This window comes from Trematomus bernacchii, unplaced genomic scaffold (genome assembly GCF_902827165.1).
Source record: "Trematomus bernacchii unplaced genomic scaffold, fTreBer1.1, whole genome shotgun sequence".
In the NCBI taxonomy this organism is placed as follows: Eukaryota; Metazoa; Chordata; class Actinopteri; order Perciformes; family Nototheniidae; genus Trematomus; species Trematomus bernacchii.
Window position 1 is genome coordinate 2,135,447 of NW_022987869.1, and position 218,601 is coordinate 2,354,047.

A 218,601-nucleotide genomic window follows, 5' to 3' on the forward strand; every position below is an offset into this window, starting at 1 on the left:
AAACAGACAAACTAATTAGGCTTTATTTAAACATTAAATAATACTTGAGGTTAAGGTCTTCTTTTAAATACATGTAAGCAAAAAGCTTTGGGGGTATCTACAGATAATTATTAAGCCTGACAAAGTACTTAACGTTTAATATATTGCATGGTTTGTTTTGGGACTTGACAATCAACTTTCCTGCAATGTTAACTATGTTGAAGCACTTATTTTAACCAATATTATACATATTTATTATACTCTTATAAGATGTATGTAGATAGAATAAGAAATGTGCAGAATATGACAGTTTAATGGTGGAGGTACACACATATTGATAGATCTCTTGTTGAGGAACCTATGACCCAAGTTTTTCATTCATTGCATAACTACACCGTAGTTGTGTATATGATATGTCAATAAACCTTTGAAAATCTTGAAATCTTGAAAGGGATGTGCAAAATAGCCATTATATACAGTTTTTGATGAACTATTAGTAGAGAATAACAAGTAATGAATATGCTTTATAGGGATCTGTAGATACATTTTTTGTCTTCTCAAGCACCCACTATCAAATATCTCGCCTGATTGTTTGCACTTGACAATCACCTTCAATGAATTTGACTTAGGTGCAACGGTGCGTCTACACAGCAGCGTTAAAAAAATCTTGAAACGCTTCTGCCCATTCACTTTGAATGGGGTGACGTCACTTTCCCTCACTTTTCGCCGAAATGCATTGTAGGCAGGCGAGCGGAGATTTTCAGGATTTTGAGGATTCAAAGTTGAACAATGTTCAACTTTTGAGGCTGAGGTGGAAGCGTCAGCCAATCAAATCCCGTGTACGCAAATCTGACAGTTCAAGCTCTAGCCAATCAAACGGCGTGTATGCTGGGAGAGACATACCGCAGGTCATTTCCTCATATTCCAAAAAATGGAGGAGAAATTAGCGGTAGCGAATCAATCACCCGGTGCTTTATAACCAGACCTACCGGGATATAAACCGGAGGAGCCAGGCATGGAGGGAGGTGGCAGAGACAGTGGTAGGTTTTCGCCTGTTTTGGGGAGTTTATATCCAGTTTACTTCGGGCTTTTTTGCTTCGTATGTCGCGGGCGGGAGATTCATGTGATTGGTTGCTCGCAAAAAATCCTCAAGCTTCAGATACGCCCACCTCCAAGATTTTTTTAACGCTGCTATGTAGACGTACCGTAACTAAAGTCTGATTTAAGGGTTGTTTATATTTCACATCATTAATCCAAATTTGTAAAGTAACTCAAATAAATGTAGTAAAAATACCAGGTTAACCTTAAAACTATCATGCAAAATGCACTTTTGTACGTCTTTTATACATGGATATGTGTCCCCGGTGTTCCAGGGAACTCACCAAGTGTCAGAAAACACAACCCTCTCTATTTTCCTCCATACCCAAATCTCTAAAAAAGGGGCTGCAACGGATCTGATAAAAACTGATCCAGATTTGAACACTGTTCTGACGTGGCACTACGGCTATTGGGCCAACTCCACCAATCAGGAGGAGACAGCCACGGCCATTGCCGTTCGAAAGCGCTGTAGTACATATGCCAGGCCTGTAGATGGTGCTGTTCTCACAGAATCAGCCCTTGCAAAAACAGAGCTAAAAAAATTCAAATTGAGCAAAATGAGGCATGGCTAAAATGCATGATCTGTTTGGTATTTTGAAAAAAAAAAGTATAAAAATGCCTTATATAGGTATGGTCCTACACTATATTATTCAAATTTAGCATGATAGGTCCACTTTGAAGAAAGCCCTCAGGATTATAAAAGACCCCCATCACCCCAGCCACAAACTGTTCTGTCTGCTGCCGTCTGGCAGGCGGTACCGCAGCATCCGGACTAAAACCACCAGACTCAGGGACAGCTTCATCCCACAGGCCATAAGACTATTAAACACCTGAACTTTGAAACAACATCCATAACATTCATCTGGCTGCTACTTAGAAATTATTTATCTAATATATCATATTCCAATCACTTGTAGACTCTTATTGCACTATTTTACTTTTTACTATTTTACTATTTTTCTTTTTGTATTTACTTGCACTATTGGGGGGTGGGGGGGGGGGGGGGGGCGTGTAGGACACGTTCGAGTCTTGATTTGGATAGTGTGCCGTCGGTTTCATTCTATGGAAAGCCCAAAGTGCCACTATTCGCCCGTTTATTTCGCCCGTTTTTTTGTAAAAACGCGCATTTTACGCCCGTTTTTCGCGCGTTTCTTGACGGGCGTAATATGATAATGAGCCCCTCCTTCTGATTTCCATAGCCACTAAGTTTAAAGTGTCTGTAACCAATCAGTGAAGAGTAAAGCCAGACCAAAGCAATCTGTAGATGAAAAGTTCCTGACATTTTTAGGCTTTGCTGTAAAGATTCAGGGGACCAAGTATTAATTTTCCTTTGAATATAATCAATAAATCAAACAATATATCAATATAAAATATATATATATATATATATATATATATATATATATATATATAAAATACAATTGCCTTACCCTTTTCCTTAACCCTCTGGAGTATAAGGATATTTTCTCGATATGTAGACGTCTCCTTAAATCACCTTTTAAATGTACTTCTTATAACATGGCACCCCATGTTACTTATCAAAATGTTCAGGACAGTTTCTGGTCTTGCTAGAAATGCAAGTCACTCACCTTAGAGCACTGTCTTATGAGATACTTAGCTGAAAATGAGAAATCCGATTTTTGGAAAACTTCAAAACTCTTGTGAAAACACATTTACTCATGTCATCTATTTTTTTGGGCGTTTTAGATTTGGTTTACAAAAGTAGTGAAATAATTATATGAATTACACTATACTGTAGGCCTATATAGATTAAATGAAATGTTATTCATGTCTAAAATGAAAATGTGTAAATTAGAATTTTGAGTAAAATAGTTCCATCCCTCTACTTTCACCACAGAAAAGTTACATCAGGACTGATTCATGACTTCATATTCCATACCAAGGTTCATGTGATGTGTACAAATACAAATTGAGCATTAGAATTTTTTTTTCAACCAACAATTTATGTTAACATCTATAAGAAACTGTAAAATCTCAATATTTACAATATCAGAACTTTTTCAACCAACTATTCATTATAAATGTAAAGACAGGGGGAGCAGTGTAATGGTCTTTGTCTGTCTTCCAAGACAGTGGGTCTGGCTGCTGTGTAGGTGGGGGTGATGGTGTATGGGCTGCTGGTGGCTGTGTTGGAGGGAGGTAGGTGTGATTGTCCCGGGTTGATGCTGGTGGCTGTGTCGGAGGTACGTGTGCTAGGCGAGACTTCTTTGCTGGCTGGGTTGATCGTGATGGCTGTGGTGGAGGCCTTTGTACCGAGGTGTATCTTAATCTTGTGGCAGGCACAGATGGAGATGGAGGCCGCTGTAGTGATGCTGGTCCTCTGGTCCTTGGTGGTGATGGCTCTGGTGAAGGCCCTTGAGCCACGGTAGATCTTGACCTGGGGGCAGGCACAGATGGAGGTTCTTGCTGCTAGGCCCAGGCAGCTGTGAAATCTGAAAAAAAATTAGGACAATAATTACTACTAAGTTTGTTAAAATAAAGTTCAAGTGGAATGTTTCTCAAGCACAAATAACAATGCACAACTCAAAATAAAATGGGGAGGTGGGACAGGAGTCTCTCTCTCTCACACACAGGTATTTTCCAGTTATTTTACATACAGTATAAAATCACAGACACAAATATAAATACATCTATATCAGGGTTTCCACTAGGATTTTTTCTTGCCGGTCAAATGTCCGGACAGAATTTATTTTACCAGACAAATTTGAAACTTACCGGTCATGTTTCAATAATAATAATAAGAATTGTGTAGCAGAGTTTCCGTTAGCAGGTAATTACCGGACTATGAGCAGATATGCTGATGTTTAAAACTCAGTTAATGGGGCTCATTTTTCAGGGTTCCTGCAGGTTTCGCCAACTCAAATGTAAGACTTTTTAAGACCTTTTTAAGACCACTTTGAATAGAATTTAAGACCTATTTCACGGCAAGAAAGTATGAAGGAAAATTGCTATGAAAGAAGAAATACGTCCCATAATTACTTACAGTAAATTAGTAAAGTAAATGTATTCATGTTCAACATAAGAACAATAGGCGCGTTCACACCGGAGTACTTTGGAGTACTTTTCCCACAATAGTTCATCAGAACAACGATATATTTGCGTTCACACCAAAAAGCCCCAGGAACTAAAGTAGTTCAAATTAGTTTGTCTGACCCGCTTTTCAGTCCCTGCTAGAGAGCAGGGACTGTTGTGGGAGAAAATAGTTCGTACGTCTGATTGGCTGTGCGGAATGCAAACCACGCCCGTTTGACTCTGAATTTTCTTTTGAAAGCGGCCATTGTATTTGTTCGCTTCGGGCCAGCGCACCCGAAGAGATTACTTTTGTGAAAGCAGTTATTATAGCAACACTAAATAAATCATCGGAGCGGTGGAGTGATGAGGATGTGTCGGCGCTTCTGGCGATTTACTCGGAGGACGCGAAGCGCCGCATTCAGAAGCTTCTACTGAATGCAGTTTCCGTGGCTCAGCAAAGTTAGCAGACCTGGCAAAGTCATGTCGGGACGACTACGAAGGTAAAATAAAATACATGCACTGCATTGTTTTAATCTGCACAATACTGGTCTTAGATGTACTTTTATTTGCTCAGTAGATCGAGCTAGCCATGCTAGAACTTGCTATCATAGGTCCAAGCTGGCTAACAACATCTAGCTAGCTAGCTATTCTCAGCCGTGCCCGCTATGAACACGTTTTGACTTGTGAATAAGTGTGCAATGTTCTGTAATTTGCTTCACTAACTCATGGCACTAATCGTGTGTTTCAGGCGAGGTGTTTCTCTCAGGATTAGAAACTAGTTTTCCCCTCCGGGATAAAACGATAATATAACGTTAGCAATTAGCATGCTAGCTGGACATAATGCTACCTCTAACAATACATTGTAGTTGCTATAATTTCAAGTAATTTGCAACATTCATTCTACATGTTAATGGCAAAAGCTTAAACAGTTGATTACCTGCATGCCACAAAGACTGATGTTCTAATATTTTTGCACATTTAAGTAGAAATGTAATTGAAATTCTATTTATTTTTCCTTTTTTTTATTGATTGTTATAATTGTACTCAGCCATGTTATGTTAGATGTCAATCCACTTACACTGTAACTACTCTGGCCTTGAAAGAAGGTTACACATCTAACTGATGTCCACTAATCCCTATAAAACAAAGTTCAAGCATACATTAAGCACAAAACAATAAATAAGGGCACTTTGATATTTATTTTTTATTTGATATTATTTGATCCTATCTATCTATCTATCTATCTTATCTTCTACTTTACACCTGCATTTTGTACACTGTCCCTGCCTGCACCATGTCCAATGTTGGACAATGTTGTCTCGTTGTTGCGATTAAACTGATCTTGTATCTTGCATATTTCACCTTAGGAAAGTGGGCACGCGATGACAGCTTCCTTGACACCATCATGGCGATGGACCGCCGTGCCATGGTCAGCAAGGAGAATGAGGACCTGCGTGCCAAGGAGATGCACGACGAACGGCTGCTGCATTCACACAAGGCCCAGGAATCGGACGACCAGCAACAAAATACCTTTCAGGCTGGGCTTCTGGCAGTGCTAAGCGAGCTGATTAAATCCAACAGGCCTTCAATACAAAAATTAAGAAAAAGTTGTCGTCATTGATAAACTGTACAATGACTTGTTGGGAGGCGTGTGGTGCAGTGGTCTGGTGCGTTGGTGTTCAGATCAGGGGAGCACAGGTTCAAACCCCACTGCAGTCAGGATGTCGTTGTGTCCCTGGGCAAGACACTTCAACCCAACTTGCCTACACCTGAGGCCTGTACTACGAAGCCGGATTTTCGCTTAGCCGGCTGACTTCAGGGAAAACTCGGGCTTTCCGGTCCTACGACGATGGTTCTCTTTTTAGCGGGCTAGATCTCCATGGTAACTTATGCTGAGCGGCTAACCTCCTCGGGAGGAGGTTAGGTTGCAGGCTAAGAGATCAACTCAGTGAAAGCACCGCCTGCTGACCAATCAGAGCTCTGTGTGCGGAGTTTAAAGCTATCAAGTCATATTACAGGATAGAGGGAATACAGAAAGACTGCCGTTGCAGGAAAGACGGCCGGCAAAAATCAACTGACTGTGTGAACGTGAAAATTAATAGAATATCCCCTCCCATCTTCAGAGCAATCTGACTATTATAACATTAGCGTTAAGAAAGCTTACTTAAATATCTGCCACGACATAAGTAACCGGATCAGAGTAACATTAAGTACAGTCCGCGGCACTGTGAGTGCAGACGTCGATGTGTCCCATTATCATTCATATCATATCACATCATAATGTATCATATATTTCCTTCTCTGAGTCAGCTTCTTGAGCCGTATCTGGCCGTGCGACACTCAGTGTCACATACTGTATGCAGAAGTATTATTTTAAGCAACACATTAAGTTGACGAAACACTCGAGTCAAATGTAATTAAAGTCAGATCCACTCGTGTCTTGGACGGGGCAGTGATTTCATAAACCTGTTAATGTACGCATTCAAACGCTTTTTCTTTTACCAGCTGTATTCACCTTGCAGGTGCAGCTATGTGGCTTTTATCCTGGATAAAGTGTTTAAGTCATGGGTGTTTAAAGTTTAACTTCATATTTGACTAATATTAAAGTTCACTTTTCATTCAGGAAGTATGACGCTGCGCTGTCAGTACGCTTGTCCATGTTTGAGATTGGTCGAATGCTCCAAATACCACCCCTTTCATGTGAACGCGCACCTAACTAGATAGGACACGGCTGGCTTGAGCGATCCACTTGATAACCAGCGTCGTAGTACAGCTTAGCGAGAGCGCGTATGTTTTGGATTGGGCCAACCGGCTAACTCAAACATATCCAGGTTAGGAAAATCCGGCTTCGTAGTACAGGCCTCTGGGACAGTTAATTTTGTATTATTGTGATTATATATATATGCCACTGTTATTAATACTGACACCTAACTTTGCACTAAGGTGTGGCTGCTGCTGAGCCTACCTATTATTATATATATATATATATATTGCCACTGACACTTATTGATCTGCTGCTGATAAATAAAAGAGAACCTACATGCACGGCACTAGCATCATGACTGTCTTTGTTTAAACCAGCAGCAGTGCAGCGGTACACAGACTAACCTGTGTGTGTGTAACGTAGTTCTTCAGGTGTGTATGCTTAACATGTATGTATTTATCACAGTAAAGATGGTATACAAAAGCTTTTTAAAGAGCTTTCAACCTCATCCCATTGTCTTTAACACATATTTAACATAATAATATACTCATATTAATATACAAATATACAGTATGAGTACTGTTTTGATACTGACATTTAATCTTTGCACTAAGGTGTGTCTGCACTATTGTAATTGTGTCTGTTGACTGTGGTAAATAAAAGAGAGAACCAAATGCACTGTACAAAAGATCAGCTTTATTGTCAATTTACAATTTCCATGCTGTTCAGATGCCTCATAAGGGCTGTGCGCGTGTCTTGCCCCGCGGCTATTTTCTTAGGTTGCGTCTCCCCAACGTTGCTTCCAGGCGAATACAGAGGAGTTGAAAAGAGCCCTTGGACATTCGGAAATCTTTGATCCACTGCACATTGGTGTACGTTGGCACCACCTTCTCCCACCAGGCCGATGTTCTATTGTTCACCCAGAGAGAGCGCGGGACACTACGCGTTCCGTAGTATTCGCATATCTGGAACACATACAAAGACACAAATTAGCCCTACATAACTCCATAAATCCTACATTATATAGTATTAATGTGATTTAATGAACGTACCATTGCTGTTCTTTGGGCGTGATAACGGTCATCATCCTCAGCTGTCCTACGGCGAAACATGTCCATAGCGTGTGCTTTCGTCGTCCAATCCTTTTGTTAAGGCTTCTTAACCGCCTTCGCCTTCGCCTCCGACTCAGCATTTCTATTGCATTTGAATGGTCGATCTGTATTTGTATTTGTGGCTGAGTTATTGGCTTAAATAACTCAGTTACGAAGCTGTATAACACGACCACCAAAACGTCAACTCCATACCGTGTCTGAGGTCGGAAGGTAAACAGAAGCATACAGCGGAAGCGGAAGTTTTTTTTCTTCTTCTTCTTCTCTCGGTTTTTTGGCGAATTGCAACTTTAAGTTGCATACCGCCACCTACTGTACTCGCCGTGAAGTTGTTTGCGGCCTGCCAGTAAACCCAAAGCAGAAGAAGAAGAAGTGACGTCAGCGGCTCATTTGCCTAATCCACCCCCAGGAACTCATTTTGGTGTGAACGCGATCTGCTTTAGTTCATCAGAACTAAAAGAGCTCTCATGAACTAAAGTTCTCATGAACTACTGTGGGAAAAGTACTTGGTGTGAACGCCCCTATTAGTGTACCCTTTCTGAGCCACAACTGACAACAACCTCTTATGGCGCAGTTCCACTGCAGCGCGGAGCTCGCTTTAAGCGTGCCGTGTCGTGCCGTCCCCTTTTTTGGTTGTGCTTCCACTAGGCCAATTACCGGCGCGGCACGGCGCGGGGCCACTTTTTCACCTCTTTTCTGGCCCTAGAAAATTGTGGTTCTATCGGGGCCAACAAACAGGGCTGAGTCGGGCTGAGTATGCTAAACTAGAGAGAGGAGCGCTGGCAAGAGGGCTAGAACTACAACAAGATGGACATATTTGACCGTGATTTAATTGTAATACACGTTTCAAAATGATGCCGAAGTAACAACATACTGATACCGGTTAGTAAAAACCATGAATTAATGCTTTGTCAAGTCTGCAGACAGACGGCAGGCGAAAAACCTTTTAAAATTCGTGTTTTTCTAGATGGAGATTGGCTAAGCTAACGCAGTATATGCCCCGACCGTCCACACTCACAACAACGGCCTATACAGACATAAATAAAGCAGCGACTGTATTCACCATGACACAGGCAGTCTGTGGTGTGTACTTGTTTAACTTTTGTCGAGTTTCTGAACATATATAAGGAGCTGTGAGCTCTGAGTGCTAACAGCTAACGGCTGTGTTGTGTTTCTGGATTTCTCATTGAAGATGACGTCACGGCTCCGCCTACACTGCGTTACTATAGTAACTACCCCAGTTCCTAAACTGTAATGGAAGCGCAGCATGAAGTGAGTCGGCCCTGTTAAGGCCCAACGCGGCCAAGCCGTACCGAGCCGTACCGAGTGTGGCCGAGGCCGACCGTGTAGTGGAAATGCGCCATTAGAGTAGTTCTTGACTAGGTTGGCACAGGTCTCTTGAGGGATTTTGGCCCATTCTTCCATTGCAAATTGTTCCAGCTGGTCCAAATTGCGTGGTTTCCGAGCATGGACATTCACTTTGAGCACCCGCCACAGATTCTCAATAGGATTCAGATCTTGGCTATGTGCGGGCCACTCCAGCACCTTGGTTTTGGTGTCCTTTAGGAACTGTTGGACCAAGTTTGATGTGTGCTTTGGGTCATTGTCTTGTTGGAAGACCCAGCGACGACCTAAGCGAAGACTAAGAGCAGATCTTTTCATATTATCCCTCAAAATGTCAACATAATTTTCTTTTTTCATGATGCCTTGCACCCGAACAAGGCTCCCTGTGCCTGAGGCTGCAAAACAGCCCAACAGCATGATGTGTTCTTAGGGTTGAAGGCCTCTCCCTTTCTTCACCAAACATAAGCAACATCCATGTGCCCAAACAGTTCCAGTTTAGTCTCATCAGACCAAAGCACAGACTTACAAAACTCATCTTTACCTCTCAAATGTTCACGGGCAAACCTCAGTCTGGCTCTGATGTGCCACTCTTTGAGTAAAGGGGTTCTTCTGGGACGATGGGCCTGAAGCCCACCACGATGAAGAGCCCTCACAACTGTGTTCCTTGAAACATCAACTCCAGAAGAGGCCAGGTCAGCAACAATCATCTTGGCAGATGTCCGGGGATGCTTGCTGACATCTCTGACTATTTTCCTCTCCAGAGTTCTTGAAATCTTGCGCTTTCGACCACGCCTAGGTTTGTTTCTTACAAAATGTGTCTCCTTGTACTTCGCAATGATGCAACGTACAGCAGTTCTAGACACTGTGAAGCGCTTGGACATAGCAGTATAGCCTTCCCCCTTATCATGAGCCTCCACTGTCTTCTTTCTGAGCTCAAGGCTGATTTCCTTTGTCTTTGGCATGGTGAGTAGGAGTAGTAGTATAGTCCCTCTCAATAAGGTATTCAAGTGCCTGTTTCTTGGAGTCCTTTTATGCTGATTGAATGCTCAGGTGTGACTTGAAAGCTGATTGGATAATTAGGTGTGGTTTGAAAGCTGATTGATTGATTAGGTGTGTTTTGAAAGCAACAATTCACATGAGGGCTAATATTTTTGACCAACCCATTTTTCACTATATTTGATATAAAGCAAGCCTAAAAAACAATTTTACGTTCCAAAATGTACCAAAAGCTACTAAATAGCACTGGTGAATGTTTGATTATATCAAGTTTTATCAATGCTGGAAACATTGGGAAGAATTTTATGAAAATGTTCCATAACTCCTGGGGGGCTAATAATTTAGGCCTCGACTGTATATGCTTCACCTGCGAGTACTTCACCTTTTTTTCTCTTGCCTTCTCAGCCCCACCTTTTTCTATTAGTTTTCTTTGATTTGTATCCATGTTTTTTCATTCTCCCTGTCTGCCGCGGCGTCTACCCTGCTGAAAAAACCAGCTTAGACCAACTGGTCAACTAGCCTGACCAGCTAAGTTGACCAGCCTGGCTGGTTTAGAGGGGTTTTGGACACTTTAGCTGCACCAGCTAAACCAACTAAACCAACTAAACCAGCCACCAGCTAAACCAGCCATCCTGGCCAGCTAAAAAATACAGCATACCAGCATATGCTGGTATGCTGTATGCTGGGCTGGTCACCGGCATCCATCTATCACCAGTTTATGTTTAATAATAGTATGAAATATACCATGCTGGAAGCTTACCAGGATTCCAGGTGACCAGCATGCATTGTTTAAATACTGGTATGATTATTTCAACCAGAGAACATAAATATATTACAAAGATTCATTGTGTCATGTATTCTGGTATCTACCAAAATAAAGACATTGTATAGTGTTCATAACAGTATTTTAATTGAATAAATAGCAATAAATAGCTAGTTAATATAATAAAATACACAGTAACAATACAAATAACAACCAACCTGCAAATCAACCTACACATCAAAATAAATATATTATCTAAAACAGGTGCATTTGATTTAAAATTAAAGTAATAAATATAATTCAATATTTAAATGGTAACAAAAACAGTAACACTATGTATGATAAGTAAAAAGGCAACAAAGAAAGTGTTTTTTGTTTGTCCTTGTTCATGTCCATAATGTTTCCCGCTGTGTAGCGTCCAGCCTTTCCCAATCTGGCCTGCGTTTCTGTCTGTTGAAGCCACTTCTTGAAGCAAACTGAAAAGAAATGTACAGATATAAGTACACTGTAAAATGAAAACTTGACATTTACGTTAACATTTGGGCTGCTGTGGTTGCCAGAACCGTTAAAGTATGGTAAAATACATTACAAATTACAGTTGGTTGGCATAGACGTTACAGTCAACAATTGCTTATGGTGAATTACAATGGCAAAAACAAATAGAGCTAGTGTAGTGTACACGGTGCAGCTGTATTATCTGGGAAATAGAAGAATTGGATCAGGATTCGGTATTGGCAGACAATCAATATCAAATGAATCGGATCATTATTAGCATCAGCATTTGATCACCTTTGTCGACTTGCTGCCTAAATACAAAGACAACTTCACTCCTCTCCTAACACTGCTTACCTCTAATGAGCCTTGGTAGAACTAGTGTCCGAGTCATAGGGTTCAGAACTGACTGAAGACATGTGGAACAGAGTCATAGGGTCCAGAACTCACTGAAGACATGTGGAACAGAGTCATAGGGTCCAGAACTGACTGAAGACATGTGGAACAGAGGACAGGCATGGTTGAATGTACAGGGAACTGGAACTTTGAACAGGTGTTTTCACCTTTTCTGCCTGAAGATTCACAAGTTCTTCATCAGGTGTTTGATGTGGGCTGGCATGATCCTTTCTGCAGCGATAAATAAAGTAAACAAATAAAACATTTGTAATAATAGTAATGATGGTAACAACAATAATATTAGTACAACTATTTATATAGCACTTACACAATTGCAAAGTGATTCTCACAACAAAAATAAAGAACAAAACAATACCAACAATAAAAAACAAATGATTATAGGAATGTTAAGAGACAAAGAAATTATAAACATTCTGAGAGGCAGACTACAAAAGGTAGACTCAATGGCTCTTGATGACATCAATGAGCAGTCCCAATACATGCTGTTGTATAAAAAGAAATAGAATAGGTCCAGATGTCTTCTATTTTGTGTTGGATGATTTGTTTTATTGATTGCTGATGGATGTTAAGATATGTTTTACAATTATAACAAAAAGATTATTGTAATTGGAATCAAAAAGGTTGCAAATCATAGTTTTAATAGAATCACTAGCAATATAGGGTTTATTCAACAGCAGTAAAGCATGAAGTTGCTAAATTAACGTACACTGAACTGTAAAACAACTTACCACTATTTAGGAAAGGCTCTGATCAGGAGGGTTGACTAGTAGGACTGTGAAGAGGTGGAGGAGGTATATGTCATGTACAACCATTGGTAGATGTTACACCTGAAAGAAAGATAAGGAAATAAGACAACACAGGGGGACAAACATTTTCTTAAGTAAAAGACCAAATCATGTCAAGCTTTAACCTGAGCCTGTTTTTTCAGTCTTTACAATGCACTGTTGGAAATTACATTCCGAAGGCTAAATTCAAACTCAATACCATAAATAACTGGGTACCAAAGTGCTTTACCTGACACGTTCCACACGGAGCAGCAACCATCCGGCTGGGCCTTTTGCTGCATATCATCTCCTCCCTCTCTCTCTCTGGTGTTCCAGTAGATCTCTACTATCCAATAAAACTGAAATTCCCCAAAAAAATCATATTAAAAAAAGTTAAAAGGCCAGGAAGTCGTTCCCTTCAAGTCCGCAACCAGTCATAGGAGTTCAAATGCAAAGCCTGACTGATGACAAGAGCGGGAGACTTACATTTTACAATTATATTTTAAATTAATACCAGAGCAGTGTGTACATAGGCCCTGTACGACATGCACTTTGGTGATGTCCTCATCTGATAATGTTTCATTTTTTAGCAGCAAAGCAACATTACTCAAAGTATATGTCGGACCCAACTCATTTACAGTATGTTGTTCATCTCCTCAACAATGGTCTGTATCATTGAGTAGAAAAAAACTGTCCCTACAATTTCAGGTAGATTAAAGGTGGGGCAGGTAAGTTTGGAGAAACCGGCTCGAGATCGCTAGAATTTGAAAATACACAGCCGGAAAAAATCTGCCACTTCCTTACAGAGCCCCTCCTCCAACACACACGAACGCGCACATGACCAATGAGGGCACAAGATAAGTTTGTGCACAGATGGAAGGCTGACAGGCAGGTAGGCCATCCAGTTATTTTAGCCGGGCCGGCTAAAATGATTGGTCGTGCTTTTTACAGTACTACGGCTTCCACAGATGAATCTTTTTTCTGATAACATTGTGTGTAAAATGTAAATGCTCAATATGTTGTGTAACAGTTGTACTAGGGTTTAAACTTTGTACAGGTATGAAGACTTCACAGACAGTAGTGGGGAGGGAGAGTTGCTTATGTGAAGGTGAGGTCGGACTCGTACACATTAGGAATATAGATAGCAACAGTTAAAACACATTTCTATAGCCTCATAGTAAACAAGTAAACTGTCCATCACGTAGTGATCAACTGTAGTCTTCTCCTATTGGCCGGCGTCGACGGGGGCGTGTCCAATGCAAATCCTGCCGTTTTCTGGTGTTAAATTACATCATTCTAATGTCTGTGGTTATTTAAACATTCCCTAATAACACTATTTCAGCGTCAATAAATTAGTGTTAAAAAACAGTGTGTTTAGGGTACAACATCACATGTCATTTCAGCTTCAATTCACGGTTTCAAAACGTTAGCCACATGCTAATGCTAACAGGAAATGAAGAATTTTCAGAATAAAAGTGTTAAGTTAAAAGTTAGTGTAAACTTCCTGATGAAGCCATATCTAGGAGCTTATATTATTTAATAGTTATCCATTTATTTTATTGTTCTTTTTTGTTTATAGTAAATCTTCCTTTTAATTCTTACTTAAAGGGGACCTATCATGCAAAATGCACTTTTGTACGTCTTTTATACATGAATATGTGTCCCCGGTGTTCCAGGGAACTCACCAAGTGTCAGAAAACACAACCATCTCTATTTTCCTCCATACCCAAATCTCTAAAAAAGGGGCTGCAACGGATCTGATCAAAACTGATCCAGATTTGAACACTGTCCTGACGCTACGGCTATTGGGCCAACTCCACCAATCAGGAGGAGACCGCCACGGCCATTGCCGTTCGAAAGCGCTGGAGACGCTGTAGTACATATGCCAGGCCAGTAGATGGTGCTGTTCTCACTGAATCTGCCCCTGCACAAACAGAGCTAGAAATTGTCAAATTAAGCAAAATGAGGCATGGCTAAAATGCATGATCTGTTTGGTATTTTGAAAAAAAAAAAGTATAAATATGCCTTATATAGGTATGGTCCTACACTATATTATTCAAATATAGCATGATAGGTCCACTTTAAGCTTATCAAATAAGTTGTACTATGCCTCTGTTTTGTAAAGGCAGACTTTGGGCACCGGGGGAGGGGAGACCTGCTCACTATAAATCTGGGAAACAGGCGGTAGTGCGGAGCGCACCCGGTAGGCCTATGGTTTTTTACCATCGGGTAAGAACGAAGAAAAGTGCTTGTATATGTGTATAATAAATTGCACTAAAACGACTTTTGCTCGGACCTTGATTTTTACTCATGCGTAAGATTAGCTGACGGGTGCCTCAGCAGCACTTTGCTTTGAGTTATATTTCTTTCTTATATTTTATTGATTTTAATTTCTTACAGTCGTCATCATTTCTCACACTTGTTGCTTTTCCCAGAATAGTTGTGACCACAGATCCAGTGAGCCTGGCAGGGAGCCTCCTCTCTCTGGTCCCCGCTATGATGTCCCAGCTCGTGATTCCATGTTTCTGCATAAGCTCTTTTGTTAGCTTCATCACTTGTTGAAAAGCACACTCTGGCTTGTCTCTATACTGTGCAAAACTGTCTTTTAGTCCCTCGATTAGGTCAATGCATTCAGAGACTGACAGTGTTGGGCTTTGTAATCCCTTTGTGGCAAAATCACTCGTTTCAAATAATTTACCAAATGTGACAATCAAAAATATGAACTTTTTGGTTTGTATCTGTTGGAGCAGGGACTGGGCTTCAAGTTTTGTTTGACCACTGCTTTCCGCATACTCATCAAGCACTTCAAGTATTACATCAAGTAATGTTAATATTTTGTCCACTGATCCAGCTTTGGAGCTCCAGCGCGTGTCCACAGACCGCTCAAGTTCTAGACAGGGGCGTCCTGGATGCAGCTCTTTCTGTACCTCTATAAAGCGTGCGTGTCTGCTACTGCCTGTCATGAAACTATGCAAACTGTTCACTGTTTCAAAGAATGTGCCAACGTGTCCAGACGCTTTTGATGCTGCACAGAGCACCAAATGTAATCTGTGTGAATTACAGTGCACGTAGACAGCATGAGGAAAAGTTTGTTTTAAAATCGTCTGCACACCTCCCTTTTTGCCCGACATAACCGAGGCCCCGTCAAAACTGAAGCCAGCGCACAGAGATGGGTCAAGTTGCCGTGGTTCGATGATCTGTAATATCTTGTCTGAAATTCCACTTGCACTCAGGTCACTTGTGTCCATGAAGCTGATTGCGCGTTCTTTTATTTTCCCCGTGTGAATGTATCTCACACAAACAGCAACGAGTTTGCGCTTGGAAGCATCCTTATACTCATCTGCCATGAGAGCATAATATGTACCCGGTGTCTCACAGACCTCCGCTTTTATTTTACGCAATAATAAGGAGGCGGCTGACTCCAGCAACTCGTTTTGCATTTCAGGGCTCAATAGGGTCGCATTTTTGGGCAACTCGTCGAGACGAGCTCTGATCTCCGGATCATATTTACACATTAATTCAAATAATTCTAGGAAGTTACCGTTATTAAGATCTTCCTTGGTTTCCCTGTGTCCACGTAGAGAGATGTCTTGTTTGGCACAGAACAGCGCAATATCAAGGACGACTTTAAGATGCTTCCGATTTCTTTCTATAAAGTCATGATCATGTGCCTCCTGGTTCATTTGGTCAACAACATTCCCCCTTCCTGACGTTTGGGTTCCCTTGTAGCATTCAAACCTGCTCATGGACTTGCAGTGGGCCTCGCTTTTATCATGTCTCTCCAACGACTTACGCAGGTGCTTCCAGTCTTCATAGCCATCCCTCGTAAATGCACCTTCAGCTCCTGGGCTGGGGAAATGTCTGCACATTTTGCAGAAAAGCGCGTCCCTACTTGCACTGTATTCCACCCAGGCAGTGGCGTTTTTATATGTTTTATATGTACAAAAAACTTAGATGTCTATATATAAGCTTCTGCAGTGATGTGCAGTGAGGTTCATGGGTGGTGAGGCACTGGCACTGACTCTTCAGGTTTATAAATATTATATTTTGACCTAAACCAAAATATAATATTATTTTCAAAAGCTTTTTTTGTCTGATGCTTCGATTAATTTTAAACAGACAGTTCAACAAAAGGATACCCAAAAAATGTAATTTTATCATTTAAATATTGAATTGTTCTCTCTTAGTAAGATCCCATTTTCAATAAAATTGCGGTCTTACCTTGACTTGAAGATGAAGTCCATTTGCCTATCTTTCTGGACAAAAATGTCTATTACTTTTTTGTAAAAGTCCTCCTTATCTTCTTGTAGTTTCAAAAGTCTATCATAAATCTAATCGATAGATTTATGATTACAAAATTATAAAAGTAGGGTAGACATGTGGATATTATCCGGCTGAACAAAATGTGCATTTATCTAACAGGTACGTTTCCCACAGATCTTATTTACAGCTATTTTCTAAAATCCTATGGAGAAATCTCCTTGCTTTTTTGTCGAGGGAAGCCATGCGCAGCTTACTTCCGGGTTTTAGGACGCGTCACTGCAGCTCTCTCGTCTCCTCTTCACACAGCACACTTTTCGCGGCACACGTACTTACAGCCAATCAGCTCTGAATTATGTGAGATGACGTATGGTGGGGATGGCAGCTCAGTGCCCCTATGGTCATTATTTTTTTGCCACACACATTAAATAGGAAAATACTCTGAGCATGCGCAGTGTAGTTTTTACAGTCACCGTTCACTTAGACAGTGAGAGGGAGGGGCATGATCAGGTTTTGTCCCACATGGCTCTAAACAGCTCAATAGGCACACACTGTAGACACGAATTAGAAGAACATAGACTAAAACAGCAATGTACAGACGAATCAGATGATTAACCATGATCTTAAAATATATTTTATATTTTTTTTTATTTTTTTTTTGCATTTTTTGTAATCATTATTTTTAATACTTTCTGCTGACACTAGGTGGGGCTGTGCCCCTAATGACCAGTCGCCACTGCACCCAGGGAAAATCTCCATACTGCCTCGATGAGAAGCACCTTGCTTTCCCATGATTTAGAGTGTAAGGGAACTTCTTCAATTTTGGCTGTGAAGGCGGTTCATCAATTGCAGACAGACCAGCGGGTACGCCTACACCTGCTTCATGCTGACGACCGGGAGCGGGAGGGAGCACTGCTAGCGCCGTGGAGCAAGCGGCCGTAACAGTCTCCGGACTAGTCGGAGAGCCTGGCCCTGGATCGCTGCTAGATGAGGGCAGTGGGGGCTCTTCTTGGAGTCTGGCTTTTAAAAAAAAAACAAAGTTCATTAGTGAACTTTGAGCCATCATTTGCAGGCAGCTCTTTGCCTCTCTCACGTTACTATGGCGCGCGCCGGAACCAACAACCAGTTTTTACCGTAAATGAGTTTGGTTCAGAGGATAAAACACATACAACATTAATTCAACTCGATATTTGTTCATTTGAATTTCACTTTGAATGCTTGGATATTCTCAATGGGTGAATACATTTTTTTATAATAATAATAAAAAAATTAATTAAAAAAGAATTACACCGAAGCTTTCTCAGGGTGGGCCAATGAGTAAACTGGGTGGGCCTGGGTTCAGGGACCTCATTAGAACACACTACACCTAGAGTAAAGACTCTGATTAATGCAGTTTACCGTAGTGGTAAAGACAGCATTATGGTGGAGCGCGCGCTCACACAAGAGCGACTGTGCATTCAGGGACCTCAGTAAATAATCGGCCCTTTCTGTGTCGACCCTCCATGGGCAAATCCTCCCTTCACGGGGGGTTTTGCGGCGGAATGGGTCACCAGAGAGTATCACAGCTTCATAGCTGCTGCCCCACAGCTGAGGGCTTGTCCATTAACACAATGTTATGGGGAATGGAAACTCAGCTGTGTGCTAACAAAGTGGATGGACAGGACGCTGAAACGGGGCTATTCACTCCAGTTTTGCAGCGTCCCACCTCCTTTTATGGGCATGCGAGAGGTGAATCTGTCCTCCCAGGAGGAGATGGGTTTCCTCTCAGCAGAGTTTCAGGCTCTGGTGCAGAAACAAGCTGTGTCTGTTGTGCACCCTCAGCACAGAGAAAAGGGTCTTTATTCCATGTAGTTCCTGGTTCTCAAGAAGACAGGGGAATTCAGACCTATTCTAGATCTCCGCGGCCTGAATCGCCACATTTCCTGCAGAAAATTCTGCATGTTAACTATGAAACAGTTACTGGGGCTTGTGCAGCCAGGCGATTGGTTCACCACCATCGACCTGAAGGACGCGTACTTTCATGTAGAAATTGCTCCAGAGCACAGAAAGTATCTGCGTTTTGCCTTCCAGGGGATAGCCTACGAGTACAACAGGCTGCCGTTCGGCTATTCCCTATCCCCACGCACATTCAGCAAATGTGTGGCCACAGCGCTCCAACCGCTGCGCGCCCGTGGCATGAGAGTTTTCTTTTACCTGGACGATCTCATAGTCATGGCTGGGTCCAGGGAACGGGCAATGTTTTGCACAGCCCAATTGATCCTACATCTGACCAAGTTAGGCTTTGCGATCAATTGGAAGAAGAGCTCCCCCATACCTCACCAGCAGGCGTTGTATTTGGGAGTGGTGCTCGATGCAGGTGCGCTCCGTGCCACCCTGTCAGAGAGCAGACGCGCGTCCCTGCTTCGGGCGGTTCGCAGGCTGCGACAGGGGGCAACAGTGACAGCTTTAACTGTCATGCAGACCCTGGGTCTCATGGCGGCTGCTCACGTTGTGGTCCCGCTCGGGTTACTGCATATGCGCCGCCTGCAGAGGTGGTTCTCCAGCCTGCGTTTGGGTCCCAAAGGACACAAACGGCGTCTGGTGACCATCCCCCCCTCAGTGGAGGGCAACCTCCGGTTCTGGGGGTCCCCAGATCACCTCCGGAGGGGGTCTCCACTGGGACGGGTGACCTCCTACATCACAGTGTTCACGGATGCGGACTGGTGAGGAGGGGGGGGGGGGGGGGGGGGGCTGTGGGTCAGTGGGCATCTGACCCCCTCCCCGGACCTAATGCGCCTTCGTTTTTCGATGGGCGTGGTGCGCACTGGCCCATTACGGGGCGGAAGGGCTCTCCTCCCCTGCCGAGAGGCAGGAGGGGGGAAGCCCTCCACACTATAGTCCACACACACTCTGCACGGGGTCAGTGTTTGAGTGTGGAACATGGGCACTTGCACTCTCCCTGTGATCCTTAGGGACTCGGAGAGGTGGTGCACAGTGAGCCCATGCAGGGCTGGGGATTCTCTCCATCTGCCCATCTGTGAGATGCGCGCGCATTCAGGTAGGCCCGCCCCAAGGCCGGCTACGTCAATAGAGTGGCGAAGTCACGCCCATCTACTTCCGCCCCATGGGACCTTATTTCGGAAAAATAATGTATTGAAGTCAATGGAGAGAGAAAACGTATCTTTCGATCCCGTTTGAATTGTGCCATGAATTACACATATGATGTTTGTCAATCTTAAAAAATCATTTCCATGTCAAAAAAGTCACAGTTTGTCGTAAAACTGTTGAAATATAAGACTATGAAAAATACGCAACTAGAAAGACTACAAATCCCAGAGTCACGTAAGTGATGTCACAATTGTTTTCCTCCACTAAGAGATAGCTAAGATCAGCGCCATATAGATAGAATCTATCTATATGGCGCTGGCTAAGATAAGATAACTTTAACAAGATGCCTGTGTGCTTAGTACCAGGTTGTTATTGTCACATATGCATACAATGCATACTGAGTTAAGGCTGTTACGGCAGTGTTGCGACATGCTTTATGGCACTGCGAAGTACTGCTTTACTTGAGAGTAAGCCCGCCAGTTGTCATGTTGCTGCCTACTGTAATGTCTTGACTTACTGTACAATAAACCTGAGTCGTGAAACATACTCGACCCTCGATCATTCTACATGGTGTCAGAAGTGACCGGTGAGTCACAGGAAATAAACAAGACAAAGTAAAGGAATATAGACGGCGGAATGGCGAAGTTTAATCCCCCAGCGAACTTTTCTTTTGATAAGCCGACTGAATGGCCAGAATGGAGGCAACGCTTTGAGCGGTACAGACTCGCTACTAAACTCGACAATGATGACGGGAGAGTGCAGGTGAGCTGCCTGATTTATGCCATGGGCAACGAGGCAGAAAACATATTCAAGTCGTTCACTTTTGCCGAAGAAGATGACGGCGATGACTTTGCCGTTGTGGTGGGAAAGTAACGAGTACTTTTTCCCGAGGAGAAACGTTATCCACGAGAGGGCATGTTTCCACCAGCGGGTCCAGCGGGCAGGGGAGAAGGCAGAGGGTTTCATCCGAGCCCTGTATGATCTATCAGAACACTGTGAGTTTGGCGCAAGCCGAGATGAGAATATCCGCGACCGAATTGTCGTCGGGATACGAGACAGAGAGCTCTCGCGCAGGCTGCAGCTAACGGCGGACCTAACACTAGCACTGACGATACGGACCGTCAGGCAGTCAGAGGAGGTCGCAGCACAAGTGAGTCTGCAGGAAGACACAGTGGGATCAGTACAGGAGGTGAGATTCAAAGAAAAAAATAACAAATGGAAACCTCAACAACATCAAGGCAAGTCAAAAGACAGAAAATGGGGGGGAAGTGAAAGGAAATGGGGGAAATCACAGCATAGCAAGGAAGAAGGGTGTCCTGCAGCTAAAGCTACATGCCACAAGTGCAATAAAACAGGACATTGGGCCAGAGTGTGCCGAAACAGCAATAGATCAGTGAATGAGGTCACAGGGACTGTACAGGCTGAGCAGACCCATTATTTATTAGGCTCAGTGTGCAGTGCAGAGGAGAAAGAGCAGTGGACAGTACAGCTCCAGGTGGATTCTACTCCAATGGAATTTAAAATTGACACAGGAGCTGATGTCAGCGTCTTATGTGAGGATGCATTTCACACACTCACTCTACCAAAAACACTGAAACCAGCTGACATCCCATTAGACAGCCCAGGAGGTGAACTGTTGTGTCTGGGACGCTTTAATGCTACTGTTAGTTACAAGGGAAATAACTACCTATTTGAAGCATATGTAGTCCGTGGCCAGAATGTCAATAACCTACTCAGCCGGGATCTGTCAGTGGAGATGAACCTGGTGAGGCGTGTTGATGAAGTGAAATTCACTACCAGTGAACACCTTCAAGCCTATGGTGAGCACGGCACACTAAAAACTGAACCTGTTAAAATCCAATTAAAGGATGGGGCTCAACCATATGCAGTGCATACAGCACGTCGTGTGCCCTTCCCAATGTTACAGATGGTAAAAGAGGAACTGCAGAGGATGGAGAAGAACGGTGTCATCGAGAAGGTAACACAGCCAACTGAATGGTGTGCTCCTATGGTGCCAGTTCTAAAGAAAACCACAGGCAAAGCCAGGATCTGTGTGGACCTGAAAAGACTAAATGAGTCAGTAAAAAGAGAGAGCTACATCTTACCTACCTCTGATGAAATAACTGCAAAGCTAAGTGGTGCAACTGTGTTTTCCTCTCTCGACGCTGCAAGTGGGTTCTGGCAAATCCCACTGCACCCAGTCAGCTGTAAATTAACAACCTTTATAACACCGTTTGGCAGGTACTGTTTCAAAAGGTTACCTTTCGGGATTTCCAGTGCGCCTGAGATCTTCCAGCGGAAAATGCTAGAGACTCTGCAGGGGCTGGAAGGCGTTGAAGTCTTCATGGACGATATCCTGGTCTATGGGACATCGACAGAACAGCACGACGCCAGACTCGAGAAGGTACTACAGCGTGTTGAGTCAGCAGGCTTAAAACTCAATAAAGATAAATGCTCCCTCAGGCAAAGCCAGCTACGCTTTCTGGGACATCTCATCGACCAGTCAGGAGTCAGGCCCGACCCTGATAAAGTTGAAGCCATACATCAGCTGGCTCCACCAGGAAACGTCCATGAGCTGAAAAGAGTCCTTGGCATGGTGAACTACCTGGGTAGGTACGTTCCAAACCTTTCCACAATAGGTCAACCACTGTACGAGCTTCTGAAGAGCAGGAACATCTGGACCTGGGGTCACTCACAGCAGTCAGCTTTTGAGAACATTAAGAAGATGCTGACCACGGCACCTGTTCTTGTCTTCTATGATGTGGCTAAAGCCACAGCGGTGTCTGCTGATGCCAGTAGCTATGGCCTGGGGGGGGTCCTCCTCCAGCTCCATGAAGAGGAGTGGAAGCCAGTAGCCTACTGTTCGAGGCGTCTCACAGAAGCGGAGACACGCTACGCCCAGATAGAAAAGGAGTGCTTGGCTAGCGTATGGGCCTGTGAGAAGTTCGACAAGTATCTATGTGGCTTGGATCAGTTCAGGCTGGAGACCGACCACAAGCCATTAGTGCCACTGATCAACAAACAAAGCCTAGACAACGTCCCCTTGAGATGTCAGCGTCTACTAATGAGGCTCATGAGGTACAAACCTTTAGCAGAGCATGTGCCTGGGAAGACCCTTGTTGTCGCCGACACACTGTCCCGAAGCCCACTGACACACACAAAGGAAGAGACTGATACTCAAGAAGATGTGGCATGCTATGTAGCCACAGTGATACAGGGCATTCCAGCATCCCCAACGAGAATGGAGAATATCAGAAAAGAGACAGCTGCCAACAGTGAGCTTCAGGCTGTCATCAAGCTGATTAGGGCAGGATGGCCTGAATACAGTAGTAATGTTCCACTGAACATCAGGGACTACACCAAAGTGAAAAATGAGCTATCGGAAGCTGATGGCTTAGTCATACGAGGAAACAGGATCGTGGTTCCGGGGTCACTGAGAGCAGACATTTTGCAGAAAATACATGAGGGACACCAGGGGCTCTCAAAATGCAGAGAAAGGGCGAATGCATCAGTTTGGTGGCCGGGGCTCTCTGTAGACATTAAGAACATTGTCAACATATGCAAGAGCTGCCAGGAGCAGAAGCGGGCTCAACAGAAGGAGCCGCTTATTTCCACACCACTGCCTGATCGTCCGTGGAAAAGAATCGCTCTCGACCTCTGCGAACATAACAAGCACAACTACCTTGTGATTTCAGACTACTATTCACGGTATCTGGAAATACTACAACTACCATCTACGACAAGTGCCCTTGTCATCCAGAGACTTAAAACGACCTTTGCTAGGTTCGGAATTCCTGAAGAGGTTGTGAGTGACAATGGTCCCCAATTCTCCAGTGCAGAATTCCGGGAGCTGGCACAGCGGTTGGACTTCAGACACATCACGTCTAGTCCTCACCATCCTCAAGGAAACGGTCATGCCGAAAGAGCAGTACAGACCGCTAAGAGAATCCTTCGTCAGGAAGATCCGCTGATAGCCCTTATGTGCTATAGATCCACTCCCTGTACTACCACAGGAGTCAGTCCAGCAGAACTGCTAATGGGGAGAAAGATCAGAACGACGCTCCCGACACTCGAGAAAAATCTACGGCCTAAATGGCCTAACAGACAGATTGTCAAACAAAAGGACACGAGTGAGAAAGCAAAACAAGCCTTTTATTACAACCGACGACATGGTGCCAGGCATCTACCAGCTCTACAGCCAGGAGACACAGTCTACACCAAGCTCGACAACGAGAAGTCCTGGAAGACACCAGCAATTGTCTCAAAAGAGTGTGTTACTCCGAGGTCTTACCTCATTAACACACAAGGAGGTGCAGTGCTGCGGCGGAACCGACTTCATCTCCGGGCAGAACCAACTTCCCGACCTGCACAGCACATCCCACTAACACCAGCAGAGAGTGCTGTGGCGATTTCCCAGCCTGTAAGCGCCAACACACCAGAGACTGTTACCCTGAAACCAAGTGAGGTGACAACCCATACAACAACACCAGGACGGGTTCAGACCAGGTCTGGCCGTGTCAGTAAGCCGGCCACTAGGTTGGACTTGTAGACAGGAGTGTTTTGGGTGTTTCACAATGACCTCTGGGGGTGAATAGAAAAAAAAACACCTATGGCCTTTGGGGGGGAGAAAATGAATAGGGAAACACAGGTGGACTCTGAGTCTGCTGAATTTTGAGTTCTGTTTATTGTGAATGTTATGTACAAATGTGATATTACTGCTGCAATGTTTAGAAAAGAAAACTTGCATCTTGAATTTTATTTTGTTACAGCACTACTGAAGGTATTGGTTACCCATCTTGATTAACATAATCTGTGAAGTTAACCTGTATTCATAGGACACTTTTGGTTGGTCAGTACGACTGAATGAACATTTGTTATCACAGTTTGACTGTTGTTTATTATTACAGGATGATGCTGTGACTAATCGGTCAAAACTCTTTACAGTTATTTAAAATTAAATAACTAGGAAAAAAGGGGAGATGTCACATATGCATACAATGCATACTGAGTTAAGGCTGTTACGGCAGTGTTGCGACATGCTTTATGGCACTGCGAAGTACTGCTTTACTTCAGAGTAAGCCCGCCAGTTGTAATGTTGCTGCCTACTGTAATGTCTTGACTTACTGTACAATAAACCTGAGTCGTGAAACATACTCGACCCTCGATCATTCTACAGTTATCATACCAGCAATGGGTCTTGCTCGTTCTTTCGCTTCCCGTCTGATGAAAGGACCAGGAGTGTCTGGATCAAGCTAGCTAGTAGCTAGCATGTTAGTTAGCATTACAGCCTTGTCATTTGTATTAGCCTTAACATGAAGTAACATTAAGTAACCCAAAATGTTAAACAGTAAGAGTAGTAGTCATATTTCGTGAACCCTTTGAAGAGTACTGTCACCGGTGTGATCATTCTATAATACACAATTTAAGCCTGGGGGAGAAATGCTAACGCTAACGCTAGCGATCTTCTCTACTTCATGCTATCTGCACAAATGGTTGACATTAAACATTAAAAAGACCAGGCAGTTCAGAGAGAATCAAAGGAAGGCAGGCAGGCAGCTTTGCATGACTTTCTTCAGGACGTGTTTCATTGTGGTGATAGTGAGGGTAGTCAATCGTTTTGTTGACAAGACAGTAGTGACGGCCATCTTGGTGACGTGTGTTGTTCTGGGGGCCGTTCTCATTTCATCAAATTCCCCTCCTCGACTCCCCTCCTCGACTCCTATCCTCAAGACTTAGTCCCGCCCACAGGAGATGCGACCGGAGGAACCGAGGAGGGGAAGCAGCAGGCGGTTAGAGAAATGAGAACTCCTCTCCTCTGAGCGGTCATTTTAAAGAGACGTCTATTAATGATGACAGGAGGCACAGCAGCCCTCTGTCTGATGGACAGATGTGTTCATGACGACTTATATATTTACTTTTAATTCATTGACAGTGCGGTATAATGAGACAATAACAGGCTACAGATGCGGACACACATACACACACACACACACACACACACACACACACACACACACACACACACACACACACACACACACACATATATATTTATATAAATATATACAATTTCAGAATCAAACAGAGCACTCTCATAATAACGTAACACTATCAGAGACTGTATACATCCCCCCCCCCTCTCCCCTCTCTGGTCGCTACAATGAGGAAAATAAATTACGGACCAAAAGTTTTATTTACAAGTATTAAAAGTAAGCAGAGGACACCAAACCAACTGAGACCTGTCTGTCCGCTGCATCTACGCACACACTGTACCACACACACCTACACCACACACACGCACCTACAGCTCCTAAAGCATATAGTCAGGATACAGTCGTTGTGTATTTTATTTTGTGAAGCACTAAATGGTTTTAGAAAAATATCGAGTCTTTGTTTGTAGATATCTACTAAACTAAAGCAAATAAAGAGAGTAGGCCTGTTATACTGAGTGATATATATTATACACACTGCTCTGCTTTCTGCACGGACCTCACAGCTGTTCTCACTGTAAACATCACGTCGCGATGAAAGCAGTTAATAAAATAATATCCAGGGGATGCATGCAGAGCTGTCATTGGCTGAGATAAGTCCGGCCGTGCGTCACGACTCTTTGAAACATCTCTGTTCCCGGAAATGCATCCACGAAGGAGCCGTGGAGGACCGTGGAGGACCCATCAGTGTATCCTCGGTTAGAGCTCCTCCAGAGAGCCTCCTCGACGCTCGATGCTCGGTCCTCGATGTGCATTTAGAGAAATTAGATGTCCTTCAACATGGCGCGCTAAAATTCATTTCCGGGTCACTACCGGAGGACCGAGGAGTCGAGGAGTCGAGGAGGGGGATTTGATGAAATGAGAACGGCCCTGGGAGACCAGAGAAGTAGTTCATTGAGCGTTTCACACAAACAAATGTGTTACTTTTTTTTTTGACTTGCAAAATTATCTTTTAAATTGACAAACATCATATGTGTAATTTGTGGCACAATTCAAACGGCATCGAAAGATAATCTTTCTCTCTCCATTGACTTCAATACATAATTTTTCCGAAATAAGGTCCCATGGAGGTCCACCGGAAGGGGAGGGACTTCGCCACTCTATAGAAATCTCAGTAGGTGAATGCTTGCATAGAGGGTAGTATCCATAGAGTCCAGTAGAGGGCTCCGCCTGTGCTTATATAACAAGGGTTACAATACGTAACCCGGCGTTATCAACCATGGTTTGACGATGAGAGAGGCTGGACAGAGGGTTCAGCCTAATCTAAGCCGATTTACTGTTGCCTCTGTAATCTGGACACTTACAGATATAGCACCTCATTTAGGACAGTTTGAAACGCGAGGGCCGTGGTCGGCACGGGGTCTGCCCTCGATCAAGAGACAACCTCCAGCTTGACTTGAGACCGCCCCCGTGATAAATACATTTAATTATAATAAAGCCAGCTGCAATGGATCATTGATCTACCAGGGGGTGCAGTGGGGTTCCACACTGGAGCTCATGTGAAATCAACTTTGATACAGTACGCTGGATGTACAGTATGTCTGGTACTACTGTATAGCGGATCTTTGTTAAGATCCATATGTCACAGATAGGATCATAGTCTGTGCTAAATAAGAGACATGTAATCATTTACAAAACATCACCATGTTGTTATTTAAGAAAATAATGTTGTTTTGTCGAAAAAAACGAACGAGAGGAAATGCAGCCGGCTCTCGATTTTTTATCTTAATTTAATCATCACCACGATCATTTATGTTTATGTTCGCCGAATTGACATGAAATCACTGACAAATATGAATATACTGTATTCAACTTCATTAAAACTTTATTAACGTGCCTAAACTCAGTAATTCACTAAAAATATTTATATTTGAATGGAGCCTCGTCAGGCAGATCAGGATCCCGACGGGTGTTATTTTCCCCATAATGACCAAGTCGCTGCAAATTATCCCGCTTATTACATGGCCACATTCTCAACAAAGTAACAACATGACTCCCAATATTAATTGAAATGCTTTTATGGATTTAGAAAATGTTTTTATTGATTTAAAAAGGGGGATCAGCTGCTGCATGAGACAGACACTGACGCTGTCAGAAGAGAGGGAGGAAAAAGAGAGGCCAGGCTCATGTATTTTATTATTATATTATTATATAGAGTCGTTATTCATTTGTTTTAAAGCTCAATAAATAACAAAGAAGACCTTTGACCGGCACTTTTATAATTTTGTCCGGAAGATTTAAACTTTAACACACGTTGACCGGCGAAAAACTCTGCCCGGTTCCCTCGGCCCCCACCACGGTGAATAAACAGAAGGCCAACCATGACAACCATGCTTCTTCGCTGCTTTGTGGAGGAAGTTACAGCGCTACGTACAGGCTCGGCATATGTACTGCAGCTTTGAGTGTTACTGACCTGAGATGTTTTTATTTCATGAATTAAGGTGACTGAGGCTTTTTAACATAGACGTTTCAGTGTCCCACATTTTGCACAGAACTGTCCCACATTAGGAAATGCAGATTGTCTGAGACAACTTGGCACTAAGAGTACTGATATGTCTACCATTTCTTTTCTGAGTGTAATATCTGCATTTTCTCTTTTGGTTTGATTAGGACACATCTTGGGGATTGTGTTTACAAACATTGACCATACCGATCACCATCCCCCACCCCCCCTACTGTATGTTGATTTTTGACTTTGTTTATAGCAGTGAATTCTCTTTCTCTCTTGTCTGAGACAATTTGGCACTAAGAGTACTGATATGTCTACCATTTCTTTTCTGAGTGTAATATCTGCATTTTCTCTTTTGAAAAACTAAGTCTTAGTTTGGCCACTCATTTTTAATCACACACGTCTCCCCATCCCATTCAAATTCAAATTCTTGACTGGAAGAGCAGTGTAGCCTACATGTAATGGGATGGCATAGTCTATATGCGTTTGAAAATAAATAGTACCCCCCTCTGAGTGACTATCTGTTGACTTCACATCTTGTCACAAACCAGGGGACTTTACTGTGATCTGCATGCACTTATCAAACATTTAATTAAAGAATGGTGATATACACAGTATATGCTGTGATGCAGCGGGAGGAGCAAAACACACACTTCAAGTCAGATCATCACCCTTAGCTATTTTAATTACCTCTCAAACTACCTAAACTAGTTATAAATGTTTATTTTTACTGTCAGCCGGGTCACTCATTACTGGATCAGCTGCTGCATGAGACAGACACTGAAAAGTATTATCATCTGAAATTAATCATGATGTTATTAGTATTAAATACATATAAGTATTTTTACAACTTGTATTTAGAAATACTCTGTTGTAATTATTGATGCATAAATGTGTTCATCCATTCAATGTGGCATCTGCTATAATGGGGTTAATGCATGATATTACTTAATAATACAATACACTATATAATATATGATATGATAATTACATTTTAATTTGATTCATTTCTTATTTCATAGTTTCTCATCATTATTATGAAAGCACCTATTGTTTTAAATAATGGTCGGAATGTGACCTGTGAGCCTTCTGAATTACCGTGGGATAGCACATTCTAAACTAAAATGTTCAATCAATAAAGTAACATCTTATCTTATCTTATCTTAATAATATCTTCATATTAATAATAATAATAAATCATACAGTATGTGTCCGAAAGGGAGCAGGAGGAAGCAAACACAAAAATATACAAAAAATATACTGCATATTAAAGCAAACGATTGTAAAGGTAAAAGTATGAGCATCAAATCAAATCAAATCAAGTTTTATTTATATAGCACATTTTTAAACGATTTTTGGTCGAGCCAAAGTGCTGTACATATAATAAAAATACCCTACAGTAAAGACACTTGACAGCTAATACAACAGCACAGTTTGTTCAGAATATCAGTATGAGAAAACGACACCCTCTGTCCTTAGACCCTCACATCGTACAAGGAAAAACTTCCAGAGAAAAACCCACATTTCAAAGGGAAAAATGGGAGAAACCTCGGGGAGAGCAACAGAGGAGGGATCCCTCTCCCAGGATGGACAGAAGTGCAATAGATGCCGTGTGTAAATCGAAGAGATAATACATTTTACAGCGTAGGTAGACCGCATGACAAATAAAGAAGTGTAATGTAAACATTTACATTATTATTATGATTATTTAATATATAAAGACTATATATTATTGAATTACAAGATTAGATATACTTTATTTGATCTAAAATATTGATGTGTTCAAATGCTCTTCTAAACACAACTGAAAGTCCATGAAAAGTTGTCTTTCTGTATTTGTGAATGAAGCGCCATCTCCTGGTTAAATCCTGAAATTGAAAATCTGGCAACGCCCTCTTGGAAAATAGTGGGAGGGCTTAACATTCCCAGATGCTGGTCTTAGGCAGGTCTTAGGCAGGAAGCTGTAAGCTGGAGTCCTATCTGGAGTGCTACATCTGTATGGCGCGTTTCCACTGCAGCACGGAGCTCGCTTTAAGCGTGCCGAACCGTGCGGGGCCCGTTTTTGGTTGCGTTTCCACTTGGCCTAGTACCGGCTAGCGGGTCCTAATTCACAGTTTTTTCTGGCCCCATAAAATCGTGGTTCTAGGGCCAGGAACAATCAGGCTGAGTCGGGCTGAGTATGCTAAACTAGAGAGAGAATCGCTGGCAAGCGGGCTACAACTACAACAAGATGAACATATTTGACCGTGATTTAATTGTAATACACGTTTCAAAATGATGCCGAAGTAACAACATACTGATACCGGTTAGTAAAAACCATGAATTAATGCTTTGACAAGTCTGCAGACAGACGGCAGGCGAAAAACCTTTTAAAATGCGTGTTGTCTAAATGGAGATCGGCTAAGCTAACGCAGTGTATGCTCCGACCGTCCACACTCACAACAACGGCCTATACAGACATAAATAAACCAGCGACTGTATTCTCCATGACACAGACAGTCTGTGGTTTGTACTTGTTTAACTTTTGTCTAGTTTCTGAACAGATATGAGGAGCTGTGAGCTCTGAGGGCTAACAGCTAACGGCTGATGTTGGTTTTGTGTTTCGCATTGAAGATGACGTCACAGTTCCTAAACTGTAATGGAAATGTGCCATAAAGTGAGCCAGTCCTAACAAGGCCTAACGAGGCCTAGCCATACCGAGCGAGGCCGTGTAGTGGAAATGCGCCATTAGACTTGAAAACAGGTTAGTTACCAGTTTTTAGCTCTGCATAATTCATGATATATCAGTGCTTATATCTGTTGTGTGAAACGTATTTACTTCATTACTGTAATTGAATTGTTGGCATGTTGCATACTATAACTGTACAAAAATCCTGCACAATTTACTGTGGTAAACTTACTTTTATGCAACACAGACACTGACTAACTACTATATCTTTGTTGTTTATCTGAAGGACTGAGAAAAAAAGACGTGCTGGTGGAAGGCTAAGGATTTTCTATGAGGCACAGGTAGCAGCAGTTACAAACTTGGTTTTGGCAAACAATGCCATCCCACTTAGAGAGATACGAAGCATAGTAACTATGCTGAGTTGCACAATGTTATTTTTGAATAAAATGTGATTTTTGTGAGGTGTTTTGCACTTTGGGTGTGTGGTTTTGTGAATTGTGTTTAGTGTTCTGAGAAACTGAGCAATTTAAAAAAAATGGTGTGTTAGCAATCGAGAAAAACTGTAAAGGTCTCTTATTATACTATTGTTAGGCATATATTATAGGTCTCAGATATTTAAAAAAACATGTCTATGAAGTGTTTTGCTCAAAATACCAAACAGATCATGCATTCTAGCCTCATCCCCCTCTATTTCAGCCTGTTACTAAAGTGCTGATTCTGAGTCAGTAGCTTCAAACATTCACACTTCAACATAAGGCATGTTATGAGTTAAGATTAAGCAATAAGGTTGAGGGAATATGATACAACCTTGAGAACAAAATACTGTGGTCACTACCGAAACAGTGGATGTTTTGTAAAAAATTAAGTATATTGAGTTATCAACTAAAATGATATGATACCGATTGGTTTAATGTATGTTCAATTTCAGAGAGAGAGAGAGAGAGAGAGAGAGAGAGAGAGAGAGAGAGAGAGAGAGAGAGAGAGAGAGAGAGAGAGAGAGAGAGAGAGAGAGAGAGAGAGAGAGAAACCCATGTGACTGAATTCCCACAGCCACCACTGAAACACACACACTCCTGTTAGGACTGGACGGGGGGTCGGGGGGCTCTCAGTGGCTCTGAAGCACAGAGGATTAATGCCACAGTGGCTTTTCATGATCTGCACAGAGGCTGGTGTGTGTGGTGTGTGTGTGTGTGTGTGTGTGTGTGTGTGTGTGTGTGTGTGTGTGTGTGTGTGTGTGTGTGTGTGTGTGTGTGTGTGTGTGTGTGTGTGTGTGTGTGTGTGTGTGTGTGTGTGTGTGTATGTGTTGGAAGGAATGTTTAACAAAAACACTTGAGCTTTGCTCATGTATGTCACATGGAAGAATGATAAATTAGCCCACTTTGAGTTGTATTGACATTAAAAACATTTTGACCTGTTCAACAATCAGATGATGAGGTTTATTCTAATTGTGAGGAATGTTAATATAAACTATCTATAAAAATCACCCTGAAGCTGAAATTCAATAACTAATTTTTTTTTTCTTTTTTCGTCCAGTATATTTAACAATATGTTAGGACAATTGTCGCAGCTGGGTTTCTTCAGCACGTGGTATCGATAAAACACACGTGAGTAGGTAATCACAACAAACGTTTTCTTTAAAACGATTTTTATCTAACAAGTGTTACTTTGGTCCCAACTTTTCACAGAGACCATAAAATCTGAAAGATTTTATGTGCATGTAAGAACTAATAGAAGGTATTGCTCTACTCACAGACCCAGAGATAGATTAACTCGTGTTTAAGATCTTAAACTGAAGATTTATTTCAAATTAGGAAAACAAAGGCTATTCAAATGAAGTTTTTGATATAAGATTACACTATTCCTATATTTATAATTCACAGTATGGAGCATTGATGCATCACACTATAAAACACAATAAAAGGAATACATGGAATAGATCTCAGTGCAGGTAGCCTATAGACAAGTTTGGGGAGTAACGGATTACACGTAAGTAGGATACAAAAAAAGTTACTTTCTTCCCACAGTTACATATAAAAAAAAGGATTCATCAAAGAGCATAGTGTTTGTTGTGAAAGGATCAGATATTATTTCTTAATTTCTTAAAGATTATCACCATAACCATGGCATAATCTGGTGGTCAAGTAGGGCAGGGTTTCCCAAACTTTTCAGCCCGCGACCCCGAAAATAACAGTGCCAGAGACTGGCGACCCCTGTCAGCGGGAATATCTCCGCAATGGAGCGAGTTTAAGTTTGAACCATTTTCTGGCGATTTCTAATCTGTTCTAGAAAAACAATGTGTTTTTTAGGATTTCAAGAAGCATATAGAACAAACAATGGATGTATTTTATGAACATTTATCCATTCTGAAAGTAGATTTAGATGTGTTAGGAGTGAAATAGAGATTATTATCTAATATATGCATCCGATGAAGCATTGCATGAAGTCTGTTGATGATCAGAGGCTGTTGTTGGGGCTGCATAAACGTTTTTTTATTTTTGTTTTGTAGGCAGACCATGCAGGCCAGCCCGATGGTCACCAAGGTTCATGTTTTAATAGCATTTTTACAAATAAAGCCCAGGCGAGCCTAACATGTGAAAAAATTGCTTAGACCTCAGAGAGTTAAATTTAGGACTGCAACCATAGTTTTACTGTATTTTGTTTTGAAAATCCACAGCGGAGGTTTGTGTCGTACTACATGCGGTGTATTTTGCATATCTCTCAGTAGCCAACGATCTGTGAGTCTGTTGGATAGGACATAAACTCCGTAATAAATTCTACATTTCATAAGAGGTGTAAAACCTGTGAGCATTTTAAATCGCATTTGAACTAAATGCTTATAATAATCTGTAGTTGTATTTGTATTGTTGATTTATTGTGTGAACGAGGCGATATAGAGAAGGTTAAGCTGTCATTATTAGGCTGTTATGTACTGTTGTAGTGGTAAGCAGGCCTATTGTTTTTGGATATTTGTGGAGTCAGGTGGTCCGTGAGTGTTTTTTATTGGTTAAGTGGTCCTTGGTATGAAAAAGTTTGAGAAACACTGCGCTAGTGGATTATCAACGGGGGGAGCCTCGCTACGGGGAAATTATACAGATGGCTAGTCCGCCCCTGAAAAATGTCTATGCACACATTATTATTAATAATAATTTTTTTTTTAAATGGATGATTTTCTTTTTAGATGAGTAGAAGACTATCTTTTCACAGATTTATCCAAGAATCAATGAATCCCTGTCTTTAGCGTAACCTGCATTACCGGGCCTGTTTATAACCTGTGAGCTACCAACAATATTATTTCCCCTTCACTCATTCACTCATAAAGCTTTATTATTACTTGTTATGTTAAACTGATTTAGATAAAATACTCTCCACTGTCCTGCTGTTATTACCTCAGCAACACACTCTCACTCCATAAACGTCCAGGAGCGACGCTTAGTCAGGGTCCCGAGGCGTGCAGTTGGGACGCTCCTAGGCTCCTTCAGCTTCATAAACAGACGCAGAGAGCTTTCAACTGATTGCAATGTATTCCCATCGTCGGCGGAAGCACCGCATCGGTCCATGTCGGCGGCAGTTAAAGGCAATGTGAGCGTCCATTCCCATTGGATAACGGAGGATTTTACACCCGGAAGTAAGTATTCTCTTTACTGTCGATTGATTTTACAGTGATATCTGCACTACTCATCAACTCAAAAACACCAGATTATCCTTGTTAATTACACAACATTGATTGGTTTAAATTGTGTACAATGCTTTTGTATTTTTCCCCTTCGATTCGGAGAAACAAATATTTTTTCGGAGTTTAGGATGGCAGAAGACACTACACTACCCAGAATCCTCAGCTATCGTTTGGGACTACACCATGTGCTTTGCTCGACAAACCCCGTGATTAGTCCTCAAGCTCTGTGATTGGTTGACCTCCAACTGCATTCCATATGAAAATTTTTTTTTTCGTAAAAGATCAAATCATACTTTATTCAGCAGTGCTTGCTTTACTCTTTGAAAGTCATCACATGAATGCATTGTAATAAATGGTTCGGCTGCATTAAATATTACACATCTGTCGTAGTTCTTTATTTATCTACAGAGATCGGGCTTCAGAATAGACCGGAAACTATTCTTTTACCGTTCTGTTTTAATTTCACAATAAAGTTAGTAGTAATATTTTGTTTTGATATTATTGTTTTTTATTAACTACTAGACCGCTGGGTCATGTTTTTTACATCGCTTTTGTGTTACAAATATCAAAACAATAACAAAATATATCCGTCGTAAACTAAACCAGAAACAGCAGTATATTTTATTTTGTTAACACTGTAAACTTGACAGCTTTTTAACCCAAACCACCTACTGGTTAAAGCACGTTATTACACGTTTAGAGTAATGCAATGCAGGTAGATCGCCGGAGCTGTTAGAACTGTTAGCACCGGAGCCTCGCAGCGGGGAAACTGACTTTTAAAGATGAAAAGAACATCTACACATGCTTGTAGTTGTAAGTCCAATGCCTTGCTGCCTGGAGCACCATCCTTGATGAGGACCAGGAAAGGAGTGAGCAGAGGGTAGAGTTGTCCATTCTTGTTCTGTGACTATCTTCCTCACCATGCTGAACACCCTCTCAGACTTTCAGTTGCGCGCGCTACTAAAGAGATGCGCTACCATGGAAACCAAACAATGGTGTAGCTGTATTAAAGTCCTCAGTGGAAACAGTCGTGAGTAAATCTGATTTTGTCAGAAATCGGGAGAAATGTGGGAGAAATATGACCCCGGGAGGAAACCGGGAGAGGGCAGTGAAATCGGGAGTCTCCCGCGAAAATCGGGAGGGTTGGCAAGTATGCCCGTCAGACACAATTTCTAACACAGGCACAACATTTTCTGTAAAAATCAGAAGTGAGTACCGGCCCAATTCAAGCACTGCTCCAACATCCAATCACAGAGCTTGAGGACTAATCACAGGGTTTGTCGAGCAAAGCACATGTAGTCCCAAACGATAGCTGAGGATTCTGGTAGTGTTGTGTCTTCTGCCATCCTAAACTCCGAACAAATATTTGTTTCTCCGAATCGAAGGGGAAAAATACAAAAGCATTGTACACAATTTAAACCAATCAATGTTGTGTAATTAACAAGGATAATCTGGTGTTTTTGAGTTGATGAGTAGTGCAGATATCACTGTAAAATCAATCGACAGTAAAGAGAATACTTACTTCCGGGTGTAAAATCCTCCGTTATCCAATGGGAATGGACGCTCACATTGCCTTTAACTGCCGCCGACATGGACCGATGCGGTGCTTCCCTGAGCGTCAAATACCGCCGCCGATGGGAATACATTGCAATCAGTTGAAAGCTCTTTGCGTCCGTTTATGAAGCTGAAGGAGACTCGGCGCGTCACAACTGCACGCCACGGGACCCTGACCAAGCATCGCTCCTGGACGTTCAGGGAGTGAGACTGTGTTGGCTTCATGAAAGGCATGCTTTCCTAAAAAACCCAACCCTTGATCAGAGGACATATTTTTAATTCTAAATATCTTGATTTCTTCTTTTCTAACCTGTTACGCACCGCCCCCGCGGTACCGGGCGGATAAACGCGTCATTTGCAGGAAACAACGTCTAAGGAATCTTAATATTTAATAAACTATGAATGTTTTATAAGAAACTCAGCTAACTGATCTTTTTAATTTTTTTTTCCAAAAAAACCCCACAATGCTAACACTCAGCCTCTGAATTAGCCACGAGCGAAAAATGTTAACCTATCACTGCACCTAAACTCACTCATAACTCCCTTATTACTTATCCTAGATGCACAGCTAACCCCTCGATTAGCATCTCCTGGAGACACAGAATCGTTTGGTGCCCACCTCAACACTCAGTGATACATTTTTTTGCGACGCTATAAACGAAAGCGTACATCAGAACATGTGGAGCTAGGTAGCTAGAAACGCTAACATGGCTTACCTTGGTCAAAACTGGTCTTCAATGGCATTAAAACGATAAAAAAAACGATGCTGCAGTTAATCCATAGGTTAATCCAATGTGTCTGTGTCCTCTTTGAAATGATTTCTGATAATCCATAAGCAATAAAACTGCTTTTTCGTTTCCAAATGTCAGAGCGAGAGATCGCTTCACTCTGGTGCAAACCTGCATGCGGGAAGCCCCCACCGTTTGTTTTCACAACGAGTGTGTGTGGGGGCCTCCCCCTTCGATTCTATTGGCTCTAACGGTCAGAAAGAGGTGTCAACCATCCAAATCGACCAAGGGGGGCCAGAGATATGGAAAAAAAAACATTTTCACCCAAATCACCTCAGAGGTGGGGTGGTTTTGGCTAAACCTCTCTAAAAAGGTCAAATGTCACTTGTTTTGCATCAATCTTGATACAGGGTACTTATTATATGTTGTACTTTGGATTCCTAAAGCTTTTAGTCTACTAACCCATCATCCAAGGGTAGTTTTCACTATAAGTAAAAAATAAATTTTGGACGGACACTATAATTTACAGTTTTTTACGATGTAAAATCTGAATTTTCTTTAAAATAAAAAACATCTATATTGATTCTGACACTTCTACATCCAACTCACAGATGTAACCTTGCTTTGATAAAATAAATTATTCATATAACCCTTTTAGAAGTTAAGTTGTAGTCATTTGTTTTGGGCATGTCATTTTCAAGCCTGAAACATGAAAAACAGGCTTGGTGCTTAACAGGCTAAGGTTACATTTTTCTGTTGTCATACTACACTTATTGATAGGCCTATCTTTTCTTTAAAAACATCTTATTGATATTTTTCTATCTTGTATTTATTTGCATTGCAATTCATAATGATGAACATTAATCAGGTTAAATTACTTTTATATTTTGATACTCAGTCAAATTACTCTTTTTTTAAAACTAGTAATTGTAACGGAAAACATTTTTGAAGGTATCCCTCCCCTCCAAACTTCTCGGACCATCTGACGCCCATGGAGGATCCAATTTGGGAGGGGGGGGGGTTGGGGGGGGATTAGACAGCAGAGGAAAGAGAAATCTGACGGAGCTCGGATATTTTCCAGGTGTTTCGCAGCTCCGCCCCCGTCCCCCGGGTCCTGCTGCGGGGCAGAGCCGCAGCGAGCAGGGGGCTGGGCCTCCGACACACCAAGCCTCCTGCAGTGTGCCCGGTCAGAGGAGCCCGGACCCCGCTCAGCATCACACAGCGCGGAACTCTTCCACGGAGGATACACGTTTTATTCTTCAGGTTTCTGCTCTGGCTCGGAGCGCCATCACGGAGCCGCAGTCAGCATGTCGGAACTCTCCGTGAACGACCACCTCGAAGGGATTTTATCAGATTTCGAAGGTATGTGTAATATTGAATGACTTTACTGCTGCCTCCAATAAACGCTGGCTCCAGGCCGTCCCTCTGCTCTGAGAGCGGGCTCCTTTCTGCATCAGCCCGCGGCCTGCAGCTACGCTTTCTCGGTTGTTACTTTACCTGAAAAATGTGACAAAAAAAAGTTAAATATATCCTACCATAGTTTTAAAAAGCAAATAATAGCCTATATTAACAGTGTGGCTGTATTCTTTGTTATAATGTTAATTAAAACCACAGCTGGAACTATTAGTGCCGTTTTTTATTAGTTAAAAACAACAGAACATGATGTGAAAATGTTCATATTTGTTTCTTTTTTTGGTAATGTGTCTAATATTAGGTTGGCTGTGATTGGTCATTTGAAGATGTCACTTTTTTTCTATGAACAATTTTCTGACATTTTATTTACCTAATGTATAGACCAAGCTATTACTGTAGATTAAACAATCAAAAATGATTAATAACACTAGTTCAAAACTATTTAGTGTACTTTATCTCTGACAACTATGGCTTACATTTACAGCTCTTCCATCCATACAGCTCATCTAAACTTTGCTGTCCCAGGTTCAATATAGTATTTTGGACATGTATAAAGAGGTTGAAGATACTTTTGTCTTTTTTTCATGGAAACATTGTTTGAATTACTTCATAATGTTTGCTTTTATGTGCCTTTGAGCGAGACTTACAGTATAATTATGGAGTCTGATTTAAAACGGCCTGGGCAGGTAAGAGAGGCGCACTAATAACACAGTGTAGGCAAAGCCTTGAGCTCTTGTTTGTGTGTGTGTGTGTGTGTGTGTGTGTGTGTGTGTGTGTGTGTGTGTAGCCCAAATGCAGACAATACTATCTTTTAGAAGCAGTAAACCCAGCTCTGTGAATGGGATGCCTGTTAGTCTCTGTTAAATCTCTGCTGCTCTTTTCTCTCTTCAAGTCCCCCCACTTAACATCAGCTCCATTCAACTGACACATTGCTAGCTCTCACTCTAACTGTTTTTATATAATTTGTATATGTATTTATCCAGTAGTCTAATGCAATGAATGAATATTTATAGGGGAGCGCAAGGGAATTCAACAAACAAGAATTAACGGAAAAAAACTACAACAAAAAACCAGAGACTTAAATATTACTGCTGTTTCACGTTTAAAGGAATGAGTAAACATTACACGATTAAAAGAGGCTCTTCAGGTTTCCAATTTGCTCCAATTAATATGTCCCATTATTAAATAATTTAGAGCCATTGCCCCAGGTGTTCTGAAGCCAATGCTTATGGTTTTGTCTCCTGTAATCAGTCATCGACCACACAAAACATTTTTATTTTAAGAACTCTTTCAATGAATTTTAGATGTTGAGAGCTGAACATTGAGTGATGTTATGGACTTCATTTCATTTTGTGTTGAAACAAAAAGATTAGAAAGACCTCCCTATGAACTTACAGTGTTATCCAAAAAACAACAACTATTCTTCTGACCACGAAAACATTGAAGTATAAGTTCAACTTGCAAAGCTTTTGGGATTACGTTACAGGAACAGCTTTTTGCAAATGCTCTCCAAAGTGAATATCATTGAACTCTGGTCTTAAATTTCAGTGTGGACATGCAAAAAAACATGACGTATGATCAGATTGTCATGTGACAGGACTTCCACAAAGTATACTTCCGCTTGCCAGCTATTTCTTTTTGTTGCCTCTGACAGTAGTTGATGCTACCTTTCTTTTTGGAAGACAGTTGTGTCGATTGGACAACAGTTGTGTAAAAGCAACTACAGTGGCGGTCCTCGGCCAAAGGCTACGCCAATTTGTTTAGAGGCACAGATTAACACCTGTCCAAACAGAAGAATGTGGAAAGAAAGTAAGAATGGGAGCAGGGGGGGCAGCTTTTGTTCTACTGTCCCTGCAGGGCCCCGGGACATGACAGATCACCCTGAGCAGGAACAGTGTCCGTCCCTCCTTCACTGTCTTTGGGTTCTCTTGTTTTTCACAGCCTTTACCTGATTTATAAATCAGGTACAGGGCACTTTCTTTCCACATTCTTTCCACATTCTTCTGCTTGGACAGGTGTTGATCTGTGCCTTGAAACAAATTGGTGTAGCCTTTGGCCTAGGACCGCCACTGTAGTTGCTTTTAAACAACTGTTGTCCAATCAACACAACTGTAGTCCTTCTCACACTTTAAAGGTCCCATGTCATGGCCATTTCTACTGATCATAATTCCATTGTTGAGGTATACTAGAATAGATTTATATTGTCCAAACTCACATTGGTTTCTCATACAGCATCTCTGTATAGTATGTGTATTCACTCTCTGTCCTAAACGGCCTATTGGAGCTCCTGCCCCCCCCTCCCTGTGAGCCCACTGTGCTCTGATTGGTCAGCTTGCCCACTCTGTTCTGATGAGATCACCACCGTTACAGCGGAACATCAGTGATTATGTGTTACAATGGCGTTAGCAACCAGAAAATGACACCAGTAATGACAAACAGATGAGAATGCTGCGTGGGGTCTGGGTGCCGTGTTGGCGGGACGTTGCTGCTGCGAGGAGCGGGTGAGCTGGGTTCATTTCCTGCTTGCCACGTGGGGTCTGCGAGACAGCGAGACATCACGAATGGACACGGGAAGGGGGGGGGGGGGTGCTGAGGGGGCTGCAGCACCACTAGCACCCGCACCCCCAAACGCGGCGCACCTACAGTGTAAGCGCGCCACTAGCACCCCCCCCCCCCCCCCCCCCCCCCCCCCCCCATCGCGTCACAGAGAGAGTGTGTGTGTGTGAGGAGCTCCACGGATTGGGACCAATGGGTCCATTTGGGTATGGGCACGTCACCATACCCAGGAAGAATAAAAAGGAAAAAGAAAAATCTCCGACGTGGCGTTCTGGGGCAGCATAGACAGGTATTTTCTGTGTTAGAGTTTTACTCGCTACAGGGTGTACTTTGAGGCTCTTTGTTTGTGACTCTGCAGACCGTTTACATGCATAAAAATAAAAAAAATAAAAAGGGGACGGGTAATAACCGGAAAAGCATGACATGGGACCTTTAAACTGATGCCCTTGGACAGTCACTGACTACACTTCAAGATGATTTGTTTGAAAATTAGTCATGTGAGTTTTTAAAGCAGTTCAAACACAATGAATGAATTAAATATAACCTGAATGATTGTACTTGTAGTTCTTGAAGAAACGATTTTTCCTGGATGCCTTGGTGAACAGGCGATAAAAAAATGGAATGGAAATTCATACAGAAGATTAGTTATGTGATTTAAAAGCTGTTTTAGGAAGACCACCTTAATACAAAAACACAATTAAATCAATGAAATACAACCTTAAGAATGATTATACTTGTAGTTCTTCAAGAAACGATTTATCTTGTGTGCCTCCACCGGGAACAAGCAATCGAAAATGGAAAGAGTAAATAGGGGCAGCGTTCAGCAACAGAAATATGTACTCTGTCCTCAACAATCATCGAGGCTCCAGACTTTCCTGTCAGACATGTGGTTACCACCCAGAGTTCAGGCCCTGACACACCGGGCCGATTTCGGCTGTCGATAGATGTCTGGCTGTCGATGAGCGTCCTGTCGCCCTACTCAGATTGGTCTGTCCAGCACCGTTGTGTCTTTTCGGCCGTCGGCCAAAGAAATCACTCTGATTGGCTGTTCAGCTTAGCGAATCAGTGCATGAGAAGCAAAACGGAAGTGAAGAAGGCACACACAGACGGCTATTATTTTTCATTTTCCAGTACCGCACTAAACATGTTTTTGATTATAAGTCGTTATGTGAAACAGTCTGTGAAACAGTCTGTGATGGACGAGAGTGAAAATGGAACGCACGCTATTTGTTGTTTGTATATATCACGCAGTCTGTCTTCCGGTTGCCTCTTTTGAATTAAGAATACACACTACCGCCGCTTGCTGGTAAGGAGAGTTATTGCCACTCACGCATGCGCAGTGTGTACGTGCTACTTGGCCGTCGGCCAAGTAGCAGTGTTCCAGTGCGACTTTTTGGCCAAGACGCAGCAGACGTGAGGCAACACAACAATCGGACGTGTTCTTTGGTGTCAGTTTGGTGTGTCAGGGCCTTTACCCTCACTTAAAGAAAATTACAGTGTGTCAGGCAGTGACCCCAGTTCCTTCAGGAACTCGGTAAGGTCCCGGAGCCCCTACGGTAGAAGGTGATGTGATGTGACGGATCTACATTTGATTTGGAAACAGGGGGACTGCTTGTTGATCCTGGGCCGGCCAGCGGCCTGTGGAATGCTGGGTAAAGCGTCCACTTTTATCAGATGGATAACTACTACTTAGTTAACTCAAAAGATACTGTAACATTGAAGGTTTTAAAAAGTAAATATAGTTGGTTTTACCTATGTAAATGTGATGACTGTAACTGTGTGAAAATGGCTGGTTTTATTAACCTTTATTTATTAACTTTGTGTTGACTTTCTGTCAACTGTGCAACTTTTGTTTTGGTTTGATATTTAGGTCAAATCATAGTATAAATCATCCTCCAAATATGGATTACACTCTTTAAGGCAACCTCATTCCAACAATTACAAAAAAAGGCAAAAAAATAATTAATTTCACTATAGTTAATGTCAATGTTAAGTCAGTATTCTATTTTTCGAATAACATGGTATGAAACCATCCATGTTATTTTGTTGGCAATTAGATGAAATAACCCCTTATTCCGACATCAAAACATTTAGACCTGAGGACAACAGGAAGGTTAATAAAAGCAATAGTTTGTCAGAGTCTTTGCTCTATACATTTAACTAGGTGTGCACCCTATTAGGTACAGCCTCATCAAATCCAAGTGTTAATCTGTTTGCACAACAGCTGAAAGGAGGGGAATGACAGCTGAGCACAGTTTGTTTTTAAATGTCCAACAGTGGCTGGGAAATATTTTATTCATATTTTATCTTGAACTGACAGTTTCATGAGTTAAAAACAATAAGATTCCTTTTTTGAGTTGTTCATTTGGGAATCCATCTTTAGAGGTGGGCACAAGTATAGGGTTCCCTTTTGAGAGTCAACGGGCAGAGTGAAGGCAGCGGAAGGTGTGGACTAGATTGGAGGGGGGGAGGGCAGGAGGGCGTTGGGGGCCTTTGGGGGAGACAGGAGATTAGAGAAGGACAGGGGGGCTAAGAGCTGCCCCCCCAGCACTGTCGCATCCTGGTACTGCACTGCAGGCCAGGAACCCTGCAAAGATCAGAGGGGGTCCCATGACTTACTGACCCAGTGACCACACACACACACATAGCTCGTTGTCTTTGCTCATGACAAGTGGGACATTCCAGCCTGCATTAACGCAGTGAAGCACACACAGACGTGAAAACACAGTTAGTGTGAGTTTTCTTTAGACATCATTTATCATTAATACAACATTGAAGTAATACTGAGGGATTTAGATTAAAGTGCAACCCCAACTCAGGTTGTCAGCATATTAACACGTATAAACTTACAAATTTTTCCGAATCTTACAGACAAGTGTGTCCACATAATTAGCTTACATTTTTCTCTGTCCTGAGCCCATGACCGCCCATGATCACACACACACACACACACACACACACACACACACACACACACACACACACACACACACACACACACACACACACACACACACACACACACACACACACGCACACACACACACACACACACACACACACACACACACACACACACACGTAGCACTTGATGTGTCTTTCTGCCAAGTCATTCTTCCATAATAGATGACAGTGGCGAGCCGTGAGCTTTATACCTAGGCCCTCTGACCCCCAACCCTTCCCTCGAAAAAAAAAAAAAAAAAAAGTTATTACGTCACAGCGTATACTTCAGCGGAATATCAAAACAACGGCCCGGGGTGCAAAACGCATCAATGACAGCGACCCTCTACCACACAAAACAACACCTGTGAACCCAATTTCTGTTCTTTGAAATTGAAAAGGATATTGCATTGTGTTTGTTACTTTCGTTGCAGTTGTATGTCTTAAGTGTAATTTGGAATGCTTTTATTTTGAAGGCGAGTTTACGCTGTTGACAGGAAGTTGTTGTTGCTGTGGAAACAAGAAAAGCTTCACAGCGGGCGGAACTTGTCATAAAGTCCGCGATAATAAAACCCACCCATTTAGAGGGAAGATATGATTGGTCAATTGTACTGTCATTTGACATTACTCTCTCGTTGAGTTACCCTAGCTGGCCCTCCGTGAATTTACAGCAGGACCACCAATCAGCTCCTCTCTTCACAGTAACTTGCAGAGACGGCTAAAGGAGCTTCTTTCATTTAATCCTTCACATTCAAACAGAAACTGAACAGGTAGATTCGAAGGATTTATTTATTTCGAAATGTTATTTTAAATACAATTAAATCAAGTTATTTTGGTAAAACTAATGAAAAATATAACTAAACAAATATTTTAAAAATATATATTAAAAAATATTTTCTTTTAAAAATGTTTTAAAATATTATTTTGTAGAATATCTTCGGCCCTCAGAGAGGGCCTAGAGGGCCCTGACGGCTCGACGTCAGTGCAGGCTGCTCCTCAGACATGTCTGGAGATGTCAGGCCCTGAAGACACTCTGGATCAGTTTTAATGAACCAATGAGACTGCACTGACAAAACCATTACTGCAGGGAGAGTATGAAGATTAAAAAAAAATCAGTAAGGTTCAAATCGAGTATCATCATCTAGGTTTATTTCCCTAAGTGACCTGTATTCGTTCAGCAAATATATCCATCTGATGGTACCTAATAAAACATGACTGCCATGAAATGTGTGAATGAGTTGAACACATGCACTCAAGTTATTGTGCACATTTTGAACAAATGCTTTGCTATCCAACAAACATGTAATCCATAGAAGTCTGTATAGCTGTTGCAGTTCTAATAATATATAGCATTTTAACAACAATTCTGGGATTCAATTCATTTACATTGCCATGAAAAATTAGACAAGAGGCTGCAAAGAAACCTGCGGAGCAAACCATGAAATCACACGATAAATGGTTGGTATGCTGAGGTTTATAAAAAGAAAAAAGCTAGGTAATGTTAAGCTTCTGTCATCAAAGGCTGGGGAGTGTGTGCAGGATTCAGAAAGGCTGTCAATCATCTTCCTTTAGATGTTCAGTAAAGACTGCAACCCTTGCATTGAGGATATCTGACGTTTTAGCTGCTTGAGTATGACACTCTGTATGTGAACCATTACAGGCTTACGCATTATCTGGTCACTTGCAACATTCTCTTGCACTATTTTTTTTTGTTAACTACACTGTAGCTACTGTGCATATGACAATAAAGCCTTTGAATATTTGAATCTTGAATTTGGTATAATATGCTCAATAGTGGCAACATGGTAACATGTACATACAAATGGCCACTGCTGTAGTCTCAGAGTGTTATTGATTTTATTTGTTATTATTGACTGATGTTATTTGTTATAAGATGTAGAACTTGATGTTATTTCAATACATTTGACAATTTTAAGCTTGGCCTACCATTTTATTGGAGCGATGAGGGACAGGTGGGGCTTGAAAAGGCCCACCTGTTCAAAGTGGGGAATGACAGAAAAAGTTTGAGAACCACTGGTGTAAGGGTCTTGAATTGCAAACGACTACTGTGCCATCACAGGAAGTAACAGTTGCTGCTGTTAGCTAGCTAGAAAAGACTGTTCCCAGTACCAAATCATAACAGATTGCTCAACGAACACAATTCATTTCACAGTTCTTTTCAACCAACACAGTCTCACTCCCTGAACGTCCAGGAGCGACGCTTGGTCAGGGTCCTATGGCGTGCAGTTGTGACGCGCCGAGTCTCCTTCAGCTTCATAAACGGACGCAAAGAGCTTTCAACTGATTGCAATGTATTCCCATCGGCGGCGGTATTTGACGCTCAGGGAAGCACCGCATCGGTCCATGTCGGCGGCACTTAAAGGCAATGTGAGCGTCCATTCCCATTGGATAACGGAGGATTTTACACCCGGAAGTAAGTATTCTCTTTACTGTCGATTGATTTTACAGTGATATCTGCACTACTCATCAACTCAAAAACACCAGATTATCCTTGTTAATTACACAACATTGATTGGTTTAAATTGTGTACAATGCTTTTGTATTTTTCCCCTTCGATTCGGAGAAACAAATATTTTTTCGGAGTTTAGGATGGCAGAAGACACTACACTACCCAGAATCCTCAGCTATCGTTTGGGACTACACCATGTGCTTTGCTCGACAAACCCCGTGATTAGTCCTCAAGCTCTGTGATTGGTTGACCTCCAACTGCATTCCATATGAAAAAAAAACGTTTCGTAAAAGATAAAATCATACTTTATTCAGCAGTGCTTGCTTTACTCTTTGAAAGTCATCACATGAATGCATTGTAATAAATGGTTCGGCTGCATTAAATATTACACATCTGTCGTAGTTCTTTCTTTATCTACAGAGATCGGGCCTCAGAATAGATCAGAAACTATTCTTTTACCGTTCTGTTTTAATTTCACAATAAAGTTAGTAGTAATAATTTGTTTTGATATTATTGTTTTTTATTAACTACTAGACCGCTGGGTCATGTTAAGACCATCTTTTCTGTGTTGCTGTGGGTTTTTTACATCGCTTTTGTGTTACAAATATCAAAACAATAACAAAATATATCCGTCGTAAACTAAACCGGAAACAGCAGTATATTTTATTTTGTTAACACTGTAAACTTGACAGCTTTTTAACCCAAACCACCTACTGGTTAAAGCACGTTATTACACGTTTAGAGTAATTGCAATGCAGGTAGATTGTGTTGCTTTTTAATGACTGTTTAAAATGCCTTTTTCTTAATGTCTTTCATTTTTGTAAAGCACTTTTGAATGTGTAATATTTGATGAAAACATTTAAATATTAAGAGTATATACAAAATAGGAGGAAAGTAGAAGGTCAATGATAGAAATATAGAATAGAAAATATCTAGAAGATACTGTAAATGGTATCTAGAATAAAACAGTTTAGTGCCGGATGTACAAAGATATTAATAGGAGGATGTGCAAAACAGACAAACTAATTAGGCTTTATTTAAACATTAAATGATACTTTAGGTTAAGGACTTCTTTTAAATACATGTAAGCAAAAAGCTTTGGGGGTATCTGTATTAAGCCTGACAAAGTACTTAACGTTTAATATATTGCATGGTTTGTTTTGGAACTTGACAATCAACTTTCCTGCAATGTTAACTATGTTGAAGCACTTATTTTAACCAATATTATACATATTTATTATACTCTTATAAGATGTATGTAGATAGTATAAGAAATGTGCAGAATATGACAGTTTAATGGTGGAGGTACACACATATTGATAGATCTCTTGTTGAGGAACCTATGACCCAAGTTTGTCATCATTGCATAACTACACCGTAGTTGTGTATATGATATTTCAATAAACCTTTGAAAATCTTGAAATCTTGAAAGGGATGTGCAAAATAGCCATTATATACAGTTTTTGATGAACGATTAGAGAATAACAAGTAATGAATATGCTTTATAGGGATCTGCAGATACATTTTTTGTCTTCTCAAGCACCCACTATCAAATATCTCGCCTGATTGTTTGCACTTGACAATCACCTTCACTGAATTTTACTCAGGTGTAACTAAAGTCTGATTTAAGGGTTGTTTATATTTCACATCATTAATCAGAATCTGTAAAGTAACTAAAATAAATGTAGTGGAGTAAAAATACCAGGTTAACCTTAAAGAAAGCCCTCAGGATTATAAAAGACCCCCATCACCCCAGCCACAAACTGTTCTGTCTGCTGCCGTCTGGCAGGCGGTACCGCAGCATCCGGACTAAAACCACCAGACTCAGGGACAGCTTCATCCCACAGGCCAGAAGACTATTAAACACCTGAACTTTGAAACAACATCCATAACATTCATCTGGCTGCTACTTAGAAATTATTTGTCTAATATTCCAATCACTTGTATATAGACTCTTATTGCACTATTTCACTTTTTACTATTTTACTATCTTTCTTTTTGTATTTACTTGCACAATTTTTTCTGTGTATCTGTTTTATTGTGTTGCACTGTTGGAGGAGCCTGTGACCTAAGGGGGGGGGGGGGGGTGGACACGTTCGATTCCTGTTCTGGCTTGTGCCGTCGATGGGTTTCATTCCATTTCAAAGTGCTGTTTGACGCTCGGTGTAAACTTTGCGCAATGCCACTCCAACATCCAATCACAGAGCTTGAGGACTAATCACGGGGTTTGTCAAGCAAAGCACATGGTGAGGATTCTGGTAGTGTATTGTCTTCTGCCATCCTAAACTCCGAAAAAATATTTGTTTCTCCGAATCGAAGGGGAAAAATACAAAAGCATTGTACACAATTTAAACCAATCAATGTTGTGTAATTAACAAGGACAATCTGGTGTTTTTGAGTTGATGAGTAGTGCAGATATCACGGTAAAATCAATCGACAGTAAAGAGAATACTTACTTCCGGGTGTAAAATCCTCCGTTATCCAATGGGAATGGACGCTCACATTGCCTTTAACTGCCGCCGACATGGACCGATGCGGTGCTTCCCTGAGCGTCAAATACCGCCGCCGATGGGAATACATTGCAATCAGTTGAAAGCTCTTTGCGTCCGTTTATGAAGCTGAAGGAGACTCGGCGCGTCACAACTACACGCCATAGGACCCTGACCAAGCATAGCTCCTGGACGTTCAGGGAGTGAGACTGTGTTGTTTCAACACCACTATAGTGCTACGTTACTTAAATAGTGAAAGGATCCCTCATCTACAACTTTTTTAACTAACGCAATCAAAATAGCAAGTGTAAGAGCATTAAAATGTTATTATAATTAATGAAAAACAAACTTGCAACAACCAATCCCAGCCCTGCAGGTTGGAAAGGTAGCTGTTAAAGAGGATCATCTTCTCATGGAACACTGAGTCTGTGGATCATTCTCAGCAACATTTTGTTTAGTGGAATGTTGTCATTCAGTTTTCCATGGTCCATTTCCTACTGCTTTGTGCACAACAAAAAATGCTGTATAGAATCTGTTATTTGGTGTGGAGGTGGGGGTTCATTACTAACATGGCTGGATAGGGGTGATTAAAAACTTTTATACAACATCTGCCTGCATCCGCTGTGCTGATCCTCGCTTCTCCCAACAGGCATGAAGCCCCGGCAGTTTGGACGCACTGTCCCTTTAATAGACTCCAGCTTCAGTCTAATACTTTTACCGCAACAGGTGCTTATGAGGCAAATAGCAGCAAGACATCAGTGTGTGTGTGTGTGTGTGTGTGTGTGTGTGTGTGTGTGTGTGTGTGTATGTATGAGTACTTTAGACACTGTTATTTTCAGTGTTACAACATTGCTAACGGCTGCTTGGAATGTGTCTTCCAGATGTGCTTTTAGAGAGTGGAAGTTGTTTTAATGTGTGTGTGTGTGTGTGTGTGTGTGTGTGTGTGTGTGTGTGTGTGTGTGTGTGTGGGTGTGTGGGTGTGAGAGTGACCGAGTGTCTTCTCTAGAGCTGCACCAATTAGTCAACTCATTGACTATAGTCCATAGACAGAAAAATAATAGGGAGCTATTTTGATAATAACGATAACTTGTTAAAATAATGTCCAATTTTATTTAGAATACTGTTTCTAGGCTCTTAAATAAATATCTAAATATTTCCTGCTTTTATCAGTTTTTTGTTCATGTGACTATCTTTATCACATCAACGTCAACTTGGACTATATGAACTTTTCCTGTTTCTTACATTTTATGGACCGAATGAGCACTGTTATCTCTAATGATAATTATTATCATTTACAGCCCTAGTCTGACACAGTGTTGTGTCTGCGATAGGTAGCAATCTGCATTTACTTAACATAACTGTGGGTTTGCGTGTGTGTGTCACACGTGTCAATGCACATGCTGGGTTGTCTGTCAGAGGGTTCTACCTGTATGGAATGTGCAGACAAGGGGTGGTTGGACATGGACAAGCCCAGACTCAGCGTCCCCTCATCGTATGTCCACAGGGCAGCCTCCTGTCCTCCCAGTGCTTACTGGTTCCCAAATCAACCCAAATCTCCCTGGCCTCAAGCCTGTTACTTACCACAGGGGTTAGTTTTGTTAGGAATCGAGAAAATGCTTTTCTTAATGCTTTTCCCCAGCCCTACAGAAAAACCCTTACACACGTTTGTTTTGTGGAGATCTGTCGGAAAAATCCCCAAAAAGGGTAATTGCAATTGTCAGAAGTAAACAGCTAACGAAATGCTATAAACAAACTACATGAAGGCTGATGACTGTGACCACCGCTAAGCTAAAGGTAGTTAATATTGGCATGCATACATCTAATGGTCTCATTTAGCAATTCCTTAGCAACAACCATGTTTAATACAATTCAAAGCTTCAGATGTTCCCGAGCGGTGTGTAACTGACAAATGTTATATCGTAGAGCAAAACATGAAAATCATGATAGCTTATATTAACCATATTATTTAGGGTATCTTACCATTCAAAAACCTGTCTATTACAGATAAATCACGTTAAAATATGTTCATTTTGTTGTAGTTGGTATAGTATCTACATGGAGATAAGCCCTGAATGTCATTTAAAGTACCTTAAATGACATGAGTAAACACAACTGACAGCCGCGGTGAAACTCTAGAGAGTAAAGCGATGTGAGTAAAGTGATCTGGTGTGAACGCACCATAAGTCTCAGACACTCTTATATTTTCTGTGAATTTGGGAATATTTTATTAATTTTTGTTTATATCCCAACACATCCTAACGCATTCCAGAAGACCCCTTCATTGTTGGTGTTTAAATGTGGCGGCAGAAGCTCTGTCCGGGGGGACATGGCTTGGAACCCTAGGGTCCCAGCATGAACCAAGTACGGAGACCACGTCTGGGACAAGGACTTAATTGAAACTCTGAAACCTTTTTTTTGTACTGACTTAGATCCCTTTCACAGTTAGAACTTACAACAGACAACAGACATGAATACAATTCAAAACAGATCCACAAGAAACTCTATATTTCCAAAAAGAATGCAAACCTACATAGTTCTGCAAAAATGGAATGTGAAGCCTGTGAGAGAACTCTGATAATTTAAGGAAAGCCAGCAGGACTTACTGGTTATCAATGAACTTCCAAAAACTGGTGGATTCTATGTCAAGACACTACACTACCCAGAATCCTCAACTATCGTTTGGGACTACACCATGTGCTGGTGGATTCTATGTCATTTATGAAAAACATGCTACAATGTACGTCTTTCTTTAAGCATAAGAAGAGAAAAATCCGGCTCCATGCATGGAAGATGATAGGACGGTGTTGTGTGGGCCTCTGATGAATAGTGAGCACTTTAAGTGAATGATCCTATAATTGATCTGTAAAATGCTATCCAGAAACGCCTCACTTTGGTAATGACTACAGGAATCAAGCAAGGTGGGAGTTGTGTAATATTTTTGTTCAGCGTATTCACTGTAACGTTTGAACACCCACAACTGTGATATAACACAGGGGTCTTGAACCCCTTGCTAAAAGAGAGAGACAAGCAGTGACCCACTACTACATGTGTATCGATAGTGCCATGTATAAACATACAGTTTCATGGTACATGCAATACGCAGCATTACAAATAACAATGATATGATAAGATGTTTTTCTGTGGAGAATTTCCCTCATGTCTCCCCAGTGTAGAAAGGACACTTGGTGTTTGTGTGGACAGCGTGCACGAACATAAAGAGCACAGGTTTCCTCTGGGAGGGAATGTGATTCCGACCAACTGAACTGGGGGCCAGTTGTTCCATGTTTTCATCCTTCTGGGGTTCTGGCCTTTTGCCAAAAGCTGCAACAACTGCAGCTCTTCACTTGCCAGTGTTTACAGACTTCAGAGCAGGAAGACACATTCGCCCTTTCCACTGGAGCACTTAATTTAGCAAAAGTCCCAAAAGCAATCCTAAGAAGACCGACCTGAAACGTTTCTTTTACACTCAAAGGATGGCTCGGAACAGATGGATAAAGAAAGCAATGTTGTATATCCCATGTTTAAAAGGACTATAAGTGGTAAGCTGGTCACCATGCACTTTAAATATAGAGGACAAACTGCTGTCTTTGTGTATGTGAAGTGACAACAACATGAAGCCCATGGAATACAATTTGGTTGTACCTTTGAGACTAGATATATCTGCTCTTTATAATAGTTCATTATTGCTTCTGCCTTCCAATTATTATTTGTTACATTAATAATTTAAAAAATAACTACCTCTGAAAGGAAAAGCCATTGTGCAAATTACTGAAAATATAATGCAAATATTTTTGCATTTATATAATATTTTTTAATTAATTTTAGACACAAAAATACTGTCTGTACGCACACACACTCACATTAATGTATGAGATTAATAGACACTCATCATAGCTTTATCATTCAAAGATCAACATTTTTAAGTAAGTTATTTTTGTACCATTGTATAAACTTTTTCAAGCATAATTTAACTGCTGTACTTATCATCTGAATTTGGCGACAATAATGTAGTAATCTGAACTTGAAAACTTTGTTTTAATAAAAAAATGAAAACCCAATATTCCTGGACCCTGCCGTGTTACTATCAGCATGTCATTCATAATATCAGGGGATTAGGGATGGGGGGGGGGGGCGCTATCATAATGAGAGGAGACGCTGATCATTGAAGTTTTCATCCTCATTTTTTAAAATCACATTACATTGCATTTAGCTGAGGCTTTTATCCAAAGCGACTTACAATAAGTGCATTCGACCAAGAAGATACAAACTTGAAGAAAACAGAATCATATAAGTACATTAGGTTTCATAGAGCCAAAACATTTCAAGTGCTACTCAACTGGCTTCAGATAAGCCAGTCCTTTATTAGTATATAAGTGCTTTCACAATTCCATGTTAATCGTGAAAAGCACCAGAGCGACATCTGACTGTTTTTTATCCTTTGACTGTTGTTTCTTGTCTTGGTGGCTAAGGTTAGCATACTTAGCTCCGTGTTTGGAGTCGATGTGCCATAAATGTCATCCTTTTGGCACTGCCTCGTAACACATAGCGACACACTGCTGCTAGGTGTCGCTACTAGAAAACGCCATCTAAGCTTCAGTGCACAAGTCACAAAACAAGATGCATCTTGGGACGTGTAGTTTATGGACACTGTACTTCTGTAAAGCAGCATATAATTGTTTGATGAGCAAACTATTTTTTGGCTACATAAAATGAGGTGGTGGACTTGATTTGGACCCAGGCCTTGAGTTGGACATGCCTGATTTAAACACAGAGTCTGCCTTCTCTTAGCTCAATGGAGTCCTGTGGTTCTCATTATGAGTGCAATAATTGGATCAGGATAACAAGATGGAGTCTCTAGAGAGAGTTGGGCTTAACATTCTCTGACAGCCGGAGTCTTATTTCATCCATCTTATATTGGTGAAACTGGGCATCAGCCAGGAGCAAGTTGGGTATTGGAATAGCTTTAGGTGCTAGCTGGGTTAGCTTAGCTCCCCTCTTCTCCTGGGACAAGCACTTTGCCCTCAGTTGGGTCTGGCAGGTCTGGCTGGATGGTCGGAAGATGCTGACATGCAGGGTTCGTCTCTGCTGCGCTTTATCCAATCCCCACAATTCATTCCTATTTTTTCTGCTCCAGTAATATAGACCATAAACCAACATTAAAAACATTTTTTATTTGAGGTACCAGCTGCTGCCGCCAGGGCCTGTTCAGTGGTGGAAAGTAACTAAGTACATTTGCTCAAGTATTGTACTTGCGTGTTTTTTTGACTTATTTGTATTTTATACAAACCTTCATTTTATGCTACTTTATACTTTTACTCCACTACATGTCAGAGACATTTATTTTTATACTCACACTGAATTTGTATATATGAAAAATCATGATATGCTGATATGGGATAATGCAGTACTTCATCTTCACAGTATCTATAATTGGTCCACAAAATACAACATCAAAATGCTCTTGTATGCATAAAGTGGTGCAGATGAGTGCCTCCTCACAGCGTGTCATCCAAGAAATCACCGCTGTTGTATGACAACGTATGATACATGGTCATGGTAGCTTGCACTGCCCCTTGCATTTTATTATCTGTCCGAGTTACTATATGTTTGTTTGTTATTTTTATCACAACCAACTGTAAAAATCTTCCTAATATACGGAGATAAAAGTACAACAGTCACCAGCAGCAACATCAGAGGGTTTACCCGCCGATCAGCTCAAAGAAACAGGCTTTCACACACACACACACACACACACACACACACACACACACACACTCACTCACTCACCCACACACACACACACACTCACCCCCACACACACACACACTCACTCACTCACTCACACACACACACGCACGCACGCACACACACACACACACACACACACACACACACACACACACACACACACACCACACACACACACACACACACACACACCCATACACTTTTGCCAGTGACCTGATCTGCAGTGGCCATGACAGGATGCCTCACACATCTACACACACACTTTCCCAGAAACCCTGTGAGTTAATTCAGCATGGTGTGTGTTAGTGTGTGGTTGTGTAAGAAAAATAGGGGGAAGGGGGGGGGAGAGAGAGCACGTTTGAGCATCTCTCTTTATCAGATTGACTTGGTATTGTGTAAGAGGAGAGGATTAGGGTCTGCACCCTACTGAACTGTGAGAATATAAGGAATGGAGCCAAACGTAGACAACACACAGACACACACAAGCACACACAAAAACCACCACACACACACGCACACGGCCACCGTAATTATTCCCCCTGTGTTTGACAGGTTGCCAGCAATTACCTGATACCAGAACTCCTTATCTGTTGAATGGAGGGCAGGTTCACACTTGTAGCCGAGTCCACACAGTCTACCGCCCCACCCCCCCCCCCCTCACATACCCCTCCCCAGCCTGCCTGGAGCCTTTAGGTAGGAACTGTTAGGTGTGTGAATGAAGGCTTGGTTGTTAAAAGGCTGTGCATTTTATCAGTTCATCCTTTATTCCTTAAAATGGGCGGTTGTGCAAAAAGTATTCAGATTCTTTACTTACGGTAAGTATAAATACTAATACCACACTGAACAAAATATTTATTTCAATTAAAAGTACTGCATCGAAAAGGGTTCTTAAGTAAAAGTATTTAAGTATGATTAGGAATATGTACTTAAAGTATTAGGAGTACCATTTTTTTTTAATATTTCAATATTTTAAAGCAAAATAAGTAAAGTAAATAATATAAGTTTTTCCTAAGTATTGTGTGTCAAAATCTGAATTTATAAAGTAACAAGTAAGTTAATCTTTAAAATAAATGTAGAGGAGTAAAAAGTACAAAAATGGCCACCAAAATGTGGTAGAATAGAAGTGTAAAGTAATATAAAACGAAAATATTATGGTAAAGTACCTTAAATATATACTTAAGTACAGTACTTGGGATAGGTTTGAAAGGTCTTGTCCATCCAAAAGTCTAAAAAACTAAAAGCACAGATATTCAGTTTACAATATTATAGAGACATGCTGAACATCCTTACATTCATTGAATATTGGAATTTAAAGCTGCTATTGGTGCATACTGAACCTCTTCAGCCCAGACCATGTAATACGTGGTTTTTGTGTACTATTTTTATAAGGATTTTCTTTACTTAGTCCAGGGACTCTTTGTAATGTCCCAGAGTCATGACTACTGAACACTGTTGCTATTGCTTGCCAAAGAAAAGCCAGTATTCAGATAATGGTTAATATAATCTAAGCCAAATATATAAAGCTCTGGTGAAATGACCTGTCCAATGATGTTCGCAAATTCAATATACAATTCTGTAGCACTAGTTCATTTAGTACGACTACAGAGTCAAGTCACTTCTGTCCCTGTACGTTGAAATTGTGAACATAAACATCCAGTAGTTACGGAGAACATTTATATTCATTTGGAGTCGTGTTTGTATCCACCCAGTGAATGGGAGTGTATAGTCCTTCTCTTTGAGCTCTGCTTTTGGTCTCCACCAGCAGCCCTTTGAGGGAGATATCTGTCTCTTTGGCTGCTAAATGCTTAACTGTGTTCACCAGCTAGTCTATAACAGTGTGTGTCTGCTGTGTGCCCTTTTAGAGCTTTTCTCCAAAAACTGAATACCTTCAGTTAGTGAACTGGGTGTTTGTCAAATCTGAAGTTAGAAACACAGACACTCCAGAAGACCAGCATAAGTGATCCCTGTTAAGGATCAGTGAATGCTGTGTGTGTGTGTGTGTGTGTGTGTGTGTGTGTGTGTGTGTGTGTGTGTGTGTGTGTGTGTGTGTGTGTGTGTGTGTGTATGTGTGTGTGTGTGTGTGTGTGTGTGTGTGAGTGTGTGTGTGCGAGTGTGTGTGCGTGTGCGTGTGTGTGTGTGGGAGGCGTGTTGCGCAGTGGATAGAGTCTTGGTGTTGGGATCAGGGAGCACAGGTTCAAACCCCACTGCAGTCAGCATTAGAGATGTCCCGATCCGATCACGTGATCGGGGATCGGAGCCGATCACGTGATTTTCAAAAGATCGGAATCGGGAGAAAAAAATCGGGGATCGGGATTTTTTTATTTATTTTTTTTATAAAATATTTTTATTATTTTATTTAATGTTACAAAACAAAAATGACCATGTTCACGTCTTAAAGTCATCCTGAGGCCTTAGTTTTGGTTTAAAATTACACAACATCATGTATGTGTTGCTTCTTTTGGGCTTGTTTTCATAGACCTGGTTGCTTATTTCTCTCAAATCTGGCAACAGATTGGGCGCAGTGTCTAATAGTAGCAGTAAGCTAACAAGAGGCTAAGTTCACCTGGTGCCTCGGGAGTCGGGACAGAGAAAATGTCAGGAGTTTGGAAGTATTATAAAATTGAAAGCGAAGGCAGTGTAACAGCCAGATGCAATGTTTGCAAGGCGGAGGTTCCGCGTGGTGGAAAGAACAGAGCTACGTTCAACACGACCAATCTAATACGCCACCTGAGAAACAAACACCAACAACAACACGACGAGTACACAGCGACCACTCAGGTAACGGCACTGAAACAACCGACACTTTCAGAGACTTTTAAAAGGAAAGAGAAACTGCCCCAGAACAGTGAAAAGGCCAAAAAAAGAACAGCCAAGATAGCTGAATTCATCGCGTTGGATGACCAGCCGTTATCTGTTACCTTTTTTTTCTCTTAATGCATTGCATAAAGATCGGATCGGGAAAAATCGGTATCGGCAGATTGTCAAAATCAAATGATCGGAATCGGATCGGGAGCAAAAAAAGGTGATCGGGACATCCCTAGTCAGCATGTCGTTGTGTCCCTGAGACACTTCACCCCAAATTGCTCCTGTGGGGATTGCCCACAGTATTGAGTATGTAAGTCGCTTTGGATAAAAGCGTCTAAAGGCCCCTACACACCAGGCAGTCACCAGAGAACTCGCCGACATCCGACACCGACAGATCCATCGACGAGTTCTCCTGCGTCTTGGCCGTGTGTACACCGCTTTACTTCAGCCGAGCACGTACGAACTGCGCATGCGTGAGTGGCAATAACTCTCCTTACCAGCAGGCGGCGGTAGTGTGTATTCGTCATTCAAAATAGGCAACAACCGGAAGACAGAGAAGAAGAACAGACTGATATAAACAAACAAATAGCATGTGCGTTCCATCGAAAACATGTTTTAGAATATAAAAATACATGAATGATGAAATGAGCACATAAAGTGCAGACATACTATAAAATCACAGTTAATAGACCTGCATCTGATGATCGCAGTGTTCTGGCGGGTGTGTAGTTTATTGAGTCAGCAATGTAATAATGGCCACTTCTTGCTAAATTTACGATGAGATGAAAAACCGGACTTGACCAAACAAATCACGGAGCTCTCAGCAGAGGACAGCCGGGGACGCTCCCGCCGATATCAGAGATGTCCCTGCTATGTGTGGGAGGTAAGAGAGGACATTTAAGGGCTATGTTTGATGTCTTTAAGCATCACCTGCTGGTGTTTAGCTGCTGTCTTGTGCCTTTTTAAATCGTTTGTTTACGTCCCTCACTTCCGTTTCGCTTCTCATTTGCTAGCTGAACAGCTGATCAGAGTGGTTTCTTGGCCCGATAGCTTGTGTCCGACACCCGGCCGATTCAACATGTTGAATCGGCCGGGTGTCGATCGTGAAAGGCCAAAAAGGCGTGTCACGGCCGAGGGTTCGGGACACACCAAATTGATTTTGGGCGACAAGGAACCCGTTTCCGCCCAACAACGCAAGGCGGCCGATATCGGCCTGGTGTGTAGGGGCCTTTACAAGTAAGATGTGAGTGTGTGTGTGTGTGACTGAGAGGTCATTGGTCTGGTCCTACAGAACAGAGACTGTGTTTGAGTTTTAATGACACGAGGAGTCCTGTAATTACACTTTAGCTCTTTAAGCTGAGCAGCATGGGTGCACACACTCACTTTCGCCTCATCTTAAGTGTGAAGGCCTTGCCATGTGTGTGTGTCGCTAAAATATAGGGTTTATCTTTGTGGCTCTGGCTTTTGGATCTCTTAGTTATGAGAACCTTATACTCATTAGCCGCTTTCACACCAAGTACTTAGCTGGTACTTGTCCCCGGTACTTGTTCCCCCGAACTCTTTAGTCCCTCAAACTGTCCTATAAAGGCCCGGACACACCGGGTCGATTTCGGCCGTCGATGAGCGCCCTACTCAGATTGGTGTGTCCAGCACCATCTTGTCTTTTCGGCCGTGCCGACACCTTCCGCTCCCGATTCAACATTGAATCGGGAGGCTGTCGGCAAAAGAAATCACTCTGATTGGCTGTTCAGTGCATGAGAAGCAAAACGGAAGCAAAACGGAAGTGAAGAAGGCACAGACGGCTATTATTTTTCATTTTCCAGTACCGCACTAAACATGTTTTCGATTATAAGTCGTTATGTGAAACAGTCTGTGAAACAGTCTGTGATGGACGAGAGTGCAACTGGAATGCACGCTATTTGTTGTTTGTATATATCGCAGTCTGTCTTCCGGTTGCCTCTTTTGAATTAAGAATACACACTACCGCCGCTTGCTGGTAAGGAGAGTTATTGCGACTCATGCATGCGCAGTGCGTACGTGCTACTTGGCCGTCGGCTGAAGTCTTTGCGGTGTGTTCCAGTGCGACTTTTTGGCCAAGACGCAGGAGACGTGAGGCAACACAACAATCGGGTCCGTCGGGACGTGTTCTTTGGTGCCAGTTTGGTGTGTCCGGGCCTTAAGATCGCCTTCTCACTGGAATGAGTCCCGAGAGAGGATTAGTCAAATGAAGTCGCATTTATCTGTGAGTGTGTGTGTGTGTGTGTGTGTGTGTGTGTGTGTGTGTGTGTGTGTGTGTGTGTGTGTGTGTGTGTGTGTGTGTGTGTGTGTGTGTGTGTGTGTGTGTGTGTGTGTGTGTGAGGGGGGGGTCAGTGGATCAGAGTGGCAGGTAACGCTCGCTGCCGTGATTAATCACCCGTCAAAATGCTTTTGACAAATGAAGCTGCCGGGTCGCGTCTTCCGAGTAAATCGCCAGAAGCACCGACACCTCCTCATCACTCCACCGCTCCCATCTTTTCTTTTGTGTTGCCGTAAGTTAGTCTCTCTCCGTTGGTGCGCTGGGCTAATGCGAGCAAATAAAATGGCGGCTTCACAAAACTTTTTGTTATTTACGGGGCGATATTGTGATATTGTTTTCCTTTCAGTAGTCAGTGTTGGAAGAAGTAATCATATCCTTCACTCAAGTAAAAGTACATTTTTGACCCGCTCTATCGAAATCAGTCGGAAGTCGCAACGGCTCATTTCAAAATAAACGTGGATTTGCGTAAAAAAATAGTTTTTCGGTGTTCAGGTGTTTTGTTTGATTTTAAATAAACAAAGTCTTGGCTTTCAGAATATGAAACTTTTATTTCCAAAATCACACGATAAATACATTTTTGAAGCTTGTAAAGGGAAGATGACAGCTCTCACTCGCACTCTGCTCTTCCCCCTCCCTCTCGCTGAAATTATGAATGTAAGGCGTATAGTAATCATAACACGGCAGGGTCCGTTACAGTTTGTTTTCATCTGATTTCAAATAAACAAAGTCTTGGCTTTCAGAATATTAAACTTGTTTCGGCAAATTCAGATGATAAATACAACTTTGAAGCTTGTAACGGCATAATTACAAGCGGAGAACGGAGTAACTTGACGTCACAGCAGGCATAACAACAGCCGGTGTTTCTCGTGAGTGCTTTGCAAAAATACACACACACACACACACACACACACACACACACACACACACACACACACACACACACACACACACACACACACACACACACACACACACACACACGTAAGCTTCCCACAGACCAGTAATCCAAGCGAAAATATCTTCCCTCCGTAGTATTTTGATCATTTGCTAATAATCAATCAGATCGATGGATTCCAGAGAAGAGGAAACTTTGAAGGCCTTTTTCTCAAAATGATGACTCGGTGACAGTCATTATATAATGTGACATATTTTGCTTAATATTTGGAGTACAAAAACAATCCTGATATCATTAGAAAGCTATGAATCTCCTCTTTCCAACAGTGTATACAACTCAAAATGTGTCTTTGGGTCAATGCGACTGATTTCGATAGAGCAAGTCACATATACTGTGATCTTAAAATACTCCACGACAAGTAAAAAGCCTGATTTAAAGGTTACTTTAACTATTTGCATGAAAATATATTTAAAGTACAAAAGTACTCATTCTGCACAATGACAAATTTCAGAATAATATAAAGTACAAAAGTATTGTCACGTACTTTAAGTATCAAAAGAAAAATTACTTGTTGTGCAGAAGGGATTATTTTTACAGTTTTTTATTATTATGGTTTTCATTTGATCCTGTTTCTTATATTTTAGTATTGTAGTTGGTCAATGTGGACCAAATGTAGATATGTGAAGTACTGTGTAGATTGGAGTACAGTACTATATTATACCATATTAGTGTATCATGTGTTTGTATATGTACAAAGTAACTATAACAATGAGTGTTAAAGTAATGTAGTGCAGTAAAAGTATGATATTTGCCTCTGAAATGTAGCAGAGTAGAAGTATAAAGTAGCATAAGATTAAAGTACTCCAGTAAAGTACAAATGTCCAAAAGAATACTGGAGTAAATATACTTTTTATATGTATTTTTGCTGCCCAAATGTGTGAATATTTGTATTTAAGAGTAAGTAAACACAGATAGATACGTAAATTAACCACATAGCAATCGGTCAGGCAAAAAATACAATAATATCACAAAAATCACACAATTTGTGAATATTAATAAATGTGGCACTTCAGAATCTAACGGACAAGTACTTGTCGGATTGAAGCATACAAAAGGTGACATAATGGCATATTATTTGACAAAATATCGGTATAGCAGCTGTGATGACTGGATGACGTCTCAGCTTTCACTTTGAACTATAATTATACATCCCTCCTCCTGAGACCCTCCCCCTGCTTCCTTCTCATGGTATTTCTCATCGCAGTGGTTGGTTTCTGTAACACTAAACCCCCTTGGATGCCCTGACTCCAGCACCGACCTGTATCCACCCTTTGTGCTTGGAGCTCGGAGGAAGTGTGTGTGTGTGTGTGTGTGTGTGTGTGTGTGTGTGTGTGTGTGTGTGTGTGTGTGTGTGTGTGTGTGTGTGTGTGTGTGTGTGTGTGTGTGTGTGTGTGTGTGTGTGTGTGTGTGTGTGTGTGTGTGTGTGTGTGTGTGTGTGTGTGTGTGTTCGACAAAGGAAGTGGACACTGTTCCCATACAAAGGCAAGTGGTTGAGATCAGGACCCAGAAACCAAAAGAGCGAGACAGATTTAATATGATCTCCTGAGCAGAGACACACACACACATACTGTAGAGGGCAAGTGTTCTAACACACAACATGCATTACACTCAGTCATTCCTGCCTTTACTCTCATAACTAGGGATGGGTATCGTTAGGATTTTATCGATACTGATGCCGATACCGATACTGCTTATCGATACCGGTATTTTTCTATACTCTTATCGATACTTTTCAATAATTTGGTGCTCAAAATTATAGGCATGATTACAAGATGTGAAGATTAAACAACAGTCATTTTATTGTAATTTATTTTTATTTAGTATTTCATGTAACTTTTTCAATGTCATACCAAGCAGGTATGAGTGTGTTTGACAGTGTGTCTCTGGAAGGGGGGGCGGTAATTAGGGGCAGTTCATAAATCCATGTAAACATGACCATTATTCAGTTAAAACGAGACGCTGCGTGCGCACCTCCTAAACCGGAAGACATAATTATCATCATGGCTACGTAAAGTGAAGTTGTTTTCTTGCTCTTTCCTGGCTGCTAGTTCAGTGAATTCTGGTCGTACAGTGATGAGACTTATACCAATGGAATCTGTGGAATCTCAGCTTTCATGTGATATGTCGTTTGTGCAGATAACATGACGTAGAAAAGATCGCTTTTGCCAGTTATGTGCTAAAGTAGCCGTTAGCCCCGTTAGCCCGTTTCGCTAAGTGTTGATTTTAGACTCTTGGTGTTGGACTTCTATTCCGTCTAGGTAAAATAGTTAATATCGTCTGTTAGCTGAGTTTCTTCCTGTTCAGTGGGTATGTATCATGAATAGGTTGTTAAATGTTAAGAAGCCTTGAGACGCTGTTTCTTGCAAGATGTTGCGGCCGTCTGCCCCCGGGAGTCTCACAATAATAAGAGCGCTGTTAGGAGTGATGACGAGTGGCATTCACAGTGGCCAATCAGAGTGGTACTCAAACCGGATATGTCACACGGGATGAGGGTTCCCAACCAACCAGAATTGTTTAAATTAAGGAAGTAGCGTAATTCATATACAGATAGCAGCACCGTTTGTCCAGCGGCTTAACGGTATACCGATACCGTCCAATCGGCTACCGGTACTGACTTAGTACCGGTTCTCGATACCCATCCCTACTCATAACTGTCATGAATGTTTAACACTTTAGATCTAATGGTTGTTAATGAAGTATAGCAGCTGGCAGCGCATACAAGCCGAAAGTTTCATTTTATTTATGATGGTTTATCATTTTGTCAGCTTAATTGTCATGTTGATGAAAGAGTTGTATTTAAAAGAAAATAGACGGATCAGACATTTTGGGCATAAAATGTATTGAGTCCATGTTGAAAGGTCACACTGCTGCACATGGAGATTGCTTGCAGGTAATCAAAGATTCTAGGGTTAGGGCAGGTCCACTGAACTAAGGGTTTAAAGGGGCCTTTTATGCTTTGGGGGTTTCCCCTCTCCTGTAGTGTGTTCTATAGGTGTTTGTGCATGTAAATGGTCTGCAAAGGCTAAAATCCCAGTGTTCCCTCCAGAGGGAGTTTCTCTCCCACACACTCCACCTGAGGTTATTTGCTTCCATTTGGTAAATTTGATGGCAGTCTTCATCACACCTTTTTTTAAACAAAGGCTGAAACAGGAATCTCTGAAGATGTTAAAATATGATGGATGATGAAGCATTTTATATGTCCATCACTTGTCTACTTGCTCTGGTCGGATACAGTACATTATCTTGTTATTAACAACTCATCTTCTTTCTTTCCCCCTGCAGCGCTAAAGAGATCCTTCGACATGGAAGATGTGGATGACATACCATCCTTCTCCCCAGCTTCTCCCATCTCCAACCCTGTGTCTCCATCTTCCTCTCACTTCTTCCTCCACCACAACAAGGCCAGTGAGGGGCGTGGAGGAGGGGGCCAGTCCCCTTCATTGGCCTTCAACAACAACAACAACTGCCTGGGCTCCACAGCCCACCACTCCCGCATCAGCCTGAGTTCCAGTCCCAGCCCGGTGCTCAAGTCCCGTAGTGTAGTCAACAGTATGTCCTTCAACCGAGGAACCACAAACAAGCCGGCCATCCACAACAACGGCTCCTCCGTGACTAGAGCTGCATCCTTTCAGAGCAGGTTGAACCCCAACGGGTACTCCATTCTGTCCGGGCCTGGCAGTGACAATGACAGCCTCCACAGCTCCACCTCCAGCCTGGAGTACTCTGGGGTTGGTGGAGGTGCCCTTCCTCTTACTAAACCAGGGTCATATCACAGCCCCCCGCCTCATGGGGAGTACCTCCGAACCCAGCTCGCACAACAGCACCGTGACGGAGGTGCCAACTTGGGAAGCCACCCCAACCTGAAGAACTTTCCCTCCCATGGAGGTGTCTTCCACCAGATGGAACAGGGGCCAAGGATGATGCTGGGAGCTCCAGAGCCTCGGGGGGTGAGCCATGGCTCCATGCCAAGCCTCAACCTCCACATTTGTGATGGAGGAGGAGGACTGGTGAGTATGCAAAGAAGCGTAGGTGGAGGCATGGTGTCTCCAGGGTTGAGGTATGCCAATGCCAACTGGAATGGCCGACTTCATAATGCCAGTTCCTTTGGGGAGGAGGTCTACTGTGGTCCAAAAAGTCCCTACCAGCAGCAAGGACCCCAGGTCCTGAGGTCCCCCCAGCCCAAGGCCAAGGAGGCTTCACGTCTCAACAAGTTTCCCTTGGATCTGGACAGCTTGGTTAACAGCTACTCAACAACTACTTACACTAAGTCTCCAGGAGGATCAATGAGCCCAAACCCCCCCAAGCCTCCACCAAGGAGCACAGGGAGCCTCCAACATTACACCAGCCCCCCATCCACCCCGGCCAGTCCCTCGGCCTCTCTGAGCAGCCTGGACAGTTCTTCTGACACTCCGTCCCTCCACCATCCCTTTTTGCCTCTCACACCACGTTCTCAAACCTTCTCCGAGGGTTTCATTCCTACTCCAGAGATAGGTTCCCCGGTGCCGCTTTCTCCAGGCTACAGCCCCAAGCTGGAGATTCTCTTACAACCCCAGGTTGTCCAGGTGGCTCCCAATGTGCCCAACCCTTCCAGCCCATCCCGCCCCAGAGCCGTTTGGTCTGTGGAGGAGGGCCCAGGTGATGCCAGAGATAGTGTTGGTTCAATCCTACAGAGGATCGCCTCCTTCTCCCAGAACATCACTACTGACACCACCCCGGCAGCTGTGACCCAGCCCCCCCCAGCCCAGAGCAATGGTGGGTTCTCATCTGAGTTTGGAAGTCCTGCTGAGACCACACTCATGCATCCATGGAAACAGGGGAAGAAGAATCTGAAAGGTAGGATGTTATTTTAAAGTCCTTCAACAGTTGCGTTTGCAGGAACAACACAATATTTCCCTAACCTTGGCTAAACTTAAACACCAACAGAACTCAGGATGCTGTTTCTGGCCTCTGGTGCCAACATCCTGAAGTTTGTACGGTAAAGAGTACTACAGTATATAGATGTTTTGAATTGAAACTGATATATATATATTATATTAATATATTACACACTGCACCTTTTTTGGTGCCTGGAAACTCTGAAAGATCCTTTAAAAGCTTGGGATAGCAAAACACTTGTAAACATACACTTGAATTTAAGTGTATCAGTGTACTGAAAACAATTTGAATTGTGTGTGTGTGTGTGTGTGTGTGTGTGTGTGTGTGTGTGTGTGTGTGTGTGTGTGTGTGTGTGTGTGTGTGTGTGTGTACACAAAGGTCTGTTTAACAAATGATGACAGGGAGCTTCTTTCTGTTTTCATGTCGGTGTAGGAAGACAAGTCAAGGTTAGCAGATGAGCTTGGCAGCCACACCCGCTGTAGTAGTTTCCTGTTGTATTGAGCCTCTTAACACACACACACACACACACCTACACTATTTTTCCTATTTTGATTTTGTTGGCCCTCATTCAGAAGTTATCCATGAACACAGTCACATGTTGCGTGTCTTTGTGTTGGCTGCTTGTCTGATATTTTAACAGGGGTTTCAAGCTATTTTTAGTCCACGTCCTGCTTCCTCTGATAACAAGTCAACTTTTCTGTGTCTCAGCAACACATTTACAAAAACCTATTTTTTTGAACACCTCTATATCAAGCAATAAAACCAAGACATTAGCAAAACAATTGTTCCCTATTCATTAGTTTATATGTTTTAATGGACAGATTATCGTTTGCATTGGCAGGTGAGATGGACATTCTAAAGATAGTTATATACTGTATATGTCAAACCCAACAGTAATACGAGGCAGTGTAATCTGAATGTATCCCACTTAACAGGAGAATGCTGTTAGTGTCCCATATAACATTACAGTTTTTTATTTGATGATTGAACAATTCAGATTTGTTGTTGTTGTAATATGTCAGTTAGATTGATTGATGCCCTATAAGACGCCTGGATGTTTTTTTTATTCGTTTATTTTTTTTAAAGGAACAATAAACAAGTGATTTTATACCTATATAACCTACAGGAAAGGGAAACCCCCCCCAAAAAGCATAAAAGGGCCCGTTTAAAGTATGAAGTTTAAATGTTTTGGCCAATTGTCTGAGGTGAAATCATACAGCTGTAAGATCAGCTTGATTAGAGTTCCCAGTCACACCCTGCCTGGATATAAACTCCAATCATTTACTCTTGGAATCTGTAGCTCGAGGAGGGGTCACACATTTCTACATATCGTTCAGAGTGGGGCTTCAGGCTGAGCTTTGTCAACAATTTCCTTAGAACATCCCCGCTGTCATCACTGTTCACGTTGTAATAAACATGTGCAGTAATGGGCGTTCACTGTGGAGTGGTTGTTTTGCTCTATTTAATGTTTTACTCGCATCATTTGTTTCCCATGGAAAGCTTGAAAACAAAAACGTGGCCCTGGGGCCCTTTCCTCTTCTCCCTTTCTCTGCTCTTAGAGAAATATACAGAGGAAAAGACAATTCTGACAGTGGAAGAAAGAAAGCAACACAGAAAAATTGTGGAAAGCCAACAAACAAAAAGACAGAAGCAGTTGGTCAAGATTGAACTCATGTTGAATAGTTCAGGAGCAGAAAATATTGTGTTATAACTATTTAGTAAAAAACACGCACATCTCAGAGTAAAAAAAGATAGGTTCTGGATCAAATAGAACATCAAATGAAAACTAGAGAATGCAATTCCTGAATAAATTGCTAGTGGGAATGCTTTATGCTGAAATGTAATGTGTAAGAAGAAAGTGAAGAATTTAGATTGAAATGATACATGAACACTGGAGGCTTGAATGTGTGATGAGAGAAGTAAAGAAAGTAAAAAGGCTTGGAAAAGCAGCAGAATATTTGAAATGCAAACTTTTGAACTAACTTGATGGCGAATGATCTGTCGCCATGCCAACGGCATTTGATGACATCCCATAATACGCTTAGATGCGTTGATGGCTGCATCATTACCAAACCTGTGAAGTTTTGGGCCATTTGGAGCATTTTACTGAAGTTATGAGAAAACCGTGTTTCATGGCGGGCATTGTGTTGCCATGGCAACAGCATGTCCCGTAGATGTCTTCACGGCTGGACTGTTAGCACACATGTGAAGTTTGAGCACTTTTTGAACATTTTCATAGGAGTTATAGCGACATCGTCTTTTATGGCGAGGGATGCGTTTCCATGGAAACGGCATATGGTGAGATCTCAGATTTGGCGTAGAGCTGTTGAGGCATGGACCGGTGATATACATGTGAAGATTGGGGGACGATCGGACCGTGTCCATTGGACTTACAGCGACATCGTGCTTCATGGCGAGTGGTCTGTCGCCATGGCAACGTCATTTGAAGACATTTGTGAGAGTTTGTGAGAGAGAGAGAGTGTGTGTGTGTGTGAGTATGAAATGAACAGTTAGAACTGACTGCTGTCAGTTGGAGTGATGACATCATCGTGTTCCATTACACAGGTGTTTATAGTTGAGCTAACGAGCTATGAAGAGATCAAAGGTTTGCATTGTTCTGAATGACAGATAAACCTCTTACATGTGAACGTTTTGTGGAAGAACGATAACAGATATCTGTGAAATTTCAAAACGTGAAGCATGTCAAGGAAGTTGAGTATCTGAAGTGTAATTTTTGTGTACTTTCGGGTTAATAATGTGGCCTTTTTGGCAGTTTAAGAAAGGTGTGCGGCTGCTGCTGTGAGGAAATATCTGCCTGAAATTACAATGGGCTTTAATGGAGACATGTTGAACGTTTTTGTCACTTCATGCCCTCAAGAGGCATTTTGTTTAATTATTTTTGCTTAATTATTTGTCATTTTTCAAGCTGCGAGATGTTTTCCTACGTTTATCATGAAAAATTATGTCTCAAGAATGTAGGGTTTGGGAATTATGGCAGTTTTAAAAAAAAATATGAAGGCACATTTCAAGATTTCTTACCCTCTAGCTGTGACATCACGCACTCTAGTTAATGTTCAAATCTGAAGTAAACCTCTTTAACAAGGTCTGAACAATGTTTAATATCTCTAAAAGTAAGAATCAGATTTAAAAGTTGTGTTACACGAATAATGTCGGAAAGATGTGTAACATTTTAAAGTTGGAATGAGGTTTCTGAGTGAAAGTATGAATGAACAGTTAGCAGTTGAAGTCGCATGAAGATTTGTTGAAGTCTGAAGAATTTCTCCATTGACTTCAATGGTTAAAAATTGGATGTATTATGGGATGTATCTCTGGAATTATGAAAGTTATGAATGATAAAAGTAATAGCAGTCGATTCCCGACCGAGCTGAACGTTTTGATGTTTGAACGGAGTTTCTGCGATGTTGAATGTGGGAGAAGAAGACGGACAAAATAATTGGACGGAATAATAAGCATAACACGTCCGTAGCATAACATATAGTTGGAATGTATCAGCATTCCCACTAAATTATGAAGAACTTAAACCAGATAAGAATACGTATGTCTAACAAATAATAATGGCTCTGAATGGATGTGAATGTCACATGTGCAGTTCTCCAGAATTTTCCTCAAACTCACATAATTTGTTCTCAGAGTCATAACTCACACTGATGTGAGCACAGACGTCACACACAGGCTGTAGCAATTAGTGAAACATACACATCGCTGCTTGGAAATCATCACAATGGCTTTCCCCTTTCCAACACACACACAGACACTTCAAACCAACTTTATTTTCATCTAGGTTTCCTTCCAATACAACCCACAGTTAGAAAGAGGAAACCCTGCAACATGCCTCTATTGGCCATTCTGAAGTACCATTAAAAGGCTTCATGTAGACTCAGGATTTCATTAATTAACGGATATAACATGTTTTTGGTTTTGTGGTTAAGACATGTTTTGTGTATTAGGAGATTTTAAACAGAATACAGGCAGTTTTTCTTGTATTTAGGAGCTGCTTATTTCTGCCAGACTGTGAATCCAAACAGACAGAAATACATTTTTTATAAATGAACACATGTGGAATACATTATGTTTGGTTGATTGGATGAATCTATTGACTACTAAGTTGACTACAAGGTGTTTTTATTGTCTTTTTATTTTGATAGAGAACATCTGTTTACACCTGCATGACAATTCAATGCTGTTGGGATTGACAGAAACACAGCGCACACCCTAACATACATTGCGGCTTTGCATTTGGGCTCGTTCACACACCTGGGCAGCACCAGGACTGGAGCTTGTTGGTGTGCAGATCCTTCTGTTGCCTGTTCTTAATCTTCTCAGTCGGTCATGAAAGCCGTAATCTAATGTGTTGTTTATCGCCATGAACTGAATAAAGTCCAGTATTGTTCACCCGTAGATTATCTCCCTGTTCATATCTCTCGCATCTCCTCCTCTCTGGGAAAGCATTCTTATCTCCCCTCCTCTCTCCACATCTCTTTGCTTCATCTCTTCTACATTCCTCTCTACCCCCCACATTTTTCTGCTGCATCCCCACCTCACCTGTACATTTATTTTATAGCCATGACTGCATCGACACACGGTCCAAACTTCATCGTCATGGTTTAGAAGAGGTTTTCGATCTTTCCTCTCTGCTCTTTGAATCAGTTTCTATTTTCTGGCCTGCTCTCTCTCTAAAGGCCCGGATACACCAAGCCGATTTCGGCCGTCGATAGATGTCTGGCCGTCGATGAGCGTCCTGTCGCCCTACTCAGATTGGTGTGTCTCGCCACGTCGTGTCTTTTCGGCCGTCCCGACACCTTCCGCCGCCGATTCAACATGTTGAATCGGTAGGCTGTATGTAAAAGGCCGTCGGCTAAAGAAATCACTCTGGTTGGCTGTTCAGCTTAGCGAATCAGTGCATGAGAAGCGAAACGGAAGTGAGGGACCCAAACAAATGTTTAAGAAGGCAAATCTGAGATTTCATTCACAGGGATGCAAACTCATCAGGTATGAAAAAGGTGACAAGGATCCGAGCCCCCCGACCCCACGGAATATCGGCTTTAAAATGAGGAATAACAGATGATTTTAGCAGTCAGAACAACTAAAGCAGTTAATAATAACAGAAACGCCAAAGAGTCACATCCAGGGGCGTCGCCTGGGCCTGAAAACATTCGGGGCTTAGCCCACAGTGGCGGCGGCACTAGTGGCATTTTTTACTGCAGCACACACACAGTACACCCGCGACTGTTACAATAAAGGCTCGATAATCAGCTCACGGCATATAGGCAGGGGTAAAGTGGTATTTTTTATGAGTGGGGGGCAGACCTCACCTCCTCTAGGGGGGTCCGGGGGGATGCTCCCCCGGGAAGATTTTTTTTTAAATATTGAAGTTAAAAGCATCAATCTGGTGCACTTTGAGAGCAAAATGAAGAGATCTATGGATACCTCTCTCAGCACCCATATGAAACAGAACTGTAAACAGATGTACTTTTTCTTTATGGATATTTTACTAATCACACCCCTTTTAAACTCTATTCTTGTTTTACTGCCATATAGTATTTCATAACTGTTTTTCCTTTATTCTCTTATTTTTTTTATAACTATAATGATCATATGAAGGTGTGCCGCGGAAATAATCTTTTGAATAATTTGTGACCAAACAGTTTGAGACCCACTGAGATAACTTAGACTAAAGTTAAGTATCTAAACACTCAGAGAGTCCTTTAGCTCACCTGAGTCTCTCAGTCTGAGAGGAGAGGACTCTCCTCCAGCTTGTTGTGGAACAAACAGCTCCTTATGTCCGTTAGTGCAGCTAGCTAACCAGATGCTAACAACAGGTCCCTGCTGGCAGCGGTCCCTCCCTCCCCCTCTCTCCCTCTCTCTCTCTCTATCACACTAAATGCGCTATTGCCACACACACACAGAGCCGAGCTTGAATGACACAAGCACACGTTTATTTCCATGCAACTCTCTGATTGGTCTGGTGTCATGCCTCTGTTGCATTCACTGAACACGGGAAATTACAGTGTTGCCGTCCTCTCTTGTGTCATGATGAGGTTCACGTAAAGCACGGTTAATGTATTATATTATTGAGGGAGAATTGTCCGGGGCTACAGAAAAAACATTCGGGGCTAAAGCCCCGGATGCCCAGGCCAGGCGACGCCACTGGTCACATCTAATAGAAATGTATAAAAGCATTTATTTTAATTGTGTAGCAGTCAGTTTATAATTTTGGCAGCACTGTTGAGCATTTAGAAAATGTATTTTCATGCCTCTGTGCAAGGCTTAGTCTTTCTATCTTTATAGCCATTGGTGTAAAGTAACTAAGTTCATAAACTCAAGTACTATACTTGGGAACAATTTTGAGATACTTGTACTTTATTTAAAGTGGACCTATCATGCTATATTTAAATGATATATTGTAGGGCCATACCTATATAAGGTATATGTATACGTTTCTGTTTTCAAAATACCAAACAGATCATGCATTTTAGCCATGCCTCATTTCGTTCTATTTGCTGTTCTCCAGCCCTGTTTTTGCACGGGGCTGATTCTGTGAGCTGCAGCTGACCACACTCCCTGCAGGAGAGGGGAGCGTTCTGATCAAGTCAGAAGAGGGGGAGAAAAATAGATCTCCGTCCTCCGTGTTTTATTATATTATTATAGGCCTATAGAGTCGTTATTCATTTGTTTTAAAGCTCAATAAATAACAAAGAAGACCTTTGACCGGCACTTTTCTAATTTTGTCCGGAAGATTTAAACTTTAACGGACATCTTGACCGGCGAAAGAAAACCTAACTGAAACTCTGCCGCACGGTCCCCTCGTTCCTTGGAAGAGGCGGAGAGGTGGGTGTTTGTCATCTGCTGGTGGACTAACCGGAGAGAATTACAGTGCTTGCCTCGACGGGCAGGGATTGCATTGAATTAAAGCAGCAGGAGCAAACGCTTGCCTCAGGGAGGGAGAAAAGGAGCCACAAACGACCTATTTTGGATTCAAAACGGTGAATTTCGCCGAAAGGTGACAAGTTTGCATCCCTGATTTAACTCCAGCTCTCGACACAGGTTCGGGAAAGCCCCATGAGCTTCTCGCTGTAGAGTGAAAATGGAACGCACACGCTATTTGTTTATATCACGCAGTCTATTCTTCTTCTCTCTGTGTATCACGCAAGCGGCAAACTCTGGGGAAGAGCCGGGACGCCAATACGGAAGTGCCACAAACTGCAGTTCATATATTGGCCGATAGGCGATGACTGCAGAAAGGAGCAATTTCCATAGACCCCAATGTTAAAATGCCCATTTTCACAGCAGAAAAAAAACGTTTCTAGCCCTGGCTCCAATACATTTTATTATGTATATAGTTAGATTCCACCTTCGTGATTATGAATCTGTGAGTGAATTGTTTTCTAACGCGACCCTTTTATTTATATTAGGTCTTAAAGTTTTTGCATAAATTAGGGCGTGGTCACATTGAGTGACAGCTCTGTCAGGTGACTGCTGCTGTTAGCTTTTTGTCTCTCTGCTAGCTGCTCCGTCCGTGAAGCTACAGGGACTCTGCCTGCTCAGTTCATCCAGGGAACACAACTTGATCCCGGCCGTGTTTGTTTGTTCTTCATGCTTATATATCGGACTATTGTGACTCGCTCTGCGGTTAAAACAGACGGTGCATGAATGCCGTTTTGCGGTAAGTGAAATTCGAGTACTTTATTTATGTGTTTATGATATGTAATGAATGTTAAGGCTTGGGTTTGCGTGTAAGCGAGTGGTAGCTATGCTCAAGTATGTAGACAAGCTAACGTCGAAGTAGTGTATGTGAAATCAACCTCACAATAAGATGTGTGTATATTACAATTATTAATGTCATATTTTCAAGATGATTACTTAGATATTACAATATGGTTGGTTGAGCTGGAGTTCATTATTGAGTTTACACGTTAACGTCACAGTCATCTGAAGAACGAACCCAAACGTTGTTGTTTTTATTAATTGCATTACCAAATTGGTATCAAATAAACAGTAACACAACAGCATTGGTAACACAACTTCCAAAGTTACAGTAAAATAAAAAGAACCCTGACTCGGACAATACACAATCCAACATGTTCAACAGAAGAGAATAAGTTATATTGTTTGTACACATGGTACTTTACATATATATCTGTTTGTTTAAAGTTTCCAGGTGATGCAGACAGGATGGACCAGAGAGTGAGAGACAGAACTGGACTCCTCACAGCAGTGAACTTCAGCACAGGTACAAATACTCTTTTTTCATACTGTACAAAGAATCAAGAAAGATATTGGTTTAAATAAATGAAGTATTGACTTTAATACACTGATATACATTCCATTAAACAATACTAAATACTAGATCACCTACACATCAGTGAAGTTGAGGGTTTTTTCCATGCAAAGGGTTACATTTAGATGTTAACAAGCAAGTCAGCTTTCTAATTTAAGGTATTGAAGGCAAAGCTATTAGTGAGAACTGCTACTATTTATCTCTCAATATTGTCTGTAAAAAACGTGGTAAAAGTTATGATTTCAGTGAGAGAACAGAGCAAGCTTCTACAGTTGCACTAAGTTTTGATAACAGTTCAATATTATTTTGATAATAAAATATATTTCAATGTTGATGAATTTCATACTGTTCATTCATAATCTGATTGTCTTTGTAGCTCACTGTTGAAATAAAATAAAACATTACAATTACAAAATAATTATATCTACAGCCCCTAAACACAAGCACACCTCTTTCATAAATAACACACTTGTTCTGCAATAATATGTTTTATGTTTCCTGTAATTTTTGTTAGGAAAGGACATGCCTGAAAGACACAACTCAGCATCTCCTCTTTCTCTGAGGGTCAAGAAGAACATCCAAGAGGAAAATTAAAAGCTGATGTTATGAGATTTTAAGACCAGTACAGGACATTCACTAAGAAACTACTTTTATTGTGAAGTCAGCTGATCGGATGCACCTATTTCCACATCTACACTCCATCAGCTGATTAATTCTATTTGCCTCACTTCATGAGCTTCACAACATGTACCTTGTACCGCAGAGTTTGCAACGCAAATAAATGGGGCCAATCTTCAGTCAGATGTGAATGTGTAATCTAACATTTTCAGTAAGAATAATGGACAAAAGAAGTGCAAATACAAATTCAATTTATTGAAATCTGAACCAAAAGTTAATCAAACATGTTTTAAATAAAAAAGCACATATGGACAGAAGGTGTAAACCTATTAAATGTATAAGTAAACACATTTAGTCAAATAAAGTGACAGACAAGGCCTGATCAGGTGGTATCAGCTATGCATGGGCTACTCCATCAGGTCTGATCCTCCTCACAGAGGAAAGACCCTCAGTCCTCTCCAAACCAACAGACTGGACGTCCATCACACGGAGGTTTCTCCCTGAAGTCTCTGCAGCTCTCTGGACACCACGCTGTCTCAATCCGTCCACACTGAATATGAGAGGGGAAAATGAAAATAATAAATGCTTTAGACAATAAGAAATATAAAGTTGACTGTTGAGTTGCTCAGTTTTTTTAGATTGTCAATACTATTACTGTATAACTAATATCCCAGGTTAAGAGGCACCTTCAAATAAAGATTGGTCTTTAAATACATTTTGTCTTTTGTATTGTTTGTCTAAAGTCAAGGATCTAGAACTGGTACTTATAGTTTTAATGATACAGTCTGGTTATAATGCTGTTTGGAGGAGGCCTCACAGGTAAGAGCACTAACTAGCTACCATCACATGCACCTTAGCTTAACTTAAATGTATTAAACGTATAATTAAGTGATAGCAAAATATAAATAACTAATGTCATGCAAACATATTAATATTTGCTTGATTCCAGTGTTGCATTTAGCACATTGCATACAAACGTTAAGGGATTTTAAGATTCTGAAGTATTATGCTAAAAACTCAATAACTTAGATTATTATTTATAGTTTTGCTGAATAGTCTCATGTCCGCTTACCTTAGAAACGTAAAATGTGACGGCAGTGTGCTGATGGGGAAGCATGTTAGCTTAGCTTCTTAGCTTGAGCTAGCTCTGTTACTTCCCAGCTGGAGGCAGAAGGTCCCGCCTCGGCTCCGCCTCTTTGCCCTTATTTGGAGCAGGCTGGAGCAGGCAGGAGTTAGACTCAGACGTCACTGTCGAGCCGTTAGTGGCCGACTCCGCCTACTAAGGGCTTCTCGGCAACTCTGCAGAATCCTATGGGTGACGTCACGGACCCTACGTCCATTTATATATACAGTCTATGGTATCACGCAGTCTGTCTTCCGGTTGTTGCCTCTTTTGAATGACGAATACACACTACCGCCACCTGCTGGTAAGGAGAGTTATTGCCACTCACGCATGAGCAGTTCGTACATGCTACTTGGCCGTCGGCTGAAGTATTTGCGGTGTGTTCCAGTGCGACTGTTGGCCAAGACGCAGGAGATGTGAGGCGAAACAACAGTCGGGTCCGTCGGGACGTGTTCTTTGGTGTCAGATTGGTGTGTAGGGGCCTTTAAGATATCATGCCCGGGCTTGTCTAAGCCTTCGTCCTGTTTCTCCTCACTTTATCTTCTCTGTGACAGAAAGAGTTTTTTGTGTGTTTGTAATGGGGAAAAGATTCTACCTCCTGTTTCCTCATCTCCTTTGATGACTCCTTACTCATCGCTCATCTGAAGCCTCCTCTCTCCTTGTCTCCATTGAATCCCTTCTCCCTCCTTGTCCTCTCTTAGTGTTCTACCCTCCAGTCTTGCTCTCTTACAGCTTTATTCACTGAAATGAGTTTCGTTTTAGTTCCGTGCTTGGGCTAATTTGGTTTGCAGTTGGTTCGACTTGTGAACCACTTAAGCACCCGTTTGTTTTCCCACCAACCAGAGCCCGGGCAGTAATTGACATTTTCAATTAATATTGAGAGTCAAGTCATTGGTTTTATTTAGTAAGTGGCGGTGTAAGAAGCCGGATTAATGTGTGGATAAGCGGAACTTAATTAAATCTTGGGGTGTATTTTTTTTTAAATTAATGACCGCCTCACTGCACACTATTCCCAGACTCAGTATCATTGATTTACGTACACGGTTAAAAACAAGTTTTGTGTAAAATGTTGACATTTATGGAGCGTAATCACAGAAATTAAGCAGTTCCAAAATCCTTGTATTTAGTTGCTGCTTACTGTGGATTCAAATACAGACAGCAATTAACTTTTGAGAAATTAACTCAACGACATATTTCAATGTGTGTACTCATTCTTCCATCAAACACGGCAAACAATACAAGCACCTTTAAAAAAAGGTTCACAATTGGGCATCGTCTACAAACAAAGTCTGAAACCTTGTTGGTGGAAAAGAGGTAACTGGGGATCTTGTCTTTAGATTACTAGCAGAGATCTTAGAGCAGGGGTGGGGAACCTCCGGCCCCCGGGCCGTATACGGCCCGCGAGACCATTTGGTACGGCCCTCGAGGTAATTTATAAACACACGCAAAAAATTAAAAAAATTAAGAAATCTAGACCGCAAAAAAATTAAACAAGCGAGTGCCTGTTTTTCCTGGGTCAGGGTCCTTGAACACAACACGAGCCTAACGTGTCATCACGTGGTCTATGTCCTGTCTGACAGGGGTGCAGTTCTGACGGAGAGCACCAGAACGCCGCTCCGGGCCGGGACTTCACAAATGTCAGTACCCATAAGGAGCCGTACACATGCCACAGTTTTTGTGTGGCTGTGTCTTTAGTTGTAAGCCCAGTGGCGATCTGTTCATCTGTCATACTGATCATACAGTCAATAACTTCTTTGTTATTAGCATCTGGCTAGCTAGCTATGCTAACGAATATAAGAAGCTTTTTCTCCAACCAGTGAGGTAAAACCACATCTTTATATGATCATTATAGTTATAAAAAAATAAGAGAATAAAGTAAACAGGTATAAAATACTATATGACAGTAAAAAAAAGTTATTAATAAACAAGAATACAGTTTGAAAGGGGAGTGATTTGTAAAATATCCATAAAGAAAATCTGCTTACAGTTCTGTTTCATATGGGTTTTGAGAGATGTATCCATAGATCTCCTAATGTTGCTCTCAAAGTGCACCAGATTGATGCTTTTAACTTCAACATTTAAAAACAAATCTTCCCAGGGGAGGTTAGGTCCCCCCCCACTTAAATCATGTTCACATGAATAAGAAACTAAACACATTTGCACATATCTTGTGTCCATATCTTTCTGTTTTGGTGGTCATGCCACAACCGTGCACGTGCATGCATGCGCGAGTCATGGTGAGATATCTGGATTAAGAGGTTGCTTTTTCTTTGCACAGCATGAAAGAAAGGCCAAATGAATGGGCTGTGATTTTAGTATTGTTAAGCAGAGGTCAATCATTTTTATAACTTTTTATCCTCGGAGGATGTTGAAAAAATTGAAATGGCCCTTGAGAGGAAAAAGGTCCCCCACCCCTGTCTTAGAGTGTTAGAGTATAGAGTACATCAGTCAAACAGTAAGGACCTATTGCAGGAGACTGAACCCCAGAAACAGAACATCAGCTGTCTGTGAACACCAGACCAAAACCACTCACAACAACCCGAGAGTCAGTGAGCGGTGGAAGAGATCAAGATGGAGTCAGCACTATCAGCCCTGATAAACACTCTGAAAGAGGAGTGATCCACTGACAGAAGGCTCATTCTCTTTTGATTTATTCCTTTTTCTTAAATCCACTTTATGAATCCACGACAGGAAGCAGAAGGAGAGTTTGTAAAGCACACTTTTATTGTGCTCGTCCTTAAGGTCAGGAGCGATACAGGACATAGGAATAGATGAAAGAAACGGCCAATCAGATGTTGTCGAAGGGGAACCTCCTCTCTGCTGCTGTTTGTTGCTGTTTCAGCCCCGTGGTTTGTCCTTCCCATCAGCTCAAATCAGACCCCCATTTCCTGGCCAGTTGTTTGGTTCAAGGCCCTGAAATGTGTTTCCTGCACCAAATAAGATTAGCTCACCCTGTCTGTGGAGGCTTTTGTTATGAACACCCACACACACACACGCACAAACTCACACACTCCACACACATAGAAAGTAATGAAGACACTGAGAAGCAAACATGAAAAGACTTCAATGACTGATTCAAACCAAAAACTAGTTTAAAGTAGTGAGGGTCAAAACGAGTCAAAATGACCTCACTTTTTAACCATGTCCTCAAAAGGACTCACACACGTTAAATCTTTCCATAATGGTAACTTCCACTTTAAATACAGGGATAGACAGTTTTAAAAAGGACAAGCAATCAGGAGGGATGACTGAGTGAGGCTCGTGGTTCAAAGGTGTGAGAGGCAGAGAGAGATAAAGGTAAAACTGAGTGCACAGTCACTCAAAAGCTCCGTAAATCAACTGATGCTGGATAAAAGGCTTGTAGAACTTCTGGAAAACACTGCTGAGTCACAAAGGTCTCTGAGCATGTGTCATGGTAGTATAACAGTCATCAATTTTGAGGGATATAGAGTGGTGCAGGGATGATTCCCATAACAAGGAAATGAGTTGGCATATTAACACTTCTGGTTCCCTTGTTTACAAGTGAATGGTTTTTTGAATGAGTTATTGGGTTAGAAGTCTGGAAAAAGATCTTTGGTTTAAACAAGCTGAAGAAATTTGAACTTTTTTCATCTACAACATAAAATACATCAGTAAATACCCCACAGGTAAATGTCTGAAGCTTCTCTGTGTCTCAAAAATGGCAGCTGGCTAAATGAGACTATTAAGAGTCATCACGCCGAACATTAGCCGCTAGGGGTGTAACGGTATCCGTATTCGTCCCGTACCGTCACGGTTCGGTGCATGCAGTCACAAGACGAATACGCCTTTTTTTTACAAATGTCTGTCATTCAGGGCAGTATCCACTACACTATAGATAATCCAGGGGGCGGTATTGCGCCTAAAAGCTGTTTGCCAGCCGCCCTTAAACAACAAATGAAGAAGAAGAAGAAAACACAACAAAACGAACAAAATACAAGAAGAAGAAAAGTTAGTATGGCGAGTTCAGATAACACACAGGAGCTAGAAGACCCACCTGCTTCTTTTAAATCAGCTGTGTGGGAACATTTCGGGTTCCCTGTGGACTACAATAACGATGGAGTGCGAGTGGTGGATCGGACGAGGACGGTGTGTCGGCGTTGTTCGACAGCGGTATGCTAATGGTAACACACGCCAAACATGCAATATCAGAAGGCATCACCCAGATTTGGCAATCACCGGAGCCCGGCAAAAGACAACAGCAGTTCAACAGCTTATCCCCGCTGTTTTTAAGAACCAATAGACATGAAAGCCGAGAGACTCAAATAAATAACAAACAAGTGTTTGCCACAGATCTTATGTTCTGCAATATTCCAAAATCCAATGGAAATATCCCATTGTTTTTGTCGAGGGAACCGTCACAATGCTAACTTCCTGGTCGGCATACAAAGATACATCATCACTGCACCACTCTAAAGCGGACACTTGGCGGACACACCAACACAGACAGTGTGAATTGGCTTTAATGCAAAGCTGCGATGGCAACAATCGCCATAACATGTTTTCACTGTTTATGTATGTGTTAGTTTTTTCAAAAATGTGTGTCTGTATTTGGATTCAAAGTATGGCATAAGCGTCACCTAAATACAAGGGTCTCACTCAGACTCATCTGCCTCATTTCTGTTAACTCTGCATGTTTGTAACGTTTGACACATGTTTTAACCATGTGAATTAATAATATACCTGCATAACAACAGTTAATGGTCCATTTGAATATGGGGAAGGGGCATGTTGTAGGATTGTTCCTCTTTATAACTGGAGGTTGTTATGGAAAGAGGCCCAGATGAAAACACAGTTAGTTTGAAGTGTCTGTTGAGATGATTTCCCAGCAGGCCTTAGGACATTGTGTATGTTTCACTAATTGCTGCAGCCTGTGTGTGACGTCTGTGCTCACATCAGTGTGAGTTATGAGAACAAGTGGTGTGTGTTTGAGAAGAAGTGTCTGTTGGGAAAACTGCACTGCTGTTTCACACTCATTCAGAGCAGATTATTATTTGTTTGTGGACAAATGTTTTCACATCTGGTTATGGATGTGTTGATGGTCAGTAAGTAAATGCATTTTCAGGGAGATGATCATTAAATGTTTATTTTTGCCTCTTACTGTCTGGTAACCGTATGAATGGTAGTCCTTTGCATTCTATCAGAGGTTCAGTGGTTTGATCCTGAGCCACTTCAGTCAAAAAAAGTGTCTTTGGGCAAGATACGTAACCCCAAATTGATATGTATACGGTATTGAAGTCTATTTAAGTCGCTTTTGATAAATACGTCTCAGTGTTTCCCCTAGGTTTACTGCTTTGGGGGGGTGCTGCCTGAGCGGGGGGGGGGTTTGCATTGGGATATATATTTTTTGAATACTCTGGAGCAGAGAGAGGAGCTGTGGATTATTGTTATTGCTTAATGCATCAGTGTTTCTTAGGGTCAAAAACACTACACTCACAACTTAAAATGAAAGCGTTTAGCTTATTTAATAAAAGAGCACATGTTCAATGTGAAAAGTGACAGTAGATATAGATTAGTTGCAATTTGGTGCTATATATATATATATATATATGTAAAAAAAATAAATTAATAAAAAAAAAAATAATAAAAATAAAAAATGTAAACACCTTGAATTTCAGGAGGGGCGCGGGGCTCCGTTGGCGGGGCGCAGCACCCCTCCAAGACAATGGTAGGGGAAACACTGCGTCTACTAAATAACATGTAATGTAAAACCAGTCCAATGGATGAGTTGGAATCATTTGCCATGGAATTATGTATTCTTGGCATATTAATCTCAATTAAAAAACCCTAATTCAATCCCTTTATTACAGCATCTGTGACAAAGATGGTTGGCTGTAGCCCAGGGGTGTCAATGGGCTTCTACCAATTGGAGTGTCAGTGGTTCGATACCCAGCCCAATGTCAATGTCGAAGTGTCCTTGGGCAAGATACTTAACCCTACATTGCTCCGATAGGCATGTCTACAGTATTGATGCGTATGTAAATGGCTTTGGAAAAAGCGTTAGCTAAATGACATTAAGCGTTATGTAAAAGATGACAAACGTCACACCTGTTGGCTGTTGCTCTGTCAGGCTGAGGAGAGGAAACCGCTTTGACAGTGGAGGACAGTTAGCAGTGACGCAGCGTCCACACGGTGGCGTGCGTTGAAGATTGCCGGTGGGCGTGTCTGAAACTCGACCAATCACATGAATCTCCCGCCCCGGACACACAAGCACGCGGTTTGATTGGCTAGAGCTTGTACTGGCATATGATTTGATTGGCTGACGCTTCCATCGAAGCTTCAAAAGTTGAGCAATGTTCAACTTTTGAAGCGAGCAACGCGAGCAAAGCGAAGCGACGGAACCACAATGCAGTTCGGTAAAGCGTGACGTCACCCCATTCAAAGTGAATGGGCAGAAGCGTTGAAGCTTCAACGCACGCCGCCGTGTGGACGGGCTGTGAGTTCACAGGAAATCCTTCTCCGGACGTCTTCCTCTCTAGTTTTATGAGCTGTTTGGAAAAAACTGTAAAGGGTTCTCATGTTTCACGCATACTTGCTGTTAGCTTGGTTAGAGACTGGTTAGTACATGTCCCAGTGGTAGCTCCAACCTTTCTGTGGAGAATGTTCCAGACTGAAGTGTCAGAAAAACACAGACCCTGTCCTGAATGTGTGTCTCTCACTCACTGCAGCCATGTGTGTGTGTGTGTGTGTGTGTGTGTGTGTGTGTGTGTGTGTGTGTGTGTGTGTGTGTGTGTGTGTGTGTGTGTGTGTGTGTGTGTGTGTGGTGTGTGTGTGTGTGTGTGTGTGTGTGTGTGTGTGTGTGTGTGTGTGTGTGTGTGTGTGTGTGTGTGTGTGGTGTGAGAAAGGAGGCGCCTGCAGCTGAGCTTGGTTGGATTTGTTTTCAATCTGTTTAGTTGTCCTAACATGGCTGCCCTTTGGCTTGTCCAATCAAAGAGCTGTGTTATCCAAGGGGGGTTTGGGGGGCGAGTCAGGGATATCGGGACTGACTGATTTGGGGTTCTATAAAATGTGACCCGCTCTATCGAAATCAGTCGGAAGTCGCAACGGCTCATTTCAAAATAAACGTGGATTTGCGTAAAAAAATAGTTTTTCGGGGTTCGGGTGTTTTGTTTGATTTTAAATAAACAAAGTATTGGCTTTCAGAATATGAAACTTTTATTTCCAAAATCACACGATAAATACATGCCTTTTTCTCAAAATGATGACTCTGTGATAGTCATTATATAATGTGACATATTTCGCTTAATATTTGGAGTACAACAACAATCCTGATATCGTTAGAAAGCTAGGAATCTCCTCTTTCCAACAGTGTATACAACTCAAAATGTGTCTTCGGGTCAATGCGACTGATTTCGATGGAGCAGGTCACAAATATCCATACAATTTTAATTGTTCAATTCCCTTGAAGCTGGTCCATAACAAATGCTCAATGCAGCCTGAACCTCATAATTTGAGTAATTTAGAGTTAACTGTTAGGATTAGGGCTGCACGATATTGGAAAAAACTGACATTGCGATTTTTTTCCCACCTGTGATATATATTGCGATATGAAAACATACAGGAATTGAAGAAAAGACCGTTTTTTTCCCCGCAAACCATCCTTTCTTGAACTTTAATGCTATACAATTGGTATTTTTTTAACTATATTTAACCGGATGAAGAATTTTAGTCACGGACGTCTGGATCTTAAGTTATCAGAGCAAAAAGCTGAGCTAGCTCGGTTAGCAGCGCCGAACTGCCCTGGAGAAACACATGAAACTACTTTATTCAGTGTTTTTACCTTTAATCACCGGGTCCGTTTGCTTTGGAGATTTGATTGTGATTGGTGGTTTGCTGTGCATGCAGAGCCTGCATGTCACTCCCTGACATGAGAGCCGCGCAAGTTTTCCTTTTGTAGCAAGCAGCAAAATAATTGTAACACGACATGTTTGAGTTAATTTGCCTACTTAATATCGCAAGTCCTAAAAAAAAAATGTAATTTCTTTTTTTTAAATCGCACGTCCACGCGTAACAGATTTGGGTTAGATTCTTCTTGCTGATTGGCTGGTCCACTTGAGCACTGACTCAAGTCTGTAGTCAGTAGTAGTCTTAAGGCCGCTACACACCAACCTGAGACCAAAGAACGCGTACCGAAGGCGTCCCGACTTTTACGTTCGCTACGTAGCCTGCGTCGGCTACGTCGCCCGCCTACGCCGCCCGCCTACGAACACACCGCAAAGACTTCAGTCGACGAGTGGTAATAACTCTCCTTACCAGCAGGCAGGTGTGGATTCGTCATTCAAAAGAGGCAACAACCGGAAGACAGACTGCGTTATACACCGAGAGAAGAAGAACAGACCGCGTGATATAAACAAACAACAAATAGCGTCTGGGTTCCATTTTCACTCTCTCGTCGATCGAAAACATGTATCGTACGGTACTGGCGTTATCAGCAATTGGAGTGTTGCTTGCGGCTGCAGAGATTAAGAAGCGGAAGCGAAAAATCAGGAGAAACCGCACTAAATGGGTGAAAACATGGATACTACAGCGAGAAGCTCAGGGGGCTTTCCCGAACCTGTGTCGAGAGCTGTCCCAGGAAGATGGAGACCCTGAACTACGGCAGGCCACCCTGCCACACGGCACCAATATTCCAGCTCGAGCCAAGCAGCATAGGGATGAACTATGCCAATATTTTAACGGTGTCGGTGCAATGCCTTTTCAGTGGGATAAGATATAGCAAATATGTCTAAAGAACTGTACAATGTAAACAATCGACAAAAATACAATACGATAAAAATAGTGTCTAATACAATAACAAAAAAGAGTTTGCCAAATATGTCTGGTGAGTAGAAAAGGTAGTTCTAATTCTACTTTATGAACAGGGTTGATAACAGGGGGCATTTAAATTGAGGAAGAAATGTAATCTCCCCGTTTTCTCTTTTAATTTGATTTGTGGAATCTGTTGGTCAGAGGACTTACATTTTAATTGATCAGAATCAGAATCACTAACAGGTTTATTGCCAGGTAGGTTCGCACATACTAGGAATTTGACTTGATGTCATGGTGCATACATAAAATATAAAAAACAAGAAATCTAATATAAAACACAGAATCTTTTACATCGTAATAAAATAAAATATAGTTAAATAGCAATAAAAATTAAATAAAGCAGTAATTTACATGGAAATAGAATGCTATGGATGAATTTTAGAATATAAACTATGAAATGTGAAATCAGAATACAGTGTTTCCCCTACCATTGTCTTGGAGGGGCGCTGCGCCCCGCCAACAGAGCCCCGCCAACGGAGCCCCGCCAACGGAGCCCCGCCAACGGAGCCCCGCCAACGGAGCCCCGCGCCCTCCCTGAAATTCAAGGTGTTTAAAAAAAAAGAAAGATTATAATTTTTTTTTTTTTAATTATTATTATTATTTTTATATATATATAGACCAAATTGCAACTAATCTATATCTACTGTCACTTTTCACATTGAACATGTGCTCTTTTATTAAATAAACTAAATGCTTTCATTTTAAGTTGTGAGTTTAGTGTTTTTGACCCTAAGAAACACTGATGCTGCTCTGCTCCAGAGGATTTAAAAAAATAATATCCCAATGCCACCCCCCCTTCCCCCCCGGATGGTGATGGAGGAGGTGAGGATGGACTCGATGATGGAGGTGTAGAAGTTCACCATCATCGTCTTTGGCAGGTTGAATTTCTTCAGCTGCCTCAGGAAGAACATCCTCTGCTGGGCTTTTTTGATGAGGGAGCCGATGTTCTGCTCCCATTTGAGGTCCTGGGCGATGATGGTGCCCAGGAAGCGGAAAGACTCCACAGCAGTGACTGGGGAGTCACACAGAGTGATGGGGGCGGGTGGGGCTGCGCTCTTCCTGAAGTCCACGACCATCTCCACTGTCTTGAGAGCGTTGAGCTCCAGGTGGTTTTTCCCACACCAGGTCACCAGATGGTCCATCTCCCACCTGTAGGCAGACTCGTCCCCACCAGAGATGAGCCCGATGAGCGTGGTGTCGTCTGTGAACTTCAGGAGCTTGACAGACTGGTGACTGGAGGTGCAGCTGTTGGTATACAGGGAGAAGAGCAGAGGTGCTGATGGTCCGGGGGTCAGAGACGTGTTTCCCCAGCCTCACGTGCTGCTTCCTGTCAGACAGGAAGTCTGTGATCCACCTGCAAGTGGAGTCGGGCACGTGCAGCTGGGAGAGCTTGTCCGGCATTCATAAAAAGTTGTGAATTTTAAGAGATGAGATTGTTTCATTTAATATTTTAAATGTTGTTTCCCGTGGGAACACCGTCCCGTTGCACGTCTTTTTTTACTTCCGGTATGTATTTTCCACCCTCCGCGGACTGGCCATCTGTAGAATCTGGAGAATCACAGAACAGCCGGTCGTCAAGGGCTGGCTCGATTCGCTGACGGCCGCCACCGCCCTGAATTTTTTATGTTTTTAAAAGGCATCATTGAAGTTGCACCGACAGAGGTCCGCCGTTTCCCCGCAGCGAGGCTCCCCCCCAGTTGACAGTTCGCTAGCACCCCAGCTTGGAATGAGCCGACCGTGTCCCGGAGGGCACCCACAGCAGTCTCAAGTGGCTTTAAAGACTCTTGGATCAGATGAGAGACATCGTCCTTCAGACCGCCTCTTTGCTTCGCCAGCTCGTCCACCAGTTGCTTCATGGAGATGGATTCAGTAGTAGCAGATAGGCTACCGTTAGCATCTTCGCCGCCATTAGATGTTGTCGCCCAGGTTGAGAGTTTGCTTGCTATGCTAGTGCTAGCACGAGTTGCAGCAGGGGTCTGCGCGCCGTGTTTCTTATTAAGTTTGGAGCTGCTCATTTTGATAAAAAAAAAAAGTTTGACACCGAAAGGTGCCAAACAAGTTCACAACGAGCTGTGATAGTTTTATAGAGGAAACTCCGATGTTTTAAATAGTAAAATTGACAATGTGATCGGCAGACCTGATGCCGACGTCTTTACTCTCACATCGTCAACCGGAAGTCCCTCTTACTCTTTCCTATTAGTAATAGAAAATGTTGTATAAATAAACGTCTTCACTTTCAGGAATATACCTTTTTTCTAATAAGCTAGCTATGCAGAGTATTCTTGAGTTTAATTCTCACAACTTTGATGCATACAGGTCCAGTTCAAATTCAGTGTAAACATTGTGGAATCAAAGTTCCACTCTCCGTGACCTGTTGACCTTCTTTACGCCCACCCCACCCTAACCTGCATAGCTGCCATTATCCCTAACGATTATCTCTTCTCCAATGAGATTCACTTAAGGGAATTCCCATGATGTGCATTGGCAGGCCCCTGTCCCGGGCCCTCGGCCTCGGGGGGCCAGCATTCATTGCTAATTCCTCTAAAGTAAGACAGACAGAAGGATAAAGCAAGAGCGGGGGGGAGGAACAGGAAGGGAAGGGTTATGAAAGAGAAAAAGTAAAACTTTGCTCTCTGTGCCATAATATTCTGTCAGCAGAATTACATAACTGGCCATAAATCCTTCATGTTTTAAAAGCTACAGCATGTGTGATTTAGTATCAAGTGGAAAGCCTGATGATTTATAATGTTCTCCAGAGAGATCCTATCAGTGACACCCGCCTAACGGGCTGCAGGGAACATCAACAACCTGTCCAGCTCTGACTAATTGCCTTCAGAACATCATAAAGAATAACTAATCTCTGGTTCATCCAATGGTTCTTCTTATTCATTAAAGGTCAGCTTAATCTGTTAAGCCATTAATAGCAAATGAATATTGAATAAACATCTTCTGTGGTTAAAATGTAGCTTCTTTTAAGGGGGGATTACCATTTAGCGATTTTTTGGCACTCAATTCTGTAGGTCTTTCAAGGGAACATTAAATGATTAAGAAATGATCTGGGAATTATGAACCTGTAAAATACTTGTGTGTCAACAGTGAACTCAGCTGACGATTACTTGGCTTATCTACTAAATTTCAGGCAGTAACATGTGAGACAGCTGAGGGTTACTTGCTGCCGGCACATGGTCCGGCTCCTCTCAACCTGGGGAATCCACTCCTGATTGACAGTCAGGTCCATGTCATCACTAGCTTTAGAATGTATAAAGAAAACATAAACTGTGTGAGGAAGCCGGAAACGGGAAGCTTAATTCTGATTTACAAGTAACAACAGCACAACACTGTGCCCTTAATCTTTCACAATAAAAGTGTCCGTATTCCCATAAAAAAGTTTCAAAAAAGTAGCGTGCCATAAACTTTACAGATATCTACAGATTACTTCATGTTTAACCCTGTTATTCAATACGTGCATTACTTCTTACATGAGGTTCACTGGCACCTCTGATTCTGGGACTTGAACCGGTGACCCTCCATTCCCCAAGCCAAGTCCCTACAGACTGAGCTACTGCCACCCAAATCTTTCTAAGTTAGGGCCTTTTTTTTTTGGTTATATAGATTGTTTTGTAAACTAAAACCACAGACCATCAACTACAAACCCTCCTGCAAAATGTATGGTAGTTTGCAGATAGGTGGCGCTACAGCAACCTACATTTCAATGGTCATAACTCAGTGGGCCCTTCTGTCAGGAGTGTGCATGTTCAGCCTGTTAGCATGGCTGTTTCCTGTCCTCTGTCCTCTGTCCTCTGTCACAGTTTGAGACAGGCATGTTAGGGTAATGCAGTGGTTCTCAAACTTGTTCTGTCATTCCCCGCTTTGAACAGGTGGGCCTTTTCAAGCCCCACCTGTTCCTCATCGCTCCAATAAAATGGTAGGCCAAGCTTAAAATGGTCAAATGTATCGTTCTATCACAGGGGTCTCCAACCTTTTTTAGGATGAGAGCTACTTTCAAAAAATAAAACAAGTCGTGAGTTACTTTTACTCCTCTTTTTTTTTTTTGCAGTGCATATATTTAGCACATATTAACATTATTATATGCTGACCTTTAACCTTTGTGTGCTGTTTGGGTCTGTGGGACCCGTTTTCAGTGTTTACTCAAAGAAAATGTATTCAATTCAATTATTTTAACCTGCTTTATTTGGGGATCACCTCCTCTAGGGGGGTCTGGGGGCATGCACCCCCGGGAAGATGTTTTTTTAAATGTTGAAGTTAAATGCATCAATCTGGTGCACTTTGAGAGCAACATGAATTGATGGATACAGCTCTCAACACTCAGATGAAAGAGAGCTGTATACTTTTCAATAATCCAAACATCTTTAGAATATGTGACATTTCGCCGACAACTGCGCCGAGCACTTTACTTTATGCAGGTAGCCAGACAGTGGGACATTGTACGAAAAGTCAGCACATGATTGCAGCGTCCAGGCAGCTCCCGTTGGAGCATATATGCCTTGAGCTGCACATAGCTCCAACGATCCATCACAGTGTCTCCACATTCACACACACACACACACACACACACACACACACACACACACACACACACACACACACACACACACACACACACACACACACACTTTGTATTGTATTATTGTATGAGAGAGGTTCCAGGTTGAATTGAGGTGAATATTTGTAATGTTCAGGTTGTTGTGTTTAATATTCATGAGAATATTTGTCATTGTTTAAATGATAATAAACAAACATATAAAGCATATTTGTCCACTCATATGTTGATAAGAGTATTCATATCCCTCTAAGGTACATTTAGAACAGATAAAAAAATGTGCGATTAATTTGCGATTAATCGCGATTAACTATGGACAATCATGCGATTAATCGTGATTAAATATTTTAATCGACTGACAGCCCTAGTATTTATGTTTAAAACAAACAAGGTATCTACCACAACTGTTTAAATGGGTAAACGTTTTTCGGGCTACTAAGTTGGGATGGCGGAGAAATGCTCTCCGCAGACCCATGCTCACAGCGTTATAAACCTTTTTCTTACTCAATATCAAGCCACACTTATTGTTTTTACTTCGGCTGTGAGTGTTTGTGTGTGCTCAGGATGAGTTTAGCTTGTTCTCGCTGTATCGCCAACATGGAAGCCTGTCCGCTCCTCGCAGCAGATCGCAGCAACGAGCCTCGCAAACGTCCCGACCAATCAGAGCACACTGGGCTCACAGGGAGGGGGGGGGGCAGGAGCTCCAACAAGCCGTTTAGGACAGAGAGTGAATACACATACTATACAGAGATGCTGTATGAGAAACCAATGTTAGTTTGGACAATTGCACAATTTAAATCTATTCTAGTAGACCTCAACAATGGAATTATGATCAGTAGTCATAGCCAATTGAAACATTCCTCTGTACCTGCCAGTTCTGTCCACTGAGCTCTGTCTGCATCTCTCCCTCAGGGCCATCACCATCAGCATCATCTGATAGTGGAACTGAATAAGGAGAACATGTAATCATTACATTAACAACTATTTATGAAATAACATTATTCAAGAACATATATTATGCAACACTTATGTTATCACTTAGTTGACCCTGTATTTGTCTGGCCTAATACCATAATGATTGTCTCCCCTTTAGACAACATAACCATCAAGTTATTCACTCACAGTGTGAGGGGTTTGTAGCCCCACAGTTAGCTGCAGTCTAACGGTTATATTACATATATTTGCCTTGAGTAACATTAAGGACATGTTTGGGTTTTGTGTAGCCTTATAGTCTCCAGTCACACAGGGCCTGCCACTAACTTAGCATTGGACTGAGAAACTGTTTTGTTGACAGTCGATGTGCACATCAGGCTACAATATAGAAAGAAATGTGGCTCATAATGTTCGCTCACTTACTTTCTGCTTCGTCATTCTATACCATACGGGGGGTTCTGAATAAATCAGTGATTTTAGCACATTTCGCTACCTTTTTTTGTTGCAGGATGGGGGTCCATCCTTCCACAATGATTAACCTTGCCGTCAGTTTCAGTCGGTCCAGTCCACACTAATGTAAACAGCAGCGCGCTGGTCTCGTGAGAAACGGAGAGTGGAACAACCAATCACATCTTCATTATTCTCCTGAAATGTAAATGTGCCCATTCGCTAGTCTGATACATAGACTGTATATATAAAGGTCTGGTCTGACAGGTGCGTGGTTCTCACTGCGCTTCATACCGGTGCAACTTTGAACACCTTCAATATATGCCGCATTAATGGATTTGGCCTGCAGTCACCGCATCTGGGCTGAATTAAACACGTATTATTTTAGTCCTGTGTGTTTATTAGAGGCCATGTCAGCAGGCCACATCATATTATGCCAGCGTTGCATTCACAAGACATACAAGCCACAAACTGGCAATCGAAACATGCTACAACCTGAGGGACAGTGAATTAGACACAGAGACAGACACACCCACACACACCTTGAGGGAGGGAGGGACAGATGATCACCATGCAGCAATCAGCTGTTCCCGAGCAGAGAGAGAGAGAGAGAGAGAGAGAGAGCTGCTAGACACAACTCTTATTAATCCCTGTACCGGACAATTGTTATTTGTTCCAAATCGGAACTGGATTTCGGTTCCCGACCCTCATCACATCCCCAGCCACAGCCGTGGTCTTAACCGGTCTTGACATAAAATCTTGAGTCCTATAGGTCTGATACAGAGACAATACGAAACCAAATACAGTCGATTCCGAGACCAATACCGTTAAAAAGTGGTCTGGAGACCGGTCTCGAGTACAACACCAGCAAATATTCTCATACTGATTATTAATTATTATTCCCCTCTCTTCTGATACCAATACTGTGCCGATGAGAAAGTGTACCTGTAACACTCTCTAAACTACTGTAGGAGCGGAATCATTCGAAAAATATAATATAGGATAATGCTATACAATGCTAACGGAGGCGAGACGTACGTTATTCACGCGCTTATCCACACGTACGTTATTCACGCGCATATCCACACGTACGTTATCAACACGCATATCTAAGATAGTGCTTTCTAAGCTACGTCGCCGCTACGTGAGCGCGTATTTTGAGCGCGTACTTTGAGCGCACCTATGGTACGTCGCCGTGACGTCGCCTGTATTCTACGTCAACCCATTCAAAATTGATGGAGGCGTTGGCGCACGTTGACACGTCAGTTCTCCGCTCAGTTAGCTTAGTTATCTGTTCTTTGGCACAAATCACACCTCATAAGTCTCCGGCTGTAACAGTCCACTACCGCCCGCGAGGACCCAGGTTCGATTCCGGCCTGAGGTCCAAAAAATGTATTTTAAAAAAAAAATTATAATAATCTCCCGTTCATCGCGTTCATCGCGTCCATTCGCGACCCACCTATCACATCTCTGCGCCTATTCTATATTCAATCTCAGACCTGATTTTCAAAAATGAAGTATTGTGCAACCTCAGGGTAGTCCAAGTCTTTTCTGTGATCCTATTATCAAAGGTTTGGAGGTTATCCAGCTGGTGTGTGTGTGTGTGTGTGTGTGTGTGTGTGTGTGTGTGTGTGTGTGTGTGTGTGTGTGTGTGTGTGTGTGTGTGTGTGTGTGTGTGTGTGTGTGTGTGTGTGTGTGTGTGTGTGTGTGTGTGTGTGTGTGTGTGTGTGTGTGTGTGTGTGTGTGTGTGTTTGTTCTGGGCCCAGTGCCACACACTACTTTACTTCACTTCACATCAACAGGAAACTGTAAAGCTTCAAGTAGTACTCTGAGCAAAGCTTCAGAGCCTGACTCATCTTTAATAGACCCCTCTGTTTGTGGAAGTGTATATAGACACTTGTTTGTGAGCCACTCTCTGGTATAATAATGGTTGTTTCTGAGTGTAAACTGTACGGAGACATCTACAGGACACAGCAGCTCCGCTCTGACGTGCACAGAGTGGCCGTTCAGCTGGGAAACACGGAGCGTTGGTGGAGAAGCAGCATTCCACAGATTAAACACTTAGAGGTCAGTTTGCTAGTCATTAGGGTACGACTCCGCCCATGAAACAGTCAAGGTTAAAGTTAGGGTGATTTAATGAATCTTAAGGGTTAGGGCTAGGGTTCTTTGTGAATCCTGTAAGCCTGATCCTGAAGCTCGATCTCATGCTGATATGCATGAGCGGAGGACGGAAAGTAACTCAGATTTAAGCTCATTTTATAACTTTTACGACCTTATGATTTAAAGGGCTATTTAAGTATTCATACAGGATATTAAAAGTAAAGTAAAAGTGCTCACAGACCTCTCTTTTTTAATGTAAGTCGATGGAAATAAGTATATTTAGGCTTGATTGTATCCCGTTATGACCCGGACTCATCAGTTGGCCAGGGCGAAAATGTGCTTCAACCCCCAGCGCTTTTTCCTATGGTTTAATGAAAGGACATTTTCAAGTTGCATTACTTGAAGTGTAGTATTTGTTTGTTTACACTAGAATGATATTAGGAATTCAGTTTTTCTTTGTCTCAGCTGCACATATTTCTTTTCCTTATTTGTGTTTCTCAAGTCCTCCTACTTTACAGCAATGCAAAACTCAATGTGTTACAACTTTATGCGTGCGTGCGTGCGTGCGTGCGTGCGTGCGTGCGTGCGTGCGTGCGTGCGTGCGTGCGTGCGTGCGTGCGTGCGTGCGTGCGTGCGTGCGTGCGTATCCTCAGCTCTTTGGTGTCCCCCATAGACGATCCAGCTCACTGAGCAAACAGCAGACTATAGTACACTGTGACAGATTCATTCAACAAACTACAGGGCTGTGCAGCTGACACACACACACACACACACACACACACACACACACGCACACACACACACACACACACACACGCACACACACACACACACACACACACACACGCACACACCTCGTTTGTATTGGTGTTTATGCTTCCGCTGGATAAAAGAAGGGAGGAAGAGGAAACAGAAAATGATAGTGAGATGGGGAAACACTTACCTGTGTTTCCCTCAGCCTATCATCAGGTCGTAAACCTCCCGACTATGTGGAAATACCCACGATAAGATGCTTGTGTTTTGGTGTGTGTGTGTGTTGTGGGTCTGCAGAGGTGCAGCTGCATGTGTACACACCCCTCTGTATCTGCACGGTCCTGGGTGTGTCTGTGTGTTTGCACAGTGCTTTCCTACAGCCACATCAACTCGCTGACCCTCACCACTGCTGTCAATGCTTCAACTGTTTTCACTCTGTTGGTCTGCCAGCATTCAATACATTCAAAGATTCAAAAGCTTTATCGTCATACGCACAGTAGCTACAGTGTAGTTATGGCAATGAAAATCTCAAGTCCCAGGCTCCTCCAACGCAACATAAATATATATAATACATAAAACAATTAAACACATTTCAAAAACAATACAAACTGTGCAAGAACAAACAGAGTAGAAATAAAACACTGAAATATTATGTTGCAGGACCAATGTGCAAGTCAACTATATACATGTCAAAAAATATATATATGTTTGCATTCACCTTGTCATGATCCTGGTTTTTGTATTTTTGTGCTCCCTGTTTTATTTTTTAAAACACTCTCCTTGTGCCTTGTCTTGTTTCACTTCCTATCTTTATGTTTTCCCGCCTTTTGTTTTTGTCTGCACGTCCTGATTCTCTCCACCTGTGTGTAAGCACCTCTGCCCCTTGTGTTAATGTGATCACTGCTGTGTGTGGATATAGATCTGTGTTTCCCAGGGTTCTCTTTCAGTTTGTCGTCACGTTCCTGTCCATGGTTCCCGTGGTGTGGTTCTCTTCGTTAAGGTCTTTCGTCCATTTCGCCTCTTACTCCCTCAGGATTTGCTGCTCGTGTTTCTGCGCGTCACCCCGGTTTGTCCTTCCTTTTGCACCAGCTTAACTTTAATAGAACGTGTTTTGCGTTGCTTTACCCACACACCTGTCAGTCAGTCAGGGTCAGTAACCTTGTTGGCCCCTCTGCTGCAGTTGTATAGAACGGATCAGAGTAATAATTAACTCTAAGTCCTCATACAAATTTGAACACCTCATAACTCTGGTGGTATCTGCGTGAGAGACAATATTTCACTACATACCCCATTGAGACGTTGCATGCAGAGTTCTGCAAGAATGTCCTACATGTGCAGAGGAAAATTACAAATATGCATGCAGGGCAGAATAGGCCTGAGAGCTATTAAGTGTTGGACAAATCCTACTGGGGGTAGACATGTGACTTGCTAGAGACATTGAATACAGCTCGGTGAATTTCAGCTAGGTGTGTTTCTCCGAAGATGTTGAAGCATGTAGTACCTACCGGCAGTGGCTCAGTCAGTAGGGGCTTGCTGAGAGCCGTAGGGTCGCTGGTTCAAGTCCCTGAACAGACCTTATTATGGAGTGTGCGCCCCCCCCACTCCCCATTGCTCCCCGGGCGCTGTACAATAGCTACCCACTGCTCCTAGAACTAGGATTGGTTAAATGCAGAGGTCAAATTTCACTGTGTGTGCTGTGTGCATGTATGTGTGACCATTAAAGAGGGTTTCATCCTTTAATTCTATCTATTCTATGTAGAAAGCAGCAAGAGAGGTTATTTTGTGGCTGATGATACGTTGTAACTATTAAGGTAAATACTTAGAGATAAGAACTGTCAAACATATTAAATTAGCTGTAGAAGAAGTGTCTCTACTTTAAAGAGTCCTCTCCTGCTGATGTTCAGGTGTATATCAGTATGTAGTGTCTCTACTTTAAAGAGTCCTCTCCTGCTGATGTTCAGGTGTATATCAGTATGTAGTGTCTCTACTTTAAAGAGTCCTCTCCTGCTGATGTTCAGGGTGTATATCAGTATGTAGTGTCTCTACTTTAAAGAGTCCTTCTCCTGCTGATGTTCAGGTGTATATCAGTATGTAGTGTCTCTACTTTAAAGAGTCCTCTCCTGCTGATGTTCAGGTGTATATCAGTATGTAGTGTCTCTACTTTAAAAGAGTCCTCTCCTGCTGATGTTCAGGTGTATATCAGTATGTAGTGTCTCTACTTTAAAGAGTCCTCTCCTGCTGATGTTCAGGTGTATATCAGTATGTAGTGTCTCTACTTTAAAGAGTCCTCTCCTGCTGATGTTCAGGTGTATATCAGTATGTAGTGTCTCTACTTTAAAGAGTCCTCTCCTGCTGATGTTCAGGTGTATATCAGTATGTAGTGTCTCTACTTTAAAGAGTCCTCTCCTGCTGATGTTTGTGGGAAAGAAAGGAACACAGGGATTTTAACCTTTGCAGACCATTTACATGCACAAAAACCTATAGAACACACGACAGGGAAAGGGAAAGCCCCCAACAAGCAGAATAGGGCCTCTTTAAATATGTATTATTCCCTCTGTATGGGTTCTAAGGTGGCTGTGAAAAATGTTGCTTATTTGCAAAGGACAGCCAGATTTGGTATGTTTGGACTTGCAGTGGTTTTGTGTGTATAAGTAATGTGTTAAAAGCTAAACTTGTTTACCTGGTCTGCACATTTAACTGAAGCCCCTCAGTGCATTCTGATTCTGGGCACAGGGTTCCTCCCTGTGATGGACTTGTTCATGTGTTGCTTCATTGTCACAAGTAGAATGAAGCATATCCCAGCAGGCTTTGGACCCATTGACTTCAATAGAATGCCAGACCTGTCTCCAGGCAGGACATTCTGTGACTGTGGTTGCTAAACTATTCCTATAAAAAAGAAACCCTGTTGATGTGTTGGTTTCAAATGAACACCTTAGACACTCGATCTACACATATTTGTTGTGAATACTTGCATAGACGTGTGGAAGTGTGCATGTTTGAATGACATTAAGTATGTCTAGATGCAAAACAGAAATGAAGAGCTCATTAAGAGAAACTCGATAGCCGTACACTAGCCGAAAAATGTCTCTTACTTCTAAATGGGTAATCTCAATTAAATAGAGACATTCCTACAGGATCACACAGTCCAGGTGTGTTCCAGTGAGTTTTGGTTCGCAGCATGGCTGAGAGATAAACTCAGCAACTGTGTAAACATTTTTTATTCTTGCATAATACAGGATTCTAAAGCTTTGTCAAATTTCCCAGGACCTTCATTTTTATTAGTAGAAATCTAGTAGCAAAGTGATTTAGGTGTAAAAAAAGCTTGGTTCACAGCAGTACACACCCCCACCCACTTTATACATTCATGCAGGTGGCCATGAACACATGAACATGTTACAGGAAGTCAATCATTTTTATGATTCCCTGTCATGGAGAGCAGTGCTGATGGTTGTTGCAGCAGTAGAAAAAAACAGTAGAGCAAAATCATGATCATACATTAAATATCCTAATCACAGCGGAACCTTAACCAGGCACATGTGACATGATATTCATTTTTCACCACACTTCAAATGACTACCTGTTGTTATCATTGTGACATAAACTGTTTTGAATAGCATACTAGCATACCAATCCTGCTTCAGTAGCATAAGCCCTTTTTTTTATACTGGCTATCAAAAAAGCCAGTACATGTGTATGTATGTGTTCAATACATACACATGTCGTCATATCAGTCTCCATCACAGCTTCACCTACTTCCAAGGATGAGGTTAAACTTTGTCAACCCTATCAAACCATTTATTCATTAGACCAACGTGTTCGCCGATTTGGCCTTGAATCAGTTCATCATAAAACAAATTACAGGCACATTTAAATATGGTATGAGTAGAACAAGTAAAAATATGAAAGACAGCCAAGCATGTATCTCCTTGCCTTTAATCATACGAAGCCAGATTAAATTAAATAACCACTTCTCAACCCTTATACTTTTCTCCAGAGTGCCGTGGTTCATGGTTTATTAATGTGTTTCAGCGGCATTTACCGACCGCTGCAGTGATTGTGATAGTCGGACATGACAACCTGTGCAGCCCATGTATTGATTCCATCCGATAGCTGCTATAATACAAAATGTCTGCCTGCTCTCCACAATGATCAATGACAGCGAACGGATGGTCAATGTAAGGTACAAATAAACAGAATCACACGAAGCCTGGTTAGTGTTGCCTGACTTTATAAAGTGTGTTTTTTTTAATAAATGTTCTAGTCACTTTGGTCAGCGCTACTTCTTGTTACAACTTCCATTTGCCGTACTCGCCATAAACTGTTATTGCTCAGGTTGTGTGTGTGTGTGTGTGTGTGTGTGTGTGTGTGTGTGTGTGTGTGTGTGTGTGTGTGTGTGTGTGTGTGTGTGTGTGTGTGTGTGTGTGTGTGTGTGTGTGTGTGTGTGTGTGTGTGTGTGTGTGTGTGTGTGCACCTTCTCACCACTTGGGGGAGGCACCATCATCCTGTGGAGCAGTGGGTCTCACTACTGGGCTCTTCATTATGTCCCACAGGCTTTTCCACCACAGTGATATAAGAGTGACTGCTGTAATCATTATTACCTGTCTCCTAACCGTTACATGTAAGTAAAAACAATAGGCTATAAAATACCCAATTATCAATGCATAGAATCATCGCACACTGACATACTGTAAGTATGAAATACAGTTTGTTAAGATCTAAATGGTAAGCATTGATATATAGCTTTTCCAGTATTTGCTCAAGCAATCAAACCACTTCTGCATGTACAAGTCAATCAAACAGAGGCATACAGCCAGCTGCTCATCAGAAGTGATAACATTCACTCACCGAGCGAACAATTTGGGTTTTAGTATCTCACCAAGGACACTTAGACACGTTGACTGATTCAAGATTCAAAGGTTTATTGTCATAATATATACACAACTATGGTGTAATTATGTAATGTATGGAAAACTTAGATCGCAAGTTCCTCGACAGTTCAATTTACGAAACATACAAAAATAATATATATTGATAAAAAACGACTGCAGAGGTTGGGGATTGAACCATCTGATTAGTGGACATCCGCTCTACCTCCGCCCAGACTAGAGTTCTACTTTACAACTCAATGACATTACTGCAGTTCTACTCTAACTTTCAATGACTGTACTAGAATTCCATTGTAGCGCCGCCCAATCACATTACTACTTCTTCTATAGCTGTTAATGACGTCACTACAGTTTTACTAATGCCATCAACAGAGTCCTGCTCTACCTCACAGCCTCGCAAGGAGGCACACACTTCACATTCCTTTACTCACCTTTGTGTGTCAGCAAACTGTGTGTGTATATTATCATTTATCAGTTTTTGTGTTGAATTATTCAAAGCAAGCATTTATTTAATGACCAACAAAAACCAGTATTTTTAATGTTTCCACTGCAGCGGTTCTGAGCCCTGAAAATGTGTTCAACTCTGACCCCAACTATCTTCTCAGCTGAGTGTCATTTTTCTTTGGCATATGACCTTTTTGCATGCTATTTTGTTAATAGTGTTTCAAATCTATATTGTTAATTAGTTAAATGGTTTTACAAAGCAGTTTGAAAAATGTTTCTAAGTAGCTTTAGTTAACCAATCTTCCTAACTTTGCTGTAGCTCAACATCTTCCAGCGTGAAATAGCTGTTAGCTTGAAATGTGGCTTCCCTAAATATGTATGTAATAGTTGAATCAATCATTGCAGTTACCTAGATTAAACTACCGGGTATCTGGGTTAACACACATATTATTCAGTGGCTATTGAATGTCAGGATCATACAGGAGATGTTCATTCAACAGCTGTATTTCTAAAGAGTGGGATGAAGGAGTGGGATGGGAATGTGAAGTGTCTGGGAATCGTATAATGTGGGTGATGTTGGACTGCTGTCACCTCAGGGTTCAGTTAACAAAGTCCCTCCATCATCATGTCATTTATGGGAAGACAAAAGAACTGTGGGACAAACACTGAACATGTGTTTACATGGTCAGTTCAGCAGAGGCAGCACACTGAGGACAGGAGGGAAAGAGACGGGGACAAACTGTGCTGCTTTTCACTTATTCAGATTTCAATAATGGGAAACAAGCTTAACCTTGATTTAAGGATTGTGTCACGTTTTTTATCTAATAAGAATACTCCCATGCCCATATATACAGTGAAAAAGAATAAGAACATTAGCCAGGCATACATGTGAATTTTTTTTCACCATAATTTAATGACCACCCGCTCGCTATCACTGCCTGTTTTGGAGAGCAGTTCACCACTTCAGCACCAAATAAGCCGTCTGTGAGGTTTTTTAATTATTTTCCTGACTATCAGGTGTAGTCAATACTTGGGCTACATAATTAGGCATGTCAGACTTTCACAATTAAGATCAAAGAGCAAAATACGTGGGTCAAATATGCCGGTAGAAAACAGCTTATGCCACAATGATAGCAGTAGTTGAGATAGCCAGACCGGCTTCGGAGGCTATGCTAACAGCATCCATGTGATACGAGAAACTTCATTTACTGTGCTGTGATGCCAAACACTGTGGTAAAACTGAACAAATATTCACTTATGAGGAAATAAGCATCAGGGGAGATTACTTGTGCGACCATCAGACAGTGGATTACTACCTTCCAGTGGCAGCTAGCAGTATGCTAACAGTATGCTAATAGTGTTCAGCTATTTTTTTATTTAGTTTTAGTCTTAGTCCTGTGTTAAATTTCCTTTTTAGTTTTAGTCATACTTAGTCACCTTCATCCTGTTTTTATTTAGTCAAGTTTTAATCGACTAAAAGTCTGAGCATTTTAGTCTTATTTTAGTCAAAGAAAACTAATTATTTGAGTCTACTTTTTGTCAATGAAAACGGTTGAGTCTTTTTTTGTCATCAGATTATATAGAACATTTCAGTCAAATTAGTCTAGCCAAAACCAATAATTTGTCATTTAGTCAAACTTATTTCACAATAAGGTTATATCTTGTCCTTATTTGATGAAAAACACAGGTTGAATGATTAAGAATGCAGCTTTGCAGAGAGTATCTGGTCAGGTTTGTGGTGTTTTTACCAGCTGTGTTAAGGCTACATTGCTTCCCTTCTGATAAAACAATGCATTCGCTTTTTTTCTCAGCCTCATTGTAGCGAAAATGGGCCCAAATATCACATCGTTTCTTTCTCCCAAGCAGTGGTGGCTTTAGACGTTTTCGTTGTCAGTCTGTACACAACTCGAGTCGTCACTCACTCGCGCTGACGGGGGGGGGGGTATATATTCGGTTAACGCGACCACTGCTCCCAAGCCCTGTTGTTGCCATTTTTTTTTTTAGTTGTTAGTTGTTAGTTAGACCATGAGTTAGACCCGAGTCTTCCTGACAGTTCATATTGTGCCGCTGCCCGGTGTAATTCAAATGTGCCGCCGCGCGCAGCACAGACACACAGCTGCTGCCCAGCCGCAGCACCGGAAATGGAACTGCTGGGAGAAAAACTGACTTTCAGAGATGTAACGTTATCTTTGATAATATTTCGTCTCCTCATTTTTCGTCAACGAAAGTAAAGAGAGATTTTGGCATAGTTTTTATTTAGTAAACTACATTTTCGTTTCGTCACTTCTCGTCAACGATAATGCATGATGATTTCGTTACAGTTATTGTTTACTGCTGTCGGTGCCGTCTCGTCATCGTCTCGTTTTAGTCATGGAAAAAAAGGTCGTTGACGAACATATTTCGTCATAGTTTTAGTCAACGAAATTAACACTATATGCTAAACTCCGGTGGAGCCAGCTCCATCGACTGTCAAATGCTGAGTCATGGTGACAAACCATTAGCAATGTCACTCCGGAGCTGAGTATAAAGTTGTTCTTCAATTTAATCTGGCTCCACAAGAATAAGAGCAACATGAGCACAGCTCGACGCATTCTGCCATTGTTGTTATTGTGTGCGAAATTCATGCTAGTATCTGAGAATATCAGCGATGTAAACAGGACTCTGAGCGGTGAAAGTCCAAACTGGTTAGCATATGAGACGCAAGTTGAACCAACTGCAATCCAAAGGCTTTGTATGGTCTACAAAGGCTAAAATCTGTTTCTCTCCCACACAAATCCACCCCACCCCCCCCCTGCCTGAAACAAACGCCTCCATTGGACTCCTTTGTTTACTTCTGTAACATACTGACATCACTATGTAACACTCACGCTTCTATAGAGTGGTGCAGGGATGACGTATTTACCCGGAAGTAAGCTGTGCATGGAAGACAAAAAAGCAATGGGATTCCTCCATAGGATTTTGGAAAATAGCTCGAAATATGGTCTCTGGAAAACGAACCTGTTTGATAAATGCACGTTTTGTTCAGCCACATGTCTACCCTACTTTTATAATTTTCTAATCATAAATTCCCATAAATGTGGGAGGCTGTAGCGCAGTGGTTTAATGCGTTAGGGTTCGGATCAGGGGAGCACAGGTTCAAACCCCACTGCAGTCAGCATATCGTTGTGTCCCTGAGACACTTCACCCCAAATTGCTCCTGTGGGGATTGTCCACAGTATTGAGTATGTAAGTCGCTTCGGATAAAAGCGTCTAACATGTAACATGTAATGTAATGTAATGTAATAAATCTAATCGCCAGAAGCAAAATGCTAACGTTATGCTATAAACTAACTACAGCCGAGTACAGCAGGGTCACCCGACTTCAACGTCACGCCACGTCAGAACAGGGGCAAACAAACTTAGCGGGAGTGTTTACGTGTTCGGCGTAATGACGTACAACGTCCTCGACAACTTCTGTAGTCCTATTCAGCCACTTGTTGACAACCATCGTTTTTCAGACACGTAAACTCTTAAAAAATCACCAGTGGGGTCACTGATGATGTATTTAATGTCGTAGAACAAAACGTGATCTGTCTCTTAAATGTGTGTCAACCACAGACCTTATTTCCAGCTATTTTCCTAAATCCTATGGAGAAATCCCATAGGCTCTCAGACGAGGGAACCAGTAGTGGTAAAATGCTAACTCACTTCCGGGTTTTAGGACTCGTCACTGCACCACTCTATTGGCTAGCACTCCAACAAATTGTACGTGATAGGCTAAGGGGCGGGACATCTCTAAGCGATTGACCAATCACAACAAAGCCGGCCAGCTAACCAATCAGAGCAGACTGGGCTCTGGTTTCAGACAGAGGGTGAAAAGAGGTGCTGCAGCACAGGCAGTATGAGAAAAGAGCTTTTGAACATTAAAGCATGGAGACATGTCACAGTCGAGACACTACATACTGATATACACCTGAACATCAGCAGGAGAGGACTCTTTAAAGTAGAGACACTACATACTGATATACACCTGAACATCAGCAGGAGAGGACTCTTTAAAGTAGAGACACTACTGATATACACCTGAACATCAGCAGGAGAGGACTCTTTAAAGTAGAGACACTACATACTGATATACACCTGAACATCAGCAGGAGAGGACTCTTTAAAGTAGAGACACTACATACTGATATACACCTGAACATCAGCAGGAGAGGACTCTTTAAAGTAGAGACACTACTGATATACACCTGAACATCAGCAGGAGAGGACTCTTTAAAGTAGAGACACTACATACTGATATACACCTGAACATCAGCAGGAGAGGACTCTTTAAAGTAGAGACACTACATACTGATATACACCTGGACATCAGCAGGAGAGGACTCTTTAAAGTAGAGACACTACATACTGATATACACCTGAACATCAGCAGGAGAGGACTCTTTAAAGTAGAGACACTACATACTGATATGATCCTGAACATCAGCACAATAGGGCTTTTACTATGTTAAAGAGCCAGATAGGTGCCAGATGTTTTCTGTTTACAGAGCCTGCATGGATCAATAACACACAGTGAAATAAACAGAAGGAAATATACATTGAGTTGTCATCTAACAGTCTGTTGTTATTGAGTTAAACAGCCAGCAGAAGATATAACCAGGAAACAGTTTCCCCCACAGGGCAGGAAATGCATCATCCTCTGACACACTTACACACTTACACACACACACACACACACACACACACACACAGTGCCACGCCCCTCCACACACACACAGGCAGTGATATGACATCCTGTCGAGTCGTAGTGTGTCACTGCTGCCGGCTGTGTCTCCACACCAGGTAAAGAACAGCTCTCCTTCCTGTTTTCAGACCTTTAACAGCTTTACACTCCTCAGTCTCTGATATATCAGCCGGGGTCTTTTCATGTCTGTCCGTCTTGTTGTTCTGTGGAGGTGTTTCAGGCTGGCACTGAACATCTGAACATGTGAAAACTAGTTTGCATGCTTGTCAGCTGTGAGTGTGTTGGCATCCTAGCACAGGGAACAGAGATACTATTTAATTTAACATATAACTATACTACAAAACTGAAAATAAATAGTTACTGACAGTGTTAGAAAATAAATGTAAATGTACTCAAGTACTGTACTGAAGTACAGTTTTGATGTACTAGTAATTTACTTGACCATTTCCATTTTATGCTAAATCTTAATTCTTCCCCACTACATTTTGAAATGTGTTACTTTTTACTTTAAAAAGTGTTAGTTACTTTGTAGGTTGATATTATTAAGGCAAAAATATAAATCATCTGATGAATTATGATGCTGGATGATGATATTGTTATGGATTGAGATATCTGTTAGTAAAAAGTCATTCATGTTAGCTCCATCTTTACCTTTCAAAATAAAAAAGGATTTATACAATATTGGAACCCTTATTCTAATCCAATGATATTATATATATTATTCTGAAATGGGACATTATGAATAATGAGTACTTTTTGTTTTGGGTTGTTGCTTTAAGTTTGTGTGGTTGCAAATACTTTTGTACTCTTACTTAAGTCAGAAATATTTGCAATGGAGTATTTTTACACTGTGGTATTAGTACTTTGCCGTGAGTACTTCTTAACTATAACCACTGTGTAAAAATACTACAAATGTGTTACAAATGTGTTTTACTTTAGCTAATTAATTTCATAGTTAAGAAATATTCATATGAGCGTGTTCTTTGTGGTTTAGTTGTAGTGTCAGGTTAATCCGTTTTTACTGCACAGTTTATTACTCAGCTTTCCGGATGCTGAGTTTTTCAACGTCCTATTTAAAAAAGAATGACCATAAACTTTCCATTCATATTTCTGCACAAAAAGCTTTAAGCATTTCTCACTGCATGCTTTTTAATCAAACAGAAGGAAATAGATCATTTGTTGAGGACTATTTGTTAGCGTTGGATTAATACACTGTCTCCTGTGAGGTCAGGCTCCTCCTCAGACACCGGTTCATCTGCCATACTTCAGAGAACGTGTCTTTACAGATTTTATAAATCGTATTTCACTCAATCTTTCAAACTTCAGTATTATAGAACCCAGTGGTGAGCCGTCAGGGCCCTCTAGGCCCTCTCTGAGGGCCTAATATATTCTAAACAATTATATTTGAAAACATTAAAAAAAAAAAAAATGTGTTGTTATATTTTTCATTAGTTTTACCAAAATAACTCCATTTAATTGTATTTAAAATAACATTTCCAAATAAATAAATCCTTCGAATCTGCCTATTCAGTTTCTGTTGGAATGTGAAGGGTTAAATGAAAGAAGCTCCTTTAGCCGTCTCTGCAAGTTACTGTGAAGAGAGGAGCTGATTGGTGGTCCTGCTGTACATTCACAGAGGGCTAGTAACTCAATGAGAGAGTAATGTCAAATGACAGTACAATTGACCAATCATATCTTCCCTCTAAATGGGTGGGCTTTATTTTCGCGGACTTTATGACAAGTTCCGCCCGCTGTGAAGTTGATGCATGTGTGTTATAGCGAGGCGAAGTCCCTCCCTTTCCGGTGGACCTCATGGGACCTTATTTCGGAAAAATTATGTATTGAAGTCAATGGAGAGAGAAAACGTATCTTTCGATCCCGTTTGAATTGTGCCATGAATTACACATATGATGTTTGTCAATCTTAAAAAATAATTTCCATGTCAAAAAAGTCACAGTTTGTCGTAAACTGTTGAAATATAAGACTATGAAAAATACGCAACTTGAAAGACTACAAATCCGTGTCGTGTAAGTGATGTCATAACTGATGTCATAATTGTTTTCCTCCACTAAATATAAGAGATAGCTAAGATAAGATCTTGTTTTGCACCCCGGGCCGTTGTTGTGATATTGCGCTGAAGTATACGCTGTGACGTAATAACTCTTCTTTTTTTTCCGAGGGAAGGGGTGGGGTCAGAGGGCCTAGGTATAAAGGTCACGGCTCGCCACTGATGGAACCTTACATGCTGGATAGTGGATTCAAAGTGCTTTAAAAGACAGTCTAATAATAAGAAATGTGATTACGTACACATGTCAAAGTAAAACAATGAGTATGAAGAAAATGAACTCAAAATGTAATAATAATTACACAAAACAAAATAAAACAAAAACTAGATTAATAGATACAAATAAAGAGACACACATAATGCTTGTACATTAAGTCGTATCAATGAATTAAGAGTTTCTTCACATTGGACCTTTTAGCAATAAGGTTAGAAATATAGAATAACTGGAGATAACCTTTGAGTCACATCCGGGAGACGCTTTCCCTTTTAACAGATGTTCTGAGTTGTATCACAGCTTCCTGTTCCTGAGGTTCATCAGCTCACTTTGACTTCAGTGTGACAAGAACATCCAATAGTGACATCTTCTCGGTTTCCTAACAAACATTAAATGCATCACTATAATCATCCTGATTATTGTAAAAGATGCTCATCACAAAGATGTTCTAAATGATAGGCTGCAAAGTCAGCTGCACATACTTAACACTATTTTACACTTTAATAAAAGAAAGCAATGAGTTGTCTAACAAGCTAAGTGAATGAATAACATCTGTCTATAGCTAATGATATTACTTTAAGCAACGATGCCAAATAACAGTAACCTAAAAAACACTGTAATTCATTATTACAGTGATTATAATACATTGTAAAAAATATTATAATGCATTATATCTCTGCTCTATGATCCTTGTCTAAAACACTGACAGTGAGTGACGATGAGGAGGTTTTAGCTTTCTTTAATGTCCAACCTTACTATACCCTATTGTAATGTGTAATGAGTTATGATTGTTTCTATAAAGCCTGTCCAATATTCATCAGTGTTTGTATCTATCATTATACATTGCTATATACTGTATGTATTTGTATAATACATTATAGACAGAATTTTGCAGAATGCTAACCTGATGACTGGCTGATATTATTTGTCGAGTCTCACAGATGATGCAGGTCACATGGCAGGATTCAGAACCAGCTCCTGTAGTTTACCAAAGGCGTATCCAGTGTCTTATCAACAAATCTCGCTGTGATAGTAACCGAAGGGAGTGGTGAAACAATCTTCAAACATAAATCAGTTCGCCAAAAAAATGTGTCCTCAATAGAATTAAACTGAAGTGTTTCACTCCACCAGATTTATCTTTATATCAGATCAAATGCTTCCGCTCACAACACTGTGTGCTCCACTCAGACACTTTTATTCGTGTGAGTCTGAGTATTATGCAGCCGCTGGTGGGAAAAACACAGAAATAATTTTCATAATACACACTTCTTCAATGTTCTACTCTGACACGTGACACTTTGCACATTCCTTTCTCTGTCTCTTTTGACTATAGACAGATTTGTATCTGTTTTCTTTTCCTTTTTCAGTTGGACAACAGGACATAAAAGCATTCTAACATTTTTCAGTTGAAGTGATTTTGTATGAGTTCTGTTGATTAACTTTAAGAATACTTTGTTAGTCCTGGGGAAAACTGGGTTTTGTTCAATTTTTGAATGAATACAAAACATAAATAATAAATAACCAAGAACAAAATAAATAATACAATACATATACATATATACATAACAAGTTGAAGTAAAAATATGCAGTACAAATACAAGATAAAACAAAGATATATATATACAAACACACGTTAAAGGAAAATGCCGGATAAAAGATCAATTATAATAAAAATGATTTATATAAACCTTTAAAAACTAAGGATTTGCTAATTGTACTTCAATATAGAAGTTATTTATGCCTGATGATACATTTAAAATAGTAACAATTATTAAAGTATATTTAATTATTTAAAGTAAAGTATATTTGGCTACATGTATATTATATTATAACATTGTATTTTGGCGGATGCATACGTGATATATGCATCTTCTGTGATAAACATTTTCCATTTGCTCAAGCCTTCTGCAGGAACAATGAGACATTCATGAATGTTATAAGAGCATGAATGCAGCAAACAGGTGCTTCATGGGTCAATGTTCATACTATCTCTGAACTCATTTCACCCAGTACCAAGTTTCATAAGACGAGCTGAGAGCTCTGTTGGCTGAACAGGAAGATACATGTTCATAACGAACAATTCCACTTTTGTCAAACATTCTGTTTACGTAAATACACATCACATTACATTTCTTTTAGCTGACACTTTTATCCAGACGATATTAGCTTCCAATTGGACAAACCATTGTACGTGCTGCTGCATTAGCTTTTATTGGGCCAAGGTGCCATGGAAACAGGCGGGTTCTCAGTCTGATACAGAAGATGAGGTGTGTTTTTCGGTTGACGGCTGATTGATTGGCTGATGCAGAGTGAAGTGAACTTGCTGGAGTGTGTGGTTTTACCATGCCCTGGATGTAGGAAGGGCCTGGTCCATTCACAGCATGGTAGGCCAGCACCAGTGTCTTACATTTGATTCAGACAGCCACTGGCAGCCAGTGAAAGGAGCGGAGGAGTGGTGTAGTGAGGAAGAACTTAGGAAGGATGAAGACCAGTCGTTGATGTACAGGTCAGACGGCACAGGTAGACCAGTCAGGAGGAGTCGAGACGTGAGAAGACCAGAGCCTGGACAGCCTTCTGGGACATAGCGGACGTACCCTCCTGATGTTGTAGAGAGTGTCTCTGCAGGAGCAGGTAGAATAGCAGTGATGTTGGCAGTGATAAGTATTATATATTTGTATATTTGGTTTGTTGAATTTCTGCATCTATTGGTGAAATCATTATGATTACACGTTGCAGTAAGTAAAACAACAGACTGAAAATGATTATTTCTGTAAAAACGTTCAGAAGTGTCTGCAGGTGTTCTCCTCAGGCTGCATACATTCCAAACACCCCCAGCAGTCCCATGTTGTGAAAGCCTGTATGTGTCAGAGGCAGAACCCAGATACTCTTATCAGTGTTTTCATCAACAGATTGATGGGAAGATAATAAGAAGACACTGTTTACAGATTTTAGCCCCAGCACGAGCACGAGCCAGAACCTGAACTTATTTCAGTGGAAATAAGTAGCAGCAGCGTTCTGAGTCAGCTGCAGTTATCTCATTGATTTTTCAGTAAGCCCTGCAAAGACACACAGTAGTCCAGACGGCTGAAGATGAATGCATTGACACGTTTTCCATATCCTGCTGAGATGTAAGTCCTTTGATCCTTGATATAGTCTTAAGGTGATAGTGGGCTGACTTTGTATTTAGAAAGGTCTCGATAAAGAGAAAGAAGAAAGTGATAAAGTCTGGGACAATCATGTACCCCGACAATGTCTCTTTAAGGCAGTGGTTTCCAACCTGGGGGGCGCGCCCCCTGTGGGGGGCGCAGCGCTATTGCAGCGGGGGCACGTGGAGCTTGGGAAGAAGTTGTAAACAAACATTGTTTGCTCGTAAAATCAATCAAATTGACACATTTTTAACACAACCGGCAGTTAAAAGAAAAGTGGACGAGCCCACGACAAGCCTTTCAGCTATAATGCCCAAATCAACAAATCTCTCTCTCTCTCTCTCTCTCTCTCTCTCTCTCTCTCTCTCTCTCTCTCTCTCTCTCTCTCTCTCTCTCTCTCTCTCTCTCTCTCTCGTCTGTGTGGGGGGCGGGGAAGCTCCCTCACAGACTCGCTGCAGCGCCGTGCACACAGAGATCCGCCGGTGGAGAACATAGCGTTCAAAAGTGACAATCTAATCTACAGAGCTCGATGTGGTCAATGCTCGTTTGCCATAAGTATTTTCGCGGAAACACGAGCAATGTGTCCATCAGCTGGCCAAAAGGCATCATATTTATTCGGAGAAATGCACCGTTTTCAACTTCCTTAACTCGGAGTTCTGTTGCCCCAATTACGTGTAAGGTGGGAGAAGTACTCAGATCAAGTAGGCCTACTTAAGTAAAAGTAGTATACTGCAGGGTAGCTTGTGAATTTACTCCAGGTGTAACTAAAGTCTGATTTAAGAGTTGATTATATTCCACATCATTCATCCACATCTGTAAAGTAACTAAATGTATTAGATACATGTAGTGGAGTAAAAGTACACCATTTACCTCTGAACTGTAGTGGAGTAGAATTACAAAGAAGCAAAAGTGGAAATACTTAAGTACCTCAATATAAGTACAGTACTTGAGTAATCTACTTGCTACCACCACTGCAGGTATGGTATGTGTGCTAGCAGCCCATAATCCACACTATACATCAAATGAATCAATGTGAATTCTGTTTCTAATTTGTTTAGTTTTTCCCCTAAAAAAGAACAAAAGTAACCTATAATAAAAATACTGTTAAAGAACCGGATCGATAAGCAGTATTTGTAATTGTTTCAATTAGGCCTCATTATTTCACAGTGGCACTGGATCATCTGCCAATACAAGCACTTTTGTTCATGTTCAATCCATAATCAAATATAAAATTATAATTGGATATTTTTGTCTTGTTATTATTAGCAGAGAAAATGTAATGTTTGTACAACTATATACAAATGAATTATACCAATCTCAGTGGGAACTGGGAGGCTGTGGCTCAGTGGATAGTGTGCTGCTCTTCAAATCAGGGGATAGCAAGTTCGAGTCCCACTGCAGTCAGCATGTCGTTGTGTCCCTGAGACACTTCACCCCAAATTGCTCCTGTGGGGATTGCCCACAGTACTGAATGTATGTAAACTCTCTTTGGATAAAAGCCTCTAACAAATGACATGTAATGTAATGTATTGGAAATGGATTAGGGGGGGCTCGAAAATATTTCCAATTCCACAAGGGGGGCCTGACTGAAAAAGGTTGGGAACCACTGCTTTAAGGAATCAAAGATGGATTCATCTCCAGTGGTTGGTTTTATAGGTCAGTGACTTGGATCGGCCCGCACCTCCATCCCACCGACTGACAGCTCAGCCTGGGCCGGGTAAATGATTCTGACGGGGGAGGGGGGAGGAGCTGGGGGGAGGAGGGGGGAGGCGAGTCCTTCTCCTCTATGGGGATTAGTGGAAGCTTCTTGGGCCATTTACATGTGAATGGATCCTGGAGCTGCTTTTAGCCACCAACAGCCCCCCCCCCCCCCCCTGCTCACTCTCTCTCCTGCTCCTCGTGTCTCTCACTCTTTCTCCCCACACTCCTCCCGACATCAGGGAGAAGCAGAGAGAGGGAGAGAGGGAGAGAGGCAGTAAGGGAGGGAAAGATACTGGCAGGACCATCACGGCAAAGTTTGCAGGAAGGAGTTTAAAAAGGAGCCCCAGATCTTCAGAGAGGCCTTCACTGCCAACCAGGGAATCAGACAACTGGCTTTGTGAATGAGAGAAGGTAGGAGTTTTTTTGTGTCTCATCCCCCATGGATGTCGGTGGGCACACTCAGTCTTCTGGGCTAACAATGAGAGCTGACAGGACTGGTCCACTTTGGCGGTCAGGATGGGGGTGGGAGGGTTTTTAGGCCTCTGCTGGCTTCTTACTAACTGTTGAATCAAAGGGATCCATGGAGTCACTGTTGTTTCTCGGTTTCTCAGAACTAAGAACATGTTGGCTGCACAACTGAGAACGTGCTAGAACTTCTGCTTTGTTGAAGTATTTAGGATTCAGAGCACATGTTGAATCTAAAATCTCAATTTGAAAACCATGCACATTTTTAAAGAACTGCTTTATATAGCACTCATTGTTAAGTGTTCAACATGTCACCAAACTGTATAACATGGTAAACCAATAAAATATCTATATTTAAAGGGGACCTATCATGCAAAATGCACTTTTTTATGTCTGTTATACATAAATATGTGTCCCCGGTGTGTCAGGGAACTCACGCAGCGTCAGAAAATAAAACTCTCTTTCTTTTCCTCCGTACCCAAATCTCTAAAAACGGGGCTACAACTGAGCTGATCCAGATTTGCGTCTGATATGACGTAATATCGGAAATGTAGGCTGGCTTTACACCCACGGCCCTATCAGAAACGTTGCTATCAGAAACAATGCCCGACTGTTTTGGACGTAATATGGTCGGTGCATGTTTACATTAGCATCGCTAACACTCAGAGCTAACCTGTACTGCACAGAGCATGTGTGTGAAGAAGCAGGAAATAAAAAGGAACTCACCTTGTGGTATAACCGGCAAGAGAGAAAGCCTTTGAGCTCCATACTGTTTCAGAAAGAATCCTTGATAATCCATGATATGGCGTTTCATCACCGCAATATCTGGCGGTAGAATCTCCCGCATAAGCTCAGCCCCCTCCTTTTTTTATAAAGCTTTATACCCCAAATCAGCACTTTTGAAACAGGAAGTGAAATAGAGGGATATGAGGCATGGCTAGAACGGGTGATCTGTTTGGTATTTTGAGCAAAACACTTCATAGACATGTTTTTTATATATTTGTATATATCTGAGACCTATGCTATTGCCTAAAAATAGCATGATAGGTGACCTTTAATAATATATTTAATAATGGGTAAAATTCTGACCTTTTAAATCAAGTTATTACTAAACTATCTCTCAAGCATAACTGCTGTTCACATAAGGCTCTTTAAAACCAACCAAATATATATTTGCTGATTTACATTTTCTGTTTATCATCTTATTACTAAAGCAGCTACATGTTACAGTGATGAACGACGGAAATGATCAGTTCTATGTGAGATTTGCATTTATGTTTAAATGATAATTCAGGTTTATTCAGTCTTAGATCTTATTTTTATTGGTTCCATTTTGTAGGCATTATATTTCTATCATCTTCAAAATAGTGTTGCAGGTAAAGAAACATTAATCTGATGAGTCAAGACACAAAGTAGAGAGATGATTCGACAGGTGGAAACAAACCTCTCGGTTATCCCACACCGTGAGGAAGAAAAACCTAGGCCAGACAGTATAATTATTACTCTGTTAGTAACATCTGTCAGTGGACTTGGTCTAATGCTTCTGTCTTTCAGGAGCAATTTGTTTGATGAAAAATGAAAGATAGTAAGGCCAAACAACAACAAACTGGAACAATTCTATTGATATTCAAGGATACATAGAAGTAACCGTTTCCATTTATAACTTAATTTTGGGTTAGGGTTAGCATGTCCTGGGCATCTTTGTTAAAGTCAAAGGAGTTGAGCCACACATTTATATTTGTGTGACTCGCATGTTATCAACACTGCAGTAGTCTGAACAGTGATGACATGGGAGGTAATCATTCAGTGCCTCTTATGTGTCATAAACGGTATCAGCTAATATCCTTCTCTGATCATTTAGATTATTTTATGCTTATATCTGAATGACATCAGGTAGTAATCAGAAGACGTATTGATCTTTGTTTTGATAGAAATGAATCCCTATTCTAGTTTAGATGAAGCAGGCGGCTGAATCGAATGTTCCGTTCACACATACAGACTCAGGAGCTAAGGGAGCTCAACCTTATGCAAATATTCTCTGATGCAATGCTGGGGACAGATATGGAATCTGTCCATATGTGTACCATGTTAAAAAAGACCACAAGCAAAGCAATTCTGTACTCGAGAAAAATACAACCGTACATCGACTATTTCGTCATCTGAATCTATGTGAGAGTTTGTAAATTAACAAGAAAGCTACAGCTTTATGAGAGGACAGAAACTCCCTACTAATTAGTGTATTTTACCGTTCCAAACATGTGTATATCTATGCTAATACTTTAGCAGGTTCTCTGCTGAATGACCTGCTGTGTGGGGTCCTGCCAGCCCAGTACTCAATCCGTCTACTTCTGACTTTGTCCAAGTTCCAAACTCTAATTTATTTGTGTGTTTTGTTAAATTCTCTATTCTTTTTAAACTCCACACATTCTGTTGTTAATCATGGCTCAGTATGAGTGGTACATTCAGTGTCAGGTCAGTTGAGTAGGACTTAAAAGCCCTGGGGGAGTTCAGTAGACTAGTTTGGGTTCACACCTCAGCCATCATGGTCTGTCGTTGTGAGTCGGGCTTGGGTTGGACATGTTAAGGTACAGAGTGTGGGTGTTTCTCAATGTCGAGTAAAGCTGCTCCAGAGCCACTATTTCAAGCATACTACGTCATCGAGTGCCGCCGAAGGACTGTTCCAATGTCCAGCATACTTGGAATTCTACCGTGACCGGCGTACTTCGTAGCGAGACATTTCGAGGCTGCGCATGTGTAGACTCTGCGATCTTAAAATCCCCACAATGCTTTGCGCACGGACCAATTTCCCCAAATCTGTGGAGGAAAATGTAAGGCGGGGCCTCTCATATGACGCACACTTGCTCGCCTGTTCCACTCTTCGTTTTCCGAATGCCAGGAAGTATTCTTGCCTCGCTTCTGAAGCAAGTGACTCGGAAGACATGTGCTACCAAGCAAGCGTACTCGACATTGAGAAACACCCTCTGACTGCCTTATGGCACATTTCCACTACAGCGCGGTTTAAGCGTGCCGTGCCGTGCCCGGCCCGTTTTTGGTTGCGTTTCCACTAGGCGTAGTTCCGGCTAGCGGGCACTTTTTCACAGTTTTTCTGGCTCTCCAAAATCGAGGTTCTTTTCGGGCCAACAACCGGGCTGAGTATGCTAAACTAGTGAGAGAATCGCTGGCAACTACAACAAAATGAACATATTTTACCGTGATTTAATTGTAATACACGTTTCTAAATGATGCCAAAGTAACAACATACTGATACCGGTTAGTAAAATATGAGGAGCTGTGAGCTCTGAGGGCTAACAGCTAAAGGCTGATGTTGGTTTTGTGTTTCGCATTGAAGATGACGTCACGGCTCCGCCTACACTGCGTTACTAGATACTACCCCAGTTCCTAAACTGTAATGGAAACGCAGCATAAAGTGAGCCATACCGTACTAAGCCGAGCGAGGTCCTGCAGTGGAAAAGCGCCATTAGTGTGCTTCAGACAGTGCTTTTCATGTTGTCTAACATCTTAAACCTGCGTTATGAGGGCGCAATCACATCGACAATTTATCACGTCTGACAGGTTCATGATTAAAAGAGGCGGTAATAAGGTTGGGTTTGAACTTTTCTCTGAAAAACGTTCTTGTATACAGCTGATTCCAAAAACGGAATGCCTTTGAGGGGAGACTGAAGGTGCATGCAATGTCTCCATTTGTACAATTCATCACATCTCTACAAGGTTGCCTTGTCAGGGTACAAGGGGGCATTTCAAGCTGAACATGTCTAATACCCCTTTCACACCAACGGTGTTTCAGGGCCGGTTCGGTGCTGGTGCTTGAAAAGCACCGGGTTTTCCTGTTCACACCGCAGCGGAGCAGCGTCATAGCTCCGGAATCCGGTTCGTTTCGAGCACCAAAAAGTTGTCCGTCTAGAAGCAAGAACCGCATACGTCACGCTTACGTCGGAGGGGGGCGAGATTAACCTGAGCTAACACTTAAGGCGAGTACGGCAAATAAAAGTTGTAACAAGCAGTAGTGCTGAGCAAAGTGACTAGAACGCAACCACACACTTGTTAAAAAAAACACACTTTATAAAGTCAGGCAACACTAACCAGGCTTCGTGTGATTCTGTTTATTTGTACCTTACTTTGACCATCCGTTCGCTGTTATTGATCATTGTGGAGAGCAGGCAGACGTTTGTTATTATAGCAGCTATCGGATGGAATCAATACATGGGCTGCACAGGTTGTCATGTCCGACTATCACAAGTAGAATCATAATGAAAAATACGTCGGTAAAAAGTGCCTGTAGAAAACTGCTTAGCAAGTAGTCAGTTTAGCTTCGGTTGCTATGCTAACATCACCCATGTTATACCAGAGAAACTTTCATAACAGCGTTGTGATGCCAAACAGCGTCAATTCAGACTGACACCAAACAGCGTCAATTCAGACTGACACACATTCACTTAAGGGGAACTGGGGATATGTATCAGCTGCTTGTGTGACAGTCAGACAGTGAATACTTTAGAGCCGTGTGAGCTAACCCGGAGCTAACGGGAGAATACACTCCCGTTGAAGAGCAGCCGGCCAGCACTGCAGCGGTCGGTAAATGCCGCTGAAACACATTAATAAACAATGAACCACGGCACTCTGGAGAAAAGTATAAGGTTGGAGAAGTCGTTATTTAATTTAATCTGGCTTCGTATGATTAAAAGCAACGCAGTCCCCGGCCCGTTGTTGTTGTGAAGTGAGCTCCGGCGTTGGGGAGAAACTCAGCGACGTAAACGGTGACGTCATGACGCAGCAGCGGCAGCACCAGTCGGGCTCTGAGCGGTGTGAAAAGAGCCGGCGCTAAACCGAAGAACCGGTTCTGAACCAGAAAAGCTCTAGCACGGAGCTTGAACCGGAGTTGCGTTGGTGTGAAAGGGGCATAAGGGTTGGGGGCCTTGAGTGTAGAAGGGTTAGGGTTAGAGTAGTGGAGAGTCCCCCAAAGCCCCATTCAGTTTATCTACTACACACCTCATGGCTTTAAATCCAGAGGAACACTTTCTCTTCTTGAGTCTGCTGCCTTTCCTGATGGGGAAAGTCCATAGGGACTTGGCTTGGCAACTGGAAGGTCACCAGTTCAAGTCCCGGAAAGACCAAGTGCTACCGACTGTCCCATCTATGGGCAAATAGCAGGGGCAGATGGGGCTCATAGCCATGGAAGGCAACCCATCTAGGAGAAGGACACTGAACTAAAACCAGGACTGAGAGGAGTTGCGCCCCCTAGTCCTTAATCAGCATAGTAAAGCCAACCATGAAGTGGAGGGCTCGTCTGAGGACGACCTAGAGATACCACATGGATATAGCAGTCAATTTAAATATTTGGTAAACCCAACAGTTACTCCCGATCACCCTGCTGATCCCACACCAGTGTGGTGTGATAAAAGACGATGTCAACACTGTCTGTTAACACCATTTGGTAAATGCAAACGCTTTGTCAATGGTTTTCAGGAGAATCACTCTCTCAGCCCAAGTGTTTCATGTGATAGACGATGGCTTCCCCCCCCCTATCTGTCCTGCCCCAGCTTCAGATTTAGATATTCACGAGAGCATTAACACCTCTAAAGAACACAGTGGGCGAGGCCGTTGCTGTAGGTGAGCTGTTTCTTTGTCATCACCTGATCTTTGTCATCACTTTGTTTAGAGGATGCTGTTTGGGAAACAATAAATCGCCAGAACGCCGACATCTCCTCATCACTGCACCGCTCCCACGTTTTATTTTGTGTTGCCATAAGTTAGTCTCTCTCCGTTGGTGCGCTGGGCTAATGCTAATGCTAATAATGTTAATGCGAGCAAATAAAATGCGGCTTCACAAAACTTTTTGGGAGTTTTACGGGGCGTGGTTTGCAATCCGCCCAGCCAATCAGAACCTTTTTCTCCCAGGAAAGTACCTGCTCTCTAGCAGGGACTCAAAAGGGGGTAAAAAGGTTCTCATGAACTAAGTTCTAGTTCCGGATTGTTTTGGTGTGAATGCACATTTTCGAAACTATACTGGGAAAAGTACTCCGGTGTGAAAGCGCCTATTGAGGACTACAGGTTAAAGCATGTTATATTTTGAGATTGCTGATTTTCAGTGTAGTTCTTTGTAGAGCTTCTGAATTCACCACCCATGTTGTTGACACCATTTTGGAAACTGGATCGTGCACAAATCGCAGGAAAAACATGCAAGAAAACTGAATGCACAATAGTTATTTATGAGAAAGTTAGTTGAGCAGCTTTGGAAATTAAACCTGACGTGCCAGAAACTTGTTTCTGATTAACCGCTATTGGAAACCATTTAGAAAAGGTAAAGCACAAGGCAAAAATACTTACTACAACACTATCTTCAGGGTCATTCTTTGCTCTTCTTTTATTGAAGAAACACAGTTGTATCATAACTGATGCTTTTGCAGCATCTACACTTACCTTTTATGGAGACTTTATTGTTATCTTGAATGATCAGTTGCCTCTCTGTAAACAGTAAAAATGTGTCATCTACACTCTTTTAGTCACTATTTGAACCAGGTCACTGTTTATACCTAATATAAGTCTATGTACAATATATAAAAACAACAAGCCTAAAACATGACATATGTCAAGTTGTACTATGAAGGACAGTTATATGATTAAGTGGTGTAACCACAATAAGAGCCATGTCTGAGTTGGTTCCAGCTGTCATCCTTTGTTGCATGTCATATTCCCCTATTAAAGAGCACTTGTTTACTTCAATATTTCAGGACCTGTATGTTATCCTTTAGCATTGTTGTATGTGAACCTGTTTTATTTAGAAAGCAAAGTGACATGTTGAAGAGTTTTGGCCTATTTTATATTTGAATTTAACCAGTTAAACCCCACGGCCCCGCGGGCGGGGGGCAAAACGCAACATCTTGCAAGAAAAAGCGTCTGAGGGCTTCTTAACATGTAATAAACTATGAATGTGTCATACTCACTTAACGGGAAGAAACTCAGCTTTCAGACAATATTAAGTAAGTAAGTATTGGTAAAAATATTAATAAAAACAACAACGTTTGGGTTCGTTCGTTTATTATGATGGTAACGTTAACCAGTAAGCTTCAATAATCAACTCCAGCTCAACAAACCATATTGCAATATCTACCTTAAAGTGGACCTATCATGCTATATTTGAATAATATAGTGTAGGACCATACCTATATAAGGCATATTTATACTTTTTTTTTCTTCAAAATACCAAACAGATCATGCATTTTAGCCATGCCTCATTTTGCTCAATTTGACATTTTTTAGATCTGTTTTAGCAAGGGCAGATTCTGTGAGAACAGCACCACCTACTGGCCTGGCATATGAACTACAGCGTCTCCAGCGCTTTCGAACGGCAATGGCCGTGGCTGTCTCCTCCTGATTGGTGGAGTTGGCCCAATAGCCGTAGCGCCACCGTCCTGACGTCAGGACAGTGTTCAAATCTGGATCAGTTTTTATCAGATCCGTTGCAGCCCCTTTTTTTTTAGATTTGGGTATGGAGGAAAATAGAGAGGGTTGTGTTTTCTGACACTTGGTGAGTTCCCTGGAACACCGGGGACACATATTCATGTATAAAAGACATACAAAAGTGCATTTTGCATGATAGGTCCCCTTTAACGTTATTTCTAGGACCATCTGGAAATGTGAGATTCATATTTTTCAGATACACAGATCTTATAGTGAGGTTAATCTCATATACAGTACGCTCGCTGCTCTTCAACACTACTGTGACGTAAACGGCCCGTCCACACAGCGGCGTGCGTTGAAGCTTGCCGGCGGGCGTGTCTGAAACTCGATCAACAACCAATCACATGAATCTCCCGCCCCTGACACACAAGCAGCGGTTTGATTGGCTAGAGCTTGTACTGGCATATGATTCGATTGGCTGACGCTTCTGCCGAGGCTTCAAAAGTTGAACATTGCTCAACTTTTGCAGCGAGCCACGCCAGCAAAGCTCCGCTTCACTTCCCACAATGCAGTTCGGCGAAAAGTGACGTCACCCCATTCAAAGTGAATGGTGAAGCTTTCAACGCTGTGTGGACGGGCCGTAGCTGTCTGCATCGTCGAGCATAGCGAATTTAAATCAACAATATCAATGCATACAGTTACCTAACTAGCAAACTAACTAATGTACGAGGATGACCTTATTATACCAACCTCACACAGAAGCCGTTTGTTCTACAGTATAATCCTTCTTAATGTTTTACACTTCTCTAATATGTTTTAACTTGTATGCTACGGATAGTATCGTTAGCACAGATGTAGCTTAGCTGAATAAAAAGACCAGTAAGAAATAAAGTACTTGAATTTCACTTACCGAAGGAACTGCATTCAGAGACGGTCTGTTTTAACCGCAGAGCCATAAGATAAGTCCGATATTTAAATGAAGAATACTCCACCAGGCACCAACACAACAAACACATCAACGAGTTCAAGTTGTGTTACCTGCATCAGCCTCGCAGCTGAGCCCCGGCCTGTAGCATCCTGGAGCTTACTGAGCTAACGGAGCTACTAGCAGAGAGACAGAAAGCTAGAAGCAGCACTCACTGCAGAGACCTGTCACTCAAGGTGACCACACCCTAATTTATGCAAACACTTTAAGACCTAATATAACTAAAAGGGTTGTGTTATAAAACAATTCACCCCCCACACAGTTGTCATGAAGGGGGAATCTAACTATACAGAGGATATGGTTTTTTGAACCACGATGTAAACATGTTTATTTCTGCTGTAAAGGGTCTATGGAAATTGCTCCCTTCTGCAGACTGCTCCTACTGGCCACTAGATGAACTGCAGTTTGAGGCACTTCCTTATTGGCCTCCCGGCTCTGCCCAAGAGTTTGCCGCTTGGTTCAATGGCATTAAAACAATAAAAACGCTGCTGAATGTGTCTGTGTCACTTTGAAAGGATTACTGATAATCCGTCTTCATATTTATGTCAATAACGGAGATTTCATATTAGCTGCTACGAGAGTGTATGACAGCTTCCGGTTTTGGGCATTCTGGCTACGCATCACTCATTCACCAATGGGTCATGTTTAGATGGATTTTAGGAACTTACCCTCAATTCTATTGGCTCTAACGGTTCAAAAGAGATGTCAATCATCAAAATCGACCAAGGGGGGCCATAGATATGGAAAATGCACCCAAATGACCCCAGAAGTGGGTTTTTTTTTCTAAATCTCTATAAAATGGTAAAATGTCACTTGTTTTGCATCAATCTTGATACAGGGTACTTATTATATCTTATACTTTGGATTCCTAAAGCTTTTAGTCTACTATCCCATCATTCAAGGGTGGTTTTCACTATAAGTAATGTTTTTTTTTTGGACGGACACAATAATTTAACATGTTTTACTATGTTCAATCTGAATTTACTTCAAAATAAAAAAATTCTATATTAATTCTGACTTTTCTACATCCAACTCACAGGTTTATCATTACTTTTAGAAAAAAGATGATTAATTTACCCCTTTTAGAAGTGAAGTTATAGTCAATTGTTCTGGGAATGTCATTTTCGAGCCTGACTTAACTGGTTATTATGAAGGCTTTTACAGAAGGGTTTGTTCATATATCATTCATAGCCTGAATTATATAACATTTTATACCTAAAAACATGGCGAAAATTGATATTTCAGGGCTGTTGTATTTTCTGATTTATGGAGTGATAAAAAGAGATATCCAAAATCCCTTCTGTAAAAGCCTTAGATACTAATATGACTACAAAATGAAACAAGAATTTTGAACCTGGGTTTATCCAAAGTTCAGATTTCGATTCCTGAAATGTGTTAAAATATGCGCATATATAATGAGATAATGGCTCATTTGCATATTTAAACATGCTATTTCAGAGAACTTGTAATACAAAAAGCAATTGCCTTATTGTAAGTAATTAACTGGAGAAAGTTCTAGCTGATATCTTTAAGTTAAAAAAATTACCCTATTCACCTGTGGTGTCTCGCCTTAAACAGTCGTGGTAGATACCTTGTTTGTTTTAAACATCATAAATACACAAACAACAATGAATACTTACAGGTTGTGTACCCGAATCTCCCGCTGGTCCAAACAAAGTAGGAACAGCATCGTTCTTCAGTGCCCTACACTGTACATATCTGGCATGAATCGCTGAAAGGTTTGGGAAGCTTTGTTTTGTGAAATGCTGGCAGAGGGTGTGGCCTCTGGGTATTCACACGTCACAGAACCCAGGAAGTAAACATTGGAAAAGGAGAAATCTCCAATGAGGCGTTCTGGGGCAGCATAGACAGGTCTTTTCTGTGTTAGAGTTTTACTCCCTACAGGGTGTACTTTGAGGGTTTGTGACTCTGCAGACTGTTTACATGCATACAAACCTTCATAACACACAAGGGGACGGGTAATAACCAGAAAAGCATGACATGGGACCTTTAATAATACTCAACTTGCCTTCATTTGAGTTCCTCTCAATAATAAAAACCAGATGATTTAATTAAAATCAATCTACCTGTCAGAGAATGAGTTTCTCTCATATGATCCATGACATTCCAAGATTTGTTATAAATCCTGCAGTAAGTTACTACTGTGAATTGTGTCTAAAACAGCCCTGGATTAGAAAGAGAAATCAGTCTCCTTCTATCTTCTTCTTGAGCCTCTCAATGGTCATGCTGGCGTCCTGAGCAAACGCTTCATACTGTCTCCTTCTCCTGTGGGTGCTCTGTTTGCTTTTCTCATGTGTCTCTATTCACCGGGTTACCTAGTCCTATTCATTAGTCTGTCCATGCTATTGTCCGTGCTATGGTTCCCATGTCTTTACTGTTACATATTGAGACACATGCTGATCAAATATCAAGTTGGCTAAAGATATCGCCAACATTTAGTATCACCTCTTTCATGGTTTGACACTTTTCATGGCATTACGTCTATTTATATAGAATTTGTTTAAAATACTACTACTATGACTACTCTGCAATATGTTGTTTCTCAGTGTGCATTCTGAGTATTTACAGTATGAAATGCAGTAAAGTATAATTGATGACACATACCTCTGTTGGAATGCATCAAAGTATTTGTATAAACTATAGTGACTGGCTCTCAAAATGTAAGTGTTTCTCCTTACTCATTTCTAAGTGTGTTTTACAGGTCAGTGTATATGGGTACTCCACTGATTTAGTATTGCACCTTCATAAAGCTGTGGGAACTCACAAAAGACACATTATTAAATCTAAAGGGGCAATCCGACAGTTAGGGAAGAGGATTAGGGCACATACAAATATTTTAAAAAGCTGACCAAAAGTTTTTGTTTTTTTTACTTCTGAGAAAAAGGCCTGAAGTGTTTTGACTTGAATTTTGACTTTAATCTCAGAGTTCTGAGGAAATAACTATTCAGACTTTTTTCTAATAAGCTTTGAATTCTGAGAATTAATTCAGAATATAGTCTTCAGGTAAAATCTAAAAGAAAAAAAAAGTGGCCCTAATCCTCTTCTATAGACAACAAAGAGCCTTCAAGCCTGGTAAAACCAATGTGTTAAAAGGTACAGCAAGTACATGTCCATCTGTGCTCTGTTGGTTAATAGTGAAACACCTCCTGCTTTAGTAAAGTGTGAAACTGACTGATACGTAAAACCCCTCCTCTCTGTCCTGACTCAGGGGGATTAGTTCTGTTCCAATGCTCGAACAGGTGGATATTTATAGCTGATTAAATTATGTGGACTGACACTAACCAAACAGCGTGTGTGTGTGTGTGTGTGTGTGTGTGTGTGTGTGTGTGTGTGTGTGTGTGTGTGGTGTGTATGTGTGTGTGTGTGTGTGTGTGTGTGTGTGTGTGTGTGTGTGTGTGTGTGTGTGAATGTGGCATGTGTGTGTGTGTGTGTGTGAATGTGGCGTACGTGTGTGTGCAATCCGTAAGATGGCACAGCTCAATGAGTCATGCAGAAATACAAAAACATACACACACAGTCATGCTGGTTTCAGACGACTGTGTCATAATTGCATTGCACTGTAAGTCCATACAAGTACACAGACACACACACACAACTACAAATTCACAGGGGGTTTGTCAGTTCTATCCTATCCTCTTACAGCACTGACTAGACAAGACTACACACACACAAACACACACACACACACACACACACACACACACACACACACACACACCGATAAGAGAAGGATAGACTTCAGTTACTTAGACCAGTGTGTGCGTGTGTGTGTGTGTGTGTGTGTGTGTGGTGTGTGTGTGGTGTGTGTGGTGTGTGTGTGTGTGTGTGTGTGGTGGGTGTGTGTGTGTGTGTGTGGGTGTGTGTGTGTGTGAGTGTGAGTGTGTGTGTGAGTGTGTGTGTGTGTGTAACCCTTTGTAACATGTACCCGTTGAACAGGATAAATGTAGCTTTTACTCGTTCTTTGCGAGAGTGAGCTGAGGAGCTGGGTAATAGTGTCAAGTCATGAGCTGGAGATTAGCCTAGTTTAGCATAAACAGCTAGCCTAGTTTAGCATAAACAGCTAGCCTAGCTTAGCATAAACAGCTAGCCTGCCTCTGTCCCAAGTTCAAAAATACCAACATCTCTAAAGCTCACAAACATGTTATATCTTGTTGTTTCATCTGTGGGTTTTAAAGGGTGAGTTATGTTCCGGAACTATTATTTGACGCATAAACCCATCATCACAGCGCTCCAGTCAGTGTTGCTCCACACAGCCTGATCCTGACGTAGCCTCACCTAGCTCTCAGCCTCCTCTTTGGTTTTGCTCACACCTGTCACAACAAAGTCTACGGAGCTGTTTTGCAGAAATAGTTCTTCTTACAGTATTTCTCTTCATGTTCTGTGTTTAACAGCAGCTACATGTTGCATGTTCAGTAACACTCCGTAGCCCAATGCATCCACCTTGTTAACCTTTCACCCCCCACTCTCCATCTTATAGTAGCAGACAGCTTTTCCAGAAATCCTTTAGAAGTCCAATATAGTTACATCGTTAGTGACAGTACAGACAAAAGTACAACAAATGATAAGAGTAAGTGTAATGTATGAAATATGACGTAAGAGGAATAGGACCAAATGTGAATTGTTTTTTGTATCTGACCCAAAGTGCATTTTTTTTTGTTCTGAAAGAAAGTCTGAGGTTAAAGTCAGAGTTATTGTTTCATAGAGTTTCAAGATAAAAGTCAGAATTCTGACTTTTTCTCACAATTCTAACTTTAATTTCAGAAACTCTCATCCTCTTCTGTAAATTATAGAGACAAGCACATGTTAGTAATACTCAGTATAATCAAAATAAGTAGCAGCATTTTTAAGTGAACCTATAAGGGGTTGAGATTGTAAATAATGTATGTTTGTATTGCACATGAAAGTGATTATTGCATAGTACTGAAGTAGCAGCAGAATAATAAACAGTGTGTATTGCACACAATCTCAACAGTGTGTATTGTGGGGGGGGTCTACCAGGGGCCGTGGTGGTTGTAGAGTCTGACCGCTGCAGGAAGGAAGGACCTGTGGTATCTCTCCCTGAGACAGCCGGGGGGAGGGGGGGGAGCAGCCTGTCACTGAAGGAGCTGCTCAGAGGAGACATGTCCCCTCAGAGGAGACATGTATTGGGGGGACATGTTGCCTGCAGGGAGGACAGCTTATATATACCCAAATGCCCATTTGAACCCTCAGAAAGCCACATCAGTGCAACCCATCACAGGTAGACAGACGGAGAGATACGCAGCTCCTTCCTGCAGCAGTCACACTTTAGGCTTCCACACATATAACTCCCCTGTCGTGCAATATCACCTATGTGCAATATATATATTTATACAGATTTATCATTTGTATTATCACTATCAATAACTGCAATATACTTTTTACTTTCATTACTTTCCTGGCTGCTATCACACTATCTCTACATGCTACACTTATTTGTATTTTATAAAAAATAAAAAACCCTGGTACTGTACTTACCAAGAGGGGTACTTTTTTCAATTTGTATTTGTGTAATTTCTATCTATGATATTTTATCCATGCCTCTTCATTAATATTTTGTCTCTTTACTTTTGCTGTAACAATGTACATTTCCCCTCTGTGGGACTCATAAAGAGATTCTGATTCTGAACTCTTTCTTTCTGTATGAACAGAAACTGCTGGAGAGCTGGAGACGGACTCACTCAGCCCAATGGAGGACGGAGAGGAGAAGGAGAGGGGCATCATGGGACTGCAAGACGACAGCAAGTACCAACCAGGACAAGCAGCCCTCATGGACTCCCAGAATTCCATACCTGAAACAGGAGAGAACGGAGTGGTGGTCGGTACAGAGATGGAGGAGAAGGGAATAGAGGAAGGAGACTTGAAGAAGGAGATGGAGATGGAGGTGGAGGCCGAGGTGAAGGTGGAGCTGTGCCAGTCAGGGCACGGCCTGCAGGTGAGCTTCATCCGAGGCACCGACCTGTTCGGATACGTGGGCATAGAGGCGGTGCTGGACCAGATGAGGCGCAAGACCATGAAGGCCGGCCTGGAGTTCAACATCATGGTGGTCGGTGAGTCTGAAACACAACTCCTGCTTCGTTACGTGACATCATCTTTGTGCTCATGTCTTGCACAAAGAACTAACACTACGAGTGTGTGCAGTGTCTACAGAATGCCTGTGTCTGATGTTGAGGATTTGCCAGTTTTTTTGTCTGGCTTCCGTGATGCATGTAGATTAACACTTTGTCTCGATCCTTGCTCAATAAGTCCTTCTGCATGCCATTTAAATGTCAATTCAGAGGTCAGAACTGGGTGTGTTGACCTCATTCCAGTAGCACAAGCCAGAAGAAGAGGGATGACCGCAGCAAAGTTGTCTCCTTGTTTACAGCTTGAGCAGTCGCCTCAGGTTAGCCATTGTTATCAATACCGGTTTGTAACTACGGTACCAGTTGATATAATGTGACACAAATCATACAGAAGAGCTAAACAATTTCAATGATCAAAGTGTTCTGTATGGCGAGGTGTCTCCGAGTTTCCAATAGCTCACCTGGTAGGGACCCAGGTTTGAATACGACCTGTGGATCTTTACGGACATTATCCCCTCTATCTCCCCTTTCTATCAATCTGATAAAGGCTAAAACTCTCCCAAAATTGGTCTTTTATTCATGAAGAAAAGTCAAGAGGTACTATCTCTGTTGGTCTGCATGCGCTCCCATGCTGTGGCGCAATGCAGTTTAAGATCAGAAGAGTTTCACTCTAAGGAGGTCTTACATGACCAGGTTTTATCAATCCACCAGACCAGGGTGGCTTCAATGACAGGCTTTCATCCCCAACCGTTTTACATAGACTGCTTAACGTAACTTTAGGAACTCTAAGCTTTGCTACTCCCCATTGGGCAGTTTTTCATAAGCTTTGAGGGGACTAAAGTATTTCTTTCAGAGAAAATTGTAGTACCAACCTCCAGTATCAGACAGGCAACCCCGAGGGAAGGTATCAAGGGAGTAAGTAAAGTAGAAAAGTAGAATAGAGTCACTAGGTAATTTGACTTTTAAATATATAAATGTTTCAACATTTAAAAATGCATGTAAAGATCAGCCAGGGTTGCCTGCCTGTCGTTGGCAGGTTTCTAAAAGACACCAAATGCACAACAATATGTTTTCTTTCATATTTAGAAACAGTGTCTAACACATAAAGGAAAGTGTGTGTGTGTGTGGGTGTTAACCAACTTCTACCCGATTTAAACCCACCCTGCATTGCGGCAAGCTTACAGTTGACCAACGGCGAGGCTCACATGATGCCACCAGGTCACTGACCGGTCGTAGGATTTCCTTTTACTTCTTTGTGCTTTCCCTTTTCACTTAAATACAAATAAACTCAAAAGCAATGTCCTATATATACACATGGCATCGTAAGAATATGCTCTGTGTAATGATATGTGGCTGCTGGGTCTCTTCCTCTTTGAAATATATAGTTTGCTTTTGGTACTGGAAGAGGAAGTATGATTCTTGAAGGGAAGTGGTTTGGAGAGTTGGGGCTGTCGCTCCTTCCTGCCACACGAAGAGATGATAAACACTTCCCCTGCCGTTGGACTGAAACAAGAAGTTTCCTCTTGATAATTACATCTAGATCAAACCTGAACTAGAGGAGGTCTCTTTAAGTGATTCTAATAACCAATATCTATTGAATTCAGAATATGTAGATATGAAAAGAGACAGAATGCGACACACGCCTGTTACACTGGGAACAAATCAATTTGCATGTTAGTTTCTGTGTGTGATCGTGCAGAACAGCAGTACACTAGTCTGCCATATTTGTATCATCTTATAAACCTACTATGGGTATACAGTTAGCGATTCAGACACACAGCACTCTGAGAAAAACACAAGCATTCATGTGGAGTGTGAACTCTGACTATTTCTCACCTCCAAATATTTATTAAAGCAGCTTTAAAAATGTTTTACAACTTTAGTTCTTATTTAATCAGAAAAGTGGTGAGTGATTGATGTCCAAATGAGTGAATTATTCCATTAAGTCAGTATTCCATTACTATTATGTTTATATTTAAGTTTATCTTTTCTTTGAGCACTCTTACTTCTAATTTTATAAAGATAAAGCAAAAATAATAACGCATTTCTAATTGTGATTCTGACATACTATGTATAGAGAGTTGTTGCTAACCATGACAGGAAACTTAGTGTTTAGTATTTAATATGTGGTTGGGGTTTGGGGGAGTGGTTGTACGTCTGAACCACTAATCCAAGTTGTCAGGGTCTTCAGCCTCTTCTCAGATAAGGAGACATGGAGTATACAACCCAGCGTTACAGATACTTAGAGGATGTTTAAAGCTCTGGTTCTATGTGTCTGCAGGTCAGAGTGGGTTGGGGAAGTCCACGCTGGTCAACACTCTGTTCAAGTCCAAAGTCAGCCGGAAGTCATGCACGAGCAACTACGAAGAGAAGATCTCCAAAACGGTCAAACTGCACTCAGTCAGCCACGGTAAGAGTTTGTCTACTCTCTTCTTTCTCTTTCTGCTACAACTGATTACATGTGTTCAGTGTGAGGAGGTCATGACTGAAGATAAATAGCAGACAGCACTGACATTACATTACATTACATGACATGTTACTTGTTAGACGCTTTTATCCAAAGCGACTTACATACTCAATCCTGTGGGCAATCCCCACTGGAGCAATTTGGGGTGGGACACAACGACATGCTGACTGCAGTGGGGTTTGAACCTGTGCTCCCCTGATCCGAACACCAATGCACTATTCCACTGCGCCACACACCTCTGTGTGTGTGACATCATACTTTTACATTAGTTGTTCTTTAGCTTCTTGTCTCATGACCAGAAACTCCAGCTTGGGCTGTCTGTTACCTTTCAAACAACCACATGTTAGCGTTATCATAGTTAGCACGTTAGCATACAGATGTTAACATTAAGTGCAGTTCTTTTCAACACCATTACAGTTTTACATTTATATATCAAACACAAGAATAACTTTTATTTATATAGTGCTGCTTTCACTGGAGGAATCGCGGCTAGTTGCGTACGTTTCGTTATAGCCAACATGTTGATCGTCGTTGGACACGTTGACTCAATTCTGTCATTATTCTGTGATTTGAAGTACTAATGTAAAAAGACATTTGTCCAAAGAAACATATTATCTGTCTCTCGTTGTTATAAGAATGCTCTTATCATCCGTGACTTAAAGAATGTGAAGCAGCAGACCATGACACGGTCCATAAACATCTTCTCCTGCACTCTCACATGTTCTCTCAGTGTAAATACAGGCCTGTCACATTTACGCTCTGCACACTCTTGAACAGAAAGCAGGAAAAACTGTTCAGGAAAACTCTGTCTCGGTGTAAATGTGAACATTTACAGCATTGCAGGAAAAAGCCTAAATATGGTCACAAAATTCAGAAGCAAATTGCGGATTCCTAGTTGAATGTTAGTCTTCGTACTGTCATACATCCCAAGTCTGGATATCTAATGTACATTTGACAAGCTATTTTAAGAGTACATAAAGGGGTCATAAAACATGCAGTTTTCATGAAAATGTTTCACTTCACTTTTTCAAAAGTTATGACAGTATTAAAAGGGACCACCAAAATGTTGGGGTTCTAGTATGAGCAAGTCTGGTTATAACAATAATTCATGATAATAAATAATAATAAACTATTCATATTTATAAAATCCTAAATAGAAGTTGATAATAGCTGGCCCTACAGTGAAGTGCACACTTAACATCTAGGAAGAGATCTTTAGTAACCTGTGTGTGGGATGGAGGAGAATGGTCCCTTAGTTGTTTACCATGTAGTTAGCTCAATGCTAACTTGTTGGACGCTATAGTTGAGTTTAGCCGGCTGTGGCTAACTGCTGATGTCAAAGGTCACAGGCTACAGTAACCAATAAGTATTGTATGTAACATGGCTGTCCTCAGGCGGGGCACTTACAAGTGTAGAAACAGGAAGTGGTTTAAGATTTTTAAAACAAAAGAGGATGTGAAATTAGGATGCATGTGTTAGTTACCTTTTGACAATATGCTCATAGTGTTTTTGTACGACAGCAATAAAAATGCATTTATTTATTTCTGGGATTAAACATGACTTCAAACACAGAAGACAATTTACGTGACAGTGTATGTCAGAACTTGAAGTAGTCACCCTGATGTCACCCATTGGTTGGGGCACTTTGGTGTGGCATATTCTGTCGGTCGACATCTTTATTTGGTACCCGAAATGACCGGAGATGGTGGAGCTAAAAACACCTTTAAACAAGCTAAAAATAGGTTAAAAATATCACTTAACTGAAAACACAATCTGTAAAAAAATATGGAGTAAGTAAGACAAAAACAATCACAAGGTAAGCAAGACCCTTACCACTGCTTTGTGGTCTGTTTGACTCTTAATAGGAATATAGTTCACAGAAACACACATCATGTTCTGTTGAAGAAGAATCAAAACTAGAGATTGAGACCATAAACTCTCACCTGTTGCATTGGCTTCACTTTTCAGAGCCGGAGTAGGAGATTCGGATTCAGGTGATTTATTTGTGCCCGTAGGTAGATTTGCTTTGCAGATAAAAGACAAGGGATCCATTACAACACACATTTGAAAGACAACAGACACATCTCTTAAAGAAGTACCCCCTGCTCCATCACATCCTACAAACATGAGCAATCCACAAAGTTGATAAATAAATAGGCATTGCTTCCATAGTGTGACACTGCTATAACTTGTTCATTTGAGCAATAGCTGCTGGAATAAAGCTGTTTTCATACCGCTGTGTTCTACACTTTGGGACGACAAACCTCCGGCCCGAAGGACGAAGCTTAAACTCTTAAACTGTGTGCAGAGGGTGGGAGTCATCGTGATCGTAACGATTAAAGAAAAACTAAGTTAAGTGCCGTTAGTGTGAGGTTGTGATATTTTCTGTGCAGAAGTGGAAACTGTCGTGATGGTGAAGCTAAAGAAAAGGTGGAAGAGGTTCTAAAAATGCAGCAGCATGTTGATGAGACAACAGGATGTGAGGAGCAGATACAGAAGTGAAGCTCCCCTCCACACCGTCAGACTGAAACTGGACCTTAGGTCTGTGTTTCTCTTCAGCTGTGTCCCAAGTGAAACAGAGCCGACAGTTAACCCTTTATTAAAGGTCATTCTGCTATACTTTGTATGGTATACTGTTATTTTCATTCATTTGTTAGCAAAAGCAGCTTCAGAGTCTTTACATTTACTACCACTGCCTCAGGGACAAACTGAGAGGCCTTTACAGACTCGTCACCTCCAAATACCTGCTCGTATCTCTTTAAACATCCTCATGACGGACGTGGAGACTTCCCCGGAGCGTCAGATCTGGAGTTACTGTACACATGTTGGGCTCCTCAACACTTCCCAAAACTCAGTCAGAGGCCATGCTGACCGCACCGCCTGTAAAGAGAGGGGAATCTGGGAAGGGTTTGACCCTCCAGCAACTGTGAAGCCCATTAGAAACCTAGTAAAAGGTGTGTGTGTGTGTGTGTGTGTGTGTGTGTGTGTGTGTGTGTGTGTGTGTGTGTGTGTGTGTGTGTGTGTGTGTGTGTGTGTGTGTGTGTGTGTGTGTGTGTGTGTGTGGTGTGTGTGTGTGTGTGTGTGTGTTTGTGTGTGTGTGTATGTGTTTTTCTATCAGTCCTAGCTCTTTGCTGTCCCTTGTAAGAGTGTGAAATACAATGTGAGACCCCGTTGTCCAAGTACACAGAAAGTAGCAACATTTATTTTCTCTTTCATATGTCTTGAAGAATCAATACCCCAGATGATTGGATGTCATTCCATCATAAAGTGTATGATTAATATTCCTAACATGTATACTGACATGTATGTTGTTCATGACATGTGTCTGTGGCTCAGGTGGTGTGAACCAGTAAAACCAGTTGTCTGCTCCACAAAGTGTTACTTTGCAGGTTATTGAAAATGTTAATGAGCAGGTTCCAGAGGGGTGCTCTCATGCTTCCACTCAGAGGAGATTCCTGAGTGCTTAGTCAACAATGGAAATGGACCCAAATGATAGTCTTCACTCAAACATCCACACGTCGCCACACACACACACATTACACTGACTCAGCAAAGGTATCACTTTGATCCCATCATTACATGTTTTACTTCCTGTGCTTTCAAGGATTTACCATACCCATAGCCACATCCTAATCCATATACTCACTCTAAAGGCTCACAACTTTACACACCAGCAGCTTTTTTAATTATATATCTTTATGTCAATATATGTTTTCAAACTGTTGTGCGGTTTAGTATTTCCTTAAAATAATCTAATTTGTCGGACATGAGTGGTGTAGGAAGCTGTAGGTTTAATGCGTCATAAAAACAGCGGTTGCTAACAAGTGACCAAATGAGACTACTACATATCATCACGTTGAACATTAGCCGCCTTTAGCTTAGTGGTGGTGATGCGCGGCTATGCAACAGTGATGTAGTCTGTTTATAGCCTAACTTTAGCTTTTTACTTCTGGTGATTGCATTTAGGACCTTTGTGATGCAAACTTTCTGGTCGGTCTAAAAAAGACGGTATCACTGCCCCACTCTATACCCCAATAAAGACCAACAAACTAAGATGTGCGAAGGCACTTCTTTACGCATAAGGGAGATCAGACACATAGGCTCTGTAGTTCAAACTAAGATGGCAAACTATACGAAGCCTTGAACCTCCCTTATGCCATCTCTTTAGTCATGAACTAACTTTAAACATTATCAACCGTAACCCTAAAGCCAACTCTACAACGTAACATTCGAATCACAAATACACAGGGATCTCAGAATGATTGGAAACCATGACACTGTGGTACTAAACTGAACCTGAAGATACTTTGGATATGCCCGCCTGGTTCCACTACCCTCATGGCACAACATCCTCTACTGTTCAACAATGTGATGTGATTAAATTCACTTTTAATGTTTAACTCCTGCACATGTAACCCCTCTCCCTCTGTCCCTCTCTGTGTAGTGATTGAGGAGAAGGGGGTGAGGATGAAGCTCACAGTGATCGATACTCCAGGATTTGGTGACCAGATCAACAACGAGAACTGGTGAGTGGTAGAAGGATGGGGAGAGAAAAGACCGATGCCTGGAAGCAGAGTAGGAGCTTCCCAGATCTGAGTTAAAAAGTGTGCAAATGACTGCATTCAGTTTCTGTGATCAGCACGCAACTAAGTCAAAGGGAAATGTAGTCTTTGAAAGACAGACGTTATTGATTTTTTTATAGTCATACTCACCAGTAACCACAGTAATGAAAATGTTAAAGTGAAAAATGAATGTGTTCCCTCTCAGAGGTATCGTTTATGTAATATTATTAGTTTTGAGTATATTTGCACATGAGCAACCCTAACCCTAACCCACATGTCTCGACCCACAGCTGCAACCAACAAGAATGGCTTTGATAGCATTTTCAGATACCTTAAACACACAATATCAAGCAGGGAATTTGCAGTATAGAATATTTAGTGGGGGCTCTGTCTTAAGGTTACATTTACAACAAAGATAATGATATCAGAGCATCTGATTGCAGGTATCTCTGGGGCAAAGTATAAACGTTGCCTTGGTAACACTGTCTCCTCTGCTCCTCTCTCCAGCTGGGAGCCCATAGTGAAGCACGTCAACGAGCAGTATGAGAAATACCTGAGAGAAGAGCTGCATATCAACAGGAAGAGGAAGATACCAGACAGCAGGGTCCACTGCTGCATCTACTTCCTCCCCCCCACCGGACACAGGTCAGCCCTCAGACCTGGCTCTCTGATTTATTTAGGTTTATTTCCAGCAGAGCATTTTGCACTTAATTGTGTCAGTAACATATTTTATTCCCAAACCATATCGGTTTGATGACCTTTGGAATTGAACCTGTTGATAACACCACTGTAATGCTAGGCGCAAGGAAATGAGCATGAGGAAGCCGCTTCATCCTTTAATTACATTTCACCTTCAGAAACTGTTCACTTTCAATGGCCCTCTGACACAGGGCGACAGTGACACATGCACAACAGTGACACATGCACAACAGTGACACATGCACAACAGTGACACATGCACAACAGTGACACATGCACAACAGCAGTCACATTCAGGAAATGTTTTTCACAAAAGATTGAAGGGAGAGGTTACACAAGCTGCTCGAGGCAGCCTGTCTGAGGCTCTGCAGTCATGTTTCAGTACAGACTTAGATATTAAGTCCAAAGGAAACTTGAGTTGACAAATTAAAAGCAGCAAACTTTATTGAAAGACTATTATTATGACGCTGTCATCAAACCAATAACCTGGCTCTGATACGGTATTGTCTCAGTGTTTCATTACTGCAGAGGACACTACCATGTGCTGTGTTCAGGTCCTTCATTCCTTCAGCTTGCTTCATGTTCTCTTCTCCTCCAGTATTACCTGTCGCAGGTGAGCTACAGTGTGACCTCAGCCTGTGCACGTAGCTGCCATTGATCTACAGTCATGCTAGTGGCTTTCTGGGAATGTATGTTTAAAAAATGCTTATATGGCAGGTCACATTTTTCACCATTTTCATCACTTGATTGTAACCATGGCTTGCTATAAAGAGAGAATACATTATTTATTTATTTATCTACTGCAAGCTACCTTCGTAGATTTTAGCATTTATCTGTTGCTGATAGGAGTGTTATCAGTTTGTGCCTGAAACCAAAATATTTGACATTAAAGTGCTGTTAAAAAGGATAACCGAAGTCCTTACAGTTTGTCCTGAGGGAACAATCTGAGCAACATAGCCATCAATGGAGTCATATTGCTAGCATAGCTAACAAATGAATTTGTTTTTCTTCAGCTTTTGGCTGTGATGGTGTACATTTTGACACTTTGAAAAAGTACATCCAAGCTGACCAGAGGTCTGTCTGTTTCCAGGTTACGCCAAATCGATGTTGAGTTCATGAAGAGGTTGGGAAAGATAGTGAGCATCGTACCTGTCATCGCCAAAGCCGACACACTCACCATTGAGGAAAGACAGGAGTTCAAAGAGAGGGTAAGGGACAACACAAACACACACACTCAACTAAATGTTATTTTCTTTAGTTCCTTACGTGTCCTCCAGATGATGTTTTAAAGCGTTATAAGAACTAAACCTTGTTTCTTGCTTCGGTAAATCTTTAATAACCACTGACTCATTGACAGATAAGGCAAGACCTAGCAGCCAATGGGATTCGTGTTTACCCCCAGAAAGAGTATGATGAGGATCCGGAGGACAGCATCCTTAATGACAGGATCAGGGTAACGTCTACACTCCTGTACACTACTCACTATGTCTATAACTGTTCGTGCTGTTCTGATAGCTCACATGTTCAAATGATAGATGGGCCTGTCTGAGACATGATCATTGAACATTGTTATTTCATATTGTGTGTTCAGGAAAGCATTCCCTTTGCTGTGGTGGGAACGGATAAGGAGCACCAGGTGAATGGACACAAGGTGCTGGGACGTAAAACAAAGTGGGGAATCATTGAAGGTAAAGCATCACTCTAACATCAAATCTGATATTTCTTCTTATAGTTGCTACTGTATGGATGTGCAGCAAAGGCTTTAAGGACTATAGCAGCTGCCTCTTACTACTACAACTATATGTGATGATGATATTTCCTGAAATGATATATACACTCCCAGGCCACATGTGGGGCATGGGCATACTTGCCAACCCTCCCGATTTTCGCGGGAGACTCCCGATTTCATTGCCCTCTCCCGGTTTCCTCCCGGGGTCATATTTCTCCCGCATTTCTCCCGATTTCTGACAAAATCAGATTTACTCAGGACTGTTTCCACTCAGACTTTAATACAGCTACACCATTGTTTGGTTTCCATGGTAGTGCGTCTCTTTAGTAACGCGCGCAACTGAAAGTCTGAGAGGGTGTTCAGCATGGTGAGGAACTCGACCCTCTGCTCGCTCCTTTCCTGTAAAATACAGGTCCTGCCTGTAGCTCCATCAAGGATGGTGCTACAGGCAGCAAGGCATTGCACTTACAACTACAATAAGTATGTGTAGATGTTCAGAAGTCAGTTTCCCCGCTGCGAGGCTAACAGTTCTAACAGCACCGGCGATCCCCCCCCGCACGGTGGTTTTGAAAGGGTGATGCCAATTTCTGAGGTCTCAAGGTGGGCAAGTATGGCCATGGGATATTTAATAAAACATACAGACACATAAGTCTCCACTGTATCTGATTCTTCCAACAAAAGGTCCTCTTTTTCTGGAAATGAGTTCACTGGCTGCATTGGAAAGTCAAAGTTAAAATAATTGTGTTTCTGTTCCACAGTTGAAAATGTGGAACACTGTGAGTTTGCCAACCTGAGAGATCTGCTCATCAGGTGAGATTGACTGCGTTACTTCACCTTATCATAAAAACATGTCATTTATGAGAACCGTAAGAGTCACTGAATGTTAAACAAACCACTGCGATGGTCAATATGAATTTCAATCCATCAACTAAAGTGCCACACAAATCATGTGACTGATGGCAGCTGAATAATAATAATAGAATAAGACAGAGTAGCATAATGATGACCAAGCTTTGAATCTTCCTTTCTGTTTCTGTTGTTCTTTCCAAAGGTCTCACCTGCAGGACCTGAAAGACGTGACGCACAACATCCACTACGAGACGTACCGCGTCCGGCGGCTCAACGAGAGCAACGTGAGCTTCGGTGAGCTGGGCCTGGCCCCGTGGCCCCTGGAGAATGGGACCGATGACAGGGGCCAATCAGAGAGCCACCTCTGATCCTCAGAGGAACGATCACGCTCATCCAATCACAACGAGAGATGTGAAAAAGAAAGATATGTTTTTATATTTCCTTTTTTCCCCACATAAAAAAGTAGATGGAGAATTTGTTTTCCTCTTTTACTATATGGGACATGCTAGTGAATTGTTTTGAATGAAAAATTATATTTGAATTTTTATTACAATACATAATAAATGCATCAGATTTGGATATATGTGAAGCAAAGTGAGCGAGCATGGTCACACATACAGGGCAGGGAGAGCAGCACGATGACAGGAAACAGATAAGTTCAGATTGAGGTGTGTAAGCACCTTGGTGTTAGCTATATCAATTGTATATTATATGGCCAAAAGTGAAATGTCCAGGTGTCCACAAATGTTTGGCAATGCAGTTTGTCATTATTGTTTAGAAGTTTGACCCTAATGAAAACATTGAAGATGCTGTTTAAATGTTTTAAGATGTTTTTATAAAGCTTTCAGGCCACATTTAAGTGCCTAAAGAAAGGAACATGCTTAATATGTCCATCATCACGTTTTTTGTTGTCATAGACTTCTATTAACTGACGTCTACTTCTTGACATGGATAGAATTAAACTAGTCACTAGGTCATTGGTTGAGTACTGCTTAATGCTAGTGGAAGTATTTACCTCACTCTCTTGCTCAGTGCTCCACCCAGTGGAGACAATGAACAGAAGCATTCAGTGTGAGATGCTCGTGAGAACACGGAAAACATACAAAAGACATAAATAACACAAATGATATCATCAGTATAATATTGAATTGTTCTAGGTGAGATATATATGGTCAAGTCTTATTTCCACACGTCACTGGGCAGATGAGGTTTAGGATAGGATAGCTTATGTGTGAATCATAACCTACAGTTTGTATTATTAGTGGTGTTCTCCATTTATTATTTTGCAGTTAAATTGGACACAATTGTCACATAACTGCAGGACAGTAGAGAAAATGTGTTTTGCCATGAAATATGGGCATTAATAGGAAAAAGTGTCAGTATTTCCATTTCATTTAAACAATATTGACTCTAGGAATTCAGGGATGAATTGATATCATTTACATTTTGTGAGAGGCTGTTGACTCTCTTAAGATTCTCTGAATTTCTCTTGAGTTTCTTTCTGAACCAAGTCATGCATGCAATATGCTTAACCAGTTATACACCTCACAAGAGTTTTGTACAAAAGGTGTTCATTATGCACATCCAACAAACGTACTCACACCTTGACAGCAGCACAAAGAATGACAGTAGATAAAAAGAGTAGTAAAAAATAAATCAAAGTAACTACCCTGACAGAGGTGTGACCTCTGGCCTTCTGAAGGACACTATACAACATCACAATAATGATCATGATAAAAAACAAGCTTCTCCTCCATTATCTCCCGTGATCTGAAAAGTTCAAAGATGATCTGCTAAAGCATTTTGAGCGTGCAGCAGCATATGCTCTCCCCTAATTGGGAACATTTGAAAATGAAACTGGAGCTCAGAAAAAGACACAGGCTCTTAATTGATCATATTTCCCGCCATTGTTAACACATTTTGACAAACGACATAAATGTGCCTTATCATCAAAAGGTGTGTAGTTGGGTTGTTTACCTGCTCAAATCAAGTGGAGTTATAGGTCTTTTTCATTGAAAGGGTCAAAGCTTCTTCTTGCTCAGTGTTTAAGTGTAGCTGATCTCAACATTACACAACAGCAGGGCACTGGGTAGTTCTCTTTCAATAACAGATGAATGAATACTCCAGCCCTGACAGCTTCCACCTCTTATGTTCACTCAGCTCCAGGATACTCTGTGATGGTTGAATTAGATTGTATGTAATCACCTCTTGTTTCCTGCCTGCCATCATTAATACAGAGAGCTTGAGTGACAATTTGCATGATCTTCATTTAGTAATGTACCTTTTACTGTTTTTGCATATATTAAAAGATCATTTTCTTCAGAGGAAAGGGTGCTTTTCTGTTAGAACATTAATGACAGCTGTACTACTGGTGACCATGGTGCAGCTGGAGCTGGATTGTAGAATCAATCATCATCATCATCATCATCAAGTTTGACCATCTGTGCCTTGGTTTTGCCCTCATGCTTGTTAAAAAATAAAAACATCATAACAGCCATCTTTCTGACTGCAAACCAGTTCCACACACTAGGACATTTGCTGCCAAGCCATAAAAACAACATTTTATTTGACCAAATGACTTAATTGTATAGTTTGATAGTAGAAATGTTTCACACTCAATGTATCTGCTCTCATTTCCAGGTAGAAAGTAGATCCAGTAGAGCAAAAGAGAGGGGTGCATGGTGTTAGCCCAGAAGCTAATGGTTAGCAATCATTGAAATAAAGCAAATAGAACCTTGGGTCATAGGAACGTTTTTGAGTCTTAAATGTTGGCAGCAGAGTCTTAAATGTGCAGAGTGGCTTCAGGTTCTAGTTTTATGCTAGTGCAGCAGGCTAGCTATTGAAACTGACTTATGAAATTCCTCAGAGGGAGGAAAATGCTTGTTATAAAGGCATATGTCCTATAATGTTCTAGATGTTCAGAGTTGTTATTCCTTTTTTCTTTACACTTGTACTTTTTCTACTGTCAAAATGTCCTCTTTTAAAAAGGTCCAGAAGCTACTCATTGACAGGTGTTACTACTGAAATGTTCTACAACTGCTTGTGAAATGTTAAAATAATTGTTAATGTTGATGGAAACCATGCTCAGCTGTCTTTTAATGGATAACTGAATATATAAATGAAAATGTAGACTACTTCCTGTAACTTCACATAATGTTGAGTGAGAGTAGGCTCCATGCTAGTACGTTAGCTTAGTTAGCACCTGTTTCTGTCGCTACATCTTCCCTTTTCCAGAGTTATGGCTCAACTTAATGTTATCCAAAATGCCAGTTATCATCAGCACTGACAACCAACCCACCACCGACACAATTCCCATTAATGCTGATCACGTACAGCTTGTCAGACTTTCTGCTCCGTATCCTGAACCTGTCAGCCCTCGACCCTTGTATTTTATACTCAGCATGTACTAACAGATTTTGTATGAATATTGTCTTTGTTTTTTTATATAGTATAAATGATGCACATGTTAACACTGTTGATTTACAAATAAATACTTGTCACCTTCTCAGTCCAGTGTGAATTATTTATAATACATTTGCACCATCTCAAAAGCAACACTTCTGGGGCCTCAGACCACCAGGGGCCCCAAAGCCACTGTGTGTCATTTCGTTTTTCATCGTAAAGTTCCCATTTATACTGTGTTATATAAGTGTTGCTGGAAGTTTGATGCCTTTTTGTCATCTGGGTATAGACCCCGTAGTGGAGGTGAAATGCTGCCCTCTATGGATAGATATTACACATTGCATTTGTAATACCCACACCAAAATACATAGAAGGATTAAACTAGATTGTGTCTTATGACTTACTTATTAACGGTATATTTTTATAAACAGGGCCTTAGATTTAGGTAAATCAGCTGACTGAATATTACATTTTCAATTAACAAGCTGCCAAACAAAGTGATACCAGAACCTGTGGCTGCTAATCCAGCTTTCGTCACTTCATCATTAATTCTATAAGTACCTTGGTGTTCATATAGATAGTACACTCAGCTGGAGGGTCCATGTTAAGGGTCTGTGCTCTAGACTTCAACAGCGATTGTATTTTCTGCGTAGACTCCGGGCTTACGGAGTCGAGCAGAAGTTCATGTTACTGTTTTATCATGCAGTGTTGGAGAGCATCATTAGGTATGGTATCACTGCCTGGTACGGTAACTTGACAGTGCAGTCAAAGTCACAGATCGCTCGCATGGTACAGACTGTTATGAAAATGATGGGGGTTAAAAAACATCCATCTCTTCAAAACATATATGAAGAGTCCATTCTTAGACAGGCACAACAAATGGTGTCTGATCCCACCCACATACTCCACCCAGAATTCCAGCTCCTACCTTCTAGTAGATTAGATTCAGGGTTCCCAAGAGCAGGCTGAACCGCTATAAGCACTCATTCCTACCTATGTCCATTAAACTTCTTAATACTCACATGTAATGAAATGTACTTTTTAAATGTTGACCATGAGGGTTGTGCAATAGGTCGCCATTGTCAGTATGTGCGTCTGTGTATTGTGTTTGTTCAAACGGTGTATGAGTGATGATATGTGTATGTATTTGAATGTTTACTATGTTTGTATATGTACATGTATGCGGAACTGCAGGACGGAGTCCAGAACAAATTTCCTTATCGTATCGTATCATCATTAATTCACTGTGAGTCTGATGTTTTTGAAACATTAAACCAGCATTTATAAGTGTTTACATTTAAACATTTATTTAATATACACTGTAATAAGAAATTATCGCCATAATTTAACAGGGAATTATCATTGAATCAAGGTCGTCAGCCTCTTTTTTATTGTGTTGTCTCTTACTTTTACCTTGAAAACAGTGACACGTTTTGAGCATGAAAGTTAATTCTTGGAAGCAATAGTTTTAAAAAAGAATCCCAATGCAAGGCTTACTCCTAAGTTTCCAATGACCTATCAGCAGTGGGGGGCTCAGTCATCATTATGGGGTCTGAGTGAGCTTAAACTGTTGCTGTCCACAGACTCCTGCTCGATGACCTTTGACCTTCCCTCAGTGAATGTGGTGAGAGGTCTGTTGGTCCCAGACAGCTGATGTTGTCCAGGGTCACGTTCACTGATGTAGATCCACACAGCTTTCATGTGATGTCACTGTACCGCGAGGAATTACATCTGTTTAGAGTTCCACTCGTGATGGATGATGAGTCTGTTTATCTGCTCTGCCTGTTACTGACCCTGCCAGATTTTGGACACCAAGTATTCTGCCTGTCCCTTATTGGACCTGTTTGTCAGATGTCCTGGTCATAGGCGGCGCGTGAGGCTCAGGTTTGGGAAGGCTAAATAACTTTTTTTACCTGACGCTGCCAGCCTCCGGCGTCTATAGAAAAGAGATCAACTCAGTGAAAGCACCGCCTGCTGACCAATCAGAGCTCAGTGTGCGGAGTTTAAATCTATCAAGTCATATTACAGGATAAAGGAAATACAGTTTAAACTTCCGTATGCAGTGCTGAGAAGACGCCAACGTGTCGCACTTATCATTCATATCACATCATCAATCAGATCATCGATCATATCATATCATAATATATCATATATTTCCTTATCTGAGTCAGCTTATTGAGCCGTATCTGGCCGTGCAACACTTACAGTGTCACATACTGTATGCAGAAGTATTATTTTAAGCAACACATTAGGTCAGGGGTGTCAAACTCAATTTAATCGCGGGCCACATCAGCATTATGGCTGCACTCAAAGGGCCGGTTGTAACTTATAAATATATAAAATAATGTATTATATAACATTATTGCCTCTGCATTGGATTATTATTGGATAGGGTAATAACTTCATAATTAACTACGTCGGAAAGCGGAAGTCTAGGGGAAAGAATTGCAAGTCTCTTCAGTGAGAATGTCACAAAATGATTTAAAAAGAAAAGCTGGAAAAAAAAGTCAAAAACAGAAGTTTTTTAAAAAGTAACAATTAAAAAATAGAGTCAAATTCTGAGAAAAAAATCTAATTTGAGATGCATTGTGGGACGTGTAGTTTATGGGAAACGTGCTTCTGTAAATCAGCATGTAACCGTATAATAAACATATTATATTCTTTGCAAGCTCTTGTGGGGCCACATGAAATGAAGTCACGGGCCGGATTTGGCCCCCGGGCCTTGAGTTTGACACCCCTGCATTAGGTTGACGAAACACTCAACTCAAATGTAATTAAAGTCAGATCCACTCGTGTCTTAGATGGGGCAGTGATATCATAAAACTGTTGTACGCTTTCAAACACTTGGTAGTTTATTTATTTTTTAACCAGTTGTTCTATATTCACCTTGCAGGTCCAACTATGTGGCCTGTATCCTGGATTATGTGTTTAAGTCATGGATGTTTAAAGTTCATATTTGTCTAATATTAGTTTACTTTTCATTAATGAAGTATGACGCTGCGCTGTCAGTGCACTTGTCCCGGTTTGTGATTGGTCAAATGTTGCTAACCCCGCCCCTTTCACGTGAACGCGCTCTCAGCTGGAGAGAGAAACCCTGGCTTGATTTACCGAGTTGATAACCAGCTTCGTAGGACCGCTTAGCGAGATCTCGTTTGTTAGGGTTAGTTAAAGTGGACCTATCATGCTATATTTGAATAATATAGTGTAGGACCATACCTATATAAGGCATATTTATACTTTTTTTTTTTCAAAATACCAAACAGATCATGCATTTTAGCCATGCCTCATTTTGCTCAATTTGACATTTTTTAGCTCTGTTTTTGCAAGGGCAGATTCTGTGAGAACAGCACCATCTACAGGCCTGGCATATGTACTACAGCGTCTCCAGCGCTTTCGAACGGCAATGGCCGTGGCTGTCTCCTCCTGATTGGTGGAGTTGGCCCAATAGCCGTAGCGCCACCGTCCTGACGTCAGGACAGTGTTCAAATCTGGATCAGTTTTTATCAGATCCGTTGCAGCCCCTTTTTTAGAGATTTGGGTATGGAGGAAAATAGAGAGGGTTGTGTTTTCTGACACTTGGTGAGTTCCCTGGAACACCGGGGACACATATTCATGTATAAAAGACGTACAAAAGTGCATTTTGCATGATAGGTCCCCTTTAAGATAACTCAAACATATCCAGGGTATGTTGAACTGGCTTCGTAGTACAGGGCACAGGTGGCTGCATAGCAGCGCTAATGTCAAAGACACAAACATTATATATTATCTTTTTATTTTACCAGGATGCAGTGACAAAAATATTTGGGAAGGCCTTCCCTAGCCTACAGTACCCGCCGCCCCTGGTCCTGGTTCTAAAAGTAAACTGAACCTCCTGAACATACTGCCTGTTTCTGTGTCCTGCTTTGGTGTTGTATTACATACACACTGAGTCTGCCTGTACCACTGAACTATATAGTTATTTAAATACATATAAATTGGACTCTAATGGATCCAATGTGATTCTTAAAACATTAGCTACTGGTCAGTCTTTACACATTTCTAACAACTACAATTATTTGACAGAAGTAATAGCGGCTCAATTTGTTTGTAAAATACCCATTACCCGAATACTCAAAGAATGAATAAGTCAAATACTCTAAAATAAGCTGCATCATCTTACAAATGCAGCTCTTGCATGTTACAAGTCCAGTAAGATTTTATGGCTACATGTAAGATGATAAGTCTTGAAAGGTCAAGATGTTTTGCAGTGTACAACTTAAAGGAGAGGTGTCATGCTTTTCCGGTTATTACCCGTCCCCTTGTGTGTTATGAAGGTTTTTATGCATGTAACGGTCTGCAGAGTCAAAAACCCTCAAAATACACCCTGTAGCGAGTAAAACTCTAACACAGAAAATACCTCCCCAAAACGCCTCGTTGGAGATTTCTCATGTTCTTCCTGGGCATCGTGACGTCTGGATACCCAGTAGCCACGCCCAGAGCTATGGCCGCACCCTCTGCCAGCCTTTCACGTAACAAAGCTTCCCAAAACCTTTCAGGATTCATGCCGGATATGTACAGCGTAGGGCACTGAAGAACGATGCTGTTCCTACTTTGTTTGGACCAGCGGGAGATTCGGGTACACAACCTGTAAGTATTCATTGTTGTTTGTGTATTTATGATGTTTAAAACAAACAAGGTATCTACCACGACTGTTTAAATGGGTAAACGTTTTTCGGACTATTACGTTGAAATGCTCTCCGCAGACCCATGCTCACAGCGTTATAAACCTTTTTCTTACTCCATATCACACACTTATTGTTTTTACTTCGGCTGTGAGTGTTTGTGTGTGCTCAGGATGAGTTTCCCTTGTTCTAGCTGTATCGCCATGCCTGTCTGTTCCTCCAGCAGTGTGTGTGTCTGTGCTTTTAATACTAGTTGAACATTACATTTTTACATTTGTATGTGTTTTTTTTTTTTTTAATATTTTTCTAGTTATTGTGCTTTTTATCATGTTTTTAATTATTGTTTTATTATTGTACTCCCATTGTGTTATTTAATATGTATTGCCTGTACAGCACTTTGGTCAACTGAAGGTTGTTTTAAATGTGCTATATAAATAAATAAAGATTGAGATAAGATTGTGTGTGTGCGAGCAATGCTAACTGGGCTAACTAAGTTGCTAGCGTTTCCATATATGAACTCCAATGTTAGCAGATGGCCTTACATGTATCTCATAGCTGGAGAATGTCTGCAATCACACACGAAATACTCATAGACAGTATACTGATTTACCGTACGGTCAGTACATTATAGTTGGCGTTCCTGGCGTGTATGCTACCGAGGTACCGTTCATAGCGTGTATGCTACATAGCTAAACAACAAGGCTACCTAGAGCTAGACATGCTAGGGAAAACATTGTTTTCATGCCAGCTACAATGAATGACCGAATGTAGCAGACTACCCGTATAAGATTGCAATTGTAAACATGTTCTTGCTAGCCTAGACTAGCTGTTGTTCATAGTAGATTGGCATATTACACTGAACAACTAGCAAACGTAGGTTAGCATATTAGCTGGCAAGCTAACTGTGTTGATTAGATAGATAGATTAGATAGATACACACTCCTACCACAACTACTACTAACGAATCTAAAACAACTACGTTTCTCTAATATTTTGTGATTTGCATTTGATTTCGTCCAGCCAGATCAGGAAACTCCTGGCGTATCTGGCGGACAACAGACACACGGGATGACCACTCTGATGCCTCGTCCTAAAAAGCCCCGGCAGCCGCTTACAAAGCTGCGATAGGCAAGATGCCGAAAACGCCTATAAGGGGAGGAATGGATGATATACAGTGTAAATATATATGTATATTTACACATGTTCATTTTGTACATTTCTAAAAATGAAGTTTGATGGAAATACTTAGTATCCTTGTTTCCCTGAATTATTTGCTCCTATAACATATCATTCATATATAGCAAACCATGATTTGATTTCTCATCAAACAGTAGTAGTTTATTACAGGTAAAAAATAACTTACTCTTCTATAACAACAGTTGTAGGTACAGTTCGGTTAGTTAGTGTATAAAATATACGGCTGTACCGACGCCATTATAAGACTGGCTCTTTTGCCGCATTTTCCACGGAGTTGCGGAAGGTGTTCGGTCCCGTTCGCCTGGGTCCCGACGCTGCCGGAGGTCTGCTGAGCCTGAGCCAGGGTCCCGGTACGGTGGTAGATTACGCCATAGACTTCCACACAAGGAGCCACCTAAGCAGCTGGAACGAGCCGGCACAGTGTGACGCATATCTGAGGGGATTAACGGATTATGTGAGAGTCATAATCACAGTCATAATCACACTGACAGACAAGAGGGGTTTCCGCCGCAGGTTTATATGTACGTAATCTGCGCGACTTGCGCGTCCACATCTCCGCGTGCAGTGCTGCATAAACATGGCTGAGTCAGCGATAACTTTCGAGGGGTGGAGGTATGCCCATTATTTTGAGTTCGTCCGAAGAATAGACAGGAATGTGACGGTGAGGTGCAAACTGTGTCCAGGCCAGAAGCTGTTATCCACTGCTGTAAACACCACGTCAAACCTCAACAAACACCTGCAAAGAACATATGCTAAGGTGAAGCTAATAGCTAAGGACCCCCGAACCCAGAGTGAGGATGTTGTGAGTGCGCCGCCGCCGACTCCGAAGCAGCAAAAATTAGAATTTGGAGGACCGGTAACCAAAGCAGAGATGGACAGGCTTGTAGCATCCTTCATAGTAGAGGAAATGTTGCCCATTTGCACAGTGGAATCACCATCGCATCGTTCAGAGATATACTGCGCAAAATACAGATAGCAGGAGACAGAGGACAGCCATGGTCAGAGCTATCTGGATCAGTGTTATGCGACAATGGAAACTGAACTAAAGAGAACATTTGAAACTTTAGCAGTCTGCGTGATCTGCCTGTAGGGAGGGGCGGGCCGGCCCTGCGAGTAAAGTAACGAGTAAAGTAACGAGTAAAGTAACGAGTAAAGTAACGAGTAAAGTAACGAGTAAAGTAACAAGTAAAGTAGCGAGTTACTTTATGTAGAGAGTAACGAAGTAGGCGGGTTCCTGATTCCCGAAAGGAGCTGCAGCTGTTGTGTTCAAAATTCCAGGAAAGACAGACAACTTCTAAGTTTAACTATTTATTATAAGAGAGCAAAATATATATATTCACTTGGCCAAGGACTCCGTCCGGTCACAGAAATAACAGGCAGCAGAGCTGTAATCTGTCAGTCTATTTCCGGAAAGAGCCCAGAACCTCGTGCAACAATACATTTTATTACAAAGGGCGTTGCCCATACATTTATGATTGGTTGAGACTAGATGGAGAGTAACCTTGGTTTAGACTTTGGCTCTCTCTTGTTGGTGCACAGACTTAGACAAAGTCTCTTGGCAACACGACCTTCCAATCAGCATTCGGCCAGCCTGTGAAAGTCCCTTCCTACTCTATCCGCTATCCTAGTAATTTGTTTTTGCTAACGTTTCTACATAGGCTACAAAATGAAATCCTTCATTATACTGGTACCTAGTTATGTGTGGGCGCGGAGCTCACCCAAAGCTCAAAGTCGGAGCGATGTCCTGTTTATGAATAACTCTTTGTCAGAGATGGGGTCGTTACTAAAAAAAAGTAATATATTACATATTACATATTACTTTAAAAAAAAAGTAATATATTACACTACTTCGTTACTCTCTACATAAAGTAACTCGTTACTTTACTCGTTACTTTACTCGTTACTTTACTCGCAGGGCCGTCCCGCCCCTCCCTACAGGCAGATCACGCAGACTGCTAAAGTTTCAAATGTTCTCTTTAGTTCAGTTTCCATTGTCGCATAAGACTGATCCAGATAGCTCTGACCATGGCTGTCCTCTGTCTCCTGCTATCTGTATTTTGCGCAGTATATCTCTGAACGATGCGATGGTGATTCCACTGTGCAAATGGGCAACATTACCTCTACTATCAAGGATGCTACAAGCCTGTCCATCTCTGCTTTGGTTACCGGTCCTCCAAATTCTAATTTGTGCTGCTTCGGAGTCGGCGGCGGCGCACTCACAACATCCTCACTCTGGGTTCGGGGGTCCTTAGCTATTAGCTTCACCTTAGCATGTGTTCTTTGCAGGTGTTTGTTGAGGTTTGACGTGGTGTTTGCAGCAGTGGATAACAGCTTCTGGCCTGGACACAGTTTGCACCTCACCGTCACATTCCTGTCTATTCTTCGGACAAACTCAAAATAATGGGCATACCTCCACCCCTCGAAAGTTATCGCTGACTCAGCCATGTTTATGCAGCACTGCACGTGGAGATGTGGACGCGCAAGTCGCGCAGATTACGTACATATAAACCTGCGGCGGAAACCCCTCTTGTCTGTCAGTGTGATTATGACTGATTTTATAAAAGTAACGAAGTAACGCGTGTCGGGGCAATGTTAGTAACTGTAGTGTGATTACTGAATTATAAAAGTAACGCGTTACACTACTCCGTTACCGACAAAAGTAATATTATTACAGTAACGCGTTACTTTGTAATGCGTTACACCCAACTCTGCTCTTTGTATTCTTCAGTGTGTGCACCTGACCTTGCTACTCTGTATTGCAAGCTAAACATTTTCTTCTGTGACTTTTCCCTTCGTTTCCTATCCAATGGGATTGGTGATTTTGTCTATTTATTCCAAAGTCATAGCAACATGAAATGAGCACAATAAGCTTATAATGTAATAATAAGAATCAGTCATGTTATATAAAAATATACTCCACACAGCGTTTCCTGGGGTTCGCATACTTTTACAGACGGTTCATCTGTGGCTACAGCACCGTGGCCGGCCCGCTCACCGCCCTGACCTCGTCCAAGGTGACGTTCCGGTGGTCCCCTGCAGCCGAGGAGGCTTTTCAGGGCCTCAAGGGCCGGTTTACGTCGGCTCCTATCCTACAACTACCAGACCCCGCTGCACAGTTGGTGGTGGAGGCGGACGCCTCCGATGTAGGGGTGGGGGCCATCCTGTTTGGACTGACCACAAGAACCTGAAATATATCCGGTCGGCCCAAAGACTTAATTCCCGGCAAGCCAGCGTGAAGGCCGACGCCCTGTCCCGGCAGTTCGGGGGGGAGGGGAGACACCTGCGGTATACCGGACACTATTCTTCCTGCTCCTCGAGTGATCGGCACCCTCGCTTGGGAGATTGAGGAGAGGGTTAATTCTTGATTTCCAGCGTTGTTCTATTGCAAGCCTTTATCATTTTATTTATTTCAGTCACAGATGCTGAAACCCTTGCCCTAATTAAGGGTTAAGATGGGCCACCTTTTCAGCGGCAAAATAAATCAGTCGGAAGTCGCAACGGCTCATTTAAAAATAAACGTGGATTTGCGTAAAAAAATAGTTTTTCGGGGTTCGGGTGTTTTGTTTGATTTTAAATAAACAAAGTCTTGGCTTTCAGAATATGAAACTTTTATTTCTAAAATCACACGATAAATACATTTTTGAAGCTTGTAAAGGGAAGATGACAGCTCTCACTCGCCACTCTGCTGTTCCGCAGCGCTGCTTCCCCTCCCTCCGGCTGAAATTATGAATGTAAGGCGTATAGTAATCATAGATAACACGGAAGGGTCCGTTACAGTTTGTTTTCATCTGATTTCAAATCAACAAAGTCTTGGCTTTCAGAATATTAAACTTGATTCGGCAAATTCAGATGATAAATACAACTATGAAGCTTGTAACGCCATAATTACAAGCGGAGAACGGAGTAACTTGACGTCACAGCAGGCATAACAACAGCCGGTGTTTCTCGTGAGTGTTTTGCCCGGGAAACAAACACAATACACACAAATGCAAAATTACACAAACACACACACGTATACACACACACACACTTGCAAGCTTCCCCCAGACCAGTAATCTAAACGAAAATATCTTCCCTCCGTAGTATTTTGATCATTTGCTCCGCTAATAATCAATCAGATCGATGGATTCCAGAGAAGAGGAAACTTTAAAGGCCTTTTTCTCAAAATGATGACTCGGTGACAGTCATTATATAATGTGACATATTTTGCTTAATATTTTGAGTACAACAACAATCCAGATATCATCAGAAAGCTAGGAATCTCCTCTTTCCAACAGTGTATACAACTCAAAATGTGTCTTCGGGTCAATGCGACTGATTTCGACGGAGCAGGTCACAAATGTGCATGGTTAATTAAGATCATTTTGACCTAAAGGCAGGTTGTTAAGGAGATGGATCTGGAGGGCCAGGTGACTGGTCCACAGGCATCTAAAAGATGGGACAACCTGAAGACAAAATACAAGGTAAAGAAAATCCCATGGCTGGGCACTGTGGGGGGTTAGTATTTGTAGATATTATGATACAGACTTCCACTGGCTAACCCATCCTTCTATATTAAAATGTTAAAACAATTATAAACAGTCTGTTATCTGTGGTGCTAATAGGAGTTAAAGAATCCCCCAACTGGGACAGGTACAGACGGGGGAGAGGCCTCAGCAGCTACCTGGCCATGGTTTGAGGCCATGCATGAGGCAATTGGGGAAAGGCCATCAATTCACCCTCCCTCAGCAATGAGGAGGAGTCAGTGCCCCCCACCAGCTCCCAACCACCCCCTAAAAGGCCAAGGAGAAGTGGCCGTGTGTTAGCCTTCCTCAAAAAGCAGGCGGAAAAGGAGGAGGCCCGCGATGCAGCGCTCTATGGAGCAGAATGAGCGTTTTCTTAATGTTTACAGAGCCTGCTAAAAATGTTTAAGTTGGATGGTTTGGATAACACTCAGAAACAGTGCTTCAATAAACAAGTGCTTTACATAAAAGGGAAAAAGTACTAACTAATCTATCCACTAATAACCTAGCCGACCTGTCAGAGCTGATTACAAGATGCCCCAAAGCACCACAATGCAATTGCCTTCCAGGGCCTTGAAGAAGATCCCTCTCCACCGTGCCTTCATCATCCCAAAAGCCCTCTCGATGAGGCAACTTCCCATGGCCCGAAGACGTCGACACCTACGTAGGTGAAAGGAGGTGCTACTTGCAGTCGTTTGGCTGGTAGATCCAACATCTGTTGATGTTCTGTCTTTCCCCTCAGCTTCCGGCAGGTTACACATTTGAAGAGCACACTGCTGATACTGCGCTTTGCTCCTACCAACCAGAACCCTGCAGCTTGGACAGCTCCTTCGGTGAAGTGCCTTCCTTGGTGCTTCACTGCCTGGTGATGGTGATGGACCAGCAGCGTTGCCAGATGGTGTCGGCAGGGAATGATTATGGGGTGAGCATCGTCTGAGCTCAGACTTGAGTGACGTATGCGGCCTCCTACTCTTAGGAGTCTGTCGTCCCCCACTACAGGATGCAACTTCCACAAGCTGCTAGATGAAGCAATGTTAGATCCTGATCTCAAACATTTGAGCTCCTCTGCATAACTCTCGTACTGGACGCTCTTCACGATGCACATCTTGGCCTTTGTCAGCTCTTCCTCTGTTGGATGGCAGATGTGCCACCTATGACACTTGTCGTTAACAGAACGGGAGAAAGAGCGAGCTACATGGATCAAGCGTGCTACTGCTCTGACAAGAGTGATGTACTTTGAAAAGCATTCGAATAGTTCAGGGTGTACCACATCTCTGGTGACACATGTCAGACTTGTTGTCACTTCGGGACGAACCTCAGAGTCAAGAACAGGGTTGATGAGGTCATAAGTCTCTTCCAACTCAGGAGGATGCATGGATGCATCCTTGAGAAAGGCTGGTCCTGTGAGCCACGTTGTACTGTTTAGGAGAGCTGGCGACACAGATCTGGACCCGATGTCTGCTGGATTGAGGTCTGTACGCACGTATTTCCACTGGCCAAGACATGGTGACTGATGAATGCGTTGGACCCTGTTGTGCACGAAGACATAAAATCTCCTCGACTGGTTGTGGACGTAGCCTAGCACAGTGATTCTCAAACTTTTTTCAGTAATGTACCCCCTTAGAAAAAAAATTCAGCCAAGTACCCCCTGATCAGCGCAACAACTATTTGTTAGGGACAAAATGCCTATATAAAGAGGTACAGTACAGCCTTGCACCATCAGTGTCTGATTTATTAAAACAACAACCTTGTAACTGAGAAACAATTAAATGCTACATTTCAAATGTTTACAATCCATCACTAAATTCATGGCAAACCAATTTTAACATCATGCAATAACACTACGATGACATTAGTTGCATTGAACTGATCTTTTTAATAAGTTGTACTTACAATGTAGTGAGAAACATGGGCTTGTGCTTCACTGAGGATCTTTGTCATTCTGACAGGGAGGCAAACTGCAGTTATTACACTTCACGTTTTGAAATATGTGTAACTCTGTTAATAAACCCACACTGCTCAAACTTTGTTACTTTTCCTAAAATTGGTATATATTTTTTTTAGAATATTTTTTTTTTCATTAACATAAAATAAATCTCACGTACCCCCTGCAGTACTCCAACGTACCCCTAGGGATCCGCGTAACCCCATTTGAGAACCACTGGCCTAGCACAACTTTACTGTCTGTGTAATATGTGATGTTTTCGAATGCTACATCCATCTCTGCAACTATCAACTCGGCGATCTCTACTGCGAGCACAGCCACACACAGTTCAAGTCTTGGAATAGTGTGTCCAGGCTGGGGAGCCAACTTTGTCTTCCCAAAGATGAAGCCTACCTCGGTTTGACCTTCATGGCTGGTCAGCTTGATATAGGCCACTGCTGCGATTGCTGTCACTGAAGCGTCTCCGAAGACACAGAGTTCTCTTGTTTTAGCACCTGCAGTAGAAAAGGGTGCATAAGGCGTGGTATCTGGAGTTCTTGTAAGTCTTGTAGAGACTCCTTCCGTGTAGTCCAGTCAAGCTCCATGTCTTTGGGGAGTGGCACATCCCAGTCGTCTGCTTGCACGGTGAGCTTTCGGAGTATTCTTTTCCTGCGTACTGTTACTGGTGCGAGGAACCCAAGGGGGTCGTACAGACTGTTAACTGCAGACAGCACTCCTCTGCGAGTAAACGGCTTCTGGTCGTTTGCAATCTGAAACGTGAAGGCATCTGTGCACATGTTCCAGGACAGACCGAGGCTTCGTTGGGTAGGGAGCTCATCGGTAAAGAGGTCTAGGTTTCCAACATCCTTGGAACGATCCTCAGGTGGGAATGCTTTGATGACTCTTGGGCGGTTTGATGTGACTTTGTGCAACTTGAGATTAGAGGCTGCAAGCATTTTCTGCGCTCGGCCGAGTACACTGATGGCTTCTTCTTCGCTTTTGAAGGACTTCAGGACGTCATCGACGTAAAACTCACGGTCCACAAGGCTTCTTGCATCACTGCCATAGTTGGTCTATGCTTCTTTAGCTGCTCTCCGTAGACCATAAATGGCCACAGCTGGAGAGGGACTGTTCCCGAAGTGGTGGACCCGCATCCTGTGCTCCACTATATCGCTGGTGGGGTCGTTGTTTCTGTACCAGAGGAAGCGCAGAAAGTCTCTGTGGTCCTCTCTTACAACAAAGCAGTGGAACATGTGTTCTATGTCAGCAGTGATAGCCACCTGTTCCTTCCTGAACCTCATTAGCAGCCCAACCAAGCCGTTATTCAGGTCAGGGCCTGTGAGCAGAACCTCGTTGAGTGACACTCCTTCAAATTGTGCACTGGAGTCAAAGACCACACAAATCTTATCTGGCTTTTTGGGATGATACACACCAAACAGCGGCAGATACCAGCACTCTTGTCCTGGTTTCAGGGGCGGTGCAGTCTCTGCGTATCTTTTGCCGAACATGTTTGCCATGAACTCTAGAAAGTGGGCTTTCATCCGTGGCCGTTTTTCCAGCGTGCGTCTCAATGAGGCAAGACGATCTTGAGCTGTCTTGATGAAACTCTGCTTCCGTGATCTTCATATCTTCTACGGATGGTGCTAGTTTGTGGTCGTTGGCAGTTTGCGTGAAGATGGTTTGACCAAGACTGCCTGCATCATGTGTTGCTGTGTTGAACGTAGAGGTCAGTGCTGGATGATGTGTGTCGTCAGGGGCTTGATTGAATATTTCTCTTACCTTGATTTGGTTGTTGCATGGCTGCAGATGGCTAGTACGACCATTATCCAAGATAGACGTCTTGTAACTGTTCACCTCTAGTGGTTTGTGAGCACCTGCTAGACACACGTCACCAACGACAACCCATCCCAGGTCCAGCCTTTGGGCGAACGGTGCGTTGTCTGGACCACTTATCTGCTCATGGGCCTTGTGGACCCTGAGAATGTCTCTGCCCAGCAAGAGGAGTATGTCAGCGTTAGGATCGAGAGGTGGTATTTTGTTGGCGATGCACTTCAGGTGAGCATGGTGATGAGTTGCATTTGGCGTAGGGACTTCGGAGCGGTTGTTGGGAACTTGGTTGCACTCTAAAAGTGAAGGCAAAGGAAAGCTTAGCTTTTTGTCTGCTGATTCCACTGTGAACCCACTAGCTCTTCTCCCTGTTGTCTGAGTTAGTCCAGCGCATGTTTTCAGTGTGTAAGGGAAGGAAGGCCCTGTGATTTTGAAAACTTTGAAGAACTCAGAGCGTGCCAAGGAACGATTACTCTGCTCGTCCAATATTGCATACATTTTCTTGGCCTCTTCCGAGCGACCAGCTGGATACACAAGGCATATTTTTGAGCATGCTCGTGCGCTAACGCCTTCACCACACACTTGTGTGCACCTTGATGTGACCTGATGGTCTGCTTTGTCTTCCTCCCCGCCGTGCTCTGAAGAGGGAGGAGAGGGCTTAGGTTTCCAGACTGCTGGTCCTGGGTGTAGTGCTGACACGTGACCCGTGCTCCCACATTCTATACATTTCACCTCAGCCGTGCAGTTTCTGGCGAGATGACCAGTAGAGGAGCAGCACCGGAAGCAGAAGGAATGTTCCTTTAAGAGCTGTTTGCGCTCCTCTAGACTATTTTGTCTAAAGCTTCTGCATTTCTTCAGAGGGTGTGGTTTCTTATGTAGAGGACAATGGTTGTTTGGGTCTGTTAGCTTCTTATCCTCTCTGCTTTCATATCTGTCAGTAGACGACACTTGTGTCTTGTGAACAGATACAGGCATCTTCGTGGATTTCTCCCACGTACTCTTTTTCTCCATAGGAACTGTCGTGGAGAGGTTGAAGCTGGGATCATTACGAGCTTTTGCCTCTGTACGAACAAAGTCTGCAAAGACAGAGAAAGGTGGGAAACTGACATGATGATCACGTTTGTATCTTGAACCATAAGATATCCACTTTTCTTGGATGTTGGATGGGAGTTTTTCGATGATGGGCTTAACCCCTCTGGAAGTATCCAAATATGACAGACCTGGGAGGGAGCCATCTCTCTTAGCAGCTCTAACAGCAGGTCTGCTAACTCTATGAGTCCATAGGCAGATTTTGCGGGGGGGCAGGGGGGGCATTGCCCCCCCTAGTGGCTGAAATATGTTACAGCATTACTACGTCTAAAACTGTTCCAATACAAATATTTCGTATATCAATATTTTTAATAGATGTAATAAAATGATTGTTACAATACAAATCTGAATAATATCATGTTTTGTTTGAAATAATTTCATTTTTGAGCATGTTGTGACGTGTGTGTGTGTGAGGACACAAGTTTTTTTTTGCATACAAGTGATTCAGCTATTGTATTACAAGAATATACAAGATGCTCCAGTTGGCACTGACTCTGCCTATCGGATCTGCCACCTCAGAGAAGTTTTTCTGCAATGAGGAGAATTCGGAACTGGCTGCGGTCAACGATGGGAGGAACAAGATTTTCCTCACTTGCGGTTCTTCACATTGAGGATGCACAGCTGTCACCTGAGGGGATAGTGGACATATATGCGGAACGTAAAAAAAGGGGTCTACTTCTGCACTAAGGTAGGACACTGGTTAATAATATTGTAGCGTGTTCAAGTAACCAAGGGATATAGTAGTTATCAAATAAGTATAAGATGTGCACAGTTATGATAAGTTTTACAGTTATGTAATGCACTGTTGTTGGGGGGAGAGACCGCCCCTTCCATATGAGTGTGTGTGTACGGCGGGCATTAGGCGTGCATGACGGGACGAGTTGTGTTCGTATGTGGAAAAGTCATACTCAGTGCGGTGAACGCTGGCTTTATTGCTACTGTATCCGTAGCACCCCACGCAATAGTTGGGACTGTGTACTGACGTCAGTAAAAAAGGTTTGCCCCCCCAAGCGCAAATGTCAAACTCCGCCTATGTCTGAGTCGTTTTGGGTCTTTGTTGGTCAGTTTGGGGAAGCTTTCCAGCTTGTCAAAGAGAGCCTGTTCAATAGCCTCAGGTGAGCCGTATATTTCCTCAAGCCTCTCCCAGGCCATCATTAGTCCAGCGTCAGGGTGTCTGATGTTGACGGCCTTGATTTTCCTCACCTGATCTGATGACTCTTTTCCCAGATATTTGCAGAGCAGGTCGAGTTCTTCTCCAACAGACAGATCCAGACCAGCAATAGCACTTAGGAAGGACGTTTTCCAAGCCCAATAATTCATTGGTTGATCGTCGAATGTTGTGAGGCCTGATGTCACTAAGTTACTGCGGGCAAGATATTTAGCCAGATCGTTAGTGGTTTGAGGGTTGTGGTAACTGGCTTCATAGGGCGTACCTTGGTCAGGCTGATAAGCAGAGAATGGAGACTGCTTATTGAGATTTCATGGCGATGCTGGTGTACCAGGTCAAGGAGCCTTTAATGTGTGGTGAGGCGTAGTTTGGGTTGAAACAGCAGCTTGTGTTTGAGCAAGGCCTTTAAGTGAGTAGGACTGTGTAGGCTTAACATCCTCTCCTTTACTATGTTGTGATGGTTCATTTAGGTGTGGGCCTATGGGGGCAACAATGTCACTAATTTTGCTAGGACGATCCACCTATGCACATGCTGGTTTGCTCTTTCACATAAGCAGCGGTGCGCTGGTACTTAAAGTGTTGAGACACTGGATTAGAGCCTCTGCTGGCCTCTTCAACATCAAGCTCTAGTAAACCAGCCTGCAACATTTTTACTTCAGCTATGGCAGCATCTTTCTCTTTTTCTTCCTTTAATGCATCAAGCATGTAGCTTGGATGCGTGCTTGCTCAACTTTTAGCTCAATTTCCCACTTATGGCGCATTTCCACTGTAGCGCGTAGCACGGTTTAAGCGTGCCGTGCCAAACCCGGCCCGTTTTTTGTTGCGTTTCCACTAGGGGTAGTTCCGGCTAACGGGTACTTTTTCACAGTTTTTCGGGCCCTCCAAAATCCAGGTTCTTTCCGGGCCAACAACCGGGCTGAGTATGCGAAACTAGAGAGAGAATCGCTGGCAAGGGGGCTACAACTACAACAAAAATGAACATATTTTACCGTGATTTAATTGTAATACACGTTTCAAAATGATGCCGAAGTAACAACATACTGATACCTGTTAGCAAAAACCATGAATTAATGCTTTGACAAGTCTGCAGACAAGACGGCAGGCGTGTTTAATGAATGGAGATCGGCTAAGCTAACGTTGTATATGCTCCGACCGTCCACACTCACAACAACGGCCTATACAGACATAAATAAACCAGCGACTGTACTCGCCATGACACAGGCAGTCTGTGGTTTGTACTTGTTTAACTTTTGTCTAGTTTCTGAACATATATGAGGAGCTGTGAGCTCTGAGTGCTAACAGCTAACGGCTGATGTTGGTTTTGTGTTTCGCATTGAAGATGACATCACGGCTCCGCCTACACTGCGTTACTATAGTTACTACCCCAGCTACTAAACTGTAATGGAAACGCAGCATAAAGTGAGCCTGGCCTACCAAGACCTAACTGTACCGTACTAAGCCGTGCGAGGCCCTGCAGTGGAAATACGCCATTAGAGTGTGCTGTTCTAGCCTGTGCTGCTTCAACCCTTGCCATAGCCATAGCCAGTGCTAAATTAGCCTTTGAGCTGGTGGATGAGCACGACGCACGTGTGTGCACATGGTGTGCACAGAGTGTGCGTTTACACTTATTCTTATGTAAATAAGAAAATACATGCGAGTTCATGGCTACTGTAGTTCTTGTTGCTCTGTGTTGCGTTGTTAATGAGTGAGACACACCGGAGTCGAGGATCTGTGGGATTTATTCTCCCAAAAATATAATTTACAATTTAGGCATTTAGCAGACGCCTTATTCCAAAGCTACTTACAATGACCAATTACAGGGACATTCTCCCTGGAGTAACTGAGGGCTAAGTGCCTTACTCAAGGGCACACTAGTAGTGGTGTTCCAGGCGGGATTTGAACTCGCAACCTTCCGATCATCAGCCCACCTCACTATCCATTAGACCACCAAAACAAATTACGTTGCATTTAGCTGATGCTTTTATCCAAAGCGAGTTACAATAAGTGCATTCGACCAAGAAGATACAAACTTGAAGAAAACAGAATCATATAAGTACATCAGGTTTCATAGAGCCAAAACAAGTGCTACTCAACTGGCTTTAGATAAGCCAGTCCTTTATTAGTATATAAGTGGTTTATTAGTAATTCTATCGCTCGAAGTGGAGTCGAAAGAGATGAGTTTTTAGTCTGCTCTGGAAGATGTGTAAGCTTTCTGCTGTCCTGATGTCAATGGGGAGCTCATTCCACCATTTTGGAGCCAGGATAGCAAACCAACGTGTTTTTGCTGATGGGAACTTGGGTCCCCCTCGCAGTGCGGGTGCAGCGAGCCATTTGGCTGATGCAGAGCGGAGTGCACGTGCTGGGGTGTATGGTTTAACCATGTCCTGGATGTAGGAAGGGCCAGATCCATTCACAGCATGGTATGCAAGTACCAGTGTCTTGAAGTGGATTCTAGCAGTTACTGGAAGCCAGTGAAGGGAGCGGAGGAGCGGTGTGGTGTGGGAACATTTAGGAAGGTTGAAGACCAGACGAGCCGCTGCATTCTGGATGAGCTGCAGAGGTCGGATGGCACATCAGAATCAGAATCAGGTTTATTGCCAGGTAGGTTCGCACATACTAGGAATTTGACTTGATGCCATGGTGCATACATAAAATATAAAAAACAAGAAATCTAATATAAAACACAGAATCTTTTACACCGTAATAAAATAAAATACAGTTAAATAGCAATACAAATTAAATAAAGCAGTAATTTACATGGAAATAGAATGCTATGAATGAATTTTAGAATATAAACTATGAAATGTGAAATAAGAATGTGTGCATCTAGGAGTATGAACATTGTGTGCATTAATGTAATGCATATAGTCTATGATGTGGCAGAGGTAAAGTGTCAGCGGGGGGGCCGGGCCTTGTTTAAGAGGCCGGTATAGCGGAGGGGAAGAAACTGTTCAGGTGCCGAGAGGTTCTGGTCCCGATGGAGCGCAGCCTCCTGCCAGAGGGGAGGGGGGTGAACAGTTTGTGTCTTCCCTGCCTGCCTCAGGGTCCTGGAGGCATGCAGGTCGTGGAGGGATGGCAGATTGCAGCCGATCACCTTTTCTGCAGAGCGGATGACCCGCTGCAGAAGTTCACCATCATCGTCTTTGGCAGGTTGAATTTCTTCAGCTGCCTCAGGAAGAACATCCTCTGCTGTGCTTTTTTGATGAGGGAGCAGATGTTTGAGGTCCTGGGCGATGATAGTGCCCAGGAAGCGGAAAAACTTCACAGCAGATACTGGGGAGTCACACAGAGTGCAGGTAGACCAGCCAGGAGGGACCAGCCAGGAGGGACTTGCAGTAGTCTAGGCGTGAGATGACGAGAGCCTGGACCAGAAGTTGCGTCGCTTTCTGGGTCAGGAGGGGACGTATCCTCCTGATGTTGTAAAGAGTGTATCTGCAGCAGCGGGTTGTAGCAGCGATGTTTGCAGTGAAGGACAGGTTGTTACCTAGGGTCACACCCAGATTCCTTGCAGTCTGAGTCGGGGAAACAACAGAGGTGCCGATGTAGGTCAAGAGTGGGACAATCTTTTCCCGGAAAGAAAAGCAGTTCAGTCTTGTCAAGGTTGAGCTTGAGCTGGTGAGCAGACATCCACTGAGAGATGTCTGCTAGACAAGCAGAGATGCGTGCGACGACCTGGGTCTCTGAGCGGGGAAAGGACAGAATTAATTGGGTGTCGTCAGCGTAGCAGTGGTATGAAAAACCATGCGGGCTAATGACCGATCCGAGCGAGTTTGTGTACAGAGAGAAGAGGAGGGGACCAAGGACAGAGCCCTGAGGGACCCCTGTAGTTAATTGACAAGGGTCGGACTCGGACCCTCTCCAAGTTACCCTGTAGGTGCGGTCTTTGAGGTAGGAGGTGAGGAGGGAAAGTGCAGAGCCTGAAACTCCAAGTTCTTGGAGAGTGCGAAGGAGGATCTGATGGTTCACCGTGTCGAATGCAACTGACAGGTCCAAAAGGATGATGACAGAGGAGAGGGAGGCTGCTTTAGCCGTGTGCAGTTCCTCAGAGACAGCAAGGAGAGCAGTTTCTGTGGAGTGACCTGCCTTGAAACCAGACTGGTGCGGATCAAGAAGGTTGTTCTGATGGAGATAACAGGAGAGTTGTTTAAAGACAGCGCGTTCAAGTGTTTTAGACAGGAATGGGAAGAGAGAGACAGGCCTGTATGGGTGAGTAAAAAAAAAAAATACAATTATTATTTAATTCTTTTTTTATGAGATCCATTTGTGGCGGACGATATTTAATTGTGGCGGCCCGTCACAAATAAATCAATGTATGGGAAACACTGCTGGTTGCTGGGCGCCGCCATTGTTGTTTTCATCCCGAATGTCAATGGCGCGAAACGCTGCTGAGGAAGGAGTCATCCCCGCGTCTCTAGCCATCCTCACCGCCGACTCTCTCAGGCGCTCTCTCGCCTCCCGTGCACTCTTGAACTCCGTACTCATGTCCTTCAACCACCCGCATTTTCCATCTTCCTCTCTGTTACTTTTTATTTGTTGCTTCACTCCCATCCTGCCAAACTCATCCATCTCCGCTAGCTCACTGGCTAACTCCGTGACGCAGTTACGAGCTCCCGTCAGGATATACGTCCTTCGTTCGAAAAAGTCACTTCTGACACCAATGTAATGTTCCACAATAGGAGTCGGAAACAGGCCTCAAGTTCTTAGGTTTAATAGCTCCTTTGGTAGCATACAAATACAGGTTCACAGGTTAAAGGTTACAGGTCACAGGTTCAACGTCACTCTAGTACTCCACACACCAACACACACCACACAGCGGGGTCAACGTCACACCCTGTGCAGCCCTCCCTCCTCTGCTTCTCCAACCACAGGCCCGCACACCGACCAGCATTACTGTGCAGCTCTGTGATTGGCAGAGAGACGGGGGATGCTTGAGTGACCCACACAGCACCCTATACAGGGTCGCTACAATACCAAGGTTTACTTATGCTGTGTCAAAGGTTGTGGTATGAGCATCTGCCGGGCTGGTGAAATCGGTATGCTCTCTTCCTCCTGTGTCCTCGTCCTTTCCGGTCACCTATGACCCCTTTTATACACCCAGTGCAGCTAACCCCCGCCACCAAGTGTCCAAAATAATATTGCAATATAAATACAAATAAAGTAAACTGACACACCAACAACACCCATAAAATGTCTCCTACATATAATATTGAACTTTTTTCAATATTTAAATTTTCTGAGATACCGAATGTGGGGTTTTCATTAGCTTTAAGCCGTAATCATCAAGATTAAAACAAATAAACACTTGAAATCATTCACTTTGGGTGAAATGAATCTATATCACATAGGAGTTTCACTTTTTAAATAGAAATACTGAAATGAATCAACTTTTCCACGATGTGTTTTGCCAAGTGCTCGAGGTTTCAGTTCGTATTATCTGGTCTGCCCAGTTTTGACCCTGCCTGGCTGATTTTGAGCCTTGAGTTTCCTGCCTGCCCCCTGATTGGATCTGTTTGCTTGTTTGCCTGATCTCCTGGTTCTGAGCCCCATTCAGCCTTCCCCCTTTATTGGCTTTGGTTGCCTAATTCCTGGGTTTCCTGGTTTTGACCCTGCCTTAAACCGACTTGAATTAAACTGACATTTGTTAACATTGTCTGTATCTGTGTTCATTGGTTCAAATAATCTGTACCTGTGAACATCCCAATTGTATGACATTATTGGGTTAAATTCCTTTTTTAATCAGGCCAGGTGCAACTTTTTTATATCATTATTAGATAATGCTGGTTGCTCTCTGCTGATATTTTTTTTGTTTTGTTAAAGTTGTAAGTGATGTGTTGGTCTGTTTGTGAATATCCTGTACACACTGCTCTTGAACACAGATTACCCTCTTCTTCCTGTTTACTGCCAACCAGAGCTAAATTCAAGGCCTAGGTCTTTTGATGGGTAACCTGATGTGTTGAGGAAACAAACACTGCAAATACAAAAAATGCTGCAAGAAGCTCAAATTACTACGGAAACCAGGGGACACTAAAAAGTGACGCACACAGCTGGGACCGGAGCGCTTGGTGACGTTCAGGATTACAAAACTGGACAACTGTCTTTGTTGTTGGAAACTTACCTAAAATGTTTTATCGGCTTATTTTAACAATGTTATCACATGATTCCTTCTGATATTACTGCAGATCTGCTGTAAACCAGCTAGCTAACATTTCAGATATTCTGTGAACACTTGCAGTTATGAGACAGACTAACTCTGCGAGTGTTGTTATGCCCCAGTCGGCCACCGTAGATGAGAGATCCAGAAAAAAGTAATTTATTTATTGTCAGTAGATGTGTAATCATTGCCTTTGTTATTTAGTCCACCCCGTACTTTACAACGTTACATTTTATTTGCTTAACACTAGAACCGCCAACGGGTCAATTTTACCCGCAGCTGTTTTTTTATTGTAGGCCTATGTAACTTTTTTTCAATAAAATATTAAAGTCTCCCAGTCCGTGACTTTTCCTGAAAGTGTTATATAGCACCCTCTGTTGTTAAAATTGTCAATATGAAGTCAGATTGAAAATATCGCCAAAATGTTTTCCTTTTATACCTATACCCGCCAGCGGGTAATATTTACCTCATAGAAAATGCAGCGTAAACATGACGTGTTGCTATAGCAACGCCTTTTGTCTACTGCGGTTCCTTATAGATAGAGAGATAGATTGAGAGAGAGAGAGAGAGAGATAGATAGATAGATAGATAGATAGATAGATAGATTGATTGATTGATTGATTGATTGATTGATTGATTGATTGATTGATTGATAGAGAGAGGAGAGAGAGAGAGAGAGAGAGAGAGAGAGAGAGAGAGAGAGAGAGAGAGAGAGAGAGAGAGAGAGAGAGAGAGAGAGACAGACAGACAGACAGACAGACAGACAGACAGACAGACAGACAGACAGACAGACAGACAGACAGACAGACAGACAGACAGACAGACAGACAGATAGATAGATAGATAGATAGATAGATAGATAGTTATAGATAGATAGAGAGAGAGATAGAGAGATTTGTACCTAAACAAAACACAAGTCTAACACCAAGCGTTTAAATCAGCACTGGTAGCGATATTTTATACTTCATGCTGTCTGCACAAACTATATAATATGAAAAGCTGAAAGTCCACAGATTCTATTGGTATAAGTTTCATCCCTGTGTGATCAGAACTCACTGCTCTACATGATAAATAAAAGAACATTGTACCTTGAAAATCAATAGCGGGTAAATTTGACCCGTTGGCGGTTTTAGGTATACAGCGACCTCTGGTGGTTCTAGTGTTAAGAGCTGCAGGAAAACTAATAATACATATTGTGACTGGATTCATCCTTTTTTTGCAACATTTCATCTTTCCATAAAAAATACTGAACATATGCACATTTGACAGCACAGCTTCACTCCATCAGCTCTCCATCGATACCTGAAATCCATAGCACTTTGACTACATCTGGCTCTGTCATCAATTCCTGTCAGCAGACAAGTTGATGTGATGTTAATTTGAGTTTTTTTCAAATGGACTAGGACGTATTATCAAAGAAGCCACTGGTCATTAGTGCAAAGATGGTCTTCAGTCAAAATAAGCTGCGTACAGGCACAGGTTGGCTAAACACACTGAAACTGAAAGAGAACACAAGTGTTTCCAATTTGAACATTATCAGTAAACTGTCAGCATTTATTTTACTGCTTACTTAAAGTTGTGCTGTAAAAGGGTTGTAACAAAATGGTGACAGATGTAGACCAAAGACTTGCAGACAGCAAAAAGTGAGTTCACCTTTAGAAAAGGTACCTTAGAAAGGTTGGTGTTAGTTGTTGGTAGCTGAGAAATGCCTGTCAGAGTTCATGATATGTAAACTTATATCTGAATCCTTTGGAAGCCCATTAAAACAAAAATAGTGAAAGGGACCAGTGACCACAATTTGAGTCACGGTTTAAGAGTGAAGGAACAGAGAGTCGTGTCTGGGCCAATTATTGACATCATCATCATATTATATATAAGAAGATTTTTGCACTGCTAAACAACAAAAATTATGAAAATCTCTCTCTTAAGTCTCCAAAACCAAAACTTGGGTAGAATTCTAGGGTTAGGGTTAAGCAGAATTTGCAGGTGTTTTGAGTTAATTAGCTGATCAGAGTGTGACACTTGAAATAATTCCCTTTGGTTGAAATGAATCTATATCACATAGGAGTTTCACTTTTTAAATAGAAATACTGAAATGAATCAACTTTTCCACGATATTCTAATTTATTGAGATACCTGTATATCTCGCCTCACTCTGATTTGTCCCCTGCCAGAATGTTTTGTGTGTTTTGCCAAGTGCTCGAGAGTTCAGTTCGTATTATCTGGTCTGCCCAGTTTTGACCCTGCCTGGCTGATTTTGAGCCTTGAGTTTCCTGCCTGCCCCCTGATTGGATCTGTTTGCTTGTTTGCCTGATCTCCTGGTTCTGAGCCCCATTCAGCCTTTCCCCTTTATTGGCTTTGGTTACCTAATTCCTGGGTTTCCTGGTTTTGACCCTGCCTTAAACCAACTTGAATTAAACTGAACTTTTTGAACATTGTCTGTATCTGGGTTCATTGGTTCAAATAATCTTTAAAGATTTTTGCACTGGTAAACAACAACAATTATATATTTTTTTTATCTTATAAGGCCTTTAAGCCTCCAAAACCAAAACGTGGGTAGAATTCTAGGGTTAGGGTTAAGCAGAATTCACATGACAAGCAGTAAAACGGCTCTACATTGCCATTTCGACGCGCAACCAATCTGTTTGTAGCAGCTAATAATGATAACTAGGAATATGCTTTGTTGGATTTAGGTAATTATAAAATCACTATCTGGAAAGTTTTAGTTTTTTTATCCGTTATCTTTCAATAGTCTTGTCAGGAATGAACTTCCATAGAATCCTTATCTTAAGAGATGTGTTTAACTTTAATCTCAATAGACAGTGTAAACATTACCAATGACAGAGGTCAGACTGCAAATGTTTTTATGTATATCATACTCTGTATTTCCACATTCAGGACAATGACAGTAAATATACCTTGTCACCACTGTTTTTGCCCCCCCTTTCCTTACAATGGACCCAACAGCAATACAAAGTCGAGACACACTTGCACAGAGGAAAATATATTCTTGCGCAATATTGACAATTTAAAAACTTTAAGTCAGTGTTAATGATGGTAATGGTCACTGGTGTCTAAACAAGTTAAATGTGTAAGAAGTAGATTATTTCACTCAGGGGTCTGAAATGTCAGAAAATAATAATACAAATAATAAAAACCAATGCAGAAGCTAATTCAGTCCCAAATATGAAGCAAGTTCCATAAAACAAAACCCTTTTGAAGAACGTCTCTTCAATAAATTAATCACGTAAATAAGACACAAATTAATTTAAATAAATAGATAAATAAATAAATATACTTATGTACAATGAAGAGATTCAGAAGAAAGTAAAATGAGCCTTCTGGAAACACAACGCAGACCGACTAAAACATGCGTGGTCCGCCAGTCCGTTCAGAACACTCGGTCAGAACACTCGGTCAGCGGTTAGCGGGGCCAGCAGACACATTTGATGCGCTGCTGCAGATGCATTTGGCACAACCTAACACTGTAACACTGATCCGTCCTCCTGTTGGCGTCGGCACATCTCAGGACACAAGAGGCTCACTGTGCACTCAATCATTTACTGTAATGTAGGTGAACGGGAGAAAGAAACACGACTACTGGCTTTAAAATGATCTGTTTGTCCTTTTTATCTAAAATAACGTATTCAATGTTAAATAAATACTATGGTTTACGGAAGACGATTAGGGCCAAACATTATAATCTTTTCTGAGTTCTGACTTTTCTCTAAGAATTAAAGGTCCCCTATTATACTGTTTTTCATCAATATATTATAGGTCTCAGATATATACAAACATGTCTCTGAAGTGTTTGGCTGAAACACCAAACAGATCATTGCAGCATTACCCATAATCCCCTCTGTTTCAGCCCTGTTTCCAAAGTGCTGATTCTCTGTCTGTTACTTTAGATGAAAATAAGGAGCCCCTCCCCACGCCCCTCTGAGAGATATTTGGTTAGAAAGAACACAATGGTGCTCTAGGAAGAGATTCAGGTGATAAGGTGGGGGGGGGGGTTACCTTGGTTGCTGATTGGCTAATGGATACAAGCCGAAAAATCGTTATGACATCATAAAGTGGCCAAAATCTGATTAGCTCATTTTCAGACAGGTTTTTATAGAAATGGATCAGGACAAAAAGAGAGAGAATCTTTTTTCCTGAAACTTTCAGAATCTCTTTACACAGAGGGGACACATGTTCAGGCCCGCCCCTCCCTACACGCAGATCACGCAGACTGCGTGGGGCCTCACCTCGCGGAGGGGGCCTCACCTCGCGGAGGGAGCCTCATCTGAAGCGCAAATGCGGCGCAATTAAGCGCGCCACAGTTTCGCCGACACAGAGGGCCTCATCACATAACTTTGCGTGGGGCCACAAGTTGGCGAGGGGCAGCCCTGCACATGTTTATGTATAAAAGACATGAAAAAGTGGATTTTGCATAATAGGTGACCTTTAAGTCCCAATTCTAATAATAAAGCCAGGAGTCTTACATTAAATGTACAATTTTGACTCATTTTGGACAGAACTAAAAAACTGTCTTACATGTTGCACTAATATTTATTGAGTTCTGGCTTTCTCTGAATTCTGACTTGATTCAGGATTCTGTGTATAAAGTCTGAATGTGTGTGGCCCTAATCCTCTTCCATATCGGGTTATTAGAGACTTGCCCACTTACCCAGAGTCAGACACACTTTCAGAAGCCTTTTTGTACCGGTTTAGCAGTACAACGTTGAATACAAAGCTCTGTCTAGCTTAGCTCAGTTTATACTGTAGATGTGTAATCTAAGGTCTGAGGAAAATAAGAATTCATTTAAACTTTGGTTCATAATTCAAGCATTGACCTTCTACTTTTCTTCCAGATTAGTCTGACTAACTTTGTTACAGCCAGTCCGATCATCTGACAAGTAACGTCTCTTTCTGTCTCGTTTGTAGCTTTTGGGTTGCACTGTCAAAATGACTTGACCAACCAGGTAGAGCTGCAAAAAAACAAGACCCAAAAAACATCCTTAAGACACACAGTTGAACTTTTCAAGTAACTTCCTTCTTCACTGTGTTTCCCCAACAAGAGGCTCCATATTTAAAATGGTAATTTTGATTTAGGTTACAGGTGGTACATGTTGCATTAGCCTCTATCTACATTTAAGCTCAGGTTTGCAAACACTCTGTGTTCAACATGTATCTGTGGTGCTGTTGGAGAGGCTGGTTTCCTGCCAACTCATTAGTAAGGAGACTAAGCACATCGTAAAGGCTACTCCAACATCTTTCAACACATCATTACATCAAACATATCTCAGCGGGTCAGTCAACAAATAACATGGGGACAGGTTTAAAATGAATAAAAGCATTCTCCTGAACAATGGGCGCTACTATTTTTAACCTATTTTGTGTTTTTGCCTGTTTTTATATTTATTTACAAAGGCACATTATGTTATAACAACCGCATTTTGTAAAAATATGCTGCCATTTTTTATAAACAACCTAAAAAGCAAATAGTTTTAACATTTTTGAAATAAATTATATTAGATTTTTTGCAGGAACATTTACTACCTTTTCCATTGAAGCTGTTGATTACCAAATGAGGCAGAATGTTACAAAGTGCAGGGGGTTATTACTTCATAAAGAGACATGTATTTCATTTTGTCGGGTTATTACTGTAATGTATGGCTGTTATGTGACTCCATTGATTTCAATGGATTGAGTTAAACACAATTTCAAAACATGAACATAGAACACCATTCCAAAGTGTCTCTGACTCTGGGTCAGTAGGAACAGACTCTGGGTCAGTAGGAACAGACTCTGGGTCAGTAGGAACAGACTCTGGGTCAGTAGGAACAGTTGTACTGGCATTCAAGGCCCTCAGCTCCTGTTCTGCAGCAGACACTGTAAGCACGTCTTTAATATTGAATACTGAACACCTCCCTTTGTAGCTGGAGTAACCTGGCCTTAGCTAAGGGGGGGGGGGGCACACAATGCATTAGCAGCCTCATAAACACATACGCTCAAACTCAAACAATAAATATCATCAGTATAGAGGTTAATTACAAAATCAGATCTCCTCTAATTTGGATGAAGTGGTCTCACCAAGAGAAAGGGCACTTCCAGACCCACTCTAAAGGAAGGGGTTTATTAGTTTGAATCCAGAAATATCAAGCTCTTTGTTTTCAATATGATTAATTGAGGATAGGACAGCCTGGTACCGTCAGCAGACTCTGAACTCCCTTTCTGTTTAAAACGTTTACAGGTTACAGCCCATCCTCCAGATCTGTAAATCAAATCATATGATTACAAAAAATGCAGGGAGAAACGATGAGCCACTCAACGCCAACACAAAGAAATGTAAACTGTTGTTTTAAAATTGTCTCCTTTTTTTCTGATAAGACACAGAAATGGAAAAAGGTGGTGGTATCCCAAAAAGAGGGGATCCTGTGAGTCCATGAAGCACACTTCACACACAGGAAGGGGGGAAAGAGAGAGTTCCATCCCTGTCGTTCACTTCCTGTTCTTTAGTTCTCTGTTTCCTGTTTCTCCAGCAGTATGGATCTCTCTCTAAACAAGAGACACCTGGACCTTTCAGACCCTCCTCAGAAAAGAAAATAACAGCAGATATATTACACAGTGATGAAAATAGAAACGTCATGGTCTGAGTTGTACTTACCATATACAGTATGTGTGTGAGTGTGTTTACAGTGTATGAGTTCCACCAGCTCAAACACCAAAGTCTGTATTTCCCTTTTCCTCTCCGCTGCTTCTAGATATGTCCATTCAGCTTAAAAATCATCAAAGTCTTTAGAGAAGCTCTCTCCCGTAAACGAAAACCTTTAGTTGATTCTGAAAAAAGAAACCTGCTGTCAGACAAGACGTCTCCGCTCCAGCATCTTCTCAAATGAAGCTCCGCCGCCCTCCGGCTCCGACACGTTCCATTGCTCCTGCCTCTCTGCCCGCCTGGGGGCCAGTCTACTCAATGGGGGGTGGAGGAGGAAGACGGGCGAGGAAGGGGGGGCAGGAAATGAGGAGCGGTACGGTCTCCTGCACTGAAAGAGTGATGAAGAGTAAGGAGGAGGAAGGTAGGAGGATGGCGGCGGTCCTACTCGATGACCATGCAGTGCGGCAGGTGCTGGGAGTAATACTTGAAGAGCTCGGCCGTGGCCCCGGGGCAGTTGGTGAGCTCCAGCTCCTCCAGCTCCTGCAGCTGGATCAGGCCCGACAGCCCGGTGGTGGTCAGCAGGGGGCAGCCTGGGGGGGGGGGGGGGGGGGGGGGGGCACAGGAGACATTAACTGCTGTTTCACAACTTTCATGTATTTTGTATGTAAACATTTTAAACATATACAAGGCAGGGTGATAACTTAACCTTCTTTCTTAATAGTTCCCACTTTAGTTTGTATGGTGTGTCAGGATTGTTTGGAAATGAATGTAAAATCATTTCTAGATCTTGACAATTTGAGATCAAATGTGGCTGAATGTGGTCCCTGCACTACAATGAGTTTGACCCCCCTGCTCTAAATAAATGTCTGTACATTGAGAAAAATTCCCATCACAACATGACATTGTGTGTGTGTGTGTGTGTGTGTGTGTGTGTGTGTGTGTGTGTGTGTGTGTGTGTGTGTGTGTGTGTGTGTGTGTGTGTGTGTGTGTGTGTGTGTGTGTGTGTGTGTGTGTGTGTGTGTTGTGTGTGTGTGTGTGTGTGTGTGTGTGTGTGTGTGTGTGTGTGTGTGTGTGTGTTGCTAGTAAACTCATACACAAGTAAGATTAAATGGCAAAAACAACTTCTTCTACTTTATATTCCAGAGTGACGTGGCTAATGGTTTGCTGCTATTGTTCTGTAATGCCGACCCCTGAAGAGGTTCACTGTTGGTGTTCTACCGGCACACAGCCTAAATGTCCTAATGCATCTTCCCCTTTAAGTACTCTGGCCTGATACATATTTGCCAATAAATGTATATTTATTTCAGTGAAAATCAACAATATTGGGCAACATAGCGCCGCCCTTAAAAATAACTTTTATCTTTTGTTCTATTCAGTAAATGTTTAAGTTAAACATTTTGTACTTTTACTTGAGTACGATTTCTGTTGTATTTCTATATATTAGTATTGTAGTATTTCTTCTTTTACTTGAGTCAAAAATCTGAACACTTCTTCCACCACTGCCCATTGGTACGTTTTTCCCTTCAACTGAAGCTACATAATGCTAATGCGACCTGATATTTAGTCCTGAGTGTTGTGCTATAAGAAAGGCCCGGTGTCATTTACCAAATGCTATCACAATCTGATCATAAGAGTTGAAACAAATCTTTAGAAAGGCTTTCGTTGGGTGTTTTTCTAGGTGCTGTATTTATTTATTAGCTATTAGACCGGCTAACTCACGTCACCACTGCTAAGCTAAAGGTGGCTAATGTTAGCATGATGACGTTTAGTAGTCTCATGTAGCCTCATGTAGCCTCTTGTTAGCAACCTCTGTTTTTAAGACACTTCAGAAATTCACCAGTGGGGTATTTACTGATGAATGAACACAACATCAAAATCTCTTCAGCTTGTGTTACAACACAGTCTCACGGCATTTCGTGTAATAGTCACGAAATGTATCTATTGATTCGTGTTCACCAACACGATTTCGCAATTGTTTTCGTGTCACAGAACGATTTTAAAAGCAATGTAAATAATAACAAATTAGAAGGAAAAACAGATTTTGAAAAATACAGATTTAAGTATTCTGACACAGAACGATTTTAGAAGCAATGTATTTCTATTGGTAGTGTGTTTTGTGCCTGCACCAAATAATAACAAATTAGAAGGAAAGAAAATGAAAAAAAATACAGATTTCAGTATTCTGAGGCTCTGAGCCATTTATTTTCCTCGCAGACGGCAAAAAAACTCCGACATTATACAATTTACAATAAAAGGGATAGGGTTAGGCTTAGGGTAAGATATTGAGTAAGAACATGTTTTTATGAACCACACAGCTTCTGGCCTTCCAAGACCCGACCGGACAAAAAGACGTGTTGCAGGCACGAAACATACTACCAATAGAAATACATTGCATTTAAAATCGTTCTGTGTGACACGAAAAAAATGTGAAAATCGTGTTGGTGAACACGAATCAATAGATTACATTAATTTCGTGACTAATAACACGAAATGCCGTGAGACTGGGTTGTGTGTTAACCACAGACCTTATTTCAGGATAACAACCGAAAACATATTCCAAAGAAAGGTTGACTTTAAGACGCTAAAATGCTAACTCATATCCAGGTTTGAGGACTCACTCCTGCAGCTCTCTATAGGGTGCAGCCTGGAAACACAAATCATACCTGCAAGAGACAGTAGGCGAAGACTCCTCATCCCAAACAAATGCTGCAGACCGAAATCTTGCACCTACACACACACACACACACACACACACACACACACACACACACACACACACACACACACACACACACACACACACACACACACACACACACCACACACACACACACACACACACACACACACACACACACACACACACACATATTCCAGTTAAAGAGCACCATATGAGAACCCCAACTGTTTGTTTGACAACTTAAGAAGCAAAAGCAAATGTATAACTTTGATATTAGTTAATCATTAATACTTTGAAGATTTATTGCACCAAATGTGTGCATGTTGTGAATTTAGCAGAATCTTGTGGAGTCATAGTGATCATTATGATATCATGTGTGTTACCTGACAGCACCAGCGCAGATAGAGGCTCCTTAATGACGACATGGTGGACAGGTAGCCCAGCCCGGTGTCTGTGATCCGCACACACCTGAAAGTACACACAATACACACGTCATTATTGATTGATGAAATGAGAGACATAACACACACACACACACTATTTTAACAGACTGCATGTGCTCCAATTAGCATTTGCAATTTTTGCTAACTTATACAGCATGTAAATATCAACGTACTCCACTCAGGGCCATGTTCATTATCTACTGTACACCTGTACTCACTAAGGAGAAACATGTTATTTTCTTACACTGGTGTATTTTTAAATGTTTTGCAACTTCCATAACTAGTCTTCTCTCAGATGAGTCAGAGTGAAACACTTTTGCCTGGTGTGTTCTTGAACAGGATTTGCTTTGGTCTTGTTCTAAAGTTGGTCCTGACAACAGCCCTGCACCAAACTAAACTCAACTTTTAAGGCTCCCCCTGCTTAATGCAGCTCCAAATATACAGATTCACTGGCTCTAAAGCCGTCAAATATCCAAACTTGATGCAAGTGCAGAATGCTCTGAATATATTATGGCTTACTTTAATCAAATACTATTTTCACCAGAAACCTTCTTACTGTAAGTCATTGTCTTGGCAGTCATTGCCTTTTATTAGAGAGTTAAAAGGGGGACCCCTGTTACCCCTGTTAGTAATCATTTAAAAAACGAATTTTCATCTATTCGAGACTTTTACAGTTTGTGGCTTCTCACACCATTCTACAATAATAGCATTTAGAGTTACAGTTTTAGAATGTAAAGTTACAAGTGCAGAGTTTAAGCTTCGTCTTTCCGGCCAGAGGTTTGTTGTCCCAAAGTGTAGAACAAAGCGGTATAAAAACAGCTGTATTCTGGCAGCTATCGCACAAATGAACAAGTTGTAGCAGAGTCACACAGATGCCTATTTATTGATTTACTTCCTTGGAATGCTGATGTTTGTACTAATGGTTTTTAAATGTGATGGAGCAGGGTGTTATTTTTTAGAGATTTGTCTGTTGTTTTGTTGTTTTAGAATGTGTGTCACAATGGATCCCTTTTCTTTTATCTGTAAACCAAATCTACCTATGGGTGCAAATAACTAACCCGAACCTGAGCCTGTGAAAGGTCCCTGTCAGTCTGCTCACAGAGAGCCCCAGCAGCACACTGACCTGTCCAGCACCAGCTCCTCCAGCTTGTGCAGGTCACAGGCGATGTACTCCAGGGCCATGTCGGTGATGCGGGGGCACCAGGACAGGTCCAGGCTGCGGAGCTTCCTCAGGTTCTCGGCCACCAGCTCCACGCCGTCGTCTGTGATCTTGGAGCAGCCGGACAGGCTGAGGGCCGTCAGGTTGGGCAGGCTGTGCACCATGTTCACCACCCCGTGGTTGGTGATCTCCCAGCAGGAGTGGAGCCGCAGGGTGTGGGTGGTGTAGCCCTGCAGGCGGAGGTTAGTTTAGGTTAGTTCAAATAAAGCTCATTGAAGGCAATATGGAGCAGCTTCATTATGACCCATCACAGGTCTCTAAGTGTAAATACAGTGGAGTAAAGTGACTACATATACTCAAGTATATATACTTCAGGTTAAATAATTGTACTTTTCACATTATTGTACTTTATACCTTTACTACACTTCATTTTGTAGACAATGCTGTTCTTTTTACTCACTTCATTTTTTATATGTAGGCTACTAGAGTATTGCTATATAATATATGTATATATAAATTGTATAAAGTAATTCAAATAAACCCAGATTCACCAGGTGCAAGATAAATCAATAATTATAATACAATAATTTAAAATGAATGGTGATCTAATGCGCCATTCTGCAGAAAAAGTACTTTTTTTTATACTTAAAGTATAATTTGATGCTAATACTTTTATTAGTATCAAATTATACTTTTAATACCTTTACTTTTACTTAAGTAACATTTTGAATAGTGGACTTTTACTTGTCACTGAGTATTTTTACACTGTAGTATTGCTTCTTGTGCGTACATCTGAGTACTTGTTCCACCTCTGTGTAGTTCCACACTGGACTGCTTTTGGTGGAGGCCGCCATGGCAATGCTAACTCTCAGGTCAGTCAGCACTGCAGCACTCTTTGTCTACAAGTTAGTGTGACTGCAACATCACCAGTTCCTCTCCCAGTGGGTTAGCTAGGATCATTATTCAGTGGTGGAAAAAGTATTCAGATTCTTTACTTGACTAAAAGTACTAATACCACACCTGAAAAAAAACGAAATTTAAGTAAAAGTACTGCATGGAGAATAGTACTTAAGTAAAAGTATTTAAGTAAAGTACTGGGAGTAAAGGTTCTCATTGCAGAAACATTTAAAAATAATAATATTTGAAAACAAAAGCAGCAAATCTATACATTGAACTGTGAAATATTTTTGAACAAAAAACGTCTTAGCAAAATTGCTGCCAATTAATTTTCTGTTCCCCCACTCATGGTTTTAGTTGCTTAAATATAATGTTGAATGGTTTAATCTTTACCAATAGTTTTTCCCTAAGTAATGCGTGTCAAAATCGGAATTTCTAAAATAACTAGTAACTAAATCTGTAAATGAAATGTAGTGGAATAACAGTGAGGCTTTTGCTTCCAAATGAGGTATCGAAGTATAAAGTAGTATAAAATGAAAATACTCGATTGAAGTTAAAGTACTTAAGTACAGTACTTGAGTAAATGTATTTAGTTACTTTCCATCACTGTAATTGTGATAGCTAATGGGTGGATGTTTGGATAGGTATAGTTATTCATCTTTAAAACAGATCACTTGATCCACACAGGTCTCTGTGAGTGGATGTGATCAGTAGCTCTCTCTACCTGCTTGGCGGTGAAGTAGGCCATGGCGGTGTCGGTCACATGGTAGGCCTGCAGGCTGAGTTCGGACAGGTTGGGCAGCAGCTGAGAGATGGCAGCGATGGCGTCGTCCGCCACGTTGATGCAGTCGCTGACGCTGAGCGAGGTGAGGCGGGCGTTCAGGCTGGACCACAGCCCGGCCTCCGTGAAGTCATTACAGCCCGACAGCTCCAGGTGCATCAGGCCCTGCATCTGCTCCAACATCACCTGGACACAAGATCAAATACTCAGTGTCCAGCTGCTGGCGGGAGAGAGACGGTACCTGACCAATCAGAGAAGCTGCAGAGGTCTGGGTTTTAGTCAGGGGGGAAATAGATGTCTTCCAATGGTAGGGTCAGGGGTCACCTCTGTTATCTAGCTTCTGCCACTCTGTCCAATTATCCAGAGTCAGCACATCTTTGTAAAGAAAGATTCTGTTAAGCTTTAACTTTGAAATGTAAAGAGGAAATGTTAAATGTATGGTCGTTTAACATCAATTGCAAACAATGTACTAAATAAATGAATGAGACAGTGATGGATCTGAGAACAGAGCAGCAGAGTTGTGAGTGTGACAGGACTCAGTCATTATACTGATACAGAGTGTGACGAAGGTAACTTCTGACGGCTTCGGGCCTTGTAATATTGCACACCGGGCGGAGTGGAGACACATGGAGGAGAGCAAAATGGCCAAGATCAATAAGTGTCGCAGGAATGAGGTACTGTTCTCTTTCGGGAGAGGAAGGAGGAAATGTGACGAAGGTAACTTCGTCACTGTGGACTGACGGCTTCGGGCCTTGTAATATTGCACATGTGGTTTAGTTTGAAAGTGTTCCCCCTCCCGTTTTGTCTGTGGCTGGTGATTGTGTTCACCTGGTGCCCTGTGTTGTCTCCTCCCCCCCCACCTGTGTCTTATTGGCCTGATTAGTGTGTGTGTATTTAGGCTCTGTTTTCCATGTCAGTGGACAGGTAGTGTGTGTGAGATCCTTGTGGCTGGTGACTGTGTTCATGGGTAACAGTCATATTGAGGCTGTGAATCATGTGCCCATGATTTAATAAATGCCCACACTGGGTTATATTTGAACTCTTTGCCTCTGCCTCCTTGCTTGGTCGGGCCGCTCAATGGTCAGCTTCACACAGAGCCAGGGAAGTACATTGTTGCTGTTCTAGTACAGTGTGTTTTGGTAACAGAAAATGTTGCATCTGAACACACAATGATGTATTCCTCTAATGCAGCGGTACTCAAATACAAATCTTAAAGGTCCAAAGACATTTTTTAATAAGACAAAGGTCCGTTTATTACGGTCATTCAAACTTTTAAACAATTGCAACAAGATTCTTAACACGAGGTTGCAAAAACAAAAATAATCTGCAGCAGTTTTCATTGTTATTGTGTCTGTGCTTGATCCCTCAGAGTCGCAGTGTAAGAGCTGCACAGTTATGAATAAAGGCAGCTGCACCCTCTTTCATTCAGCATTCCCATTATTGCTTTATAAATGTCTTGCCCCCTTGTGTGTCCACTGAGGTTCGTCAGGCCCAACACATCTTCAACAACTCCCCCTTTGCCTCATCATAAAAACTCACAAACACCAGCAACTGAGCATTGTCAGTGGTGTCAGTGGACTCATCCACAGCTAAGGAAATGCACTGTGCATTTTTTATTCCATCACAAAGCTGATTCATCAAATCACCAGCCAGTATTTATGTTCTTCTGGTTGCTGTGGAATCTGAGAGGGGGATTTGCTTGATTTGACCTGTTATTTCCTCTTTTTGTTTGCCTTCAAACATGGTCTCCATCACTTCAGTCATGCATTCTTTTATACTTCAGTTATTATCCAGTGGAATGTCCTTACCTACTGGCCTAGTTCAATCAAAGTGGTTACTTTTTTTTGGCTGGGCAGTGTAGTTTTACACACCGTCTTATTTGACTTTCTCAGGACTGTTTTTTGGGGGCAGACCCCCACAAAGAAATATATATATTTACACACGTAAGGTCATCATCTTAACAGTGTTGTATGCTCATCCGTGAGCAGAGCATCAAGTTGACATGTCTATTACAGCTGAATGCGGCGATTACCATCTTGTTCAGCAAAACGCCTCACAAACTTATTAAGATCAACAGCTTTAGTGCGTTTTGATTCAATGCTGAGTACAGCCACACTGACAGTCTCGTCTCTGTCATTGTAGACCGCAAATACCTCATTCCTTCAGTACTTGGGTCCGAATGCTTCTCGTTTTGCGCCGTCCCGTTCAAATGAAATCGCCGCCAATCATATTTCCACGCTCGCGCCAGGGCCGGGGGAGGGGTTACAAGACGTGCGTCTTGTGCTGCATTCACTTGCACTCGGACATTAGAGACTTTTTCTCATAAATGTCAGATGAGCCACAACTTTTCTTTCAAAACAAAGCTGCCAACTGGGGTGGCAGCTGGGGTGGCAAGGCCTATTTTTAGGGTGGCAGTTGCCACCCCATGCCACCCCGGTAGGTGAAACTAGGCTACTAGCTACAGTACAGATGCAACTAGATGAGCTGTTTTTTTTTAAACTCTCGCTCTGACTCAGACAGGTTGAAAGAGACGAGACATGCATTTTCCCACCCGCATTCCGCGAAGACCTGCCCTACTGTGCCTCTGATTCGCAGACTGTTGGTGGGGGGAAAAAACGCTGACGGGATGCTGAATGTGATTGGACCAAAGCATTGACAGACACACACAGACAGTGGAACAGTCGTACATGCAGAGCGCTGTTTGCAGTGGACATAGCGGAGAATTTTGACTCGTTGCGTTGTGGCGATGTCTCGCAGATAACACAGATAATACAGATAATACAGATGAAGAGTATAATTTGCTCAGAGTCCAGAGACAGTTGTGGTTCGGTCTGGATCCGGACCAGAGTCCGGACTTTGAGGATGCCTGCTCTAATGTCATCATCTTTTAGATTTTTCTGTCATTTATTATCAAATGACCCTCGGTCAGATAGCATAAAACAGTCAGTTACATCATTGGCTCTGGCCTGTGTCTGGCCTGACTCAGAAACTGCTGGAATAACATTTGAATTATTTGCAATAAACTGTTTTTGTAAAAAGAAGCTGGATTAAATAACATTTTTATTTAAACACTTTGAGTATACTCTCTGAGCACGGACACCTATTCTACAATACTATCAAACTAAAGCCTACATTTATTTTAGGATACTATTTTTTTTTTGCTTGAATTCTTCACAAATGGAATTCTCCAGTTTAAGATGCAACAAAACGGTAGTGCACAAGCTGAACCCTGCAAAAGGGAAGTCCATATATACTGTAGATCATGCAGCCAACAAAATCAGCTTTCACCATGGCAACCATCCACTCATCCCAGAATAGCAGCCTAGCCTAGCATGAAGGGCCATCTGAGAAACACTATTAAGCCTCTGTGTTTCCAGCAATGGAATATGAAAGCATTAATTCAGAGACTATTAGAACAAAGCTGAACCAAAACTCTGACTGACTGACTGAATGTGTTCCTCTGACCCCCCCACTAGTGAAGACCTGACCTGGAGATCAGTTCATATTGTGTTGAAATAACCTATTGAATTGTATCTTATTGGCTCATAAGGAACATTTTTCAACAGCTGTGAATCCATTATTAAAACAATCTCTCACGGTTTGTGTTCACACTAACACTTTTTTAAATCAAATGGTGATTTCTTCTTCTCTTGCAATACATTTATATCTTGGCTCGGTGACACTCAAAACAATATTTTAGGCCTATACTGAAAAAACTGAAAGGTTGAATTTAATTAAATGTATTATGTAAGCAGATTTCCCATAACTATATTAGGTTAGTTGAAAGCAATAATATTAAGTTTAAATACAAATGATCAGGTTCAACTTATTATTATTGCTTCCAACTAACCTAATACAGTTATGTGAAATCTGTTGACATCATACACTTCATTGAAATCAACGTTTCAGTTTTGTTTGTAAGAAGAAACAGAGGCTTGTTTAGACACAAATGAAGTAATAAAGTATGGAGTATGAATGATGAATTCTCTGTGTGAACAAGTGAAGCTAGGGCAGCAGAGAGACATGATGGAAGAACTGCCAGAGCACTAATCTGTTACCAACTCCAGTATGGATTCACTAAACAGATGTGTTCTTTCAGAGCAATAATAAGCTGTGGCACCTGTCATGGCTGTCATTTCTCTCATGGTACTGTTTGTACAGTGTAAGAGTATTTTCTTTAAGGTTTAAGGTTATTGTTGTTAATTCCAACATATGGCCTATTATCTATTTATGGTGTAGATACTCTCACTGATATGTTCTGCTCAATGTCTATTTAAACATTTGTTTAACACATTTTCAAACATCAGACCCCATAGAGTAAATAGAAATTATACAACATTTTCAAGTTTGTAGTTGCAGTAGAAAGCAGGACATATATTTCTCTCCTCCAATAAGAAGAATATTTTGGTTCTGTTCAAGTGTTCCTGACCAGGGCTGCTAATGTTGCCATTTATATATATAGTCTATGCTGATGCCTCACAGAACAACTGAAATGTTGAATTTAATTAAATGTATAATATCAACAGATTTCACATAACTGTATTAGGTTAGTTCAAAGTAATACTATTAAGTTGAACTTAATATTTTTTATTTAAACTTCATAGTATTGCTTTCAACTAACCTAACAGTTACGTGAAATCTCTTGACATACATACATATATACTCTTTATATACATATATACATAATACATTTAATTCAAGTTTCAGTTTCTCCAGTACATGTTCCTGAGACTGCAAGAGGGAATAATATCCCAGGCACTTTAAACTACCCACAATGCAATTAGAATTATGTCTAAGATCAGGATAATTCTCATGCATTAAGCTCTTCCCGTCCGGACTCACCTCCAGCCCTGCGTCGGTGATGGTGGACCTCTTCAGGCTGACGGAGCGGACCCCCTTCTTGGACAGCGGGTAGTTGTCGATGAACTCACAAATGTCCAGGTCTGAGACGCCCACCAGGCAGAAAGACTGGAAGCCCCGCAGAGCGAAGGCCTGCAGGCTGACGAACTCCTTCTCCCCGCTGGGTAGCAGGGTGTACAGCTCCTTGGCGTGCAGGATGGGGGTCACCCCCTCCCAGAACTTGGGCTGGTACAGCACCTTGCGCCATGTCTTGCAGACCTGCGCCAGCACACACTTCTCGGCCGTGGTGAAGTACCAGAGCAGCCGGTTCAGCAGCTTCTCGTCCAGCACCAGCTGGCGCTCCAGCAGCAGGGGCTTGGGGAGGGTGAGGGGGGGCAGCTGACGGAGGGACGGCTTCAGGCCCACCAGAGGCTTCCCGGGCTCCATGTCCAGCAGAGAGGAGGCTGGGTGGGGCAGGCCGGGGCCGTCCAGGTGGTGGTGGTGGTGGTAGGGCAGGGAGGAGGGCGGGGGGGGCAGGATGGAGGGTACCGAGGAGGACTGGCACAGGCGGTTCTTGGCGGCGGGGGTCCCCTTGGTGATGCTGGCGCTTCCCAGGCCGTTGGGCTGGCTGGGGGGGAGCTTCACCATGCCGTTACGAGTCACACAGGGAGACTTCAGCTCGCTGGGGGAGGACATGTTCAACATCGGGAACCTGGGGGGGGGGGAGAGGAGAGGGCTGTTACACACTGAGAACATCTGGACCAGGACTTATTAAGAGGAGGGGGGGGGGGTGCTTTGGCACTATAACAACACTAATAATATACAACTTAACATGTAGCTTCCTATCAATGACATCGCAGAGAGTACAACGGCTCTGTGATTCATCCAATCAGATGTGCCCTTCTATAATGTAACCAATAATGAGGAGCCAGCATTAAGCATGTTCTTATATGGTGTGAAAAATACACTAGGTTGTAACTGGAAGGAGAGGGAGTGAGAGCTACCAGAAAGGCACTGTTTACATTCTTGAGTGAAACTGGGGTAGGAAAAAGAATTTAACATTAGGTCAAGAAAGAACATCGATTTTTATTTTTGTTTTATTTATTTCATGTTTTGTTTTTTTTGTTGATTTATTTATTTATTTTTGATTAGATCATAGGTTAAAGAGTTGGTATGATATGATGATTCATACTCATGTACAGTAGGTGGCGGTATGCACCTTTTAAGTTGTTTGCAATCCGCCAAAAAACGAAGAGAAGAAGAAGAAGAAGGTTGTAACTGTGGTGCACAACTGATCTAAAAACAGCTGGCTTACATTATTTAGCATATCTGTTATTTAGTTGGAATGCTGATACAGCATTCCAACTATATGTTATGCTACGGACAAAAAGTGTATTATTCCGCCGACTTATTTTGGCCGTCTTCTCCTCCCACATTCAACATCGCAGAAACTCTGTTCAAACATCAAAGCGTTAAGCTCGGTCGGGAATCGCAGGCTATTACTTTTATCATTCATAACTTTCATAATTCCAGAGATACATCCCATAATTCATCACATTTTTAACATTTTAACTTTAACATTGCGCAGCTCGTTAAGGCAGAGTGCGTGATGTCACAGCTAGAGTGGAGCAAATCTTGAAATTTGCCTTCATATATTTTTTTAAAACTGCCATAATTCCCAAACCCTACATTCCTGAGACATCATTTTTCATGACAAACGTAGGAAAACATCTCGTAGCTTGAAAAATGACAAATAATTAAGCAAAAATAATTAAACAAAATGCCTCTTGAGGGCATGAAGTGACAAAAACGTTCAACATGTCTCCATTAAAGCCCATTGTAATTTCAGGCTGATATTTCCTCACAGCAGCAGCCGCACACCTTTAGTTAAACTGCCAAAAAGGCCACATTATTAACCCGAAAGTACACAAAAATTACACTTCAGATACTCAACTTCCTTGACATGCTTCACGTTTTGAAATTTCACAGATATCTGTTATCGTTCTTCCACAAAACGTTCACATGTAAGAAGTTTATCTGTCATTCAGAACAATGCAAACCTTTGATCTCGACAGAGCTCATTAGCTCAACTATAAACACCTGTGAACACGATGATGTCATCACTCCAACTGACAGCAGTCAGTTCTAACTGTTCATTTCATACTCACACTCTCTCTCTCTCTCTCACACACAATGTTCCAAACGGCCCAAAACTTCACAGGTTTGGTAACGATGCAGCCATCAACACCTCTAAGCGTAGTATGGGGTGTCATCAAATGCCGTTGCCATGGCGACAGACCACTCGCCATGAAACACGATGTCGCTGTAAGTCCAATGGACACGGTCCAATCGTCCCCCAATCTTCACTTGTATATCACCGGTCCATGCCTCAACAGCTCTACGCCAAATCTGAAATCTCACCATATGCCGTTTCCATGGAAACGCATCCCTCGCCATAAAACACGATGTCCCTTTAACTCCTATGAAAATGTTCAAAAAGTGCTCAAAATTCACATGTGTGCTAACAGTCCAGCCGTGAAGACATCTACGAGATAGTTTTGAGATTTCTTCAAATGCCGTTGCCATGGCAACACAATGCTCGCCATGAAACACGGTTTTCTCATAACTTCAGTGAAAATGCTTCAAACGGCCCAAAACTTCACAGGTTTGGTAACGATGCAGCCATCAACGAATCTAACCGTATTATGGGGTGTCATCAAATGCCGTTGCCATGGCGACAGACCACTCGCCATGAAGCACGATGTCGCTGTAAGTCCAATGGACACGGTCCGATCGTCCCCCAAACTTCGCTTGTATATCACCGGTCCAGCCCTCAACAGCTCTACGTCAATTATGGAGTTTCTTCAAATGCCGTTGCCATGGCAACACAATGCTCGCCATGAAACACGGTTTTCTCATAACTTCAGTGAAAATGCTCCAAACGGCCCAAAACTTCACAGGTTTGGTAACGATGCAGCCATCAATGCATCTAACCGTATTATGGGGTGTCATCAAATGCCGTTACCATGGCGACAGATCGTTCACCATCAAGTTAGTTCAAAAGTTTGCAGTTCAAATATTCTGCTGCTTTTCCAAGCCTTTTTACTTTATTTTCTTCTCTCATCACACATTCAAGCCCCCAGTGTTCATGTATCATTTCAATCTAAATTCTTCACTTTCTTCTTACACATTACATTTCAGCATAGCAGTTTAGCGTCAGCTTTTCAGCATAAAGCATTCCCACTAGCAATTTCTTCAGGAATTTCATTCTCTAGTTTGTTAACGTTATCAGTTTAGCAAAATGCTGTTACTCATTCTGATAATGTGTTCAATGTGAAGCTGTTGTTTCCATTCATAACAGTTCAAAGGGGTCTAGATGTTGAGTTCTTCAAATATAAACTTTGTATGTATGATTATTTGATCCAACATTTTTCTATTGTTGACTTTAGTGCAATATAAAGAATCATACGATTCGAATGTTACCCAAGTTGTAGTCTAGTATAAATAGGTATCCCTAGGCAAAATGAAGAGATGTTTCTGCTTTGTCTGATAATAGGATGTCGTTTTTTTTTATTGTATTTGACCTTTGACCTTATGGTCAAATGAAATGATTTTCTTATATATAAGCTCATTCTTGCCATATTATCTGCCCAGAGAACTCTTACTTTATACTCTTTGTTATCCATCCTCCTGTTGCAAATGCAATAGTTCAGGAATGCACTACAGCTGTTTGCTCTGTTCTGCTCTGTCATGGTTTACCTTTATTCAAATAGTGGACTAAGCTACAACTGCATTTCGATGTACTGCCCTGTGTTGCATACTGACAAAACCTTCAGTTCCCTAGACGACTATTGCAACACAGTTTGCTAATAACTATTTTTTGGAAGCATCTGGAAGATTTTATACCTGGATCCATATTTTAATATACATTTACATGATCATTTGTATCATTTGGATTGTCAGTGTTGTTATTTTATTATCTGTACACACGACAATGATTGCATGTCTGTTGCTCTCCCTGAGGCTTCCAACATCTTTCCCCGTTATTCGTGAGGTTTCTTAGGGAGTTTTGTCTCTGGTACTGCAAGGGTCTGTCACATACTGTACACACGTTAAAGCCCCCTGAGAACATGTGTCATTTGTGATACTGAGCTATAGAAATAAAATGTTATTAGTTGTTAAATGAAAGATTAACACACTGCATTTAAGTTTCACAGTTTCAGTCTTTTTTACATAAAAGGATTAGGGCCCCATGTGAATTATTTTTGGAGACTTGACCAAAAGTTATTCTGAATTTAAACTTTTGATAGTTTTTTTTTACTTTTTCTACTTCAGATCTAAAAAAAAAAACTATTCACACCTGGCCCTAATCCTCTTCTGTACAGTTCAGACTTTGTCATGTTTTTATATTTCCCTAAACTTCAGTTTGAACCCCCAGTTTGCAGTCGGTGAGAACACATGCAGTGTCTATCCTCAGCTTGCTGTGTGAATGGAGGGCTTCTCTTTTGTTGTATGTGAGTGAAACACATCATGGTGTAACTGAATGGCGTGGCCTCATGGAGTGTTCGCTGTGATCTCTGTATCAGCAGGCGTCACAGACTCAGACCGCTCTTATGTAACATGCTGACTACAGGGCTTCACACAAAACAGCCTCTCTCTGTCCCTCTCTGCTCACACCACAAACTGCACTCAGAACACACGCTACACCCTTTTACACATATGGACAGTGTGTACAATATATGTAGATGTAAGATATTAAAAGCCCTGTTCGATGTGAAGGCATCCGTTAGCATTTCACATTTGATCACTTCCAAGTATTTGTTGTCGGCCCCTAAGCAGATGGAGCCTTGCTCTGCCTCGCTGTAGCATCATCGAGGTTCATCCATTACATAATGTAACAATGATATAAAGTAGACCGGCTACATGTTTGAGAGTAAAGTAACCCACCGGGTACAGATGAAGATAAGACTGACTCAGATGTCACACGCAGGTTAAATACGATGCTGCAAATTCATTCTGAGCTAATGATTCACAGCTAAATCTATATTTACCATTCCTCCGTCTGTTATGTCATGTGGCTGCTGTGTCTCTGTGAGGGAGGGGGGGTGCTGAAGTATCTGCAAGCTCTGCTGCATCTGATCCACCAGCAGCAACAACAGGAAACCTGGCTCTTCACAATAAAACCCTATCAGCACATATGTAACAGTCTACACTGAAAAATACACACTTAGAATGTTTCATTACAATATTGAATCTGATGAAATAAAAAATATGCTGCTATAATAACTATGAAAAGTTTACTATAACTAAGATATGAAGGAGGCTTTTATGTGTCAGGTGGTCTGCTTTCTGCTCCATTTCATAGCTGGGAGAAAAACTGCTATTATTTTGTCTGATATTGTAATTTGATTCACAACTTTGAAGTGATTGATCCTTTTCGCATCATAATTGTCATCATCATTGCAAACTATTGTATATTAATATGATCACTTGTGATCATTAAGAGGATCTGTACCCAACAAATATGTTTCGTTATGTAGGCCGGGATATCTCTGCTGCTCCACAGTACATTCAAAATGGTATTTGAACACATAGTTAGCAAATATTACCAAACAAATACTGTGCTTTGTGTAATTTGAATATTGCAGGAGTCCATATTGGGATTTATATTTAAAAAAAGTAATTGTTTAGCTCGACTGTGCAGCCCAAACCATGATGAAGATTAGGATCTGCTTTGAAAGGCTTTTTGTTTGTGGCCCATCTCAGATCTCATTTATCTTTAGCTTTATTTATCTTTGTTGTTTTTGGTAATAAAAACAGTTTAACCTCTTTGTCAGTAACACTCTTCCATATACACACACAAAGTGTTTTTTTGAGAGACTGTTTTTAATAAATTCTTTAAGGCTATCGTGTTCAAATAAAGAGAGACACAGCAATAGACTCTTAATGAAAGTGTGTGTTAAGGCCCTGACACACCAGGCCGAAATCGTCCGTTTTCGTTAGTCGGGCGACGAAGCGTGCCCTGTCGCCCAAACTCAATTTGGTGTGTCCCGCACCGTCGGCCGTGACACGCCATATTTGGCCTTTCATGGCCGACGCACGGCCGATTCAACATGTTGAATCGGCCGTGCGTCGGCCACAGGCAGTCGGACAAAGAAATCACTCTGATTGGCTGTTCAGCTAGCGAATCAGTGCATGAGAAGCGAAACGGTTGCTTGAGAATGTCTTCCACAAGCAACACTCCAATGGCTGATAGCTCCAGTACCGCACGAAACATGTTTTCGATGGATGAGAGTGAAAATGGAACGCACACGCTATTTGTTGTTTGTTTAGATCACGCAGTCTGTTCTTCTTCTCTGTCTTCCGGTTGTTGCCTCTTTTGAATGACGAATACACACTACCGCCGCCTGCTGGTAAGAAGAGTTATTGCCACTCACGCATGCGCAGTTCGTACGTGCTCGGCTGAAGTCTTTGCGGTGTGTTCCAGTGCGACACATGGCCAAGACGCAGGAGAACACGGCGACGCAACAGTCGGCGTCGGCGAGTTCTCTGGTGACTGCTTGGTGTGTCAGGGCCTTTAAGAGGTTCTGACATACATGGTCATTTAGGCCCCATTTACACGGGAACGGAAACAAAAATGTACCGAATTCGATATCAAAAAAGTCTTCCGTTCACACGCAATCGGCTCAATAAACGTGTCCGTTCACACAAGATCGCTCGACCCGCTGGAGACGCTGTAGTACATATGCCGGGCCTGTAAGTGGCGCTGTACTTCCGCCACAAAATACACCAAAAGCAGCGAAGAATACTTCCCGAGCATGGTTGCCATGGTTGCCCTTCTGTTTATGCCCCGCGGTGGATTCAGGAACATGTAGTTCATGTAATTCTCCATGTCCACTTGTTGCTGATGGTTGTGGTAGAGGAGCTGTAGATTTTGCACTAACATCTGTAGCATGGTCAGTAGCAGTAGCACTAGCAGTAGCTACTGACAGTAGCTACTGACCATGCTACAGCAGTGAGCAGCAGAGGTGGGGAGAGGCGGGGCTATGGCTTCATCGTTATCAGGAAATGATCGTATAGGACGTACACACGGAGCCGTTAGGCCCCCCAGAGCATTCCGTCCGCAGATCTACCCACCTTGGGACCCATTATCGTTTGAGGGGTCCATGTCCGCGGTTCCATTACGGCCTCGTGTGAACGAACGGGCTATACGAAAGAGAAAATTAGCAGATACAACACAAACCGTCTCCATGTAAACGGGGTCTTAATGTCGCTCTACTCAATGCTTGACACCAAACCAACAAAGACCATACATTGCATCTTACAACATGCGTACTCACAACATAATGTATAAAGTTTTCAAACCACATGAAATGGATTTTCTACAGATCAAGGATTCCATTACAAAATCATTGAGCAAACTACAAGTCAATAAATTCCTGCACCATAATGTACAACTCAGATGTTCATCATGCTAATTATTCAGCGTGTTATCATTGATATTTCTGATGATGTTTCTGCTATTTGACTATAATGTATGTGCCTTTTTAAATGCATTTTGTGAATTCTCAAATAAATAATAATCAGTTAATTGTTGTTCATTCAAAATCACCATCGGTGCGTTTATTGCACCAATTTTGAAGATGACCTCATCAACACAGATTTACTACAAAAACTGATGTGGGGCAAAGACAACACATTATGTTCAACAGAGTCGTGAGAATCAATCTGGAGTTTAGGACTCAGAGAGCTGCTGGTAGGAGGAACCAACCCTAACCCTTATCCTAACCTTAGGGTTAGGTTTAGCCCTAACACACCAACTACAAGTGACTGTTCAACCCACCCTGTAGCCAGAGACCTCCGTCTGACTTGGTGTGGCTCCTCTGCTCTGCATGTCATATGCGGCTTTCACACCGGCGCTTTTCACTTTCTAGCTCCTCGCGAGAGCTTTTCTGGTTCAGCTCCCGTTTCCCTTTTCAGCTCCCGCTCTGTTCACACTGCCCAGAGCTGCCGCTGCTGCGTCATGACGTCACAGTTTACGTCGCTGATTTTCTCCCACAACAACAACGGGCCGGGGACTGCATCGGGTCGATGATCGTGTTGCTTTTAATCATACGAAGCCAGATTAAATTAAATAACGACTTCTCCAACCTTATACTTTTCTCCAGAGTGCCGTGGTTCATTGTTTATTAATGTGTTTCAGCGGCAATTACCGACCGCTGCAGTGCTGGCCGGCTGCTCTTCCACGGGAGTTTATTCTCCCGTTAGCTCCGGGTTAGCTCACACGGCTCTAAAGTATTCACTGTCTGACTGTCACACAAGCAGCTGATACATATCCCCAGTTCCCCTTAAGTGAATGTGAGTCAGTCTGAATTGACGCTGTTTGGCATCACAACGCTGTTATGAAAGTTTCTCTGGTATAACATGGGTGATGTTAGCATAGCAACCGAAGCTAAACTGACTACTTGCTAAGCCGTTTTCTTTACCGGCGTATTTTTCATTATGATTCTACTTCTGATAGTCGGACATGACAACCTGTACAGCCCATGTATCTCCACAATGATCAATAACAGCGAACGGATGGTAAAAGTAAGGTTTCCTGCACGCCTCGACGTAAGAGACGTAAGCTCCGAAGCTCTTGCCTCTGGACCGACAATTTTTTGGAGCTGGAAGTGAACCGCATTCCGGAGCTATGACGCGCCGCCGCTGCGGTGTGAACAGGAAAAACCGGCGCTTTTCAGGCTCTAGCTCCCAGCAGGAGCTGGAAAAGCGCCGGTGTGAAAGGGGTAAAAGGGTCACGACCATGACACTGATGGGGGCCAGCATTGGTGTGTGTGTGTGTGTGTGTGTGTGTGTGTGTGTGTGTGTGTGTGTGTGTGTGTGTGTGTGTGTGTGTGTGTGTTAATGAGCCAGAAATGTTATATGGCTTTATATAAGTTATCTAAATGCGATCCATTTAGTATTCTATGCAGGTAATTCAACTACTATCAGCTGTCTCTAAATTCATTAACTCATGTACTGTACTTCAGTATTTGTACAAAGTAGTTTTGAGGAACTTGTACTTTACTTGAGTATTTCCATTTGTTGCTACTTTGCACTTCTACTCCACTACAGTTCAGAGGTACATGGTGTACTTTGACTCCACTACATGTATTTAATACCTTTAGTTACTTCACAGATGTGGATGAATGATGTGAAATATAATCAAGTGTTAAATCAGACTTTAGTTCCACCTGGAGTAAATCCACAAGCTACCCTGCAGTATACAAAGTCATTCAAACTAGCTGCACCTTTACCAGCTTTGAGAACACTTTCATGATCAATCATTATAAAACATATCATATATATTATTCTGACATGGACCAATCTGCACAATGACTACTTTTACTTTTGGTACTTTAAGTATATTTGATAATAATACTTTTCTACTTGTACTAGAGTAAAATGTTGATTGCAGTACTTGTACTTGTAACAGAGTATTCATCTCAAGATCTGAGTACTTCTTCCTTCTCTGGCTGTCTGATTACTCTAATTGTCACTTTCAAACACTTTTGGGTTCAGGGTCTTTATCAAAGAAACTAAAGCTGTGGAGCCAGGGACCAACCCCCTAAAATGAACTCCTTCCTACAAAACACCAGAAGCTGGATAATGTGTTTAGTACGTTCACTTAAAGTCTGTCAATTTGCTCAAGTATTTTTTTCTCTTGGTCCCGACTAAAATGGATTTTCCTCCTCCATCATGTTGAGTTTGTCAGAAACCAGTGTTATCATAAAATGATTGTTTAATCACAGCTGATAATGTCTTCTGGATGGTGTGACAATTGACAACGTATTGGCTTTGTTACTATATGAAGGAAATGATGATTAAAACATGTACCGGCTGTAGACTTAATGAATGCTTCGAGGTTGCGACTGCCAGGGAAAATGACAATAGCACCTGAGTTCTGCCTTTACTTCTGAAAGTAATAAAAACAACACTGAGGCTCCGTAGTCTGATCCAAGATGGAAGGCTCTGTCTTCCCCCAGCGTGGCACTAAAGCAACATTCTTTACATTCTGAACTTTCAAAATAAAAGCCATAGACATACACCCAATCACTATCTACCAGAGAGCATTTCACTAAGGAGAAACTCAACAAAAAGCTTGCAGAAGCTATCCCAGATTAGTGAAAACAACTGGAGTACTGTGAAGTTTTGGGAAATAGCTCTGGTGAGGGAGGAGGCACAGAAGGCAACGAGGCACTGATATTCCTTCTAATAAGCTTCATCAGTAACCAACAGCACCTGCCTACTCAGTAATACTTCTGTTTGACTTAGTATTAATCATAGCACTAAGATCAGGGCTTCCAGTTCTTTGGAATTCCTACGGTTGTTGCTTTGGGCGATAACTTGGCTGCGAGGGAGTGCGGTCGTCTTTCAACAAGAAGGTTGTTGGTTCGATCCCAGCCCGTACAGTCAACATGTCGATGTGTCCTTGGGCAAGATACTGAACCCTGAGGTGCTCTCGATGGCCAACGGAGTGTGAGTGTGAGTGAGTGTTAGCTTACTAAAGCAAGTGGTACTGCTCTGTATGAATGAGGTGTGAAAGGGTGAATGATGACATGTAGTAGTTAAAGCGCTTTGAGGGGTCGTAAAGACTGGATAAAGCGCTATATAAGTACGGTCCATTTATCATTTACCATAACAATAGTCAGGATGCTAATAGTAGCCGTGATTTAAAGGTATATTTACGGGTATAACAATCTTTTTGTTCATATCAACAGACAAATTGCAGTGTTGCTAGTCGTGTTGGTAACTGTCTGCACTGAAAAACTTAAACGTTGACTTTAATTAAATGTATCATGTCAACAAATTCCACACAACCATTAGGGTTAGTTGAAAGCAGTAACATTAAGTTGAACCTAATATTTTATTAAGTTATATTCAAACTTCATATTATTGCTTTCAACTAACCTAATACAGTCATGTGAAATCTGTTGAACTAATACAGTCAATGTGTTGAACATGTAGTATTTAGGAAATGCAATCAAAAAATCTTACTCATTTTATTGTCTGACAACAGAAACAGAAAAATATCTAAATGAGATCATGAACATGTCTTTATGAAATCACTGAGCCAGGATTAAAAATGCGTCCCTGGACAGAGTAACATCTGTATCTGTCTCTGCACTCAGTCGGCTGAGCAGCGACTCTACTTTCTCACATCTCTAACTTTCTCTGTGAGCACACATGTTGTTAAAGCTGCTGGGATCAACTTGTGTTTGCATCGGGAGATATTGTGATGCAGTTTTTTATGCCCAGTTTATAAAAGGGCAAAGAAGAAACTATTTGATATGTTGGTTTCACTGAACAAAGGTCTCTATTAACCTCAACTAGAAGAACCGTTTGGACACAAGATGTTTCCAGGCTGTATTTGCACAAAGTTGAGAGTTATCAACTTCCAGTTTAGCTTGAAGCGAATAGCTGTCAAAACGTGGAAATCAAAAAGAGACTCAGAAGTGGAACAAACCATTTGATCATAATTGTTTTCAGAAATACCTTTTGTTTAGACAGAAAAAGAGAAAATGTATGCTCAGTTAGCCATGTTGGATTCCAGTTTTAAAGGGAGAGCAGAGAACCAGGGACCAATCAGGTGCCACCCACAATAGAGTATTTCACAAATGAATTTTGGTAACTTTTTGATAATGGGGTCAATTGAGTGGAGCTTTTGGCCGTGAACTGTAAGACCCTCATCTTTTGTTAGCTAACACAGTTAAGCCTTTAGGGCCCTGATGGTTTGGGGCCAAAGGGCAGTTTCCTGCTTTGCCAGAATAGTCATTTGTCCTGACAACCGCTGAGGCAGTTTCACCTCAGTGTTCATAATGTATAATCATAAGATTAAGATTTGTGCCTCTTGTTATGAATAGAACAGAACAAAATGGTGAAGACGATGAAACCACTATGACCCAATGAAGAAATATGTGAAAACTATTCTCCTTCAAACAGTGACTGACCATAGGATGGTTTTTATACAAGACCCGTTATGCAGTAGGTGGAGATCGTTCACTGTGCTGCAGAGGTGGGACCAAGTCATTGTTTTGCAAGTCACAAGTAAGTCTCAAGTCTTTGGACTCAAGTCACAAGTAAGTCTCAAGTCTTTGCGCTCAAGTCCGAGTCAAGTCTCAAGTCAGGATGGGCAAGTTCAAGTCCTAAACTTTTAAAAAACAAGTCTTAAACAAGTCCTTATGTGCTTTTCAACAAATGTAATGACATTCATCAACAGAATAATACTTACTAATCAAACTGCTCTTTATTAGTCACATTAATAATGTAATAATCCATTTTCTCTCTGCTGGTAAAGTAACATGTTTTTTAAAATATTTTAAGAGGGATCAGTAAGGTAAGGCTACCGTGACGGTTTGATTCAGAAAGAGTTTAATTTATAAAATCCCTGATGTTAAGGTGACCAGAATGTTTATTTCCACTGTGTACAGCATGTTATAAGGGACCCACAACCTATCTTTATGCAAGGGATAATGTGCAGCGAGTAACATTTTGAATGCAGGACTTTTTATTGTAACCGAGTATTCCTACACTCTGGTACTTTTACTCAAGTACAAGATCTGCACTTCTCCCACCTCTGGCAATAAATCCTGAGTGGTTACCAACAAAAAAAGAAGGTTATTTTCATTTTACAAATCCTGCACTCAGCTTTGCTTTCTCCAATATCATTGAAATGCAGCCAGAAGCTGCTTCTTTTTTCTGTTTTTGCTCATTTCTTGACTTTTTCCGACGCGCTTGCATTTAAATCCGTCTCCCCGTCACTCTGTGTAGCTGGCCTGTACCACTACACCTGCTGTCTTTGGAGCGTCTGCCCCCCACCCTTCTTTCACATAATGGTATGATCCTAGTGTGTCCTCGCATATGATTGGCCGCATGGTGGCCCAGCAAAATAAAGTCCCGCTCCTCCCTGCATGGTTGGATTCCCCCGCAAGAGATTCTGCTCTCCCCGACGGGAGTCTGCTCTTCTAGCGGCAGCTCGCGATCGGCGTGTTGGAGACCTCTGAATTAAAGTATCAAGTCACCTCAAGTCAGAAGGCTCAAGTCCAAGTCAAGTCCCGAGTCATTGGTGTTCAAGTCCAAGTCGAGTCGCAAGTGTTTTGCGATTTTGTCAAGTCGAGTCCAAAGTCATCAAATTGGTGACTCGAGTCTGACTCGAGTCCAAGTCATGTGACTCGAGTCCACACCTCTGCTGTGCTGTGTGATCCTCTCTGTATCTTCACACGGTGAGATCAGTGTTGTGCTGCTGTGGGTGTATGGCCTTCATCTGCATCAATAAATACATTGATGCTGTAGATATCTCAGCCTTCAATAACTCACCACAAAGGTGCATGTTTGTAAGATGACAATGTAAAATGTGTAAAACTAGAATATGTGTAGTATTGACATGAGATGAAGAATGGCTGGAGCTAAAATTATGCAACCAAACACCGTGTGTTGGCACGAGGCTGTCAGTGCCAATCACACAGAGGAATACATGCAGTGTTAAATTAACAATCAACTGCACAGGTTCAGAAATAATTCAAGCATATGTGTATTATGTAACAGCCTACCAAACACCACAGAGAATATATATATATATATATATATATATATGTATATATAATATATATATATATATATATATATGATGTGTAATGTTAACTACCCATGCAAACAACACACAGGATGCATCAGAGACAGGGTCTTGCAACGTGTAATAATCAGGGGAAGGCTTCAGCTGCCAATATTTGACAGTAACATCATGAAGTGATTGCATTACATGATGCATGATGCATGATTGTGAATATACTGTATATAACAGGCACAGACTTGATCATTACTGCTAGCCTTTTTACATCCTAATGATATTGCAATTGCAAACCTTCTGATCATTATCATGTATCATCTAGAAACTGCCTGCCCCCTAATTGTACCCTTTGTTTCTTTACTCCATTTGTCATAATACATTGTAAATCAGACCCCAGTGTCTGAATGGAAAGCTGCCTTCCCTATTGATCACTAATCTGTTTGCATACTGTCGTTTCACTACCTTTCGACACTTCAAGAATGTACTACTAGCCAAGTCAGCCAAGTTATATTTCATGTTTATTTTTGTGGGAGTTATTTGTTTAACACCGTTATGTCTGGACAAACTAAATATTTTAATAGCATAATTTAGCTCGGATCGGATTTGGAAATGTGGCTATGAAAACTACAGTGTGTGCTTGTTTGCAGCAGAATGGGTGTGGCATAAATCATATAGTAGACTTATAAATTAATTTCCTTAAACATTTCTTCTTTGGGGAACGCTACTGCATCTTGAACATTGTCACATTTAGAGCTGAAATTGTCTAAACTAACTAACTATTTTCATGACTCTTCCTTTAGTTGGATTGAATACATCTTCATTTCCAGAGCAACTGTCGTCCAAACCCTCCTGTTTAACAAACTGGTACTCTTGTGCTATAAAAAAAGGAATATTAGTATTTATTCGAAATAATAGTAAGAAAGCTCTATCACGAGGCCACACAGGAAAACACATTACCAGCTTATTATGAACTATGTAGAGAAAAACATATATATGATGTTTATACACAATATATATTGTGTTTATACACAATATTATTGTTAAAAAGATACAGTTTGAGCTAAACTGAGGTGTAGAAAGATGAATGACATGGATGAATTAGTTAGACAGGTTTTAATATGGTCCTAACTTGCTGAACACACTGAGTACAGCAAGCTTTTGATGATATTTGGAGCTGTGGCACAGATGGCAATATACTTTAATGCAGAAATCAGTGAGCTGCTTATTCAAATTGTACTCAAAGGTAACCCATTTATTGTTTCTTTGTGTTGTTTACGGTCTATGAAAATGAAGATTCGAAGATGTCACTTTGGTGTATGTTTGCTGTCAGATACAACACAGGTAAATCTATAAAAATGATATGTTTGTATTCGAGTCAAAACTAATCGCACCATCTATTGTACAACAGAAAGCATTTCTCCTGGGTCGGGACTTTTGGACAGCTTTATCTGTCCAGATGCAGTTAAGGTACAATATGATAAACCCTTAACAATCCCAGGCTGAAAGGTCAGTGTCAAACCACACGAATAATCCAAATACAATAATAAGTATCAATAAGGCTAAAGTAATACACCAAGTATCTGGCCCTAAATGTCTGGATGTTTAAATGTATCCAACTGAACCATGATTTGCTTTGCTTCTGTGTGACAGCATGTTTAAGAACCTTTGCCTTGTGTGGCAGGCTGTTGTCATGGTATAAGAGTGTCTTAGCTCTTTTTAGGGAACAGATTCATGCTTATGTTCGTAGCGAGTGTGTGATAAGGAGAGGTGAATGTGGATGGCACTCTCAGCAGAGATTACATTAATGGTTCAAAAGTTATTTAAACAAAGGTTGTCAATTGGTGGTAAATACAGTGTAGGCTCAGTTCTTTATCTCCTCAGGATCCATGTTCAGTTCTGTTGGAAATATTCAAATGCTAAACAAATAAATATATTTACTAAAATGTTTCACAGGTGAAGACTTTTTTAGGAATCATTTATGATGTATTACTGACAATGGATCATGGAATGATGCTGCAATTGCACAAATTGCTTACATGTGTGACATTGGATTTGGTTTTGCTGTGAATACATATTACAGGGAGGATGTACAGACGTGTGCCATAGCATCATCTAAATGCAGCTGAGCTGGTTTCAGAGTCGTGGTAAGAGCAGTGCCACAGATGCATTTCATTGATTTTGCTAACTCATAACTTATGAGGCAATATATCTCACCTCCAATGAGGGGCCTAGCCCTTCGTATGTTTTTGCTGTATGTGGCCCTTATTGTAGTTTCCCCACGGCATACGCACAGAAATAACATCTGCTGGCCCATCATAAATACGTTGAGGTCAGATTCTCTTAGCATCTTTAGCATCACATTCATCTTTTCCTGAGTCCTGATGAATTCTCCTTAACTTCTTTCCTTAACCCCGTGACAAATGTCTCTAAGGTTAAAGAATAGTGGTTAGAAAAACACATAGGACCAGATTTGTTTTGAACATTTGACCGCAACCGTAGTGTCATTGCTTCTCTCTGACACGTTGTGATAGTGAAGGCACAGCATGGCTAATAAAGAAGGAGCAGACCAACATCATCCGTCAAATCAATCTGTCTGATGCTACAACTGATCAGACATGACAGACTGAGGCTCTGTCTTCCTCAGAGGGCTTACCTGGGTCAGCAAAGCTCAAATGCATCATGAAAAGCAAGAATAAAGCATTATGGGAGATGGAAGCAGCCGTTTCTGCTGCGTTCACTGTCTGCCCCGCTCTTTCTAACCTGTTAACCTAATAACAATAAATCAACATGACACAATATTGATTATCTAGCGCAGGTGGTTTCTGGTGATGTCAAAAGATCCCACAGTAATCCACCTTTTAAGCTTCAAAGTAACGCATGTGTGTCGTAACAACCAGTGAGCAGACCACATGTTAAAAACAACAATGGCGACTCCTAAAGAGGTTTGTGTAGATGCTGCTGTAGCATCAGTTATATCCAAACTGGACAGTATTTCTTCATTAAAAGAAAAGTAAAGAATGGCGTTGAAAATATGTTTTTGTTCGAATGGTTTACAGCAAGTTCGATTGACCAAATAGCACATATGGTTTAATGATCTGATAGGTTAAAAATAGCCTGTCATGGATGTGATAGACAGATGGTTCTTCCAATCACCTGACAAGGGTTTTTTGAAACTGCATGCCCTATTCCAAACCGTTTCTGATGTTTGCTTCTCCGATGGGTCTGTGTAACTCACCATCTGGCAGGTTACTAAATAAGGCTTATCTAAGGTTTTGTATTCTGTATTGATGTCACTACCCAAGTGGAAATAGATAGATAGATAGATAGGTAGATAGATAGATAGATAGATAGATAGATAGATAGATAGATAGATAGATAGATAGATAGATAGATAGATAGATAGATAGATAGATAGATAGATAGATAGATAGATAGATAGATAGATAGATAGATGATATTGTATCTATTGAGACATCATGAAACTCCTCACACTCAGTAAAAATTAAAGTTAATTTTCCAGTTTTTTTCTAGCATGTCAATACTTCACATGAACAAACTCATTATCAGCGTGCTAACTCAGATCTTTACTGAGCGTACGCTTGGATCCTGTCATTGAGGATGTTTATTTACTGTAGGTCCATTCTAATTTCACTGGCAGACACAAGCCACGCTCACCCACCAGCGTGTTGTTATGTATATTTTTGTTATATTTGTTATATACACATAGACATTTTATTTATAGAACACAATCACCATGCATTTGCCTCAAGGGTCCGTTCAGCCAAATTACAAGAAATAAATCCTTGTACTCTGGATAATGTAACGATATTGCCAGAGAAGCACACCCACCATCTGTTCCCCTCAGGTTAGCTCTGTCCCCACTGTTGCAGGTCAATGCACTGCTGGTGCTGTTAGCATCGTTAGCTGCTAGCCACCATTCAACCCACTAAAAACAAATGAAATGTTTAAAATTATGACCAATTCGTTTTTTACTCAGCACCACAGTGTCAATAAATTAAATTAAATGTGTTAATTCTTCCCTTATAATGCTACGATGTGAACAACAAACCTGAACCATCAGGAGGAAAGTTCATGTTATGTTGTTCATCTTGTCAAATGAACACCTTTCAGAAGCGGCCATGTTTATTTCATAGTTCAGAGTTCTTCAGTTGATCAGGTTTGAATGCATACATGTATGTTTGCAGCTGATGTTGTTACAGTTACAATAGAATCAGTCAATTATTTTCCAAATGTCCAAACTTTGATAGTCTGTATTATAAAACAATATTCTTTAGCAGAAAGTAACTAACCACATTTAGTGCTTTAGTATTCATGTAATTTAATCCACAATCCAATGTGCATAATATTATAACAAAAAAGAAGTTTAACTTTAAAGCTATTATAGTAAAGTATAAAAAAGGTTAATTTTCAATGGACAACATTTTTTTTCCAGTTTTGTTATTAAACACATCAACATCTCCTCCAAAAATTATTCATACATATTTATTTATCTCTAAACACAAAGACACTATTACTACTGGTACTATTTTTAGTCTATCATCTCCTTGTGATTTCCCAGTTATTATGAAATACCAAAAAATCAAAAGCTCACCACAATGTTCTAAACACTTTTCAGAAAGGTATTTTTCAATCCTCCATTGAATGTTTCAATTTGTCTGCTAAACTCAGACTTATCTTACATAAGTCACTATAAGACATATGATGTCATCAGGGTCATCTCAGTTTGGACTTAGTGACATTTATCACAGAAGGCTATAGCGTTATAAACAAACAAGCTTTGAATTTGTGGGTATTTACTAAAAACACTATCAAGATGCATGGGTAAGTGCACCCCCAACACAACCCTGCCCCCACCCCCACCAGGAGTGTCAGTCATCACAAACTTGTGCTTTGCAGCCAAACACTGTTCAAATGTTCAGGAAATCTACAGGGAGTCCCAAAATACACTGAACAAACAGTAACGTTCACTTTAACTAAAATAATGTCAACAAATGTCACATAACTGTATTAGGTTAGCTGAAAGCAATAATATGAAGTTGTATATTAGTATGTTCAACTAACCTAATATAGTTGTGACGTATTTTTTACATAATACATTTAATAAAGTCAACATTTACATGTTTACATTTTCAGTGGAGTTCAAAAATACTAAGATGATTTTGATATCCTTAAAGCTATGGGGGGTGGGTATAACTAGCCTATGTGAGGTGGTTCAGTGAAGAGCATCAGGCTAACTGTAGTCTAATGTCATGGATCACATGTCATGGAGCACAGAGACTCAAAACAGCTGACAGAGCATCAGGGCCGCATCACAGCCCGGACACACCTGCACCCAAAAACATACTCAACAATATCTGCACAAATGAGCACGGAGCGGATTGCGTCACTGAGAGACGCTGACGTCATGGTGTTTGTTAATAATACGCAGCTCGATGCGGCTGATCGGCACTCAAAGGCCCCGGAATGATGCACACAAAGAGCCGGAACACCCAGCGCCTCCAGCCGCTCCACCCTCACCGCCCCTCCGCTCTGCTCTGCAGGGTGGATGCTGCTCCGTCAACCAACACCCCCACCCCCCCCCGTCCATCACAAGCACAGACACACTCTCTGCACCCGGGGACGCAGCCTCCTCCCCCGGCCTGCGTCTCCTCCGCAGCATCCCTTACCTCTCAGATGAAAATCCTCTCGGGCATTAATCCATGGTCAGCCCGGCTGTGCTTGCTGCCTCTCGGTCACCTTCCTCCCGACGTTGCGGCGCGGAGAGAGCGAAATAAATAATGATCAGAGCCCTGCCCGTTGTGTCCTATCGGGAGGCGAGGGATGCGCCCACCCAGCCCGCAGACACGCGAAGCTTCCCCGGGTCCGGAATCCGAATCAGCCGCAGAGAGAAGCGACGCTCAGCATCCTCTGCAGAAAAACGCTGAAATCGAAGCGAAATATCCTCTGGTTTGTGTTTCCGATCGCCTGTTCCTCCTCCACAACACAGTGGCCCTCTCTTCCTCGTAATGTCTCCTCCACACACACGCACACACACACGCGCAGAGCGGAGCAGCTCTGTCTCATTTAAAGAGATAGGACCGAGCAGCCTTTCTGTTCTTATGTAACCTGAGCAGCACACTCTCACACACACACACACACACACACACACACACACACACACACACACACACACACACACACACACACACACACACACGCACACACACACACACACACACACACACACACACACACACACACACACACACACACACACACTGTGTACGGACCTCACTTACTTCACCTGTGCATGAGCTCGTGTGTGTGTTGGGGTTATTATTCGTAATATATGTACTGTGGTGGAATAATTACTTAACGAGTCCCTATTATGCTTTTGGGGTATTCTCCTTTTCCTGTAGTTGGTTGTATAGGTTTTAGTGCATTGTGTGTAACATAGTGACATCACTAACACTTGGTCTTCTATTGGCTAGAACTTCAACAAATTGCGCTTGATAGGCTGGGGCAGGTTGTCTCTGAGCGGTTGACCAATCACAACAGAGCTGGCCAGCTAACCAATCAGAGCAGACTGGGCTCTGGTTTCAGACAGAGGGTGAAAAGAGGTGCTGCAGCACAGGCAGTATGAGAAAAATAAAGATTTTTTTGTACATGAAAGCATGGAGACATGTCCCAGTAGAGACACTACATACTGATATACACCAGTCAAAAGTTTGGACACACCTTCAAATTCGAAGATTTTTATTTATTGTAATGCATTGTAGATTAATACTGAAGACATCGAAACTATGAATGAACACATATGGAATTATCTAGTTAACAAAAAAGTGTTAAAAAATCCAGAATATGATTTTTATTTTAGATTCTTCAGAGTAGCCCCTTTTGCCTTGAGGACAGCTTTGCACACTCTTGGCTTCTCTCAGTCAGCTTCATGAGGTGTAACCTGGAATGGTTTTCAATGAACACGTGTGCCTTGTCAAGAGTCAATGTGTGGAGTTACTTGCCTTCTTAATGTGTTTGAGACCATCAGTTGTGTTGTGCAGAGGTAGGGTTAGTGCACAGTGGAAAGCCCTATTTGACTACGGTTGTAATCCATATTATGGCAAGAACCACTGAACTCAGTGAAGAGAAACGACCGTCCATATACCATCCATCCTACATAAAACATTTAAATAAATAAAAAACTTCCAATTTGAAGGTTTGTCCAAACTTTTGACTGGTACTGTACACCTGAACATCAGCAGGAGAGGACTCTTTAAAGTATACACTAAATACTGATATACATCTGAACATCAGCAGGAGAGGACTCTTTAAAGTAGAGACACTACATACTGATATTACATTACATTACATTACATGTTACTTGTTAGACGCTTTTATCCAAAGCGACTTACATACTTAATACTGTGGACAATCCCGACAGGAGCAATTTGGGGTGAAGTGTCTCAGGGACACAACAACATGCTGACTGTGGGGTTTGAACCTGTGACCCACTGATCCGAACACCTACGGACAACCCACTATGCCACACGCCCCCCGGTGATATACACCTGAACGTCAGCAGGAGAGGACTCTTTAAAGTAGAGACACTACATACTGATATACACCTGAACATCAGCAGGAGAGGACTCTTTAAAGTAGAGACACTACATACTGATATACACCTGAACATCAGCAGGAGAGGACTCTTTAAAGTATACACTAAATACTGATATACATCTGAACATCAGCAGGAGAGGACTCTTTAAAGTAGAGACACTACATACTGATATACACCTGAACATCAGCAGGAGAGGACTCTTTAAAGTAGAGACACTACATACTGATATACACCTGAACATCAGCAGGAGAGGACTCTTTAAAGTAGAGACACTACATACTGATATACACCTGAACATCAGCAGGAGAGGACTCTTTAAAGTATACACTAAATACTGATATACATCTGAACATCAGCAGGAGAGGACTCTTTAAAGTATACACTAAATACTGATATACACCTGAACATCAGCAGGAGAGGACTCTTTAAAGTAGAGACACTACATACTGATATACACCTGAACATCAGCAGGAGAGGACTCTTTAAAGTAGAGACACTACATACTGATATACACCTGAACATCAGCAGGAGAGGACTCTTTAAAGTATACACTAAATACTGATATACATCTGAACATCAGCAGGAGAGGACTCTTTAAAGTAGAGACACTACATACTGATATACACCTGAACATCAGCAGGAGAGGACTCTTTAAAGTATACACTAAATACTGATATACATCTGAACATCAGCAGGAGAGGACTCTTTAAAGTAGAGACACTACATACTGATATACATCTGAACATCAGCAGGAGAGGACTCTTTAAAGTAGAGACACTACATACTGATATACACCTGAACATCAGCAGGAGAGGACTCTTTAAAGTAGAGACACTACATGATGATATACACCTCAACATCAGCAGGAGAGGACTCTTTAACCTGTTACGCACTGCCCCCCCGGTACCGGGCGGATAAACGCGTCATTTGCAGGAAACAACGTCTAAGGAATCTTAATATTTAATAAACTATGAATGTCTTATATCCATGTAACGGGAAGAAACTCAGCTAACTGATATTTTTTTTTTTAAATCCAAAAAAACCCACAATGCTAACACTCAGCCTCTGAATTAGCCACGAGCGAAAAAATACTAACCTATCACTGCACCGAAACTCACTCATAACTCCCTTATTACTTATCCTAGATGCACAGCGAACCCATCGATTAGCATCTCCTCGAGACACAGAATCTGGGGGTGCCCACCTCAACACTCAGTGATAAACATTTGCGACGCGATAAACGAAAACGTACATCAAAACATGTGGCGCTAGGTAGCTACAAACGCTAACATGGCTTACCTTGGTCAAAACTGGTCTTCAATGGCATTAAAACGATAAAAAACGATGCTGCAGTTAATCCATAGGTTAATCCAATGTGTCTGTGTCCTCTTTGAAATGATTTCTGATAATCCATAAGCAATAAAACTGCTTTTTCGTTTCCAGATGTCAGAGCGAGAGATCGCTTCACTCGGGTGCAAACCTGCATGCGCGAAGCCCCCACCGTTTGTTTTCACAACGAGTGTGTGTGGGGGACTCCCCCTTCGATTCTATTGGCTCTAACGGTCAGAAAGAGGTGTCAACCATCAAAATCGACCAAGGGGGGCCAGAGATATGAAAAAAAAACATTTTCACCCAAATCACCTCAGAAAGAAAATAAAATAAACATCCAGTACAAGCACTTTTATAGTCCTTATTTAAATCATTAGGGCCTTAAAGTTGTAAAAGGCCTTAATAGCCTTATCCAGAGTTATTTTCTCTCTCCATTCATCTGACAGAGCCGAGAGCAGGAGATCGGAGGCGGGGCTTAAGGGAAAACTCAAGTGCTCTTGCTCTATGGTCAAAAGGCCCCAGATGACCTGGGTACTTTCTGGATCTACAGTCGCTCCATTTTCGCTTCATGCGCCACTGAGCAACTCTCAAAGAAATCCATGGGTAACCTCCCCTGCTAGCTTGCGCCACTCTTTACAGCTGTCATCTGATTGGTTATGCTGCAAAAGCTCAGCAGCAATCAGGGTTACATTTGAAGTAATTTTAATTGTGCGCATCACTTGGTAACTTTTCTCTCGAGAGGAACAAAACGGCACAGCCAGCGCAGAGCCGTATACCCACTGTTAAAATGCAGCTTTACCAAATCATTACAGACTACTCAATTAACCAAATTTAAAGGTGGCTCATTTTCAACAGAGGTATAATCATCGGTTTATTTAACACTGAAAAAAAGTGATAGTTTCAAGGTGTCACTTAAAGGTGGGGTAGGTAATTTTGAAGAAACCGGCTCGAGATCGCTAGAATTTGAAAATACACAGCCGTAAAAGATCTGGCACTTCCTTACAGAGCCCCTCCTCCAACACACACAAACGCGCACATGACCAATGAGGGCACGAGATAAGTTTGTGCACAGATGGAAGGCTGACAGGCAGGTAGGCCATCCAGTTATTTTAGCCGGGCCGGCTAAAATGATTGGTCGTACTTTTTACAGTATTACGGCTTCCACAGATGACATTTTGTTATGGATTTTTTGTCAAAGCACTTAAGATATTCATTGCTATCGGGATGTTAAGAGCATTCCATGGAATATAACAAATAGTGTATCTCGAGCCGGTTTCTCAAACTTACCTACCCCACCTTTACATTTTTGACCGTTATGAAAACAACATCCAGGTTCTTTTGCCATACTTCATATTGACACCTAACCTAACTAAAATAATGACACAGCATTAGAGTGTGGATTTTTGTTCAAAAATATATGTTTGCCTAAGACCTTATTTTCTGCCGTATTCCAAAATGCACTATAAGAAATGTCTATGCTTTTTGTATAGGGAGTCCTTGCAATGCTAACACGTCATCACTGCACCACTCATGCACTCAAACTAATGATTGAATGAAAGTGTAAATTACCTAAATAAACCATAAACAGAACTCAAAAGAAACCACCAGAAGGGAGAAGAGTAACCCGCCCCCTCTGGGACCGTCCCCTGTGATGTGAGGACAGAGTAGACATTGATTCATGTTAAAGTGCAGTTTGGGAGTCACTGCTGTAGCCCCTGCCGGGGGTCTGCCCGTTATGGGCATCACCTCGCTCAGGAAGTGACGGCACTCTATCTCCTCTGACTCTCTCCATTTCTTTCTTTGTGTGTGTCTCTGAGTCCAAAGAAGCAGGGAGCTGGAGAGCTTCCTATTTATAGAATTCTACCCGCCTGTTCAGCCTCCCACCCCCCCTCGGCACAAAGAGATACACCCACAGTCACACACAAAGCATCCATGGACATGCAACCATAACACACAGGGTGTTGCACAATTATGTACAAAGCACGCACTCACAAACACATGGACACACACGGACACAGAGGCTATTCACCCTATGCTTCAACATGTGCATTCATACACACACGAGACGTACAAATGTCCCTGTAAAAATACCCTCCATAGTGCACATACTACAGCATCAATAATGCAGGGATTCCTGGAGGAGGGAGAGGAACACTCCCTGAAATGTTAGAGGGGGAGGGGGCTTCCCCTCTGCAGCTTTACAATGTAGCATGGCAATCACCCAGTGTGTGTGTGTGTGTGTGTGTGTGTGTGTGTGTGTGTGTGTGTGTGTGTGTGTGTGTGTGTGTGTGTGTGTGTGTGTGTGTGTGTGTGTGTGTGTGTGTGTGTGTGTGCGTGCGTGCGTGCCCACATTTTTAACACAGCACAATTGCACTAAAAAAACTGAAACATTGACTTTAATTAAATGTATTATGTCAACAGATTTCACATAATTGTATTAGGTTAGTTGAAAACAATAATATTAAGTTGAAATAAACAATTATTGTTGATATAATACACTTAATTAAAGTCAATGTTTAAAGCCAATTGAAAGACGCACATTTTATATTAGATATACTTTTTTTATCCTAAATTGGGAAATGGATTTGTTACAGCAGCAGCATGTTAATATGGCTTTAGACAAGAGTTTAAAATAGTATCACTTCAACATGGTGGGTAAGAACAATGAGTTCAAACCACATGAAAAAACAACTGACAGACAAGAAGAAGACACATGTCAATTGTCACAAGTTATTCTAAAAGGAATCATCATCTTTAAAGAGCATGAAAATAAATAATGGCAATGTAATGTAAAATAAGCTATATATAATAAAAATGTAAATAAACAGTACATACATATCGACAGTAGAAGATATATAACGATATATATATATATATATATATAGTACAGCATCTATAACACATGATGTAAAATATTTAGAATAAGTTAAAATACACTGTACTACTGCTAACAAATTACAAACATGATATCTTCTAATCAGAATCAGAATTCCTTCATTAGTCAAAAGTTGAATAGCAGGTGAAACAATTTGACATGAAATCCAAAAAAAGTAAATTAGTAATAAAATGAAAATAAAGACAAATAAGCGCACAACTATGGCAAAAAAGTGACACTGAAATATTGCGACCTTAAATTAATATAAGTTGGGACATTTGTAAAAAATAAGTATACGTACATTATACAAACCTACAAACCTGAGGTTGTTTTGAGGATGTCTGTGAATACCTGTCATCAGTAATACACATCTTACATGCTACATGTTTATCACTGTGGCTCGTCACAGTGACAGAATCTGTCAGTCAACCTCTGAGATCCATCAGCCCCCACACGCACTGATATTGACCTCCATCATCTGAGAAGAAGGACATGTCTCTCTTATAGTATACTGCCATGTTTTTGAATTGATATAAATCAATGAAAAATAAAAACAGTTTGATAACAGTAAAGAACCCTTTAGCTGCTTAATGCTAGCTATTCAACGCAAACAGATGTCTGCATGCTGCATGTTGAAACATAACATATGTTCTGTTGATGTGAGTCAAAAACCATAATGTTCTTTTATAATATCAAGAAATTCAAATTGGGAGAACAAGTTTAATCAATGAAATAAATAAATTCAAGGTTTTTGCAGCTATTGACGCAGGGTTCAACCAAAAGCTTTTAAAGGAAATCGCTTCAGATCAGACTTCAGAATATATTTTAGGAACAGACTACACACACTTATGTTAAACCCAAATTCTAAAATTGACTTTTACTAGTTCAACTAGTAGTATCTAGAATAAATACAGACTTTACAGTTTTGGTTAATCTAAAAAAAAAGATTAAATAGGGTTCTAGTAAATTGTATTTTGATCTGTATGTTATGTGACATTTGTCTTTTTACTATTCATTTTCTGTTGTTTTATAATTATTCCAGCCAGTGTACATGACTTTGTTCAATTCTTACCTTAAGACTAGAATTAGTTATTATCTTTTGATATTGTACGTCTTGAAACGTTGTTGGATACACTGCTGTTCACCACAGAAAGCTCACAACCAATGAGGCTTATATAAACGTTATAATGACATTTTGAAAACCTGCCGTTATTTTTGTTTCAATCGTTCCAATAAAGCTGTTGAAGTTTGAAAGCTGAAGTGTGTGCAGAGAAATGAATGAACGCAGAAACACAAACAGACAAACATGTGCGCTGTATCAGAGCACTGCAGTGAGGATGACTCAGCCACCAGCGTTGCCATGGAAACACTGCCTCTTTGCAATCAGTCTCTTAGTAACTGCACGGTTGCCGAGGCAGGAACCTGAAACTAGTGTGTGTGTGTGTGTGTGTGTGTGTGTGTGTGTGTGGTGTGTGTGTGTGTGTGTGTGTGTGTGTGTGTGTGTGTGTGGTGTATGTGTGTGTGTGTGTGTGTGTGTGTGTGTGTGTGTGTGTGTGTGTGTGTGTGTGTGCGTGTGTGTGTGTGTGTGTGTGTGTGTGCCATTCAGCATTACATGTAACTTGTTTATTGTTTATTACTTGAAAAATATCTATCGTCTCTTTGAGTCGCTACAAGTTTTCCCTTATTTTTATTTTAAATTATTTTATTTATTATTTCATTCATTTTTCCATAATATATAATTCAGCATTTATTTATTCATATATTTATTTCAGTATTTATTTATAATTCATTTATTCATCCCTTAATGTATTCATTTATTTTTGTATTTATTTATAAATAAGTTTATTTTCTTGTATTTATAAGCCTACCAGGACACATGTTTGACACACAGCATCCTGTTGTATTGTTATGTTACAGCAATGGTCATCAGCAGTGTCCTTCTATCACAGATCTGCTTCATTGTTATTGAGTAAAGACTATGATAATCTAAAATGACTGTACCACTAACACACCATAGTGTCCATAGTCCATAGTGTGTGAGGTGCGAATCCTGTGAACAGAAATACTGTGGAGGAGACACACATTCATTTAATAACATGATACCTACAGGATGATCGTACATGCCATCAGAAAAACCAACCAAAAACACTCACAGCACATTCAGTCCCAACACTGGGCCATAAAACAAGTGGTAAAAAAGGTCAAATATCTATAGGCACAGACACTAATGCTCAATGAATCAGTGCATTCAGAGTGTTCATGTTGCAGCCTGATGTCATGATTCTGGGTTTCATGTTTCCTGATTTATTTTGAAATGCCTTTTCTCCTTGTGTATTGTCCTATTTTACTTCCTGTGTTTTCCCTCCTGTGCCTGATGGTCTGAGTTTCACCTTCTTGGACCAGAGGCCTGTACTACGAAGCCGGATTTTCGCTTAGCGAGCTAACTTCAGGGTAACTCTGGGTTTCCGGTCCTACGACGATGGTTCACTTCTTAGCGGGCTAGATCTCCATGGTAACTTATGCTGAGCGGCTAACCTGGTCCGGAGCAGGTTAGGTTGCAGACTAAGAGATCAAGACAGTGAAAGCACCGCCTGCTGACCAATCAGAGCTCAGTGTGCAGAGTTTAAAGCGATCAAGTCATATTACAGGATAGAGGAAATACAGAAAAACTGCCGTTGCAGGAAAGACGGCCGGCAAAAATCACCGACTGTGTGAACGTGAAAATGAATAGAATATCCCCTCCCATCTTCAGAGCAATCTGACTATTATAACATTAGCGTTAAGAAAGCTTACTTAAATATCTGCCACAACACAAGTAACCGGATCAAAGTAACATTACGTACAGTCCGAGGCACTGTGAGTGCAGACGTCGATGTGTCCCATTATCATTCATATCACATCATAATGTATCATATATTTCCTTATCTGAGTCAGCTTCTTGAGCCGTATCTGGCCGTGCAACACTCACAGTGTCACATACTGTATGCAGAAGTATTATTTTAAGTTGACGAAACACTCGAGTCAAATGTAATTAAAGTCAGATCCACTCGTGTCTTAGACGGGGCAGTGATATCATAAACCTGTTAATGTACGCATTCAAACGCTTTTTCTTTTACCAGCTGTATTCACCTTGCAGGTGCAGCTATGTGGCTTTGATCCTGGATAAAGTGTTTAAGTCATGGATGTTTAAAGTTTAACTTCTTCATATTTGACTAATATTAAAGTTCACTTTTCATTCAGGAAGTATGACGCGCTGCACAGCACGCTTGTCCATGTTTGTGATTGGTCGAATGCTCCAAATACCACCCCTTTCATGTGAATGCGCACCTAACTAGATAGGACACGGCTGGCTTGAGTTAACGAGTTGATAACCAGCGTCGTAGGACCGCTTAGCGAGAGCGCGTTTGTTTTGGATTAGGTAAACCGGGTAACTCAAACATATCCAGGTTATGTTGAACCGGCTTCGTCGTACAGGCCTCTGGTCTGGTCCCCCTCTTTTTGAATCAGCCTTATAAATAAAGCTCACTGTTTGTTTGTACTTGTATACCTGCCTCCTGTCTTAATGCATGTGGGTCTCACCGTTGCTAAATCCTTGACACTCATGTTAAAATACTAAACTTCTTATATAAATATTTTTCAATATGTTTTATTTTATGTATAATTGGACATTTTCTTTTAGCTTATGTTCATATAAATATATAATTTTACATTTTAATAATTTGTTTGTCCATTCTTACTTTTTTATTTGTATTTAATCGTTTATTGGATATTTTACTTTAACTTCTTAAGTATATGCATATATTTATTTGATCCTTTATTGCACATTCTTAGTTTATACAGTACATATATAATAACTTGACTTATATTTATATCAATTTTTTTAATAAAATGATTCTTTTTATATCTTTTATTGAATTATAAAGATTGACCATCTGTCACAAAACCAAATTTCCCCCATGATAAAAAAGTATTCTGATTGAATAAAACTTAGAATAATAAAAAAATGTAATCCTCTTCTTGCTTTACTGTTGTGAATGTTGAGTGTACATTTAACCCTCTGAGACCCACGGGGCCGTATACGATCCCAAATATCACGTTCAAAGCGTCATAACTTCTCAGCTGTTTCAGCCAGAGACATGCCGTGTTTTTACTAGAAACGGCAATAAACAACTCCATTAAGTTTTTCATTGAGAGGCGTTTACTTATTTCGGTGAAACGAATGTGCGTAAAGTTTTAAAAGATGCAGATTGTCTCACCTTGATTCTGGCGCATTGCTTATCGTTTTCTGTTTTATAGATCTATTCTCATCCACCATCTTTGTTTGTGACGTAAAGAGTGTAAGAGTCACGTTTCTGAATCGGACACTCTGGCCGTGGGTGTTTCTCAATCTCGAGTACGCTTGCTTGGTAGCACATGTCTGCCGAGCATCTTGCTTCAGAAGCGAGGCAAGAATACTTCCTGGCATTCGGAAAACGAAGAGTGAAACAGGCGAGCAAGTGTGCAGGTGTGCGTCATATGAGAGGCCCAGCCTTACATCTTCCGCCACAGATTTGGGGAAATTGGTCCGTGCGCAAAGCATTGTGGGGATTTTAAGACCGCGGAGTCTACACATGTGCAGCCTCGAAATTTCTCCAAACGAAGTACGCCGGGCTCGGTAGAATCATCTTTTATTTAGGTTAAAGTTTATTTAATGTATCCTAATCCCATAATAATAAGACAATCAAAAATAGACAGCAGCCTTTTGCTTGATGTTAGTTTGTGCCGTGCTGTCAAAGGGATGCAGGTGTGACTGTCATTTCATCTCTTTAGTTTTTTAAAAACCAAAACAGTACATCATTTTAAATGATCCTTTAAGGATTGTTTGTCTGAAATGCTTAGAGTTACATTTTGCAATAATACTTTTGCAACCCTGTGTTTAATATGATTAATTCACTTTTTTATTTTTCTCTTGTTTTTCCCCCTACAAAACAAAAATAAAAAAACATTTATGCAGCCCCAACAACAGCCTCTGATCATCAACAGACTTCATGCAATGCTTCATCGGATGCATATATTAGATAATAATCTCTATCTCACTCCTAACACATCTAAATCTACTTTCAGAATGGATAAATGTTCATAAAAGACATCCATTGTTTGTTCTATATGCTTCTTGAAATCCAAAAAAACACATTGTCTTTCTAGAACAGATTACAAATCGCCTGAAAATGGTACAAACAAGTGGCAACATGTTTGACGAAGGTGTTGCGCTGGGCTATATCATGCAATCGAAAGTGAAACTTAAAGCTCCCATGTCATGCTTTTCCAGTTATTACCCGTCCCCTTGTGTGTTATGAAGGTTTTTATGCATGTAAACGGTGTGCAGAGTCAAAACCCTCAAAGTACACCCTGTAGCGAGTAAAACTCTAACACAGAAAATACCTCCCCAAAACGCCTCGTTGGAGATACGTCACTGCCCATTTGAGTCTTCCATTTAGTTCCGGGTACCGCCTGATGTCATGCGGTACCCGGAACGAAATGGACCAATCCCGAAGAGCTATGGCCACACCAGCAGCGGCGTGTTCCTCCTCCAGAGGTTCGAAGAACCGGCATTTCACAGACGAAAGCTTCCAAAACATTGCCCAGTTTGAGGCCGGATATGCACAGCTTGTTTGGACCGTTTGGAGCAGGGGAAGATCTGGGTATACAACCTGTAAGTTTGCATTGTTATTTGTGTATTTATCAAACAAGACTGTTTAAATGTGTAAACTGTGTTGGACTGCTAAGCCATTGACACAGTGCTAACTGTGCTAACTAAGTTGCTAGAGTTTCCATATATCAACTCTAATATCAGCAGATGGCCTTGCATACATGTATCTCATAGCAGGAGAATGTCTGCATTCACACACACGGAATACTCATACAGTATACTGTACTGTGATTTACCGTACATTGTGACCGTACATATACTGCATGTAGCTAACGAGGCTAGCTGTATGCTAGCGCAAAACAATGTATTCATGCAAGTTACATTGTATGGTAGCAGAATACCCGTATACGATTGCAATTATAAACACGTTATTGCTAGCCTAATATGAACCACTAGCTTTTGTTCATAGTAGTTTTATTACACTGCATTATAGTTGCCTTTCCTCCAAGCTAACGTTCATATCGTGTTAGCTACCAAGGTAAACAAAGCTAGGTTAGCATATTAGCAGGCAAGCTGTTCATTACACAACTACTACTAACGAATCTAAAACAACTAAGTTTCTCTAATATTTTGTGATTTGCATTTGATTTCGTCCAGCCAGATCCTGGCGGACAATCCATGACGTGCTAAAAGGCACTTCTACTACTACTGAGGCGTCGTGCTAAAAGGCACCGCACCGACTGTGCGCAGGCAAGATGCAAGGAGGAGGAATGGATGATATACCGTGTATATATGTATATTTATGTTCATTTTGTACATTTCTAAAAATAAAGTTTAATGGAAATACTTAGTAGGCCTATCCTTCTTCCCTGAATTCATATATAGCAAACCATGATTTGATTTCTCATCAAACAGTAGTAGTTTATAACGGGTAAAAATAACTTACTCTTTGTTATGAGCGGCTCGTAGGCCACAAAGACAAGGAGACATACACGAGTTTACAAAACCACGGCACATTTATTGTGGTAAATGCAGAGATAGGTGGTTGAGAGGATCGCAGAGTTAGTCTTCCTGCAGCCGCTTTGGAGAGAGACTGGGGCCGTAGTGTCCGGAGGTGTCCGTGATCGTGCTGATTAGCCTCTTCAGCTCCACCCCATCGTAAGACAAAGGCCCTGGGGCCGTCACACTCTTCTATAACAACAGTTAAAAATATATATGTATATAAAATATACGGCTGTGCCGACGCCATGATAAGACTGATGTTACGCTGAGAGCAGCCGGGAAAAGCACTGTTAGACATGGGCGCAGCCTCTCTGGTGGTTGACTAATCAGAACGAGTGGCCGAGCTGACCAATCGGAGCACACTAGGCTCACAGGGAGGGGGGGGCAAGAGCTCCAACGAGTCGTTTAGTGGAGAAAGTGAATACTGCTGAATACACATGCTTGACAGAGATGCTGTATGCGAAACCAATGTGAGTTTGGAAAATTGCACAGTATAAATCTATTTTAGTATACCTCAACAATGTAATTATGATCAGTGGAAATGGCCATGACATGGGCCCTTTAAGCTTGCTCCATTGCGGAGATATTCCTGCGAGAGTGCGGAAAACTTAAAGGGGACCTATCATGCAAAATGCACTTTTGTACGTCTTTTATACATGAATATGTGTCCCCGGCAGTGGCGGCCGGCCCATAGGGGCGCTAGGGGCGCCGCCCCCCCTCTTCCCACATTAAAAATAAAAAAATGAAAAAAATATATATTTAAAAAATATATATTTAAAAGATATTTTTTTAATTTTAATTTTAATTTTTAATAAACAAGGTAAATATTATATAATTGGTATCAGTAAAATGTATGATCTACAATAAAATCTCGTTTAAAATTGTGTTACGATGTCTAAAGTTACTGATAAGTCACATGTTTCCTGCCTGGCCTTGCCCGTGTATCATTACTCCCTCTCGTCTGGGCGCTATTCACAGCGCCCAGACGAGAGTGCAGCAAGTGCAGCAGAAGCCAACTGTTGCTATCTTTAAACTATGCCGCCGAAACATAATTTCAGCCAATCAGCGTCGTCAAATCTGATGGTCACAGGGCTCCTACGTGAGCGCCCGGTGCAGTCTGTGAGTTGTTTGGACTCGTATCCAAGGAGACAAAACAGGAAGCTGTCATACACTCTGGAAGCTACCATTAGCAGCTAATGAAAACTCCGTTTTTGACATAAAAATGGAATTATGGATCATCAATCATTTTTCAAAGTGACAGACACATTGGATTAACCTATGGATTAACCTTCAGCTGCGTTTTTCTCGTTTTTGATCAGAATTGTTATTCTGCAAAAGGTGAGCATATCTCCATGTTTTACCTAAAGCTACGTTGTGTGATGTCTGTATTTGCTTCCCCTGTCGCGAATTCTGATCGCTCAGTGATGATACTTATATTTCTAAAATGTGTGGAATCTCAGCTTGTAAGCTTGTTTGTGCATATCCGATAAGTATATCGATTGATTTATACCTAGAGTGCGTTATCATTTTTTCGCTCAGGGCTCATTTAGACGCTTCTTGTGAGACTTGTGTTTTGTTTCGGTAAACATGGTTCATATCATCAGTTAGATGCGTTTCCTCTGAGTATGACACATGAATAGTTTATTACATTTTAAGAAGCCCTGAGACACAGTTTCGTGAGAAAAAAAAACGGGGGAAAAAAGCCCCTTAACAGGTTAAATGGGAATTAAATCAGTGTTCCCAAAGCCCCGGTGTTCTGCAGTTTGTGTGGGCATACTGTACTGTTGCACAGTTTATGTTGTAGAAACTATGTCCAGGACAAGGTGTTTGGAAGTTTTGGAAGATTCATAGCTCTAACCACACTGAAGTTATGGAGGTATTGATCAGTCTTCTCATATTTTTAAGCCTCAAATTGTCCTTCCCCCCCTCTAACATCACCAGAAGTCATAATTTAAGGGGTCTTTTCTCAAAAAAAATTACCGGGGGAGTATCCCCCAGCCAGGACCCCCCTAGTATTGTTTGATCACCATTTCCACAGCCCCATCTAAAATATTTTCCACCAGCCGCCACTGGTCCCCGGTGTTCCAGGGAACTCACCAAGTGTCAGAAAACACAACCCTCTCTATTTTCCTCCATACCCAAATCTCTAAAAAAGGGGCTGCAACGGATCTGATAAAAACTGATCCAGATTTGAACACTGTCCTGACGTCAGGACGGTGGCGCTACGGCTATTGGGCCAACTCCACCAATCAGGAGGAGACAGCCACGGCTATTGCCGTTCGAAAGCGCTGGAGACGCTGTAGTACATATGCCAGGCCTGTAGATGGTGCTGTTCTCACAGAATCTGCCCTTGCAAAAACAGAGCTAAAAAATGTCAAATTGAGCAAAATGAGGCATGGCTAAAATGCATGATCTGTTTGGTATTTTGAAAAAAAAAAAAAGTATAAATATGCCTTATATAGGTATGGTCCTACACTATATTATTCAAATATAGCATGATAGGTCCACTTTAAATTAATTCATGGATGCAGTCACAGCCAATCGGAGTCTGATTCAGAGGGTTGCCTGTCAGTTCCGTTGTTATGTGTACTGAAACGAGAGCCGGTATAATTCCACACGCGAAAACAAAATAAAAGTTGGAATACGTTGTTTTAGTGTTTTGAAAGTAAACTGAGGTATGGCAAGGAAGTTTACTACAGCTGAGGCTTTGGAGCTGATCTTTCAATGGGACGATGTTGATGAAAATTCAGACGAATCTGCTCAGCATGCCATGTGTGGTTGTGGACATGATCATGTGTACTCCTCAAAATTGGCAGGACAAAAAATGATAATTCCTCGCAAAAAAACGCCCATGGACACGTGGAATAAGTTAGAATCTTCTAATCAGTTCTGATACAATGATAATAAATGTGTGCAATTCTCTGTGTTGAATGTTTCTTTCAATGTTATGGTTAGCAGTTCTTTTTAATGAAATAAGTAAAGAATTCAAGATTCATTTTTTATTTATGGGCAAATATCCCCTATTATAGTGTATATAAGTCTCTAATGAGTGACATATATCATTAGCTGAGGTTGTGCTGATTTCTGGGATGTGTAAAACTTGATTATACTGCAAAGAAATGACCATTTATAAGGCAAAACACAAAAATATACAAAAACGGAAATGTCCTATGTGGGTCTCAGAGGGTTTTAAGGGGAAATAATGTAAAGGAACTAAGCACAAGGCTGCAACAGGACAGAATGTTAAAATAAGTGAATACATTTAGGCTACTGATATCCTAATGTCATGTACAATTATTCATAAGGCATGAACAAACACATGGGTCACCTGGGTTACAAAACAACTGTTCTAGAGGCATCTCTATATATAAACATATATCCGTGGTGATTCATAAGCAAACAGTCAACTGCACATCAACCCTTTTAAACTGTGCAAGTCAGCATGAATAACGTGTTATTATATAATATTTATATATTATATTATAATATATATATATATATATATATATATACATTTGTATGTTATATAACTATTTGTATTTAATTTTTGACATTTTACTTTAACTCATGTTGTTTATATAAATATTAACTGTATATATATATATATATATGTATATATATATATTAGGGCTGTCAGTCGATTAAAATATTTAATCGCGATTAATCGCATGATAGTCCATAGTTAATCGCGATTAATCGCAAATTAATCGCACATTTTTTTATCTGTTCTAAATGTACCTTAGAGGGATATCTTTCAAGTTTTTAATACTCTTATCAACATATGAGTGGACAAATATGCTTTATATGTTTGTTTATTATCATTTGAACAATGACAAATATTCTCATGAATATTAAACACAACAACCTGAACATTACAAATATTCACCTCAATTCAACCTGGAACCTCTCTCATACAATAATACTGTGTGTGTGTGTGTGTGTGTGTGTGTGTGTGTGTGTGTGTGTGTGGTGTGTGTGTGTGTGGTGTGTGTGTGTGTGTGTGTGTGTGTGTGTGTGTGTGTGTGTGTGTGTGTGTGTGTGTGTGTGTGTGTGTGTGTGTGGAGACACTGTGATGGATCGTTGAGCTATGTGCAGCTCAAGGCATATATGCTCGAATGGGAGCTGCCTGGACGCTGCAATAATGTTGCGCTGACTTTTCGTACAATGTCCCACTGTCTGGCTACCTGCATAAAGTCAAGTGCTCGGCGCAGTTGTCGGCGAAATGTCATTGAAACAGCTCCTTATATCCGTTAGCGCAGCTAGCTAGCACCAGATGCTAACAACAACACGTAGGTGTGCCTCGCTCGCGCGAGTCGCGCCACACATACACACTCCCTCCCGGTCCTCCCGATGGCCAGTCCGGGCCTGCCAGTGAGCGTGGAAGTGTGGTCTGCCACAAGCGTGCGGCAGGAGCGGGGCTGTCAGCATCAGCTTGTCGATGGTATTTTACACTCGATGCGCTCTGAAACTACGGCGGCCGAGGACAAAAAATACACATGCGTTAATCGCGTTAAAATAATTAGTGGCGTTAATTTTTTTTTGCGTTAACGCGTTATTAACGCGTTAACTTGACAGCCCTAATATATATATATATATATTATTGTTAATTCTTACTTAAACTCCTGAGGTTTATATACTGTACACATATATTCAATTTTATTTTTATCTTATCATTTATTGATTATTTTTACTTAAAGGGGACCTATCACTTTTGTACGTCTTTTATACATGAATATGTGTCCCCGGTGTTCCAGGGAACTCACCAAGTGTCAGAAAACACAACCCTCTCTATTTTCCTCCATACCCAAATCTCTAAAAACGGGGCTGATAAAAACTGATCCAGATTTGAACACTGTCCTGACGTCAGGACGGTGGCGCTACGGCTATTGGGCCAACTCTCCACCTATCAGGGGAATGTGGGGTTGGGCCACGGCCGGCCATTGCCGCTCGAAAGCGCTGGAGAAGCTGTAGTACATATGCCAGGCCTGTAAGTGGCGCTGTAGTCTGCCACAAAAGCAGCGAAGAAGACTTCCCGCGCATGGTTGCCATGGTTGCCATGGTTGCCCTTCTGTTTATTCTCCGCTGTGGCTCTTTTTCTCCCCGTCGAGGCAAGCACTGTAATTCTCTCCGGTTAGTCCACCAGCAGATGACAAACACCCACCTCTCCGCCTCTTCCAAGGAACGAGGGGACCGTGCGGCAGAGTTTCAGTTAGGTTTTTTTTCGCCGGTCAAGATGTCCGTTAAATCTTGAATCAGAATCAGCCCCCTGCAAAAACAGTGCTGGAAAGAGCAAATGGAGCGAAATGAGGCATGGCTAAAATGCAGGATCTGTTTGGTATTTTGAAAAAAATACTATATTTATGTACTTTATATAGGTATGGCCCTACAATATATTGTTAAAATATAGCATGATAGGTCCACTTTAAAGGGCCCATGTCATGCTTTTATTACCCGTCCCCTTGTGTGTTATGAAGGTTTTTATGCATGTAAACGGTGTGCAGAGTCACAAACCCTCAAAGTACACCCTGTAGCGAGTAAAACTCTAACACAGAAAATACCTCCGCAAAACGCCTCGTTGGAGATACGCCATTGTCCATTTGATTCTTCCATTTCGTTCCGGGTACGGCATGATGTCAAGCCGTACCCGGAACGAAATGGACCAATCCGTGGAGCCGTTACGTTACGTCCGCGGAGCCGTTACGTTAAGCCCCCGCTGATTGGTCCAAATTGACCAATCCACGGACTTCCTCACACACACATCTGTGTGCAGGGAGCAGGCAGCTCAGCTGATTTCTCCTCCCTGGCTGCAGGCTGATAACAGACAGTTGGGATTGCGGCGAAATTCTCTCTGCAGACCCATTCTCACAGCGTTTATCAACCTTTTTCTTACTCATTAACAAGCCACACTTATTGTTTTTACTTCGGCTGTGACTTTGTGTGTGCTCAGGATGAGTTTGGCTGTGTTTGGCTGTGTATTGCTAACAAGGAAACAACACCTCCACGGAGCTCAGCGCGATTCACAACGTCCCGACCAATCAGAGCACACTGTGCTCACAGGGAGGGTGGGGGCTGGAGCTATTGGAGCTACAACGAGCCGTTAAAGGCAGAGAGTGAAATTCAGTGAATACAAGTAGTTTACAGAGATGCTGTATGAGAAACCAATGTGAGTTTGGAAAAATGCACAGTATAAATCTATTTTAGTATACCTCAACAATGGAATTATGATCAGTGGAAATGGCCATGACATGGGCCCTTTAAACTTCTCATGTTGCTATAAATATCATTGTTTTATTTTGTATTGCACATTCACACTTCAACTTATTTTGCTTCTATCGACATTGTTACTCTATTTTTGTTTTATTTATCTAACTTTAACTGTTAGGAAACCCAAGGATAAAATAAATAATAATACATTCATACTGATTCTGAAAAAAAAACTAATTACAAAAATGTGAGCAGCTAATAAAAGCACAGCTGTATCAGATGTGTGCAGGATGAAAATGTCAGACAATTTATATCAACACCCCCACCCCCCTCCCTCATGCTCCTTTCTCTTTGTCACTACTACCTCCTCCCCCCTCCCCCTGCTCGCCATTCATGCCTTTTTTCTATTCCATTCACTGTGCTAGGCTACCAGGCAAAGCTAAAGCAGCTTTGTTTGCCTGCTCTGACGTCACGGCTGACGCACGCTGCCTGGAGGGCCGGCTCCATCAAAGGCTGTGTGCTCAGGCCTGAACAGAGGTATTATTAGCCAGCAGAGGGAGAGACACAGACAGAGGATGGGAGGAGGGGCGGGGGGCAAACATGTTGCTATCAGAGAGCAACAGTGCTTACTGGAGACAGGTGGATGCAGGTACTCTGTTATTTTGGTAAACATATGACATGAATATAAATGCAAGGGAAGGCATGGGCGTCACTTTGTTAGCAAAAGTGGTGGGGACATTTTCCAGATGTAATAAAAACACTACTGCATTAAGTAAATAATACATACAAATATACATATGCTTACAGTATACTGTTTTTGACAACTAATGCAGTAACTATGCTATGCTGCTGCAAATCTATTCTCTATTACATTTGTACTAATATTGCACGTGTCACAGGTCCAAACTGCACCACTCTGGTCACCAGACATGCACCCAGAAAGTGTGAAGACCTCCAGATTGTACATGTTCCCTTTCTCAAAGTGAACAATTCTTTGTGCACACTATTTTCAGAACATTTTAACAGATTATCCTAATGCAAAGTGGTGGGGATAAAATTGGCCATTTCCAAAAGTGGTGGGGACATGTCCCCAGCGTCCCCAGTATAAATTACGCCTATACTGTAGGACACAGAATCAGAATTCCTTTATTAGTCCCTCAGCAGGGACATTTACAGTGTTACAGAAAAAGTGGCATAGCAGGTAAAAA

At 41.6% G+C, this 218,601-nt stretch overlaps 2 protein-coding genes across 3 annotated transcripts; one reads left to right on the top strand and one right to left on the bottom strand.

Moving 5' to 3' along the window:
• Positions 1 to 38,283: 38,283 nt before the first annotated feature.
• Positions 38,284 to 139,280, top strand: sept12 (septin 12). 2 transcript variants are annotated; one of them, XM_034113620.1, is made up of 11 exons: positions 38,284 to 38,470; positions 64,063 to 65,613; positions 125,057 to 125,455; positions 127,752 to 127,880; positions 132,382 to 132,463; positions 133,007 to 133,144; positions 134,289 to 134,406; positions 134,556 to 134,651; positions 134,790 to 134,886; positions 135,686 to 135,737; positions 135,979 to 139,280. In XM_034113620.1, exons 1-11 carry the CDS (start codon positions 38,416 to 38,418, stop codon positions 136,142 to 136,144), a joined length of 2,883 nt encoding a protein of 960 aa, XP_033969511.1. In that variant the 5' UTR covers positions 38,284 to 38,415; the 3' UTR covers positions 136,145 to 139,280. The 2 variants fall into 2 exon arrangements, with proteins under 2 accessions (XP_033969511.1, XP_033969512.1); XM_034113621.1 differs by lacking the exons at positions 38,284 to 38,470; positions 64,063 to 65,613 and adding an exon at positions 103,383 to 103,469.
• A 26,759-nt stretch (positions 139,281 to 166,039) lies between these two features.
• On the bottom strand, positions 166,040 to 198,752 carry fbxl16 (F-box and leucine-rich repeat protein 16). Its single transcript, XM_034113575.1, has 7 exons — positions 198,427 to 198,752; positions 179,137 to 179,845; positions 174,238 to 174,480; positions 172,581 to 172,846; positions 171,398 to 171,482; positions 170,998 to 171,061; positions 166,040 to 168,924 (listed from the first exon to the last, which is right to left on the bottom strand). The coding sequence occupies exons 2-7, from the start codon at positions 179,836 to 179,838 to the stop codon at positions 168,776 to 168,778; spliced, it is 1,509 nt and encodes a 502-aa protein (XP_033969466.1). The 5' UTR covers positions 179,839 to 179,845; positions 198,427 to 198,752; the 3' UTR covers positions 166,040 to 168,775.
• Positions 198,753 to 218,601: the final 19,849 nt, after the last annotated feature.

Excerpts from the sequence above, each read along its gene's own strand:
- sept12 (XM_034113620.1), top strand. The coding sequence starts at position 38,416 with ATGTCGGAACTCTCCGTGAACGACCACCTCGAAGGGATTTTATCAGAT. Across the intron at positions 65,614-125,056 it reads GGGGAAGAAGAATCTGAAAG|AAACTGCTGGAGAGCTGGAG; the intron begins GTAGGATGTTAT and ends CTGTATGAACAG. Across the intron at positions 132,464-133,006 it reads CAGATCAACAACGAGAACTG|CTGGGAGCCCATAGTGAAGC; the intron begins GTGAGTGGTAGA and ends TCCTCTCTCCAG.
- fbxl16 (XM_034113575.1), bottom strand. The coding sequence starts at position 179,838 with ATGTTGAACATGTCCTCCCCCAGCGAGCTGAAGTCTCCCTGTGTGACT. Across the intron at positions 171,483-172,580 it reads GAGGAGCTGGTGCTGGACAG|GTGTGTGCGGATCACAGACA; the intron begins GTCAGTGTGCTG and ends GTGTACTTTCAG. Across the intron at positions 171,062-171,397 it reads ATCTGCGCTGGTGCTGTCAG|GTGCAAGATTTCGGTCTGCA; the intron begins GTAACACACATG and ends GTGTGTGTGTAG.